The sequence below is a fragment of the Mustela lutreola genome, chromosome 8, assembly GCF_030435805.1.
Source record: "Mustela lutreola isolate mMusLut2 chromosome 8, mMusLut2.pri, whole genome shotgun sequence".
NCBI lineage: Eukaryota > Metazoa > Chordata > Mammalia > Carnivora > Mustelidae > Mustela > Mustela lutreola.
Genome location: NC_081297.1, coordinates 86,884,683 through 87,173,040, shown reverse-complemented (window position 1 = coordinate 87,173,040; position 288,358 = coordinate 86,884,683). Strand labels below are relative to the sequence as shown.

The 288,358-nt window shown below is 39.4% G+C and overlaps 1 protein-coding gene and 2 pseudogenes across 4 annotated transcripts; 2 read left to right on the top strand and 1 right to left on the bottom strand.

The window, feature by feature from the left end:
* The first annotated feature begins 44,673 nt into the window (after positions 1-44,673).
* On the top strand, positions 44,674-44,773 carry LOC131839981 (U6 spliceosomal RNA; annotated as a pseudogene).
* Positions 44,774-73,458: 28,685 nt separating this feature from the next.
* On the top strand, positions 73,459-287,728 carry DENND5B (DENN domain containing 5B). Of its 4 annotated transcripts, XR_009356769.1 has the most exons (23): positions 73,459-73,921; positions 165,242-165,307; positions 168,620-168,729; positions 179,325-179,991; positions 211,347-211,534; positions 217,553-218,089; positions 220,435-220,666; positions 225,189-225,339; positions 233,473-233,566; positions 237,564-237,695; positions 239,643-239,795; positions 240,889-240,967; positions 248,154-248,235; positions 263,271-263,399; positions 265,666-265,787; positions 269,046-269,191; positions 270,753-270,871; positions 272,047-272,234; positions 277,522-277,604; positions 277,816-277,942; positions 279,724-279,898; positions 282,890-283,159; positions 283,498-287,728. XR_009356769.1 is itself a non-coding variant. In XM_059185889.1 (22 exons), the coding sequence occupies exons 1-22, from the start codon at positions 73,795-73,797 to the stop codon at positions 283,071-283,073; spliced, it is 3,891 nt and encodes a 1,296-aa protein (XP_059041872.1). In that variant the 5' UTR covers positions 73,460-73,794; the 3' UTR covers positions 283,074-287,728. The 4 variants fall into 4 exon arrangements, 3 of the variants coding, with proteins under 3 accessions (XP_059041872.1, XP_059041874.1, XP_059041875.1); XM_059185889.1 differs by having other exon boundaries at positions 73,460-73,921; positions 282,890-287,728; XM_059185891.1 differs by lacking the exon at positions 165,242-165,307 and having other exon boundaries at positions 73,460-73,921; positions 282,890-287,728.
* On the bottom strand, positions 121,055-122,198 carry LOC131838964 (heterogeneous nuclear ribonucleoprotein A1-like; annotated as a pseudogene).
* Positions 287,729-288,358: the final 630 nt, after the last annotated feature.

Here is a 288,358-nt window from a genome sequence, read left to right as displayed (position 1 = left end):
CATATGGTGTCACTCTTATGTGGAACACAAGGATAGTGTGGAGAACCACAGGGGAAAGGAGGGAAAACCAAATGGGAAGAAATCAGAGACGGAGACAAATCATGAGAGACTCTTAATCATAGGAAACAAACTGGAAGAGAGGCAGTTTGGGAGGCAGAGTAGTTGGGTGATGGGTATCAAGGAGGGAATATGTGGTAATGAGCCCTGGGTATTATGTGCAACTAATGAATCATTGACCATTATATCAGAAATTATACCTTGGCTAACTGAACTTAAATTAAAAATGTGAAAAACTTTTAAAAAAAGAAAAAAACCTCTTTGGTTAGGTTTATTCCCAGGTATCTTATGGTTCTTGGTGCTATAGTAAATGGAATCGATTCTCTAATTTCCCTTTCTATATTTTCATTGTTAGTGTATAAGAAAGCCACTGATTTCTGTATATTGACTTTGTATCCTGCCACGTTGCTAAATTGCAGTATGAGTTCTAGTAGTTTGGGGGTGGAGTCTTTTGGGTTTTCCATATAAAAAATCATGTCATCTGCGAAGAGAGAGAGTTTGACTTCTTCACTGCCAATTTGGATACCTTTTATTTCTCTTTGTTGTCTGATGGCTGTTGCTAGGACTTCTAATACTATGTTGAACAAGAGTGGGCATCCTTGTCTTATTCTTGATCTCAATGGGAAGGCTGCAAGCTTTTTCCCATTGAGGATGATATTTGCTGTGGGTCTTTCATAGATAGATTTGATGAAGTTCAAGAATGTTCCCTCTATCCCTATACTTTGAAGCATTTTAATCAGGAACGGATGCTGGATTTTGTTAAATGCTTTTTCTGCATCAATTGAGAGGACCATGTCATTCTTCTTTTTTCTCATATTAATTTGTTCTATCACATTGATTGATTTGCAAATGTTGAACCATCCTTGTAGCCCAGGGATGAATCCCACCTGGTCATGGTGGATAATCTTTTTAATGTGCTGTTGGATCCTGTTTGCTAGGATCTTGTTGAGAATCTTAGCATCCATATTCATCAGGGATATTGGTCTGAAATTCTCTTTTTGGGTAGGGTCTTTGCCTGCTTTGGGGATCAGGGTAATGCTGGCTTCAAGATCTAAAGGATCTGTACTTGAGGAACTACAGAACACTCATGAAAAAAATTGAAGAAGACACAAAAAGATGGAAGACCATTCCATGTTCTTGGATAGGAAGAATAAATATTGTTAAAATGTCTATACTGCCTAGAGCAATCTATACTTTTAATGCCATTCTGATCAAAATTCCACTGGTATTCTTCAAAGAGCTGGAGCAAATAATCCAAAAATTTGTATGGAATCAGAAGAGGCACCGAATCACTAAGCAAATATTGAAAAACAAAAATAAAACTGAGGGTATCACGTTACCTGATTTCAAACTTTATTACAAAGCTGTGATCACCAAGACAGCATGGTACTGGCATAAAAACAGACACATAGACCAGTGGAACAGAGTAGAGAGCCCAGAATGGACCCTCAACTCTATGGTCAATTAATCTTCAACAAAACAGGAAAAAATATACAGTGGAAAAAAACAGCTTCTTCAATAAATGGTGCTGAAAAAACAGGACAGCTATATGTAGAAGAATGAAACTCGACCATTCTCTTACACCGTACACAAAGATAAACTCAAAATGGATAAAAGACCTCAATGTGAGACAGGAATCCAACAGAATCCTAGAGGATAACATAGGCAGTAATCTCTTCAATATCAGCCACAGCAACTTTTATCAAGATATGTCTCCAAAGGCAAAGGAAACAATAGTGAGAATAAACTTTTGGGACTTCATCAAAATCAAAAGCTTCTGTACAGCAAAGGAAACAGTTAAAAAAACAAAGAGGCAACCCACGGAATGGGAGAAGATATTTGCTAATGACAGTACAGACAAAAGGTTGATATCCAGGATCTATAAAGAACTCCTCAAACTCAACACACACAAAACAGACAATCATATCAAAAAATGGGCAGAAGATATGAACAGACACTTCTCCAATGAAGACATACAAATGGCTATCAGACACATGAAAAAATGTTCATCATCACTAGCCATCAGGGAGATTCAAATTAAAACCACATTGAGATAGCACCTTACACCAGTTAGAATGGCCAAAATTAACAAGACAGGAAACAACATGTGTTGGAGGGAATGTGGAGAAAGGGGAACCCTCTTACACTGCTGGTGGGAATGTAAGTTGGTGCAGCCTCTTTGGAGAACAGTGTGGAGATTCCTCAAGAAATTAAAAATAGAACTTCCCTATGACCCTGCAATTGTACTCCTGAGTATTTACCCCAAAGATACAGATGTCATGAAAAGAAGGGCCATCTGTACCCCAATGTTTATAGCAGCAATGGCCACAGTCACCAAACTGTGGAAAGAACCAAGATGTCCTTCAACGGATGAATGGATAAGGAAAATGTGGTCCATATACACTATGGAGTACTATGCCTCCATCAGAAAAAATGAATACCCAACTTTTGTAGCAACATGGACAGGACTGGAAGAGATTATGCTGAGTGAAATAAGTCAAGCAGAGAGAGTCAATTATCATATGGTCTCACTTATTTGTGGAGCATAACAAATAGCATGGAGGACATGGGGAGTTAGAGAGGAGAAGGGAGGTGGGGGAAATTGGAAGGGGAGGTGAACCATGAGAAACTATGGACTCTGAAAAACAATCTGAGGGGTTTGAAGTGGTGGGGGGTGGGAGGCTGGGGTACCAGGTGGTGGGTATTATAGAGGACACGTATTGCATGGAGCACTGGGTGTGGTGAAAAAATAATGAATACTGTTATGCTGAAAATTGAAAAAAAAAAAAAAAAGAAAAAAACTTGAGCTATTACAAGGAATATCACAAAATTACAAGGGATCGTTAGAGGGTATTATGAGCAAGTAGAGTCCAACACCTTGGACAACCTAGAAGAAATGGTTAAGTTCCTAACAATCTAGAATGAACCATGAAGGGGAAAAAAATCTGAAAAGACTGATAACTAGTAAAAAGATTGATTCAATAATCCAATACTCCCAGGAAACAAATGCCCAAGACCAGACAGTTTCTGGACAGTAGAAGAAGAAGTAATATCAACCCTTCCCAAACTGTTTTTTAAAAAGGAGAGAAGGGTATATGCCCAAACTCATTTTATGAAGGCAGCATTACCCTGCTACCAAAACAAGACAATGATGATACAAGAAAAGGAAAGGCCAATATCCCTCATGAACAGAGTTGCAAAAAATCCTCCACAAATTAACAGCAAAATCAATTCAACAATCCATCTGGAGAATCACACAACATGATCCAGTGGGATTTATTCCAGGGATGCAAGAATGATTCCACATCTGCACATCCACCAATAGCATATATCACCTTAACAAAATAAAAGATAAAAATCCTAGGATTGTTACAATAGATGCAGAAAGAACACTTGACAAGATTCAATATAATTTATGGTAAAAATTCTAAACCCTCTGGGTACTAAGGGAACACACCTCAACCAAATAGAGGTCCTATATGAAAAGCCCACAGCTGACATTATACTCAAGGGTGAAATGCTGAAAACGTTCCCACTACCAGCAAGAACAAGACAAAGATGCCCACTCTTACCACTTTTATTCATCATATTGAAATCCCTTGCCAAATGATTTAGACAAAACAAAAGAAAAAATATAAAATCTAAAAAGGAAAAGAAAATGGTCACTATTTGCAGATGACATACTATATGTAGAAATCCCTAAGGAGTCCACAAAAAAAATAAAATAAAATAGTTATATTAACAAATAAATAAATCTGAATAAATTAGAATAAACAAATTCAGTAAAGCTGCAGGATACATACTGATTTTGTATCAATATACAGAGACATGTTGCATTTATTTTTTTAAAGAATATATGTGTTTGGCACAGAGAGACAGAGAGAGAGAGAGCATAGCAAGGGGCGCAGCAGAGAGTCAGGGAAAAGCAAATGCCCTGCTGAGCAGGGAGCCCAATACCAGACTCATTCCCAGAACACCAGGATCATGATATGACCTGAAGGCAGACACTTAATTGACTGAGCCACCCAAGTGCCCCAACTTGTATTTCTATCTACTGATGACCAACTTTTACAAAGAGAAATTAAATTAAATTAAATTAAAGCAATTCCATTAACAATTGCATCAAGAAAAAAAAAAAATCTAGGAATAAAGTAACCAAGAATGAGAGAGACCTGGTATACTGAAAACATGGTGGAAAAGGAAGGAAAAATATGTGTGTGTTGGTGGGTGAATGTATGGGCCAAAGATTTGGAAGATGACACAAATAAATGGAAGCATACGCCATGCTCATTAACTGGAAGAGCTAATAATCTTAACATTTCCACTGTACCCAAAGCAAACTAGAGAAAGAAGAAGAGAGAGAGAGAGTCCACAATGGCAGAGGAGTAGGACACTATCATTTCATCTGGCACAAGGAATTTAGCTAGAGAACTATCAAACCATTCTGAACACCTGCAAATTCAAGCATAGGTCCAAGAGAAGAATAGCAGCAACTCTACAAACAGAAAAGAGACCACTTTCCACAAGGTAAGGCATAGAAAAAGGTGAGTCTAAGCTGATAGGCAGGAAGATAAACCCTGCGGGGAGGGAGCCTCAGTCAGCAGGCTACTGCCAAGTGTCAAGGGCAGCAGAGCACAAATTTGGAACTTTTGGAAGTCTGCTCTGGTGAGGGATGTCACTACGGCAGCTGGGCAGGGGGTGGAATCCTCGATGGAACAGTGTGGTCTCAGGATTCTCAGGGTCCCAGGAAAACCAGGGGTTCTTGAGGGCAACAGAGCTCCCAGGCATTAGAGCAGGGAAGCTGGCTCAAAGAGTGAGCCCAGGAGTGGGCTCTAAGCTGGAGGTTGCCATAAACTGTGATCCATAGCATAGTCTGGCCACTGCTCTTTGAGAAGGGACCCAAGAAGCAGCACAACTGAGGAGAGCCCCTTTCCTCCCCCAGGAGGAGTAGTCCCTGAACATGCTACAGGAGTCTTCTGGGTTTGGAGACTGCAAACTGGGTCATGTACCAGAGACAGCAATGCTTGGTCACAGGACAGGTAAGCACAGAGTGCAGACAGAGACCAGGGAAACACGAAGGATTGACCATTTTTCTGTGAGGGTGCACTGAGGAGTGGTACCCCTGAGCTCTCAGCTTCGGGGCCAGGGATAGGGAGGCTTCCATGTTCACTCTCAGCCCAAAAGACTGGGATCAATCCGTACATATTTTTAGACCACAATGCTTTGAAAATGAAACTCAATCACAAGAGGAAAGGTGAAAAGAACTCAAATACATGGAGGCTAGAGAGCATGCTACTAAAGAACGTAGGGGTCAACCAGTCAATTCAAGATAAATTTTAAAAATTCATGGAAACACAGGAGAATGAAAACACAGCCATTCAGTATCTTCAGGATGCAGCAAAGGCAGTCCTAGGAGGGAAGTATATATCACTACAAGCCTTTCTCAAGAACCAAGAAAAGTCTCAAATACACAACCTAACCCTATACCTTAAGGAGCTGGAAAAAAAGGAGCAGAGAAAGCCTAAACCCAGAAGGAGAAGAGAAATAATAAAGATTAGAGCAGAAATCAATGAAGTAGAAAGCAAAAGAATAGTAGAACAGATTGATGAATCTAGGAGCTGCTTCTTTGAGAGAATTAATAAGATTGATACACCCCTGGTCAGATTTCTCAATAGGAACAGAGAAAGAACCCAAATAAATAAAATCATGAATCAAGAAGGAGAGATCACACCCAATACCAAGGAAATACAAACAAGTATAAGACCATAGGATGCCAACTCTATGTCAACTAATCAGGCAGTCTTGAAAAAATGGATGCATTCCCAGAAACATAGAAATGAACAAAACTGAACTGCGAAGAAAAGGAAATCTGAAGAGACTCATCAACAACAAAATTAAAGCAATTATCAAAAATCCTCCAGAAAACAAGAGCCCAGCACCAGATGGTTTCCCAGGGGAATTCTACCAAACATTAAAGAAGATTTAATACCTCTTCTTCTGAAACTTTTCCAAAAAATAGAACTGGAAGGAAAACTTCCAAACCCTTTTGATATGATCAACATTACCTCGATTTCAAAACCAGAAAAAGACACCACCCAAAAGGAGAATTACAGACAACCATCCCTGAAGAATATGGATACAGAAATTCTCACCAACATACTAGCCACTAAGATACAACAGCCCCTTAAAAGGATGATTCACCACAACCAAAACGAATTTATTCCTGGGCTGCAAGGGTGGCTTGACAACCACAAATCAATCAATGGAATCACTACCTTAATAGAAGAAAGAACAAGAATCATAGGATCCTCTCAAAAGATGCAGAAAAAGCATTTGACAAATTAATGCATCCCTTCTTGATCCAAACTCTTCCTCCACATCATAAACACCATCTATGAGAAACCCACAGAAAATATTATTCCCAATGGGGAAAAACAGAAGGCTTTTCTCTTCGGGTCAGGAACACAACAGGGATGCCCATATCACTATTGTTCAACATAATACTGAATAATTTTGCATCTGAATCAGCAAAAAAAGAAGTAAAACTCTCACTCTTTGCAGATAATAGGATATTTTCTGTGGAAAACACAAAAGACTTCATCCCAAAATTGCTAGAACTCAGCCAGGAATTCTCTAAAGTGGCAGGATGTAAAATCAATACACAGAAATCACTTGCATTTGTCTGCAGCAACAATGTAACAGAAGAAAGAGAAATTAAGGAGTCCATCCCATGTATAATCATACCCCAAACAATAAGATACTTAAAACTCCATCTAACGAAAAAGGCAAAGGATTTAAACTCAGAAAACCATACTATAGTCATGAATGAAATGGAGGAAGACACAAAGAAATGGAAAAATGTTCCATGGTCATGGACTGGAAGAATAAATATTATGAAAATGTTTACACTACCCTGAAAAACCCACAGATTCAAAGAAATCCCTATTCAAAATACCATCCACAATTTTCACAGAACTGGAATGAATAATCCCCAGATTTGTATGGAAACAGAAGAGACCCCAAATAGCCAAAGGGAAGTTGAAAAAGAAAACGAACACTGCTGGCAACACAATGCAAAGTTCAAGCTCTATTACAAAGCTGTAACAACAAGACAGTATGATCCTGGCACGAAAACAGACACAGAGATCAATGGAACAGAATAGAGAAACCAGAAATGGACCTTCAGCTCTAGGGTCAACTAATGTTCCTCAAAGCAGGAAAGAATATCCAATGGGGGGGGGGGTGTCTTCAATAAATGGTGCTGAGAACATGAGATAGCCATATGCAGAAGAATGAAACTGGACCATTTCCTTATACCATACACAAAAAATGGACTCCAAGTAGATGAAAGACATCAATGTGAGACAGGAATTTATCCAAGTCCTTGAGGAGAACAGAGGCAGCAACCTCTTTGACCTCAGCCACAGCAACTTCTTGCTACACACGTCTCCAAAGGCAAGGGAAACAAAAGCAAAAAATGAACTTCATCAAGAAAACAAGCTTTTACACAGCAAAGGAAACAGTCAACAAAACCAAAAGAAAACAAAAACAATGAGAGAAGATATTTTCAAATGACATATCGGATAAAGGGCTCATATCCAAAATCTATAAAGAACTTACCAAACTCAACACCCACAGAAAAAATAATCCAATCAAGAGAAAGGGTCAAAGACAAGAACAGACATTTCTCTAAAGAAGACATCCAAATGGCCAACAGACCCTTAAAGTGCTCAATATCCCTCAGTATTCGGAAAATACATAATGAGATATCACCTTTCACAGAATGGTGTACACCTTACAGTCAGAATGGCTGTACATAATGAGATACCACCTTATACAGAATGGTGTACACCTTACAGTGTACATAATGAGATACCACCTTACACAGAATGGTGTACACCTTACAGTCAGAATGGCTAAAAGGAACAAGTCGGAAATGACAGGTGTTGATGAAGATATAGAGAAAGGGGAACCCTTTATACTGCTGGTGAGAATGCAAGCTGGTGCAGCCACCCTGGAAAACAGTGTGGAGTTTCCTCAAGAAGGTGAAAATAGAGCTACCCTACAACCCTGCAATTGCACTGCTGAGTATTTTCCCTGAGGATACAAGTGTAGTGATCTAAAGGGTCACCTGCACCCAGTGCAGGTGATAGCAGCAATGCCCACCAGAGCCAGAGTATGCAAAGAGCCCAGACATCCATCAACAGATGAGCAGATCTATATAGACATATATACCATTGAGTATTATGCAGCCATCAAAAAATGAAATCTTGCCATTTGCAAGGAAATGGATGGAACTAGAGGGTATTATGCTAAGTGAAATAAGTCAATTAGAGAAGAACAATTATCATATGATCTCACAGATATGTGGAATTTAAGCAATATGACAGAGGGGATGAGAAAAAAAAGGGGGGGGGAGATGAAACCAGAGAGGGAGTCAGAACAAAAGAGACTCTTAATCTCAGAAAACAAACTGAGGGTTTCTGAAGGAGAGGGAATGGGGTGCCTGAGTGATGGGCATGGGGAGGGTATGTGCTGTGATGAGCACCATGTGATGTGTAAAACAAGGATCTCACCTGTACCCATGAAACAAATAACACATTATATGATCATAATAAAAAAGAAGTGCAAGAAAAACATTTAGAATACAAATGTAAACTATGTAAAAATAAATAAATAATATCATTGATGAGAAGGAAAGAAAAAGATAGAAACTTCACAAACTAACCCACTAACCCACAAACTAACCATCTTAAAGTTAAGATGTATGTCTTAACTTGTGACATAGCAGAAAATATACAATGGGGAAAGGACTGTCTCTTCAGTGAATGGTACTGGGAAATTTGGACACTAAATGTAGAAGAATGTGACTGGACCACTTTCTTATACCACACATACAAACTATGAATGGATGAATGACTTGAACATAAGAACTGAATCCATAAACTTCCAAAAAGAAAACACAGGTAGTAAGTTTCTCCATACTGCTTTTGGGGAAGAGACTTTTACATCAGACACCAAAAGCAAAAATAAACGTGGAAAGACATCAAACTGAAATTTCTGAATGACAAAAGAAACCATCAAACCCTTAAAGGCAACCTCCCCAAGGAGAAAAAATATCTGCACATCCTATGTGTGAGAAGAGGCAAATATGCAAAATACACAAGATGTTCCTTCAAATCCAAACAAAAACTCAATTAAAACTGAGGAGTTTATGAGAATAGACACTTTCCAAAGATGGCATACATGTAGACAACAGACACAGAGAAAGTTATTCAACATCACTAATTGTCATCAGGGAAACAAAAGTCAGAACCACAATCAGCTATCACAAGTGTGGGAATGGCAATCGTCCCAGAGATAGACACCAGGTGTGGTCAAGGGTGTGTACACAAGGGGACTCTGTGCACTGTTGGTAGGAATGGAAATTGGTGCAGTCACTGTGACAAATGCTGTGGAGGTTCCAGGAAAAATAACAGAACTACCGCATGACCTGGTAATTGCTCTGCTGAGTATTTCTTTGGAGAACACAGAAACACTCCCTCCAAAGGAGACATGCACTCCCATGTTCACTGCAGCATTATTCACAATAACCAGACATGGGAACAGGGACCTTGGGAGCATTATGCTAAGTAACTTAGACACAGAAAGACAAACACCAGAGGCTCTCATGGACATTCCACATGGAAAAAAATACTGTCCACATAGGTAATGAGAACAGATGAGTGGTTGCCAGATTCAGGGATGGTGGAGGGAAATGGTTGAAGGTAGTCAAAGGTGCCATGTTTGAGTGATAAAATTCACAAGTCATGGAATGTTCTGTGCAGCATGGAGACAGAAAGCTAACCCTACAGGATGGGTACAGGCTCCCCTGCTACTTGAAAGTACAGTGTTCCTAGGAAACCTTTCACAGCAGAATGGCATAAACAGAAAAAGGAATGACCATTCATTTCTACAGAGAAATGAGTGAGCATGATCAGACACCAAAAGCTCCTTCTCTTTGGCTGTTCTTTGGCCTCAGAACACAACATCCTAACGGATGCCCAAAATAAATGGAGATAAAGCACAGCAAATGCTCAAGGACACAATTCAAAGTGCTGGTGGCTGGACACAGAGAGCAGCACCCAGGGAGGAGCTGGTTGGGGTGCATGCTGCCTCTGTGGTGGTTCCCCACAAAACAGATGCTGAACACAATGTCCACTTTTTTACTTTTTTTCAGAAGAGAGAAATCCTCCTCAGGCTTTTTCCTGCTACTTGAGCTGGGTAAAAAACATAGATCTTTCGAAAAAGCCAAGTGTCTTACCATGAACTTTGAGATAAGTGGGGAAGACTTGTACTTGAAAGTTGCTGAGGGGGTAGAATTTCAGAGTTCTCCCAGGCACAAACATCAGCAGGTCCACTGTGAAAGGCACCTTTATCAGCAGGTGGAACATGAACTAACTCCTACACCCAGAAACCTCCTCCTTTGTCTCACTTGGTACAATACACAAGAGCTTGGACTTAACTCAATTTTAGTATATGTGCTGCCAAAGTGAGCACTTGGACTTACTTCAATTCCTCCTTTCTCCCATTCCCAATATCAAACCCATCAGCAAACTCTGTGAGCTCCATCTTCAATAGGCACCCAGAATAGCACTAACCCCTCCTTCCAAGGCTGCCTGTCTGGTCCACATTGGAGCCCATCTCTTGCCTGACTTCCTGGAAAAGCTTCATCATTGACCTCCCTTGCCCATCCTCAATGCTGTGTCCTTTGCTCTCAACACTGTAGCCAGGATGGCCCAGCCAAACAGGGTCCCATGGGGTCATAGCCCTGACATGGCTTTCTGTCACCCTACTGTCCCCTCCCTGAGGTCATGTCCTAAGCTGTCTCCTATGGCCACAGGGCTTACTGCTACTGGACATATGTGGTATGCTCCTAACCCAGGGCCTTTGCACATGCTTTCCTTTCCATTTAGAAGGCTCTTGGTGTGATATCATTCACCTTCTTTTGAACTTGCCTAAGCATCACCTTCCTAGTGAAGACTCACCTAGGCCCCCACGTGAATAGCAAGCATCACTGCCACCCCCCTTCAGCACCTCAGCCCTGTATACTGCTTTCCATTTCCAGACCAGTTATCACAGTCATAAGGCCATCTTGGCAAGAGGAAATGTAGCCCTACTCAGATGGTTTTCACTATGGACTCCCACTGATTTCCTAGTCCAGAGCCCCAGGGTAAAAGGTGACCAGAGCTCTTGCACAGCCAGGATGCCCAGGACAATGGGACCCCCTCCGGCACCCTGAAGACCATCAGGAAAATGAGCTATAAGAGGAATCCACTTGCACATGAAACCTGAAACCAGACACCTTCATTGATTCCAGGTGTGCACAAACACATTCTCCCCTTGCCTGATGTGCTTATCTGAGAAAGCTGAGCAGAGAACCATCCCATGGTCCTAATCTCCCTCTGGCCCAGGTGCTGGAAAACAGACATCTCTCCTCCCCGCACCAGTCACCTGTGAATGACGTCTGGCATTTCCCTGAGCTGGGACAGAATGGTGCATCTGTCCCTCTCTCCTGGGACATCATCACAACCAGGCTTTGCTGCACAGTTTTGGGGAAGGAACCTGCGGCAGTGGCAGCAGCAACAGAAACAGGCCTCCCAGGTTTGGTCTCAGTCTCGCATATCAGGCCCAATGTGAACTAGAGCTTCAAGGAGACTGGTGTGCCATGTGGCCTTGGAACCTCATGGCAGGAGCTGAGATCTCAGTTCCAAATGAAAACCTTCCTCCTCCACATAACACAGGAAAGTGGAGGATTTCTCAGGGGTGTGGTACTGGAAGAAGTGCTTCTGCTGGCTGAATTCACAGGCACCAGGCAGAGGATACCAGCGGTGCCTCATCTGAGGAAGCAAGGGGCACACTGGGCAAGAATCCACAACGCTGCCTATGGACTGCTTCCCACCAAGTCGCCTGCTGAGATGAGAGCTAGAGAACCAAATGGGAAGCAAGTTTCCTATCATGTCTGCAGCAGGAGGGCTGGCTGGGGAGCAGAGTCCTATTCCTGGAGCAAGCTGACCTGTGTGTCAAGAGCAAAGGCCCACCACCATGGCCTCACAGTCTCCCAGCTCTCTGATCTGACTCCCATGCCAGGCTCACACCTGCTGACATGGTGACTCCCATGACCCGGAGACTGCTTTCCTCCCCAGCGCAATGCTGCTCACAGAGAAGCAAACTCCAGGCTCAGAAACGTGTGCACCCTTAGCTCCAGAATTCCCTGGGTTTGTCTACACTGGCCCACCCAGGTGTCCCTTCCAGATCATTCCTCCAGTGCCCTAAGGTTTCAAGCCATATTCAAACTGCCCTTCAAAAGGCAAGAACGGGTCCATCTAGGCAGACCAGCCGAGCGACTCTGTGTGCAGGAAACTCGGACCACATCCTCCCTGAACACCAATGCTTCCAGTTCCAAGCTTCAAACCCTCACTCACTGGGCACAGAGCACCATGTCAGCATGAACACTGCTCCTTCAAATCTCTTGTCTCCCATTCCTTCAAATCAGACACCAAGCTCCAGTCACCACTCTATTTTCCCTTCAGAGAAGTAAGAAAAAGGGTAGAATAAAACACTACATAAACACAGCACACTCCTATCCAAATAGAATTGTGTTCTTTCTCATGAGGGCAGCCCGACATTGCCACAGTAATGAGAGGCACCACAAGTTCAGTCCTCATAGACATAGTTTACCTTGTGGTTTTTCTTTTGTTATTTGGATCTCAAAGTCAATGTCTTGATTTGTTTCTTAAAATAAAAATAATAATGTGATCACGTAAAGGTCTGGGTCTCCATAACCAGACAACATGGCTCTGGTTCAGATAAAGATGAAGACGGAACCTCTTCCCAGGAAGCAAAGCCCACACCCTCAGGCATCCTGACATGTCTCACAGGTGATGAGTTCCTTTGCTCCCTGGAGCAGCCCGAGTGCAAAGGATGCAGGCCCCCTCTAGGGCTCATTCTGTTTTCTTCATCACTTCCCCAGTTCAAGTCACAAGGGACTCACTGGGTCAGGTTTCAGAGCCCAGGATGGGCCACTGGGTAAGCATCCCTGCCCCCCAGCCAGGGAGGGGTAAATGTTGTCTGGAAGCACAATAAGTCCCTCACTGAGCTACCCAACAACCTACACTCCTTCTCCATGTGTCCTCCTCACAAAGGCCACTGAGCCCTGTTAGAGCCCTGCCCTGTGCTTTACTACAAAAAATATTTTCTAGTATTGGAATGTGGTTCACAGAAGAGAAAAACATGAATACCCACAAAGAATTCTTTCAATATTTCAGGAGATTTGTTTCCCATTGTTTAATTAAAACAGGAAATAAAAATGCACAGATAGCCCCTTCCACCAGCAGGTATGACTCACTGCGGTGACTTAGAGAAGAGCAGGAAATACCAGAGGAAGATATGTTCTGATGACCCGTCATTTCATCATCTAGGTTTTGAAACTTCACACACAAAGAAAGAAGCCCAAACCAACGTCTTGGCCTGGCAATGTGGAGAAGTCTGAACTGGAGGGACAGGGACGAAGAGCTTGTGTGTGTTGGCGAGGCCAGTGGCATAGAAGGGGCTCTGCCAGCTCTCCAACCGGGCCTCACCTATCCTCAGCCAGGAACCTGCTCACAGCCCTGACTTGTAACAACTGTCACACGGGAGACACACAGCCACCCCTAGAGCCAGGCCTGCCCACACCCTCCTGCAGAATGCACCCCCACTCTCCTCTGGGAACCCTGTCAGCTCTACCCAGGTCTAGAACTCCCCTGTCTGCTGCAAAGCTCCAGAATTGCCCCCTCTTGTCAAAATTACAATGGCCCAAGACTTTCACAAGTGTGTCTCAACTCACCTTCCTACCTAGGCAAACTGTAAGTCATGTATCAATGGAATATGAACATACTCTGAGATCTGAGCCTTTCATTGAAGACTTCTGAGGACTCCTTGTGCAATCAAATACCATAGCCTAATGCAGGGGTTATATTTACAGAATAATACAACCCAAATCACCTCATTGTTAGTTGCTCCTCATTAGCCCGAAAGTTCCTGTGTAAAAAGCCTTTCCATAGATATTACCTTCCAACAATTTCATGAGGAGAAAAAACTCTGTGGGATAACCTGACTCACCCAGCGTCAGGCAAGCAGTTCCAGAATTCACCCCAGATTGAAGTCCGCCAAGCCCCTTGAGGCCACCAGCGGGACCCTATCCAGGAGAATTCCCAAAGACTCTCCTTTTGATTCCACCGCCAAAGAAACTACAGAGAAAGTATGGTACATCAAAATATCTAGATGATACATTTAGTCAAACTAGAAAGTCAAGCTTTAAATGGTAAAAGCCTACTTTGAATAATTTTGAATTTTCCCTCTACCTTAATTGGAACTCTTGTGATGAAAACACTAATCGGTATGAAAATCACCTCTGACAAATGACAAGACATCATCCATTGTCTCTATCTGGCCACAAAAAGCCACTTAACTCTAGGTGTTGGCCTAGGACTATACCCTAGGCCCAAGTGAATAAATGCTGTTAGAGTAAGGATCAAATTATAGTTAAAAGCACACAAAGAGTAAATCTCATTTTCCTTCTCTGATACCAGTGATTTCCTAAGAAACAGATGTTCATTACATTTTGTAAGCAGTAAACGAACAGAGAAAATGGTATGCCCTGCAATATTCTACCCACACGGACACTAAGTAACTCTTGCAGCAAAGCCAGAATGCTGACAGCTACTTCAGTTTTACTTCCTGGCTCAACTAGAGAAAAGAGAAAAGCCCAGGAGGTGTTGGTTAAAAAGAAGTCTTACCTCCAGTCCTGACACCTAAGTGACACTGCGCCCAATGCACCTGCTGCTTTCTCAGAGCACTGATGTCCTGTGAAAAGCTGCAGGACTGATTCAGATGCTGTTGTTCCAAATGTTGGGTCTTGTGGAGCCCGATCAGAGAAGTGTTGTCAGGTGGGGATGAGAAGGCCCCTCTGACCTAAGGCCAGCATACCTGCTTCTGTTCCTGGGAGGAGAGAAAACACATACTTGTTTGTTTTCTTCTTTCTTTTCTTTTCTTTCTTTCCTTTATTTTTTTTTTTCTTTTTTGGAAACACATACTTGTTTCTTAAGTAGTAATTATCAACATTCTAAAGTAGACCAAGACTTGGGGCACCTGGGTGGCTCAGTGGGTTAAGCCTCTGCCTTCGGCTCAGGTCATGATCTCAGGCTCCTGGGATCGAGCCCTGAGTCGGACTTGCTGTGCAGTGGTGAGCCTGCTTCCCCATCTCTCTCTCTCTCTCTGCCTGCCTCTATGCCTGCTTGTGATCCCTCTCTGTCAAATAAATAAATAAAGTCTTTTTTAAAAATCTATAAAGTAGACCAAGACTTTGTCTTTTTTGGAAAAGAGAAATTATCCTTCCAAAGGAACACCTCAACTCACCTGTTCCTCAAGGAACTTGAGTGGGGTCTTGTTTCCTCCAGCTTCCAGGCCCCCACCTGGAGGACGCTCCTGCAGGATCCTGACAGCCTATTACCACCATCCCCTGGGACACGGGGCACAATGTTAAAACTGGGGTATGGCTCTGGGGCTGTTACCACCACACATGTATGGTGGGGGAGGGGGGACAGGAACCTGGAGGATCCTCCAGCAGGATTCTGACAGCCCATTACCACCATCCCCAGGGAACATGGGGGACAATACTAAAGCTGGGGGATACCTCTGGGCTTGTTAGAGCCACACCTGTGCCTGGGGGGACAGGAACCTGAAGGACCCTCTGCACAACCCTGACATCCCATTACCACCAACCCCATGGACAGGGTGCAAAGTGTTGAAGCTGTGGAACTGTTCCGGGGCTTGTTAGGGGCACACCTGTGGGGGGTGGGGAACAGGAAACACCTTGCTGAAATCGGGGTGCTGCTCAAGGTCCATTACCTGTACTGTGCCAGGGGACAGGAGGCACCCCACTGAAGCTGGGGACTGTGAGCTGTCTTTACATGCACTCTTTCTGGGGAACAGAGGAAACCCTGAAATGTCTTCAGCCCACCCTACAAAAGCTTGGGTGAGCGGGCACCCTGGTGTCCAGGGGTCTGGGGGAGAGAGCCAATTGATGGACATCAGGCAGAAGAGACTTTCAAGGGAAAAAGGAAACCCATCTGAGTCCCCACAATGAACTCGCTTCAGGTGCCCATGGAGGCCCCTATCCCTGGGACCCCCACACCAGTGCACAGCCCACACTCACCCTAGCAGAACAGCCGCCCAGGATCTCTCCCAGCTCCCCTGTACCTGCTTAACCTCTGCAAGCAGAGCCAGCTCTGGGTCTGTCCAGGGAGGACATGACCACGTGCTCATCAGTCAAGGAGGGTAGTGCCTTGAGCTCATTGGATGCCGTGCCTGCCTGTACCAGGCAACCCGCCCTTATATCAGCACCTCCTCGCTTTTGCCAGTACAATCCTGGAGGCAACGCCTCTTCGCTGGAACACCTAGCTCCAGGGGGCAGCCATGGGCGGGTCGTGGGCAGGGCTCCCCCTCCCGCAGACAGCTGGTCCCTTTTGGAGACCCTTCTGGCTGCAGACCACCCTCAGAACCCTGCCCCTTCCGTTCCTGCACCAGCCCTGCTTGCGGCTCCTGGCAAGGTCTGCTGCTCTCAGACCTTCCCAGGCTTGGGCTTTAGGAAACGCAATGGTTGGGGCACCTGGGTGGCTCTGTCATTAAGTGTCTGCCTTCAACTCAGGTCATGATCCCAGGGTCCTCTGATCAAGCCCGGCATCTGGCTCCCGGCTCAGCAGGAGGCCTGCTTCTCCCACTCCCACTCCCCCTGCTTGTGTTCCCTCTCTCACTGTGTCTCTGTCAAATAATACATAGAATCTTAGAAAGGGGGGGGAATGCAATGGTTTCCCACATTTCCAAGGCAATTTTAAGACCCAAAAAGCAATGCTCTAAGCAGGAGGAGCTTCACCTTTGGGTCTCACCCATGGAGTGAATAGTGCTTCTCAGACCTTCGGAGCATCCTTCTAGGATGAGCCCGTTTGTGCTGGAATATATATATTCATATGCTTGGTTCTACAGGGAAACTCCAGGATGAAGAACAACTGTCCTTCTGTGCTGTTGGAGTGGTGAACCAGGAACATTGATTTTTCACTTGAAACGAAAATATATTGTCATTGTCAACGCTAAAGGAACAAACCCCTTTAAACATTTTGGAGTGAAATGAAGAGAGCTTTATTCAAACCCAAGTCAAGAGAGCTGCCTGGAAGACACAATCTTCACAAGGGAGGGAGTGCTCATAGGGAGGAATATTTGGGCAGGTTCCTATATTCATTGTTTTGTTTTACATACATAGTGACACATCATCATGACGAAGAACGTTCCAGAAAGTTACAGACTTTTTCTTATGTTTTCAGTACGTGCAAGTCAGTATGACTTAAATCTTATGGGAGCAGGAGAGGTCCTTTTGTTTTTCTTATCTTTATGTTTGCAATAGCATTTCTTTGGTTCTCTTTTTCTTCCCAAAGAAGATGTACAACATGTGCTTGGGATGGAAATAGGTCCCATGCTCTGAGGTTTTGCTCAGTCATTTTGAGCTTGGTAATATGTTAAAGGATAGCTTCCCTGGGAGCCCAGGATCCAGGCCCAGGGATGGTAAAAGACGAAAATTTCCATTACCATTCTAAACACTACCAAAGAGAGGAAATTGAGACAAAAGTACCTTTAACAATCCTACTAAGAGGGACGCCTGGGTGGCTCAGTTGGTTAAGCGGCTGCCTTTGACTCAGGTCATGATCCCAGCGTCCCACATCGGGCTCCTTGCTCGGCAGGGAGCCTGCTTCTCCCTCTGCCTCTAGCCTGCCACTCTGTCTGCCTGTGCTTGCGCTCTCTCTCTAACAAATAAATAAAATCTTTAAAAAAAAAAAAATCCTACTAAGAAATCAAAATGATGGGGACGCCTGGGTGGCTCAGTTGGTTAAGCAGCTGCCTTCGGCTCAGGTCATGATCCCAGCGTCCTGGGATCGAGTCCCACATCGGGCTCCTTGCTCAGCAGGGAGCCTGCTTCTCCCTCTGCCTCTGCCTGCCGTTCTGTCTGCCTGTGCTCGCTCTCTTCTCTCTCTCTCTCTGATAAATAAATAAAATCTTTAAAAAAAAAAAAAAAATAAAAAAAAAAAAAAAAAAAATAAACACTACCAAAGAGAGGAAATTGAGACAAAAGTACCTTTAACAATCCTACTAAGAGGGACGCCTGGGTGGCTCAGTTGGTTAAGCGGCTGCCTTTGACTCAGGTCATGATCCCAGCGTCCCACATCGGGCTCCTTGCTCGGCAGGGAGCCTGCTTCTCCCTCTGCCTCTAGCCTGCCACTCTGTCTGCCTGTGCTTGCGCTCTCTCTCTAACAAATAAATAAAATCTTTAAAAAAAAAAAAATCCTACTAAGAAATCAAAATGATGGGGACGCCTGGGTGGCTCAGTGGGTTAAGCCGCTGCCTTCGGCTCAGGTCATGATTCCAGGGTCCTGGGATCGAGTCCCACATCGGGTTCTCTGCTCAGCAGGGGGCCTGCTTCCCTTCCTCTCTCTCTGCCTGCCTCTCTGCCTACTTGTGATTTCTCTCTGTCAAATAAATAAATAAAATCTTTAAAAAAAAAAAAAAGAAAGAAAAAAAAGAAATCAAAATGATGTCTACAGAAGGCTACCTGTTCCATTCCATGGTCAACACAGGTAATAGAGGTGTTCACAGAAGCTAGGCTCCTCCCTTTCTCCTGCCCAAATCTCTGAGGCACACAAATAATTTAAAGTCAGAATTTTAGAACCTCCCAAACACTTAGAGATGTCTGGCACCATTTGCTTAGACTACAGAATAAAACAGAGTAGCTCATTGTCACACTAATCAAAACATGAAGCCCCTTAAAGCTTGGACACACTGTCTTAGTTCTTTCCTTGAAGATTTCGATTATGTAAGTCATAGTCATACCATATAAACACTACAATGGTTGGGAAGTAAGTAATCATGGGTAAGGGAATAGTTTAGTGAAGTTTATAAGCATTGTCTCGCTTTGTAGAGAAGGCTAAGCTGAGTGTTTTGTTTTGTTTTTTATTTTAAAGATTTTATTTATTTATTTGACAGACAGAGATCACAAGTAGGCAGAGAGGCAGGCAGAGAGAGAGAGGAGGAAGCAGGCTCTCTGCTGAGCAGAGAGCCCGATGCGGGACTCGATCCCAGGACCCTGAGATCATGACCTGAGCCGAAGGCAGCAGCTTAACCCACTGAGCCACCCAGGCACCCCTAAGCTGAGTGTTTTTAAATACTATTTCAGACCTGTCTTGCAGCACCCTCTGAACATACCAGAACATGAATCATTTTTTTTTTAAATAGTTCTTTCGGTAACTTTAATATCAGAAAAATATTATAACATCCCTATTCCTAAGAATCTTTGCGTACCTTACTCAGAGGTCCTCCACGCTTAATGAACATGGTGGGGAGAGGTAAAAAGGCCAGCTAAATTCATTCCAGTTGACCACACAACAAGAAAATCCTGAAACTTAAGATATCTCCAGATCCAGAAGACCAGAGACAAGAGGGAGGAATATATATATTCCATATATGGAATAACAAGGGATTTGGAGTCAGTTTGTGGATCCCACCTAAGTTTCTGACACTGAAATCCTCTGTGACTCAAGTCATCTCTGAGCCCCTGTCTAGCCATCTAGAAAATGTGACTAATAATATCTACACCATAGTTTGGAAGTTTAAGAGGGAGAATTCCAGAAAGAGCCGATGTGATGGCTCTCAAGAGCAGGTGCTCAGGAAGCCATGATTACAATTGGGGTCTATTTCTTTTCCAGAAGAAAGAACTCATGTTGAATCCATGCTTCTAAGAGATGACTCACAAGATGATTTTCAAGCCTTCGGGAAGGTCAAGAACCTGTTACTGTGTCATATTTCACTCAGAGAACATGCTTTTGGACTGGTGAGGACAAGACAATAGCACCGTCATCACTAGGAGTGGGGAGCTTCCCATTTCCATGCAGCCATGTTGTCCCCATTAGCTCAGGGCTACTGAAAAGGGCAGCTGTGGGAGGACCACAGGCCAAGGCTGCCAGGTGTGGCTGGGGCAGGCAGAACTCTGACTTAAGGCTCAACCCCTGTCTAGCTAAATATACTGCTCTTCACAGATAGAATGCCATTGTCTGCAAGCTCTGATGTAGGAAGGATTGAAAATTTCCCTTGTGATTCCCTCTCTGGCCCTTAGGATATGTAGCAAAGTCACATTTAATTTTTAAATATTGAGGGACTTCCAACTTTCTTTTCTTTTTTTTTTTTTTAAAGATTTTTATTTATTTATTTGACAGAGAGAAATCACAAGTAGTCGGAGAGGCAGGCAGAGAGAGAGAGAGAGAGGAGGAAGTGGGCTCCCTGCTGAGCAGAGAGCCCCATGCGGGACTCGATCCCAGGACCCTGAGATCACGACCTGAGCCGAAGGCAGCGGCTTAACCCACTGAGCCACCCAGGCGCCCCTCCAACTTTCTTTTCATTATGACTATGATTCAATTCTCCTGTGGTCTAAAAATATAATCTAGTTAATTTCAGGTTTTAAAATGTGTACACTTGCTTCATGGCCCAACATTTTATCTACTTGGGTAAATATCCTAGGACCACTTGAAAATAATTTATTCTGTACTTAATGTGTAATGTTCCATATATATCAATTAGGTCACATTTGTTACCAATGTTTCACCTGCTTTTTCTATCAGATATTGAGAAAGGTATGTTCAAATCTTCAAACAATGCTACTCTAGTCAACATCGCATTGGAAAATCTACCAAGTGTTATAAAACAAGAGAAACAAAAAGAATAAGAATTCAGGGGATAATTGTGACCATTCACAGGTCATATGAGGGTGTACATAGAATATATAAAGTCATCTATAAATACGCTATTAGAATTAAAAATGTAAAACTTGCAAACCTTAGAACCAAGAAAACAATCCAGAAAGCAGCCCAGGGGAAGAGATTTCTTATGGATGGAGGGAGAAGTATCAGAATAATGTCAGACCTGTCCACAAAGACCTGGAAAGCCAGAAAGGGCTGGCAAGACATATTCAGGACACTAAATGAGAAGAACGTGCAGCCAAGGATACAATATCCAGCAAGGCTGTCATTCAAAGAAATAATACCTATTCTTGTGAAGCTGTTTCAAAAAATAGAAACAGAAGGAAAATTTCCAAACTCGTTCTATGAGGTCAGCATTACTTTGATCCCATAACCAGGAAAAGACCCCATCAAAAAGGAGAATTACAGAGCAGTATCACTGATGAACATGGGTGCCAAAATACTCAACAAGATCCTAGCCAATAGGACCCATCAGTACATGAAAAGGATTATCCATCACGACCAGCTGGAATTTATTCCTGGGATGCAAGTTTGTGGTTCAACATTGGCCAATTACTCAACATGATAGAGCACATTAATAAAATAAAAGACAAGAATCATAGGATCCTCTCAATGGATGCAGAAAAAGCATTTGACAAAATACAGCACCCTTTTCTGATTAAAACTCTTTGGGGAGTAGAGGGGACATTCCCCAATTTCATAAAAACCATTTATGAAAAGCCAACGGCGAATACCATTCTCAATGGGGAAAGCTGAGGACTTTTCTCTTAAGAGCAGAAACACAACAGGGACAAACACTCTCGCCACTAGTTTTCAACATAGTACTAGAAGTCCTAGCCTCAGAAGTCAGACTACAAAAAGAAATAAAAGGCATTCAAATTGGCAAAGAACTCAAACTCTCTTCCCACATGACATGATACTTTATGTGGAAAATCCAAAATACTCCACTCCCAAATTATAAGAACTCAGGCCAATTTGCATTTCTGTAGATCCTCTGGAGCTAGAATACCCCCAGGGCCCCCAGGAGGTCTTGGGTCAGGCTTAGCACACACCCTGATGCTACCCTGTTGGAACCCATGACGAGCCTCCTGGTCCCTTCCTCCACGAGACACCCACTACCCCTCGACCACTCCAGCCTGCTTCTTGGAACTCCCATTCCCCTCTCTGACCCCATCATTCACTTTTCCCATCACTGCCATCACAGAGAGTACGTTGAACTACTTACCATTCTGCCATTTAAATGTTTTTTGTTATGTTTGCTTGGAAATGATACCTTGCATCATCTACCCTGATGTAGAATCCCTTGTTAAACATTGTGTAACTTCACTGTGAACCCCAAGTGCCCTCACAGTGTCATAGGGCTAGTGTCCTGGGCAAGGTCCTTACTGAGCTAGCTCAGCTGTGGCAGTGAAGGCCTGAACCAGGCACTGCTATTTGTGTGCAAGTAAGGCAGCACAGCCAAAACCTTGCTTTGGGTTCAGAATTGCTCATGGCCCCTCAGCCACAACAGATGGCATGGAGGCACACCCTGAAGACACTGGCTAGCCCAGTGTTGTCCTAGGGAAACTCCATGGGACAGACATTGTGTCCAATGGGGGAACTCCATAGAAGCGGGGACGATGGGAGTCAGAAGTCCTGAGATAAATTCCTTCTTGGAGACTGCCCAGAACTTCCTAAGAATTCATTCCATTGTCTTGAATGAATGAATTCTTCTAAAAACATTTCCTCATTTTAGAAAGGATGAGCCTCAAGCTCTGATGAAGGGACTCTCCTACATCCTATTGGCAATCAGTGAAAGAGCCAGACTGTGATGGGAGGTGGCCTCCAGCATGATACCCCAGAATGGCTTTAGCTACAGCTGCAATTACCCATTGACCTTTCCTGGACTCCCAGGCTCTCCTGGGACTCTTCACAGGGCATATTCTGGGAACTGAGGTCATGTCAGGGCCACAGAAACTTCTGACACTGGTTATAACAAGACTCTGGCATGTCAATGGTGTCCCAAGCCATAGGCCCTCTCGGAATTTGTCTGCAAAGACACAGTTGGTAGGAAATGCACATGCTGACAGAGGGTAGAGGAAGACCGAAAAAGCTAGGCTTTTCCATCATGACAGCACATGAGGCCTAGGCCAGGCCCGTGCCAGGGCCACAGAGGGCCCAGGAAGCCAGGTGCTCCATAATATTGCTGAGGGTTCAATCAGACTCGTCCTGAAGCCCACACATGCTAGATCCTGGGCTAACTCAGGAGAACCCTAAATGTGCTCATGGTCTTGGCCTGAACAAGATGACCATCTGCATGGTATAGAACCCACAAGATATACCCACTGGGTAAAGAGGAATGACTCAGACAAACAATACCTACATGGATTTGAACCACAGACAAACGTGTTGTGGGATGCTCGAGGCCTACAGAGAAATACTGGGGTGAGGGGGTAGGGGAGGTAATTCCTGAGGCCTTCATTGTTGGCCAATCTCACTATCATCTTTTTTCCTTTCAAGTGGTGGAGCTGGTGTCAACCGGGATAGATCCCAGTGTCTTCCCACTCTGCCACTAGAAAAGAGGAGCCCTCTCCCCCATCATCCATCATGTTGCTGATCTGGGGTATGGGAAACAACCACCCTTTGGCCAAATGGGACCTCCCCCTGTATTCTCACAGTCAGGTGGGTGTGTCTGGAACAGTAGGTATGGATGGCCACAGTGCAAGAGTGGAGTCATTGTCAGAGATACCATGTGGACTGCCACACCTAAAAGAAAATCTTTATGGAAGACATTACAGAAAAGTCTGCGCCAATCCCTGGTCTCCAAGATCCTAGGATCATGTCCCTTCTTTGAGTAGAACATAGTGCCTCCTGGGTCAAATTTAATTTCCTCACCCCCAGAGGCAAGGAATCCCATCCTTTCTGCCAGAACACCATCTCCATCCTCCTCTATGGACACTTTGAACAGCATGTCTACAGGTCTGCCACCCAATGGGAATTCACTGTCATTTGCATGGTAGTGATGCTCTAAAATGGAGGAGTCAGTGTGAACTTGTGAGGGTGAGCATGTGTTTCCTCTTTGGTAGCCACAGTGTAAAAGGAGGGTACAATACAGCAGCATGATTTCTGACCCACAGGAACGTCACGCAATGTGTTTGCATAGTGATCTCAGAAGAAAATCACCTTCATAGAACAAATGTCATCTGGGAGGACTCCCAAGTCCCTTGTCCTGGACACTATGTTCCTGGACCAAAGCTGGGGGCACACAGAGGGACAGAGACCCCCCCCCTGCCCACCGGGGTTTTGAAGGGTGCTTGGCATTTCAGGACAAAAGATTCCAAAACCATTCAGCCACCTGTCATCCAACCAGGCATCTGTGAGAGACATCTACTCCAAGCAGAAAGATCAGCCTGAGTGACAACAAATGACAGCCTTGTGTGACAAGTGCCATGACAGGGGACACTCAGGAGGACTGGGGATGTGCAGGGTTGGACAGACATGGGGGTACAGGGACAGGGAATGCTCCAGGAGGGTGATCACAGCTGTGTCACTATCTGGGATGCCCAGGAGGACTGGGGGCATGCACAGTTGGCCAGACCGGGGGATTGGGGAACCAGGGATGCTCCAGGAGGATGTCACAGCTGTGCCATTTGGTGGCCACACATGTCAGTGTGACCAGGCATTGGCCAGACCAGAAATGATAGTGCAGGCGAGGGACAGTGTCCCTAAACTGTCTTCTGCAAAGCAAAATTTCGGTAACGAGATTTCTCTCAGTGCGATGTCATGCCATATGCATCCGTGAGTCTCTAAGGCTGATTGTGTAGAACACAAAGCATGTAGTGGGCCATTGCTTTCAAACCTGAGGTGCCTGCCGGGGGTGGAGCACACTTGATCTTTCTTTTGGCTGCTTTCAGAGCAGGATGACTTTTCCCGCCTTCCCTTCCAACCCCAGGACAGGGAACAAAGGAACACAGATCTACACTTGGAAATGTCAACACAAATCTGCAAACCCAAGTTCTCCCAGGAGCTAAAGGTTCAGGACAGAAAGGTTCAGTGAGAGAAAGGGGAGGCTGAGAGCAAGGAACCAAAGGAACATGTCACGTGCATGGGAGCTGGTCTGCCTCTCTACATGTCTGAAGCAAGCCATGCCTGACAGGAGGGAGTCCCACCTGCCCCTGGCCTGTCTGTTTACTGCCCTTGAGCAGAGCAGAGGATGGGCTGAGCTGCATGTGGCTGTCGGGTGGAGATGTCCAGCTGACCACAGATGCCACCTGCCAAGGACCTATAGGACCAGTTCCTGGTCCTCAGCTAAGACGAAACAATAGTTATGTTTAGCGACCTATTTCCAGGGACAGGTCAGGTGCTCAGTGCTTTGGTGACTATATCCTCTCCCGTTGTATTTTTTAAAAACACCTTAAGCAGGTAAGATTGGCATACAAAAAGCTGCCCCGAGGGACAAGTTAATGTATGTAACTTGACCCTGACCCTAACCCTCATATCTAGCTAAGAGATACTCGATGTAGAATACTGCTCGTAAATTAGAGCATGGTTTTTAGGAGCTAAGGACTTCAGGGACAAACCTTCTTCAGTTTTCCTATTCTCCCTTGAATCCTGTAAATCGGAACCCATTCGGCCACGTGCTATCTGGAGAGTGGCCACATGGGGGCAGTGGTGAGTAAACAGTGCCCCAAAACCCACTGCAAAGCCCGTTCTTCCTTCGCCTGGTCAAACCTGTTCATTCAATGTTTGCAGATCATGGCAGAGATGATGAAAAGTGTGACTTTGTTGAATTTTTAAAAACGAAACTAATTCTTTCAATCTGTTAAGAATGGAAGATGTCTTCTAAAATCTCGGCTTGGTCCTGGGAAACAGACATCTCTCCTCCCTGCACCAGCCACCTGTAATTTATATCTGGCATCCTCCTGTGCTGGGGCAGAATGGTGCACCTGTCCCTCTCTCCTGGAATGTTATCACTGACCAGGCTTTGCTGCACACTTTTCAGGAAAAAACCTGTAGCAGCAGCAGCAGCAGCAACAGCAGCAGGCCTCCCAGGTTTGGTCTCAGTCTCACACGTCAGGCCCAATGTGAACTAGAGCTTCAAGGAGACTGGTGTGCCATGTGGCCTTGGAACCTCATGGCAGGAGCTGAGATCTCAGTTCCAAATGAAAACCTTCCTCCTCCACACAGCACAGGAAAGTGGAAGATTTCTCAGGGGTGTGGCGCTGGAAGAAGTGCTTCTGCTGGCTGAATTCACAGGCAGCGGGCAGAGGATACCAGCAGCGCCTTGTCTGAAGAAGCATGGGGCACACTGGGCAAGAATCCATAATGCTGCCTGTGGGCTGCTTCCCATCAAGCCGCCTGCTGAGATGAGAGCTAGAGAACCAAATGGGAAGCAAGTTTCCTATCATATCTGCAGCAGGAGGGCTGGCTGGGGAGCAGAGTCCTATCCCTGGAGCAAGCTGGCCTGTGTGTCAAGAGCAAAGGCCTCACCACGGCCTCACAGTCTCCCAGCTCTCTGATCTGACTGCCATGCCAGGCTCACACCTGCTGACACGGTGACTCCTAAGACCCAGAGACTGCTTTCCTCCCCAGCGCAATGCTGCTCACAGAAAAGCAAAATCCAGACTCAGAAATGTGTGCATCGTTAGCTCCAGAATTCCCTGGGTTTGTCTACACTGGCCCACCCAGGTGTCCCTTCCAGATCATTCCTCCAGTGCCCTAGGGTTTCAAGCCACATTCAAGCTGCCCTTCAAAAGGCAAGAACGGGTCCATCTAGGCAGACCAGCCGAGCGACTCTGTGTGCAGGAAACTCGGACCACATCCTCCCTGAACACCAATGCTTCCAGTTCCAAGCTTCAAACCCTCCCTCCCTGGGCACAGAGCACCACGTCAGCATGAACACTGCTCCTTCAAATCTCTTGTCTCCCGTTCCTTCAAATCAGACACCAAGCTCCAGTCACCAATTTATTTTCCCTTCAGAGAAGTAAGAAAAAGGGTAGAATCAGACACTACATGGGCACAGCACACTTCTGTCCAAACAGTATTCCGTGTTCTTTCTAGTTCAGTCCTCATAGACATAGTTTACCTTGTGTTTTTCCTTTTGATATTTGGATCTCAAAGTCAATGTCTATATTGTTTTCTTAAAATAACATGAATAAGAATGACGTGGTCACATAAAGGTCTGGGTCTCCGTAACCAGACAACATGGCTCTGGTTCAGATAAAGATGAAGACAGAACCTCTTCCCAGGAAGCAAAGCCCACACCCTCAGGCATCCTGACATGCCTCACAGGTGATGAGTTCTTTTGCTCTGTTGAGTTGCCCGAGTGCAGAGGATGCAGGCCCCCTCCAGGGCTCATTCTGTTTTCTTCATCACTTCCCCAGTTCAAGTCAAAAGGACGGTCAGGTTTCAGAGCCTAGGATGGGCCACCAGGTGAGCAGCCACACACACACACACACACACACACACACACACCCCTCCAGGGAAAGCTAACAAGGGCTTGTGTTCCAGTGGGAACACAATAAGCCACTCCCCAGGCTCCTAAGCAATATATATTCCTCCCTCATTTCTCCTCCTCACAGAGGGCACTGCACTGGGTTACAGCTCTGAGGCTGCGCTTTACTTTAAAAAATTATTTCTTTTTTTAAAGATTTTGGTTATTTATTTGGCAAAGAAAGACACATCAAGGAGGGAACACAAGCAGGGGGTGGTGGGAGAGGGAGAAGCAGGCTTCCCGCTGAGCAGAGAGCCCAACCCTTGGTTTCATCCCAGGACCCTGGGATCATGACCTAAGCTGAAGGCAGACACTTAACGATGGAGCCATGCAGGCATCCTTCAAAAATAATTTCAAATATCAGAAAGTGGTTCATGGAAAAGAAAAGCATGAACCTCCACAAAGGATTCTTTGACTATTTCAGAAGACTGTTTTCCCATTGTTTAATGAAAACAGGAAGGAAAAACACACAGAGTGCCCTTTTCACTTCAATGATTGAAAGGAGGGCAGGAAATAAAAGAGGAACAGATGTTCTGATGACAGTCATTCCAACCACCAAACTTTTGAAACTTCACCACCAGGCAAAGAAGCCCAAACCAACATCTTGGCCTGACAACGCAGAGAAGTCTGAACTGGAGGGACAGGGACAAACGAAGAGCTCATGCGTGTTGGCTGAGGCCGGTGGCACAGAAGAAGGGGCTCTGTCAGCTCTCCACCCGGGCCTCACCTGTCCTCAGCCAGAAACCTGCTCATAGCCCTGACCTGTCACAACTGTCACATGGGAGACAAACAGCCACCCCTGGAGCCAGCCCTGCCCACAGCCTCCTGTGGAATGCATTCTGCTCTCCTCTGGGACCCCTGCCATCTCTAGGCAGACCTGGAACCCCCTGTCTGCTGCAAAGCTCCAGCATCCTAGCATCTCCCCCTCCCACTCCTTCCAAAATTACACTGGCCCATGGCTTTCATGAGAAAGGGAGAAGGCTACCTCCTGAATGCTTAACACCTCCTTTCCTCTTCTGTCCTATTTCTCTCCACTTACCTTTCTACCTGGGCAAAGTGTAAGGAACGTATCAGTGGAACATGTACATGCTCTGCGATCTGAGTCTTTCGCGGGAGCTTTCTGAGGACTCCCTGTGCAATAAGAAACTTGCACATCCTACCACAGTGTGTTTAAAAATGATCATCTACAGAATAGGAGAACGAAAAATCACTCCATCTTTACCTCACTCTACATGAAACAGAACATGGTCTTCTTTTCTTCATTGACTTCAATTCCAGCTCATTTCCATACAGTGATAATCCCTTTGCTTCAGGGGTAGGATTTCGTGATTCCTCACCCGCATAGAATACCCAGAGCTCATCCCAACAAGTGCCCTCCTAATAGCCATCACCCATTTAACCCTTCCCCCCACACCCCTGCCCTCTAGCAACCCTCAGTTTGTGCTCTAAGGTGCAGTCTGTTTCCTCATTTGCTTATCTTTCTCCCCTCACTATGCTCATTTGTTTTCTTTCTGAAATTCCATAGGAGTCAAGTCATAGGGTATTGGTCTTTTCTTACTGATTTTTGCTTAGCTTAACCCACTCTAGATCTGTCCACATCCTTGCAGATGGTAAGATTTCATTCTTTTTGAAGCTAGGTTCCATTGTGTATAGATAGATAGATAGAGATGTGGAAGATATATAGATATAGAGATAGAGATAGAGATAGATATAGATATATGAATATGGAGAAAGAAAATGTGGGATATGGAGGAAAAAGATTCATATATATATGAATATATGTATCTCCCATGTCTGCTTTCTCCATTCTTCAGTGAATGGACATTGGGACTCCCTCCGTAGTTTCACTATTGTTGATAATACTGCTATAAACATTATGATGCTTGAACCCCATTGAATGTGCATTTTTGTGTCCTTTGGGTAAATACCTAGGAGTGCAATTGCTGGATCCTAGGGTTTTCAGTTTTTAGCTTTTGGAGGAACCACCATACTCTGTTCCAGAGTGGCTGCAACAGCCCGCATTCCCACTGACAGTGCAGGACGGTTCCACTTTAAGCAGAACATTACCTACCAGCAATTTCCTAAGGAGGAAATGGAAAATGTGTGGGATAACCTGACTCACCCAGTATCAGGCAAGAGCTACAGAAATTTACCCCAGGGTTCCTGAGTTCCTGATGCCAAGCCCCTTGAAGACACCAGGATGCTCCATCCAGAAGAATTCCCAAAGACTCTCCTTCTGCCTTCACCACCAATGAAACTACTGAGAAAATATGGCATGTCCAACTATATACATAATCCATTTAGTGAAACTAGAGAGTCGAGCTTCACTTTTAAATCATCAAATCTCCTTGGAATCATTTTGAATCTTCCCTCTGTCCTCATTGTAACTCTTTGGATGAAAAGACTAATCAATTAGGAAACATCACCTTTGACAAAGGACAAGACATCATCCGAGTCTCTGTCTGACTGCAAACAACCACCTAACTCTAAATGTTGGCCATTCCACTACAGCCTAGGCCCAGTGGAATAAATACTGTTAGATGAAGGAACACATTCTACGTTAAAAACACACACCAAGGGGCACCTGGGTGGCTCAGTGGGTTAAGCCGCTGCCTTCGGCTCAGGTCATGATCTCAGGGTCCTGGGATCGAGTCCCGCATCGGGCTCTCTGCTCAGCAGGGAGCCTGCTTCCTCCTCTCTCTCTCTCTCTGCCTGCTTCTCTGCCTACTTGTAATCTCTCTCTGTCAAATAAATAAATAAATATTTTTAAAAAAACACACACCAAGCAAATCTCATCTTCCCTTTCTAATCAAAGTGATCACCTAGGAAAGAGGTGTTCCAAATACCTTCATAAGCCAGAAATGAACAGAGAAAATGAGTAGGGTTTGGTTTCTCCCAGCTCCAGACCCCCACCGGGAGGTCCCTCCTGCACCATCCTGGCAGCCCATTACCACCAAATCCAGGTATATGGGGCACAATGCTGAGTGGGTGGACGGCTCCAGGGGTTATTACCACCACTCTTGAGTCTGAGGAAACAGAAACTATACAGCTCACCACTCTCCCCAATAGAAACAAGCTATAGTGCCTCACCTTTCAGGGTCTCTCACCCAGCACCTCGCCACTGCCCTCAGCGCCCACCGGCTGCACCGACTCCTCTTCCAACGTCTTTCACACTGCACCTTGCCACTACCTCCAGTGGTGGCAAGCAGCATTGCCATGCCTTCCAGTGACGCTCACACTGCAGTTCACTCCCTCCAGTGGCATGAACCTGCACTGTGCAGCTCACAACTACCTCCACTGGTCTCAAGTCGCACTGGCACACCTTCCATGGTCCCTCAGACTGCAACTCAGCACTGCCTCCAGAGGAGGGAATCTGCACTGCCTTGCCTTCCCATGCCTTGCACTGTGTCTGTCCACTGCATCCATTGTCAGGAAGTTCCAGCGACACATCTTCTAGTTCTAGACCAAACGCCAGCCAAGCCCACCCTCGACTCAGCCCCCTGGGGAGCCTGCCTCAGCGCTGGCAGTTGGGGCCTGCCACACCCCATGCTCTAACCCAAACTCTAGGTTGGGTTCTCAGGCTCCCCTCCCCAGAGACCTGGCCCACCAAGCTTCCGTTGGCAGCAAGTTCAACTGCCTCATCTTTCAGCATCTGTTGCACTGGAGCTCATCACTGCCTCCAGTGGTAGGAAAGATGAATGATGAGAGCTGCTTGATGGCATGGCAGTGCAGAAGTCTGTCACTGGAGCAGTGCTGAGCTGCATTGGGAGAGCTGTTAAGAGGCATGCTAGTGCAGCTTGCAGGCACTGGAGGCAGTGATGAGCCACATTGCGAGACCCTGGAAGAAATGAAAATGTCAGTTCCCACGCCTGGAGGCAGTGGTAAGCTGCAGTGCAATGGATGCCAGAAGTGCTTGTGACAGACACAAGAGGCAGTGTTGAGATGAAGAGCGAGACCATGGACGGCAAGGTTGTGCAGCTTGTCGCCACTGGAGGCAGTACTGAGCTGCCATGGGAGACGCTGGAAGGAGTGACAGTGAAGTATGCCACCACTGGAGGCACTGGTGAGCTGCAGTTTAGGACCCTGCAAGGAGTGGCAGTGCAGTTTCCTGTCACCGGAGGCAAGCTGCAGTGGGAGGGATGCCCAAATGCTTTGCAGTGCTGATCACTGCCACTGGAGGCAGTCCTGTTGATACTGGCTATTATGGTCTGTATGTTTCTATACCCCCCCCCCAAGTTCATATGTTGAAACCTTAATTCCCCATGTTTTATAGTATTTGGAGATGGGCCTGTGGGAGGTAATTATGGCATCATAGTGGAGCCCTCATAAAAGAAGATCTTGATCTCAGGGTTGTGAGTTCAAGCCCTACATTGGGCTCTGTGCTGGACATGGAGCCTACTTAGAAAAGAAAAGAAAAGAAAAGAAAAGAAAAGAAAAGAAAAGAAAAGAAAAGAAAAAGAAAAAGGATTTAAACTAACAGAGAGAGAAAATAAAGCCAAGAAAAGGAGGAGAAAGAGACAAACAAGGCTGTGCCAGTCAATGTCTCCTGGTATGCCTAGGCCTATCTCCATGGTCTTGGGTAGAAGCTGTTCATGTCTAGCCACCTACTGTGTACTCTGAGGCTCTTGGAAAAATGATCTGCTTCATAATGTGTTCTGTTTCTGATAAAGTTCCCCCAGTACTATTCAAGAACAGTCCTACGTTGATATGTTTTTCCATATGCCAAGTCTCTGGGATGAAGGTTATGAAGGGATTCCTATGGTTGATTTTTTTTTAAGATTTTATTTATTGGGGTACCTGGATGGCTCAGTTGGTTAAACATTTGCCTTCAGCTCAGGTCATGATCCCAGGGTCCTAGGATCAAGCCCCCCATCAGGCTTCTTGCTCAACCAGGAGTCTGCTTCTCTCTTTCTCTCTGCCACCTCCCTGAAACACCTGACTCTGGCTCACTCTTGCTCTCTCTCTCTCTCTCTCTCTCTTTCTCAAATAAATGAATACTATCTCAAACATACATATTTAGATCTCCCAAGTGCTAGTGGGCAGAGAGGGAAAGGGAGAGAGAGAATCTCCAGCAGACTCCATTAGAAGTACAGAGCCAGACCTGGGGCTCAATCTCATGATCCTGAAATCACAACCTGAGCTGATATCAAGAGTTGGACGTTCAACTCCTGAACAACCCAGGTGCTCCAGCTCATCTTTTAGATCTAATTAGAGAACATACTTTGTATGATTTTAATGTTTTTAAACCTATTGAGACTTGTTTTTTCACTAAGCATATTGTCTAGCCTGGAATGTTCCATGTGTACTTGAGAAGAACATGTCTTCTGCTGTCATTGGATGTAGTGTTCTATCATTAGCTATTAGATCTAGTTGGCTTATAGTGTCGTTTAAGTTTTCTCTTTCCTTGCTGATCTTCCATCTAGTTGTTCTATTGTTGAAAGTGGGGTAATAAAATCTCCACTTATTAAATTTCCTACACTTCCTTGAAATCTGTCAGTTTTTGCTTTATGTATTTTGTGGCTTCATTGTTAAGTGTGTATATGACTGTGATACATTCTTTTCTTTTTTTTTTTATAAATATATATTTTTATCCCCAGGGGTACAGGTCCATGAATCGCCAGGTCCACACTCGCCACAGCACTCACCAAAGACTGTGATACATTCTTGATGGACTGACCCTTTTGTCATAATATAATGTCCTTGTTTCTCATGACTCTTTTTGTCTTAATTGCCTGTTCTATCTCACACTGTTTTAGCTTCTACAGCTCCCTCCTGTTTACTCTTTTCATGGACTATAATTTTCCATTCTTTATTTTCAACTGATTTATGTCTTTGAATCTAAAGTGGGTCTCTTGTAGACAGGATATACTTAGATCATGGGTTTTTTAAAATCCATTCTGCTCATCTCTGCCTTCTAATTGGAGTTTTAATCCATTCACATTGCCTGTATACTGATAAGGAAGAACTTCTTCCATTTTGCTACTTGTTTTCTGTCTCTTGTCCCTTCTGTTCTTTCATTCTTCCATTACTGCCTTCCTTTGTGTAAAGTAGATATTTTCTGGCATGCCATTTTAACTCCCTTATCATTTGTTGTAGTATGTATTTTTTGAGCAACAGTAGCCCCACCCACCCAGGATGTCATTTTCCATGGTTTCAGTTACCTGTGGTCAATCTTGGCACCTGTTTTAAGAACAAAATCCTTGTCCTATCAGAGTCTTCCTTCTCAAGGAAGAGACAGGTAATAAAGAAATAAAGCTATTGATCATTTCTAAGGAAAAAGGCAGAATAAAAGGATTAGAGAAAAATGAGTTGAGATACAATGATGTTTCATAGGAAGAATCAAGGAAGGCCTCACTGGTAAAATGATGTCACTGAGTAAATATATCGTGAGTGACAGAAAAAGGAAGAGGAAAAGGTAAGAAGAAAATCAGAAAAAACTGTGTCCTAGAAACTAAGGAGAAGGAGAATAACAGCTCCTACTGCTGTAGAGAGGCCAAGGAAGAGAAATGTTTTCAAGTGTCTGATGATGATTTTGACCAGGCAGCGTCGGCAGAGCCACGTGGAAGGCCATCCCGCTGCAGGAAGACCCGGGAAGCATTTTACCATAAGTTTTCAAGGCCCTTGCTTTAGAAATGGAAGGTGCAAACTAGTGTGAATGCTGGATAGGGGATACAAACTAGAGGACAAAATTCTTTTTTTTAATTTTTTTAATTTTTTTATAAACATATAATGTATTTTAGCCCCAGGGGTACAGGTCTGTGAATCACAAGGCTTACACACATCACAGCACTCACCATAGCACATACCCTCCCCAATACCCATAACCCCACCGCCCTCTCCCTACCCACCTCCCCCTGGCCACCCTCAGTTTGTTTTGTGACATTATGGTTTGTCTTCCTCCCGATCCCATCTTGTTTCATTTATTCTTTTATAACATAAACAGGCACCCAACAGATATTTGTAGAATGAGTGAATATGTGGCAGAGAAGTAGCAGAGACAATATGTGAATTTAGGAAAAGGAGTTGTTCTAGTGAAAAGGCTCAGGTCAGAGAAGGCAACTTGAACAATACAAGCTGAATGGACATGCTTTGGTCATACTACCCACCAGATAATGCTCTCAGTACTTTATTTAAATCATATTTGTTAAGCATCAGAATAAGTCCAGAATGTAGGGACTCTTGTGACTTCTGTTTTACAGGTAATGAAATGGAAGCATGGGGAAGTTAAGTAACATGTTCGAGGACTCATCGATAGCTCACAGGGGAGCAGGATGACAAACCCAGGCTGTCTGGTTCTGGAGCTGTGCCCATGGAAGGCTGCACACCAGGCTTCATTTCCTCAGCCTTCCAGGATTTAGACTTGGTAATGAGAAAGGAGAAAGATATTTCAAGCACAGAGTGAAAGGCAAGAAATTACATGTTTTTTTCTGGAGAGAATAAAGTGCGTTCGTAGGCGCCAGAGACTGGGAGATGAAATTAGGATACGGTGGGGGCCTGCTGGTGGAGAGTCTCAATGGCTAGACTTAGAAGCTTGGGTTCCGTTAGGAATTTTAACTGAGAGTCATGGTAGGTACGTGATCAGAGGAGTAACAAAATGAGGACGGCAGTTTAGTACCTGTCGTCATGTTAATGGCCTCTAAAAATAAAGTCCATAAAATAAGGACCACTGGGAAGGTGAAGGAAAAGCTTTACCATCACTGAGCTCAAACCATTCTGTGTTTTAATCACGTGTTATAAAAAAAGATGGATGGGACGCCTGGGTGGCTCAGTTGGTTAAGCAGCTGCCTTCGGCTCAGGTCATGATCCCAGCGTCCGGGGATCGAGTCCCGCATCGGGCTCCTTGCTCAGCGGGGAGCCTGCTTCTCCCTCTGCCTCTGCCTGTCATTCTGTCTGCCTGTGCTCGCTCTCTCTGCCCCCCTCTCTCTCTGATAAATAAATAAAATCTTTAAAAAAAAAAAAAAAAAAAAAAGATGGAAAGTCAGCCAGGCACCCTCACCAGCTTGCCCTGTCTGCAAAAGACAAGACTCAGATGCGCAAGTCAATAACCAGCCATTGTTCTCAGTGAGGACACAGTCATGACCTAGTATCACCTGGGGTACAATACTTTGTGTCCTTTACATAAAGTATCATTTAACCTGTGCAGCAGCCTGTTCAGAAGAGGAACATGACGCTCAGTTCTGGAATCTTGGACTGTTGGAACAGAAAAGAAACTTTTGTGTCACTCACGCTAATGCTCAATTTTCTCTACGACCTCTGAAGATCATTAGAGTCACTGGACTCTAGTGTCCTGCCTATGGAACCACATCTGCCTTGAAGGCAGCTTTGCACAGTCTGTCCCCAACCCTCATCCCGCCTCCAGCCAAGGGCTGGTGACAGTGCCAGTGCTCCTTTGATGACATCAACACGTAGGGCACTGACGTTTTTCACATGTGCTTGAGCATGTCCCTCAGGGCCGTATAGCAAACAGAGAAACCTTGTGTATGATAGCGAATGATAACTGTTAGAGAGATCTCCCCAGCTAACTCCATTGTCAGCAACACTCTCCTGAGAATCTGCTCAGTGTAGAGCTGTAGGAGCAACAAAATGGAGAAGATTTGGTGCCTCTAAGGACTGTTAATAGGAATCTCAGAAGTAAAATGAGATTTCGAAATAATGCCTGTGTTCCAAAACAAATTCTGTAAAAGAGCGGAGCATAGTGGCTCTAAAGTCAAAGTCGTCTGCCACTTAATGCCTCTATGAGCTTGACAAAGTGACTTAGCCTCTCTCTGATGCAACGTTCTTGTCTATAAAGCGAGACAGTGAGAGGGGTACCTGTGCCATAGAGGTGTGGTGAGGATTAAATGAGTCAAGGCAGGGATGCCTGGGTGGCTCAGTTGTTAGGCATCTGCCTTCGGCTCAGGTCATGATCTCAGGGTCCTGAGATCGAGCCTTGCACCCAGATCCCCGATCGGCAGGGAGCCTGCCCGTCTCTCTCCCTTTGCCCCTCCTCCACCGCCCCCAACAGTGCTTATGCTCACTCACTCTCAACTAAATAAAATCTTTTAAAAGGGGGAGGGGTGTTAATGCATACAAACTTCTTAAAGCAGGGCCTAACCATAGGAAACATTCAACAAATGTTTATAATAGTAATTATTATTATTTAAACTACCGGTACATATTATATCCCTGTGTGAATCAATCAGCTAGAATTTTTATGAACTCAGCATAGGAAGTCCTCTCTGTTTGTTATTTCAGGAGTTAAGAGTATATCTTTACACAGAAACATTGTAATAGTTAATGCTTAGTTCCCAGGCCCTCAAACAAAAGGCTCATTATGCCATGCTGTCACTTAAGACTTGCATATTTGTAGTTTGAAAACAAATTCAAGACTACTCTATTGTAGTAGCAAAAAATAAATGGAACGGTGATTAAAAATAAAATCAGTAGTTTTTTATTTATCTTCAAAGTTGACTCTTGAAAAAAAAAACAGGGTAAAGTTTAAAAGGATAGAAATTTGTGAAAGACAAAGAAGAATCTGAGTACTTGAAAGGTTTTAGAAACCTTTTTTTAGAAAGTCTTATTAGTTTTCAGAAAGTCATATTTTATTCACTACTTATATGGCAGGTGGTGCAGTCGGTTAAGAGTCTTACTCTTGGTTTCAGCTCAGGTCATGATCTCAGGGTCCTGAGACTGAGCCTCCCACCTTGGACTCTGCGCTCAGCAGGGAGTCAGCTTGTGATTCTCTCTCTCCCCCATCTGCCCCTCCCCCCATAAATATCTGCCCCTCTCTCTCACATAAATAAATCTTAAAAAAAAAAAAAGAAGTGCTTTTGCACTTGTACATGGAATTAAAGGAGACAGAAGAGGACCAAAAGAGGTTCTATTTTCCTTAAAACTATGTGTAGACAGGTGGAAGGAAAAAACTGTCTAGAACGGAACTGTCTGCATTAAGAAATAAGGGCAGGCCAGAGGCTCCAAAAAGAAAAAATATATATTTTATATTAAAAATATATATTCCAGCAGTTCTTGACTTCCATAATTTCAAACACTACACATTTCAAGCCCATACCATTACACAGTAAAATATTGGAACCCAGCAAATGATGAAGTTGAGCCCCTCTGCAGAGATTTCTGCCGGCCAACAGTACAGTATGCCATCTTTCTTTGGCACTGTTTGCCATGTGATTTAATACCCTGTTTTGCTTTCCCTTATTTTAATTTTAAAAATGTGAAAAAATGTCTTAAAATCATGAGAATGTTTAAAAATAAAGAAAATACTAAATCAAGTATAGAACACAACTGAGACAGAGAGGACTCACAAAGGAACAAATCCTGAGTCTCAGATGAATGTCTACTAATCCACCTGTAATGGAAAAGAAGAAAATTAAAGAATATGTGCCAACTATTAGAAACACATATTTGAAGCTGTGAAATAAAATTAAGAATTCAGCTACCTATCCATTTTGAGTCTCTCTCTCCTCTCAAATAGATTAGATAGATAGATAGATAAGTAGATAAATAGATAAATAAGATCTTTTTTAAAAAAAGGAATGCTGTGCATAGTTACAAGACGAAAAGAGATGGCAACCACAAAGCGACAAGCACACTGTGCCTGTGGTTCCCCAAACTGGCCACCAGGGGGCTCCATCAGCTCATAACTGCCTGCCAATAAGCGCTGGGAGTGGGGAAGGGCGGTTTCCAGGGCGGCTGTAGAAGGAAAACACCAACCTGCTCTTTAATGCATTCGTTCAGCTGAGACTAGCATTTGTATTCTGGAGACCGCCAGAGATTCAGGATGTAATTGGGTTTTTACTATGTCACTAAGATACCTTGTACACCTGTTTTTAAATGTGGTCTTGGCGGTAACTGACTTCTCCATTCTCTCAAGAACCTGTAAAATTAGTCCGGTTCCAACTTGGCCCTGTGGCTTTTATCTGCAGGAGGAGATAATCTTATCTCTTTGAATTCTGAAACTACCAAATCTAAGTAAGAATCTGACCCTAGATTTTTATATGTCTAAATTAGATAAACGGTGAGGGGCAGGGGACGCCTGGGTGGATCAGCTGGTTAACTGTCTGCCTTCTGCTCAGGTCCTGATCCTGGAATCCTGGGATCAAGCCCCATTTGAGGGTCCTTGCAGCCCGGAGGCTGCTTCTCCCTCTCCCTCTGGCCCTCCCCCTTTTCCTGCCCATGCTCTCTTTCAAATAAATAAACAAATACATCTTTTAAAATAAATAATAAATAAATAAGTTAAACAGTTGTACTTACATTAATCCGATTAAGTGCTAGTCATGTCAAGACAGGAGTCAGATTCGAGACCAAACCCAACCCCCACCCCCACCACACCACACCACCCAAAACCCCCACCCCCACCCCCGCCAAGGAAATGGCAGCCATCCAGCCCCACTCAGTTTCCATGGCCCTGCTAGTCACGAAGATAGGTATTATTGCTGCGTGATGGGTATAGGTCTCCCTTTTCTTACATGAATGCTCTTCAGTTAGTTTGCTTTTTCCCTTTCAGTTGTTTCCTGTTGCTGATGATCAGCTTTTTTAAGGCCTAACTTACTTTAAACCACTCAAAGGACAACTGAGCTACATGAGAAATTGTAGCTGGTAAGGGTAGCTGGCTGCTGAGGAGGGTTTCTTCCGAGCCGAAAGCTGACGGGGACACCACATACCAACCAGCGTCTGGTCCTTCTTGCCACACAGTCCAAAAACCAGCTTTGGCGGTACATGATGGTCAAGTCTTACACTACCACATTCCCAAGAGTTTGTTGCACAACAAACTGGAAGTTGCAATTTATTAAATCAAATGAACAACAAAGGCATAGGAGTAATGAGGGAGCCACGTGGTTTAATGGAAAGAACTCTTGGGTCATTCAAGTCGGGTTATTGAAATTATCTATTACATTAAAGAGTTTCGTTGGTTGAAATCGCACCGGGTACATTATTTCCAGGTATGAGGAATACATTTGCCTGTAATATCCCATATATACTACCATATGAATGTGCCTTATTTTATAGTCACTTACGATACTGGGTACCCCTGAACTCTCAGGGTCTTAACACTCTAAAAGTTTGTTTCACATGCAAGGTGGTATTCCTCGTGCATGGGCAGAGGGCTCACCAGGCAGTTGTTCTCTGAGCAGCATATTAGGGATGGGTGCTCCTTCTATCATGTCTCCGCCATCCTGGAACCTTCCCTTCCAAGCCATGCAATGCACGTGAAAGAAAACCAGCCTGAAAGATTGTGAGAGGCATTTTATGCAAGTGGTGCTGGGAAGTGTAGTCTTTCTCAGAGCTCAAAAGGAACATGAAATGGTTCATAACTGGCTTTGCCACAATGATTAATCATGATTTCTCAACAAAGGAACTTTTGGTAAATATCAAAGGGTTGTTCCTTCTCACGATTTTCACACACATTTCCCTGCCCTACATACCCCTAGGGAGTCTGGGTTGTCCCTGCTTAACCATTAGACCTGAGGACTGCCAGATCCCACTGATGTCCAAGGCAACCTGCTGGCGGTGATAACCCGCCTTACTTACCTTTGTGGGTCTTAATGGAAAATACACATACATATATTTTAAATCTATACACTGAGAAAAAATACTTTTTATATAATCTTCGCCTCATGACGTCTCTGAGAGGCTAAAAGGACGGCAGACACAATTTTCTCCCTCTTAAGATGAGAAAAATTGGGGCGCCTGGGTGGCTCAGTGGGTTAAGCCGCTACCTTCGGCTCAGGTCATGATCTGAGGGTTCTGGGATCGAGTCCCGCATGCGGCTCTCTGCTCAGCAGGGAGCCTGCTTCCTCCTCTCTCTCTCTCTCTGCCTGCCTCTCTGCCTATTTGTGATCTCTCTCTGTCAAATAAATAAATAAAATCTTAAAAAAAAAAATGAGAAAAATTGATGCATATAGAAACTTAAAAATTTAAATGTCTCAACATTTACTAGGGCTGGACTGAAATTAGTGTTTCCTTTTTATTCTTTGAATAGATATTTGAATGCCTACTGTGTGCTGGACACCTAATGCAGCAGTTTTCATTGTGTTTTGTTTTGTTTTTTCGGGTTTTGTTTTCGGGGCTCTGTACTCCTTAGGAGGGAATGCACTTACAGTAGCAGAGAAGAACAGCATTCTACCATTATGGTTTTTCAGCCAGATATTCATAACAAGAAGTTACAGTGGTAGGTCTGTGTTGTTTGAACGTTCTGTTGAAAGTACTACTCACGTCTGACTGCTTTAATTCATAATTTCTTAAGAATTGAAGCACGGAGATAATTTCATCCATCTTCACAGCCCCGAGAGGAATTCATGGGGCCCAAGTCAGATGTAGCCCCTTGGAGATCTTTCCAGTTGGTAAAGTGCCTTCAATTAAATGTCCTCTAATATTATCCTCACAATTTTCTGAAGGAACAGAGCCAGGATTTCCTCATTACACAGATGATACTGAGGTGGGGATATAAAATGGGAGTCAAGAATAAATCGATTCTTTCCCTCTTGATAAATTGGAACTCTATCTGAAGAACCCAGCTGGGAGTCAAGAATGTGGCAAGAAAGTGGTTGTAATGAAATATTCCCAATTTAATTTTACCCAACCAACAAACTGTGACAGCTAAAGAAATCTTTCTGTTTCTTTTTTTTTTTTTTTTTAAGATTTTATTTATTTATTTGAGAGAGAGAGTAAGAGAGAGCATGAGAGCGGAGAAGGTCAGAGGGAGAAGCAGACTCCCCATGGAGCGGGAAGTCGGATGTGGGACTCGATCCAGCGAGTCCAGGATCATGACCCGAGCCAAAGGCAGTCACTTAACCAACTGAGCAACCCAGGTACCTGAAATCTTACAGTTTCATTGAGAAGTTCACCCAGTTTTTGACAACACACGGGCTTAGACTGGCTGCATCTGGAGCTTCAGGTTGGCAATACTTTAGTAGTAGGATTAATATTTTAATTCCAGTATAAGTAACATACAGTGCTACATTAATTTCCGGTATACAATATAGCAATTCAACAGCTCCATATATTACACAGAGCTCATCAGGACAAGTATACTCCTGAGGCACCTGGATGGCTCAGTCGGTTAAGTGACTGCCTTTGGCTCAGGTCATGATCCCAGGATTCTGGGATCAAGCCCTGTGTTGGGCTTCCTGCTCACAGGAAGTCTACTTCTCCCTCTGCCCCTCCTTCTGTTCATGTTCTCTCTCTCAAATAAATAAATAAAATCTAAAAAAAAAAAAAAAAAAAAGACAAGCATACTCCCAATCTCCAACACCTATTTCACCCATCCTCCCACCCTCCTCCCCTCCAGTAACCTTGTGTTTGTTCTCTATAGTCAAAGTTTGTTTTTCTCATTTGTCTCTTTTTCCCCACTCCTTTGTTCATTTGTTTTGTTTCATAAATTCCACATATGACTGAAATCATATGGTACTTGTCCTTCTCTGACTGACTTATTTCTCTTAATATAATACTCTAGCTACCTCCACATCATTGTAAATGGCAAGATTTCATTCTTTTTTGTGGCTGAATAATACTATAATACTTATCTTCTTTATCTGTTTATCTATTCATAGGCACTTAGGTTGTTTCCCTAATTTGGCTATTGTAAATAATGCTGCTATAAACATAGGAGTGTATCTATCCCATCAAATCAGCATTTTGTATTCTTTAGGTGAATATCCAATAGTGTGATTACGGGATCATAAGGTAATTCTATTTCTAATTTTTTGAGGAACCTCCCTACTGCCTTCTACAGTGGCTGTACCTGTCTGCATTCCCACCAACAGTGCATGAGGGTTACTTTTTCTCCACATCCTCACCAACATTTATTTCTATTTTATTCTAGCCATTCTGACAAGTGTGAAGTGATATCTCTTTGTGGTTTTGATTTGCATTTCCCTGATGAGGAGTGATGTTGAGCATCTATCTCTTCATGTGTTTGTTGGCCATCTGGATGTCTGTTCATGTCCCCTGCCCATTTTAAATTGGCTTATTTGCTTGTTTGTTTGTTTGTTTGCTTGCTTGCTTGTTTTGGTGTTGAGTTGTATTACTTCTTTATATATTTTGGACACTATCCCTTTATCAGATATGTCATTTGCAAATATCTTCTCCCATTCCATAGGTTGTCTTTTTAGTTTTACTGGTTGTTTCCTTTGCTGTACAGAAGCGTTTTATTTTGAAGTAGCCCCAATAGTTTATTTTTGATTTCTGTTTCTGTTTTGATTTCTGTTTCTAGACAGATCTAGAAAAATATTGCTATGACCAATGTCATAGAAATTACTTGCTTGTGCTCTCTTCTAGGATTTTTATGGTTTCAGATCTCACATTTACATCCTTAATACATGCTGAGTTTATTTTTGTGTATGGTATAAGAAAGTGGTCTGGTTTCATTCTTTTGCATGTAGCTCTCCAGTTTGCCCAACACCATTTGTTAAAGAGAATTCTTTTTCCAATTGCATATTCTTGCCTCCTTTGTCAAAGATTAATTGACCATATAATTGTGGGTTTATTTCTGGACTTTCTATTATAGTCCACTGATCTATGTGTCTATTTTTGTGCCAGTACCACACTGTTTTGGTTGCTATGACTTTGTGATATAACTTCAAGTCTGGGATTGTGATGCCTCCACTTTTGTTTTTCTTTTTCAGGATTGCTTTGGCTACTTGGGGTCTTTTGTGATTCCATATGAATTTTGTGATTGTTCGTTTTAGCTCTGTGAAAATTGTATTTTGATAGGGTTTGCATTAACTGTGTTGAATGCTTTGGAGAGTATAGACATTTTAACAATATTTGTCCTTCCAATCCATGAGCATGGAATGTCTTGCCATTTGCTTTTTGTTTTCTGTTTGGTTTTTTTTTTTTTAAGATTTATTTATTTATTTGACAGAGAGACAGCGAGAGAGGGAACACAAGCAAGAGGAATGGGAGAGGGAGAAGCAGGCTTCCCACTGAGCAGGGAACCTGATGTGGGGCTCCATCCCAGGACCCTGGGATCATGACCTGAGCCAAAGACAGCTGCTCAGCCAACTGAGCCACCTAGGTGCCCTGCAAGAGTCTATTCCTGTCTTTCCATTTGTTTGTGTCTCCTTCAATTTCTTTCATTGAAGTTTTATCATTTCCAGGGTATAGATCTTTCACTTCTTAGATTAAGTTTATTCCTAAGACTGTTAATCTTTTTGATGCAATTGTAGCTAGCAGCACTTTTAACTGTGTTCCTCTTGTATGTATTACCATAGGAAAGCATCCCAATAGCTCTGGGTCAGCTGCACAAAATTGCCCAGTTATCACCTGTGTACTGAATATCTGCACAGAACGTGCATGGGGTCAACTTCACTCCTGTGGCTAGCAAACCAAAAAGCAGCTGGGTGGTACTGAACTTGCCACTGAGTTTGTGACACTGAACAGACAGCTTGAGTTCAAAATCTGCTTTCATTATTTACAGTGGTACGACTTGAACAGTGTAGTTACCTCCTCTGTGATTCCAGCTCCTCATGTGTAAATGGATAAATAATGGCACCAGCTTCAAGGTTGTTGTCAAGATGGAAGACGTAGGAAGATGCAGGGGGGCAAAAAACCACCCCAATGTAGACCACTTTGGCATAAGGGTTATTTTAAGCTAAAGGCACTTAAAAAGAAGGTAGGTGCAAGAAGAATGCTCTCTCTCTCTCTCTCCTTTTTCATCCTAATGGCAGAAGATAAAAGTCCATATAGAAGATGTTCTCTGTATACCTGAATGAAAGCAACTTTCTTATCATCAAGGGCAGGAAGTTGAAGGCAAGAGAATTCAGTACAAACGGACCTCATCCAAATTACTCTTATCTCATTTAGCCTCCCCTTATATTTAGTTGCTTTTCCACAATTGCTTCTTTTTGTTCAACTTGGTATGGGCATTTAGGTTTTACCCCTTCTTTGAGTCTCCATTTCCTTATAAGGGCTCTCATGTCACATAAATCTTATGTTAAATAAATGTGTGCTTTTCTAAACCACAATCTAATGCAAAAGAGAAAGTAAGCAATTCCTAAGAAAGTAAAGAAACCCAAGTCCTTTGAGTAAAGGCTTACCCATACACTGTTTTCCTTAAAGTTAAATTCTAACATCTAAAGAGATACACTACCCATATCTGTAGCAACCAAAGCAACAACTTTCAGTTTACATTGGCCTTTGGAATTCTCACATAAATAATCCTAAAAATTATAATAGCTTAAATGATTCAGATGCTAGCCCAATTATTATATTGACTAAGCCATTTGATTTTGATTGATTCTAAACCACATCTTTTTAGAGAACATGGATTTTGTTTTGAAACTTTGGTATAAGTAAAATTGGAACGATACAGAGAAGATTAGCATGGCCCCTGCGCAAGGATGACACGCAAATTCGTGAAGCGTTCCATATTAAAAAAAAAAAAAAAAAGAAAGAAAAAAAGAAACTTTGGTATAAGAGAACCCTTAAAATTATTTGCTGCCTACAGTCAAAAAGACCTTCAGAGTCTGCTAAACTTACTGTAATATGCTATAGTGGTGATCAGTTAGATAATTTTTTATGTATTTATTTATCTCATCCATCAAATACATATATTATCAGAATTTATTTTTTAGCATTAGAAGCAGTAATGTTGCTCGAAAGCTTTAAAAAGTAGCAGTAGAGTACTGAAGAACAACATAAATGGAGGTACATCTTTCTGAATACCAGGAAAACAATAAATATTAATTGCCTTTTTTAAAAAGTGTGTTTTTCTCCTGTTAATCTGTCTTTGTTAATCCTCAGGCCCAGATGAAATTTTTGCCTCCCCTGCGTGGATCCAATAAGATAACAATGTATCTGAAACATACATGTGCAGAAGAAATGTTTACTATTATCTCCCAAATATGAGCACATTTATGGATATACATACAAAACAAATGATCTGAAAGGTAGCACACAAAACTAGAAATAGTGGTTATTCTAGGGAAGTGAGATTTTGGGGGAGGAGTCCAGAATGGTGGGTGACTTTCACCATTTACTCTGTGTGTTTCTGAATTTTAGGGTTTTTTGTGAGAATGTATTTATCAACTAATTATTTGTGGAGCTTTAAAAGTGATGTGCACGTATGAATGGTCTTTGAAGCACTGCTAGAAAACATCACATCGTATACTAAAAATACCCATCACTTCATTACATAATACAGGCTTTGTATTTTCTAAAATCACCTGAAAATATCTAGAAAAAATAAAAATGTGATTTAAAATCATATTGATTTTACCATCAGGGATTTTTGCTTTAGGACACCTAAAGCAGTGTCATAGAGACCCACGTTAATGTGCTCAAATCACATCACTTCAGAAATCTCATGTAGTGTAATTATAATGGAAGTCAAGTGCATGACGGTGTTATCTGTTTTCATTACCATGCTACAGAATAGCATGGTTACAGCCTTTATTCTGCCACAGTCATACCATGTATATTTGAGTTTCCACATCATAAACTTATATTCATGTTACACAAACTGTTCTAGATATGTCATTATTTCACTGGGGCCACTGCTGTGAATTGTTATGTAGGACATTATCTTTTTATTTTATTTTTTTAAGATTTTATTTATTTATTTGAGAGAGAGTGAGCACAAGCAGGGGGTGCAGCAGGCAGAAGAAGAAGCAGATTCCCTGCTGAGCAGAGAGCCAGATGCAATGCTGGACCCAATCCCAGGATGCTGGGATCACAACCTGAACCCAAGGGAGATGCTTAACCAACTGGCCACCCAGATGCCCCTCTAAGACATTATCTATAAATAATAAAAGAAAGTTTCAACAAAAGTAAAACTTTTTAATTTAGAGCCAATGTTCTGCCCGTTACACAAAAAATTTTTGTGACTCTTGTGATTTTGTGACTCTTGTATATTTGTGAATATTAGTAAGAACAATAATTTAACTCCTTCATCTCAAGGGACCAAATGTAACTTAAGAAGTAAACTGGAAGAGATGCTTCTGGAGTCTCCCATTCAACAGATGGCATCTGAATGTTCCAACAGAGGTCTCTGTTGACATCTCTTCTCCATTTTCTAGTGCGTCAAGAAACTGCTGGGAGATTTTGGGTTCCACAGCTGGCAAAATTGAGTTTAAGATAACCGTCAAGACTTCTTCAGTATGGTAAGCCATTTACAGTATTCCAAAGGAAATAACGCCATTTCCAGAGGAATTTGAAGGGCAAGAAGGTGGGGGTGGGGCTAGAGGAATGGTTAAGAAGAAGAGGTAGAGGAGAGGGGGAGTGCTAAGCCAAAAGAAGTAAGCAACCCAAGGGGAAGCCTTTCCAGAACCAGACTAGGCAGAAGCTCCTGCCATTACAAGATATAACCACCAGGTGGAGCCTAGTGACGCATCAAATCCTGCCCTCAGGGAACTACGGGCTTGGGCTAAAGCCCACCGGCCCACCAGGTTCATACCTGTAATCACATAAGGTAGGCTCTATTACCTGCTGCAGCAAATATAACTATAAACCTTGGGAACCGAGCAGTATCTAGATAAGAGGGAATTAGGAGGGGCTTATATTAGGATTAGGACTTCTGTTAGATAAAATGGGGGATGGTTCGGTAGAGGGAAGATTGCTCTGGATTTGGTGCTGTCAGAAAGTGGGGGTTCTTTGGTGATTGAGTATCTTGCTTTTTTTTTTTTTTTTTTTTTTTAGATTTATTTATTTGACAGACAGAGATCACAAGTAGGCAGAGAGGCAGGCAGAGAGAGAGAAGGAAGCAGGCTCCCCGCTGAGCAGAGAGCCCGACGTGGGGCTCGATTCCAGGACCCCGGGATCACGACCCGAGCCGAAAGCAGAGGCCTTAACCCACTGAGCCACCCAGGCGTCCCAGTATCTTGCTTTTTATCGAGGAGGTGGCAGGGGTCGGATCAGGCTAGCATTGTCTCGTTGATAAAGAAGTAGCAGTTTCACATAATGGCCAGGAGAGGGAGCTGTTTAGTCGTTTCTGAGGTTCACACAAGGATTTTGCTTTTGTGCTAAAGGCACGATTGGGGAGCGTGCTATTTTTTGTCTCAATTCATGGCAGTCACAGAGGGACCTTACTAGACAGGCTGCTGTACGAAATGGTTTGGGTTTGCTACGTGTTAAACCAGTTCCCACCTGTTAATGCCAGTCTAGTTCCCAACTTACTGGGACTCGTTTATCTTTTTACATGCTTCCTATCCACAGATAGGAAGACGCCAAGCGCCAGAAGGAGCAGCCGCAGGAAGCTATTCCTGAGGAAAGCCCAAGGCTTGGGGGCTAAATTCCAAGCAATAGCCTTGGACGGACCTGTGTCCCAGCTCTGCCACTCACTGGCTGTGTAAGCTTGAGTAGGTTATTTAACAGTTCTCTGTCTGCTTCCACTTTTGTAAAGCTGAACTAAAAATAATACCTAGCTCTAATGGAACTGGGGGAAATTGAATGAGATAATACATATAAGCACTATAACAGTGCCCAGCCCATGATAAGCATTTAACTTATTTACCCTTTCCATCATTTGAGAGTCACCTTCTCTTGGTAAGCTGCAATCATGCTGGAAATCCATTCAGGGGGCTAGAGAATCAAAGAATATTCGGTTTCTATAAACTTCTATAGATAGAAGGAGCTCAGAAAAGGAGCTGATGGGTTGTCTCCCATTTCTGATTTGACAAAGAAAGAAAAAAAAAGTCCAGACTTAGTAGATACTTGTATTTAAAACGATTATTCCAAGAGGGGAGGGGGGCAGGGACTATTGCAGTAAGAGAATTCTATGACCATAATGTCTGCAAGGAGCATAGGGTCAGGTAAAAGGAGTTTTTCTGTTACAGAGAAGAGTGAGCAAGGCTGGAAAGATGGGGACAGGGGATGAAACAGTGGCGAGGAAAGGGGATGAAAGAGACTGGATAGGTCAGAGAACTTTGAACCTGAGGCCTGCCCACTCTCAAGGGGGGGGGGGGGCTACATGCCGGCCTCAAGGTGGGCCAAAGGTCAAAGACTCGAAGGTGGAGAAGTTTAAGCAAAATTTGGTTAACAGCATTTTGTTGCAATCAGGTCGATGGGGTCAAGCAGTTCAGCTAATCATTTATGAAGCAAACAAAGGGAATTTTGAGTTTGTGTCCAGCCTAGTCACAGGTAAACAAGGGGACATAAGTTGTAAATCATTTGGGGAAGGGTGGTTCTTTGCTGTAAGCCCTTTTCCAGAACACAAAGCATTGGGGATTTCTTAATCCCTGTTACTCTTTTCCAGGAACTCAGGAACTCAAATTCAACACATTTCCTGTTTCTCTAATTGTTCTATTTCAGATAAAGGACAAAACTGGGGCTTTCAAATGACCTGAGAGAATCTAGATCCTTCCCCAGAGGCACAGGTCTGTAAGGGAGAGGGTTGGGGAGAGGGCTTGATAATTTGTAATGCCCTTGGCAAACCAACTGTTCCGACCATTCGTTTGCAGCACAGTTTGTGTGGCTCTTGAATTTCTTCTGATCCACTAGAGGATGAATGAGAAATAAAAAAATGAGGCAACGTCCTCAAACGCTGAAACTGCTCTTTAGTTCAACCCATACTGAAGCAACAGCTTTTTCTCCGGGCGCTTTGGCCCTGCTCTGCCTTCAGCTCAGCATTGACAAGCCGCTCACGGCCTGGTGGCTCACTTACCCTGCAGAGCTCCCCCTGCCTCATATGACTGAAGGGTCCCTCTGCCGCCTACTTCACTTCCCTTGGAGGAAGGCAAAAGTCTCACTTTGCAACATCTCCCGTCTCCTCCTTTCATGGGCTTTTGTTTGCCATAAGGTGGCTTGAGGGCTGATCTTCCATTCCACAGTAGAGCTGGGCCATCTTGCAATTTCTACGACTTGCTGTGTGTTTGTGGAAGCCTACCTGGATGGGAAGGAGACCCTGAGAGATGGCTGGGGACCCTCAAGCCCGCCCCCAGCCCCAAGGAACATCTTTATTAAGTGTTCCTGCCAGGTTCTGAGCAGTCAAGCCCTGATTTACTTTAAGAGCCAAGGGAATAAAGCTGCCAAGCTCCAGCTGATGATGTGAACTAATTCTGAGGATTTGTGGAAATGCTCCCAGTCCACGCAGGAGCGAGGAGCAGCAGCCTGACACCCACAACTGGAATGGGGGCGGCGGGGGTGTGTGGAGGGCAGTGTGCCTTTCTGCCCCCACTCACCCTTCTCTTCCTGCCCCTCCCATCTCTGCTGAAGACACTCCCTCCACCCCACCAGCCAGCATCGAGAGCCAATGCCCTCTTCTCCTTCTTAAAAAGTGCCTCAACTGCCTGTTCTGGAAGAAAGGCGGTGAATCATAGACTCCTATACTGAGAAGGAACTAACTCTGGGGAGAGGTCTAACCCAACTCCACATTTTTGTATAAACAGTTGTCACTCCACATTCAGAAAGCTAGCTCCACCCTCTTCCCTCACATCTTGGAAAATTCTAATTATGCATTTTCCTAGGAGCAGAAGGAAAGAAGTAGCCTTTCATCTGCTGCCTTCCTTCCTTCCCCGGAGGCTGCTTCTCCTAAGAAAGAAGGGTATTTTGTGGCACCTCAAAGGAGAAATGACTAAACGTTTAGAAATGTCCTTGCATCCAGTGCACTAAAACAAAGCGGAGGTGGAGAGAACCGGGGGTGCAGAGATGACACTCCTAGAAAGGGCCACTGATTAAACAGGGGGAGGGGGAGCCCCAAATTTAGTCAAACACAGTTGTGAACTACTACTCTCTGTGACACCGTGCTGGCTGCAGAAAATTCCTGCATGGGAGTAAAGACAGCCGGATGTTCGGATGTTCGCAGCGGTATCTGGGACAGCATCCGCCTACTGCCCCCTCCCTGGCTCTCGGGGCCTAGGATCTGGAAGAGGCGGACTCAGCGCCAGGATGGAACACAGAGTCCAGCCTCAGCCAACTGGCGTATATCCCTCCCCCACTCCTGCCCCAGGCCATGGTGGCTGCTTCAGGAAGGGGCCCCCGAGGTCTGAGATGTTACAATCCTTGAATGCCAAGGCTTGTGCCCAGCACCACGGAAGAATCTCTCTCTTTCATTGAACTGGAACCCAAGAGGCTGTGAGGCTGGCGCTGCTGCTTCCACCAACTACTCAGAGCCTGAGAAAAGAGCCAGCAAGCCGAGGGGAGCAGAGTCAGCCAAAAATGGTGAAATCTGTTCCTGCTTCATGTTGTTTGAGCCCTCCGGCAGGCTTCACCTGAAACCCATCCCCAATTCCACGTGCCAGTGAATTCCCTTTCCCGCAATCTGATTTTAGTGAGTTTCTACCACTAGATACTCAGAGTCCTACCCAAGAGAATCCATATGCTTAGCACATAGTAGGAGCTCCGGAAGGTTTTGGAATGAATTTGTGAATCAAGCATATGTTTATCTTTACCAGACAGGTAGCCTCACACACTTCAGCCCTTCTCAGTTCCTTTTTTGGAGGAATTTCACATAGCTTCATATGTTTTAGTTCAAAGCAAGTGAATGGCAGGTATTATTTTTGTTTGAGGATGACCAGAACTTAAAATTGCCCCCGGGGGGGGTGGGCGGGGTGCGGGGACCAGAAGGAAGAAAGACATAAACCAGAGATGGTGAGGGTGAGAAAAGTGGAGGACTTCCCAAGTGAGAACAGAATCAAAGCAAAACTGAAATCCCCTCCAAAGAGTTGGATGCTGTTGCTCTCCCTTAAATGAAGCAATTCAGAAACAGTCCAGACAACAAAATCCTTCTAAGGCTTGCACCTCGAAAAGCACAGACTTTTTAAGGCACTGCAAATTGTACAAACTGGTCCGGTCGTGTTAGAAATGCTTTGCCAGCATTTGAGAAAAATTTTTTAATCTTTTGACCCATGTCAGGAAGAATTTCCTCTGCCCTTCAAGGTCCTTCTAGCTGGACTAAGAATTAAATTGATGTGAAACAGGGGAACCTGGGTGGCTCAGTCTTTTGAGTCTGCCTTTGGCTCAGGTCATGATCCCAGGGTTCTGAAATCAAGTCCTACATGGGGCTCCAGGGCTCCCACCACTCATGTGGAACAGCTCTCTCTCTCTCTCTCTCTCTCTCTCAAATAAATAAAATCTTTTTAAAAATTGACATGCGACAGATTAATGGGGAAAAAAATAAAATTTCATTTCCTGTGTAGGAGGAATCCACCCAGAAGACAGGCAAAATTAGGTCTGCAAGTCATTCTGAAATAAGGGCAAGTGGGTAGCGGTCTGGGTCTGCAAAGGGAAGGAATACAATTCAAGGGAAGTAGAAACAGAGTAAATGTTTGGCAAACAAATATTTACTGGCCCCAAAAGAACCAGTGAGATATAAGGGGTTTTGATCAAACTGGCCTTGCTAGGTTCCTCCCAGTCTACCATACCTAGGTCCTCTCAAAATGTAGTTATCTATGGTGATAGCTCTCTTCCTATATTGGGTTGCCTCTCTAAATTATTTTAAGGCAATTGAAGGGGAAGTAAAGAGTTTTCCTGATTCTGCTGGATTTTGATTACTTTTTAACTCAAAATAATCACACCAAAGTGGTCCGTCTTAGGACAGCCTGCCTTTGGTCCCTACACTCATGCCTCAAACACCTATGACTAGGTAGCCATCACCAAACTTAGTGGCTTAATGCAACCATTTATTTTGCATGCAGTTCTGTTGGAAGGGCTCTGCTGGGCAGTTTCTCTGCCTGGCTTCATGTCGGATTGCAAGGTCTAAATGATACGTTTCCAAGGTGATGTATTTGTTCGCATTTCCTATGTCTCGCTGCCGCTGTGCCTTTCTTGTTGTCCACTTGGCATCTCAGACCCCAGGGCTTCTTCATGGGGCTTGGGCCTCTCACATGGTGGTAATCTCAGGATAGCTGCACTTTCTAAAAGCAGGAAACAGATGTTATGAGGCCAATTAAGAGCTACACTTGAAACAAGAGCTCACCCATGTTCAAGGGGGAGTCTCAAGGTCACACTGCAGAAGAGCAATGGGATTGGGAGGTGTTATTGTGGCCATCGTTAGAACATACACTCTGCCACAACTCATACTCTTAGGAATTTATCACATGGAGATTATGCCAAAGAGGTTATAAAAACAGAGATGTTCATTACAACTTCCATAGCCAAAGAAAAGAAAAAATGGAAACAGCCTTCATGTCTACTGAAAGACAAATGACTAGTTATCACACACCAACTGATAGGAATATGAAGCTATAATAATTAAGAGGATTATGAAACACCATGAACGAATGTTGTTTGTGATTTTTTTAAAAGTTTTTATTTATTATTTATTTATTTATTTGATAGCGAGAGAGCACAAGCAGGGGGAGCAGCAAGCAAAGGGAGAAGCAGGCTCCCACTGAGCAGAGAGACCAGGACCCTGGGATCATGACCTGAGCTGAATGGGCTGAAGGCAGACACTTACCAACTGAGCCACCCAAGAGCTCCTAAAGAACATGAATAAAACGTTGCTATAAAAGGTGAAAGGTAAAATTGAAAAGCATGTGCACTGTGATGCTAATTATATAAAAACCTGCATACATCTGGACAAAGTCTGGAAGAAAATATGTAGAAATAAAGATAATTGCATTGAGGTGGTAAAATCACACATGCCTTCCATTTTCTCCTTTATTGTTATTAGTGGCACAAAAAAATGAAATTAGAAGAAAAGAGAAGGAAATCTTTGTTAGTGCTCAGTATTTGGCAGGTACATGTATAGAAGAGGGACAGAGAAGACAACGGAGCCCACTGACTCCCTATAATTTATTCAGATTCAGACAAACAGCCAGTCCAGAGGATCCACACATATTCTTATTTATAATTAACCTTCCACACTGACAGCCCCCCTCATCTTTGGAATGTTGATTGTCATGGAAGCAATAACTATTATATTAGTCTTGTTATGTTTCTGAAGCTGTTCATGATATAAGACTGAAAACACCTAAGGGACACCTGGGTGGCTCAGTCAGTTGAGTGACTGACTCTTGATTTCAGCTCAGGTTGTGATCCTCCAGTGGTGAGATAGAGCCTGGCATGGGGCTCCCTCTTCAGAGCAGAGTCTGCTAAAGGTTCTCCCTCTCTCTCTGCCCCTCCCCTTGCTTTTTCTCTCTTTTCTCAAATAAAGAAATAAATCTTGAAAAAAAAAAAAAAAAGACAAAACCCTTTAAAAAGCCACTATGACACACAAACAGAGGTGATATTTCATTTTTTTCACAAGGAATCCATCTTACCCAGGCTTTCTAATATTGTCAGTGGCAACTTGGCCGGCAAATTTACCCTGGAATGCTCCGGTGAGAACTAGATTAACTCGAGTCCCTCTTTTTACAGCTTTTGTTTCCCCAGGGACTCCAAGTTTTGTAGAGGAAGAGGCTGCGGGAGTCTGGAGTAGTCTATTGCTAATGAAGCTGTGAGCGAACTTCCTGGAGTGGCGGTGACCAGCCCTCTGGGGACTGTGACACTCACAGCTGTGAGTGACCTCCAACCCTGCACCGTCAAACCCAACCTTTGAACAAGAATTGCTTTCTAATATTACTTTAACTTGCCAGTCATTATTGTGTCTTTTTTTTTTTAAGGCTTTTCAAGGGAGCCATTAAGGAGGGTGAAAGAAAATGCAATAAAGGTCAAAGTCTTAAAATCAGATGAAGTAATTGCAAAAACAAATTTAAAAAAAAAACGCTATCTGATTAGCTGGCATGACCACTAGTTGTGTTTGTATAGTTAATGATTGGAGAAAACTTGGAGGATGGGATGCCTGGGTGGCTCAGTTGTTATGCATCTGCCTTTGGCTCAGGTCATGGGATTGAGTCCCCCATTGGTTTCCCAGCTCACTGGGGGGCCTGCTTCTCCCTCTCCCACTCCCTTTGCTGGTGTTGCCTCTCTCACTGTCTCTCTCTTTGTCAAATAAATAAATGTAATCTTAAAAACAACAACAACTTGGAGGAGGGTAGGGTTTAGATTACATCCTGGTAAATTATTTTGATTTAGTTCAATTAACTTTTTGCAAGTTTAAAAAAAAAAGGGTTATCTACTGTTTGAGAAATGTAACTACTGACATTGTTTGACTTAACGTTTCAGTATTTTTTCCTGAAATTTGTGCTTCATTTAACAAATGTTTACATACCAGTCACTATGTGGCATTATCCTGTACTTAATAGATACTAACCAAGTTAATTCTCAATAACCCACAATGTAGTTACCATTATTGTCCTTCTCATTTTACAGATGAGGAGACTGAAGCATGAAGAAGTTAAGCAACTCATACAAGATCACCAGCTAGTAAGCTCTCTAACCAGGACTCAAACCCAGGCCATCAGGCTCCAGAGTCCTGTGCTGTAACTATTATGTTATGCTGCCTGGGTAAGGTTTCCATCAGAATTCCATTTTAACAAATGTTGCTACAGAAATTCTTTAATAAAACATGTCCATCTCCAGGCATATGCTTTCTGATCAAGTTGCACCAAAGACTCCTATACTCAATCAGATTTCTCTTATTCTTGTTCATACAGCTCTGCATTAAGAAAGAGGCTCCAGGGCGCCTGGGTGGCTCAGTGGGTTAAGCCGCTGCCTTCGGCTCAGGTCATGATCTCAGAGTCCTGGGATCGAGTCCCGCATCGGGCTTTCTGCTCAGCAGAGAGCCTGCTTCCCTCTCTCTCTCTGCCTGCCTCTCCATCTACTTGTGATTTCTCTCTGTCAAATAAATAAATAAAATCTTAAAAAAAAAAAAAAAAAAGAGGCTCCAATGTGCAGTACAGCCAGCTCTTTGAGGAATTTCCTTCTCCATCCACCAGATAATTTTAATAACAATGAGTAATATATACCAAGCCTTTGCATGGTGTGCTTGCCAATTTCATTGGTTCACTGCCCCCCCTCCCCCACCACCCGGCACCTAACCATCTCTATGAAACACTCCTGGTACTCATGTCCCTGTGGAGTCCCTTGAATCTTGGCTGGCCTTGTTGACTCTATTAACCAACAGACTATGGTAGAAGGGATGCTGTGATAGTTTCAGGCTTAAGTCTTCAAAGGACCACAGCTTCCACCTTTTCCCTCTTGGGAACCCTGAACTCCTGTGTAAGAAATCCAGCTACCTTGCTGTAGAGATCATATGCAGAGGCCATGTGGTGAGGGAGAGGGAGTTCCCACTGAGGCCAAGCCTCCAGTCATAAGGGACACCTGGCAAGACCAACAGAAAAATCACCCACCTGAGCCTTGCCTAAACCGTTGTTGCAGATCACTGTGTTTGGGGATAGTTTGTAGCGGAGCGATCACCCAGGGCCTTTTATTGCACTCATACCAAAATATTTATTGAATCTCTAGGAACTCAATGTAATGGCGGAAATTAACATAATGGCAGAAATTAACAGTTAAGCAGATAAGTAAAAAAGCAAGTACTCAATAAAATAGAATCAGATAAAGGGTTAAAGGGTGATTGGTGTGGATCATTATTTTAGATGGGGAGGCCAAGGAAGGCTGTTCTGAGGACGTTACTTTCAAGTAGAGATCTGAATGTAAATTAGAAGGGCCAAGGGCACAAAGATTAGTGGGAAGCAAGTTCCAGAAGAAGGGGATAAATTAAAGGGCACTGCGGTGGGAGAGGTTTGGCGTGTTTGAAAAGCAGAAGTCCCGGGGCTGGCCCACAGTGAGTGAGGGTGGAGTGGGGAGGAGAGGTAGTCAAAGAGGTAAGGAGGGACTAGATCATGTTCAAACCCTGGTGGAGTTTGGATTTTATTCTATGTGCGATGAAAGGCCATTGGAGGCTTTTACACAGTAAGGCAATGTGCTCTAATGTGAATTCTTAGCAAAATGGCAGTGGTAGTTGTATAGAATGAAGCTTCAAGGGCACCAGGGTGAAACCAGGGAAGTCAGTTAGGTAAGTCTTGCAATAGTCCGGACAGTGAGAGTGGCTTAGACTAGGGAAGTGGTTCTCAAAATGTGCCTTCTCCATTTTGGTAGTTCCTCAAAGTAAGGTGTCCAGTTCCCATATGACCTAGCAGCTCTGCCCCTCAGTACGTACCCAAGAGAATTGAAAACCTGTCCACGCAAACGGTTGTACACCAATATTCATAGTGACATTACTGAGGATAGCCAAAAAGGAGAAGCTAACCAAGTGTCCATTAACTGATGAATAATTAAAATGTGATCCATCCACAGAATGGAATATTACTCAGCCTCAAAAAGAAATGAAGTATGATACACACTACAACATGAATGAGATTTGAAAATATTATGCTAAGTAAAAGAAGCCAGAAAGAAAAGATCGTATAGTGTATGGATTTACAACTTTCATGAAGTGTCTAGAATTAGCAAATTCATAGAAAAAGAAAGATTAGTGGTTACCAGGTGATGCCAGGGGATGATATGAGGGGATGCTAATGGGAAGATGAAAATGTTTTGGGTTAGCTCATAGTGATTGTTGCACAACTTTGTAAATATGCTGAAAACCACTAAACTGTATAGCTTATGAGGGTGAAGTTTATGGTAGGTAACTCCTTTTTTTTAAGACTTTTAAATTATTTATTTGACAGACAGAGATCACAAGTAGGCAGAGGGACAAAGAGGAGGAAGCAGGATCCCCGCTGAGCAGAGAGCCTGATGCAGGGCTGGATCCCAGGACCCTGGGATCATGACCTGAGCGGAAGACAGAGACTTTAACCCACTGAGCCACCCAGGTGCCCCTATGGTAGGTAACTTCTATCTCAGGTTAAGAAGAACACTAAGAAGTGTGGCCTGCGGACCTCTAGGAATCCCTAGGACATACTAGTAGGTCTGCAAGGTCAAAACTATTTTCTTTTCTTTTTTTTTTTTAATTTTTTAAAGATTTTATTTATTTATCTGCCAGAGAGAAAGATCACAAGTAGGCAGAGAGGCAGGCAGAGAGAGAGGAAGCAGGCTCCCCACTGAGCAGAGAGCCCACTGCAGGGCTCAATCCCAGGACCCTGAGACCATGACCTGAGCAGAAGGCAGAGGCTTAACCCATTGAGCCACCCAGGTGCCCCAAAACTATTTTCATAATAACACTGAGACATTATTTGCCTTTCCTATCCTCATTCCTTCATGAGTAGAGAGTTTTCTAGAGGCTACATGACATATGATACATTGAAGCAGAAGTTATTAACAGAGAAGTAGATATGAAAATCTACACTTTTTTTTAAAGCCAGACATTAAAGAGATTGGCAAAAAACCTAAATCAATGCCATTCTTCTCACTAACTTTTTTGGGAACATATAGGTACTTAAAATATACATATGTATATGTGTATATGTCTGGATATATGTATCTATATTTTTTATACTAATATGGTATGGGCTTAATTATTTTTGGACTTAATATTTTTAATGAATACATATTTTACACTTGTTGCAGGTTTGAGTTCTAATAAAGATGATAAATATTAATATAACCCATATAAATAAAGGCTTTTGGAGTCCATAATAGTTTCCAAGAATGGAAAGGGATTCTGAGACGGAAAAGTTTGAGGATTACTAAAGTTAGGATGATAGCAATGTAGGTCATACAAAATGGTCAGATTTATAGATATATATGAAGGCACACCCCAATACTGTGAGAATGTTAGTGGTGAGGGAAAGAAAAGAATCGAGAACGACTTCAGGTTTGGGGCCTAAGCAAATGTGGACGGTGGTGTCATGGGCTGAAGTAGGACAAACTCTCTGAGGAGCTTTGGTAGAGAGATAAAGTTGTGTATTGGAAATTTACACGTTCGGACCTTGAAGGATGATCTTACTTAATCCTACCACCAATCTGATGAGTTAGATATTATTATTATCTCCATTTTGTATATGCGAAGATTGACACTCAGAGTTTGCCTAGAACACAGGTGATGGATTCTGATCTGAAGCAGGTCTGACTTGGAAATCCACACCAATCTCAGTTGCCCTAATTAAATTCATCTAAACCCCCAAACAAGAAAAAATAATAAAGGGATTTAGATAAAAGTGATACTTCAGATATGTAATAACGAGCTTGTTACCCTGAAGTTTGAAACAGAAGGTATACCTGTGAGATGGAAGGCTGGCAAACCAGGGTGGAGGGGACCAAATGGGCACCAAAGATCGCCTGCTCGAGTCACTCTCCAGAGGCCAGACCTGCTCTAGCTCCAAGCCAGAGAAGCCAGGGGTTGAATAGGAGAGAGAAGAAGGATGAAAGTGGGTAGTAGTACCCACTTTTTCAGAGGAATTTTCGGGTTGTAAAACTGAGTGCAACACAGTAGTGTAAACAAGCTGAAAGTTAGCTATAGCATGAAAGAGGATATCTGAGTGGCTCAGTTAGGCATCTGCCTTAGGCCCTGGTCAAGATCCCAGGGTCCAGGGATCAAGCCCTGTATCTGCCTCTTTGCTTGGCAGGGAGCCTGCTTCTCCCTCTCCTTCTCCCTCTGCTGCTCCCCCTGCTTGGGCTCTCTCTCTCTATCAAATAAATAAGATCTTTCAAAAAAACAATGATCAACTTGTTCCATGTCTAGTCCTTAGATAAAATAAATCAACCAAATGACCTATTGAGTATAGGAATGTGATTTGTAAGATGTATTCATTTTAACATAATTTCAACACAACAAAACAGTGCAAGTATTGCATAAAAATACTTTAACTCAAAAATTCAGATTCCTGTAAAATTCAGTCTGAAAAAAAATGTTAAAAAATACTAAAATTATCTAAAAAATGTTAAAAAAATACTAAATATTATCTAAACTAGATGGCTATAAGTAAGACTTTTAATGTTACTGACTGTATATGATTTATATTAGGTGTTCATTTTTTTAAGTTTGAAAGTGGCCTCATGATTATACTTTAAAAAAAAGTCTTAATATCCTAGATATACAGACCACAGTATTTTCTGGTGAAATAATACAATATCTGACAGTTTGTTTCATTTTATTGTTGAGTATTTTCTTAATTCATTTTTTATTTAAATTCAATTAATTAACATATAGTATGTTAATTAACATATAGTATATAGTATATTATTAGTTTCAGAGGTAGAGTTCAGTGATTCATCAGTCTGATAAAACACCTCATTTCATCGTGTGCCCTCTTTAATGCCTGTCACCCAGTTATCCCATCCTTGGACCCCCAGAGAGTTGTTTTTTTTTTTAATTGAAATATATTTGGCACACATTAACTTCAGGTCTGACAGCTGGTTTTAGATGATCTAGTATGGTTGAGGTCAGGAGACAGAAAGGTTATAAACAAGATTGGTCATATGTTGGTAAATGTTGAACGCAGGTAATAGAGACATGAGGACTCATTATTCTATTCTTTCTACTCTGTGTATGTTTGGAAATTTCCATAACAAAAAGTTTAAGAAAAGAGTTCAATATTTATCCAATGTTTGGAGACTATGGCTGCTGTTCAAAAAAACACACAAGATCCAAGACTGTAAATTGTTCTATATTTTACTCACTTTAGGTTTTTTTTTCTTGAAAGGATTTTGTGCAATTGTACATTTCAAGATGAATATAAAAAGTAGTGTGTATTTATCCATAACCTCCTTTATAGTAGCTTCTGGGTACCTCCTATACACTTCCAGTAATAGCAATGAGAGTAAATAATTCCCCCTAATTTGGTCTTAACGTTCAACTGCTGTCACATTAATTGCTACTTTTGCATAGCTACTGCCTGCCTGTAGCCAGTGATAACATTTTAAAATACATCACTAGACAAGATAGACATTTTTACTGTCTAAATTCAGATGCTATCTTTGCAAGCTTTCCATTTTTCAGTAATTTTTTTTAGGTTGGAATTTTTAATTTGCCTTTGACTTATTTATTATAAACCAACCATAATTTTGCCTTAGAGTAGTCTCCAAACTCACTTTTTACCTAACAATGCTGAAAAGGTCATCCAAAATATTTTAACATTTCTAGCTATAAACTATATGATATTCACAGATATCAGTCACTAAATAAGGTATTCTGAACCCTTTTCACTGCTTCTCCAGCTACTTTTGAGGACATACTACAAAGATGACTGCCTGCACACCAGGAAGAGGGCTCTTTCCAGACATCCAATCTGCTGGCATTAATCTTAGGGCTCCCAGACTTCAGAACTCTGAGAAATAAATTTCTATTATGTAAGCTACCCCGTCTATGGTAATTTGTTGTAGCAGCCTGAGCTAAAACAAAGAGTTTGTGTTCTGATAATCTTGATAGTCAACAGTTTTGTGTAGTGATAAAGGGGTAAGCAAACTGAACCAAATTTAAGGATAGACCAGCTAAATACCAGGAGTTGAAGTTATTTAATCCGACTCAAACCTTGAAGAAATGAGAGTATAAATTTTCAAAGGTTGTTTCAAGCTCTTGACTCTTCACTACTAGATAATGCTCTTTCCTACTCTTAGTTAATAACATGCATGTCTAAAATTAAGCCTCTTGTGTTGCCTTGGATTCTGTTACTTTAAATAGTCACCCACCAGATTATAATTTTTACTTGTTTGAAGATTGTGGGAGTCTAATATTAATTCTTTTCCTGCCAAAAAAAATCACAATGGGCAAGCTGGAAGTCAGAAATAATTATTCAGGCTAGTACAATTAAATTGGCTTTTCTCCCAGCATCTTTCTTGCTACCTTTAATTATTGTTTGAGTCTGCAGTTCAAGGAAATCGTCATAGCAGAAGAATTCTTTTTAAAAAAGAGAGAGAGAGAAAGAAAGAGTCCATAGTCTTCCTAAAACAAGATAGGTAATTTCCACAGTGTGTTCCAAAAACTATTATGTAAGCTAAAATTGCTCCCTAGAAATGATGCCTAACAAGGGGGCTATAAGTTTGAAGGATAATAGTTGCTTAGAAGCAAGCTAAAGTGAATAAACATCCTGAAATTTGTCTCTATGATCTGAAGCCTAATTCAATGATGGGATTAGGTCTAAATTGCTAAGCTTAAAATAATTACCTCATGAATAGTCATATTGATTATGACTGAAAACCACATGTACATTCTTTGCTGAGGAAGCTGAAGAATGCATTTAGTCAATCAAATTTCTGAAAGCATAAACTGTGATGTATGATTGTGATTAAAGAGAAAACAGTTCCTGACCTCCAGAAGCTCTCAGCTGCACAAGCTGAAAAGAAAATATATCTGAATTAATTAATATTGCAATGCTCGGGGCACCTGGGTGGCTCAGTCAGTTAAGTATCTGACTCTTGATCTCAGCTCAGGTCTCAATTTCAGGGTTGTGAGTTCAAGCCCCAAGTTGGGCTCCATGGCATGGAACCTACTTAAAAAAAAGAAAAAGAAAAAGAAATTGTATGTCAAGTCTGGAACTGAGAACTCAAGTTTAAATTCTGGCATGCGGTAAGGGTCTAAAGATGTTGCACCCAAAATATACTTATTGGGCTATCCAGTTCAGTGCTTTCAACTATGAAGTTTATAAATGAAATTGCAAAATGTTACCAATTTATAACACGAAGTCCAGTTCATCACTGATTAACCAAATCAAATGTCTTTGATGATTGAAAATTATACATATATAAACATATATGTTTTTTGCTTCATGACAATATTCACTTCATTCTTAGTGTCTGACTCTTGATTTCTGCTCAGGTCATGATCTTAGGGTTTTGAGATGGAGCCCTGCACTGGGCTCTGCACTAGGCATGGAGCCTGCTAAAGATTCTCTCTCTCCCTCTTCCTCTGCCCAAGCCCCCCAAGGCAAACTACTCCCACATTCTCGCACTCTCTCTCTCAAAAAAAAAAAAAAAAAAAATTTACTTACATTCTTGAGACTATTTTGGATCTATATATGTGCAGTACACTATATCTCTAGGACTTTTACTCATTGACATATCCCTAGAAGACTGCCTGATTAATAGTAAGCACACAATAAGAATTGTTGAATAATGAATAATCATATATATATGCATACATGAATATATGTACAGTCATTTGAATTAGTCTCAATAAGTCATTAAAATAGTTACAAATTTATTTACATAATCTTAACCATGCCGTGAGTCACAATGTTGATAATCTTTTCTCACAGAAAGATACATATCCACACTTAAAAAAGAAAGGTTTATAATTACAAAAGCAATAGAGGCCTATTGTTCTATTTTTAACAATATAGAAACATGAAAAATAAAAGATAGAAGCCTTTCATGTTTTTTTAAGCACAAACATGTAAAGAGTTTATGTTGGATACAATATGATCATACCATATGTTTTTATTTCTTGATTTTTCCATCCAATTATATAGATAATTGTTTCCTACCAGTGCAACCTCATTCTTCACATTGCATTGTATAGATATACCAGAATTTATACAATCATTTCCTCCTGGGGGAAAGAACAGTGCCTCCCCCTTTTTAATATCATGAACAATGTTTCAGGGAACATCATTGCACATATATCCTTTGCTTGTGTGTTTTTTTAAATACAATTTTTTAAAAAGATTTTATTTATTTATTTGACAGAGATCACAAGTAGGCAGAGAAGCAGGGAGAGAGAGAGGAGGAGCAGGCTCCACACTGAGCAGAGAGCCCGATGCAGGGCTCGATCCCAGGACCCTAGGATCATGACATGAACTGAAGGCAAAGGCTTTAACCCACTGAGCCACCAAGGCACCCCTGCTTGTGTGTTTTCATAGAAGAGATTCTGAGAAGCAGAACTGAATCAAAGGGTATGAATGTTCTAAATTTTGTTAGAAAGTACATATTTTAATTAATATTCTTGTATTCTCGACCTTGATTTGGTAAAAAGGAACCCAGCCAACCAAGGAAAATGTTTTCTATAGAGTATCTTACTTATCCTATGGGTCCTTAGCTGCTTGAGGCTTTAGTGGCATAATATTGTCACCTCCTTAAGAAGAAATGGCCCATGGGATGCCTGGGTGGCTCTGTAGGTTAAGCCTCTGCCTTTGGCTCAGATCATGATCTCAGAGGTCCTGGCATCAAGCCCCACGTTGGGCTTTCTGCTTAGCAGGAAGCCTGCTTTCCCCTCTCTCTCTCTGCCTGCCTCTGCTTACTTGTGATCTCTGTCAAATAAATAAATAAAATCTTTAAAAAAAATTTTTTAATTAAAAAAAAAAGAGAGGTCTCTGGGATTTTTTCCCCAGAATATGTAATTATATATTTCTTTCCTATTAAATTTAGGATATAATTTTTTTTAATGAAAGAGAACTTAAAGATCAACCCCCTTATTTTGGGTGGGGAGGGGCATACTTTTACTTCCAAGTAAAAGAAGCAAGTCCTACTGGCTGAAACCATAGAAGGAACGTATTGGCTTACATTAACTGACAAATGATAGATATTGGGCAGGCTTCTTGTGTGATTTGATCCAGAGTTCATGATATACTCTGCTATGTATTGATTTGTTTATTTATGATTTTATTTATTTACTGGAGAGAGAGAGTATGCATGGGGAGGGGGGATGCAGAGGGAGAAGCAGGCTCCCCACTGAGTAGGGAGCTGGATGCAGGGCTGATCCCCAGACCTGGAGATCATGACCTGAGCTGAAGGCAGCCGCTTATCCGACTGAGCCACCCAGGTGCGCCATATGCTCTGCTTTTTAGAGTTTCTCTTGGCTCTGCCCTGTTCTGCATGTTGGCTTCATCCTTGGCCTGGCTTTCCTTATAGGGCTACCGGCAATTCTAGGGACTGAATTCTTCCTTTTTATATCCAAGGCAAAAAGAGGGTATTCCTTCTTCCAGCTATCAAACAAAAGTCTGGAACTTCATACTAATTAGACCAACCTAGGGTAACTGTCCATTCCTGAATCAATTCCTCTTACAAGTGACATAGGTTCACAAAGTGTCAGCCTAGAGCTAAGAATAAGGCCAGTCCCAATCAAACAGTATGAATGCTACACAAGAGGGAGATGGGGAATGGATTCTGATTAAACAGCCACCTTTTAGGGAGGAACTTCCTTTCCTCTGGCCTCCTGTTTCCATAGGGAGGGACTTCTAACAAAGTAACCCCCTACTTCCTCCTCTCCTGACTGGTGGATTCCAAACTCTGACATTCATGCTCATTTCTCCACTGGATGGAGCTAATCTAATTAAAGGTTGCAAGCACTGGAAATTTCGCTATTTTCTTTCTGCCTGGAGATTAAATGGGACAGCAAAACTAGGATAAATATAGATATTCTGTAGGTTCAAATATTCCCTATTGTGTGCCGTGTGAGGGTCTGGCCTAAGGGAAGAGGAGGTTGGAGGGACAAGGAGTAATACGACAAGTATTTCTTTTTTAAAATTTTATTTATTTGAGAGAGAGAAAGCACAAGTAGGGGTAGGGAAGGAGTAGAGAGAGAGAGAGAGAAGCAGGCTCCACACTGAGCAGGGAGCCAATGCAGGGCTCCATCCCAGAACCCTGAGATCATGACCTGAGCTGAAGGCAGACACCAACTGACTGAGCCACCCAGGCTTATTTTCAAATTAAAATTTGTCCCTGCATTTTCTATTTAGAATTTGTTATTGTGCATATGTTATTAGAATTAGAATCCTATCTTACATGCAAAGTCAGTCTCCCTTGATGAGCCCCCAGACAGATGTAGCTTGCATCCAACTTTGGTAACCTAGGTCCCCAGTTCCTTTTTCAGACCCGGCCTTTGCCAGTTTCCTTCTGTGTTGATTTCCTAGGGCTGCTGCAACAAGTTACCACAAACTTGGGGGCCTGGAACAACAGAAATAGATGTCCTCAGTTCTGGAGGCCAGAAGATCAAAATTAAGGTACTGGCAGTGTTGGTTTCTTCTGGAGGCTGTGAGGGAGAATTCGTTTCATGGCTCTCTCTCCTGGCTTCAGGGATCTCCAAGCAAAACTCGGCATTCTTTGGCTGGTGGCAATGTCACTTCAACTTCTGCCTCTATCTTCACATGGCCTCCCTCTTTATGTGTCTCCATGTCCTACATCTTCCTTTCTCTTCTAAGGACATAAGAATTCAGTTAAGGACCCACCTTAGATCCAGAGGCCCTCATCTTGAGATCTTTAACTTAATTATACCGTCAATGACCCTATCTCCAAATAAGGTTGCATTCACAAGTAATAGGGATCAAGACTTGGACATATCTTTGGGGAAGACATGATTCAACCCATAGACACTCTTCACTTCTTGCTTAGTCCAACTCTAGAGACTGTGACTCATATGACTTCTTGAGGCTCACTTCTTGCCCAGACTTTGGAATGCTACCTGTATTGGAGCCTCCCTTCTGCCCCCCTTTTCAACACCTAAATCTTACGACCGCTTTTATTGTCTAGACACCATCTAGAGGTGTGGCCCACCTTGGATCCCAAGTTTGTTGTTATCTGAGCAGGGACTCAGGGTCCTCCAAGTGTCCTTGTTCTCCATTGTTCATTGGACATCACTGAGTGAGGCCAGGTCTAGGGTCTGATGTCCCCACTGGCTGTGTGTGACTACAATTGGTCATGCCCTGCTATATTCTGGGGTGCCACCTAAGAACCACTGGACCACCTAGAATTTTCATTAAGAATTTCAAATATTTAGGGGCACCTGGGTGGCTCAGGGAGTTAAAGTCTCGGCCTTTGGCTCAGGTCATGATCCCAGGGTCCTGGGATCCAGCCCCACATCAGGCTCTCTGCTCAGCAGAGAGCCTGCTTCCTCCTCTCTCTCTGCCTGCCTCTCTGCCTACTTGTGATCTCTCTCAAATAAATAAATAAACAAACAAACAAATAAATAAATAAAATCTAAAAAAATTTTTTTCAAATATTTATGGGTGCCTGGGTGGTTCAGTCAGTTAAGTGTCTGACTCTTGATTTTGGCTCAGGTCATTATCTCAGGGTTATGAGATGGAGCCTGTGTTGGGCTCCAGGCTGGGGGTGTGGAACCTGCTTAAGATTCTCCCTCTAACTCTTAATCTCACAAAACAAACTGAGGGTTGTCAGGGTTGGGGGGCAGACGGGGGTAGAGGGGGTAGGGGGAGGGTTGTGGTGTTATGGACATTGGGGAAGGTATGTGATATGGTGAATGCTGTGAAATGTATAAACAGACCTGTACCCCTGAGGCTAATAATACATTATATGTTAATTAAAAATTTTTTTAAAAATTTGCTGCCAAAAAAAAAAAGGTTCTCCCTCTGCCTCTTTCTCTCCACCCCTTCCCATTTTTAAAAAAGAAAAGGAAAGAAAGAAAGACAAGAATTTCAAATATTTACAATAATATCCAAACACTGGTTTTCTGATGCCATAACTCCTGTTAACAGTCAAATAATGAGATATTGTATGTTAAAATATTTACCTCAATGCCTGGCACATAGAAACAATATGTTCCATGTACTTTAACTTTCTGTGTACCAGGAACTAGACTAAGCACTCTATACCTATTACCTCCTTTGGACTTTATACTAACCCTTATTTTTTTTTTAAGATTTTATTTATTTATTTATTTGACAGAGAGAGAGAGAGAGATCACAAGTAGGCAGGACCCAGGGATCATGACCTGAGCTGAAGGCAGATGCCCAATGACTTAGCCACCCAGGCACCCCCTATACCAACCCTGTTTTGATCCCTATTGTATAAATAAGGAAATTAAAGCTTAGTAACCTTAAATAAATTGTCTTATAGGTAAGGAAGAAGTGAGATCTGAGGACAGACAGTGTGCCTCTGGAGGCCATCCCCGTCACCAGCATACCTAACTACCTCAAAAAATGCCAGCTGGACATGAAAATTGAACAAGACTTTTGTAAGAATTTAAATCAGTTCTCGTTAATCAACTAAAATAATTGAAACTTTGGAACTGCAAAGTTTTCAAATATAGAATGCAATTAAAAATCACCACACGTCTTTTGGCTTTTTTTCTTTTTAAATAGATTTTATTGAAGTATAATTTATATATATTATATATATATATTAAATATATATATAATATATATTTTTATATATTTTTATATATTTTATATATTTTTATATATTTTATATATAAATTTATATATATATATTTATATATAAATATATAAAAATATATATTATATATTATATATAAAAAGTATATATTATATATAAAATATATATTATATATAAAATATATATTAAATATAATATAATATATTATATATAATTATATAATATAATATATTAAAATATATATAAATTATACTTCAATAAAATCTGTTTTTAATAAAATACAGTATGTATTTTAATACATCCATTTTGAGAGGACAATTCAATGGGTTTTGACAAATGTATGTCACTGTGACATGCCACCATAATCAAGATATCAGATTTTTTTCATACTCTAGAAACTTCCCTTGTTGTCAGTTCCATATCCCACCCAACCTCTGGCCCCAGGCTGCCATTGATCTGCTTTCTGCCATTTTCGAACATATATAAATGCGCTAATACACCATGGACTCTTCTGCCTGTGGCGCATTTTGTTCAGCATATTTTTGACAGTCATCACCTGGTTGCATAAGTCAGTAGTTCATTCCTCTTTACTACTAATGAGTAGTAGCTCATGGAATAAGTATACCAATCCACTTACACAGTCATCTGATGATGGCCATCTGGGTTGTACCTCTGTCAAAAGACAGGAACCCGGGGCACCTGGGAGGCTCAGTCGTGAAGCGTCTGCCTTCGGCTCAGGTCATGATCTCAGGGTCCCCTGATCAGAATCCCACATTGGGCTCCCTGCTCAGCGGGAAGCCTGCTTCTCCCTCTGCCTCTGCCTGCCACTCCCCCTGCTTGTGCTCTCTCTCTTTCCCTTTCTGCCAAATAAATAAATAAAATCTTTAAAAGAAAACAAAGGACAGAAACCGCTCATTTGAACAGGAGAATTTAATATAATTGTTAACTAGTAAAAGGTTGTTAATGACTTAAAGGGATACAAGAGGAACTAGAAATAGTAAGCAGGATGAAGGGGAGCAGACTCAGGAGGAAAGAAGGACTTAGAAAAGGATTCCTTGCCCCCCACAAGGCTTTGGTACTGACCTTTTTTTTTTTTTTTCCTTTTTAAGATTTTATTTATTAGAGAGAGAGAACACAAGCAGGGGGAGTGCCAGGCAGAGGGAGAAGCAGGCTCCCCACTGAGCAAGAAGCCTGATGTGGGACTGGATCCCGGGACCCTGGGATCATGACCTAAGCATTGAGTTAGGTCCTCAGGACCTGACTGAGCCACCCAGGTATCCCTGATTCTGATCTCTTTGAAAAGAGTGTGGCCATCATAGGAATGGACAGCCTGCTTGTCAGTTGTGAAGAAACTTTCAAGGGACATGGGCTGGAGCCGCCCCCCTCAGTGGGCTGCAGATACAAGATGGTCCAGGTGGCCAGCAGTGGATCTGTAATAGCAGTGTGAGAAGGCAAAGAACAGGACCTGAGATTGTGGCTAGAACTAGGACTCAGAGGTGAGTGCTACCAAGTGTTAGCACCTATTCTAAATAAAAATATGGAAAAAAAGGAACCACAAACCAGAAGTTAAGTGCCTTCCTGCTGATATATTTCTTGTGGTGTCCCTCCAGTGCCCTCAATTTGACAAAAGCTGCCAGTTGGCTGAAGACAAATGCTTATAAGTTCCTGCTCTAATATCACAAACCAGGGTGAAGAAGGATGGATTCAAACCTGAGAGACAATAAATTGATAGTTAGCATCATTTTTTTTTTTTTAGTTTGGGACTAATATGAATAATGCTGCTATGGACATTTGTAAGAACCAACCTTTGTGATCATATGTTTTCATTTTTGGGGGGGAAGTCCATAGGAATGAGTTTTTCCTGGACATATGCTAACTGTTTGCTTAACTTGATAAGAAGTGTTTGTTTAACTTGATAAGAAGCTACCACATGACAGCATTTTGCACACCCACTAACAATACCCACATCTTTCCCAGCACTTGGTATTGTCAGTCTTTTAAATTTTAGCCATTCTAGTGCATATGAAGGGCTATCTTTTTGTGGTTTTGTCATCCCTGATGTAATTTAGTCGTTCTTTTCATCTCTACATGTTGAAATAGGAATGTTGGGCCTTTTCTCCCTGTGCTTATGGGTCATTTGCATATTTTCTGTTGTGAAATGTTTGTTCAAATATTTTGCCAACTTGAAGAATGGACTTTTCTTACTTTTGAATTGTAAGAATACTTTAAACATTCTGAATTAAAGTTCTTTGTCAGATAAATGCACTGCAAACATTGTAATATTGAGATTTTTGGTCACAAAATATGATCTACCAAAAAGAGGAAAAAATAAGCTTATAGTATTTTTAATATAAGTTTGCTATCACTTCAAAAAATAGATAGGGTGCCATTAGTTTTTATAAGTTTATGTATTTAAATTCATGGAGAGACCTTGAAAATATAGTACAGTAATTACAGCTTCTCTTAAGTTTTTTGAATTTGGGTGGGGTGAATGTTTAGAGTGGTCTTATACATTTTAGCAGGGGGTAGCCTGAAGGTTTTGCCTGATTCTTCCTATTGATAATGTTCAAATCACACTTACATGTGTGATTTGGCTGCAAGTGCCAGAATTCCAATTTAAATTGGCTTAGGCAAAAAAGTTAAACTCGTGATCACAGTACAGGATGCTTGCTCTGTTTGTCTCTCTGTTCTGACCATCAGCCTCATTCTTCCCTCTCACTCTTTCTCTGTATATTAGAAGTGTGACTACTGATACCTAAGCTCTTCAGCTTGTATCGTTGGCTACCTGCAGAGAGACCATCTCAACTCTTGAGCCCTAAGTCCAAGACCAATGGGAAAGGGCTCATTGGCTCAGCCTGGGTCATAAGCCTTCTTCTAGATCAGTCAACTGAATAGAGAGGAGGGAGAAATAGGTGTGAAGTTGTATCATATCACTGTAGCTCCTGAGTGAACAATTTAGATAGAATGAAGGAAAGGGGTTCTCAGAAGGAGGAGGGAGTCCTAAGAAAAGAATGGAATCTACGATAATATTATTGGGGAAAAAAATATGAGACCAAGACTAGATGATCAATGAAGACTAATTTTGACATTTTATGTGAGGTAAAGAGAGAAAAAAAGGTCTAGGGATTTCATTGAGAAAGTAAGGAGACATTTATATGAAACTTCAGATAAACAGGCATAATCAAAATGTCGACAAATATGCCTCACTTTCAAATACTTCAGTAAAAAAACAAATAGATGAAACAAAAATGGTACAATGTAAAATATTAAAACTAGGTAATGGGTATATAGAGGTTCAGTATTCTAGTCTTTAATTTGAAATTTTTTCATCATAAAATGAAAAAATAATAATCAAATTCCAAAGGGATTACTAAAAAGATGTAAGCAGCATATACGAGAAAGATTAGTCAACTCAGATAAAGAGATTTCATAGACTTACAGATATTAAAAATGAGAAGGCCTTTAAGATTGATCTGACAACGCTCCTTCCCCCTTATCTCTGCCTACTTGTGATCTCTCTCTGTCAAATAAATAAATAAAATCTTATTGGCATAAATTCTTATTGGCATAAATTAACCTTTTTTCCTGAAACTATAATGACAGAATATGATAATCAATTCTCCAAATAAACTTTTGTTGTGATAAGATTTTTCCCAGAAAGCTAAAACCCTGGCAGAAGAGAATGTCCCTCAGGATTTCCTTTTGTTGGAATCGTGATTATTTGGCACGTTTTGTGCTGTTTAGAAGTTAAAGTTAGGATTAGTACCTTGTCTGCATGTTCTCAATTCAGGCAGCAAACATACGAGGAACAACAGCAGAATGGAAGGCAATGCTCTAAGTATCTGAGCAATGATTTGCTACCTCTGAAGGACTCTGGTCAGTCCTCAAATGGAGGGCATGATTTAAGCTTGGAGTAGCTGAGCCTCTCTAGGGTCTGCTGTCTAAGGGAAGCTGAAGAATGAGTCCTTGACTGAGCAGTGCTCACCTAATGGCATACAGTGATCTGACTGTTAGTGAAGTGTGGTCCAATGAATGTCTGGGGATCCGAAGTTACTTTAGCAATTCCTTCGCTCTGGGTTTTGTGTATGTGTGGGTGTCCTGGTGGAGGTGAAGAATGGTATTGACAAGGGCTGTCTTAGCATGGGAAGAGGCATATGATCTCTCTCCTCCTTGACACAATTTAAATATTTTGGACAATTTATTTCAAGTCATTTTTTGTTTGCTTAGCTAAATTATTTCTACGTCATTATTTTAGAGGGAAAGATGTTTGCGATGATATATAGTTAATTCTTGATTATCCTTTTATTTCACTGCAATTTAATGCAGAATATACCTATACAGCATCCTTCTGAAGTGATCATTAGGAATGTACCCAGGCATTTTCAAGTTAAGTTTAATTTTATAATGTGTAACTATTCTCTTGAAAGCTTTAGGAAAGATTTTGGAGATTTTCTCTATTTTGATGAGATTTACACTCATAATTGAATGTATTCCGGGTTTCTTTCAATTTTTTCAGCTTAACATTAATGTAGGGCTTACAAACTCATAAATCAGCTGTTTTCTTTCTTTCTTTTTTTTTTTTTAAGATTTTATTTATTTATTTAAGTGGAACAGGGGCCAAGAGTACAAGCAGGGGCAGGGGTAGAGGTAGAGGGAAAAGCAAACTCCCCACTGAACAGAGAAGCCTGACTTGGGGCTTGATCCCAGAACCCTGAGTTCATGATCTGAGCTAAAGGCAGACTGAGCCACCTAGGCACCCCTCAGTTGCTTTTCAAGTGAACAAGTGAACAAAAAATGACATGTCTCATGGTTAGTTCAGAGGTAAATTTTTTCCTTTGTTTGTTAGTCTAGAATCTAACAAACATTTTGTAAGAAGCAATCACCAAAAATAGTTAGGAGAAACACATACTCATCGCAGTCACTCCCTCTCCTCCTTATCAGTGAAATTGTGGTATGTATTTCAGTACCCTCTACAGGAGGAAAAACAATACTTGTACAACACCAAGTTAGCATATTTTCATGTTCATTAATACAGATATTAAAGTTTGTATATTTCTTAGAAGCATCAACAACTTTCTACTACTTGGATAACCTTTCTTTCATTTAATAAAAATAAATTGAAGGGCTCAGTGGGACCAGGGTTCTGCTAGATACTAGAAATGAGACACAGAGCATGACTTCTGCTCTGTGGAGCTTACAATCCAGCTAAGACAAACAGAAAAAGTCATTACAAGTGCTTTGAAGAAAGAGGGCAGGGTGCAGTAGGAGCAAAAGGTCAATTACCCAGGTTGTCCTTCACCCTGATTTCTTGATTCTTCTTACATTTCAAAATTGAGGAAAGAGAGAAAGGATAGAAGGTATAGTAAATGATGGTATGCACACATACCTATCTTCCAGGAGGAACATTATTCAGTCAGAATAATAGCTTCTCAGTCCACGTGCCTGGAGGTTTGTGTGACTACCGGTGGTATTCCTGACGCCCCCCACCTACCCACCCACCCACATTATACCCAAATCCAAAATGAGTAGGGAATGGTGCTGAAGGCATGACAATGTGGAAATTGATCTATTCGATTTTTTAATCTTTCAAAGACATAAAACCTGGTTGGTGAACTCCTGTAGAATGGAATCTCAGAGGGAAGAGCAGAGTCAGAAAGCCATGGCTTTGTGAGGAGCAGAGTTCAGGGTCTAATTCCTGTTGCCTTATCAGCCTCCAATTGTACCTGTAGGGAGAGCTGATAATATCAACTGAGTACAGAGCTGGGGAACTGGAGTGCCTTGGCTACTTTACACTGACCTGAAAAGTGTCAGGATAAATTACAGAAAGGGAGGGGGTGCGGGGGGATAAGCAATTGTCCTTTTAGAAGTCTCAACCCTTTGTGGTCATTGAGTTGACACGAATTCACTGAGTAAGGATGGCTCGTAGATGGGGGTGAGGGCTGAGGGAAAGATTCAAGGACTAAGAGCTTAAAACGAGACAGGCATTTGCACATGTCACGGTTCAAAAGATGTTGATGGTCCAGGCCGTGATGGTAAACGATCTCAGACTTCCCCAAAGCTGCATTTTTTTTTTTTTTTTTTTTTAATTAGGATAGGTAGCATCTTCTTGGGAAGCCAGAATCCTGCGCCGCGGCTAACCCTCTCGGCTGGCAGAGGCCAGGAGGCGTGTGTGCGACCGCCCCCGGCGCCGCGGCCCCGGCTGCCGAGCACTAATCCTGCCCGCGCTAGGCGCTCTCTCGCAGCCCGCGGGCCGCGCGCGCGCGCGCACACGGCCGGAGAGCGCGCTCCCGCCCCTCGCGAGCGCGCCCTCCTTTCAGCCCCCTCCCACCCCACGCGCTGGTCCTCAGCGCCCCCGCCCTCCCAGCGCTCCCACAGCCCGAGCGCCGCTCAGCTGACCGGCGGGCGCCAGACGCCGCGGCTTCCAGTTCGCGAGCGCAGCTGCGGCGGCGCGAGTCTCTCACGCCGACACTCCCCCTGCGCGCCCCTCCCCCACCCGGGACCGGGATTGGGACTGACTGGGCGCGAGCTCGCGGCCGCTTCTCCGGCGCCGAGCGGGGAGCGAGGCTGCGGTGACGAGCGGCGGCTGCGCGGCCATGGGCGCGCCGGTGTCGCCCTAGGACAGGCGCGCGGGGACCGCAGGCATAGCGGCGAGCCTTCCCGAGAGGCGGCGGCGGCAGAAGCAGCGCGGCGGGGATGAGCGGGAGCGGCGCGGCGCCCGGCCCGGGCTCGGGCTCCTCCCCGGCCGCCTGCCGCTTCGCGCACTACTTCGTGCTGTGCGGGATCGACGCAGACAGCGGGCTGGAGCCCGACGAGCTGGCGGGTAAGGCCAGGCCCCGGCGGCGCCGGGGGTCTCCTCAGGGACGCGAGGGACGCTGCGGGGACGCGCGGGAGGCGGGTTCTAGATAAAGTCGGCTCCCGGCGGCGCCCGCTCTCCATCCGGACCGGCGCCCCGGCGGCGATTTAATGACATTGTTATTTATTCCGCGTGCAGGGTGCGCTGCTGAGCCCGCGGGCGTCGCGCCGATGAGGGCGCCAGCCTCAGGCTTTTGCCTCCCAGGCGCGGGGTTATTAATAACGGGGACGGGGGCGGCCTCCAGGGCACGGCCCCCACCCGGCACGCTGTCCCTCTCGCCCGCAGCTGCACGCGGAGGCGTCCGGTGAGTCACCGGGCGCGCTAACTCCCCGGCCTTGCCGCGGTCCCGTGCATCCCACCCCCCTCCACCCCCCGCCTGACTGCGAAGTTTCAGCCCTAGCACGTGACGCGGCGCTCTGGCCCCCTCGGGGGAGGCGGTGACAGACCCCGCTGGGCCGCGGGGGTGGCGTCCACCGCGGCGGTGACGGCCTGCAGGGCGAGTGCAGGCTGGAGGCTGGTCGGACTTCATCCTTGACTGTTCCGGGTCCGCGCTGCTTCCCGCCTCGCGTTCGGCGATGACGGTCGTCACCTTTTGGAATCCTGTCTATTTGGCGGTGTCACGGGACTAGGGAGGACCTTTGATCGCTTGGGACTTGGCACGACGCTTTGTTGGCACTGCCTACACTGTTTCTGAGTTTAATTGTTGGACGTTCTCCCCGCACTTGGGAGCACCGTGTGTTGCTGTTGGGCTTTTCCTGGAGGGGCACCGGTCCCTCCTCTTCACCCATTTGCTGGCGCACTGCAGGGCCGAGCTGGGAACCGATGCTGGCAAAACGGGCGGTTGAAGGATGATGGGGGGGAGGGCGGTACGGAGTGCGCAGCGCCGGGAGGAGGCCGGGGAGAAACGACCGATTTCATTTATTCACGCCTCTTTCTGCTTACCTTCTTGGGATCTGAATCTTTATTTTTGGTGTTGTTAATGGGTGAGACAAGTGACATCTATCGCCTGAACTTTATCTGTGTCAGTGTTGAACACTTAGGTCATAGCTTTCCAGAACAGCTTGCTTTGGACATAGCATGCCTGATTGCTTGCACCAATGTGTATTTTTGTTTTCTCTTTTACTCTTTTTTGGGGGAAATAGAGGGGACTGGGAACAATGTGTTAAATAATAAACAATAGGAAAAGAATGTGTTCAACTGTAAGATACAGTACTGATCCACCTGTGTCTTAGCTAAGCAAGTATCTTTTTAAGCCAGGTTCACAGCAGAACATTTTCAACAAAAATTCTAAGTCTAGTTTTAGTTAAAGGTTTTTAGAAAAGAAGCATGAGTACCAGATTTTTCTGTATGTGTAATTATATAGTCATGTTATTTATTCAGTTAAGATTTCCTGTACATATTAAGAATCGCTTTGTTTGGTGGGGCGCCTGGGTGGCTCGGTTGGTTGAGGCCTCTGTCTTCAGCTCGGGTCATGATCTCAGGGTCCTGGGATCAAGCCCCACATCGGGCTCTCTGCTCAGCAGGGAGCCTGCTTCCTCCTCTCTCTCTGCCTGCTTCTCTGCCTACTGTGATCTCTGTCTGTCAAATAAATAAATAAAATCTTTTAAAAAAAAAGAATCGCTTTGTTTGGGCGCTTGGGTGGCTCAGTTGGGTTAAGCCTTCGGCTCAGGTCATGATTTCCGGGTCCTGGGATTGAGCCCAACGTCGGGCTCTGTGCTCGGCAGGGAGCCTGCTTCCCCCTCTCTCTCTGCCTGCCTCTCTGCCTACTTGTGGTCTCTCTCTCTCAAATAAATAAATAAAATCTTAAAAAAAAAAAAGAATCACTTTGTTAAGGGATATGAAGTTAGAAAACATGCCTTCAGAGAGATCTGGAGAGATTCCTCTTTGGGGATTGAAGGGATTATTTTTATTTTTCTAGAGTCCTTTCTCCCCTGAACATCCTAATCATTTGTAGTAAGGGGTCACTTTGAGGCCTTTTGTCAGTAGTGACTGAAGTCTGTATGCTTAGTAAAACTAAAACAACACCGGTAGGTGTGGCCTGGGACTCTTAAGGCAAGTGCAGATGGCTTTAACAAAAAGTAAGCAGTAAAAAATTAATTTCTAATTCATTTTAAATTTCTAACTGGCTTCTCTTTTTGGAACACTATGCATGAATGTGGATGCTTGAGAGTTCTGCTTATAATTGGTGTTTTGAAGTGATATTTTTGTCTGATGATATTTAAGTATCAGTGATTCATTCAACAAATAGTTTTGAAAACCTTAAGGTGTAGATTATGTTCCAGGCACTGGGGACAGCTGTGAACAAAGCAGTCATAAATCCCTGCTATCATAGTGCTTACATTTTAGAGTGAACAAAATGAAGACACATAGTTTGTTACATGTCAGTAAGTGCTGTGAAGGAAAATAAAGCAGGGAAATGAGACTGGGGTAGTGCTGAAAGAATGGTGGGATGGTGGGGTTGCAGATTTTAAATGAGATGGCTAGGGAAGGCTTCACAGAAATGGAGACCTTAGACTAGAACCTTGATGGAGGTGAGGAAGCAAGCCACATAGATTGTCTTGGGGAACAAGATTGCAGGCAGGGGAGACAGTTCACAGGGAGACTGAGTTTGAAGAGTGCCTCGTTTGTGCAGGGAACAGTAAGGAGGCCAAGGTAGTTGGAGCTGAGGGAGGAGGAAGGTAGTAGATATGAGCATAGAGAAAGGGGAGGGAAGATTGTATAGGGCCTGATACATAATTGTTGAGCTTTTACTCTAAAGTGGTAAGCTACTGTAAGGTTTCGAGCAGTGCAATGAGACTTGATGTACTTTCTAAAAGGATTGCTGGGCTGCCTTGTTGATTAGACTGTTAGGGGCAAGGTTAGAAGCGACCAGTTAGGAGGAGGTTCTTTTTTGGTATGTGAGGTGGGAGGTGTTCCTGGCTTAGACCAAAGCAGTAGCAGTGAAGTGGTGAGAAGCTGGATTATTTTGGCGGTAGAACCAGCAGGACTTGCTCATAAGTTGGATATTGTATTCATATTCAAAGAAAGTGATCAAAGATAACTGTAAGATTTTTGGCCTAAACAATTATAAGTGCCTCTATTTACTGAAATAAGACTGAATGAAGCAGGTGGGAAAGATGAGTTCAGTTTTGGACATGTTAAGTTTGAGGTATCCGTTAGACATTCAGATGGAGATGTCATGTAGGCAAGGCATCTCTCAGGGATCAAAATTTTTATATAGATGTAAGTTGAAAGCCATGAAATTGGATGACAATACCTAGGGAGTGAATATGGATAGAAAAGAGAAGAGGCTCAAGGGTTGAGTCCTAGAGACACTCCAACATTCAAGGTGAGGAGGATGAAGAGGAAACAACTGAAGAGATTAAGAAGTATGGCCAGTAAGATCAGAGGAAAACAAGAGAATGTAGCATCACATTACCAACTAACCATCTTCTTGACTGTTTCCACAGGGCTTCATTGGAGAGGAGGAAACAAGGCCAGTGAGTTAGGCAAATTAATCAGGAGGTTGTTTCTGTTTTGCTGCATTAATTTCAAAGTTAAATATAGTTAAGTTTCTATTTTACTTTTATGGAACTGATCTATTTTTATCGCACTGTTTCTTAGCAAGTTGTCACCCTGCCTGTAGAAGGTCTAAGTTCACTTCTGTTAAATGTAAGTTCTACTGATTGCTTTATAGACCTTTTCTTAGCATAGGCATGCTCCTGGAATTCACACTTCACAGGTGGTGAGGCATTGAAATAAAATTAAGGACACAAGACTTATGATGAAGTAACAGTTAATAGACTAAAACCTTATAATAAAGTTATTAGGACTGTAGATTTTTTTTAGACATTCCTCCTAGTGAAGCTGAGTTTTACCAACAGTGGAAAAAACTTCTTTGGTATATATATATTTATATATATATACATATATATGTATACATACAAACACACACACACACATACACCCCTTGATATATTGATATTTCCTATTATCCTTTCTTTAGTTCATCTTAACTGTTGTGCTTTTCCTACTCACTGTATATTTTTAAAATGCACTTTATCCATAAATAATGTTTCTTTAGATATTAAAGTAGAAACATTTACATTTTCTTTGTTAAATATATGGAAAAGGTTTTAAATTGATTATTGCATAAAGAAGAAAGGAGGTATAAATGGAAGTTGTTGGAATTAGTTGACATGTTGGAAGGTAGTCATCATTTGAAATTTTCTTTCATGCTTCTCATTTCCTCGAAGACCTAGCTGTAGGAATTTACATGTTTTTTTTTTTTTTTTTTTTTTTTTTTTTTTTTTTTACAGCACAAATCTTCTAGGCAGTGGAGAAATTAAGGACCTTTATTTAAGTAATATAAATGTGCAAGTCCCCATAGTACCTTATACTTATTGTTTAATCAGTGAATGAGTATAGAGTTTACATAGGAGTTCACAAATTATGTGGTGGCCAGAATATTCTTAAAGCATTGCAGTGGTAGTTTGGATTTAGTTCTGCTGAAGAGTACTGAAGTATGATGGGTGCAATCCCCGTCACAGGCCCTTTTTGAAATCTCTTCCTTGGTGCCTCTATTTATTTTTAGCTTTGGTTTTCTTGGGTGTGGTTTCCAGAAGAGCTTTGGGGCAGTGAAGACCATGGTCTAAATTCAAATACATTTAACCCTTGAACAGAGTTGGGGATTAGGAGTGCTGACCTGTCCAGTACAGTTGAAAATCTGCATATAACTTTGGCTCCTCCAAAACTTTAACTACTAGCGTACTGTTGACTAGAAGCCTTACCGATAACATAAACAGTCAAATAATACACATGGTATATGTTACATATATGCTGTATTCTTTTTTTGTTTGTTTTAAGATTTTTATTTATTTATTTATTTGATAGAGAAAGATCACAAGTAGGCAGAAGGCAGGCAGAGAGGGGGGAAGCAGGCTCCCCGCTGAGCAGAGAGCCCAATGTGGGGCTTGATCCCAGGACCCTGAGACCATGACTGGAGCTGAAGCAGAGGCTTAACCCACTGAGCCACCAGGCGCCCCTATATGCTATATTCTTAAAGTAAGCTAAAAGAAACTTTTTTTTGAAGATTTATTTATTAGAGAGGGAGTGCGGGCAAGTGTGGGGGGAAGGGCAGAAAGGAGGCAAGCTGACTCCCCACTAAGCAGGGAGCCTGACATGGGGCTCGATTCCAGGACCCCGAGATCATGACCTGAGCCAAAATGAGGAGTCTGATGCTTAATTGACTGAGCCACCCAGGTGCCCCAGAAAAAAATATTTTCTTTAAAGATTTATTTATTTATTTTAGAGAGAGAAGCATGCACACGTGTCTTTGGGGCAGAGGAAGAGAATCTTTTTTTCTTTTTTTTTTTTTTTTTTTTTTTTTTTTTAAAGATTTTATTTATTTATTTGACAGAGATCACAAGTAGGCATAGAGTCATAGAAGCAGGCAGAGAGAGAGGAGGAAGCAGGCTCCCCGCCAAGCAGAGAGCCCGATGCGGGACTCGATCCCAGGATCCCGAGATCATGACCTGAGCCGAAGGCAGCGGCTTAACCCACCGAGCCAATCTTAAGCAGACTCCCCACTGAGCAGGAAGCCTGACGTCTCACCACTGTGAAATCATGACCTGAGTGGAAAGGAAGAGTCAGAGGCTTAACTGACTGAGCCACCCAGGCACCCTGAAAAGAAAACGTCATTAAGAAAACCATAAGGAGGGGCGCCTGGGTGGCTCAGTGGGTTAAGCCGCTGCCTTCGGCTCAGGTCATGATCTCGGGGTCCTGGGATCGAGTCCCGCATCGGGCTGTCTGCTCGGCAGGAGCCTGCTTCCTCCTCTCTCTCTCTCTGCCTGCCTCTCTGCCTACTCGTGATCTCTGTCAAATAAATAAATAAAATCTTTAAAAAAAAAAAAAAAAAAAAAAGAAAGAAAACCATAAGGAAGGGGGCGCCTGGGTGGCTCAGAGGGTTAAGCCTCTGCCTTCTGTTCAGGTCATGATCTCAGGGTCTTGGGATCGAGCCCCACATCGGGCTCTCTGTTCAGCGGGGAGCCTGCTTCCTCCTCTCCCTCTGCCTGCCTCTCTGCCTACTTGTGATCTCTGTCTGTCAAATAAATAAAATATTAAAAAAAAAAAAAAAAGAAAACCATAAGGTAGAGAAAGTATATTTACAGAACTGTACTGTATTTAGTTTTTAAAATCTGCATGTAAGGGGACCTGTGTAGGTTTGAACTATGTTGTTCAAAGGTCACCTGTACAAAATTTGGTTGATACTGACAATATCATGCCATAATAGTTCTGAAAGGGACCTTAGACATCATTTACAATGAAGAGACCAGGCTGAAAGATGAAGGATCCTCTCAGAGAACACATATGACAAGCAGCAGACAGCAGACTAGTTGTTCCAGTATACTGTAATTATTTTATTTAAGCTTAGAATTGAGATGAGTTTGACTTGAGTTTAACAAGCATTTTGGGCTTGTCTTTATTCCAGACTGCATGTCCTAGTTAAGACTGCTAAAGTATGCCTTTAAAAAACTGGCCTGCTGAGGCACCTGAGTGGCTCAGTGGGTTAAAGCCTCTGCCTTCCGCTCAGGTCGTGATCCCAGGATTTGGGGATCGAGCCCCAAATTGGGCTCTCTGCTCAGCAGGGAGCCTGCTTCCCTTCCTCATTCTCTGCCTGCCTCTCTGCCTACTTGTGATCTCTGTCAAATAAATAAAATCTTTAAAGAAAAAATAAAGTATTAAAAAAAACAAACTGGCCGGCTGTACAGGCTTCATGGGTTAGAGTTGCCCTGATCCGACCACCATTGATAGTATCTTAGTTGTTAGTTATCTTATCATCATTAATCTTAAAAAATAAAACTGCCAAGTTATTTTACCAGGAAAAGTGGATTTATTCAAGAATAGCAAAGAATTGTGATTCAGGACATGCAAACTACAGCAAAATCTTAGGCAAGTCTGGAGAAGAAAGAGTACCCCTCTTTTTGTAGAGGAAAGAGGAGAGTCAGGAGGGGCTCTTATAAACAAAAAGTCCATTGGGGTAAACTGGGAGTTCAAAATGTAGTGGCTTTTCAGTGTCATTGAGTTGTGACAGTCTCTTATTGTCTGGGCTGTTGCCAGGTAAGGAGAAAATCTTTATTTCTCCTGCTGAGGTGGTAGTTGGATTTGCAAGGTCTCTCTGTTGGTTCTGCAAATGAAGACATTGGTGGGGTATGAGAGCTCCCTCTCCTGGCCTTTGGCCTCCAATTTAGTGAGGTTTCCCTTTATGCAATTCATACCACCCTTGGCCAACAGTGGATTATGTTTGGGAGTTTAAAATGTTTGGCCTGGGGGCGCCTGGGTGGCTCAGTGGGTTGAGCCGCTGCCTTCCGCTCAGGTCATGATCTCAGGGTCCTGGGATCCAGTCCCACATCGGGCTCTCTGCTCAGCAGGGAGCCTGCTTCCTCCTCTCTCTCTGCCTGCCTCTCTGCCTACTTGTGATCTCTGTCTGTCAAATAAATAAATAAATAGTCTTAAAATGTTTGGCCTGGTACCTAGAAGGCTGGGGAAGGAGAGGTACAAGGATCAGCCTCCATTCTAATGAGACCAAAGAAGATTCAAGGTCTAGTTATTATGCTATGATACGGTGCTAACTTGGTTTTAAAAATCCACTAGAAGGGCACCTGGGTGGCTCAGTGGGTTAAAGCCTCTGCCTTCAGCTCAGGTCATGATTCCAGGGTCCTGGGATCGAGCCCCGCATAGGGCTCTCTGCTCAGCAGGGAGCCTGCTTCCTCCTCTCTCTCTGCCTGCCTCTCTGCCTACTTGTGATCTCTCTCTGTCAAATAAATAAATAAAATCTTTAAAAAAAATAAAATAAAATAAATACACTGGAAATAAAACTCTTTATAGTGAAATTGGGCCAGTAGTGAATGCAGCTAAACTTTCAGAAATAACCCCAGGGCTCAGGCTTCTGTTCCATTGGTTAATGCAGGACCAGCCATCATAGGGAGCTTAGAATATGAGATGATGAGACGGGAAGGGAAAGGGGATGAGAGGAGGATGTAAGTATCTTTGGAGAAGAATAAAATAGTAAGAGAAAGGGAAAGAAAAAGAGATTAGGAGAGACTGAAGAGGCTGGAGGAGTACTAGTAATATCTGCTGAGGTGTTAAGACAGAGTTTTCTAAAAGTTCCTAAGTATATCCTTTTGCTTGTACTAATTCCACTGCTGGTCACAGATACGTTTGGAGTAATAAAAGTGTCTAGAATACAGTGCATTATTAGTCATAATTTTCGTGAGATTTCATAGAGAAGAAAACATTTTCTTCTGAAATTCATTGGAGGGTAGAGACAGTATTCCTGTGTAAGATATTTTAGGAAACAAGTGCTGTTATATCCAAATCCATTTCTGATCCATCCATTTCTGATGGATAACAACCTAAATTTTGTTTTTAGGAATGCCATAACTAGCCAGTACACTTTTTGGATTAATCATTCAGTGTTAGTTGTTTACAGTGCCAGGTTGTATATAGGTGACAATCACCATTTTGTAAGACTCTATAATGAAATAGCAATGATACCTAATATTTACTGCCTGCTTTCCACGTGGTAAGTACTGGTAAATGCTTCATAGTTGTTGCTTCATTTAATCCTGACAGCCACCTTAGGAGGTGGCATTATTTTCTGTTTTGCAGGTGAGGAAATGGAAAATAGGTAGTTGAAGTGCTTCACCCAGGTTCATATATTAAGTGATTATATGGGAGGAGGGATGGATATAATTGTCTTCTTCTCATATTCTGAGCTTCTATGCTGATGTGTCCTGTATTAACAAATGAACAGAAGCCTGAGCCCTGGATTGAAAAGTCTGGTGTGATTAATTCATGTCCATAACCACTTCATTTGCCACCTCCTTAATAACATGCACTGTGTCATACAGGTTATAAAATCTACCAGTGTGGGGACCACATGGATAAGCTTATAATCAAATGAGATTATCTTTTTTACAGGGAAGTTATTAAGAAGGAGACTAGTGGTCTTTTTGACTTTATGAACTGATTTACATTGTCTCTTGTTGTGGTGAGCACTGATAATGTCTCTTGCATGAATGAATTCCTTTATTCATTCATCAAAAGATTAGAAGAGTATATATATGATGTTACTTTTGTTTTTATTAATGAATATATATATAAATAAAGATAAGATTTTACCATATAAATACAAGGCATTTACTACATAAATAATCTTTCATCTTTTTAAAAATCTCTGCTCTTTTTTCTGGGATTTATCATCTGTCTTGTCTTAGCATAAATTGTTATTTGTCCTTAGATGAATTTATAGTTTTTAAAAGGAGTGAGTGATTGCTTGTGAAACCATAATTAGAGCTGGATGCGCACAGTTAGAAGCCAGGAGTCCAGTCCTGGCCTGTGACTTAGGTCTGTGGGCTCAGTGTTCGTGAAGTGACTGATTTCTGAAAATACTACTCCTCTCTTCCATGAGTCTGAACTTGTTTTTGAGTGAAAAAATGAAATACATGTTTTAAAAAAAATTAATCCTAAATGACATAGTGTACAAGGACTAATACATATCACATATGCCACATGAGGACTAGTTGAGTAATTATAATTTCAGCCACAAGGAAAGGAAAAAAAAATCAATTAGTCTTTGCAGTTCCCTTTGCAGAAAAGGTGCAGTTTTTAATAAGCTTTTTGAAATATTAATATCAATTCACGGACTCTCGATTATTATCTACATTGGCCCTTAGGGAACCAGGGACCCCTCTTTGGAATCACTGTATTAGCTAATCTTTTGAAGTCTATACTAGCAGAATGAACCAACTATCTACAAATGGGATAGGCGGTGGGAACTTAGAATAATTTTTTCCACATAAAATTTTTTAGTAGCTTCCCTTGTATTTGGATTAAGATTCAACCTCTTTACCCTGTATCTTAGTTTGTTCAGGATATTAGAATACCATAGACTGGGTGGCTTATAAATAACAGAAATTTATTTCTCACAGTTCTAGAGGCTGGAAGTCAAGTTCAAGGTGCGAGCAGATACCATGTCTAGGGAGGGCCCTCTTTCTGGTTTATAGATGGCCCTCTTGTGTGGAAGGGGTGAGGGAGCGCTCTAGGATCTTTTTTAACCCTATTGAGCCACCCAGGCACCCCATCTAGGATCTCTTTTATAAGGGCATGAATCCCATTCATGAGGGCTATACACTTCCCAAGGGCGCCACTTCCAAATACCATCACATGGGAGATTAAACTTCAATTTAATGAATTTTGGGAGGGACACGTATTTAGTTTATAGCTCCCTGGTTTGCAGAGTTGTTCATGATCTGGTCTTTGCCACTTTTCCAGCCTTTTGTGATTGGATTACTCTTTCCTGCTATGTTGGTTTTCTTAAAGGTCCTTAAAAACAGGAAGCTGTTTCTTGTCTCTGGTGTATTCATCTTCTCTTCTCTCCCTGGAATCCTCTTTCTAGACCAGCATTGTCCGTTATAAATATAATATGAGACATATACTTGGTTTTTAATTTTCTAGTAGCCACATTCAAAAAAATAAAAAGAAATAGGTGATACTAATTTTAATGATACATTTTATTTATTTATCTAGGATATTATTTCAGCATATAATCAACATGAAAATTATTTTTTTTTAAAGATTTTATTTGTTTGAGAGAGAGACAGGGAGAGAGAGCATGAGTGAGGAGAAGGGCAGAGAGAGAAGCAGACTCCCTGTGGAGCTGGGAGCCTGATGTGGGACTCGATCCCAGGACTCCGAGATCATGACCTGAGCCGAAGGCAGTTGTCCAACCAACTGAGCCACCCAGGCGTCCCCAACATGAAAATTATTAATGAGATACTTAACCCTCTTTTTTTCTTACTAAATCTTCAAAGTCCAGTGTGTCTTTTACACTTACCTCACATCTCATTTTGAACTAGCCACGTTTCAAGTGTTTAATAGCCACATGTGACTAGTGGCTGGGCCTCTTGGGTAGTGCAGCCCCACATCTTTGCAAGATTGGCCTCTTCTCATCATTTAGATCTCTGCACAAGTGTTACCTCCTCAGATTGGCCTGTTTAAAATGGTATTCTTCCTCCCCTTGCCTGCCCCACTCTTTCCAGTAATCCTACTTTATTTTCCTTATAGCACTTCAGGGCATCTGACGGTATACTATATAAATGCACTTGTTGGGTGCCTGGGTGGCTCAGTTGGTTGAGCAGCTGCCTTCGGCTCAGGTCACGGTCCTGGAGTCCTGGGATCGAGTCCCGCATCAGGTTCCCAGCTCCATGGGGAGTCTGCTTCTCCCTCTGACCTTCTCGCCTCTCATGCTCTCTCTTACTCTCTCTCTCTCAAATAAATAAATAAAATCTTTAAAAAAAAATGCACTTGTTTACTTTTACTTTTTAATGTCAGTCTTCCCTATTAGATTGTTGGTTCCTAAAGGGCAAGACCTTTGTCCTTCTTGTTTATCATTGTATATACAGTTACCAAAATAGTGGACTCAAATAGATTGTTTGAATAAATGAATGAGATAATTTTGAGATAATTTGAGATGGACAAAAAAAACCTTTCCTTTTATTACTGACAATAAAAGTCAGTATATTTGATTTATGTGTGTTTTTTTTTTTTTTAAGATTTTTGTTTATTTATTTGACAGAGATCACAAGTACACAGAGAGGCAGTCGGAGAGAAAGAGGGGAAGCAGGCTTCCTGCTGAGCAGAGAGCCCGATGTGGGACTGGATCCCAGGACCCTGAGATCATGACCTGAGCCGAAGGCAGAGGCTTAACTTAATCACTGAGCCACCCAGGTGCCCCAGATTTGTGTGTGTGTTTTTTAACCTCTAAAATGGAAACTAGAGGTTTTTTGTTTTTGTTTTTTTTTTAATGAGAAACTAGAGATTGATGAAAAAGCAAGAGAGTAGATGAATAATCAATTTTTTTGAAAGGTGGGGCGCCTGGGTGGCTCAGTGGGTTAAAGCCTCTGCCTTCGGCTCAGGTCATGATCCCAGGGTCCTGGGATCGAGTCCCTCATTGGGCTCTCTGCTCGGCAGGGAGCCTGCTTCCCTTCCTCTCCCTCTGCCTGTCTCTCTGCCTACTTGTGATCTCTGTCTTTCAAATAAATAAAATCTAAAAAAAAAAATTTGCTTTTTGAAGGTATAGATCAGTTTTCTAATGAGCTACTATAATTTGTTATTAGCCTATTCTCTCTTGAAAGAAACTATGACAAATTAATCTTTTTAAAAAAAAAAACAACTTCATGCAAGCATGTATGCAGGTAACAGCAAGGTTTTATTTGTTTTTCTGTTTTTTGTTTTTTTTAAAGATTTTATTTACTTATTTGACAGAGATTACAAGTAGGCAGAGGCAGGCAGAGAGAGAGGGGAAAGCAGGCTCCCCACTGAACAGAGAGCCCAGTGCGGGTCTTGATCCCAGGACCCCGGGATCATGACCTGAGCGAAGGCTTTAAACGAGGTTAAAGCCGAGGCTTTAACCCACTGAGCCACCCGGGAGCCCCTGTTTTTGTTTTTTAAGCATGTAACATACTTATTTATAAAGTAATGCCAGGTGATAGCACATAAATGATGGCTAGTGTTTATAAAATTTCAGAAAATGTTGTACTAAAGATTACCTATAGCTTCCGTTGTGATTTTTTTTTTTTTTTAAAGATTTTATTTATTTATTTGACAGATGGAGATCACAAGCAGGCAGAGAGGCAGGCAGAGAGAGAGGAAGCAGGAGCGGAGAGCCCCATGCGGGGCTCGATCCCAGGACTCTGAGATCGTGACCCGAGCCGAAGGCAGTGGCTTAACCCACTGAGCCACCCAGGCGCCCCCCCCGATGTGATTTTAGAGGAATATCTTAGGAAACTGTATTCATAGTTTCCTTCTTCACGGGCATCCCTCATCAGCTTTGGACTTGGTCAGCTGGAACATGCATATTTTTTTCCCATGCATATTTTGTCTTTATGGTACCTTGTATAATATTCTTTTCTGCCTAAGGTTTGTCTTATTAAAATGGTACCATGTAGGGTTTACTGGGTGGCTCATTTGGGCAAGTGTTGTTAGACTCTTGATTTCTGCTCAGGTCGTGATCTCAGGGCTGTGAGATTGAGCTCCACATCAGGCTCTGTGCTGGGGATGGAGTCTGATTGATTCTGTTTCTGTTTCCCTCTATCCCCTTCCCCTTGCCCCCTGCTCCTGCCCTTTCTCTCAAAAAATAGTAAAATAAAATGGCACTACCTAATGACCTTTTAGCTGGAGATACCAAAAATTTTTAATATGAAATTATCTTTTTCACATTACTTTTCAAACAACAAGTTTAAGAAGTTAAGAAGTGAGAATTCTAGAAAAAAAAGTGGAGGTATTTTGTATGCTGCTGAGATAGTACATCATGATAAGTTGCTTTCTCAGATCCCTGCACCTTTTCTAAGAATCTGTGATTTGTACTAATTTTATTCTAAATTAAATATTATAACTGTTTTAACTAACATGAACTTTTTGAATTAATACCTTTCATTTTTTTTTTAAAGATTTTATTTATTTATTTGACAGACAGAGATCACAAGTAGGCAGAGAGGCAGGCAGAGAGAGAGAGGAGGAAGCAGGCTCCCTGCTGAGCAGAGAGCCCAATGCGGGGCTTGATCCCAGGACCCTGGGATCATGACCTGAGCTGAAGGCAGAGGCTTAACCCACTGAGCCACCCAGACGCCCCACCTTTCATTTTTCTTTTATAAACTTGTGTACATCACTGGTACAAAGTTATTTTTGATTTAATGCTTTCTTTAAGTGACTTTCAAGGATAAGTACTAGCACTATTAAGTCCGAAGTAGCTCTAGAAGTCACCTTTATACAATGAAGCTATGAAAATAGCTAACATTTATGGAGTCATGAATTGCAGTTGGTGATTTATAAACATTATTTTTAGTCTTCACAATAACTTAGAGGTGTTATTTTCCTCATTTTATGTGAGGTGTTCCCCCAAACTCACAATTATTAAAAGCTGGGATTACCACCCAGGCTCTCTGGCTCCAGCATCGTCCTCTTCACTGCGCCTCGCTGCCCCTCCAGATCCTCTAGACCAGCTGTCCTTAACTCGTGGGTGGTGACACATTAGTGGGCCTGCCGCTTCTGAGCTGACTCACAGTAATTATTAACAATAGTTGAAATACTAGGTTGTAAATTATACAAGTTTTAAAATAAGTGGAATGGAATCAAGATCTTTCCTCTGCAATGCTGTCCTCACTCAGTTCCATTCTCATGTGCGTTTATTGGATGGAAGAGAAAGAGGCGACATTATATGTACCACTGTAGTAATTGTGGACAGCTGATACATAATGGGAAATTTATCTAGTTAATGCTACTGCTAAGCGACTGTTGCAGATGAGCTGTGAATGGTTTTCACATATCCATACTGTCTTAGGAATACCACTGCAAAAGTAGTCCATTTGCTTCTCTTCCCTGTAGTTTTTCTTTTTTTTTTAATTTGTCCATAATCTGAGGACACACAGGGAGTATGTTTTTCAGTGCTTATGCTGATCTAGGCAACTAGATACTTTTCTAGATACTTTTCTCAATTATAAAATATGGCAGTGTCTTGGAAAGAACTTTAAAGTATGGAGTGCAATAAAAATAGGTGAAAGTACAATTTTAGAGTTGTAGAATCTTTCAACTTCAACCCTGCTGTGAGGACAGGCATGTTGAATGCTTAGATATAGGTTCTAAACTTTGAGACCCGGTTTAAAGATTTTTTTTTTTTTTTAAATCACAGGTAGGCAGAGAGGCATGCAGAGAGATAGAGAGGAGGGAACAGCCCGATGCAGGACTGGGACTCGATCCCAGGACCCAGAGATCATGACCTGAGCTAAAGGCAGAGGCTTAACCCACTGAGCCATCCAGGCGCCCCTAAAGATATTTTTAAGTAGTCTGTTTTCTAGATCCCAAAGGCCTTTCGATGTAAATCCACCTGTTTTATGTAATTTTCTCCTGCCCAAGCCTGGAGAATCTAGGTTTCTGCTTTGAAGACCATGTTTCCTTGCCTTTTCTTCTTGTCCTCTTGTCCAGCATAGCACGTTCTTACAGTCATTTATTTAACACAGGGACTTACTCTCTAGTTTGAGGAAACAGTATAGAAGTGATACATAAATTAAGATTTTAATGGTCTTTTTAAAAAAGATTTTATTTGAAAGACTGTGTATATGCACATGCGTGCAGTGGGGAGGAGCAGAGGGAAAGGGAGAAGCCGGCTCCCTGCTGAGCAGGGAGCTGGATGACAGGCTTAACTGACTGAGCCACCCAGGCACCCACTTTTTGATAGTCTTAATTCTTCTGTGCCGTTTGGCACAAATTCGCTCAGACCAGGCTTTTTGTACATTTTTTTACCCCAATCCTTTCTTCAAAGATCATCTTTACTTTTACCTTAGTCCTCATGAAGCCACTTCCTATTGCCCTGTCAGTTGTCTCTTTTCTATAAAGAAGAAGAAATACTCTTTTTATAAAAATTTCCAGTGTCATAGGTAGTGAAGAGTTTTTAATGTCTGACTCCTCCAGTTACCTTCCTCCCCAGCAGAAACTGGGCAGAGTTTCTTATTTTCATGACTTTTCAGGTTTAATACTTTGTGTTTCTAGTACACTTTCAGATTTTCTTCTTTTCTCATAGTTCTTTGAGAAAACAGGGACAATTTGCTAGATCAACAATATTCTTTCTATGTAATAAATTTATATTCTTTTTTTTTTTTTTTTTTCTTTTTGCTCTAGATTGGGACTAAAATAGCAAGGAAGAATTATTTCCTTCTAGGTAGATGAGACAGGGATTTTTTTGAAGGGGAGTGACCATCTCGGACTCTTTTATGATTCCCTGATTATAAGAATCGGCATCAGCATATCAGATGGAATTCCATGAGTATCAGCTACAGACTTGGATAGTAATAGTTTGAGCAGCAGAAATTTAGGGCTAATAATAGGTTTAAAGATTACGGATGATTCACTTCCAGGACCACAGTGTTTTGTTTTATTTTCTAGGTTAATTTCTCTTCATTTCAACTTCAACCCTAACCTCTAAGGAAATTTAAATGGTTAGGGTAACAAGATAACAGATTGTTCAAGAATGTTTTCTATCTCTTGTCTCAAGTGAATTCTTTTTTCTTAATAAATAAACTTTTGTCTGGATTTCAGAATATTCTGGCTCAGCTCCAGGGAAATGAGCTTTCCAGTTTGACTTCATTTGCTTTGTGCCATTGTTCCTGAGAACAATGACTGTGATTTCAGTTTATTAAAACACAAGCATTGGTACCACTGAGGTGATTATGCCAAAATAGGTTATTTTGTTTAGTTGTTCTCACTCCTGTCTGGTGGTGCTTATTTTTCCATTGGCAGCCCTAGCTACCATTTTAAATAAATATGTGAAAGCTGTGTGTGCTTAAATGTAAAATTTTGTGTGTTCCTCACAGTGAAGAATGGACAGGCCTCATTACTATGAACCACTTGTAACCTGTCTTATCCCTGATGGAAGGGGCCAGTGGGGAGAGTGTAAAATATGGGTGTATGGAGGGTGTAAGGCAGTAGAAAGTGACACCTCTTGTTCCAAAAATCCTCTTTTCCTGATCTTACTAATCTTTCTCTCACCCTCTCTTCTACTTGGAATACAGATTTTACGGTTAGAGTGTGAGAAATTGTACAGAAATATACAGACGAGTGTCCAGGACCCTGGAGCTGGAGGAGTCATTATAAAGTCTCCTGCACAAATGTTGCACCTACTAAGGTTTAACAAAATCACATTCATTCTTCCCTGGAATGAAATTTCCTCTAAGCAGGAGTAAAAATTTAGCTTTTTCTCAATGTGGCCAAGAAGTAAACCTACTTTGTTGAATCATTAGGGGGCAAAGGCCTTGATGTGAAATGTCTGTTGACATGTATGCACATTAAGTATTTATTTCTCTGCCCCATTGAACTCTGTTGAATAGATCAGGTGACAGCTTTTAACTATCAGTCTTGGAGGGACAGCTGAAATATTGGTGTATGTGTGAGAGAGATTGGTGTGGTGGTTTTTTTTTTTTTAATGTAAGAGAAATAACTTCTTAAATTCCTTGCTTTTAAAAATAAGAAACTCTTTTATAAAATACAGATTTTTCTTTGGGACTTAAAGGAGAGTGTAAATGGTTTTATTACTTCAGTAAATACAACCGGATAGTTTTTGAGCGTCCTCTGAAATGAGATCTAGTTTCCTCTCAAGTGTGGGAACTGTTTTATTCCCTGTTCCCCTGTTTCCTGACCTCTGCCTTTTGACCCTGCTGCTTTGTGATGAGATTATGGGCCTTTGAGCTTTTCCCCAATGTACCCAAGGTTTCCTTACACAGCAGCATAAAACTTTGTGCTTCCTTAAATGATATTCTTAGAATTAATGAAAACATTCTGATTTAAATGTGGACATACATTTTATAAATTTTTTTTTAAGAAGTCTATTTTTTCTTAACACTTTCCAAGTATCTGTGTATTTTCTAATAGGAACTTGAAAGTTCTGTGGGTATTTGTATGACTAAATATGTTTTTTCTTTGGAGTACAACTTTGTAATGTTTCTTATTTAGGGAGAGACTAAAAATTAGAGCTTTCTGGGATAACGGAACCCAAGAGAGACCCAACTGTTTACTCCCCATTGTTGTCTATTAGGTATGAAAATTTAAAATTTGAATTTAAAGGGTGACATGTAAGAGCAATAAATAGAATATTTTCAGAGGAAATCAGTGCATTAAGTGCTTGTTTTGTAATAAATGCTTTTTTACACCTTATTAGATTCTTAAAATGGAATAGGAAGAGAATCAGGGACAAACAAAAGGCGATGAGCCCATTTGGTTTTGCTGCTTGTTGGTAGTGCATGCTTATAAGAGGTTTTTTTGTGGGTTTTTTCCCCCCCAGACATTTTAGTAGGACTTTCTGAGGAATGTCTGTTTTACACACTGAAATATTCCACCAGGAATGAGGTAAATAAAATAATTGATTTGAAATAATAAAAGACAGTAAGTGTTTTTTAAAAAATTGTGGCTTTTAAATTATAAAAGTAATGTATGCTCATTTTGAAAACTGGAGAATATAGGATTGCATTAAAGAAAACAATGATCACCTGTTATCCCAGAGGGGTAGAATTTAAAATAAAAATAGAAGTTCTGATTACTAGTCACTAATTAGAAGCCAGAGTGACCATTTTACTGAAGTTGTGTGACTAAATGAGCTGAGCAGTAATCTGAGAAACACAGCATTTTTTTATGTCGAAGTCATTGCCGCTGATTTAGTATATGACATCTTTAAAGATTTCTGTAAACAATTATTGATTGAAAGACTGAATAAATAAATGAAATGGAGTTGTCCATCTCAAGTGTTTAATTTGAGGAATAAAAATTTAATTTTTAGTACTTGTAACAACTTTTTTTTTTAAACCCCAAATCCTTTCTTTATACTACCAGTAATTAAGGTGAAATGGGAAAAGAAAGAACAGCTTTGAAACTGAGGGGTTTAATGCTAAAATAATCTATCGCAATTTTTTTCCCCCCATTATGGAAAAGAAGGGAAAGCACTGGTGACAAATGAGATGGGCAGACAAGAGGAAAGAAGCTAGTAAGCAAAAGAGGCATTTCAGTGACAAGATAAACTCTTGATCTCTGTCTTAGTGAGAATCTGATTTATTTGTAGTCACGGCAGAGTGGAAATTTATTTATATGTTGGTATAAGATACCTCTGATGGAAAATCCTGTCTCTCTTCAGGTTGCTGGCAGTGGATAATATTTTAGGAAGGCTGAATCTAAAAGCAGCAGTAGATTTGACACCTCCTTTCCTGTCTCTCATTGTAGGGGCTATGTAAACATTTCATGGTCAGTGCTGGCAGTAGTAGCAGAGGAGGTCTGCAGTTTTTCTTTTCATGTAATGGAATAATAAGAACAAGTACAGTTTTTTATTGTCTTGCAATCTTTTGGCTGTTTGTTGGTGCTTTTAGATCCCTTCTGTAAATGACTTTACTCCTAAAACATACTTATCATGACTTTCATATGTTTAAACCAAATGAAGACTTTAAGAAAGCAAAGAAGGGATATTTGTCATAGTAATTGGAAAAACTTATACAAGGGAAGATGTGCTTATCTCATTTTCTTTAAATCTGTCAATTTACTGACATGAATAGGACTTTTGTTAGTAATGACAGTGCTTTCTAAAAATTGTTTGAGTAAATGAAACAAACCTTCCAAAAAAGAAAAAATACTTAAAGCATAAAAAGAAGGGGTGAGAAAAAAGAATCCTAGGTAGTTTTAATCTGGAGAGATATTATTTGCATTTTTGTTTCTTTTATTTTTTAGGCTGGGCTGACTTTTTTTTTTTTTAAGATTTATTTATTTATTTGACAGAGAGAGATTACAAGTAGGCAGAGAGGCAGGCAGAGAGAGAGAGGAGGAAGCAGGCTTCCTGCTGAGCAGAGAGCCCGATGCGGGACTCGATCCCAGGACCCTGAGATCATGACCTGAGCCGAAGGCAGCGGCTTAACCCACTGAGCCACCCAGGCACCCATAGGCTGGGCTGAATTAAGGTGAACTTTAGTTGCTCTAAGTACTGTGACTGGCATTAGTTCTTAAAACATTTTTTGGAGCATATAATGCAATAAAGAAGATAGAGGAGCAAACTGTGGAGAAGTGGGGGCTTGTTTTTTCCCACATCTATGCTCACATTTTTTTTCTAGAACCAAGTATATATATTACACACTTAAAAGATACGTAGACTAGCTTGCTTTAAGTATTGCATGGAGTGGGAGATGATTTGGGAAGAGAGATTATCAGCTTTTGGAATATTTTTCTGTCACAATGCTTAAAGTGATTATAGGTTAGAAAGGACCTAAGAAATAAAAGAATTTGGCTGCTTCACATTAAGTTTTTTTAGGGGTAGGATGTTCAGGTATAATTGGAGCAGAGCTCTAACTCTGTTTTGTTGCAGTTCTTTTTTTTTTTTTTTTTTTTTAAAGATTTATTTATTTATTTATTTGACGGACAGAGATCACAAGTAGGCAGAGAGACAGGCAGAGAGAGAGGAAGGGAAGCAGGCTCTCTGCTGAGCAGAAAGCCCAATGCGGGGCTCCATCCCACGACGCTGGGATCATGACCCGAGCCAAAGGCAGAGACTTTAAACCACTGAGCCACTCAGGCGCCCCTCATTGCAGTTCTTTATGCTCTGTTTGTCCTTGGTGTTGACTTCGTTTTCAGTGTGGCTTCCTTCCTTCAAGGTAATAAAATGATGATCTTATTTAGGCTTCACATTTGCATATCACACCTTCCCTAGAAAAGATTTAACTTTCCTCCTCCATTCCCCATTCATATCATGAAACACAAATCTGGGTCTTTGCTGTGATCAGACCACTTAAGGTCACACTTCCCAAAGGACCATCTTTAATACATCAGTCTGTCAAGGAAGATGGGATTAAACTAGAGACCAGACCCCTGGGTGGCTCCTTTGGTTGAAGGTCTGACTCTTGATTTTCAGCTCTGGTTCTGATCTTGGAGTTGTGTGATTGAATCCTGCATGAGGCTCCGTGTCCAGTGCAGAGTCTTCTTGTCTGTGTCCCTCTGCCCCTTCTCCTGCTTGTGCTCTCTCTCTCTAAAATAAATGAATAAAATATATTTTTAAAAGATTTTATTTATTTATTTACAGACAGAGATCACAAGTAGGCAGAGAGGCAGGCAGCGGCAGGGGGGAAGCAGGCTCCCCACTGAGCAGAGAGCCCGATGTGGGGTTCAATCCCAGGACCCCGAGATCATGACCTGAGCCGAAAGCAGAGGCTTTCCACTGAGCCACCCAGGCGCCCCTAAAATTTTTTTTTTTTAAGATTTACATATTTATTTGACAGGACACAAGCAGGGGGAGTGGGAGAGGGAGAAGGAGGCTCCCCACAGAGCAGGGAGCCCGATGCGGGGCTGCATCACAGGACTCTGGGATCATGATCCAAGCCAAAGGCAGATGTTTAAGCAACTGAGCCATCCAGGTGTCCTGAAAAAAAAAATCTTAAAAAAAAAAAAAAACTGATTAGAGACAGTTTGGGATGAAACTAGGGCAGCTGCACAATGGAAGGGGAAAGGAAATGACTGTTGGGAAGCAACCTAACTGAATGCCAAACTATGATGAAGGCCCTTTGAGAGGCAGAAAAGAGCCTCTCAAAAGTTTTGAACAAGAGAATGTCATGTTCAAAGCTATGCTTTAGGAGTATTACTCTGGATGAGGGGTGTAGAACAGAATTATACTGGGGAGGAACTAAAAGTGGCGAAACCAATTAGGAAACCATTATTCTGCAACTTTACTGAATTCATTTAGCCTAATAGTTTTTTGTGGGACTGTAGGATTTTCTATGTATAATATCATGCCTTCTGCAAATATTGACAGTTTAACTTCTTCCTTACTGATTTGGATGCTTTTTATTTCTTTTTCTTGTCTAATTGCTGTGGCTAGGACTTTCAGTATTGTGCCAAATAAAAGTGGTGAGAGTCGGCATCCTTGTTTTGTTCCCGATCCTAGAGGAAAAGCTCTTTTGTTTTTCACTGTTAAGTGTGATACTGGCTGTGAGTTCTCCATTTATGGTAGGCTTTATTATGTTGAGGAATGTTCCCTCTAAATGTACTTTGTTTAATTTCTATCATGAACAGATGCAGAATTTTGTCAAATATAGAAAACTCTTCTATAAAACAAACTAGAGGGGAAGGGCCTGAATTAGGGTGGTGGCAGTGGGAGTAAAGAAGAGAGGATGGATATGAGAGATAGGACAGATATTAGATGAATTGATTTGACAACTTTATTGTACGTGACACATTGGACTGAGAATTTGGGTACAGACAACAGGGATATGGTAATGTCATTCATAGAAGAAAGAAACACAGGAGGAAATAAATTTTAGAGGATGTTTAGGTTAATTTTCAATTTGCGGTAGTGATAGTGCTGGTGTAACTTTATTTTCCTTTACAGCAGGGAGGATTAAAACTACTTTCATCAGATCTTACTATTATGGAACTGTTTATGTTAAAGGTTGTGTATACAAATAAGTGGTGGAGCTAGAACTTGAATTCAGGTCTTCAGACCCAGAGTTCCCTGTTCTTTCCATAATGTCACACTTACCTCTGTTTGGCTCATGAATTCTTTCTCTCCTTCCTTCTTTCCTTCCCTCCTTTCCTTCCTTCCTTCGGTTGAGGAACCAAGAATAGGTGCATGTTAATTTGAATCTGTGTTTTTAAACACAAAGTATAAAAATTCTATAATTAAGGAAAGACAGAACCAGCCAGATACAAGCTGAGACTTATTTTTGAATTAGGATAGTTAGCTGGGCATAAATCAGTAAAAAGTTTACCTATTTTCTGCAATGCTTCAGTTTGTAGCTAAAATGTAGCTGTTTTTGTGACAGGCTTTAGTAGTGCATTTAGAATTCATCTGTATTCCTCAGCTACGAGGCAGACAGTGAACCATATGCCTGCCCTTTGATGTTTTGGACTTTGTATAGCAAAAAACTGTCTAACCAGTTTGAATGTCTGCAGGTGCTTACAGTAGGTTCTAGGCATTCCCATCTAAAATGTTCAGGCCATCTGGTACTACTCTAGAACTGTGTGAACCAGTTGCTGATAATGCATATATGGTGCTTGCTTTAGAGCCTGGCAGGATGTAATTGCTTGGTAGACTTTAGCTATTATTGTCATTAACATAATTGTTTGGAGTAGCTTCAGACACTTTGATGAGATTTAAGGTGTTGATGGAACTCTCCTTCAATTCCAAGACAATCCTTGGGGTTGTGTCCTTCCCCCCCCCCAGGGGATAATTTTATCTGTTTAAAAAAAATAGATAATATGTTCATATTGTATCATTTTTCAGAAGATAGAAAAAATTATGTCAAAGAAATGTAACTCATCCTTTTCTCTAGCTTTCCAGTTCCTTTCCCCAGACATGATCATGTTACCACTTTCTTGCTTATGCTTCTAGAGGTATTCTCTGCATTACTTGAGATGTGTTTTAATTACTCTTAGGTTATACTCTTATCTTTGGACTTTTATATATTTCTTTAGCCTATGTTATTGCATTTTTACCTCACTTTATTTGATAACAATGATAAAGGTATTGCTCAAATTCTGTTTTTTATTGTTTCAATCAGGTGAGATACAGTCCCTAGTTTGCAGTTTGCATTAGTGTTAGAGATGTTAAATGAATTGCCTAAGTTTACATTGCTAGTGGCAGAATTAGAACCAGAGGGAAGGTTCTTCTGAGTCCAAATCCAGGCTTCTTTCATTACACAGGAACTTAGCTGTTCTCTTGTGTCAAAGAGCCCACCTCCCTAATTTTATGGAGAGCAATGCACTTATACCTAAAAAGATAGTGCCTGTCAACTAATTATCACCTGATCACCAGTATTGTTTCATCTTTACCCTCCTACCCTCCTCTACCCTCCTGAGTGGTTACAGCATTATTTTGTAACAAATTCCAGATTTTATGTCATTTCATCCATAATATTTTAGAATGTGTCTCTAAAGATAAGGACTCTTTTATATCCACTTTAATAAAACAAATTTTGATTTTCTATTTAATCTTTAGATCTCAGTTACAATTCGTGTATTGAATAAGTACTATGAAATGTCTTAGTCTTATTAACCAAATGCGATAATTAAATCAAGAAGTAAATTTATGTGTGTTTTTAACATTTTTAAAGTAATACTGGCAGAGGTGTTGAGGAAGTAACTGCTAAAAGTTATTCTAGCTCAGAAATGTTAGGAATCTTTAAAAGGCTCTTTTAACACCATTGTTATAAATAAGCTTGTCAATATGGCTGTTTTGTTATATTAGTTAACTATTGTTGAGAGACAAGATTATCCTAAAATACAGTGCTCAATACATGTTTATTATCTTGCATACTTTCTGAGGATCAGGAATCCAGGAACAGCTTTGCTGGGTGCTGCTGGCTCAGATTCTCTTAAAAGGTTGCAGTCAGGCTGTTGGCAGGAGCTGTAGTCATCTCAGCGCCTGGTCCAACTGTGCCTGAAGAAGCCACTTCTAAACTCCCTGTGTGATTGTTAGAGGCCTCTCCGTTCCTCTCCACTTGGGCCTCCCTAGGCTGCCTGTGTGTCCTAATGATGTGGCTGCTGGTTTCCTTCAGAACAAGTGATGACAGAGGGAGAGAGACTGTGATAGAAGTTGAAAATTTTTACAGCCTGCTTTCAGAGGTGATACACCATCATTTTTGCCCTATGCTTTTGGTCACACAGACTAACCCTGTGTGATACACTGTGAGAGGGTGTTCCGTAAGGCTGTGAGTGCTGGAGGCAGGGTCCATCTCGGAGGCTAGCTACCACAGTGACTTGAGCAGTGTTAAAACTTTTAAACCTCTGATTTAGGACTTAGAGACTTCTAGAATAGTTTTACATAGAGTATACCAAAGGGGTAGTAGTGTGCAGGATTTTAAAGTAGTCTGTATTTGAAAGAAATAATACAGATCTGCTATTTTAGAGAAGCAGTGTTGTAGAGTGTGAGCATGGGCCGGGAAGCTGGACTGCTTTGGGCAAGTTACTTAAATTTTCTTTACCTAATAGTAATAGTACTCTTAAGTCCTCTTGGGATGTGCTGGTCAAATGCATAGTTGGTACTCAAATGTTATTATTTTTATTGTTAAAAGAACTTGAGAATACAAGTGAACTCAGCTGCTTCTGTATCTGGAATATCCAGTAGAATGTTGAAAGTTGAGTTTGGAGAGATGGGTGGGACAATGTGCTCTGGGAAAGATGAGCCTTCACCTCTGATGGCTATGCAGAGTTGATTAGTATTTGTGCTGTTGCTAACCCTTAGCAATTAGTGTTTATTTTAAACTACTTTCTTTAAAAAAGAGTGGTTAGCTTTTGTAGCACTTTGTCCGTTTTTGCTTTTTGCTTCTGTGATAACACCTGCGTTTATGCTTCAGACTCAGCAGTACATGGCACACAGGTGTTCTTTTCTTTTCTCTTCTTAAACTTTTATGTAATAGTCCTAATTTGAAAGGGAAGTAATGGTGGTATTGCTTTTTAAAAACAGAAAAGAAAAAAAAAGAATGAATAGGGTTGTAGTGGAGGGGAACTAAAAAGTGCTTGATAAATTATGTAAGGAAACATTTGGCTTTGGTCAGAATTTAGTTGTTAGCCAGCTGCAAGCAGACCCATCTGGCACACTTTTTCATTATTCTTCTGAAATATTCATGGACTCCAACAGCCCCTGCCTTGTTTCCATTAGATCCTCACATATTCTCATCTTCCGGTTGCCAATCTGGAGTTGCAGTGAGTTACCCTTGTTTTGTTTCCTTATTGCTGTGGATGTAATCGATAAAGAGTAGACACTCAAAGAAAAGTTTGCATATACTCAAATCTCTTAAAAAATAAACTGTGGGACAAATGAAATAAGGTAGGATTGAGAACAGACTGACTAAAGTAATCACTACTGTTTATTGTGCTTAAACATCTCTGAATTATGAATCTCTTCTGATTATTAAGCAGTGGCTTTCATTTTTATTAAAGAAATTTTATTTTGATTTAGAGAGCATGTGATTAGTAAACTTAAATTTTTTATTTATAAAAGACATTTGTATGTTTCTTATTAATATTCTGGAGATCTCTTGGAATCATATAGGATGCAGATCATGGGAGATCATAAATAATCCTTTTATATTTTAAAATTTAACTTGTTTTACTTCAGATCATTTATAATAAGAATTATTATTGAGCATTCAAAAGTTCTGAAAATTGGTCTTATAAATCCCTCTCAAAGCTCATGAGACTGCTTTTTTACTCAATAGTAACTTGAGAGTTACCTGGTTATTTCTGCTTCTTTTTTTAAGAAAAAACTTTGCCACTATTTAAGAATGTCTTCAGTGTACAAATGTGATTTTTTTGCCGTTAGCTCCCTGTTTTACATGGGAAGAAAGCCCTCTTCTTTTTTTTTTTCTTTAAAGGAGATTTGGCAGTTTGTGTTCATACCATCTGCTGAGATTTTACCTAGTTTATTTTACCTAGTTTATTAAGATTTTAAAAACAGAGTGGGGTCAGTCTTTTCATTTTTGTAGGTTAACATTGTGACAGCAGTGTTGAAAAATAGGGGCTGTTTGTGTCAAATTTGTACAGCATGGATTTTAATGTTTAAATCTACTCTTACTTCGGTTTCTCTTCTTTTAGTTTTGGCACTTTTGTCTGCTCTTGCTTTGCAAGATGAAGAAACATAATGTCTTTATTGGGGTCAGTGCTTCCCAGAAACCTGGCTGACTTTAATGGTCAATAGGACCCATTTGCCACCTTTTAAACAAAAGGATGTGAAGGCCTTGCCGGCTGCCCATCTGTCTTGGGAAGCTTTGTGCAGCCAGTGTGCAAAAAGTAGTTTTACTTGGCAGAAGGAAGCCTTTTCTACATAAGTACATAGAATTCATAAGAAACCGTTTTTGGTATATACTTAAAAGTGTATTTAGTTTTGTGCTATATTACAAATCATCTGATTTTTGTCCCCATGTTTAGAAAGAGACAAGTTGGACAGAATTAGAATTCTTACCATTGAAGTAATTGAAGCTATTATGCAGCAGTTTTTGAGTAGAAAGAAGCTGAAAATTAGTTGCTTGTATCACCTATTATTTAATTTATCTTATTTTTCTTGTAAAACTATCATTTCCCAGATCATATACAACTACAAGCCATTTATTTACGAAAAGTTAAATTTGTTTTGGGGTGCCTGGGTGGCTCAGTCAGTTAAGCATCTGCCTTCAGCTCAGGTCATGATCTCAGGGTCCTGGGATCAAGCCTCGAATCTGGCTCCCTTGCTCGGTGGAGAAGCTGCTTCCCTTCTCCGGCTCTCCCTGCTTGTACTCTCTCTTTCAAGTAAATAAATAAAATCTTAAAAAAAATAATAATATTAAATGTGTTCTTTGAGGAGTAATTCTGTAGTATAAAATGTGTTTACTCTTTACCCGTGAGTACTTAATTTGCTTTTTTTGTCAGGTAAACTTTGGGCACTAATGAGGTAGAGCTGGTTAGGTTTATTAATATTATTTCTAAGCATATCTTTCTGCCCTCTAGACTTGAAGCTACTTGAGAGAAACAGGTTAGCATGGTAGTTAAGAGTATGGGTTCTAGAGTTTAAAGGACCTGAGATTGAATCCCTGTTCAGCTACTTGCTTGTTTTGCCTCTTAAACTTTCTAGACTTGGGGCACCTGGGTGGCTCAGTGGGTTAAGCCTCTGCTCTTGGCTCAGGTCATGATCTCAGGGTCCTGAGATCCAGCCCTGCATGGGCTCTCTACTCAGCAGGGAGTCTGTTCCCCTCTCCCCCTCTGCCTGCCTCTCTGCCTGCTTGTGATCTCTCTCTCTGTAAAATAAATAAATAAAATCTTAAAAAAAAATTTTTTTTTCTAGACCTTGTAGTTTATTATTTCTAAAACAGGAATGTATTTAACTCAAAAAGTTGGTGGGTTGATTAGTAAGGTAGTGCACTGTGTGTGGGATACACAGGAAATAATATAACCTATTATTCATCTTTATAACCTCTTAACATCTAGTACAATGCCATGCACATAGTAGGGGTGTTCACTACACGTTTGTTGAAATGGAAAACTTCCAGAATATGTAGCCAACATAAAAATATTTGATAAATTTATTGAAAAGGGAAAAAATGCTGTTTGGTATTTATTTATACCTCATTTCCACTGTACTCACTGGACTTGATGCCGCATCACCTCCTATCAGGCCTAACATTTAGGTGCTCAGTATGTGTTTGAATAAATTATTGACTTTGCATTTCCCCATTGAAATGCATTTTTTTCTGTCACTTGATTTTAAGCTAAGCTGGAGTTTCAGGTATGTTTTTTGAAAACCAAAACTATGAATTCAGGAAGTTAGATGCTGGCTAATCAGATTTAAATGATGAAATTCTTTTTTTTTTTTTCATTTTCCTTTCCTTTTTTTTTTTTTTTTTAAAGAAGTAAGTCTCTTAGGGACAAGTTGTTATGGTTATATGAAGCAGAAAATATTATTTATTTGCATATGCCTGGAATTGGAGTATATTTTCTTGTTGTATCTATATCCCATGTGTGGGTAAGGAAATGCTTTGCTGTGCTTAATTGTGTTTTGTTTATTCCCCATGACGCGATTAACATTAGTGTGTAGCAGCTGTATATTTATGACTCAGATAGGGCCTCTGAATATATACGGATTCTTTTTTGGTAACTGACCTTTTTTCTTCATCCTTTGTATGTGGAGTTATCTTTTCAAATCCCTAAACATGAGTGCAAACTTGACAAAAGGCTCTGGCTAATCCCTTACTCCATTTTCTCATGCAAATACTTTTGTAATTCTAGTATTTTTTTCTGTAGTCTTTGCTAGGTGAGAGGAGTTCACTAAGGCTAAGTCATCCCCAACATATGCACTTTTTTTGTTGATGGGAGGGAACTGGTTGCAACTGCATGGACAGGGTAAGCCTCTCTGAGAAGTGATCTTTGAACAAATACTTGAGGGAAGTAAGGAAGTTAGCCCAGTAGATATTTGAGATAAATCCCTTTCAGGCTGAGGTAACAGGAAGAGCAGAGACCTTCAAAGGGGCCATGATGATTGTCTGGTGACTTCAGGAATCTTTAGGAGGCTGGGAGAATGAATAAGAGAGAGAATAATAGGGCAGAAGGGTTGCAGGAGTCCAGAAAGGCCTTGTATTACTGAAAGGGCATTGGTTTTTAACTCTAAGGAAGATCTGGAGCCATTACAGGATTTGAATACAGTAGAGACCCCTGACTTAGTTTTTAAAAGATAAATCTGACAGTTGTATAAAGACTAAATTTAGGGGTATAGGGAGATGTGTTAGGAAGCTTGCAGTAATGTAGATAAGATATTATGGCAGCTCAGAACAGATGGTGGGATATGATCAGTTTCTGGATATATTTGGAAGATTAAAGCAATAGGATTTCATTACCAAGTGGTGGGGTATGAGAGAAAGGGAGCAATCAAGGGCAGCTCCAAAGATTTTGACTTGACCAACTTGAGAAACGGAGCTGCCATCAGCTTAAATGGGGAAGACTGTGCGTTGCTCGGGTTAGAAAAGGAAGGGGTAGTACAAATTAGGGATTCCGTTTTAAACATGCTGAATTTGAGATGCCTGTTAGATATCTTGGTCAAGTATGCAGTAAGATATGTAAGTTTGGAGTTAGAAAAGACCGAGCTAAAATTCTAAATTACCCATGTATATAAATCCTTGAGATTAGATAAGATCACAAAGGGAGACACTTTAGATGCCAAAGACAGTTCTTGGGCAATCTAATATTAAGACTGTATTAGTAAGCACACTTAAAGCATTTAGGCACAAAATTAAGAGTATTTTTTAATGGATAGTAAAGAAGATGGCAACAGCCCTCGGAGTATCTTTTTTTCTTCCCCCTTCTCCCTCTCTTACAAGTTTCTTTTTTCTTTTTTCTTTTTTTTTTTTTTTAAAGATTTTGGTTATTTATTTGACAGACAGAGAATCACACGCAGGCAGAGAGGCAGGCAAAGAGAGAGAGCAGGGGAAGCAGGTTCCCTGCTGAGCAGAGAGCCCGATGCAGGACTCGATCCCAGGACCCTGAGATCATGACTTGAGCCACCCAGGGGCCCCTCTTACAAATTTCTTAAATTTTTATTTAATAGTAAGCTCAAAGTCACAGTAAACACACAGCCGACTCTTTCTGATAGATTAACATTGTTTGATTTTGTTCCTTTCACTCTTGATATTCTTAAATTTTTAAAATTAAGCCTCAAGTATTTAATTGCTAACCAGATATAAATAAATGCTGTCAGATTCTTATATTTCCATTACACTTTCATTAAGCTGGACAATGAAACAAAATACAGGCAGAGTATCCTTACTGCTAATAATATATTCATCTATAAATTCTGAAAATGTCCAGCTATTGGACATAGTAGGTTTAAATTTTTTTCCTTGTTTTTACTTCTTGTCAGATAATTCCAAAATATTTGTGTTTTGGCAACTTTATGTGCTAAGCAGTACATCATAATGAATGATAGAAGGTAGCTGATCTAGCTGATGGAAAGTTCTTGCTGATACTTTCAATTAGATTAATGGAGCAGATTCTGAACTATAATATTGCTTAGGAGAACGTGTCCTCCTTCTCTCTTCTTGCATTATGTGTTCCCTGTTCTTAAGCTTGTCTTTGAATTTGAGTTAAGGAAAAGTACCTTAATGGAGAGTAGCTTGATTTGCCATTTCCTCTACTAATGGAAAGGTTCAAGTAAAATAGGCTGGAGACTGATTATTTTCAATTTCCTTGGTAATAAGGATTATCTGTCAATACTAGGAAGGCAGAAAGTTTGCTTTTTGTTTTTCACCTGTGATTAAAATGTTTGTTCCAAATGATGTATGTACCATTGAATTAAAGTGTGTTTGGTGATTGATATTGGAAGGGACAAGTTTATACGTTTTTTCCCCCCTCCATATAAATAATGCTTAAACAATGCTGAATAAGTGGCAGTCAAAAAACTTTTTTTTTTTTGAAAGGTGGGATTTCTTACCCCTCTCTTTATTTTATTATTATTTTTTTTAACCAAAGAGTTTCCTGTTTATTTTTTTTTTCATTTTTTAAAAATTTTTTAATTTTTTATAAACATATATTTTTATTCCCAGGGGTACAGGTCTGTGAATCGTGGCAGTCAAAAAACTTTTAAATCAGGCCTAGTGAGGGATGAAATAGTGTTAGTTGCATTTGTTAATAAAAATCAGTATCAGACTATATTCATGAGGTTTCTAGTTTGAAGAACCATGGAGTTTCAAATACTAAAGTAAACTTTCAGTTGCTAAATGAACACATAATCAATTCTTATTCAGTAGATTGATTTGTGTCTAGGTTTTGCTCTGTAATTAAGCCAGTCCTTTTTAAGAGGGAAGTAAATGGGAGTTGATTTAGAGCATTGTGCAAAATTTGTTTTTATCCTCAGTTGGGTATTTTTCTTGTTTTGTTCATGGAGTATGGGTTCAGAGAACTGTTAATACAATACCCAGTTTTATTTACAGGGTCAAAATAAACCTTGCAAATAAAAATTTGTGACCCCTGGGTACTAAAAGACTAGGAGTCAAGTTATTTGGATCTTACATCTAAATTTTAGGAGTTAAAAGAAAAAACTTTTAGACCCAGGAGGTCTACAAGTTTTCATAGATCAAAGAACTGTGGTTCACTTTTTTGCCATTCTTTTGGTTTCACTGGAATAATCTTTGATGGGAGAACTGAGAACTCACGTCAGTGTGAAGTGTCACCAGTGCAATTGCCGTTTCCTCCCAGACCCAGAAAAAGAAAAAAGAGGAGCAGTAAAGCTCTGATCTGTATTGGTACATCACAAAGAAGGAAATGTAGAATTTCTCTATGAGGAATTACTGAGAACAGTAAAACTCTGTGGTGTGTGATGTACTTCCATGTTACTTAACACAGGGCTCACTGAGAACAGTTAGAGCTAAGTGATCATGATAGTGAGCTCCTAAGACTAGAGTCTGTGGTTGGTTTTGGGGTTGGTAGACTTAAGAGCAGCTTTTCCTTGCACTGTTCTTGATGTGGCAAAAGTTGTGAGCATCTCTGGTTTTAACAGGTTGCAGGTTGTTCCCACCCTTTCATCTTTTTCTTATTTCTGCCTTTTCCCTACTCCAAAAAACCTGAAGTGGTAGTAGTCAGGTGGGTAATGTTTTTGCTTTTGTTTATTTCCATTGCTAAACTTCCTTAGGACCCCAAGCCTTGAATGTGTACATCTACTTTCAGTTTTTTTTTTCTTTAAAGAATATAATTTTAATTTGAAGACTGATTGTAAATATACACCATTTTGTAGAAAATTCAAGCTATCTATGACATTATATGGAAAGTAAGAATGAGTGGCAACCCAGCTATCTCTATGGAGAGTTAACTGCTGGTATGTTTCAGTGAACATCGTAGTTCTACCTACTCTATACATGAAAATACATTTATTTAATATGTAATAGTAATATATAATACATGATTTAAGTATTTTTATTTAATATATTTTAATAATATTTAATAATGATATAATTTCACAGTACACAAACACTGTCTTAACTCCTTACCTTTTAAAATTCAGTGATATGTTTTGGAGGTGATGCCATTTTATTTTATTTTTATTTTTAAAAACTTATTTATTATTTTAGAGAGAGTATGCAGTGTGTGTGGGGGTGTTGGCAGAGGGGAAAGAAGGGAAGGGAGAGTCTCCAGCAGACTCCCTGCCAAGCATGGGGCTGGATTTCATCCCCACGTCATAAACTGAGCCAAAGTCAAGTTTTGGACACTTACCCGACTAAGCCACCCAGAGGCAAGAAGATGATTCCATTTCAGATCTACTTTATCCTTTTTTTTTTTTTTTTTAAGGATTTTATTTATTTATTTGACAGAGAAAGGGATCATAAGTAGGCAGAGCAGCAGACAGAGAGAGAGAGGGAGGGAGAAGCAGGCTCCCTGCTGAGCAGAGAGCCGGATGCGGGGCTCAATCTTAGTCCCTGAGATCATGACCCAAGCTGAAGGCAGAGGCTTAATGCACTGAGCCACCCAGGCACCCCTACATTATCCTTTTAATGGTAAAACACCATATACTTTATAATGCACTTTTATTTACATATTACATTCCTGTAGGTTCTTAGCTTGTTTCACAATTCTTAAAAAAGATTTATTTATTTGTGAGAGAGCGAGTGAGAGAGAGTGCGAGCACGAGCAGGGGGAGGGGCAGAGAGAGCAGAAGGCTCCCCACTGAACAGGGAGCCTGATGGGGGGCTCAGGGATTGATCACCCAGTACCTCCAGGATCATGACCTGAGCTAAAGGCAGACGCTTAATTGGATGAATCACGCAGGCACCCCTCACTTTTTTTTTTAAATATACTCAGTATTGCACACACCCTCCAGTAGGAAGATCTTTGCACACAGTTTTAATTATTTCTTTAGGTCACATTTCTGAGGGAAACTACTGAGTCAAGTGGCATGCATAATTTATTTTTTTAATGCATATTACCAAACTGTGCTCTGTAAAGGCTGTATCAATTGACTCTTCTTCCAGTATTTTTGAAGGAATAGTACTGGTTTTGACCATTTTTTAACCCTGCAGTGTGTATTGTTAAGAAAACACACCCCACCGAAAGATTCAGGAGCTCCTTATTTTATAAACAATAGGCATTTTAATATTGTTCTACAGAAACCTCTGGAATTCCTAAATGTCATAAAATTCTCTTCTGAAAATTAGTAATGCCTCTTATGAAAGCCTGTATGGCTTTTAAATAATACATAGGTACCATAATTAATATCTGCTTTTAAAATAATTTTAATCTGAGAATTTATTCACAATCTTCCTTGATAAAATCATAACTTCTTAGCATCAAAAAAAAAAAAAGGCAGTGCCTTTTCAGTGTAACAAGATGACTTGGTTATCATTGCTGTGGGGGTAGGTGGTAACATGTTAATGCATTTCTGAATTTTCCTACTGAAGCCACATTTAGAAAATGAGCCTGGGTTTCAGTATTGTGTTTATTGATCATATGCTAAAAGACCCAAGGCTTCAGCTACACTTGATAATATATTCTCTGCATAAGGAAACTATAGTGTACTGACCTTTGAAAAAATACATAGCCATTAATTAATTAAATTTGTCTTTTTGAAGGTACTCTTACTGAAAAGATCTGTCCTTTTATCCAAAGAAGGAAGAAGTTTGATTAATTTACAGATTCTGCTCCTGTATATAATACAGTATTTGGGAAAATGTCAGGTTCTCATGAATTTTAAAAAATATATGGGAAATTCACTTGTTAATTGAATTCATTTCCAGAAAGATGTGGTGGGAATCAGGTTTGTTTAATGGCAATGTGTTACATAAGGAAAAAAACCAAACACACACCTGGTGTCAGAATCAGATATTCAGCTCTTGTTGGGAGAGTCACTTATCCTCTCTAGGCCTCTGTTTTCTCAAATGAGTCCAGTAGATTCAGCTGCCCTTCAAAAAGTTTAATGAGCATGCCACTCTCCCTAAAAATCTTGTTAAAATGCAGAGTCTGGTTAAGTTGGTCTGGGCCCGAGGTCCTGCATACCTAAGAATCTCATGGGTATGCCAGTCCTATTGGCTCGAGTATCACAATTTGAAGAGCAAGAAATTATATGATTTCTAGGTTTCCTTCTAGTTCTAAAGTCTGTTTCTAAGTTAAGCTATTGTAGACATTAAGTTTAGTATCTTAACATTTTAGATATTTTTAATATGGTCAGGTTTAAGTGAAGACAAATTTTACAACTTTTAAGTTTGCTAGGAAGAATTTTTTTCTGGTCACCTCCAAGACTTGTTTTAAAATGCTTCAGCACTCACTTCTCCCCTTAAGTTGGGAGAGGAATAGATAAAACAAAAATAACAAAATAATAATATTGTTGAAGCTGGGTGACAAGTACATGGGGTTTCATTATACTTTTCCTTATTCTCTGTCCCTCGGTATGTTTGACAATGTATTTAATGAAAAAGAAAAAGTAAAATACAAAAAAAAATGTGAATCTACCAGGATTATAGAGTGAGGTATGTATATACATATACACGTATATACATACACACCCATGTGTATGTGTAGCTTCAGGCACCCAGTACTGTCTTGTGTAACAGGAAGCAACATGGCAATGACCCAAGAGAAACTCTTTGAAGCAAAAAAATATAATGGCTAATGAAGCACATTTGCTGCAAACAGAGAAAGTCAGAGCTACTCTTCTCCATGTGCGTGTCTTAGGCTGTTTTGTTTCTGTTAAACATTGCAAATGTGTCTATGCCAACTAAATTTGAATCTGTTACGGTGATATTTTTGGAAATTCACTTTGAAAACTGTAAACTCAACATAGATTTTGGTTGCCGTTGTTGAATATCAATCAGATATTTCTGTATTTTTATAGGACGGAGATCCTTAAAATAGGATTCAGGAAGTGCACATTAAGCAAATGTTTTCAGCTATTCAGAGGGTCTCTCAGACGTAGGGTTATAATGTTGCTTTTAAATCCAGAATAAGTTTACACTCTGCCATAAAATGTTGATTACTACTAAATAGGTATTTTTCAGGGAGGAGTTGAAAACAAGTAAAACGGAGACAGAATGTAAGTTGAGCTAATTTTTAAAGATTTAGGGAAATGATGAGAAAATGGTTATATAGAATGACACCTCTTTAGAAATAACATTTTGATATGAGATAAACAGGTATTTAATATAAAGCTAACTTGGTTAATTATTATAGGTCACATATACATTTTATGATTTGAAATTAATATTTAAAAAACATGAATTATGCAGGCTATTAAAGAGAACTAGAAAATAAAGTAAATATTTTAGAAATGTAAACCCCAGCTATAACCATTGTTAATGTTCTACTGTATTTCCTTTCATTTTCTAATGTGATCTTTTGTAATTTTTCTTCTACCTTATATATCCTTTTACCATATTTTTTCATTGAACATTATAAAATATGCACTTTTCATTATTCATTCTTCTGTAAACATTACATGAGTGAATAATTTATCTGTCGAGTCTGGGTGAAGACCTTCATGGTCCCCAAGTGGGAAGTCTAGAAATATCTTTCTACTTTGATTTATTTTAGGCTAGTACAGGTTGTCTATTATGGTGAGTAGAATGAACATAGAAAGTCATTTTCTGCTGAAGAGATCAAGGCAGTTGCATGGTCCACCTGATAGGTGAGTGACTTTTGAACTGAATAAGATGCTTCTGTGCGTCCTGAAAAAGAGTATAGTCCCTGGTTGAACAGAGCCACAATAGGACCTTTAGTACAGACCTGTGATAGCTCTGATGCTGGGATTCAGGACTTCAAAGACTCTTAAGAAAATCATACTTCTGAATCAAACCCCAAAGTGAACCTTCTGGAATAATTGGGAATTTATACTGGTAATTCTTATCAGTTCAGGGAATTTCTCAGCAAAAATCAGGTTGCCATTGGCCTTCAGGACAAAACAAAGCAAATATATTCATACATACACATGTGGATTAAGTGAGCTAATACAAATAAGGTGCTAAGAACAGTTCTTACCACTTTATAAGAATATAAATGTTTGGTATTGTATATAGAACTGAAGAGACTTTAAGCCAGCTTTTATGTATAATGTTAAATGTATCAGGAGCTTTTTGATTCAGGAAAGTGTGAATTTCTTTCAATACTGAATAAACTGAACCAGTTTGAAAGTAATGATTAAACTTGTTTCTGCCTCTCCTTCCCTTTCACGTTTTACGCATTTAACCAAGGACCTTTCTCAGTTTTATCCACATCTCTAATTTAAAGGCCTTTTTTCAGATACCTGGAGTAAAATAGCAGATGAATGGTGACTAATTATAAGAAGCAGGAAAAACTAGTTAATAACCTCATTGGTAACAGACAGTAACAATTTGAATTTAAGGCCATAGGTTTGTGTTCCTCTAAAGTTTAAAGCTTTCAGAAATATAAATGTGCTGCTTCTTTTAAGGAAATTCTTTGGAGCATGTTCTCAGAGAATTTTCATCATGTTTGAATGTAGGTTGAATTTGACAAATTTCTATTCTTATATCATCAGTGTAATTGCTTCTGTTTTTGATTGATTGATTGATTTTAAATATTTATTTGTGTGTGAGAGAGAGGTAGAGACAGGGAGCATAAGCAGAGGGAGTGGCAGGCACAGGGAGAAGCAGGCTCCCTATTGAGCTAGCCTGAAGTAGGACTTGATTCCAGGACCCTGGGATCATGACCTGAGCCGAAGGCAGAGGCTTTAACTGGTTGAGCCACCCAGGCATCCCTCTAAGTTTATTTTTTGGTGGATCAAGTCGCACTGTCCTCTGCTTATCTTAAATTGGCACTGCTCAAATTTCAAGGATATTCTTTATTTTGTAAATGTCAGAAAGTGTTTTAGTAGTTCATTGGATTGATTCATTCAACCCTAAATAAAGAATTATTGAGAGTCTGCTTCATTGCAAGTGTTCTAAGCCCCCAAAGGGAGGAGGGGTAAATCAGTGAAAATAGACAAGGTCCTTCGTTTCCATGGAGCTTCTTTTTGAGTGGGAATGATTTTGTACCAATGAAAAACTCTTCTTAGAGTCTGTCTTTATCCCAGCATTTCAGGGTTTGGTAGACAAATCCAGGTCTGCTTTGTTCATGCTGTGGCTAATTTTGTTTAACCTGGGTCCCAGCTCCTTTCAGCTTCCACCTTTTCAGACTCAAGTTTTAATCTTTAACCACCCTTTACACAGCAGCATCCTGAAATCCCTTTTAGCATCCTTGTTTCTTTTTTGGGGACTGTTGCAGCCCAGGTCCTTTTTTTCTACTGTAATTGGTACCAATTAATCAAAAAGTCTGATAAACTATAAAGAAAAGTTGCATGCGTATTTTAAACCTTTTCTCTTAAAACCTGCGTATGTATGTTTCATCAATCTGTTTTAGGACCAAGGCTTTTCCTTTGAAAAAGGATCTTCTGACTATATTTTTTTGGTGATGTTTCTTTTTTTTTTTTTTTTTAAAGATTTTATTTATTTATTTGTTAGAGAGAGAGAGAGCAGGAGCGTAGGCAGACAGAGTGGTAGGCAGAGGCAGAGGGAGAAGCAGGCTCCCCGCCGAGCAAGGAGCCTGATGTGGGACTCGATCCCAGGACGCTGGGATCATGACCTGAGCCGAAGGCAGCTGCCCAACCAACTGAGCCACCCAGGCGTCCCGGTGATGTTTCTTATATAAACCCCACATATAATGAATCATGGATGATTCTTTGTTTCTTTAAAGTGGAATGAGGATTTAAAGCCATTTCAAAGAAATCTGAGTGCAAAATCCTTCTAAAGTTTTATGATTTTCTGCCCTAATCTTTGGTCTTCCTAACCTAATTAGACAGCAGTTTTGTGTTTAGCAACTTGGCTAAATGTCTATTCAGCATCAGAATCTTACTTCATAGGTTTGCAAATAATCAAATTTTGAATTCACTATCATGTTATATCTATATAAAGAGTTTGGAAATGGGTGTGGTGAGCAAATTCAAGGAGAGGAAGCACAATTGCTACTGGCCATGAGCATTTTTGGTCTACTGGGGAAACAACCAGTACAGTCCAGGTTATTAGTTAGGAAAGCTTCTACAGTATATTACATACTCTTCCACTTTGTTCTCCTAGCCCTCTGTAGATACCCCTTATAATGCTTATCTCACTGCTCTATAACTTTCTACTTGTCTTCCTTATGGGATATCATATTCTTTGAAGGCAGGAGTATACTCTTGTTATTCATAGTTCCTAGTTCCTACTTGGCATATAATTATATACTTGTTTTTTAAAAAAGATTTTATCTATTTAGGAGAGAGTTGTGTGTATGGAGAGTTGTGTGTATGAGCAGGGGGATGGCAGGGGGAGAAGCAGACTCCCTGCTGACCAGAGAGCCTGATGCAGAACTCAATCCCAAGATCCCAGGATTATGTGAGCTGAAGGCAGATGCTTTAAACTGCCTGAGTCACCCAGGCACTCCTGTGTATTCATTTAAAAAAAAAATGAATTGACTATACACTCAGTATAACTCAACAAAATGACTATAAAAATAAGTTTAATGTGACTTCTCAGTTGCTTATTATATTATTAATGTTTAGAATAATTCCTCATACTGTGTTAATAGTAGATTTCAAGATACACATTGATTAACTGGAGCATATACCCTAAAATGTTAATTTTATGACATTAGGACTATGTGTTAGTCATTGCCATATCTCTAGTACCTACAATATGGAATATTAATGCCTATCAGACAATATGTGCTCAGTGCATTTAAAAAAAATTATGGAATCCACAGGTAGTAGAGAATAGGATGGAGAAGGTTCTTTACTGTTTGTTCAGAAATGGTAAAATGAGTACAGAGTGTGCTTCGTTAGAAGAGGAAATAAATGAATCAGTCAGTTTTGAAAATTGAGTCCTGGTCATATAGAAGAAAATGTAGACCTCAGTAGGTCTGGAGAGCCAAACTGGGACTAGAGAATTATAGGAAAGTTATAGAACAGTAGATTGCATCTTAAATTTTTTTTTCTGATTTATTAAGACTTTTAAAAAAAAATAGGATATATTACTTCATGAGTTCATTTGAACAGAAGTTTAATGACTTACATCAGGGATATAAAAAAAAAGTTTTGTATGAGATGTCAGATTGGTCTAGATAACTCTAAGTTCATCTTTTAGGCTCTGTGAACAGTAATCTCTTGCTTCAGTCTTCTGTTAATGTTAATATTCTTTATGAGAATATTATATTTGTCACATAAGTTATATAGGTCTTATAGCATTAAGAAGAAATAATGATTCCTTATCTACATTTAATTTTTCTTTTTTTTAATTTAAAAAACTTTTTAAAGATTTTATTTATTCATTCGTTAGAGGGAGAGAGAGCAGAAGCAGGGTCAACAGCAGGCAGAGAGAGAATCAGGCTCCCAGCTGAGCAAGGAGCCCAATGTGGAACTTGATCCCAGGACCCTGAGATTATAATTTAAGCCAAAGGGAGATGTTTAACCAACTGAGCCACTCAGGCATCCCATCTGTTTAGTTTTTTTTGGTGGAAAGCAGATACAGCAGATATTATATAATATTACAGAACAAAATAATTTTTAATGGCATTCTTATGGTTCAGAAGTCTTGATGTACTGGCATTTGATGGATTAGATAGATTTTGAAAAATCTCAATAGTCTGCTTCATTTGTTAGTTGTACAGACGACTGTGTATATTAATCTGGCATCAGATTGCTGATAGTACAGTAACATTTGTTGAATTTGCTGAGTGTAGTAGTCATTATATTCCTGCAAATTATATATAATGAATCTGAATGTTATAATGAATAAGTTCTATAATAAGTCTCCTCTATTACTAGGATATAGTACTGTAGAATTCTGGATCTTTATATCTTTGCTGCCTCCTATCTCTCATAGCACATTGCATGTCTTATTCATATAAGCATCCTATTCATATAAGCTATTCAGTAGCTTCAAAGGTGGAAAAATCTCTTGAGTCTTTAAAAAAAAACAGTCACCTTTATGAGGAATTATTTTTTGTTACACAAAAAGTTGATAAAGCAAAAGTGTTTGGTTCAAATATCGAGGTTATTAAATTACCTTGTTAATTTACTGTTGTTATATGAACAAAGCTTAGTTAATGATTTTTTTTTTTTTTTTTTTTTTTTTTTGAGAGAGAGAGAGAGAGAGTGTGTGCATGCATGCAGGGTGGGGAGGGAAGAGCACCGGGAGATGGGGAGAGAGAATCTTAAGCAAGTTCCATGCCCGTTGTAGAGCCCTCATGAGGCTGGAACTCAGGTCCCTGAGATCATGGCCTTAGCTGAAATGAAGAGTTGGTTGCTTAATAGACTGAACCCTCCAGGTGCCCCCACCCTAAACTTTAATGATACATAACTAGAAAAATAATTTTCCTTTTTGCATAACTGCCAAAAAACTTACTTGGTTATGTGCTTCCTTTGCTTTCTTCAGATCAGCTTTTTCCAGTTTTGCCATGTTAACATTTGCGGGACATTTCTTTTTGAATAGTGCCCATTCCCTTCATATCTACAATATTATCATTCTTGTAGACTCGTGTGTATGTCACCAAAAGAACAATTCTGTGTTTTCTAAAAGGACTAGAGGACATACAGCTGGTACCTTTCCTGTTTCCCTTTGTGTTGATTATTTTGACTTGGATGGGGCTTCTAGCCGATAGGATCATGCATTAGTTCTTAAATGTCATAGGGAATCTTTTTTCTGGTTTCTTCCACTCAACAAAATGTCACTAAGATTCATCCATATTATTGCATGCACTAGTAGCTTATCCTTTTCATTACTGACTTGTGTTACACTGAATGAATATATTACAATTGGTATATCTGTTTGCTTGTTGGTGGGCATTTGAGTTCGCTTTCTAGTTCTTTTGCATTATGAGTGAAGTTGCCGTTTTGTACACAGCGTCTTGTGGGTATATGTTTTCCTAGTAGAACTGTAGGCAAATAGATAGGGCATATGTTTAATTTTATAAGATAAATTGCCCAGCAGTTTCTTTTTTAAAGATTTTATTTATTTATTTGAGAGAGAGAGTGTGAAAGAGAGAATGAGCATGAGAAGTGGGAGGGTCAGAGGGAGAAGCAGACTCCCTGCCGAGCAGGGAGCCCAAGATGGGTGGGACTCAATCCCGGAACTCCAGGATCATGACCTGAGCCGAAGGCAGTCACTTAACCAACTGAGCCACGCAGCTTGCCCAGCAGTTTTCTAACATTGTTTTACCTTTTCTTTTTCTTTTTTTTTTTTTTTTTTAGATTTTATCTATTTATTTGACAGACAGAGATCACAAGTAGGCAGAGAGGCAGGCAGAGAGAGATAGGGGGAAGCAGGTTCCCCACTGAGCAGAGAGCCTGATGCGGGGCTCAATCCCAGGACCCTGGGATCATGACCTGAGCCAAAGGCAGAGGCTTTAACCCACTGAGCCACCCAGGCGCCCCTGGTTTTACCATTTTTATTTTATTTAAAAAAAAATTTTTTTTTTAAATTTATAAGATTTTATTTATTTATTTGACAGAGAGCGAGATCACAAGTAGCCAGAGAGGCAGGCAGAGAGTGAGAGAGGAGGAAGCAGGATCCCAGAACCCTGGGATCATGACCTGAGCCGAAGGCAGAGGCTTTAACCCACTGAGCCACCCAGGCGCCCCTTATTTAAAAATTTTTAAAAAGTTTTTTTTCTGGGGCGCCTGGGTAGCTCAGTGGGTTAAGCCTCTGCCTTCAGCTCAGGTCATGATCCCAGGGTCCTGGGATTGAGCCCCGCATCAGGCTCTCTGCTCAGTGGGGAGCCTGCTTCCCCACCTCTCTCTCTCTGCCTGCCTCTTTGCCTACTTGTGATCTCTGTCTAATCAATAAAATCTTTAAAAAAATAATAAAATTTTAAAAATTAAAAATTTTTTCTAATTATTGTGGGAAATTTCTCAAGGGCTGGAATTTTTCTTGGCCATTTTTTGGTGACATTTTACCACAGGGGAATAGATGCTTAGAATTTACTAATAAATAATAATTTCATTTAAAATATGATAATTTATGTTATTCCTATGCTTACTGCTAAGTGTTCTTCCAGTTCTTTTTTTATTCCATGCATTTGTTTATCAGAGCTCACTGAGCTATTACAGATGTTAATTAGGATTCATTTCCTTTAATATGCTAGAAAGAATGTTATGATTCCACTTTACTGATGAACAAAATGAGCTTAATCACATCCTAAGAGCTAAGTATTCTGACATTATAATCTCTTCTCTCAGAGCAGCACATCACAGAATCACACAGATTCAAGATCTATTTCCGGACAACACTATAGAACCCAGTGTGTTGTGTATACACATTGAAGGAATTTGTGAAAGCTCTGGTAATCCTGTACTATTCTTTTCATCATACACTTTTTCATTTTTTTAAAAGTTGATATAAAAATTTGTATAGCATAAAGTTAGCCATTGATCATTTTAAAGTACATAATTTAGTGGCATGTAGTACATTTACAGTGTTGTACAATTCTTCATATACTTTTTAAAGGAAGAGTTTTGGGGCAGCTGACTGGCTCAGTTCGTAGAGCATGTGACTCTTGATCTCAGGGTCATGAGTTTCAGCCCCATGTTGGGTGTGCAATATACTTTAAAAAATAATAAAATAAAAGGCACCCAGGGGTGCCTGGGTGGCTCAGTGGGTTAAGCCTCTGCCTTCAGCTCAGGTCATGATCTCAGGGGCCTGGGACTGAGCCCTACATCAGGCTCGCTGACTGCCTCTCTGTCTACCTGTGATCTCTTTCTCTCTCTGTGTGTGTCAAATAAATAAATAAAAATCTTTAAAAAAAAAAAAAAAGCACCTGCCTGGCTCAGTCATTTGGGCATCTGATGGGATGATTTTAAGGTAGGTCATCATCTAGTGAGTCATGATCTCATGGGTCAATCTCCTGGGTGGTGGAATTGAGCCTCACATTGAGCTCTGCACTCAGCTAGGAGTCTACTTCTTCTCCCTCTCCTCCTCTTCCCCTTTCTCATCTGCACTTTCTCTTTCTCTCTCTCTCTCTCATAAATAAATAAATAAATAGATGTTATAATAATAAAATAAAGGAAGTTTATTTTCAGGGAAATAAAATTATGGCAAAACAATTTGCAACAACATGGATGGAACTAGAGTGTATTATGCTAAGTGAAGAATGTCAATCAGAGAAAGACAATTACCATATGACCTCTCTGATATGAGGAGTTTGAGAGGCAGGGTGGGGGATGTGGGGGGGTTGGGAGGAATAAAAAGAAACAAGATGTCTTTTTTTTTTTTTTAAGATTTTATTTATTAATTTGACTGACAGAGATCACAAGTAGGCAGAGAGGCAGGCAGAGAGAGAGGGGGAAGCAGGCTCCCTGCTGAGCAGAGAGCCCAATGGGGGGCCTGATCCCAGGACTCTGTGATCATTATCTGTGCTAAAGGCAGAGGCTTTAACCCACTGAACTACCCAGGCTCTTAATCTCAGGAAACTGAGGGTTGCTGGGGGGTGGGGCGGAGGAGGGGACTGGGTGGCTGAGTGATGGACATTGGGGAGGGTATGTGCTATGGTGAATGATGTGAATTGTATAAGACTAATGAATCACAGACCTGTACTTCTGAAACAAATAATACATTATGGCAAAACAGACTAATAAGGTGTCCAAACATCAACTCAAAAATAATGTTTCTTTGGTGGAATGAATGCTGTAAGAGATATGCCAACTTACACTGGGGCCACCACATTCCCACTTAAGTGCCAGTGTCTGGACAGGAACCAGGATGGCCTAAGCAATCAGCCCTCTTTCCTGGTGCCAGCCTTCTGAATTCTCCCAAATTGCAAGAATAGATCAGTTTTATCTTAACTTCCCTCTTCTTTTAGGGATGATAAGCATGCTCAGGGAATCCACCAAACTGGCCAGCTGTACCCTAATGCTTTGGGAGTTTCACAGAGACAGTCCAGACCTGGGAAAAGCCTTTTTTCTGGGAGTAGGGAATTCGTGCGTTCCTTAACTTCTCCTGTAGAATGACACGCAACTTGTCCTGAGGGCTAAAGCCATGTCTAGTCAACTGGAAGTTGTAGGGTGCCTATCCGCCCTGCTCCCTCCCTCCTAAAAATGGAGAAGTATTTAGTTATTTTTGTCATTGATGCTTTACTGGGATCAGGTAAGAAGTTATGAGAGATTTAAAGATTTTTTTTTTTTCAAACTTTGCTGTAGTCTTCCCACACCATCTTTCTTGACCTAAAAAGGAATGGAGGAATAGGAGGAGGGAAAAAAAATACTCTGCCCAGAAAAAATGATCATTTCAACATCCGTCTTGATGATGAGAATGAGAAAGAATAAAAGCAAGAAGTTGAAACCGAAAAATAACCTCCTTAGATAGTAGTATCCCAGTAATTTTTTTTTTAAAGCAAGTTTTGGAAGAGCAGTGCTGATGATTATGGGTACACTAAAGATAATGTTATCAGCCTTACTATTTGAACCATCATACCAGCAATAAGCTCTTTGATACTTCCTCATCCGTGGAGTAGAGATCTGCCCTATTACCAGAGGAGGGTGCATTTAGGGCTGCAAAATATAGAAAATTTCAGTTCCCACTATGGCCATGCTTTCCTAAGAAATTTCTGAAGGTAATTTGACTTTGATTTTAGCTTTCTAGGATCCTGTTAGAGTGAGAACCTTATAAAATCTGACTCCAGTGCACATTGTGACAGATGCTGTAAAAGGGAGTTTAGAGCGATACATCTTTAACTTTCCCTAGTGGCTAAAGGGGGGAGATTTTCACTGAGAATGTAACACTGAACTAGGAGCAGATGTTTGTTAAATGTGAGGGATTGAGGTGAGGATGTCTTAAATTTAGGGAAAACATTTAAAGGCAGGAAGGTGGGGCGCCTGGGTGGCTCAGTGGGTTAGGCCTCTGCATTCGGCTCAGGTCATGGTCTCAGGGTCCTGGGATCGAGCCCCACATCGGTCTCTCTGCTCAGCAGGGAGCCTGCTTCTCCCTCTCTCTCTCTGCCTGCCTCTCTGCCTACTTGTGATCTCTCTCCATCAAATAAATAAATAAATAAAATATTTTTAAAAAATAAATAAAAAATAAAGGCAGGAAGGAGAATATGACAGCAAGAAATTTACTATAGCCAACACGGGAGAGAAGAAGAGTAGTAGTTAGTAGAACTGGAACGGTAGTCAGGGCCAAAATAAGTTCTATATTACAGCTAAGGAATTTAGATTTTTATCCAGCCATAAAGAACTGAAGGATTTTATGCAGGGCATTGTAATGATAGACTATCATATACACATATTATAAGATCATTTTTTGGCAGCAGTATAGAGGCTAGATTGACAAGGAGAGCTATTAGGAGTCTACTGGAATAATTTGGGCAAGAGATGATAAATACTTAAGCTAAGGCAATCCCTTTCAATTAATTCAAACAATAATTTCAATAATCTAAGGCTATGCTGTTCAGTATGGAGCCACTTAGCCATGTGTGGTTTTTGAACTCTTATATGTTGATTACTCCAAAATGAGATGTGCTGTAAGAACAAAATACTCACCAAATTTTGAAGACTTAGTATCCCAGTGAAATTTTTTGTATATTGATTACAAGTTGAAGCAATATTTTGGATACATTGGGTTCATATCATTACTGTTACTTTCTCCTATTTCTTTTTACTATTCTAAATATGTGGCTAGTAGAAAATTTTAAATTATATATGGCTCACGTTATATTTCTACTTTTTAAATTGCTGGCCAAAAACATTTCAATTCAGTTACCTGCTTAACTTTTATATTGTTTAAGTAGAAATTGTTTCATTTTAATTCATAAAGGTGTCTGGAAACAGTGATAATGCAAAATTGTTTTCATGTATTTGGGAAACAAGGTTGAAAGTTCTGTAGGACCTTATAGCTAATTTTATTATTAAGAGCCTCAACACAGAGTATCTTTGGGAAACTGGCTTTTGCAGGTGAGACAACAATGAATTTTGAAATCTTTAAGTTTGATCATGTTTATTCACTCTTCCTACAAATAAATTTTTTTTTTAAGACAGTTCTTAAGTTGATGCTTGGATAAACTGGACTAAAAAAGCTTATTTGAAAAACATTTTTGAGACTTTTAATGTGTTATCTGAATACTCTTAAAGGGTTTTTGTTTGTTTGTTTGTTTGTTTGCCGTGTTCCAGCTGACAAAGGTCAAGAAATGCTTGTGCAGGTAATACTACTAGCAATTAGGGATGGCTGCCTTATCCAAAACTATCTACTAATGGGCATAGGATTTCTTTTTGGGGTGGTGAAATGTCGTGGTAGTGATGATACACAACTCTGTGCCTACTATAAACCACTGAGTTGTGTGTCTTTTTTTAAGAGGTTAGTAAATCATTTATTTTACACATGATAACAGATGATACACAAGCTTTAATCCCATCTTTAATTTTATCTGATACCATAATTCAATTTAGATATATTGCATAAGATGTGGCAACAGTCCTATTAATAACCAAATAAACTACATGATTTTGCTTGTGTGACCCTTTTAATGGTGAACTCTAGGTCAAAACATGGTAACTGTCAGTTCATCCACATCAAGACAGTGATTTCTTTGCCCTGCGGGTTGCAGATAAATTTCAAATGGAACCTGACATCCCCCTGAAGAAATTCTAACTTCACACTGTTGGGGTAGTTAACTGAGATGGCTTCAGAGTAGACTAACTTTCAACAGCACATTTTAAAAAAGACACATTTTTTTCACTGCCATGATCATGCTATTACACTTAGCAGTTAAGAGCATGAGTGCAAAAAATCTATATTTTTTAATATATTTTAAATATATTTTATATTTAATATATTCATTTTTAAATTTTAATCTACATTAAAACCCTTTGTTGGAATGCTTTACACTTTCCATAGAACGGAAACTAAAATAACTTGTTACACAGTTAGTCGCAAATACAGTCCTTGAGTTTCTTGCCCATGCACCTGAGTATTGTCTAAAACATGTCTTCTTTGTAGCAGCTAGTCCCTGCCTCCAGTATTTTTGGCTGAGTTCACAAATCTGTTGTAGCCTATAGCTTCCCTGTCACTTTTCTGGCTCTCCTATCTTTCCTGGCAATAATTAAAACCTTCTGCCACTGCCGTAGCTACTGCTGCTGCTGGAACCACCACAGGGACCTTGGTTTCATGGTTTGGCAAAGTATTAGCCTCTACCACCATAGGGGTCAGAGCTCTGCCTTCAAAATTTCCTCCTTTCATGGATCCAAAATTTAAAGATTGATTGTTGGGCCACCTGGGTGGCTCAGTGGGTTAAGCCTCTCCCTTTGGCTCAGGTCATGATCTCAGGGTCCTGGGATTGAGCCTGGCATCACCCTCTCTGCTCAGCAGGGAACCTGCTTCCCCCTCTCTCTTTGCCTGTCTCTCCACCTAGTTGTGATCTCTCTCTCTGTCAAATAAATAAATAAAATCTTTAAAAAAGATTTAAAAAAATAAAGATTGTTATAATTGCCAAAATCATCATAACTTCTACTTCCTCCAAAATGGCTTCCCTCATTACCAAATCCATTATAACCATTCTCACTGCCATGATATCCACCATCACCTCAACTGCCACCAAAGCCACCTCACCCACTGAAGTTCCAAACCTCCATGACCAAAGTTGTCATTCCCACCAAAACCATCTCCACGACCACCACCAGTTTCCAGAACCACTTGGACCTTGTTGGCTGGATGAAGCCCTAGCCATCTCTTGCTTCAGTGGGGCTTTCCTTATTTCACAGAATGGTATTTTTGAATGACAATCTTGTCATGGTCCTGAGATGTTAACAAAAAGCAAGGCCTCTCTTCCTGTCACTGCCTCGATAAGTCAGTTATGGTTTCAGTCACTTTAATGTTCCCTTAATGTTCAAAATGATCTCTTAGATAATATTCTTCAGTATTTTATTTAATGCCAACAACAAAAAACTTTTTCAGTTACGTGAGCATCAGGTCTTTGAAAATCTTCTCCTGAGAGTTGGTTCCATAACTCTTCCATCCACCCTGTGTGGCCTTGCATTCATGGCTGCTTCCCCTCCTCCACAGTGGGATATGTGACAAACCTAAAGCCTCTGGAACACTTGGTGTTTGGATTTCTCATTACCACACAGTCCGTTAGCATTTTCCATTGCTCAGAATGGATCCTCAGACTCTTAGCAGGTTTCAAAGCTCAAACCTCTAATGACGAGCTTCTGTTGCTGTTGACTCTTTGGGAAACTCTTCTTAGACATGATGGTAGTGGCAGGAGGGGAGTCTTTAACAATAATTACTCAGTGACATCCATGGGCAGAAAAGCTGAATTGTGTACTTTAAGAGGGTGAATGTTAGGGTATATGAAATCTATCTCAGTAAAGCTATTTTTAAAAAACTCTTGCACTTACTGACTTTCCAGCCGTTTAATGAGAATTATATGAGGAGACAAGCAAAAAGCAACCTAAAAATGGTCTACCCTTTTTTGGCTCCTTACCAGCCCCACAGAGTTGGTGGTAAATATTTAGGAAAGACCAGTGGCCTATTAAATATGTGTGTAGACAACAGGATTGAAAGTCTGACTGAGTACACTTCATTCTCATTTAAGTTCTAGTACAGAACGAATCTGGTTCTCTGAAAGGTGAAGACTGAATCCCACAAATGAGTTGAAAAAATACTCCCAATATTTGATCATTTGATGTTTATGTATTTATTCCTTAACAAATTTTTTTAGTCAGATTTAGATTTGTTTGTGTCTACTCTGAATCTTATTAGGTATATCTCCTAACACAAACCTATTTTTCTTGCACGTCAGGTTCATCCTGTAGAAAACCACACCGCTTAACTCACTAGATAACCAAAAAAAAGCAATGCAGTATTTTCAACTAAGAGTGACAAAAGATGCATTTCTTTCTTTCCCATTTGCTACCACCTGAAGTAAGGAACATTTCCTGGCTAGCCACCAAACACCCATCATCCCAGAAAGCTAGCAAGCAAGCAAGCAAATTTGGTGGATCTCTCTTCTCCTCGTATTCTCTTTCCACGTCATTTCCACGTCATTTCCACATCATTTCCACAGAAGCATGGAAAGGACAGTTTTACTGTCATGACCAGAACTTTCCACATAGATTTTTCCACAGTTGCTGCATTTGTCCTCATCCCTTTCCTACAGTCTTGTTACTGCCGCCTTGCTCTAGGGCTTCTTTCAGTAACCTTTCTGACACAGGTTTAATGTTGATTACTCCCCAAACAATTCTAGGGCAAGGCTCCCTGCCAGGATAAGGACTGAACAAAATTGGTTTGCTCACAGGCCAGCAGTTGCTGCAGCTAGAGCCTGTCAAATGTGGACCATTTTTTTGTTTACCGAAAAGAGGTTAAATTAGCACAGCATGAAGCAAAGGGATTTAAAAACAACAACAACAACAACGAGCTATGCTAGTTAAATATGATACAGTGAGTATGGAATTGAGGTGATTTTAAAAATGTGTTTGAGAAGAGAAGGTAATATACAGCACTAAGAGTTTTATTAAAAGCTGCTTGGAAGATTTGCTTGCTCTAAATGGGGGAGAGGGTAGATGGACTGTATAATCTCTTAAAGATTATTCAAGTCTGGCATGTTATGAATTATTCATTTATGCACTATTATTTTCTAAAATATTTAAATTAGCATGTATATGTTTATAGAGCCATCTTTGGTAGAGAGACTTCCAGTCTGGACAGGGAGGTAAGATGAACCATGGAAGGAGAGAGACCAAACCCAAGAGGTTTCTGACTTTCAAGCTTCAGTTTACCAGGCTCTCTTTCCCTTCCAGTCTGGACAGGGAGGTAAGATGAACCATGGAAGGAGAGAGACCAGACCCAAGAGGTTTCTGACTTTCAAGCTTTAGTTTACCAGGCTCTGTTTCCCTACCGTCCATCTCTCTGCACGGCTCTTATTGCAGAGCCTGCCAACTGGGAACCTAGGTTTCTTGCAAGGCTGAGTTGTGGAAAGAAGTGCCCCCTTGGAGCCTGCCAAGGCAGAGCAAATAGCAGAGATTAAAGAAGACGAGGTATAGGAAGGGGGAAAGGCAAAGAAAAGGCAAAAACAGAGGAGAAAAGAGTGAAACCGGTGCTGTGAAGGATGAAGTCCATGTGATGATGCTCTGCAGTCTGCTCAGATTCCCGGAGCCTCTGTGCTTCTCTTCCTAGCTCTTCCACAGCTGTGCATTCAAGACTTCCCAACTCTTACCTGTGCCTCGCTCTCCTTCTGACCCTCCCAGATCCCTGTCCTGGGTTCTTAGAAGTACCCCTGTTTTAGGGCTAGGGAGATAGACTTAATCACTTTGACCTCTTACAACACTTACAACAATGTTCCTGTGGGGAATGAATTCTCTTCTAGACCAACCTCTAAAACAACTATCAGTGAAACTAAGGCTATTAACTTAAACTGCAGTTTGGATAGTTAGAGAGAGATCCTTCTTTTTTTCCACTGTGCACTTTTCATTCAGCGTGGTACTGTACTTTTTTCACTACCCTTCACCTCTGCTGATTTGGTTTTTACCTTATGTCTCAAGACCAAGGCAGTAAAAACTGTACCGAATCAGGACATAGAGAGAGTAGTTAGGGTGTTAACTAACTCACAGGCTTATTACAGAAAAAATAAAGACCTGCCTATATTAGATGTAAAGTGGTTGGGGTTTAGAGAAAAGAGGAGTCACTGTGACAATGGTGGGATAGTTTATGCAAGTAGGATTTAAGCTGAGCTCTGAAAGATAGGATGGACAGAGATGAGGACGGGCTGGTGTTCTGAGTGTCAAGCCTAAAGGGTTCATTGAAGGGTACAGAGAGAATTTTTGTTATATCTCTTAAAGTTTTATTTCTGTTTTAAAAAATTATAAAGCAAATATAGCACGTTAACATAAATTGAATTTGGGTGGAAGATACTTATATGCAGGTATTCATTATTTCTGTTGTACTTTTCTGTAGGACTGAAATATTTTTTTTAAGATTTTATTTAATTTGAGACAGAGAGCACTCAGGAGCAGGGGGAGGGGCAGAAGGAGGAGCAGGCTCCATGGTGAGCAGGGAAGTAGATGCGGGACTCTATCCCAGGACTCTGGAGTCATGACCTGAGACAAAGGCAGACTCTTAACTGACTGAGCCACCCAGACAGCCCTAAGATATATTTTTAATTACAAACAGGGAAAATGGCCTTAAAGCTGAGCAGCACAAGAAAAAAAGGAGATAATTTAAGTAATATACAAATTGATAGCCAGCCCTTAAGCAGACAAATGATAATGGTAGTCACTTATTTTAATCAGAGTCTTGAAGGAACACAAAAATAGTATATTTTTATGCAACGAAAGAACTGAAAAGTGACTAAGATCATACATATGAACGAATAAATTAATGGGAGAAGTGTAAAAAATAAGTAACAGGACAAAACTTCCTCTTGGGTTGGGGTTAACCTCTTTTAAGTGTGAGATATACTAATACAGAAAACAGGTTGTACATCACTAGAAAAATTTTAATGTAAATAAATGACTTATTTTAGTCATTAACACCAAAAGGAGCAAGTTCAGGAGTATTACACAAGAAATAAGGTTTATCTGTACACCTAGTTTTTATATCCTGTATCTACATGAAAAAATATAAACACTTTTTTGAAAGAGTGGCTTTAATGCATGTATTTAAGTTCTTATAAAATATACTATTACAGTCTCTCTTTTGATGTAATTGTGTTCACCAGCTTGAATTATTGCCTTCCCAAGAATTTCTTCTTATGAGCATTGAGGGAAGAACCATTATTAATAATTTTTTATATTCCTAGAATGCTTGGTTAACCTTATAGCAAGAACTGAATATATTTGTTGATTGGCAGTATAGAATTTTGAACAGTCTGTTCACCTCCAGTAAAATTGTGTTCCTAGTGAATAAATTTAATCTCAGCGCAAAAAGTATTTCTATATAACATGGTTTTTCTAAACCACAGCCATTAATTATTTATATGTAATTGAAGTTCAGGTTTGTTGAGTTCTTGTTCATTCATTCATATAAAATAGAAAAGCCTTTAAAACTCATCCTACAGGGCACCTGAGTGGCTCAGTGGGTTAAAACCTCTGCCTTCCGCTCAAGTCATGGTCCCGGGGTCCTGGGATGGAGCTCCACATCAGGCTCTCTGCTCAGCAGGGAGCCTGCTTCCTCCTCTCTGCCTGCTTCTCTGCTTACTTGTGATCTCTGTCTGTCAAATAAATAAATAAAATCTTAAAAAAAAAAAAAAAAAAACTTACCCTAAAGAGTTTAACTTACTATATTCACTCACAGAAGTATAATTTAACAAACTTAGCAGCAGTAACATTTATCTATCATTTAAGTGTGTTTGCAGAATTGTAAGTATCTGGAATGGTCTTACAGGGGCACAAAGTCCGTAATGCAACTTTCCTGTTATTTCTCAGCTCTTTTTACATCATTTGTTAAAAAAACCAAACAAACAGGGGTGCCTGGGTGGCTCAGTGGATTAAGCCGCTGCCTTCGGCTTGGGCCATGATCTCAGGGTCCTGGGATCGAGCCCCGCATCGGGCTCTCTGCTCAGCAGGGAGCCTGCTTCCCCCTCTGTCTCTGCCTGCCTCTCTACCTACTTGTGATCTCTCTCTCTGTCAAATAAAATAAATAAAATCTTTAAAACAAACAAACATATTTTTACAATAATAGTAATGATAACTTTAAAAAAATTTATTTATAGTGTTATATTAGTTTTAGGTGTACAGTATAGTGATTCAGCAGTTCTATATTACTCAGTTATTACTCAGTGCTCATCATGGTAAGTGTACTCTTAACCCCCTTCACTTCTTTCACCCATTCCCCCTTCTCTCCTCTGATAACCATCACTTTGTTCTTTACTGTGTTATTGTTGTTCTCCATATTTAAGAGTGGTTTTTTTTTTTTTTTTTGGTTTGTCTTTTTTCCCTCCCCATTGTTTTTTTGTTTTCTTTATTAAATTCCGTATTATCAGTGAAGTCATATGGTATATTTCTTCTTTGATGCATTTTACTTAGCATTATACTGTCTGGCTCCATCCATGTTGTTGCAAATGGCAAGATTTCATTCTTTTTTATTGTTGAATAATATTCCATTGTGTGTGTGTTTTTGTGTATGTGTGTGTATTTCATTTTCTTTACCCATTCATCTGTTGGTAGACACTTGAGCTGCTTCCATAATTTAGCTGTTGTAAATACTGCTGCAGTAGACATAGGGGTGTGTATATCCTTTTGAATTCGTGTTTTTATATTCTTTGAGTAAATATCCAGTAGTGCAAACAGTGCATCATAAGTTAGTTCTCTTTTTAGTATTTTGAGGAACCTCCTGTTTTCCACAGTGGCTGCACTGCATTTTGCATTCCTACCAATATTGTATGAGGGTTCCTTTTTCTCCACATCCTTGTCAACACTTCTTGTTGCTTTTGTGTTTGATCTTAGCCATTCTGACAGGTGTATCTCATTGTAGTTTTGATTGGCATTTCCCTGATGATGAGTGATACTGAGTATCTGTCCATTTGTCTGTTGGACATCTATCTATTGTCTTCAGAGAAATGTCTGTTCATGTCTTGTACCCTTTTTTTTTTTTTTTAAAGATTTTATTTATTTATTTGACAGTGGAGAGATCACAAGTAGGCAGAGAGGCAGGCAGAGAGAGAGGAAGGGAAGGAAGCAGGCTCCCTGCCGAGCAGAGAGCCCGATGTGGGACTCGATCCCAGGATCCTGAGATCATGACCTGAGCCGAAGGCAGCGGCTTAACCCACTGAGCCACCCAGGCGCCCCTAGTCTTGTACCCTTTTTAAATAGGATTTTTTTTTTTTTTTTTTTGGTGGTGAGTTGTATAAGTTCTTTATATATTTTGGAAACTAGCCCCTTAGCACATACGTCATTTGCAAGTATCTTCTCCCATTCAGTAGGTTGTCTTCTAGTTTTGGTGATTATGTCTTTTGCTGTGCAGAAACTTTTTATTTTGATGCAATTCCAAGAGTTTATTTTTGCTTTTGTTTCTCTTGCCTTAAGAGACATTTCTAGAAAAATACTGTTATGGGTCATATCAGAGAAATTACTGCCTGTGCTCTGTTCTAGGATTTTTATGGTTTCAGGCCTCACATTTAGGTCCTAATCCATTCTGAGTTAATTTTTTTTTTTAAAGATTTTATTTATTTACTTGACAGAGAGAGATCACAAGTAGGCAGAGAGGCAGGCAGAGAGAGAGGAGGAAGCAGGACCCCTGCCGAGCAGAGAGCCCAATGCGGGACTCGATCCCAGGACCCTGAGATCATGACCTGAGCCGAAGGCAGTGGCTTAACCCACCGAGCCACCCAGGGACCCAATTCTGAGTTAATTTTTATGTTTGGTGTAAGGAAGTGGTCCAGTTCCATTCTCTTGTGTGTGGCTGTCCAGTTTTCCCTACATCATTTGTTGAAAAGACAGTCTTCTCCCATTGCATATTTTTTGCCTCCTTTGTCAAAGACTAATTGACCAGTATAATCTTGGCTTTGTTTTTGGGCTTTCTGTCCTGTTCTGTTATCTGTGTGTCTGTTTTATGCTGATACCATATCATTGTAATTACTACAGTTTTGTAGTATAACTTGAAATAGGAATTGTGATTTCTTCACCTTTATTTTTCAAGATGGATTTGGCTGCGTGGGGCCTTTCGTGGTTCCCTAAAAATCTCAGGATTATTTGTTCTAATTCTCTGAGAAATGCTGTTGGTATTTTGATAGGGATTACATTAAATGACTATATTGCTTTGATTAATATGGACATTTTAACAATATTTGTTCTTCCAATCCATGAGGATATCTTTCTATTTGTTTTTGTCATCTTTTTCATCAAAGTTTTATACATTTCAGAGTACAGGTCTTTCCCCTCCTCCGTTACGTTTACTTCTAGGTTTTTTATTATTTTTGGTACAGTTATAAATGGGATTGTTTTCTTAGCTTCTCTTTCTGCTGTTTCATTGTTAGTGTATGGAAATGCAGTGGATTTCTGTACATTGGTTTTGTATCCTGCAAACTTACTAAAATCATTTATCAATTTTAGTAGTTTTTTGGTGATGTCTTTTGACTTTTCTGTATATAGTATCATGTCATCTGCAAACAGTGAAAGTTTTACTTCTTAACTTAACTTAATTTGGATGCCTTTTATTCCTTTTTCTTGTCTAATTGCTATAGCTAAGACTTCCAGTACTGTGTTGAATAAAAGTGGTGAAAGTGGACACCCTTGTCTTGTTCCTGACCTTAGGGGGAAAGCTCTCAGTTTTTCACCATTGAATATCGTGTTAGCTGTGGGTTTTTCATATATGGCCTTTATTGTGTGGAGGTATATCCTTCTAAACCTACTTTGTTGAGGGTTTTTATCATGAGTAGATGTTATACTTTGTCACATGCTTTTTCTGCATTTATTGAAATGACCATTTGGTTTTTAATCCTCTTATTGATGCCATGTATCACATTGATTGATTTGTGTATATTGAACCACTCTTGTATCTTGAGAATAAATTCCACTTGATCATGATTAATCATTTTCTTAAATGTATTTTGGATTCATTTTGCTAATACTGTATTGAGAATTGTTGCATTTGTGTTCCTCAGAGATATTAGCCTTACATAATCCTGGCCATATAGGCTGAATTTGGAAGTTTTCCTTCCTCTTTTGTTTTTTTGGAATAGTTTGAGAAGAACATTCTTTAAATGTTTGGTAGAATTTGCCTGTGAAGCCATTTGGTACTGGACATTTTTGTTGAGACTTTGATTGCTGATTCAATTTCATTGCTGGTAATGTGTCTGTTCAAATTTCCAATTTCTTCCTGCTTCAGTTTTGGTTGGTTATATGTTTCTAAGAATTCATCCCTTCCTTCTAAGTTGTCCAGTTTGTTGGCATGTAGTTTTTCATAATATACTTCTATATTTATATTCCTTTGGTATTTGTTGTTATTACCCCCTTTCATTTTTTATTTTTAGTCCTCTCTCTCTCTCTTTTTTTTTTTTTTTTTTTTTGGTGGGGGGATCTGGCTAAAGCTGAATCAATTTATCAGTTTTATTGACATTTTCAAACAACCAGCTCCTGTTCTGTTGTTAAGTTTCTATTTCATTTTTTTTCCTGCTTTAATCTTTCTTTATTTCCTTCCCTCTACTGGTTTTGCATTTTGTTTGTTCTTTTTACTAGCTCCTTTAGGTATAAGGTTGCATTGTTTAAGATTTTTCTTTCTTCTTGAAGTAAGCCTATATTGCTATGAACTTTTGTCTTAGAACAGCCTTTGCTATGTCTCAAAGATTTTGGACTGTTGTGTTTTCATTTTAATTTATCCCCATACAAATTTTGACTTCCCCTTTGATTTCCTAGTTGACCCATTTATTGTTTAGTAGCATGTCATTTAACTTCCATGTAGTTGTGCTCTGTCCAGAGTTCTTGTGGTTGATTTCTGGTTTCATGATGTGGTAGTCAGAAAAGATGCATGGTATGACTTCAGTCATTTTGAATTTTTGAGACTTGTTTTGTGTCTTAATATTTGATCTCTTGTGGAGAATGCTCCATGTGCACTTGAAAAGAATGTGTATTCTGCTGTTTTAGGGTGGAATGTTCTGATAATATATGTTAAATCCATCTGGTCCAGTGTGTCATTCAAAGCCTTTGTTGCCTTGTTGATTTTCTGTTTGGATGATCTGTCCACTGATGTAAGTAGGGTGTTAAAGTCCCCTACTATTATTATATTACTTTTTATTACTTCCCTTACGTTTGTTATTAACTGTTTTATGTATTTGGGTGCTCCCATATTGGGGCATAAATATTTACGATAATTATATCTTCTTGCTGGATTGTTCCATTTATGATTGTATAGTGTCCTCCTTTGTCTCTTGCTACAGTTTTGTTTTAAAGTCTGTTTTGTCCAAAGTAAGTATTGCTACCCAGCTTTCTTTTCACTTCCATTTTCATGATAAGTGCTTCTCCATCCATTCACTTTTAGTCTCCGTGTGTCTTTAGGTCTGAAATGAGTTTCTTGTAGGCAGCATATAAATGGCTCTCGTTTTTTGTTTGTTTGTTTGTTTGTTTGTTTTTTAAAGATTTCATTTATTTATTTGACAGAGAGAGGTCACAAGTAGGCAGAGAGGCAGGCAGAGAGAGAGGAGGAAGCAGGCTCCCTGCCGTTCAGAGAGCCCAATGTGCGCCTTGATCCCAGGACCCTGGGATCATGACCTGAGCCGAAGGCAGAGGCTTTAACCCCCTGAACCACCCAGGTGCCCCTGCTTGGTTGTTTTTTTTAATCCACTCTGTCACTCTGTGTCTTTGGTTGGACCATTTAGACCATTATGTTCAAAGTAGTTACTGGTAGGTATATATTTATTGACATTCTGTTACTTGTTTTATGGTTGTTTTTGTAGTTCTTCCCTGTACCTGTCTTCCCTTATTCTCCTTTCATGATTAGTTGGCTCTCTATAGTGATATACTTGGATTCCTTTCTCTTTATTTTTTGCTTTATTTTTCTCTTCATTTTTTTGTATATTTATTAATGGTCTTTGATTTATGTTTAGCATTAGGTTTGTGTATAACATCTTTTTTTTTTCCTTTTTATTAACATGTCGTATATTATTTGTTTCAGGGATACAGGTCTGTGAATCATCAGTCTTAACACAATTCACAGCATTTACCATAGCACATGCATATGACATCTTCTGCATGTAGCAGTCCATACTAAGTTAATGGCCTCTTCAGTTTAAACCTATTTACTCTTCTCCCACATTTTAGGTACATAGGTATATTTTACATCCTTTATTTTGTGAGTCCCTTGACTGATTTTTAGATTTTTACTGCTTTTTGCTTCCTCCTTGTTTTACTTTTGTTCTTCCCTTTCCACTCAGAGTCCCCTTTAACATTTCTCACCATGTCCTCCACTCTTTCCTCAAGTCCAGTGAGTATCTTTAGGATCATTACTTTAAATTCTCTATCAGTCATACTATATCTTTCTGTTTGCTTAGGTCTCTTGCTGTGATTTTGTTGTGTTCTTTCATTTGGGAAATGTTCTTCTGTGTCTTCATTTTTTTCTACCTCTTTGTGTCTGTTTCTGTGCATTAGGAAAGTCAACTGTGCCCCCTGCTCTTGAAAGTGTGGCCTTATGAAGCAGAGGTCCTGTAGCCCTGTAGTGCAGTATTCCCTGTTTACCAGAACCTGGTACTTAAGGAGTGTCTCCTGTGCGTATTGTGAGTGCTGGTATTGAAGCTAAGCCACTTTTTCCTTCAGTCCACTTGTCTGCAGTGGTTCTCTTTGCCTGTTATAGGCAGTGTTTGGTCTCTGTGCTGCTAGTGGGCAAGTCTGGGACTGCCATGGTTTGAATTGAATTTGCCAGAGATGATAGTAGCATCAGCTGTAGGACACTTTCCCTGTCTTGTCCCCTGAAAAACTTGTGTTGGTGGGTGGAACCTACAGTCAGACTAGATGTCTGCCTCCCATCCACTGCTAGAGCTGTAGTCTGACTGTTTATGGTTACCTTTTTCTCTCAACTGGGGCAGGAGTCACTTTGGAGTGTGGCTGGCCCCTGTCTGGCCTGCTGCACACTGCCAGGCCTGTGGTATGGCCCTGTATGGGCTCTGTCCAAGAACGTATTAGGGGAGAGGGGAAGGATCCACAAGGTGTAGTGGGGGAGGGTAGTGGTGATTGGTATAAGCAAGTTAGGTAATAAGTGGCACTGAGCTGGTTCCTGTGGCCATATGTTTATATTGGGGAGTGTGGGCAAGAAATGGCACCTGCCAGCTCCTCTTTTCCTGGAGGAGTCTCTCAAGGATCTCTGCCCCTCCAGGACACCTCTGAGATGAGTAAACTACTCTTCCTTCCGTATGCCTCAGGGATTTTTCAAACTGCTGCTTCTGTGCTATATCCTCAGGGGCTGTTGTGCTATGTCCTTAAGGCTGGGACTCAATATCCTTTCACCCTCCAGGCTCTCCCAGAGCTGAACCTGCCAATTTTTTTTTTTTTTTTTAATTCCAGGTTTTAAGTCCCACTGGTTATAAGAACCCAACATTCAGCCCCTCTGATTTTCAAATCCTTATGGGGTTTATTTTCCCCCATACAGGATTTCCTATATGAGGGTCTGTTTTTGTCCCCTCTCCATGCCCTAAGCTCCCTCCCTACCATGACTAACCCTGCAGGTCCCTTTAGCTCCCAACTGATTGTTTCCACCCTACCTACCCTTTTAAGTGTGGCCTCTTCTCTGCATTTAGTTATGGAGTCTGTTAGGCAGTGTTCAGGTCATTTTCTGGATTATATATGCTGATATGATTGTTATCTAGTTGTATCGGTGGGATGAGGTGAATTTAGGGTCATCTTGCTCCACTATCTCCTGGTAATAATAATTTGAATTCATAATTTCAGTACAATTCTAATGACAAATCTTAAATTCTTACTAAATGACCTTTATTCTACGATAAAACTATTCTTCTAGAATTTGTGCAAACAAGATAAAAATCTTCACACAAAGTCAGTAGTATCCTCCCACGTTCATTCAGCTAGCCCATACTCTTAATTATTCATTTACTTAGCAAATGGTCCATGGATTTGTATCACATTAGACACTGTGTAGGCCCTAAGTAGTGAACAGGATACAGCTCTTATACTCAAAGATAGAGGTAAAGGCTTTTCCAGAAACAGTGCCTATAAGCTTAGAACTAAAGGGAGACCAAGAATTGGTGGGATGCAGGGGTGGGTTGGTGGGGGAAATACTGGAGGAAATATTTGTGGCAGAACAATGTAAGTAAAAGTTAGCTAATTTGAGAGAATACTGTGCATATGGTGAGCAGCTAGTAATTTCTGCATGGTTGGAATGCAGAATACAAAGGATATAGAAAATCCTGTGGAAAGGGTTAAGACATAAGCAGTCAGGTTGCGAAAAAGTTTGAAGCTATGTTAAGGAATTTGAGATTTTGAAAAATTTTGAAGGAGAACAACATCACATCTGTATTTAGAAAGATTTCTTGGCAACATTATGGAGTAAGAGTTGGTGGGAAGTAAGCTTGGGGGCAGTTAGAACAGTGATGACGTGTAATAATTCAGATGAGAGATGAAATTAGATCAGACTACAGCAGTGGCAGTGGGGGTAGAAAGAGATAGATTTAAGAAAAATAGGAGGTTAAATTGGTAGGATGAAGTATTGGATTAGATGTGAAGAATAAGAGGGAAAGCGGAGTCAAGGATAATCAGCTGTCTGGCTTAAGCCACTGGGTCAGTGGTTATTACTCATTGACCTAGAGAAGTTACCAGGTAGGGTTTTGGAAGTGATTCCTTCTCTGGTCTATAAAAACTCTTATTAGACCATTTTTACTGCCATTACTTAAAAGCAGAAAGAAAGTAAACATGTCATCCCCAAGATGTCCATATTCCTGGCTACTCAGAGACATCAAAATAATAGTTAAGATTCATTGTTAGAGTTCACTGGTTTATACGTTAGAGAGAATCTTGTTTTCTCTAGGCAGTGTATACTTTTGTCTAGTTACATATGTAATTTCATTATATATAATCCTTTATAGTCAATATAGTCTTGTGTTAAATGACTCACAAAGTAGCTATAATGATGACAGAGCTGTCGTTGTCCAGGCTGACAACATAAATATAATATCTAACCAAATTAATACATGTTAAAAGAAAACATTTAATTTGTTGCCAGTGGGAATACAACCACTTTGGAAAACAGTTTGACAGCTTCTTATAGAAGTAAACACACTTAACCATAGGATGCAGAAATCATACTTCTTGATATTTACCCAAAGGAGTTGAAACCCTGTACTACATAAAAACCTCACATTTATAGCAGCTCTGTTCATAATGGCCCAAACTTGAAAGCCTACAAGGGTTGCTTCCAAGATACCCTTTAGTGCTTGCTTTGGCAGCACATATACCAAGATACCCTTTAGTAAGTGAATGGATAAGTAGACTTTAGTAGGTGAATGGATAAATAGATATGGTATAGCCATACAGTGGACTACTAGTCAGTGCAAAGAGAAATGAGCTACCAAGACATGAAAAGACATGGAGTAACCTTAAATGCGTATTACTAAGTGAAAGAAGCCAATCTGGAAAGGTTATATATATATTATATGATTCCAACTATATGACTTTATGGAAAAGGCAGAAGGATGGAGACAGCAGAAGGTAGGTGGTTGTCTCAGGCTGCGGGGAGAAAGGGATGAATAGGCAGAGCGCAGAGGATTTTTAGGACAGAGAAACTCTTCTGTACAATACTATAAAGATAGATACCTGTCATTGCAAATTTGTTAAAACCCTGAGAATGTATATCACCAAGAGTGAACCCTAGTATAAATTGTGGACTTTAGATAATGATGTGTGGATCTTCTTTTATTCAGGGTTACCTTTTATTCAGAAACACACAGACACACATACAAAAATTTTTTCTTGGCTTTTACAGTATTTGTTGGAAATGCTGCTTACATCATTTTACATTAGTAAATGTAAGGTATTTCTCCCAACTTGAAATCAGTACTTAATAATAGATTCATTTTATTGAAGGGTTTGGGTGGGTTTTTTTTTTTTTTTTAATGAAAAATTGATGCAAGCAAATGGAGAACTAACTCTGCAAGTCTAGAATGCTGTTAGGCATGCTGCTGTCATGCTTACTTTTCCTAATATTTGCAGGAGGATTTTGAAAATAGCCTTGATGATTGGTACAGCCACTGAAAAAAAAAAAAAAAAAAACCAGTATGGAGTTTCCTCAAAAATAGAAATATCATTTGTTTTTTGTTTTTTGTTTTTTTTTTGGTGAGAGAGCATGAGCATGACTTGGGGTGGGGGGGCAGAGGGAGAAGCAGGCTCCCCCTGAGCAGAGAACTGATACAGGACTCAATCCCAGGACCCTGGATCATGACCTGAGCCGAAGGTAGACACTTAACCAACTGAGCCACCCAAGCGCCCTAGGTATTTACCTAAGGAAAACAAAAACACTAATTCAAAAAAATATATATTATGCAGCATTACTTAAAGAAGCCAAGGTAATGGAAGCAACCTAGGTATCTGTCAATAAACAAATGGATAAGGAAGATGTGGGGTGAAAAATGATGGAATATTGCACAGCCATAAAGAAGAATGAGAATATGCCATTTGCAACAATATGGATAGACCTATGGGTATTATGTTAAATGAAATAAGTCAGAGAAAGACAGATGCCTTATGATTTTACTCATGTGGAATCTAAAAACAAATGAATAAGTGAACAAAAGGCAAAATCAGACCTATAAATATAAAGAACAGAGTTATGGTTTCCACAGTGAGAGGCTGTGGGGATGAAGGGTATTGGGAGACGCAACCTTCCAATTATGGAATGAATAAATCACAGGAATAAAAGGAACATAGGGAATACAGTCAATGATACTGTAATAGTGTTACATGGTGATGATGGTGGCTACACTTGTGCTGAGCATAGGATAGCATATGAAGTCCAATCAATATGTTGTATACCCGAAACCAATATAACACTGTAAACTATGCTCAAAATTATTTTCTTTTTTTTCAAAATTATTTTCTTACTTAAAAAAGAATCTTTATGATAGTTACTGTTTTCATAACATAACTTCACTTATCATTGCCATTCTCCTTCCCAGAAAACAGACTAAGCAGTTTACTGAAGGTCACATGTAGCTTGGTTTATATTTTATAAACTAAATATTTATATCCTATATTTATGTTCAGAAACAGAACAGCTGAAGATTCTCCATGTTATGAGGATATTAAAGCCTCTTTATTACAGAAGACACTTTGTACACTAAAAGGAATTTCTTTCATTCCATTTTATTTTCCACAGCCTTTTTTAGAGAGAAGGAGTCAGTCCCAGGTTTTGACTTTGGTGAGTCTTGGTATCAATTTTTTAAAAAGATTTTATTTATTTGATGGGCGCCTGGGTGGCTCAGTGGGTTAAGCCGCTGCCTTCAGCTCAGGTCATGATCTCAGGGTCCTGGGATCGAGTCCCGCATCAGGCTCTCTGCTCAGCAGGGAGCCTGCTTCCTCCTCTCTCTCTCTGCCTGCCTCTCTGCCTACTTGTAATCTCTCTCTGTCAAATAAATAAATAAAATCTTTAAAAAAAATAAAAAGATTTTATTTATTTGAGAAAGAGCATGCATAAGTTGGGGAGTGTAGAAGGAGAGGGAGAAGCAGACTCCCCATTGAGCAGGGAGCCTGATGCAGGGCTTGATCCGAGGACCCCGAGATCACGACCCAAGCCAAAGTCAGACACACAAATGACTGAGCCACCCAGGTACTCTGAATCATCATTAATTGACAGAAGGAATGGAGGAAGAAGAGATAGTCTGGGAGACATATAAGGAGTGCAAGTTAGAATACATTGAATTTTAACAGCTTGTGGTAAAGATTTCCTATAGGCACTTGAAAATGTTGACCTGGATGATTAGACTAGAGATACATATTTGGAAGTCATTTAATATAGGTGGTAGTATGAGCTGTGGAGAATAGTATGTAGAGGAAGAAAAAATGAGCAAAGATAAAACCTGGTGGAAAACATGGTATGGGGAACAGCAGAAGAGAAACCCATGGAGGTAACTGATAGTAAGTTCCCTTAGTAACTGCCCAGTCCATAAGAATTGGTAGAGAAGAGAGAATACGACCTTGGATATGAGCAGCTAAACTTTCCAACCCCAAATCTTTTGGGGAATCTCACCAGTCATTGCTGCTATTACTATACTGGTCTTGTGGAGTATAGTTTTCTCTTTACTGCACTGGTCTCTCCCAAAATACTCAAGAGATGATAGAAGAAAATCATAAATGGAAAGTAACATAGCCAGTTTAGGAAAATATCTGTGTGGCTGCTCTCACTTATTATAGAATCAGTTGACCCTTTGGGGCCCTTTACAGAATTACGTTCTTTTCTAGGGCTGCCTCCTTGCTGAAGTAAAGATTTGCTTCCACATGGCAGAAATTTCCTTTTTCCCCAAAAGTGGGGAGAGTCGTTAGGCACATCTGAACTGCTTTATACTCTAGGCTCAAGGGAATGAGAGAGAAGAGTTTCTTCTTCATACCTAAGTTTGATCTTCCATGGTTTCTTTTCATGTCATGAGGTATTTTTTCCCAAGCTGTTTAATAATGGCAGTGCCCACCTCCTTCAAGTGAGAAAATACCCTTTACTTACAAGGGTATGATCTTAGTTTGTGGACCTACACAAGTAACCATCTTGGAATATATTTGTTCAACAAAGGAATAAGATAAATACATACTAGAGCAAAAGACTCTTGCAATAATGATTGAATATAAAAGAACTTAGATTGTTATCACAGAATATAGGGAGCAAGGAGATTCAAGTGTCACATGCTCTAGAAAGCCCAAGTAGGGTGAGAGCTGAAACAGTGTTTAACTTTTTAAATTATATTTGAAAGTTGGGGCACCGGTGTGGCTCTGTTGGTTAAGCATGTCTGTCTGCCTTTGGCTCTAGTCATGATACTTGGGTCCTGGTATTAAGCCCCAGGTCGGGCTCCCTGCTCAGCAGGGAGTCTGCTTCTCCCTCTCCCTTTGCCCCTCCCCACCACATGTGGTCTCTTTGTCTTTCTCTCTCTCTTTCAAATATATAAAATCATTTTATAAAATGATTTATTATAAAATTTTAATAAAATTTAAAAATTTAAAATAAAATAATAAAATTTTATAAAATATATAAAATCTCTTTCAAATTATATGAAATCTTTTTTTAAAAGATTTAAACATGAAAGTCATTGACATGTAGGAAAAGAATTAAACATTTATCTGGTCTTCCTATACAAATGAACTCCTGGGTAATGAAATAGAATGCTAGACATTATATGCTTTCTGATGGAAGTATATAGCCACACCCTTTGCCAAGTAGTCTTGGCAAAAAAAGTTAAACCTGAATTTGGTCAAGCTTCTAGATCAGTACTATCCAATAGAAGTTTCTGTGGTCATGGAAATGTCTGTACTCCCCTGTCTAATATGATAGCCTCTAGAAGTGTGTGGTATGCAGCTGAGAGCTGAATTTTAAATTTTATTTCTTTTTAAGTAATTAAAATTAAAATTTAAATAAACACTTTAGTGGCCACTTTTTTGTACAGTGCAAGTCTTTATTACCAGTTAGAAGACAGAGCATGTTAAACCATAGTATGGGGATGCAATCAGCAAAATCCAAACTGTGGGAAACTCTGTCAAGTACTTCAGCAAAGAAACCCCAACGTGGAGAAAAAGAGACATGGAGGGGATGTCCTAAGATTGAAAGAGATATAAAAGACATATCAACAAATTACAGTTTATGGATTTCAGTTGGGTCCTCATACAAACTGTTAAAGAAAATAATGACAGTTATGAGATAATTGGAAATTTGAATAATGGTTGAATGATATTAGGAAATTATTTTTTAGGTATCGTAATGGTATTATGGTTGTCTTTTTTTTTTTTTTTTTTAAGATTTTATTTATTTGTCAGAGACAGAGGGAGAGAGAGCGAGCGAGCACAGGCAGACAGAGAGGCAGGCAGAGGCAGAGGGAGAAGCAGGCTCCCTGCTGAGCAAGGAGCCCGATGTGGGACTCGATCCCAGGACCCTGGGATCATGACCTGAGCCAAAGGCAGCTGCTTAACCAACTGAGCCACCCAGGCGTCCCTATGGTTGTCTTATAAAAGGAGGGGAGCAAGCCATTGTCTTTGAGAGAGACACATTGAAACATTTACTTTCTGTCCTCTGAAGCTATGCTTACACTTACTAAACTTAACATTAATAACCTCTTTTCTTTTGGCAATAGTGACTTTAAAAAAAACTTCTTACATGGAGAATTTTGAACACATACAGAGGTAGCTAGAGTAGTAGTATCCTGCTTCAAAAATTATCAATGCATTGTTTCTTCTACCCCCTACCTCAGTATTATTTTTAAGCAAATCCCAGCTATCATACGATTTTATTTAAAATATTTTATTATTCCCAAAAATATAGATGTAGTAGTGATCCCAGAGGGTACTTGCACCCCAATGTTAATAGCGGTAATGTCCACAATAGCCAAACTGTGGAAAGAGCCTAGATGTCCATCAGCAGATGAATGGATAAAGAAGATGTGGGGTGTGTGTGTACACACACACACACACACACACACACACTGCAATATTATTTAGCCATCAGAAAAACCAAAATCTTGCCATATGCTACATACGACATGGTTGGAACTAGAGGGTATTATGCTAAGCGAAATAAGTCAATCAGAGAAAGGCAATTATCATATGATCTCACTGATATGAGGAATTTGAGAAACAAAATGGAGGATCATAGGGGAAGGGAGGGAAAAATGAAACGACAAAATCAGAGAAGGAGACAAATCATAAGAGACTCAATCTCAGGAAACAAACTGAGGGTTGCTGGAGGTTGGGGGGGTAGGGATAGGGTGGCGGGGTGATGGACATTGGGGAGGGTATGTGCTATGGGGAGCTCTGTGAATTCTGTAAGACTGATGAAACACAGACCTGTACCCCTGAAACAAACAATATATTATATGTTAATTTTTAAAAATGAAAAAATAATTTCAGTATATATGTTTAAAAAGTAAAGCCTCGGGGTGCCTGGGTGGCTCAGTGGGTTAAAGCCTCTGCTGTCGGCTCAGGTCATGATCTCGGGGTCCTAGGATCGAGCCCCGCATCTTGTCTGCTCAGCGGAAACAAGAGCCTGCTTCTCCCTCTCTCTCTGCCTGCCTCTCTGCCTACTTGTGATCTCTGTCTGTCAAATAAATAAATAAAATCTTTTAAAAATAAAAAATAAAAAAATAGTAAAGCCTCATTGTTTTTATATTACCCTGAAACAATTCTCAAACCCCCTAAATTTTAAATAATTCTTTAATTTTATTAGCTTTTTACTTAATTTTGAATTCCCACTTAGGTTCATAGTTTATATCTAAATAAACAAACACAATTCTGTTTATAAACAGAGTTCCACAGTACATTTTATATTCACAAAGTGACAATGTAAAATGCATAGAGGTATGAATTGTGAAGAGGGATGGCATAAGAGTGCAATCTGTACACATTGTGAATTTAGCCAAAAGTAAAGTAAGGTAACATGAAATTTGTCAAGTTGATAAATGTCTGCAAAAATATTTGTGATGTAATGGGAAAACTTCTTTAAAAAAAAAAAAGGATATGGGAGGAGTGCCTGGATGGCACAGTGGTTTAAGCATCTGCCTTCAGCTCAGGTCATGATCTTGGTCCTGGGATCAAGCCTCACATCAGGTTCTCTGCTCGGTGGGGAGCCTGCTTCTCCCTCTCCCTCTGCCTGCCGCTCTGCCTGCTTGTGCTCTTTCTCTGTGTCAAATAAATAAATAAAGTCTTAAAAAAAAAAAAGAGAGAGAGAGATGGGAGTGGAAACTACTCTAAGATCTTCTATAAAGCTTTTTTTTTTTTTTTAAAGATTTTATTTATTTATTTGACAGGCAGAGATTACAAGTAGGCTGAGAGGCAGGCAGAGAGAGAGAAGGAGGAAGCAGGCTCCCTGCCGAGCAGAGAGCCCGATGCGGGGCTCGATCCCAGGACCCTGGGATCATGACCTGAGCCAAAGGCAGAGGCTTTAACCCACTGAGCCACCCAGGCGCCCCTTCTATAAAGCTTTTTAATTGAGACAACTTGAATTGTAGAGTTTGTGAGAAATTGGATATGAGCAGCCGAGCTTTCCAACCCCACATCTTTTGGGGGATCTCACCAGTATTGCTGCTATTACTATACTGGTCTTGTGGAGTATAGTTTTCTCTTTACTGCACTGGTCTCTCATTTCTTACAGCTGAAAACTACTTGTCTGCTATAAATATTTTAATGGCAGGTGCCTTCTTTTGTTCCTGAAGGCAAAGGGTAGCTCTCTTATTGTCATTTTAGCAGAGACTAAGTTTTTAGCAGTAGGGAAGATTTGTTTTATACTGTATAACATGCAGCATCAAATAATAACATTAATATGCTTTCCCAGAAATACATTGCATAAATGATCCTCATGTAAGACAGGCGAGAGAATGAGGTAAAGTGAATAACTGCCCAAGTAATATTTACTTTGAGTGTTCTGAAAGAACATAGTGAAAAAAGACTTCCTAGGGATAGGAAAATTTTTTTTCTTTAAAATAACCTCTTATTAATAAAACATAAATTTTTAGTATTTGAAAGATTTCAAACCATCCAAAATTTTTAAAATTCTGAAAAATACAAGAATTCCACAGAAATACATACTTAGTTCTTGTCTCCTTTATCTGGGATAAATGAGATACATGGAGTATTAACTTACCACATGTGTGCAGTATAGGGTAAAGTTTTTTGTGTTTGAGAGTTGTACCTATTTTGCAACTACATTTGTACATAGAACTTAAAAAATCAGCAGATAGGGGCGCCTGGGTGGCTCAGTGGGTTGAGCCGCTGCCTTCGGCTCAGGTCATGATCTCAGAGTCCTGGGATCGAGTCCCGCATCGGGCTCTCTGCTCGGCAGAGAGCCTGCTTCCCTCTCTCTCTCTCTGGCTGCCTCTCTGTCTACTTGTGATTTCTCTCTGTCAAATTAATAAATAAAATCTTTAAAAAAAAAAAAAAAAATCAGCAGATAATAAATCTCTAAAAATATACTTGGCATATGTTTTCCAAAGATCTAAACAAAAATGCTGAAAACTGTATCTCCCATTGCCCTTCTAGGTTGAGAGTTGAGGTATAGAGGTAGGCTGGTAGAGTGGAGGGGAAAGGCAAAGTCATAATATGAGGCAACTACTAAAAATATTTTTTTAGAAGCCGAAAATACCTAACAAAATATTGTTATAAAGAGGTTTAAAAATTTGTTTATAAGCTAGTATTAGCAACTTTCCTTTTTTTCTGAATCTTTAAGTAGAAAGTAAAAATAAATTAACCTCTAAGGCCTAGAAGCAGTGATACCTCAGTAGAAATGAGCACACCTGGAACCCAGACCTTGGTTTCTAAATCCATTCTCCATTTAAAGGATTGAGGAATCCTTAGAGAATGGTTGATTCTAGAAGGGGGCAGGAAATATATAAGATGAACCTAGAGCATATTATAGTGCTGGAAAGTAAGGAAGTGCTAAATACAAAAACAATGCGTAGATAGGGGTATGTCATAGAGACAGAGGAGCCAAATGAAAGAGTTCCCAGATGTTAAAAATGGAATGATTTGAGCAAAAAGATAGAAGTATATTGGATTATGACCCAAAATACAAAATAAATATCCATAAGCCCATAATGATTTAAATAAATTGTTAAGTAACATAGTAATTGGGGAAGAGAATCGAATCTTCCTGACAGAAGAATTCCAAGTAATTTATGTAAATTCTCCACCCCAGCTTTTCCTTTTTAAGTGTGAGCTAGGTATAGTGATTTTCTTTTAAAAATTGTAGTATGGAAAAGGAAAGAAGAAGAGGAACTATACAGTAGAGAAACGCAACAAGCACTATCTCAGCCAGGTGATCTAGGTGAACATCAATAATGAAAAGTCATGTTGATAGTATGTAACTTGATATGATGTGATAAAAATGGCACCTTACCTCTATGATCTTCCTCCCCTGAGCCTAATCCTTAGAAAAACATCAGACAAATTGCATTTGAGGGACATCCTATAAAATAGCTGACCAGTACTCTTTAAACTGCCAATGTCCTCTTTTTCATGGCACCTTAGAGGTGGTAGGCTGCTTTAAAATGAAGCTACTTCATTCTTTAGAATGAAGCTTTCTTCATTCTTTAGAATTCTTTAGAATGAAGAAACTTACTGAAGTGGACATTGAATACAAATTTCATACCTCTTACGAGAAGCATATGGCCACAGAAGTTGCCGCTGTTGCTCTGAGTGAAGAATTGGAAGGGTTATGTGTTCCACATAACTGGTGGCAATGACAAACAAGGCTTCCACATGAAGCAAGATGTCTTGACCCATGAGCGTGTCCACCGCTGCTGAGTGAGGGGCATTTCTGCTACAGATCAAGGAGGATAGAGAAAGAAAGCCACAAATCTATTCGGGGTTGCACTGTGGATGCGAGTCTCAGTGTTCTCAGCTTGGTCATTTTTAAAAGGGAGAAGGATATTTCTGGACTCACTGATACTACTGTACCTTGTCACCTCAGGCCCAATAGAGCTAGCAGAGTCTGCAAACTTTTCTAAAGAAGATTATCTACCAGTATGTTGTGAGAAAGTCCCTAACAAAGAAGGAAAGAACCCCAGAACCGAAGCACCCAAGATTCAGTGTCTTGTTACTCCACATATCCTGCAACACAAATGTCAGCATATTGTTCTGAAGAAACAGTATACTAAAAAAATAATAAGGAAGAGCTGCAGAATAGGCTAAACTTTCACCAGGAGAATGAAGGAGGCCTAAGAACAAATGGCCAAGAGATGGAGGCTGTCCTCTCTGAAGGCTTCTACCTCTAAGTAAGTCCAGTCAAAAACGAGATTTTCTAAGAAGAAATAAATAAGGTCAGACATTAGAAAACAAAAGCAAAAACTGTCAAGTGTCATCTAAAACAAGGAAAGTCAGAGAAACTGTCACAGCCAGGAAGAGCTTAAGGAGACATCATGGCCGAATAGAGCATGGTGTTTTGGATGGGATTCAGGAATGAAAAAAGGACCTGAGGTAAAAACTCAGGAAATCTGACTAAAGTATATACTTTAGTTAATAATAATGTATAAATACTGTTTCATTAATTGTAACAGATATACTGTTCTTTTTTTGTTTTAAGTAGGCTCTACACCCAGCATGGAGCCCAACTCGGGGCTTGATCTCATGACTTTGAGATCAAGACCTGAGATCAAGAGTCAGACACTTAACCTGACTGAGCCACCCAGGCACCCCACAAATGTACTATTCTAATGTGGTATGTTACTAATAGGGAGTACTGCTTGGTGGGGATATAGAAACACTCTGAACTATCTTACCAGTTTTTCTGTAGGTCCTAAAACCATTCTTTTTTTTTTCTTTTTAACATATAATGTATTGTGGTCTTAAAACCATTCTAAAAACTAAAGTTTACTTTTTAAAAAGTTAGCCACGAAATCTAAGATTCAAAGAGAATAATAAAATTCTGATCAAGTGATACCACAGGAGACAATCATATAATAATCATGTTTTTATGTTCTTTTCTTTGAAATAAGGTAGGTATCAGGTTCTAATTTACAAGTAATATGAATTGAAAAAGAAATAAAACATTCTAAATAAAATGGGCTAATTTTGTTTCTTAAATTGCATTTCAGTTTTCATAAAGTACAATATAAAATGTTAAAATCAATCATTTTTAAGTATTGGTACTTAAGTAAGTCTTACAAACTCTGGAATATATGATTCAGACCAGAGAGTACAGTTTACATTCATTTGTCCACTTACTTAACAAACTTTATTGAACATGTGTAAGAATGTAAGGATGAAGAATATGTTGAAGAGCTTAAAATCTAAAGGAGGAGATAAAATTTAACAGTTTTAATATGATATGGTAAGTAGATAGCAATATGTATAGGAATTATGAGAACACAGTTCCAAAAACTTAACACTACTATTTCCTTTTTCAAAAATGTGGAGGGGAGAACATTATATTCATTCATGTATGCTAACCACGAAAAGGAGAAGTGCTTTGTCCTGAACTTTACCATCAAAGAATATTTTTATTTTAACACATGAGCTAATAAATATTTAGTACAGTGTTTATACAGCAGTGGTTCATTTAAAAATTAAGCTCATGGAATTTTAAAATGTCAGGCCATAAAAATTATCATTCTAATTTGTGGATTTTAAGCTGTATTATAGAAGAAACTCCTTACTTTTCCTTGTACATGTCAAGAAAGTTTTCCCAAAGTTTCTTCTAAGGAGAATCTTAAAGACTTGTAGGAGCCTAGCAGACAGACAAGGAGGGAGCTGTGTAATAGGCAGAATTCTAAAAATGTTCCCCCAAGATTCCTGTCTCCTCTTTATTTAGTCAGACCAATATAGGTAGTGCTGTTAGCCGACCATGAAATAGAGTAGATTGGATTATCCAGGTTTCCCCAGTGTGATCCCATGAATCCTTACAAGAGAAACTCAGATTTGGCAGAAGAGATTTGGTAGAAAGGCACTCAGAGGATTCCAAGGATGAGAAGAGTTCATCGTGTCCTTGCCAGTTCAGAGATGTCAGGGCTACATGTCCGCCTGAGATGTCAGGCTACTCCCTGAGAGTAGGTGCAAGGGGCAGCCTTGCTTATAGCTAACAAGGGAATAAGGACCTTAGCCCTATAACTTCAGGGAACTGAATTCTGCCAACAACATGGGTGAACTTGGAAAGGATTCTTCCCCAGAGCCTCCAGAAAGGAAGGAAGTCCTTAACAACAGGATGGTTTCAGTACTGTGAGACCTGGAACAAAGGAACCAGCAGAGCCACTCTATGCCCAGACTTCCGACCCACAGAAACTATGAGATAATAAATGTAGGAGTTATTTTAAAGTCACCAAGTTTGTCAGAATTTATTAAGGGAATAGTAGAAAACTATCATGTCTTTAAAAGAGGGGAAGCTGTGTGGAGCAGTTGGTTGAGCATCCGACTCTTGGTTTTGGGTCAGGTTGTGATCTCTGGGTCATGAGATCAAGCCTCATGTTGGGCTCCACACTCAGATTGGGATTCTCTCTCCCTTTCCCTCTCCCCCTCCCACTCGTGTGTTCACACAACACACACTCTCCCTCTCTCTCTCAAATAAATAAATCTTTAAAAAAGAAAAAAACTATTATTTTTATCTAGGAAGGAATACATCCTGGGTATAGGAGGCCTTGCAAAGACCCAGAGAGCATGGTACTTAAAAGGGAACTGCAGGTTATCTGGCATGGCTCAAGTACAGGGTGTGTAGAGAGCAGGGGAGTCTCAGAGATTGGAGCTGGAAATGGAGGGCTGGATCATGGTGTGGTCCTCAAGTGCTGTTTCAGGAAATTGGACTCTAGGTGACAGGGGACTAAATTTTAAGATTGGTACCTTAGTTCACTTTGATTTTCTGAGGAGATAAGATAAATTCCTTTATCTCTTTCAAATTTTGCTCAGACATCACTTTCTCAGTGAGAGACCCACTCTGACCTCCATGTGTAATATTGCAACCTATGCCCCGTACTGCTGACTTTCCTTACTCTGTTATTTTTTAACTTTCCATTGTACTTTTTATCTTCCAACATACTATATAATTTTTTAAAGATTTATTTATTTATTTATTTTACAGAGAGAGAGATCACAAGTAGGCAGAGAGGCAGGCAGAGAGAGAGGAGGAATCAGGCTCCCCGCTGAGCAGAGAGCCCGATGTGGGACTCGATCCCAGGACCCTGAGATCATGACCTGAGCCAAAGGCAGCGGCTTAACCCACTGAGCCACCCAGGCGCCCCCAACATACTATATAATTTATATTTATTATTTGTCTCCTCTGAGGTAAACTCCATGAAGGCAAGGATTTTTTGCCTTTCTGTTCCACTGTTTGTTCCAGTTATTTATTGTTGCTTCCAAACTACCTCAGAATTACCAGGTTAAAGCACAGTCATTTATTTAGCTCACAGTTCTGCAATTTGGGCAGAGTGTGATGAGACCAATTTGTCTCTGCGTTGTTGACATAAGATGAGTAGTTTGACAGGGGTCCAGAGGACCAACTTCAATGTGGCTTACTCCCTGGCTGGCAGGCAGGCTGTATTGCTTACTATTGGCTGGGACCTCAGTCTGCCTTGTGGGCTAAGACCCTCAGTTTCTGTCCTTATGGGCTTCTCCAGAGGATGGATGGGCTTTCTGTAGCTATACTCTAAGGGCCTTTGGTCCAAGAGAGCAAGGTGGAAATGTGTGGCACTATTTATGACTGAGCCATGGAAGCCATTTGCTCAAGGCCTTTCCAGGGTTAAGGACCTGGGACAGGGACTGTACTTTCTTTCTTTCTTTTTTTAAGATTTTTATTTATTTATTTGACAGAGATCACAAGTAGAGAGGCAGGCAGTTGGGGGTGGGGGAAGCAGGCTCCCCACTGAGCGGAGAGCCTGATGTAGGGCTCCATCCCAAGACCCTGGGATCATGACCTGAGGTGAAGGCAGAGGCCTTAACCCACTGAGCCACCCAGGCGCCCCGGGACTATACTTTCTGATGAAATTTTAAAAGCTCATGTAGGACAGGAGATATTGTTGTGGCTATTTTTGAAGAATGCAGTCTGCTATTCTATCTCAAGAGCCTAGAATAGTGCCTTGGCTCATAGAGCTTCAAAAATACTTGAGTGAAAGAAAAAGAAAGGGGCAGAGAGAAAAGAGACAATGAGATATGAATTAGGGGAGTTTAATGTATAGTGTATGGCAGGGAAACAAGTTAGAAAGCTGGAGCAATATTCTGAGTCTGGCTTGAGGTTCAGTTAACAGTGTAGCTATTAAAATAGAAAGGAAAGGCTGATTTGGAGGGATATTAAGGAAGTATAAATTGCAAAATATAGTGACTCTCTGAATATGGAAGGAAAGGAGATGGATTCAGGTCGGGGGAGAGGAGAAGTCCAGAATCTAAAATCTAGAAATCTAGCATGACTTCTAATTAAAGATCCTGGCTAAATACCAGATAATACTCTGAGCACTAGGGTGAAAACAGTAAATTTGAATCCCTTTTGATGGGATTACTTTTAGTGTTAACCCTTCTTTTAAAAAAATAAAATTTAAAAAATAACTCAGGGCTTTGAGATCATCTTGAGGGTTTTCTTCTGTGTTTGTCCTATGGTGGGAGGAAGGAAGACTTTGTTTTTCCTATAAGGAAGAGAGAAATTCTACTCTCCCCTCCCATTTTTAATCCTCGGTTTTAGTTTTCTGTTAATTTTGAAAACTTCAGAAAGTGGTTAAAATGTTTTTCCCCCCACTATAAGTGACATGACTTTTTTCTTAACTTTTTAAAATACGCTAGACAGTAACTCTGGGAATCACAGCCTTGTGTGGAACTGGGAAGTTCCTCATCATCTGACAGGTCCCACTGTCTTCCTCTGAGGATACATGGACTATGATTTTATAGGTCTGTGCTATCCCCCAATTCCATTTAAGAACTGGAATCCAAGCAGTTCATTTTAAAGCCTGAATGTTCTAGCTAACAGTCAGCATATTAGGGGAGGGCCTTCGGATAAAAGTGTGTACTGATGAAGCGACTCAGAGGCCACTTTTGCTTAGCAATAGTTACATCAGCCGCAGAAAACTTCAGGTGATTGTTGGAATAATAATGCTTCTGTTTGATTCTTAAAGGAAGAGTTTCTTTCTTGATGAATCTTATTAACATTTTTTGCCCTATTTTGCTTATATTATGATAATTCCATAGACCAGAGGTAGGGGAGCATTAGTAAAACACATGTATCCCTTGTGTATTCCTACGTTGTGATTTATATATTTTATTTAGAGAACTTTGTTGATTTCTTATGCAGGTTTTTTGTTTTATTTTGTTGAAGAGGGTAAGAGGGAAAAAGTGGCATTCTTGTATATGTCCCTTGGTATCCCTGTATAAACTAAACTGTGTTACTTGTTTCTGACTCCTTGTAAATTTGTTTTGTTTTGTTTTTTGTTTTCTGTTTTTTTGGTGAGAGTATTGGCAGCAAAAAGTAATGAATGGGAACGAAGGGAAAAGTCTGTGTTAGCGCTGAGCAAATAACTGCTTCTTTGAGTCATACAGCAGAACTGTTTCAGTTTGAATCATCTTAGAAATCTAGCACTATAGTGTTACTTGTCAGCTATGGATATTTTAATGGCAGGTGCCTTTCTTTTGTTCCTGAACGCAAAGGGTAGCTCTCTTGTTGTCATTTTAGCAGAGACTAAGTTTTTAGCAATAGGGAAGATTTTTCTTATACTGTATAACATGCAGCATCAAATAATAACATTAATATGCTTTCCCAGAAATACATTGCATAAATGATCCTCATATAAGATAGATCTCTAATAAACTAACATGTTATTATGTAATCTGTATTTTATGTATGAGGAAACCTTTGCTCAAAGAAGGTATGATTTGTCCTAAGCTACTAGAGAACCCAGGGTATTTCAACTAGAACTAGAACCTTGTTTTCTTGGCTATGCTTATTATTTGAAAATCGCTGTTACATTTTTCAGAAAACTAAAATCATTTACTAAGCACTGATAAACACATGGTACTTACTATTTACCGAAAAATTATAGACCCTTTCCTCTTAGAGGGTCTTATAAAATCAGTTACAATACTTCGATGACTTTTTAAAAGTTTTTCTTGTTTCACATTTTACTAGAAAAGGGATAGGATGTAAAGCATGGCTTAGAAGCCAAGCTATGTTTATTTCTCATTATCAGAGGACTGTTCATCTTGAATTCATTGCTAAGGTTATTTTTGCAAATAAATAAACCTGGTACTACGTTCTATGCTTGGTGGTGGAATGCATAGTGCCTGATAGGAATTTGTGTGGTCTCTGTCCAGTCCTGGCACAGAACTTCTAGAACCGTGGTGATTTCTTAAGTAATAGGAGTGTTACCCTATTGTAGTAAAGATGAGCCCCTAGATAGCTTCAGGATAGGGGCTGGTTACCAGAGGGTCAGCCAGGCCTCTAGGGAAGGGAAGAGGTTATAGAGATTTGAGTTCAGTCACATGGCCAGTGATCAATCAGTCCTGTGTATGTAGTGAACCCCATTAAAAACTCTACATATCAGAGGTTCCTGGGTAGTGCAGTCAGTTAAGCCTCTGACTTTTTGTTTCGGCTCAGGTCATGATCTCAGGGTCATGAGATGGAGCCCTAAGTCGGACTCTGCACTGACTGCTTGGAACTCTTTCTCTCTCTCACCCCTCCCCCACCTAAAGTAAATAAATAGATCTTTAAAACAAAAACCAGCTCTAGTTACCAAAGATTAGTGGAGCTTCTTGGTTGATAAACACATTGTATATGTGTATGGTGGTGGCAAGTGACACAACCTGATTCCACAGGAGAGAGCAGGAAAGCACTACATTCCCTTCCAGACCTCACCCTGTGTGTGTCTTTTGTCTGGTGCTCCTGATCTGTAGCTCTTGTATTGAAACCGCAGTCAAAAGTAATAGTGCTTTCCTGAATTCCATGAGCTGTTCTAGTGAATTATCAAACCTGATAGTCATGGAAGCTCCCAGATGTATAGCCAGCATGTCAGAAGAGCTGGTGGGCTAAGGACCTCTGAAGTCAGAGCAGTCCTTTTGGGGTCTATGCCCTTTAACGAGTGATATCTGTCCCACCTCCAGGTGATGAATGACAGAGTTAAATGCAGGTGTCTCCACTTGGGGTTGAAACAGTAACTGTGTTGTATACGCTTGGTTTCCAGTGAATAAACTTCAGTAATTAAAGTATATTTTAGTGTTAGCTAAATACAGTATGGCTCTTTAATTTTAGTATGATCAAGAATGAAATATATTGTGAATTTCTTAGAAATTCAAAACTTACTAGACTGATGTTGATGTACTTTTATTAATATCTTAAAACATATTTTTAAGATTACCAGGGTTCACAGTTTCTTATTGATGATTCCTTCTCAGTAGGGTCTATGAATTTTCAGAGATCCCAGCTTCTTTTACTTGATTCCTTTTATGACCAGCCACTTAGACCTGCAAGATTGCTAACTAGATTTAGAAGTTATGTTTTTGAAAAAAAAAAAAAAAGAAAGAAAAAATATGTTTTTGGAATGCCTAACAGGCCCTTCATGGGTTAAAACCTATAGCCTTAATTAACAGCCTAGTTGTGGGTATACAGCTGCTTTTATGAAGGGTAGAGAGCATCCATTTAAAAAATGGTCAAATTCTGTCCTGTATTTAAAGAACTGATTTATTTATTTATTTTTTTTTTTTTAATCTTTTTTTTTTTTTAATTTTTTATTTTTTATAAACATATATTTTTTATAAACATATATTTTTATCCCCAGGTCTGTGAATCACCAGGTTTACACACTTCACAGCACTCACCAAATCACATACCCTCCCCAATGTCCATAATCCCACCCCCTTCTCCCCAACCCCCTCCCCCCGGCAACCCTCAGTTTGTTTTGTGAGATTAAGAGTCACTTATGGTTTGTCTCCCTCCCAATCCCATCTTGTTTCATTTATTCTTCTACCCATTTAAGCCTCCATGTTGCATCACCACTTCCTCATATCAGGGAGATCATATGATAGTTGTCTTTCTCTGCTTGACTTATTTCGCTAAGCATGATACGCTCTAGTTCCATCCACGTTGTTGCAAATGGCAAGATTTCATTTCTTTTGATGGCTGCATAGTATTCCATTGTGTATATATACCACATCTTCTTGATCCATTCATCTGTTGATGGACATCTAGGTTCTTTCCATAGTTTGGCTATTGTGGACATTGCTGCTATAAACATTCGGGTGCATGTGTCCCTTTGGATCACTACATTTGTATCTTTAGGGTAAATACCCAATAGTGCAATTGCTGGGTCATAGGGCAGTTCTATTTTCAACATTTTGAGGAACCTCCATGCTGTTTTCCAGAGTGGCTGCACCAGCTTGCATTCCCACCAACAGTGTAGGAGGGTTCCCCTTTCTCCGCATCCTCGCCAGCATCTGTCATTTCCTGACTTGTTGATTTTAGCCATTCTGACTGGTGTGAGGTGATATCTCATTGTGGTTTTGATTTGTATATCCCTGATGCCGAGTGATATGGAGCACTTTTTCATGTGTCTGTTCGCCATCTGGATGTCTTCTTTGCAGAAATGTCTGTTCATGTCTTCTGCCCATTTCTTGATTGGATTATTTGTTCTTTGGGTGTTGAGTTTGCTAAGTTCTTTATAGATTCTGGACACTAGTCCTTTATCTGATATGTCGTTTGCAAATATCTTCTCCCATTCTGTCAGTTGTCTTTTGATTTTGTTAACTGTTTCCTTTGCTGTGCAAAAGCTTTTGATCTTGATGAAATCCCAGTAGTTCATTTTTTCCCTTGCTTCCCTTGCCTTTTGCGTTGTTCCTAGGAAGATGTTGCTGCGGCAGAGGTCGAAGAGGTTGCTGCCCGTGTTCTCCTCAAGGATTTTGATGGATTCCTTTCGTACATTGAGGTCCTTCATCCATTTTGAGTCTATTTTTGTGTGTGGTGTAAGGAAATGGTCCAATTTCATTTTTCTGCATGTGGCTATCCAATTTTCCCAGCACCATTTATTGAAAAGGCTGTCTTTTTTCCATTGGACATTCTTTCCTGCTTTGTCGAAGATTAGTTGACCATAGAGTTGAGGGTCTATTTCTGGGCTCTCTATTCTGTTCCATTGATCTATGTGTCTGTTTTTGTGCCAGTACCATGCTGTCTTGATGATGACAGCTTTGTAATAGAGCTTGAAGTCCGGAATTGTGATGCCACCAACGTTGGCTTTCTTTTTCAATATCCCTTTGGCTATTCGAGGTCTTTTCTGGTTCCATATAAATTTTAGAATTATTTGTTCCATTTCTTTGAAAAAGATGGATGGTACTTTGATAGGAATTGCATTAAATGTGTAGATTGCTTTAGGTAGCATAGACATTTTCACAATATTTATTCTTCCAATCCAGGAGCATGGAACATTTTTCCATTTCTTTGTGTCTTCCTCAATTTCTTTCATGAGTACTTTATAGTTTTCTGAGTATAGATTCTGTGTCTCTTTGGTTAGGTTTATTCCTAGGTATCTTATGGTTTTGGATGCAATTGTAAATGGGATTGACTCCTTAATATCTCTTTCTTCTGTCTTGCTGTTGGTGTAGAGAAATGCAACTGATTTCTGTGCATTGATTTTATATCCTGACACTTTACTGAATTCCTGTATAAGTTCTAGCAGTTTTGGAGTGGAGTCTTTTGGGTTTTCCACATATAGTATCATATCATCTGCGAAGAGTGATAATTTGACTTCTTCTTTGCCGATTTGGATGCCTTTAATTTCCTTTTGTTGTCTGATTGCTGAGGCTAGGACCTCTAGTACGATGTTGAATAGCAGTGGTGATAATGGACATCCCTGCCGTGTTCCTGACCTTAGCGGAAAAGCTTTCAGTTTTTCTCCATTGAGAATGATATTTGCGGTGGGTTTTTCATAGATGGCTTTGATGATATTGAGGTATGTGCCCTCTATCCCTACACTTTGAAGAGTTTTGATCAGGAAGGGATGTTGTACTTTGTCAAATGCTTTTTCAGCATCTATTGAGAGTATCATATGGTTCTTGTTCTTACTTTTATTGATGTGTTGTATCACATTGACTGATTTGCGGATGTTGAACCAACCTTGCAGCCCTGGAATAAATCCCACTTGGTCGTGGTGAATAATCTTTTTAATGTACTGTTGAATCCGATTGGCTAGTATTTTGTTGAGTATTTTCGCATCTGTGTTCATCAAGGATATCGGTCTATAGCTCTCTTTTTTGGTGGGATCCTTGTCTGGTTTTGGGATCAAGGTGATGCTGGCCTCATAAAATGAGTTTGGAAGTTTTCCTTCCATTTCTATTTTTTGGAACAGTTTCAGGAGAATAGGAATTAGTTCTTCTTTAAATGTTTGGTAGAATTCCCCCGGGAAGCCGTCTGGCCCTGGGCTTTTGTTTGTTTGGAGATTTTTAATGACTGTTTCAATCTCCTTACTGGTTATGGGTCTGTTCAGGCTTTCTATTTCTTCCTGGTTCAGTTGTGGTAGTTTATATGTTTCTAGGAATGCATCCATTTCTTCCAGATTGTCAAATTTATTGCCGTAGAGTTGCTCATAGTATGTTCCTATAATAGTTTGTATTTCTTTGGTGTTAGTTGTGATCTCTCCTCTTTCATTCATGATTTTATTTATTTGGGTCCTTTCTCTTTTCTTTTTGATAAGTCGGGCCAGGGGTTTATCAATTTTATTAATTCTTTCAAAGAACCAGCTCCTAGTTTCGTTGATTTGTTCTATTGTTTTTTTGGTTTCTATTTCATTGATTTCTGCTCTGATCTTTATGATTTCTCTTCTCCTGCTGGGCTTAGGGTTTCTTTCTTGTTCTTTCTCCAGCTCCTTTAGGTGTAGGGTTAGGTTGTGTACCTGAGACCTTTCTTGTTTCTTGAGAAAGGCTTGTACCGCTATATATTTTCCTCTCAGGACTGCCTTTGTTGTGTCCCACAGATTTTGAACCGTTGTATTTTCATTATCATTTGTTTCCATGATTTTTTTCAATTCTTCTTTAATTTCCCGGTTGACCCATTCATTCTTTAGAAGGATACTGTTTAGTCTCCATGTATTTGGGTTCTTTCCAAACTTCCTTTTGTGGTTGAGTTCTAGCTTTAGAGCATTGTGGTCTGAAAATATGCAGGGAATGATCCCAATCTTTTGATACCGGTTGAGTCCTGATTTAGGACCGAGGATGTGATCTATTCTGGAGAATGTTCCATGTGCACTAGAGAAGAATGTGTATTCTGTTGCTTTGGGATGAAATATTCTGAATATATCTGTGATGTCCATCTGGTCCAGTGTGTCGTTTAAGGCCTTTATTTCCTTGCTGATCTTTTGCTTGGATGACCTGTCCATTTCAGTGAGGGGAGTGTTAAAGTCCCCTACTATTATTGTATTATTGTTGATGTGTTTCTTTGATTTTGTTATTAATTGGTTTATATAGTTGGCTGCTCCCACGTTGGGGGCATAGATATTTAAGATTGTTAGATCTTCTTGTTGGACAGACCCTTTGAGTATGATATAGTGTCCTTCCTCATCTCTTATTATAGTCTTTGGCTTAAAATCTAATTGATCTGATATAAGGATTGCCACTCCTGCTTTCTTCTGATGTCCATTAGCATGGTAAATTCTTTTCCACCCCCTCACTTTAAATCTGGAGGTGTCTTCGGGCTTAAAATGTGTTTCTTGGAGGCAACATATAGATGGGTTTTGTTTTTTTATCCATTCTGATACCCTGTGTCTTTTGACAGGGGCATTTAGCCCATTCACATTCAGGGTAAGTATTGAGAGATATGAATTTAGTGCCATTGTATTGCCTGTAAGGTGACTGTTACTGTATATGGTCTCTGTTCCTTTCTGATCTACCACTTGTAGGCTCTCTCTTTGCTTAGAGGACCCCTTTCAATATTTCCTGTAGAGCTGGTTTGGTATTTGCAAATTCTTTCAGTTGTTGTTTGTCCTGGAAGCTTTTAATCTCTCCTTCTATTTTCAATGATAGCCTAGCTGGATATAGTATTCTTGGCTGCATGTTTTTCTCGTTTAGTGCTCTGAAAATATCATGCCAGCTCTTTCTGGCCTGCCAGGTCTCTGTGGATAAGTCAGCTGCCAATCTAATATTTTTACCATTGTATGTTACAGACTTCTTTTCCCGGGCTGCTTTCAGGATTTTCTCTTTGTCATTGAGACTTGTAAATTTTACTATTAGGTGACGGGGTGTGGGCCTATTCTTATTGATTTTGAGGGGCATTCTCTGAACCTCCTGAATTTTGATGCTCGTTCCCTTTGCCATATTGGGGAAATTCTCCCCAATAATTCTCTCCAGTATACCTTCTGCTCCCCTCTCACTTTCTTCTTCTTCTGGAATCCCAATTATTCTAATGTTGTTTCGTCTTATGGTGTCACTTATTTCTCGAATTCTCCCCTCGTGGTCCAGTAGCTGTTTGTCCCTCTTTTGATCAGCTTCTTTATTCTCTGTCATTTGGTCTTCTATATCACTAATTCTTTCTTCTGCCTCATTTATCCTAGCAGTGAGAGCCTCCATTTTTGATTGCACCTCATTAATAGCTTTTTTGATTTCAACTTGGTTAGATTTTAGTTCTTTTATTTCTCCAGAAAGGGCTTTTATATCTCTCGAGAGGGTTTCTCTAATATCTTCCATGCCTTTTTCGAGCCCGGCTAGAACCTTGAGAATTGTCATTCTGAACTCTAGATCTGACATATTACCGATGTCTGTATTGATTAGGTCCCTAGCCTTCGGTACTGCCTCTTGTTCTTTTTTTTGTGGTGAATTTTTACGTCTTGTCATTTTGTCCAGATAAGAGTAAATGAAGGGGCAAGTAAAATACTAAAAGGGTGGCAACAACCCCAGGAAAATATGCTTTAGCCAAATTAGAAGAGATCCAAAATCGTGAGTGGGGAGAAAGGGGATAAAAAGAGGTTCAAAAAGGAAGAAAGAAAAAAGAAAAAAAAAAAAAAAAAAAAAGAAAAGAATTTTTTTAAAAAAAGAAAACACCTAAGAAAAATGTAAAAAAAAATATATATATATTAGATAAACTAGTAAAAAATCGTTAAAAAAGAAAAAGGTAACAGTTAAAAAAAAAAAATTTTACCCGAAGGCGAGAAAAAAAAAAAAAATGAAAAAGGAAAAAGAAAAAATTAAATTAACTGCAAGACTAAAAAAAATCACAGGAAAAAAGCCATGAGTTCCGTGCTTGGCTTTCTCCTCCTCTGGAATTCTGCTGCTCTCCTTGGTATTGAAACCGCACTCCTTGGTAGGTGAACTTGGTCTCGGCTGGATTTCTTGTTGATCTTCTGGGGGAGGGGCCTGTTGTAGTGATTCTCAAGTGTCTTTGCCCCAGGCGGAATTACACCGCCCTCACCCGGGGCCGGGGTGAGTAATCCGCTCGGGTTTGCTTTCAGGAGCTTTTGTTCCCTGAGCGCTTTCCGTAGAGTTCCAGAGGACGGGAATACAAATGGCGGCCTCCTGGTCTCCGGCCCGGAGGAGCCGAGAGCCCAGGGCCCCACTCCTCAGTGCGCCCTCAGAGAACAGCGCCCAGTTACTCCCGTCTGCCTGACCTCCGGCCGCGCTCCGAGCTCACCGAGCCTGCGACCGGTTCAAGGTAACACGGAGCTGCGAGCTTACTGTCGGCTCTGTCTCTGTAGCCGGCTTTCCCGTTCCAATACCCGCAAGCTCTGCGACACTCAGACACCCCCGATCCTTCTGTGACCCTGCGGGACCTGAGGCCACGCTGACCCCGCGTGGGCTTTGCCCCGGTTTAGCCTCTGGAGCGATGTCCCTCAGCGGAACAGACTTTTAAAAGTCCTGATTTTGTGCGCGGTTGCTCCGCCGCTTGCCGGGAGCCGGCCCCTCCCCCCGGGGTCTATCTTCCCGTCGCTTTGGATTCACTTCTCCGCCGGTCCTACCTTTCAGAAAGTGGTTGTTTTTCTGTTTCCAGAATTGCTGTTCTTCTTCTCTTCAATCTGCCGATGGATTTTCAGGTGTTTGCAATCTTTAGATAAGCTATCTAGCTGATCTCCGGCTAGCTGAAGCAGTCTCAGCTTGCTACTTCTCCGCCATCTTGACTCCTCCCCCCCCTGATTTATTTATTTATAGGAGCACAGTAAAAAGCAATCTAGAAAGTTACCAAGAAATAGAAGGCAAAATACAGTCGGGGACTAGTATCATGGTGAGAAGGTCAAGAAAAGAGAACTCAAATAAAAAGTAGGGTAATCAGGGGCGCCTGGGTGGCTCAGTGGGTTAAGCCTCTGCCTTTGGCTCAGGTCATGATCTCAGGGTCCTGGGATCAAGACCCACATCTGGCTCTCTGCTCAGCCAGGAGCCTGCTTCCTCCTCTCTCTCTGCCTGCCTCTCTGCCTGCTTGTGATCTCTCTCTGTCAAATAAATAAATAAAATCTTTAAAAAAAAAAAAGAAAGAAAGAAAAGAGTTAGAACACAAATAAAAAGTAGGGTAATCAGGGGCGCCTGGGTGGCTCAGTGGGTTAAGCCTCTGCCTTTGGCTCAGGTCATGATCTCAGGGTCCTGGGATCGAGCCCCACATTGGGCTCTCTGCTCAGTGGAGAGCTTGCTTCCCCTCCTCTCTATCTGCCTGCCTCTCTGTCTACTTATGATCTAGGTCTGTCAAATAGATAAATAAAATCTTTTTTTTTTAAAGTAGTGTAATCAGAAACACATAAATAGTTAACTGCTCTAAACAATAACCCAAACTCTCAGTGGCTTGAGATGGTAGAATTTTATTTCCCATCTGTTGTATAATCTAATATAGGCCAAGGTGGGAGGGGCTCTATTTTGAGGCATTAGGTGACACACGTTTTCTTCCATTATCGGACCTTCCTGTCTTTTTAAGGTCCCATTTCATTTGCATTTAGTTGATGGGTGGCAGAGGACAGACAGGTATGTGCCTCAGCCTGGAAGTGATACACGTCACTTCGGGTCATATTTCATTGGCAACAACTAGAGCTTTGGCCCTCACCCAGATGCAAGGATATTGGAAAGGAGAGAACATGGATGTTGGTAAGCACCTGCAATCTGTCACAGATCCAGAATCAGTTATAGCTGAACAGTGGTGCTGAGATGATTGGCGTGGCTTATCCAAATGAGAATGGTTTGGGACCATTTCTAGGAGTACCAGAGGAGGGGAGAATGTAATGGAGAGAATGTAGTTTCTAGTGGGTTCAGTGTCATGCATACAGCCTTACAAGGATAAAGTAGGTAAACTGTGTGCGAGGGATAGAAAGAGTGCTTACCTGGGGAGTACAGTCTGTATCAGCCATACATAGCATATGGAATGGGCAAAGTCAGCTCTCTGTGGAAGCACTGGGAAGGCAGAAGAGGAGAATGTGAAATCCTCAGAGGCACTGGACTGCATTAATCCTAGCCACAGCATTAGTCACTGTGCCTGGTACAGTGTAGGCATTCTGGATATATTATTTGAATGAGTTAATACCTCTTTTCTTTAAAAAAAACAAAACAAAAACCTTTCCCTTCCATATTCTCCACCAATATAATCCATTTCTCGTCTTTCCAGCAAAACTGTGCTAAAGGGTTATTTATACTCTCTGCCTTACTTCCTCTTTTTGAATTCTTTCTTGGAACAACTCCAGACAGCTTTTCACTCCTACCACTCCATAGACATCTCTTTAAGGCCACCAGCGACTTCCATTGTCAACTCTCCTTGTTAAAAACATTTTCTTTACTTGGCTTCCATGCTGCCCATGCTTCTGGTCTTTCTCTTTTCTCACTGATTGTACTTTTCATTTACTTTTTTGCCTGTTTTTCTTTCTCTTCCTATCCTCTTAATGTTTATACTTGAGCCTCCCAGGAACCTGACCCAGGCCTTTCTCTCTCTCTCTCTTTTTTTTTTTTTTAAAGATTTTATTTATTTATTTGACAGAGAGAGATCACAAGTAGGCAGAGAGAGAGGAGGAAGCAGGCTCCCTGCTGAGCAGAGAGCCCGATGCGGGACTCGATCCCAGGACCCTGAGATCATGACCTGAGCCAAAGGCAGCGGCTTAACCCACTGAGCCACCCAGGCGCCCTTCATCTACATTCATTTCCTCGCTGATCTTACCCAGCCCTGTGATGTTAAATACCATCTATTTGATGCTGAATTTTCTAATGTCCCCTGAATTTTATTTTTTTTAATGATGTATTCCTTTTTTCTTTTTATTATTATTATTTTTTAAGATTTTATTTATCTATTAGAGAGAGAGCACACACAAGCAGAGGGAGCAGTAGGCAGAAGGAGATGCAGGCTCCATCCCAGGACCCTGGATTATGACCTGAGCTGAAGGCAGACCCTTAACCAACTGAGCCACCCAGGTACCCCAGCCCCCAATTTTTAAATTCATATTTCTAAATGCTTGCTGAAAAATTTCACATGGATATCCAATATGCATGACAGACTTAATGTATCCCAAAGTGAATTTTTTTATTCCAGCTTCCCAGCCCTCCAGCAAAAACCCTCTCCTTGTGCCTTGTTCCTCATTTCAGTAAGTAACTACACTACTCATCCAGGTGCTCAGACTAGAAACTAGTACCATGATTTCCTTCTTGACTGACTACTCCTTTCTCTCACATCTAATTTGTTAGCAAATATCTCTTACGTCTTCAAAATATATTTAGAATCTTACCACTTCTCACTACCCTGACACTGTTTCCCTGATCCATACCATGATCATCTCTTGCCTAGATTATTACAGAAGTCTCCTAATTGGTCTCTCCATTTCCTTTCTTACCCTCTATAGTCTGTTCTCGTAGCTGCCAGAGTAAGCTTGTTCAAGCTTGTTAAGTGTTTAAAACACTTCAGTTACTTCCCTTGAAGAAAGAGCTTACCATGGTCTACAAGGCTCTGTCTTATGTGGCCATGGTAACCTCTCTGACTTAATTTTCTACCACCTCACTTAAATACACTGTACTGGCCTCCTTGCTGCTTCTCTGTGGTGACAAGTTCATGGATGCCTCAGGGATTCTGTACTTGCTGTTTCCCCATCCCCAAATACCCTTTTCTGAGATGACCTCTTATGTAGAATTGAGAGCATACCCTGAAGCCAAACTGTGTAAGTTTAAATTTTAGAGTTGTCTGACCTTGGGCAAGCTATTTAACCTTTTTATGCCTCAGTTTCTACATCTGGAAAATGATAAAATAGTAACTACTTTATAGAGTAATTGTGATGATGAAATGATTTAATATATGTAGAACACTTAGAATAACACCTGCTGTATAGTAAGCACCATGTGTTATCTGTGAGGATTATTGTTACTTCATCAGGTCACCTTAAATATAACCTGCTCAGAGATTATTTAAATCATGGTAGAATCATTAGAATGAATCATGAATATGCAGCCTCCTGGGGGATCTGTTTTGAAGAGGACAGCTCACTGTGATGTAGAGACAACTCATGTGTAGGAAATGTATTTCTGTGAATGTCACAGGAAGTACACCTTCATTTTTTTTTTTTTTTAACTAACATGTGGGATCCCCCTGCCCCAGGTTCCCTTTCCCTAGTCAGTCTCTCTTACAGGATCCACTGTTGTCCAGTATTCCTTCTACGACTCTAGCTCATGTCAATTTAGACAGGGGTCTATGGAGACAGACAGTTGGGGACCTATAGTGATAGACATAGGAGGGAGAAAAACTACCTCACCACCACATCCTCCCTTCTTCGCCTCAGCATGGATTTCATAGGGAGCATTTATAGTTCTTCATTTCCTCCTCTCACCTTTATCAAAATACTGAGAAAAAATTATTGATTCTAAGTTTTCTGTCCACTATTATCTCTGTGCACCCACGTGTGTGTGTGTGTGTGTGTGTGTGTGTGTGTGTGTGTGTGAACTTTCCCTTTAGAGAGAAAAGGAACAAAATTTTAAAAGGACAGGACAAAAGAGATTACCTTTTAACTTCCCATCTGTTTTCATTATTCCTATCAGCAAGCTTTCTTTAAAACATCTAGACTTCTGTGGTATCACAACACAGGAAGTGTTGTGAGGCCTGCCCTTGTTTTGTGGAGAAAATACCTAGGTCAGACACAGGCCACAGTGGAAATGGATTACGAGGGAGGGAACTCATTGAATCCCTAGGAGCAAGTAGGTTTAGAGAAAGGGGATAATGGGACCACTCCGGCTGAGAAATAGCTGCAAGGTTCACACATCTCACAAATCTTTCTCCACTTGGAACCCCACTCACAGGCTATTGAAATTCTCGCCAGTGGCTTGGAGCTTGAGGGTACCAACTCCCAGTGCCAACTGAGAGGAAGCATGGAGTCACCAAAAAAACAGATCTTATGCTCCCAGCCACGGTGAGAACTGGTGTCTTCTTGGTATTCTAACATCCTCTACAAACATAGTAGCAGACTCTGTATTATAACATATTTTAGATGCTTTATGGGAGTTAAATTTTTGGAGCTCAGTCCTTCTAGAACTACCTAGTATATTAGGTAAAAATATCTGTTACATTTCTTTTTTAGTTATACATTATGTTTTTAAATATATGTGCTATACAGTGGGCTTTGAAATCCAAATTTGACCTAATGGTGATTCACGTTATAACTTTACATGAAGCAGATGCTCTTATTTCACTGGAAATTCTCTGAAATATTTAGATATCATTTATTGGACTTTGGTAATCTGGAGGCAAGGATAAAATAATTGAATATCTAAATCTACTAAAAAGATCTTTGCTTATATATAATTCTATATAAGTTGACCTGAACTAACTTTCATATTTTTTCCTTTTTTTTTTTCTTTTTCTTTGGTAAAACAAGAAACGGGAGCTATGTGAAGTAATTGAACTATTGGTAAATATTCCTAGTGATACCCTAAATGCATCCAAGAGTTTCTACCTTAATCAGGGCAAAATGCCTTTAGATGAGAGCTAGATAGGATTGTTAGACCAGATAATGGATTAGTTTCCCTACTTTGTATCTCATTTTTGTGAGAGTGATAATCATTGTCAGTTGTAAAGTTGATACTTGCTTTTTTCCAGATGGGGAGATTTTTGTGTCATGGCCTAATACTTCTCCACTCTGCTACTTCTGTACTCTAATGAGTAGTTATTCCTATAAACTAGAAAGGTAAAAAATATGTATAGTATATATTGAATGAGTGAGGTCTGCTTCTCGAATTCTTCCTTACTAGTCCCAGTCATAACAATTCTTTGCATCCCAAAAGTGTTCAGTATCCTAGAGGGAAGTATATTGACTTGAGTGCCCACTGGGGCACTCTCAGGCAGTGACCTTGCACACTGCTTGGGTGTATGTGTGGGGGCTTTTCCAAGGTCTGTTTTGGTCCATCTATACCTGATGGTAAATGTCAGTATACTATCTGGCTGTCTGGAAAGATCCAAATAACCTCCTTGGTGATTTCAGGATGTCTTTGGCCTTTTATAGTGGATCATTTAGTTCCTTTTTCCCTTTCAATCCAGGAGTTCCATAGGCTAACTTCCCCAGTTCTTTGTCTTTGTTGTTGTTTTGTGAAGGGAGAGTGTACATAGGTTCTGCAAACCCTGATTGGAATATAGAACTCTTAGAATATCTGTGGGCACATATCCCCCCAGAGTAGAAGTTTAGCCTTTGTCCTGAGATCATTCAGATCTTTGAGGTATAGATAGGAAGATTCCCTGACTATTAGGATCCTACATCATCATTATTTCGCTCTTTAAAGAGAATATTGGATGTCTAAAAGTTGTAGACAATTGGGTAACCTATTCGGAAGTTTTTATACTCTTCAAAATTGCAGAGTTGTAGAGAACTAGTGTGAATTTCTTTATGTCCTTACTGTGGTAAACTGCCCTCCAAGAGTTGATACTTCCTAGTCAATAACACATGAAGGTATTAAGTTGATTAAATGGAATCTCAGTACAGAGCCTGTTTCAGTTTGTGTTTGCATACAATGATTTCTAAAAAGTAGATTACTTACAAATTTGGATATAATATGATTTTGTCTTTATCTTACATATTGGAACGCTTTTTTAAAATTTATTTATTTATTTTTAAAGATTTTATTTATTTGACAGCGAGAGAGAGATCACAAGTAGGGAGAGAGGCAGGCGGGGTGCAGGGGGCAGGGGGAGCAGGCTCCCTGCTGAGCAGAGAGCCTGATACGGGCCTCGATCCCAGGACCCTGAGACCATGACCCAAGATGAAGGCAGAGGCTTAACCCACTGAGCCACTCAGGCACCCTGGAATGCTTTTTAAAACAGAGTTGACTTTTAGAGGAGTTTCAGGTTTTAGAAAAATTGAGAAGATAATAGTGTTCCCGTATACCTCATACCCTCCCCATCCACACAAACACAGTTTTCCCTGTCATTAACATCTTACCATAGTATATTTGTTAGAGTTAACAAATCAGTTGATACATAATTGTTAACTAAAGTCTATATATATCCTATTCAGATTTCCTAAGTGTTTACTTGAAGTCCTTTTTTCTGTTGGTGGCTCTCGTCCAGTATACCACATTATATTCCAGTATCATATCTCTTTAGGCCCCTCTTGGCTGTGACTGCTTCTCAGACTTCCCTTCTTTTTGAGGTCCATGATAGTTTGGCAAGTATTCACCAGGTATATTGTAGGTTGCTTCTCTTGGGATTTGTCTGATGTTTTCCCCCAGATTAAAGTAGAGCTATGGGATCCTGTGGTAAGACTGTGCTTAGCTTTATAAGAAACTGCCATGCTGTCTTTCAAAGTGGCTGTACCAATTTGGATTCCTTGTGTTGAATGAATGAATGAGAGTTACTGTCACTTCATGTACTTGTCAGCATTTGGTGTAGTCCATTTTTTTGGACTAAAGCCATTCTGATAGGTATGTAGAAGTTGGGATGTAATTTTTAAAATTGGTCATTTTGTCTTACTATCTTATTTGACTATGGAAACATTAGCTTTCTCCTGATACTTCTCTTCAAATCATCATTGAGAAGAGTATATGTGCTTTTTTCCCATATGAATAACTGGTACAGATGTTTAAGTAGTATTTCACTTCTTACATTAAAATACAATTACCCATTCTCTATGCCATCTTATTACTAATAGCTTATAAGCTGCATACTGTTGGTGTTAAGCTACATTCCATTGATGTTAATGCCTGCCTTAGGTTTATTGCTTTTGTTTAATTTGTTATTCTCATTTTCCATTTTTCAAAGTCATTTTGCTTTTGTGTTTGGTTTCATTGTTTATAAAGTTTTTTGTTTCTGTTACATTATGTAGTTTTGTACCAATGGCTAGAAGCAGATCGTCATGGCAAGAGCCAAGATGCTGCAAATACGACTTCAGGTAAAAATAAAAATTAAATTAAAAATGAGGTTTAGAAATCACTATTTTAAATCACCCCAAGCCCATCATAATTGGTTTTTTCCCCCAGTTTCGTTTGGGCAAAAATAGGTATTATTTTATATTTCTTTTCTCTCATCTGCATCTTAATTTTTTTAAAGACCTTATTTGCTTCAAGCCTTGAAAAAATTATTCACTAGTCTTAAGCTCTCTTGGCAGATATATCCTATTTTCTTCAAAGGAAAGGCTGAATTGCAGCTTAAATTTAGTAGCAGATTACTTGGCAGTATTACCTCGAATTAAGTTTATATATATTTGTAGTGAGGGATATTAATATTTTCCCAAGTTTATAATCTTTGTTCATTTCAGGATAGTGTTTAAGAGGTGGATTTTAAGTTGAGTAAAAAATGCTTATGTATCATATCAGTTTCCTGGGAACCCAAATTCTTAGACTGATTTCATTTCTCCTGCTACATCCTAGAGTAAATTCTAAATTAGAAGTCATTTATAATATGGGTTTAAAAAGGAGAAGACTAGGTTTTTCCCCTCACCTCTCATCTCCAAAAGGCATCATCAGGATTCTCTTCTTTGGTAATAGTAGTGATAACTATATCCACTCATGTCTAAATCCTTAACAGTGTTATCAGAATTTCTACATAATTGGTTCTTCCATGAATTTACATCAAAACAGTATTTGCCAAGACAGCTATATATACAGCAATGACCTTTCCTCTTGCCCCCCTTTCTTGGCAGTCTAGTAGGTGGTGTGTTGGCAGCAGTGGTGGTGGTTCTGTTTTTCTTAGATTCGTGTTTCTGTTTCATGAGTCTTTCCATTTTCTTGTTTTTATAAAAAAAATTTTTGTCTTTGAAAAGGGTGGTTTTCCTTCTCTATCTTCTGGGTGATTCCATTGTGCTTCAGGAGGGTGTGATGTTCTTTAGTTAACAGAATGTTATATTGAAAATGGTACTGTCATGGCTTTTCTGATTTATCCTCTGTCCCGTAAATAACTTGATATATGAATGAAGATAATGTTACTATTTTAACCAGACTTAGGCAGGACGTCATTAAAAAAAGGTAAGTGTTGCAAGGAGTTATATCTTGCATTATGTGCTGTTTCTTCTGCTATGATAGTATTTAACATTTTATTTATACTTAGATAAAAATAAACATTTCTGGTATATGTTGATGGGTGGAGAGGCATTATTGTTTGCTGTATATTGTCTGAGGGTGTCCTGTTCCTGTGTCAGTAGCAGCATCAGCAGTATAGACCTTTAGAACCAAGTTTTGTGTTTTCTGTGACTTAAAGTGAAGTGAAAAGTGGTCTTTTTTTTTTTTTTTAAAGATTTTATTTATCCATTTGAGAGAGAGCGAGAGCAGGAGAGATCACTGAGGGAGAAGAAGAGGGAGTAGCAAACTCACTGCTGAGCAGGGAGCCTGACATAGGTAGGGCTCGATCCCAGGACCCTGAGATCATGACCTAAGCTGAAGGCAGACGCTTAACCAGCTGAGCCACCCAGGTGCCCCTGGTCTTTTTCTTTTCTTTTCTTTTAATGAAGAAATGAATAACCTAAAAATTCTTAGTGTTTCCCTGAAAATCTAGTGTCAGCTTAAAGAATGTAATTTGCCCTTCCTGAAGTCAGGTGTTCTGAACGCTGACTCTTTCTTGAGGCACACTGACTCATGGACAGGTCCACATTTTTCCATTGACTTTGTAAGCTTACTCAAGAGGCATATTGCCAAAACTCATAAACTATCCTCAGGGATACTTCTGACAGTTTTTCTTCTAGAAGTGAAAGCTTTCTATCTATCTCTTAGAAAATAGAAATATGGAGTAGAAAGATACAGATGAAACATTTGCCTAGGGGGCGCCTGGGTGGCTCAGTGGGTTAGGCCGCTGCCTTCGGCTCAGGTCATGATCTCAGGGTCCTGGGATCGAGTCCCGCATCAGGCTCTCTGCTCAGCGGGGAGCCTGCTTCCTCCTCTCTCTCTCTGCCTGCCTCTCTGCCTACTTGTGATTTCTCTCTGTCAAATAAATAAATAAAATCTTTAAAAAAAAAAAAAAAAAAAAAAAAAAAGAAACATTTGCCTAGGTAAGTAAGAAATATCCAAAGGAAAATGGTCATTAGCCAGGGCTTAAATTAGAAACAGTACATTAGTTGCTGCAGCAAATCTATTTAAACTATGTGCCTTTATTCAGAAAAGCTTCTGTGTATTTTATATTGCAGTTTCCAACAAGATTTTAGAGCGTAACTTTTCCCTCCTCTTGTGGTCTGTTAAGTTTCGCACTAAAAGGTGTTTTATATCCATCTTTTCATATCTTTACCAAAAATGGAAACTGAGTCTGACTAGATGCCCAATTGTGATTTATAAATTACTTGGTATTTTTACTTCTACAAATAGTGGTAAGTAGCGTTTATCTCTTGATATTAATAGTTTGTGTTTTACACTTAATTAGAACTTAAATAGAAAAAAAACACAAGGCAGAATGATATTCCAACATCTTCTAATTCTTCATTCTCAACTTTTTGGCATTGAGAATTTTAAGAGCCATTCATTTTAACATATTTTATGGAACTAAGGCATTTGGGGAAAACAGGTTTCATGGGAATTAATTTGGTCAAGGAGATAAAGAACTGAGCTGACAGCTATAATTGAGGTTTTTTATATGTAATAATCAAATATAGCCTGCCTTTGTCTTTCCCAAATTTTGACAGGTGAGGAATTTGGCTTAGAATAGCTTGTTTCTTTTCATAGGTTTGATGTTGTCTACTAAACTAGACAACACAGAATTAATGATGTTTCTGATTCTGTTAATTCTGTTACTTGTAAAAGCCTGGATATAATTATATTTGTTAGATTTCTATGGGAGCTCAAGCAGAATTGCCTTATGTGAACACAGCAGCATTGTGTCTGTCCAGGTACAGAATCTCAGGGTCAGAAGTATGATTCAGGATGCTCAATTCAGGATGTTCTGTTAAAAAATTAGATGTTTCGAAGTAGGTTTTTTTAATCACCACCTACTGAAATGAGGACAGTAATTAGGTTACAACAAAGATTATTTGAATAGATCTTTATTTTTAGTACAGGTGTCTGGCCAAGATGTTGAAATTCAGATTCTGAAGTTTTAAATGCAGATCTTTTATTAACAGTTCCTTTTCAGTTGTCCACTGAGAATTTTTACAACTCAGACTGTTAGAGGTAGAAATTGAATCCAATTTCAGCATTATCAGTCAGTATATCTACAAAATAAAAATAAAACTGCTACATGCTTTTGAAAAAATTATACGTATCAACTAATTAATTATTTGTTTTAGGTGAAAATTTTGACCAGAGTCCTTTGAGAAGAACATTCAAATCCAAAGTGCTGGCCCACTATCCTGAGAATATAGAATGGAACCCTTTTGATCAAGATGCAGTGAACATGGTATGTATTTTTTTTTTTTTTTAATTTTAACCTTCTTTTTATTTTGTTAAGAATGACAGTGTTGGGCGCCTGGGTGGCTCAGTGGGTTAAGCCTCTGCCTTTGGCTCAGGTCATGATCTCAGGGTCCTGGGATCAAGACCCACATCGGGCTCTCTGCTCGGCAGAGAGCCTGCTTCCTCCCCCTCTCTCTGCCTGTCTCTCTGCCTACTTGTGATTGCTCTCTGTCAAATAAATAAATAAAATCTTTAAAAAAAAAAAAAAAAGAATGACAGTGTTTACTTTAGTTCATTTAATGTTTTAAATAAACAATTCTTTAAGATCAGTAATATTTTTTTTAAGATTTTATTTATTTGACATACAGAGAGAGATCACAAATAGGCAGAGAGGCAGGCAGAGAGAGGAGGAAGCAGGCTCCCCACCAAGCAGGGAGCCCAATGCGGGACTCGATCCCAGGACCCTGAGATCATGACCTGAGCCGAAGGCAGAGGCTTTCACCCACTGAGCCACCCAGGCGCCCTAAGATCAGTAATATTGTCCTTGTTTTATAGATGTGGAAAATGAAGCTCATAGAACTTAAGTTACTTTTCCCACAGTCCCCAGGGCAGATAAGTGTGTATAACGGAATCTCAAAGCCCATTTTCTTTTTTTAAAGTTTTTATTTAAATTCCAGTTAGTTAGCATACAGTGTAATATTGGTTTCAAGTGTACAATATAGTGATTCAGTACTTAAATACATCACCCAGTGCTCATGACAAGTGCATTGCACTCCTTAATCCCTCTCACCTGTTTCACCCACCTCCCCTCTGGTAACCATCAGTTGGCTCTCTATAGTTAAGAGTCTGTTTCTTGGTTTATCTCTTTTTTTCCCCTAGGCATGTTTATTTTGTTTCTTAATTCCACAGATGGGTAAAATTATATGGTTTTTGTCTTTCTGTGACTGACTTATTTCACTTAGCATAATGCTCTCTAGCTCCACCCATGTTGTTGCAAATGGCAAGATCTCAATTCTTCCTGATGGCTGAGTAGTATTCCATTGTGTGTATATATAAAACTTCCTTATCCATTCGTCAGTTGATGAACACATGGACTGTTTCCATCATCTGGCTTTTGTAGATAGTGCTGCTATGAACATCTGGGTGCATGTATTCCTCAAAGCCCATTTTCTTTTCCTACTGTTAAGCTGTGTTTGTGTTCGTATTAATTCATACATAGATCATTTGATGAATGGTAATATTTGTTTGCCTGGAGAGTTGCCAGATAGAAGGAATACAGTTACAGTTTTCTTACTTCAAGGAATGTTGTATGATGGACCTTTAATGTGTCATATTCACAAAGTAAGGACGAAAAGGAACCTGAATTCATCATTTAGACATTCGTAGGAATTTTTTAGACATTAGTAGGGATTTATTTATAAGGAATTTGAATTAATGCAGTGAGTTACCATTGGTGGTTATAAGTCCCTTTAGAGAGTCTTAGAAATAATCATAGTTTTCAGATTATTTAAGAAGGGTCCCGCTAGATGCCTGGGTAATATTTTGGGATTCCATGAATGGAATTCTGTAATTATAAAAATCAGGGTGCTCCAAAGTGAGCAAATCAGAAATCAGGCATACTAGGCACAGAAATAATTAAAAGTGGACTGAGACACTGGTAAGTATAGTTCTTTTTTAATATTTTAAAGGTAGAGCTAAAAGATGCCATTATGATATGATACTGTAAGGGAAGGAAATTAATAGATAGTAGATACCTGCTAGGTATCTCATGTCCGTTACTTCATATACATGCTGACATGTCCCCTGTAAGAGTTCTTTCTCATATTTTACAGAGATTACTAACCCAGAATTATACAGGGAGTTTCAGGTTAAATCCAGATAATTTTTACTCTGTAGCTCACTTTTCCCCATCTACATGCTGCGTCCCTCAAAGAAAAATGATGTAACTTAGTTTTGACCTATACCAAAATGATGTGGGTCACATTGGACCTTTTGTAGTATTTCTGTATCACAGTAAATTCATTCCAGTCTGAGTTTGACAAAGAGGGAGTAGCGTGGTACTTTTTCTAATAAGTACAAATGCACTCTGACTATGATTCTTCACAGAACATAGTGTAGTTATTTCTTTAATCAGAGATGCCATTTTGCTGGAAGTTAATACTGTGGGGCCTAGCCTCATCTTTGGTGAAGACCGTACCATAAATATTAAGTGGAACACAACTGTTTGTCATATTTATGACACTTGGAGGAGCACAGGGAAGCTTCTGACTAAAATAGTCAACAAACAGCAATGATGAAAAATAATTTATTAGCTGCTACGCCAGCAGATTAATAGAAAAATATTTTTAAAAAGAGTGAATGAAGCAAAGGAAAGCTAGATAAGAATGTAAATAGATTACAACACTTGACTTCTTAAATTTGAAGATATTCAAAATACAGATTCATCTGTGACAAATTAGAATGGTTTTTACTACAGTACAAATCCATAGTCGTTTGGAACAAAATGCTACACTTGGGGTGTTTCCTTTCTGTTAATTATTTGAATGCATTAGTAGTGAGACATCCATGATAGTTTTAGCCTTGGTCTGTAAAGCATTCATCTTTAAAGCAGTTACCAGCTTCCTTAATCTGTTTTTGTTATTTTCTTTCTTCTTGCCTCTGGGATTATTTTATGTAGGCAGCCAGAGTCTCCTATGAAGAATAAACACATAGGCTTGTGTTTTGACAGTTAAGCATCACATAGCATTTTGGTTATTGCTGCAGATTTTAAAGGATTTGCTGACATTCCATGAAAATCTCTGAAAAACATCCCATTAAACTAGTCTGCATTTGGGTCATAGATTTACTGCCCTTACTTTCCTCTGATTTTTTAGCAAATACGCTTGTATGAAGCTATAATTTATTCCCATCTAAAGGTGTAAAGCTTTCTTCTTGCCTTTAGCAAAATCCTACTCCATCAAGTCACCACCTTCTATAATATCAGTCATTTCTTTTCTTTTCTTTTCTTTTTTTAAATTTATTTAACAGACAGAGATCACAAGTAGGCAGAAACAAGGCAGGCAGAGAGAGGGAAGAGAAGCAGGCTTCCCACTGAGCAGAGAGCCCCATGTGGGGCTCAATCCCAGGACCCTGGGATCATGTCCTGAAGCCGAAGGCAGAGGCTTTAACCCACTGAGCCACCCAGGCGCCCCTCAGTCATTTCTTTAACAAGCAACAGTGGTACTTTGAAAAAGGGTCATTAATTTCATACAGAAATTAAATCCTCCAAAGCAGTGAACTTTGTTAAATTAAAAAAAAAAAGAAAGAAAGAAAAAAAGAAAGAAATTCATGAGTGCCGTGCAAATATAATAGAAAATAAATGTAAATGACGGGTGAAATTGTTTTGAATTAATTGTTTCTTTATATCTCTTTTGTTTACTGATTGAGAGATTTTCATGAAAAAAAAAAAAGGGAAGGGGGAAGTATCATAAAGCAAAACAGTACAACAATCCTATACCTAGAACTAACACATTTCAACATTAACAAATTTGCTTCAGATCAGTTCTTTTTCTCTGAAGCAGAGAATTGCAAGTGGAACTGAAGTTCCCCTGCCTCCCCCTACCCCATTTCAGATCTCTTTGAGATAATCTGCATATTGGCATTCATGACTATTTAATGTTCTGGTCAGTAGATTTTATCCTTAAGAATGTAGTGAACCTAGGGATTGTTAGAAAGAAAATATGATCAATACCTTTTTAAGCAACCTATATGAAATATAAAGATTCTGTTTCGTTAGTCAATTCTAAATGAAACATCTGATATATGACATTTTAAGTAACTAAAAGACTCGTAACTGTTAAAAAGCTTTTTATAATCTATAAAGCTTTAAGTTTATAATTTACTGTTTACTTTGATTACAAGGGTAGGGTGGAGTATCGAGTAAAGGGTAAAGGGTTGACCGAAAAAAAGCCATTCAGATGCCCATCTTGTAAGATTCAAAGGAAAATGAGCTATATATACTTTTTTTTTTGAAGATTTTATTGATTTGAAAGAGTGAGAAAGAAGGGCATGAGCAGGGTGGAGGGGCAGGAGAAGAGGGAGAAGCTGGTTCTTCATTGAGCAGGAACAGACTCAGCAAGTACTTGAATTTTAGATGGATAACCCTTAATTAGATTAATAGTTTTGACATTAGAATGAAATAAGACCTCATTTTCATCCAAGTTTAATTTCTTGTCCCACAATGAAACCATAGGAATGAGGCTTTAATCCAGCCATTACCAGGGGAGCCCAGTTTTCTTATCTTTGCAGCTAGAATAGTCACAGACATCTCAAACTTAGCATGTCCAAAATTGAACTCACAGTCTTCCCACCAGCCTTGGTCAGTGAATGGTACAGCCACCTACCTAGTTGCCTAAGCTGAAAATCTGGCATTATCGTTGAAAGTTCTCATTTTCTTAACTTCTCCTTTGTGCAATCAGTTATCTATCTACTTCTCTCGATTTTTATACACCCACCTTAGTCCAAACCCTCGAAGTCTCTTACTGGACTTCTGCTCCTATCCTTTCCATTCTTCACACTAACGCTGCTTCTTCTGTGGACACTTCTCTTAGGAAGCCTCTTCTACTTCTCTTTCCCCTGCTGAATTCTTACTGACCCTTCAGGTTTCATTTTAAGAGTCTCATGCTCTACCGACTGAGCTAGCCGGGCGCCTTCAGGTTTCATTTTAAACACAGTTTTTTCAGAGAGGCATCCCTGACCACCTTTCTACCATTGTCAGTTCCCTTCAGGTTCTCTTAGGACCTGTTAGCTCCTTGTACCTTTTTGTACCTCCTTGTACCTTGCAACCATGATAGGTTGCAAGTAAGTAATTGATTATATAGGTAGTTATCAGCTCTGTGTCTCCTGCTGTAATGTAAGCATGGTGAAGACAGGCACACTCTCTTATTCGTTGCTGTATCCCTACTTTCAGACATGGTAGAGGCTGAAGTCACTGAATAAATGAAAGAATGTTTGCTTACTTACAATACTTCCCCTTCCTGTCTTTGTCTTTTCAGGTGTTACTTCCTCTGCAAAACCATCTTAAGCAGGAATAGTTAGGTGCTCTCTCTTCTCAATTTCTATAATGTCTTGAACATATCCTGCAGTAGCATTGATCACGTTATTTTATAACATTATTTTATAATTTATAATATAAATACTTTATAATATTTTATAATGTATATTTTATTTTTAGAATTTATCTTTATTTAGCATTTTACTGTCTCAAGTGGCTTCACAGCTATTACAACTATGAAACAGACTAAGAAGTTCTCACTTTTCTAGATTAAAACTAGATGTTATATGTTGGAGCTGGAGTTATTCTTCAAGGTGTAGAACTCTGTAACTTTTACTTAAAAATCTTGTCAGTCCTTATGCCTATCAATATTTTGGAACTGAGGTTTTTTTTCTCTACCACCATATGTTTGATTTTTCAGAGCAAGAGATTGTGATTTTGGCCTCATCACAGTCTTCACACATAGAATATGTTGTTGGGAGTTTTTTAGTCACTAGAGTCTTCCCTGTTTTAAATTCAGCACCATTTTATATTATATATCACATTATTTTATTGGTTTGTGTGTTTGTCTTTTTTACCAGACTGTGAACTTTTTGAAGAGATTATTTCCATATTTGTCTTTTGAATTACCAAGATCTAATGTAATATATGACATGAATATTTATTAAAGGAAAAAGGAGGGAGAGAGGGAATGAAGGGAGGAGTAAGGAGGAGCAAACAGACCTATAATTTATCTTTCATTTGTATAATAAGAGAAGGCATAGAAGTTCCATAGGAGATGGAAAAAGGAATTGTAAAAACTCTAGCCAAACCACCTGAAATAGTCCAGAGAGATGATAAGGACATGTAGTCACTCAAGGATGGGGATACACAGCACTGTGAGCTTACTTTCACTAAAATAATCAGATTACAAGTGGCAGTCAGGTAAACAATGACAACCCTAAATGTTCAGTTGTTTTATTGTAGAGAGCGGGTTGGAGAGGGGAGTAAAAGTAAAAGACAGTATTAGGGATAAAAAGAGATTGTTGAATACCCTAGTGAACAAATCTTGATTTATGTCTCAGGTTTTCTGAAAAATAAACCTGACAATTCATACAAGAATTCCTACTTTTAAAAATGAAAAGGCAGTAGCATTTTCCAAGTCATGGTTCTCAGATTAGAAATTTAATTCTTTCTTTTTTGGATTTGTAGGAAGAGAATTTAAGAATTCTTACATCTGTTATCTGTAGCATAGAAAGTCATTCTTTACTTTGAGCACAACTTTTGGCAAGCTTTTCCTGTAAATGTTTGAATGCATGCTCAAGAAAGCTACAAAACCTTAAGGGAATATTTGGCAGCTGGGCAAAAGCAGTTGAAGCTGTAATTTTGTGGTTTATGATGTCAGGAAAACCTATCAATTAAATCAAATCTTTATTTTTACTTTGGAGGTCACCACATTTCTGTATTGCCTACTACGTGTAAGAAGAAAACTATAGGCTTAACCAAGAGAGGAGCTAAATCTGATCCTACCTACCCCTAGCTGTTGTTTTTGTTTGTTTTCTTGTTCATTTGTTTATTATTCATTCAACAAATATATATATGGCATGCACTATCCCAAATAAATATTTGAGCATAGCCTGGAGCAAGAGGGATTCAGAGCTTCTTCCTATAATCTTTATTGGCTATAGTAGATGTGTCAGATGAGGTTTTAGTCCTATAAATCACCAGAGGATCTCCTCCTGTTATAATGAAAGCAGTTTTAATGTGAAGATATGACTATGAAAAGGTCCTGCCATGGCCTTTCCTTACACAGCTATTCCCAAGATTAGGAAAAACAATTTTCCTCTAACAAATTCAAGTATTTGTGTGTTTTACCTAACTGTGTGTCTTATTCTATCCAGATATACATAGTAGTTTAATTCTTTTCAGCATATATAAAAATAATTATGTAAAGCTACCTTAGTTATTTCTAGGTCTCATATTCAGTGATATGAAATACAAAGACATTTTCTCTAACCTAATAATAGTAACCTTCATGGTTTTTGCTTTTTATATCTATTATCAGTCACCATTTATGGCCCCAAATAGTGTATTGTTCTGTGTTTGGTACTCTTACATGTTTACAGTCATAGCACTATAGCACTAGTCCTTGAGTCATCTACAATCTAGAGATCCAAACTAAATAGAGGAACTAGTAATGTGTACCATTTTATAATGTAGCATTTGTATATAGCAGTCCAAGACTTTCATTTCTTGCCCCTTCACTAAAGACTTTCTAGAGGAAAAGTGACATTTTAATGGCATTTATAGGATGAAAACAGTATTTTTTATGGAATGATAAATGAAGGTTCTTTAAGATAGTATTTATGTGCAAACTTAAAGTAAGGGAGTGTCTCCATTACCTATTGCTATATAGCAGACCACCCTAGTATGTACTATTTAAGAGGCTTAAAACATGGGCTGTGGGTTAGCAATTTTTTTTTTTTTTTTTTTAAATAAAAGGCCAGGTAATAAGATGCCTGGGTGGCTCAGTGGTGTAAGCCTCTGCCTTCGGCTCAGGTTATGGAATGGAGCCCTGCATTGGGCTCTCTGCTCACAGGGAGTCTGCTTCTCTCCCCCCCACCTCGCGCCCCCCACCCCGCCTGCCTCTCTGCCTACTTGTGATCTCTCTGTCAAATAAATAAAAATAAAATCTTTATAAAAAAAGGCCAGGTAATAAATAGTTGAGGCATTTTTTAGGCCATACCATTTCTGTCAGTTACTCATTCATCTCTGGGGCTGTAGTGCAAAAATAGACACGGACAGTCCTTAAATGGATGAGCACTATTGTGTTCCAATAAAATTTTATTTACAAAAACAGGTGGCAGGTTGGATTTGACCTAAGCCCTAAAGTTTTTTGACTCTTTCTTTTTTAAAAAAATATTTTATTTATTTATTTGAGAGAGAGAGAGAGAGAGAGAGAGACTGCACAGGCAGGTAGAGGGAGAACCAAGCTCCCTGCTGAGCAAGGAGCCCGATCTGAGGACTTGATCCCAGCATCCTGGGACCTTGATCAAGGACCTTGATCCCAGGACGCTGGGGTCATGACCTGAGCCGAAGGCAGCCACTTAACTGAGTCACCCAGGTGTTCCAAGTTTGTTGACTCTTGATTTAAAACAACAAAACTATTAACTTAGCTTACAAATCTGCAATTTGGGTAGGGTTTAGCAACGTAACCCCTCTGCTCTACTGAGTATCAGTTAAGAGTGGCTCAAAGGGTAAAGACTGGAGTCATCTGAAGGTTCATTCACTCATAATATATCTCCAGGGCTGGGAACATCATTAGGGAATCCTGTCTCTGTGTGATCTAGAGACCATGTAGTCTCTAGCTTGGTAGCTTCAGGTTAGTTACATTTCTTACATGTTGGCTCAGAGCTCCTAGTGTCTGTGACCAGAGAGAGAGAGAGATGGAAGTTGTATTGCCTTTATAGCCTGAAAAGTCATTCATTTGTTACTTGTTACCTTCATTACATTTTACTTGACTAGACCAGGAGTGGGCAAACTAGCCCTTAGGCCAAATCCAACTGGCTACCTATTTATAAATAAAGTTTTGTTGGAACAAAGTCATGCCCATTCTTTTATGTATTGTCAGTGGCTGCTTTTACACTACAGTGGTAGTGCTGTGTAGCTGTGACTAACATTTTAAGGCCTGCAGAGACTAAAATATTTATTAGCTGGCTTTTTACAAAACCAAGTTTTCCAGTCCTGGGTGTAGGCACTTTCAGTGAGCCATCCATGGTCTTTAAACATTGGGGTGCGTGTGCCCCTTTGGATCACTATGTTTGTATCTTTGGCATAAATTCCCAGTAGTGCAATTGTTGGGTCATAGGGTAGCTCTATTTTCAACTTTCTGAAGAACGTCCATACTGTTTTCCAGAGTGGCTGCACCAGCTTGCATCCCTACCAACAGTGTAGGATAACCTCCCCTCATCTTGCATTCTGTTCCCACCCTCAGAAAACATGTGTCACTTCCTCAGACCTTCATGTTCTGTCTTGTGGGCTTCTGCACATGTGTCAGACTCTCTGCCTTCTCTTCATCTCACTAACACCTATACTCATCTTCAGGTTTCCACTTAGACTTTTATTTTTTTCTGGTAGCTCCTTCTTTTTTAAGTGATGTCATCCTGTGATGTTTTTCCCATGGCATTCTGCATTTACGCTATCATAGCACTTCCCATCCTTTATTTACAGTTCATTATTTTTTTAGTCATCTGCTGTCCTTACTGGACTGGAAGCTCCATAGGAGCAGGAACATGTATGTCTGTCTTTCTAACCTGTACCACCATCATAAGGTCTGGCTCATAAAGACACTTAATAAGTGTTTGTTGACAGTTTGAATGATGGACATGTGACTTTAAGATGAATTTCATTTTCTTAGTAACATGGGGAGAACAACTAAATTTCACATCAGATTCATTGTTAAGTCTGAACAAGAAAAATGTAATAACTGTGGTAAATTTATTTCTATGCACAAAGCATATCACAGTACAAAAATAGAACTATAAAAATTAATAATGATCATTATGTTAGTATAGTTAAATTACAAGTTTTTTTCCTTTAGGATATTTCAGATTTTCTATAATTTTTAAAATTTCTTTTATTTTAAATGTTTTAAAAAATGAATTCAAATTGCATCTTAAGAATCTTAAAGACGGCATCTTCAGCTCCTCAGGTTTTTGTTCCCAAGTTTGACTGAATCCTAGGTCATTACCAAGACCTAAAGCATAATACCTACTGGAACCAACCTAAAATGTCTTTGTTTATACTCTTCTTCTTCAGTAAATCCAAAAACCATTCCATTTTTAAAGTTTCTCTTTCTAAGATCAAGTTTCATATTGTTCAAAATAGTGAAAATGAGGGGCACTTGGGTGGCTCAGTTGTTAAGCATCTGCCTTCAGCTCCGTCCTGGGATCAAGCCCTGCATCAGGCTCTCTGCTTGGTGGGAAGCCTATTTCTTCCTCTTCCCACTCCCCCCGCTTGTTTCTCTCTCGCTTTCTCTCCCTCTCCGACAAATAAATAAAATCTTCAAAAAAAAAAAAAGTGAAAATGATACTCTTGTTTTTATTCCTCTTTTTTTCAATTTATCAAATGAGCCTTCGTGTACTTCCACATTTCTCTGAAATATTAACATCGTTGCTCAAAAAATGGTACTTATATTTAAGTATTTGTAAAGTGTCTTGGAATATTTTGCCTTCAAGTCATTGATAAAGTCAGGCTCAGGGAAGTCACATGCGGTGCTGAAGGTCAGAGGCTTGAGTAAGAGGTTTACTGGGAACAAGTTAAAGATCTTTCCATTCTTAGACCTCCTGAATGTAATACACAGTAAAGATGGTTCTCCTTGTATATATTTCTTTTAAAAAATAGTTTTATCATTGTGTCAATGAGGAACTTAAATTGTATTTCTAACTTAAGGCTGCTGCTAATAATATTAAATATGGATAAAACCTCTGTGTCCTTTGGAGACCTGTTGTGTTAAAAACAACAAACATTTTTTTCTAGTTTGAAGTTACTTGTGTACTGCATTCTGATCCTTTTCCCCCTTTCCTCCACAGTTGTGCATGCCTAAAGGGCTATCTTTCAGAACTCAGACTGACAATAAAGACCCTCAGTTCCACTCATTTATAATTACCCGGGAAGATGGCTCTCGTACCTATGGTTTTGTTCTGACTTTTTACGAAGAAGTTACCAGTAAGCAGATCTGCACAGCCATGCAGACGCTCTACCAGATGCACAATGCCGAGCATTACAGCAGTGTGTACGCTTCGTCCTCCTGCAGCATGGATTCGCTGGCCAGCAGTATTGATGAGGGAGACACCACCTCCCTTTTGAAACTCCAGCGGTACAACTCCTATGACATCAGCAGAGACACGCTGTATGTTTCAAAAAGTATATGCTTGATCACACCACTGCCTTTCATGCAGGCCTGCAAGAAGTTCCTCATCCAGCTTTATAAAGCAGTAACCTCCCAGCAGCCGCCACCCTTGCCACTTGAGAGCTACATCCATAACATTCTCTATGAGGTACCCCTTCCACCTCCAGGGAGATCACTGAAATTTTATGGTGTTTATGAACCCGTCATCTGCCAGAGACCTGGGCCCAGTGAACTCCCCCTTTCTGATTACCCTCTTCGAGAGGCCTTCGAGCTTCTGGGATTGGAGAACCTGGTGCAGGTGTTTACCTGTGTTCTTTTAGAGATGCAGATCCTTCTCTACTCACAAGGTAGGTCCTCCCTGGATGTTAAGTCTCCCCCAGAAAAGTGCACATGAATCCCAACTATTGCATTTCCATGGGATATATTACTAGAACCAAATAATTAATGGTCAGAGGTCTTCTGTTTTGTATAAAAGGAACACCTGTTTTAGGTGGGACCAGAGGCTAAGATATTACTTCTCTTTGAGGTGTCCATGGCTATGAAGAAAAACAGGAAAAGTATACAAAAGCCTGAATCTGGCTGACTTGAGTGTATTTATTTTTTAATGAAAATAGACCCTTTTTTCCAGGTAGTACATAATCATAATAAAAGAAACATACTTGTTTTCATAATGGAAGTGAGAGAATGATGTTAGTACCAAGAACATGTAGCTGTCTTATTTTTTGCAGATGAGTAAAGGTTCCCATCAAAACTCAGTTGACATTGGAAAGGCATAAATGAAATTGTTGACTCTGAAGCTTCCTAAGGCAATCAATTTTGGACCTTTGCCTGTGGGAGATACCACTAGTTGTGGCTCTCTTGAGTCTAACAGTTCTAGTAGAGTTATGTGGGGTGTTTTTGTTTTATTTTGCTTTTATTCCCAAAAGGAAGTTATCTTTGTGATGTTTCTCATTCAACGTTCTCCCAGCACATACTTAAGAAACTTAACAGAATTTGGGTTTTATTTGATGAAAGCATTTATGATGGCTAATGTTGAGCTTAAACTTAGAGCACTGGCTCCAACCTGAACATGATTTTGCAGAGAAAATAGAGATGCTCTGTCTTGACGGATAGCGAGTTGAAGGAAAATATAGAATGGTTGCTGCACATCGATAGGTTCTTTGAAAAATGTGGCACAAATATTTGGGTTAGCTTTTTGCTAACTTGTATTTAGGCTAGCAGAATTGTAGTGCAGTCTCCTGATGGCTGCCATCAAGCTTATTTTACCACTTCCCTTTTTTTCTTTTCTGTTTTAAATTAGAAGTGAGTCTGAGCCAAGTAGGCTATATTTGTACTTCCCCATCTTGTGTGTATGTTGACACTATTTGTGTGTTGACAGCCCTTCATGAGGTTGTATTTTCTTCAGTTTATCCTACGAAATGTTCTTTGATAATGTGTTGTGATGTCTCTATTTTTGTTGTCAGGAAGTTCTCTAATGACCAGTCGAAATTCTCTTTTCCTCTTGCTCTTACTCTCTTAGGGTTTATCATTACCTGCAGGTCACTCGTTTGTATCTAAAACGTGTGACTTAGTAATTCTCTCTTCCTGTTTCTTTCTTTCTTGCTTTTTTCCCTGAAAACAGCGTATGGGGTAGGGGGTTAGAGAGTTGCTGGAAGGGGACAGGGTGTGGAACTAGATACCCTCAGGTGTATTAACCTGTGAGAAAAAATAATTTCAGTCCTAGATTAACAAAGGATCTTCAAGGTCATTTGGTTCAGTTTTAGCTCTGCCTAGAGAAGCAGTTTGGACCAGAAGGAATATCGGTTTTTAAGTCATAACAATCCTAGATTCAGATCTCTGTCGCATTACTAACTGTAACCATAGCCAAGTTATATGATCTTCCTCAGTGTCAGTTAATTCATCTTTATGGGGATAACAGGATTTTTTCCTTCTCTCTCACTGATTTATTGTGAAGGTTAACTAAGAAAACTACAGCCTACTTTGGGTATAATTGGCACTAAATGATAGCTGATTTATTGTAATTATTATTCATTTTATTAGTCCTACACAATCCTCTATAAATTATGTATATTTTAGGGGGCGCCTGGGTGGCTCACTTGGTTGAGCAGCTGCCTTTGGCTCAGGTCATGATCCCAGGGTCCTGGGATCGAGTCCCACATCGGGCTTCCTGCTCAGTGGACAGCCTGCTTCTCCCTCTACCTCTGCCTGCTGCTCTGCCTACTTGTGCTCTCTATCTCTCTGTCAAATAAATAAATAAAATATTATGTATATTTTAAGTTGCATGGGTCCACCATATTACTGCATTTAAAGTATAGCTTTGTTAGATTAAATAAGGCATCTGTTACAGGGTTGAGAGCCTAATAAATGTTCTTTTATATGCATGTTAGGTCTTTTTTTTTTCTTAGCAAAAAACCCTTTCATTGTCACACTTTCTCTTTTGAAAAGCACTATATGTCTCACTGCATATGGTCTGTCCTGAGCTCTCATCTTTCTGCTTTTGATTAGCTTATCCCAGGCAGTTCATGGAAGCTGTTGAAAAGTTATAGTTGATTAATATCTGCCAGTTTAATTCACTTTCAAATGAAGAAGCATGAACATGTTTTTGTACTAAATAAGGTGTTTTTTTGTGTTTTTTTTGTGGGATTTTTTGGTAATTTGGTTTTATCCCGAGAACAATGGTGAATCCTGAAGTTATAGGACTCTCTCTCTCTTTCTGTGCGCGCGCGTGCGCGCGCACACACACACACACATTTTAAGTGTCCTACAAAAGAAAGCTTCATATGGTAATTTTATAACCATTCACTGAAATCACTGTTACAAATTGGCTATGCTTCTCTCTTCAACAATGAGTTATTGCTCTTATCTGTATTTTATTTAAGGGAAGTTGAGGCTCAGGGAAGCCAAATAACCTTCCTGAGATCACATTAGGTAGTGTTGTAGAGTTAAGAATGGGGCTTGGATCTGTCTTTCTACAGAGCATTTAATCGCCATGTTAACTGTATTGGGCTCTGCACTTCACCTTTCCTTATCTGTCTCAATATTTCTTTTTAAATTATTAACTCACTCTACCAATCTGTTACAAAGGGATCATGTTAAATATCTATAGAGTATAAAATGAAAGCTCTGTATAAATGCAGATTTTAATACTGGCAATGTCTTTCCCATTAGAGAAAAAAGTTTCATTTAAATGAATAAAATAAGAGTCATTATGTTGATTTGTATCTGGTGCCCTCCTTCATTCTTACCGTGTTAAGGGGGTTTTAATAACACCCAGTACTCCTGTTCTTATTCACTAATGCAGCTATGCCATAAAATTTAAAAACATTGTAAGTGCTAAACAATTACCGTGAAAACCTAAAGTGAATCAGAATAGAAGGGTTTTAGTGATTAAAACTGTCCTTCTAGACTGATTTGAAATTCTGGTCCATAGCCCATTTAAACAGATTCAATCTGCTATTTAGAGAGTGTGTATATCACACTCACTTTGTGGTGGTAACTAGTTAGAAATTTTAAGTAGAGAATGCACCCAGGAGGTAAAGGCTCTTTTCCAGGACCCCAAATCAGAAAAGATCACTTTCATGAATTTGAATTTATTGGTCTTTTAACTTACAACTTAACTTTCTGTTTCAGAAATTCTCTATTCAGAGATCATAAAAATAGACATTTTTTTCTTAATGTTTTAAAGTTATATTTAGCATTTATGGCGTTAGTCATAAGAAATTGATTTTTTAATCGATTTTTCCTTGTTGTAGGGAAGAGATCAAATTTAATATTTTAGAAATATCTCCAACTAGTTATCCTAGTCATTGGATAGACCTCTTTTTTCTTCTTCTGAGCAGGAATACCATTAATGTCATGTAGAAGTTCCTGTATGTGAGGGTATATTTCTGGTGTACTTCAGTTTATTCTGCCAGTATTTTTGTCCCTCTACTAAATTACTGTAGCTTTAAAAGTAAGTCTTGGCATCTGGTAGGATGGTTCCCTCATTACCTTATTTTTTTACCCAAGAAGTAGACTATTTTATTAAATATACATTTTTCACGTGTCTATATGTATATTACAATACAAAATAATGACATCATTTTAGCACTTAGCTGAAAGAGAGCCTTCAGAATCATTAATCCTTCAAAGCCATACCATCATTAGAACTTTATAACCTAGATAATGCTGTGCTACAGATAATAACCACTACCTTCTTTTTATTAGAGTTGAGTCAAATCTAATATGAGGACAATGACATATTTAAAATATTGACTTTTCCCTTCCATGAAAATGCTGTATCTCTCTGTTCTAAGGGTCTTGTTTAATGTCTCTCAGTAAAGTTTTACAGTAGTAATTACAAATAATGACAGTTTTGTTTCTTCTATTCCAATATTTCTCACCTTTTATTTCTTTTTCTTGCCTTACTATACTAGGCTCTCCAGTACAATATAGAATAGAATTTATAGTAGCAGGCATCCTTGTCTTTTTCCTGATTTTAAAAAGAACACATTTTTTTGTTTGTTTGTTTGTTTATATTTTGTTTATTAAGAGAGAGTGCATGGCGGGAGGGGCAGAGGAAGAGGGGAAGAAGAACCCCAAGCAGGCTCCACGTCCAGCACAAGCACGAGGTTAGGGGTTGGCCTCAGTCTCACAACCCAGAGACTATGACCTGAGCAGAAACCAAGAGGTGGATGTGTAACCAACCTAGGTGCCACTGAAGAGAACACTTAATGTTTTACTGTTGTATAACATTTTCTGTAGTGTTTTTGGTAAGTACCTTATACTAGGTTTAAGAAGTTCCATTTTTTGTTTTTAAAGACTTTTTTTTAGGGTGCCTGGGTGGCTCAGTAGGTTAAGCCATTGCTTTCGGCTCAGGTCATGATCTCAGGGTCCTGGGATCAAGTCCCACATCAGGCTCTCTGCTCAGTGGGGAGCCTGCTTCCCCCTCTCTCTCTGTCTGCCTCTCTGCCTACTTGTGGTCTCCATCTATCAAATAAATAAATAAAATCTAAAAAAAAAAAAAAGATTTAAAAAAAAAATTTATTTATTTGACAGAGAGAGATCACAAGTAGGCAGTGTAGGGCTCAATCCCAGGACCCTGAGATCATGACCTGAGCCGAAGACAGAGGCTTATCCCACTGTACCACTACCCAGGTGGCCCAAAGAAGTAACTTTTATTCCTAGTTTGTTCAAGTTTTTAAAAATCATGAATTCCTATTGTATTTTATTGGATGCTCTTTCTACATCAAATAAGATGATCGTGTTTTTCTTCTTTTGATCACCTAAGGTGAAAATCCATCCCTGTATTCCTGAGATAAACCTTACTTGGTTATGATGCATTATTATTTTTTAAATATGACTTGATTTGGTTGGCTAGTACTTCTATTGGAATTTTTTTTCATCTATGTGTATGTGGTTTTTAAAAAGATTTTATTTATTTATTTGACAGACAGAGATCACAAGTAGGCAGAGAGGCAGGCAGAGGAGGGGGGAAGCAGGCTCCCCACTGAGCAGAGAGCCCAATGTGGGGCTCGGTCCCAGGACCCTGGGATTATGACCTGAGCCGAAGGCAGAGGCTTAACCCACTGAGCCACCCAGGTGCCCCTGCATCTATGTGTTTTATTTATTAGCTTATAATGTTCATTTCTTGTACTATCTTTTCTGGTTTTAGTATTAAGGCTATTCTAGCTTTATACATTGAGTTGGAAAATGTTCTGTTTTTTTTCTGGGAGATAGAGATAACTTCTTTTAAGGTTGTAAATATATGTTCCATGACTGTTTAAGAGAACTTATCTGTAAACTGTTAGGTCTTGTTGGGAAGATGTAAGGTACCAGATCAGTCTCTTTAATAGTTTATGTAGGTTTTTTATCTCTCCCTCCATTCCTGCCCCCCACCTTCTACCTTTTCTCCTCTTCCTCCTCCTCCTTCATCATCACCATCATCATTGTTGTCACCTATGGTGTTTTACTATACCACAGGCTACCCCCTGGTATTTGACCGTGGATCCCATATAGCAAAAGAACCCTGGTAGTTAAAAGATGCTGTTACATTACTAGTCCCATTCAGTCATTAACAATTCAGTCCATCATTCTTATTGAATGAAAATGTTTCCTAGGCTAAGGTCACTCAGGTTTGCAGACTTCCATTTGGTCTTGTCAGGTTCCAAAAGCAGTAGTGGTCTAAGCAATACATGGTTTCACCTTTGAAGGCATCTGGTATAATTGAGGTAAGAGACAATATTATCTCTTACCTTAAGCCTCTTGTGAGGTGTCAATGTATATTGTATTTCCCTTACGGCATAACTCATTTATTCTTTCCTTTATCCTCAGCCACTAGTCCTCCTTTTTATTTCAACTCAGATGCTTCTACCTTTGGAAGGACACACCTTAGGTTCCTGCTTAGATTCAGCTACAGTACAGGTAGATTTCAGGATTCTACAAGTGACAGTAGAATCTAGCAGCCTCTTACACATTTCAGAGTCAGTCCTGTGGGAAAAGAGGCAACAGTCTCCATTTGATTTTGGAATTCATCTAAACAGTTCCTTCTCCGTTAGAGTGTTTCTCCAACATTACCTAGGACATCAAGTTTATTTTATGTCTTTCATTAATCAGAACAGTTTAATGTCCAGTAAGCAAGCTAGTAATTGCCTCTAGAAGTTCTCTACTCCAGCATCCTAATACTCGTCACTGGGAGGTGCTCACAATTTTTGCCATAGCCTCAGTCTGCACTGTGCATATAGGGCTATGGTGCGGAATTTGTCCATACCAGGACTCCTGCTACTTTTGTACACTGTGTAGGCTCAGGCAGTCTTATTCCCATGTGGCATGTCCAGTTAATATTGTTTGAAGGGCAATTTATGTGCTTTCTGTTTTACTTCTAGGGGAAGTGTTATACAGTCATACAAAATATCCATTGCCATAAAACATTCAGGTAAAGCTTATTTATTTACTTATTTTTTATTTATAGTTTAGGTAATTTACATATTCTAGAGTAGAATTCAGTGATTCATCACTTATGTACAACACTCAGTGCTCACACAAGTGCCCTCTTTAATACCCGTGACCCATCTAGCCCATGCCCCACCTGCCTCCCTTTATCAACCCTCAGTATGTTCTGTATTGTTAAGAGTCTCTTATGGTTTGTTTCCTTCTCCACTTCTGGTAAACTCACCTGTTTTCTTTATTAAATTCCACATATGAGTGAAATCATATGGTATTTGTTCTGACTGACTTATTTCACTTTAGCATAATATACTTTAGCTCCATCCACATTGTTGCAAATGGCAAATTTCACTTTCTTGATGGCTGAGTAATACTCCGTGGTGTGTGTGTGTGTGTGTGTGTGTGTGTGTGTGTGTGTACACACCACATCCTCTTTGTCCATTTGTTAGTCTATGGGCATTAGAGCACTCCATAGTTTGGCTGTTGTTGATGACGCTTCTGTAAACATCATGATATATGTATTCATTCGGATTTGTATTTTTTTATCCTTTGGGTAAATACCTAGTAGAGCAATTGCTGGGTTGTAGGATAGTTTTATTTTTAACTTTTTTTGAGGAACCTCCATACTGTTTTCCACAGTTGTTGCATCAGTTTGCATTCCCACCAACAGTGCAAGAGGGTTCCCCCTACTCTGCATCCTCGCCAACCCCTATTGTGTCTTGTGTTGTTAATTTTAGCCATTCTGACTGGTGTGAGGTGACATGGTGGTTTCAATTTGTATTTCTCTGAAGATGAGTGATGTTGAGCATCTTGTCATGTGTCTGTTAGCCATCTGGATGTCTTCTTTGGAAGGGTGTCTAGTTGTGTCTTCTGCCCATTTTTAAACTGATTGTTTTTTGGTTGTTGAGTTTGATAAGTTCTTTATAGATTTTGGATACTAACCCTTTATCAGATATGTCATTAGCAAATATCTTCTCCCAGTCCATAGGCATCCTTTGCTCTGCAGAAGCTATTTATCTTGAGGAAGTCCCAATAGTTCATCTTTGCTTATTTCCCTTGCCTCCAGTAAAAAGTTGATGTGGCCAAGGTCACAGAGGTTGCTGCCTGTGTTCTCCTCTAGAATTTTGATGATTTCCTATCTCACATTTAGGTCTTTAATCCATTTTGAAATTATTTTTGTGTATGGTATAAGAAAGTGGTTAGTTTCATTCTTCTGCATGTTACTAAAATGTTACTAATTGTGCATTCTTCTGCATGTTACTTCTGTGTGTTACTGCATGTTACTATAAGAAAGTATCTAGTGGAAAAAAGACAGTCTCTCCAACAAATGGTGTTGGGAAAACTAGACTGCTGTCTAGTTTTCTTGCTTTATCGAAGATTAGTGCTTGGTTTTCTATTCTGTTCCATTGATCTGTTTGTCTTTTTTTCTGCCAGCACCACGCTGTCTTGATGACTATAGCTTTGTAATACAGCTTAAAATCTGGAATCATGATGCCTCCAGTTTTGTTTTTCTGAACTGCTTTGGCTATTTGTAGTCTTTTGTGGCTCCATAAAAGTTGTAGGATTGTTCATTCTATCTCTCTGAAAAAATGCTAGTGGTGTTTTGATAGGGATTGCATTAAATATGTAGTTTGAGGTAAAGCCTATTATAATTTTTACCCAAACTTAAACTTTAATGCTTTCAACCTTTAAACTCTTATGTTCTTTCAATCTAATTGTAGCCCGCATTATGACTTCACTAAAGGGTCTGGGTACCACAGTACATGAGGCTCCTTTATAAAGGATTTCAGAAACTTCTCTTTTCTCACTGACCATTTTCTCCACTCTTGTGCGTTAGGTTTTGGGTTTCCACAAGGGGGTGAGCCAAGAGAACTTGGCCCTTTTGTCAATCTTTAGATTTTTTTTTAAAGATCTGTTTATTTATTTTAGTGATAGTGAGCACTTGTGTGCAAGTGGGGGAGGGGCAGAGGAAGAGAGAGAGAACAGCTACAAGCAGACTCCCTGGCTGAGCACGGAGCCCCCCACAGGCCTTAATCCCAGGACGCCTGAGATCATGACCCTAGCCACAGCCAAGAGTCGGACTCTGAACTGACTGAGCCACCCAGGTGCCCCTGTCGATCTTTGTCTTGATTACTCTGCCTGACTGTTGCAGGTCTGGTTTCTCATTATGATCTTTGCCTTTCCCAAATTTGGGGAAATTTCTCCAAACAGGAGTAAATAGACCCAACTTGTTTGGCATCTTTTAATGTAAGGGTACCAACAAGGGGTTCCTTTGGTCTATCTAGCCTTAGAGAGTATTATTATTACAACTTTGTTTCAGCCCCATCAATGTTTGTATTACTCATCCCATTTTTCAATAACCATCTAAAGATTTACACCCTGCTAGAATGAGTCACTTGACACTCATTTTCCTTTTCCTCTTTGTTTCACTCCTATCAATATTTGCTTTATTCACCCTATTTCTTAATAACTTACAAGATGTCCACCCTGCTGGGAAAAGTCCCTTGACTCCCCCCGCCACTCCATGTATTCTTGTTAATTTAATACTTTTATTGGCACCTTTAAGATTCATGAGGAGCAAATTCATTCAGGATTGCAAATTTGAGAAGGCTTCTCTGACTGATTTTGTGGCAGTAAGGTTACATGAGGTATTTATGCAGAAGGGGCCCCTAGAATTTACCATGACCTGGGTAATGGGTATATTCAGTGGGTGAGGATCCCAGTTACTGTAAAGCCAATCCTACAGAGCTTGCATATGAAGCCTATTAACTGCTTTATCTAGGATGTTCCACTTGGTATTTAAGAGGGAGTCAGGCAATCCCCTTTCCTCAGGATAAACAGACTTTACAAAAACTTTTATCTAGTCCACCAGACTATCTGTTCCTTCAGGAGTAACCTGCTATGTGTGTGGATCATGGATAGCTACCTGTGATCCTCTCATAGTTAGCTGTGGGTCTTAAATCAACCCAAACATGCTCTTCCACCCTGCAGCGTTTCAAAACAAAGATACCATTCCTGAATTACTCTCTCAATCCATTTTAAAAAGGGTTCTTTAAGAAGTTGATACTGATCTATAAAATGAGATAGCACCTTCACATTATACCCCCTGGTTTCAGTAGCTTCTTGGTTTTGCCCCACTCTGCAGTATAAACTTGAGTGACCAAAAGTCTCTTAGAAATGCTATTTGTTGGCCTCACATAATTTTTCCCTTTTGGGACAGCCTTAAGGATACTTAGCTGAAGTTCAGCTTGGTATAATGTCAAGTGTGACCCAGCACTCTCTTAATTTTATTTTTGTTATAGATAACAGTAATGAAGGGATTGTATATTGCATTTTTTTTCTTACTGGTTTGCATTTCCTCAGGCATCTCATGAACCAGTTTCCCAGGAGTCGGATTCATCTATAAATTCCATTGGTAACTCTTGACTTCCATAACTTACCTCTCAGCTGCTGTTCCATTACTTTGGTGACCATCAGGCCACCTAGGAATCAAAGTTTTCTAATCCCCCACACTTCCATCATTTCTCTTCCCAAATCACATATTTCTGTGAATCTGGGCCTTTCTAGTGAATCCTACATTTTCTGAAACTGAATGATAGGTGTTTCCTGACACTAAACAAGAGCTGCTTTCTTTTCTACCACCAGTCAGTTTGACAGCAACTGAGTACGCAACAATTCAGTTCAATTGTGATACTGATTACCTGGAGTTAACACCAGACTCCACAGGTTTAGGGGTTTGGTCTTCACTTCAGGCACTAGCTACAAATGGGGTGTCCAGGCAACCCTCATTGCTGCCTAGAAAACTCCACATTCAGAAGTTTACACAACCCACCACTCAGACTCAGTAACTTGCTTAGAAGAACTCACAGAACTCTGGAAAGCATTTTCTTTACTATCACTGGTTTATTATAAAAACCTAAAACTCAGGAACAGGCAAATGGAAGAGATTTGTAGGAAATGCCCTGGGGGTGGGGGAGGGTGCTACAGAGTTTTCATGCTGCTCTTGGGACACAACACCTCAGTGTATCTCTCCAACCTAGAAGAAGCTCCTCTGTCTCTTCTTGGATCAAATTATTTAATTTTTTTTCTTGAATCAATTTTTGTTCATTTATATTTTCTCTAGGAACAAGTTTCTAAAACTTTCGGCCTATTTGCCTTAAACTCTAAACTTATTGCCTAAGGTCTTAATATTTCCTTTTCTTCATAGTCTCTGCTTTATCTGTAGTTTTGTCTCCCTTTTTATTCTGAATGCTGTTTATTTGTGCCCTTTCTCCTTGCTTATTTTTACCTGAAGTGTGTTGATTATGTTACTCTTTTTAAAGAACTTTTACCCTTGTTAATATTCATGAAGAATATTTAGATAAAGATTTAATAAATACATCATTTTTTGTTTAGTTTCTAGTTCCATTATTGTTCTTCTCTTTCTACTGTTTCCTTTGGACTTAAATTTTTTTTTTTTAAGATTTTTTTTTTTTTTTTTTTTAATCTGACAGTGATCACAAGTAGGCAGAGACAGGCAGGGGGGTGGAAACAGGCTCTCTGGTGTGCAGAGAGCTTGATGTGGGGCTCCATCCTGGGACCTCAAGATCATGACCTGGGTCAAAGGCAGAGGCTTAACCCACTGAGCTACCCAGGCACCCCCTGGACTTAATTATTTTAAATCTTCCTTTTACCCCTCTCCCTAGATATTAACATTTGAGTCTTTGAGCATTTGGATCTTGTGTTGGCTACATCCCACAAGTCTTAGTCTTAGTGTTTTGATTATTTAATTCTAAGAATTTTTAAATTTTTTTATTTTGACCATTTGTCTGGCCTTTCTTCCTTTTTTGCCTTTTTTTTGAAATAACTGAAATGGCTTTTTTTCTCATTGCAGTTTTTTTTCTGTGTTATCAGCTCTGTTTTCCTTTCTTAATGGTAAATTTTGGGATTTTAACATAAAGAGTCTTATGTCAGTGAGAATCTTTAAAATATTAATACTGTGGGGCGCATGGGTGGCTCAGTCATTAGGCATTGCCCTTCAGCTCAGGTCATGATCCCAGGGCCCTGGGATTGATCCCTGCATCGGGTTCCCTGCTCAGTGGGAAGCCTACTTTTCCCTCTCCCACTTCCCCTGCTTATATTCCCTCTCTTGCTGTGTCTCTCTGTCAAATAAATAAAATCTTTAAAAATACATATTAATATCGTAAAATGCTTTAATAGCAGTCACCCCCCATCACAGCTTATTTGATAGTTATTCGGAATTTTGTTAATCCTTGATATAGGACATTTTTACTTTATACACCTGATTTTGTTTAACTTTACAACTATTGATAACAAATTCAACCAAGTAAATTATAAAGATGTAATTGTCTTTATTAATTCATGTATTGGGCAGTATCCCATCTAGCAAATACAGGAGTGCTCCAAAGGTCTATAGAAAGGGAAAGTCTTTTCTTTTGTTTTGTTTTTTGAAGATTTTATTTATTTATTTGAGAGAGAGAGTGACAGTAGTGAGAGAGAGCACAACTGGGGAGGAGAGGGAGAAGCAGTCTTCCTCTGAAACGGGAACCCGACTTGGGGCTTGATCCCAGAACTCCGGAATCATGATCTGAACTGAAGTCAAACCCCTAATTCAGTAAGCCACCCAGGTGCCCCTAGAAAGGGAAAGGTTTTTAAATGCAGGACAAGGAAGTTATAAACTGAAGAAAGGATTATTTTGGGTGAGGTCACCTTCCTGTGGGGACAAAGGGTCTTACTAGGAGGATTACCTCAGCAGTGCTGACCAGGAAATTCCAGACTGACCAGTTAAGACTGCTTTTCTGGGGGAGGTTGAAACTGTAATTAGAGTAGGTACTAAGTCCTGGGGTTGGTAACATAGCCTACTATAAGTAACTCCATTTTAGATCTGTGGTTTTTTTCTTTTCTTTTTAAAATTTTTTTTATTTTTTTAAAGGTTGTATTTATTTATTTTTCCTAGAGAGCGCAAGAGAGCACAAGTGGGGTAGGGGTTGGGAGGTAGGGAAGGGACAGAGGGAGCGAGAGAAGCAAACTCCCCACTGAGCAGAGAGCCCAATGCAGGACTCGATCCTAGGACTTTGGGCAGATGCTTAAGCAACTGAGCCACCAGGTTCCCGTGTGGTTTTCTTTTTAATACCACAATTGCCGTTTCTTGAAAATTCACATTCTATTTTATATCTTAAATAGTTCTTGGTTCAGTCTTCTTCCTAAAGTATGTCCTTAGACATTCCCCAAATGAGGTGATATTTTCAATGAAATTTTGTTCATCTGAAACTGTTTTCCCTTTGCCTGTGTTTTTCAATGATTTTATTAAATATTAAATACTAGGTTAAAACTGGCTTTTTATTTTCCTTCTCTTAGCACTTTGAGAGTAAGATGCTACCATCTTCTGGTTTCCAGTGTAGCTGTTGAGAGGTAATTTATTACAGTCACCCTAATTGTCATTCCATGGCCAGAAATCTGTCTTTTCACTCTGGCTGTATATAAGATTTTCTTTTTGCCTTTGATGACCTGTATTTTGACTGTAATTTATCTAGATGAGCATTTTTTTATTTGTTCTTCTTATGATTCATTGTGAAATCTAAGGTTAATATATTTCAGTAGTTTTTGGAAAAATTTCAACCATCTTTCTAAATATTGCTTCCATCTACCTTTTTTCTATTTTTCCTCCTGATACTTTAATTAAACCTGTTAATCTGTTTCACTCAATTTTCCATATCTCTCAACCTCTCTTTTTGTCTTTTTGATGCATTCTGGGTGATTTCTCCATATCTATTTCCCAGCTTACTAATTCTCTTTTTACCTGTGTTTAGTCTGCAGTTAATCCTTCCTTTGACATTTTACTTTCAGTGGCCCTAAAACAGTTTTACTCCTTAATTCTTTCTTTAATTTCCATAAACATATTAAATATATGTATTTCATATTATTTATCAGATAAATTCAGTATCTGATGGGTTAAAGATTGAGGGTTTCTTCCTCTAGGAATAATTTATATTTTCTTTCACCAAGCATCTGAGTTCACTGGCAACACAGGTCTACTTTATTAGTATTTTTTTAAGTAGGCTTCACACCCAGCATAGAGCCTAACTTCATTTTTAAAAAATATAAATTTAATTAATTAACATGTAGTGTATTGTCAATTTCAGAGGTAGAATTCAGTGACTCATCAGTCTTATATAATACCCAGTGCTCATTACATCACCCAGTTACCCCATCCCCCGACCCCCGACCCTCACCTTTGTGTTTCTTTGGGCCATACAGATAGCATGAGTTTGGGCGCTAGACTTACCCAAAACCTGGATAGTAGATAGGAATTCTCAAGAGGCTTTCCCCCGCCCCCTTCCAGAGTTAGGTAGGGGCAGGCCAGACAACTTTCCTGGCAGTGCATTGTTTCTTTTATTATTCCTGTTTTGTTTTTCTTTTCTTGATCCCTTCTCCTTGAGGTTTCTCCCATGTAGGTCCTAGCTTTATGCAAGAGGATCTACTGTCTGAATCCCAGTCCTTCTTGGACTTTATTCTTTAACATGCATAGAAATAAAACAGAAGGTGTAGGCGTACCTTGGATCAACACATGCCTCAAAGACCCCTAAATACTTCAGCTTTACCATACTGGACTCTTGTTCCCATTTTTTTTTTTTTCCTGGCCTCTAATGACTTCCTCCCTTACTTTTTGCAAATCCACTCATTCATGAGTTTGGTGTTTTGAAATTATTTTATTTAGCATTTTTTAGTTTAGACTAGGCTCTAGTTTTTAGTTCTATTCCATCATACTGCCATTAATACTGCATAATAGAAATACTGTCACTGAACTAAATACTAAATACTATCACTGAACTAAAATTAAAATGAACAGATTGTTTGTGTCAACTATTACAGAATGTAACAACTGCTAGGCATAATTTAATTATTAATAATATAAAATGGGAAAATAATCCATGTCTGTTTTCTCTTTTGCCAAGTTACCCATTATATTTAATCTACTTTAAACAATTTAAGTACATAGTTATATACATAGATACTTTGTTTTTTCTCTTAACTTCTGTTGAAATATTAAGAGATATCACTTTAGTAATGGATGTTAGAAAATTATATTCTTATGAATGAATAGAGAGGCATATTTTAGTGTTAAGTAATTTGCTTTAAAAATGCCTGATGTCAGTCCATTCCCAATGATTTTTGGAGGTTCTACAGAGTGTGATGGCTAACTTGTGATTAATGTACTTTTTGCTCTTAAAATTGTGAATTAAATAAGAATTTTTAGGGGCACCTGAGTGGATCAATCTGCCTTCAGGGTCATGATCTCAGGGTCCTGGGATCAAGCCCCACTTCGGGCTCTCCACTCAGTGGGGAGTTTGCTTGAGATTTTTTCCTTCTCCCTCTGCCCCTCCCCTACCATCCTCCCTCCCTCCCTCTCTCTCCCAAGTAAATAAATAAATAAAATCTTTTTTAAAAAAGAATTTTAATAAAAAGCAATTCTCAATGAATACTTCGATCATTACCTATTTTTGAGAATCCTATTTGAATTTGAAACACATGTATATTTTTTTAAAGTCATCTAACATCAAATAAAACATCCTTTTTAAGTTAAATTCAAATTATTTATTCTCATAAATTATCCATTTTTGTGGATTCTTTTGCCCACAAATTATTTTCATACAGCTTAGGGTTTAACAAGTTGTTAAAGATTTATGTATTTATTTGAGAGAGAAAGGGAAAGTGGAGTGGGAGGGAGGGGCAGAGTTAGAGAGAGACTCTCAAGCCACCTCCGCACTGAGCATGGAGCCCCACATGGGACTTAATCACAGGACCCTGTGATCATGACCTAAGCCAAAATCAAGAGTCAGGATGCTTACCTGACTGAATCACTGAGGGGCTGACCCCTAGTTAAGAAAGTTTTTAAAAAATTATGTTTAAAGAAGTGCATACCGGGGTACCTGGGTGGCTTAGTTGGTTGAGCATCTGACTTTTAATTTCAGCTCATGTTGTGATCTCAAGTAATGACATAGAGCCCCAAGTTGGACTCTGTGCCCAGCGGGGAGTCTGTTTGAGATTTTCTCTCTCCCTTTCCCTCTGCCCAACCCCCAATGCACGCTCACTGGCTCTCTCTAAAATAAATAAATAAATCTTTTAAAAAAGAAATACATACCATTCACCATCTTAATTACTCCTTAGTGAACAGTTCAGTAGGATTAAGTATATTCACATTGTTATGCAGTCAGTCTCTAGAATTTTTCATCGTGTAACACTGGAAGTCTGTACCTGTTGGACACTACCCCAGATCCCCCTCCTTCTAGGCCCTAGCAACTACCATTCTACTCTATTTCTATGATTGACTGCTTTTAGATACCTCATATAAGTAGATCACACAGATTTGTCTTTTTGTGACTGGCTTATCATTTCACACAACGTAGGTGAACCAACATTGTTCATCCATGTTGTACCATGTGTCAGAATTTCCTTCCTTTTTAGGGTTAATATTCCAGTGTGTATATACCGCATTATGTTTATCCATTCACCCATTGATGGACACTTGAGTTGCTTTAACCTCTTAGCTACTGTGAGTAACGCTACTAAAAATGTGGATATGCAAATACCTTTTCAAATCTCTTCTTTCAGTTCTTTTGGGCATATACCCAGAAATGGAATTTTAGCAAATTCTTAATACCTAATTGCTGCCAAAGACAGTTGGTTTTCTCTGTTAATAATATAGATATGCTTTTAATCACTCCAGTATATCCCATTATATAACTAGCCATAACTGTAGTAATCAGATTCCTCTTATTAGGTGTTTGGGATATTACAAACAGTTTACTGTTATAAATGACACTTTGTACGTAACATATCATGTACTTATGTTTTTGTATACTTAGATGATGAATTCCTAAAATTGTAATTGCTGGGTCAAAAATTCTGTATATTTTTAAGCTTTTGATAGATACTGCCAAATAGAAACACCTAGCAACTTATGAAAATACTTTTTCTCCACACCTTTGCTGTGATTTTCTTTTTAAATCTTTGTGAACCTGATAAGCAAAATGTGGCTCATTATACTTGGGATTTTTGAGGTTGAATTTTTTTTATGTTGATTTGGATTTGTATTCTGTCTTTTGTGATGTCTTTGTGAGCTTTATGTAATTTTTGTTGCTGTTACAATAGTTTATTAAGAAAACAGGTCAGTGTGGGGACGAGAGGACAAACAAGTACATTTAAGTTGGCTCAAGTGAAGTGTACTACAGCTTCTTCACATCATTGCCATACTTGCTGAGATCAGAGGTCAAGTTCTCTGCCATTAGAAAACTGGTTAAAAAAGAAAGAAAGAAAACTAGTAATCCTAGCTCTTGCTTTGGGAGCTTCCACAGGCTGTGCCCCATTTTGAAATGCTATAGGACGTTGTTGGCAATATCTGAGATGAATTTCCGGAGCCAGAGAGATGAACTGAATGATGCATGCACTGAAGGATTCAAAGCCAGCATCAGGGGGTGACCGGTCACAGTACCCAGGATTGTAGGTGTGTAATCTAGCCATATCATGATGTTCATCAGAGGTATGCTGGCCACCACCAGCTTCACACCTCCATCTGCAGCACCTTGCAGTATGCAAATCCCACTCGACATGGCCTCCTCCTCCTTGGAAACTAAGCTGCTGGCCAGCACTGGAGCTGCCTTATGCCACTGCTGGTCCTGTGCCCCTTACCTCAGGTGTAGCTGCGGGGCCATCAGCTGTCCTGATGGGGCTGACCTTGTTCTCCACAATGATGCTGGTGAGACAAGACCTGAGATGGTGGAGTCAGGGCCCTCCCAGGGTCTGCATACAAGCCATTGCTAGGCAAATTTTTGACAGCATATTCTATATAATGTGGTAAAGCATAATTTTTTTTTTTTAAATTTTTTAATTTTTTTTTTTTAAATTTTTTATAAACATATATTTTTATCCCCAGGGGTACAGGTCTGTGAATCACCAGGTTTACACACTTCACAGCACTCACCAAATCACATGCCCTCCCCAATGTCCATAATCCCAACCCCTTCTCCCAAACCCCCTCCCCCCAGCAACCCTCAGTTTGTTTTGTGAGATTAAGAGTCACTTATGGTTTGTCTCCCTCCCAATCCCATCTTGTTTCATTTATTCTTCTTCTACCCACTTAAGCCTCCATGTTGTATCACCACTTCCTCATATCAGGGAGATCATATGATAGTTGTCTTTCTCTGCTTGACTTATTTCGCTAAGCATGATACGCTCTAGTTCCATCCATGTTGTTGCAAATGGCAAGATTTCATTTCTTTTGATGGCTGCATAGTATTCCATTGTGTATATATACCACATCTTCTTGATCCATTCATCTGTTGATGGACATCTAGGTTCTTTCCATAGTTTGGCTATTGTGGACATTGCTGCTATAAACATTCGGGTGCACGTGCCCCTTTGGATCACTACATTTGTATCTTTAGGGTAAATACCCAATAGTGCAATTGCTGGGTCATAGGGCAGTTCTATTTTCAACATTTTGAGGAACCTCCATGCTGTTTTCCAGAGTGGCTGCACGAGCTTGCATTCCCACCAACAGTGTAGGAGGGTTCCCCTTTCTCCGCATCCTCGCCAGCATCTGTCATTTCCTGACTTGTTGATTTTAGCCATTCTGACTGGTGTGAGGTGATATCTCATTGTGGTTTTGATTTGTATTTCCCTGATGCCGAGTGATATGGAGCACTTTTTCATGTGTCTGTTGGCCATCTGGATGTCTTCTTTGCAGAAATGTCTGTTCATGTCCTCTGCCCATTTCTTGATTGGATTATTTGTTCTTTGGGTGTTGAGTTTGCTAAGTTCTTTATAGATTCTGGACACTAGTCCTTTATCTGATATGTCGTTTGCAAATATCTTCTCCCATTCTGTCAGTTGTCTTTTGATTTTGTTAACTGTTTCCTTTGCTGTGCAAAAGCTTTTGATCTTGATGAAATCCCAGTAGTTCATTTTTTCCCTTGCTTCCCTTGCCTTTTGCGTTGTTCCTAGGAAGATGTTGCTGCGGCAGAGGTCGAAGAGGTTGCTGCCCGTGTTCTCCTCAAGGATTTTGATGGATTCCTTTCGTACATTGAGGTCCTTCATCCATTTTGAGTCTATTTTTGTGTGTGGTGTAAGGAAATGGTCCAATTTCATTTTTCTGCATGTGGCTGTCCAATTTTCCCAGCACCATTTAGTGAAAAGGCTGTCTTTTTTCCATTGGACATTCTTTCCTGCTTTGTCGAAGATTAGTTGACCATAGATTTGAGGGTCTATTTCTGGGCTCTCTATTCTGTTCCATTGATCTATGTGTCTGTTTTTGTGCCAGTACCATGCTGTCTTGATGATGACAGCTTTGTAATAGAGCTTGAAGTCCGGAATTGTGATGCCACCAACGTTGGCTTTCTTTTTCAATATCCCTTTGGCTATTCGAGGTCTTTTCTGGTTCCATATAAATTTTAGCATTATTTGTTCCATTTCTTTGAAAAAGATGGATGGTACTTTGATAGGAATTGCATTAAATGTGTAGATTGCTTTAGGTAGCATAGACATTTTCACAATATTTATTCTTCCAATCCAGGAGCATGGAACATTTTTCCATTTCTTTGTGTCTTCCTCAATTTCTTTCATGAGTACTTTATAGTTTTCTGAGTATAGATTCTGTGTCTCTTTGGTTAGGTTTATTCCTAGGTATCTTATGGTTTTGGATGCAATTGTAAATGGGATTGACTCCTTAATATCTCTTTCTTCTGTCTTGCTGTTGGTGTAGAGAAATGCAACTGATTTCTGTGCATTGATTTTATATCCTGACACTTTACTGAATTCCTGTATAAGTTCTAGCAGTTTTGGAGTGGAGTCTTTTGGGTTTTCCACATATAGTATCATATCATCTGCGAAAAGTGATAATTTGACTTCTTCTTTGCCGATTTGGATGCCTTTAATTTCCTTTTGTTGTCTGATTGCTGAGGCTAGGACCTCTAGTACGATGTTGAATAGCAGTGGTGATAATGGACATCCCTGCCGTGTTCCTGACCTTAGCGGAAAAGCTTTCAGTTTTTCTCCATTGAGAATGATATTTGCGGTGGGTTTTTCATAGATGGCTTTGATGATATTGAGGTATGTGCCCTCTATCCCTACACTTTGAAGAGTTTTGATCAGGAAGGGATGTTGTACTTTGTCAAATGCTTTTTCAGCATCTATTGAGAGTATCATATGGTTCTTGTTCTTTCTTTTATTGATGTGTTGTATCACATTGACTGATTTGCAGATGTTGAACCAACCTTGCAGCCCTGGAATAAATCCCACTTGGTCGTGGTGAATAATCTTTTTAATGTACTGTTGAATCCTATTGGCTAGTATTTTGTTGAGTATTTTCGCATCTGTGTTCATCAAGGATATCGGTCTATAGCTCTCTTTTTTGGTGGGATCCTTGTCTGGTTTTGGGATCAAGGTGATGCTGGCTTCATAAAATGAGTTTGGAAGTTTTCCTTCCATTTCTATTTTTTGGAACAGTTTCAGGAGAATAGGAATTAGTTCTTCTTTAAATGTTTGGTAGAATTCCCCCGGGAAGCCGTCTGGCCCTGGGCTTTTGTTTGTTTGGAGATTTTTAATGACTGTTTCAATCTCCTTACTGGTTATGGGTCTGTTCAGGCTTTCTATTTCTTCCTGGTTCAGTTGTGGTAGTTTATATGTTTCTAGGAATGCATCCATTTCTTCCAGATTGTCAAATTTATTGCCATAGAGTTGCTCATAGTATGTTCTTATAATAGTTTGTATTTCTTTGGTGTTAGTTGTGATCTCTCCTCTTTCATTCATGATTTTATTTATTTGGGTCCTTTCTCTTTTCTTTTTGATAAGTCGGGCCAGGGGTTTATCAATTTTATTAATTCTTTCAAAGAACCAGCTCCTAGTTTCGTTGATTTGTTCTATTATTTTTTTGGTTTCTATTTCATTGATTTCTGCTCTGATCTTTATGATTTCTCTTCTCCTGCTGGGCTTAGGGTTTCTTTCTTGTTCTTTCTCCAGCTCCTTTAGGTGTAGGGATAGGTTGTGTACCTGAGACCTTTCTTGTTTCTTGAGAAAGGCTTGTACCGCTATATATTTTCCTCTCAGGACTGCCTTTGTTGTGTCCCACAGATTTTGAACCGTTGTATTTTCATTATCATTTGTTTCCATGATTTTTTTCAATTCTTCTTTAATTTCCCGGTTGACCCATTCATTCTTTAGAAGGATGCTGTTTAGTCTCCATGTATTTGGGTTCTTTCCAAACTTCCTTTTGTGGTTGAGTTCTAGCTTTAGAGCATTGTGGTCTGAAAATATGCAGGGAATGATCCCAATCTTTTGATACCGGTTGAGTCCTGATTTAGGACCGAGGATGTGATCTATTCTGGAGAATGTTCCATGTGCACGAGAGAAGAATGTGTATTCTGTTGCTTTGGGATGAAATGCTCTAAATATATCTGTGATGTCCATCTGGTCCAGTGTGTCGTTTAAGGCCTTTATTTCCTTGCTGATCTTTTGCTTGGATGACCTGTCTATTTCAGTGAGGGGAGTGTTAAAGTCCCCTACTATTATTGTATTATTGTTGATGTGTTTCTTTGATTTTGTTATTAATTGGTTTATATAGTTGGCTGCTCCCACATTAGGGGCATAGATATTTAAAATTGTTAAATCTTCTTGTTGGACAGACCCTTTGAGTATGATATAGTGTCCTTCCTCATCTCTTATTATAGTCTTTGGCTTAAAATCTAATTGATCTGATATAAGGATTGCCACTCCTGCTTTCTTCTGATGTCCATTAGCATGGTAAATTCTTTTCCACCCCCTCACTTTAAATCTGGAGGTGTCTTCGGGCTTAAAATGTGTTTCTTGGAGGCAACATATAGATGGGTTTTGTTTTTTTATCCATTCTGATACCCTGTGTCTTTTGACAGGGGCATTTAGCCCATTCACATTCAGGGTAAGTATTGAGAGATATGAATTTAGTGCCATTGTATTGCCTGTAAGGTGACTGTTACTGTATATGGTCTCTGTTCCTTTCTGATCTACCACTTGTAGGCTCTCTCTTTGCTTAGAGGACCCCTTTCAATATTTCCTGTAGAGCTGGTTTGGTATTTGCAAATTCTTTCAGTTGTTGTTTGTCCTGGAAGCTTTTAATCTCTCCTTCTATTTTCAATGATAGCCTAGCTGGATATAGTATTCTTGGCTGCATGTTTTTCTCGTTTAGTGCTCTGAAAATATCATGCCAGCTCTTTCTGGCCTGCCAGGTCTCTGTGGATAAGTCAGCTGCCAATCTAATATTTTTACCATTGTATGTTACAGACTTCTTTTCCCGGGCTGCTTTCAGGATTTTCTCTTTGTCATTGAGACTTGTAAATTTTACTATTAGGTGACGGGGTGTGTGCCTATTCTTATTGATTTTGAGGGGCGTTCTCTGAACCTCCTGAATTTTGATGCTCGTTCCCTTTGCCATATTGGGGAAATTCTCCCCAATAATTCTCTCCAGTATACCTTCTGCTCCCCTCTCATTTTCTTCTTCTTCTGGAATCCCAATTATTCTAATGTTGTTTCGTCTTATGGTGTCACTTATCTCTCGAATTCTCCCCTCGTGGTCCAGTAGCTGTTTGTCCCTCTTTTGCTCAGCTTCTTTATTCTCTGTCATTTGGTCTTCTATATCACTAATTCTTTCTTCTGCCTCATTTATCCTAGCAGTTAGAGCCTCCATTTTTGATTGCACCTCATTAATAGCTTTTTGATTTCACCTTGGTTAGATTTTAGTTCTTTTATTTCTCCAGAAAGGGCTTTTATATCTCTCGAGAGGGTTTCTCTAATATCTTCCATGCCTTTTTCGAGCCCGGCTAGAACCTTGAGAATTGTCATTCTGAACTCTAGATCTGACATATTACCGATGTCTGTATTGATTAGGTCCCTAGCCTTCGGTACTGCCTCTTGTTCTTTTTTTTGTGTTGAATTTTTATGTCTTGTCATTTTGTCCAGATAAGTGTAAATGAAGGGGCAAGTAAAATACTAAAAGGGTGGCAACAACCCCAGGAAAATATGCTTTAACCAAATTAGAAGAGATCCAAAATCGTGAGTGGGGAGAAAGGGGATAAAAAGAGGTTCAAAAAGGAAGAAAGAAAAAAAAAAAAAAAAAAAAGAAAAGAAAAAAAAAAGAAAAGAAAAGAATTTTTAAAAAAAGAAAACACCTAAGAAAAATGTAAAAAAGAAAAAATATATATATTAGATAAACTAGTAAAAAATCGTTAAAAAAGAAAAAGGTAACAGTTAAAAAAAAAAAATTTACCCGAAGGCGAGAAAAAAAAAAAAAAATGAAAAAGAAAAAATTAAATTAACTGCAAGACTAAAAAAAATCACAGGAAAAAAGCCATGAGTTCCGTGTTTGGCTTTCTCCTCCTCTGGAATTCTGCTGCTCTCCTTGGTATTGAAACCGCACTCCTTGGTAGGTGAACTTGGTCTCGGCTGGATTTCTTGTTGATCTTCTGGGGGAGGGGCCTGGTGTAGTGATTCTCAAGTGTCTTTGCCCCAGGCGGAATTACACCGCCCTTACCCGGGCCGGGGTGAGTAATCCGCTCGGGTTTGCTTTCAGGAGCTTTTGTTACCTGAGCGCTTTCCGTAGAGTTCCGGAGGACGGGAATACAAATGGCGGCCTCCTGGTCTCTGGCCCGGAGGAGCCGAGAGCCCAGGGCCCCACTCCTCAGTGCGCCCTCAGAGAACAGCGCCCAGTTACTCCCGTCTGCCTGACCTCCGGCCGCGCTCCGAGCTCACCGAGCCTGCGACCGGTTCAAGGTAACACGGAGCTGCGAGCTTACTGTCGGCTCTGTCTCTGTAGCCGGCTTTCCCGTTCCAATACCCGCAAGCTCTGCGACACTCAGACACCCCCGATCCTTCTATGACCCTGCGGGACCTGAGGCCACGCTGACCCCGCGTGGGCTTCGCCCCGGTTTAGCCTCTGGAGCGATGTCCCTCAGCGGAACAGACTTTTAAAAGTCCTGATTTTGTGCACGGTTGCTCCGCTGCTTGCCGGGAGCCGGCCCCTCCCCCCGGGGTCTATCTTCCCGTCGCTTTGGATTCACTTCTCCGCCGGTCCTACCTTTCAGAAAGTGGTTGTTTTTCTGTTTCCAGAATTGCTGTTCTTCTTCTCTTCGATCTGCCGATGGATTTTCAGGTGTTTGCAATCTTTAGATAAGCTATCTAGCTGATCTACGGCTAGCTGAAGCAGTCTCAGCTTGCTACTTCTCCGCCATCTTGACTCCTCCCCCAAGCATAATTTTTTTTATTGTCTAAATAGTTTTATTTTAATGCCTTAGATATTAACATAGTAATTTCTTTTTTTTTTAAGATTTTGTTTATTTCTTTGAGAGACAGAGATTACATGTAGGCAGAGAGGCAGGCAGAGAGAGAGGAGGAAGCAGGCTCCCTACTGAGCAGAGAGCCTGATGCAGGGCTCGATCCCAGGACCCTGAGATCATGAGCTGAGCCGAAGGCAGAGGCTTAACCCACTGAGCCACCCAGGCGCCCCTTAACATAGTAATTTCTTAACACACACTTAGTGACCACTTACTATGTATAAGCTGATATTTAAAATACTTAAAAATAGTTATTATATTTATTAATAATAATAGTATTGTGATATTATAATATTAATAATATAGTAATGTTGATATTATTGAAAATATATTAAGATATAAAATATTTAAAATATTAAGTATTTTAAATATATTATATATTATATAGATCTATTTGTATATATTAGATGTTAAATATTTATATTAAATAAAATATTAACTATTTAAAATTTTTAAGATATAAAAATATAAAATATTAATATTATTTTTTAATATTAATATTATTAATATTAAAAATACAGTCATTGCTCTCTGGCAGATGATGGTACAGTAAGGAAAAAGTGGAACTCAGCCAAGCCCTGAAAGGGGAAGTATGTCTTTGTATATACTAGACAGAGAAAAAGTATATACAAAGGCATAGAAACCTGTGAAAACATGTTAGGTTCAGTGAATTAATTACAGGCAAATGATTTGACTGTGTATAGGGTGGTGATAAGAAATGAGGCAGGAAAGGACCAAGTCAGGAATAGCCTCATATGCCATGCTGAGGCATGTCTTAAATATGAAAATAATGTCTTTCACACATTCTTCACTTTGCATATGAAACAAAAATAATTTTCCTTAAATTTTTCAAAACATACTTAAAGAAGAAAGCTCTTTTATTTCTTGATTCAGTTAAAAAGAATTATCTTGTTTCTGCTAAAAAATTGCATTATAAAAAAGGATGTGGCATTTCAACGAGTCTTGAAGAGAACACAGAACTGGCAAGAGTAGACGTAGAATACCCAAGCAAATGCCTGGTCCAGAGCTGATCCTTAGTCGCTGGGCAAGGGGAAACAAACCTTTGAGGTACAACTGAGCTGTGGCTGGTTAGTGGGCACACAGGATCTGTCAGAACACCACTGTCAGTGTGAGATCTGAGTATACAATATTCATGTTAGGGGGGCCATGAGACGGTGACCACTGGCCCAGTCACTGAGGCTGCTCCCACTGGGCATATGGCTGAGGAAGTGTACCTACCAGATGTCTTCATACAACCACACCACTGATCAACCATGCAACAGGAGTATGAACAAACAAAACACTGCCGTTGTGCACTGGAACTGAGAAGATAAACTCCTTCTTCCCCAAATTTCTCTGCATTGCCTTCTCCTGGCAGAGCTTAGCATTGTGCTCACTGTAAAAAGAAAATGCTTAGTTTAGTCCATTATCATAGACCAGTGCTGAGTGAATTTGGAGCTGAGGGGTGATAAATATGTAATTGGTACAGGACCAGACTGCTTATAGTCTTGAGCCTTTTACCTCTGTCTGACTTACAATTGAGAAAGAAATATTAAAGTAGCCCCTGATAGCCAGGAACTGATCTCGTTCTCAAGCTAGGGCTCACTGTTACTGCATACTGATCTGATGCTCACAACTGAGCCATGTTGTTCTATAGAATTTAAATAGTCCAACAGGAATATCCAGTTCAAGCAACATCACTGTGGAATACCAGACATCTTCTTTCACTGAATACAAACTGCTGCTTCACTTCCTTACCAAATACAGTTCTAAACCCATATTAATCTGCCTTCCTTGTAGATCAGATTTATTGATATCCCCTGTCATAGAATTGCCTTGATTTGTGACAGTATATAATGCAAAGCAAGTCTCTACTTCCTTATACCCTCCCTAAAATTACCCAAACCCAGCCCAGATGCTGTAATAGGTTATCTCTAAACCCTCTAATGAAGACACTCCACAGATCCCCAAGGTGTGTGTGCTCCCTGTCCATAAGGAGTAGTAAACCCACCTTGTTCAAACACAGGTGTGTTCCTGGGGCTTTTGACTGAAGAGCATTGTTAGAATAAATGATTACTATTTCTTAACCAGATGGATCTTCTCATTCCTCCTTTTCCTTAAAAACATTATTTTTTTTTAAATGTGTTTATTTTTAGGGAGAGAGAGTATGTGTGCTTGTACATACAAGTGTGAGCAGGGAAAGGGTTTGGGACTGGTGGGCAAAGGGAGAAAATCTTTCAAGTGGACTCCCTGCGGAGCGATGAGTCCATGACCCATGAGATCACCAAGAATCGGACCTTAACCAATGGAGCCACCCAGGCACCCGTTAAAAACATTATTCTTGGGGCACCTGAGTGGCTTGCAGTCAGTTAAACATCTGCCTTCAGCTCAGGTCATGATCTCAATGTCCTGGGATTAAATCCCACATGAGTCTTCCTACTCTGCTAAGCGAGGAGTCAAGCTTCTCTGCCCCTGATCCATTCTCTCTCACTCAAATAAATAAATATATATTTTTAAAAATTATTCCAGGGGCATCTCCATGGCTCAGTGGATTAAAGCCTCTGCTTTCAGCTTACGTCATGATCTCAGCGTCCTGGTATAGAGCCCCGCATCAGGCTCTCTGCTCCGTGGGGAGCCTGCTTCCCTCTCTGCCTACTTGTGATCTCTGTCTGTCAAATAAATGAATAAAATCTTTTTAAAAAAAATTATTCCGTTGGTTAAGCTGCTGCCATTGGCTCAGGTCATGATCTCAGCCCCCCTCAGGCTCCCTGCTCAGTGGGGAGCCTGCTTCTCCCTCTCACCACTCCACCACCCCCTTGTGTGTTCGAGGTGCACTCTCTCTCAAATAAATAGGTAAAAATCTTCAAACAAAGAAACAAACATTATTCTTAAGTAAGTTATTCATAAGCTAGAAATGTGTAAGGGATTGGAGGAAGAATATCCTTCAACATTAAATTACTTAAAAGACATTTAAGCAGTTTTTTCTCCCATTTAATGTTATGTAAAAACTGTAGTTCTTTTTTAAAACTTTGATTTTAGTGTTACACTTTTTTTTCCCCTAAAGAAACTAGTTAAATTAGAAACATTGACTTTTTTAAGGAAGTGATTGTCTTGGAAAACTGATCTTTAACAATACCAAAAAAAACCCTGATAATAGTTTATTTTTATAACCTTTTACAACAGTAAAACTCTGTAGAACCCACAATGAAACTAAAGCAACTTTTTTTTTTAATTACATAATCTCTATACCCAATATGAGTCTCAAACTCACCATCCCAAGATGAAGATTTGTTATACCCTTCTGACTAAGCCAGACAATCACCCTAATAACAGTTTTTAAAAGTTAGCAAATAAATACCGGAACAATCAAGTTATTTTTCTATTAGCCCATCTACATAGTACATACTGTACATTTTGAATATAGTCAAATTGTAAAATATGTAAATGAGGTGACGGAAGTTAATTTTTTCTTACCCTTAATTTTTCTTTTCCTTCTTCCTTTTTCCCCCTTTTCTCTTAATTTTTCAATGAGCTCTGGTTTCCTCAGACTTCAAGAGTGACATTGGGAATACATCTTCTGGTAGAGCAACAATGTGCTTTTTTTTTTTTTTTTTCTTCCAGATTTTATTTATTTATTTGACAGAGATTACAAGTAGGCAGAGAGGCAGGCAGAGAGAGAAGAGGAAGCAGGCTCCCCACCGAGCAGAGAGCCCAACGTGGAGTTCGATCCCAGCACACTGGGAGTTCGTGGAGTTCGATCCCAGCTCATGACCTGAGCTAAAGACAGAGGCGTCAACCCACTGAGCCACTCAGGTGCCCCAACAATGTGCTTTAATTCTCTGGCCACTTCCAAAAGGCTGTGGAGGTTTCGTGAGAGTCCTTTTTTCTACTCTGAACAGCCTTGGGAAACCCACATTATGTTTCACTATTAAAATCTTCACATTTTTAATATAAAGGAGAAAAAAATGTTTAAATCTGATAATTTTTTCTAACATAGTTAGAATGAGTCACTTGGTAAAAATTCTCTGTGTAATGAACAGTATCCATGGCTTAGTAAATGGATATTTGAATTTTTTTTTTTTTAGATTTTATTTATTTATTTGACAGACAGAAATCACAAATAGGCAGAGAGGCAGGCAGAGAGAGAGGGGAGGAAGCAGGCTCCCTGCTGAGCATAGAGCCTGATGTGGGGCTCGATCCCAGGACCCTGAGATCATGACCTGAGCCGACAACAGAGGATTTAACCCACTGAGCCACCCAGATGCCCCTTGAATTTTCTTTATAAGTGGGCATGCAGATAATTAACTGAATTATATGAACATCCAAGAAATACCATTTTTGAGTACACAGTTTCTTGTCTGAGTAATTACCATTTTCTCCTACTGAAAAACTAGTTCTTTAGTTTCTTGTGGGTAACATCTAATCTGTTGTCTATTTGAGTTATGGCTATCCAGCAAAATTATGTAGTCTGATCCCACTAATTCATTTATTTGTTTAAAAAGTATTTTTACAGGGTCGCCTAAGTGGCTCGTTTGGTTAAATGTCTACCTTCAGCTCAGGTCATGATCTCAGGGTCATGGAATCCAGCCCCATGTCAGGCTCCAGCTCTGCACTCAGCAAGGAGCCTGCTTCCCCTCTCCCTTTGACCGTCCCCCATGTAGGCCCCCCAAATAAGTAAGATCTTTAAAAAATAGATTTTTTGAACATATGTTATATGTCAGATACTGGGATAAGGTGCCAAAGTTACAAAAATAAAAAAAACTCCAATCCTTGGTTGAAATGGGTGACCAACAAAAGAGAATCTTAAAGACGGTTCTGTGAATTTGGCCTTTTCATAGTTTATTTGCATGCCTTCTTACCCCTTATTTTTTTGTGTTTTGTTAGGACTTTTACAAGAAGAGGAGAAAATTATAACATTTGATAGCACATTAAATTTGGGCAGTAGGTGCTCTTGGCTGGCTCATCCAATTCTTGATTTCAGCTTAGGTCATGATCTCAGGGTTCTGAGATCGAGCCCCCACCCCCACGTCAGGCTGCATGCTCAGTGTGGAGTCTACTTGAGATTCTCTGTCTCCCTCTGCCCCTTCCTCTGTGCATGTGCTTGCGCACTCACACTTGCTCTAAAAAAAAGAAATTTGGGGTCAGGGGGATGGTCAGTAAGTTTTGATCAGCTGATCAGCACTGCAATAAACTGGGCCCTGTGCTTTATGGGCAGAACAGGATAAAATGGGTACCATTCTGTCCTTACTTAGCCCACAGTGGAGAAAAAAGCCCACAGGGCAAGTGCCATTATAGAGTCCTGTCCTAGTTCAGAGCTACAGTTAGTAGGGACATTCAACAGATTCAGGGGTTTCAGGTCAGCTGTGCACCCATAACCCATGTGATGAAGACCCCCATCTATGGCTCAGACATCTGCCTGTTGACTAGCAAAGTGTTAGGTAGCTGATTATCTGATCTTCTTTGACTACCCCCATCTCCACTGAGTACTATCAGTCTCAGCCCAGCTTCTCTGGACCTCAACTGGGGTGGGTGGGTGGGTGGGTGGGTGTGGGTGTGTTCATAGCAGTCCTTTGGTGTGTGTGTGTGTGTGTGCATGTGCACTCGCGTGTGAATCCATGTCCCCTCCCCACATGAGGTAATTTGGTCAGCTCTTCATGTTCCTATGTCAGGTCACCTGGTATTTGTGTTTTGAAAGTATTCCTATAAACAGGTTTCACTTATAAGAATTTTTTAAGTAATCTCTACACCCAACATGGGACTCAAATCTAGAACTCCAGGATCAAGAGTCACATGCTCTACCCGCTGAGCCAGCCAGGTACCCCATAAAATTTAAGTCTTAATAGTGAATCACATAAAGAGACTTCTAAAGTTGGTATGGATAGCTGATGATTCATTACCAAAATCCTACTTTAGACTACTAAAGGTAGTTGTCTACAAAGTTTTTTAAGCAGAAAACATCCTGTTTAAAAGACTTCCCCAAAATCTTACTGCCCCATATTTTACTGTTTTTGTGCATAGTGAATTCTGTGAGAGCAAAATTACAAGTCCATAATATCCTTTCTCTTCAATTTTTAAATCCAAAAAATTGCAGAAAACCAAAGATTCTTTTCGTAACTCATTTATTGAAAAAGCAGACCTGAACCAGTGACCCTATTTAAATTTTTTATCTGTCCTATTGGGACACTTAAAGTTTGCTGCAGAAATATTAATGTGTTTTATTACAGCGTGCTAACCTAGATATTTCATGTATATGGTATATGCACAGTATTACCTTTTTTTTTTTTTTTTAAGATCTTATTTATTTGTTTATTTATTTGAGGGAGAGAGTGAGAAAGAGAGCACGAGCGGGGGAAGAAGCAGGAGAGGGAGAAGCAGACTGTCTGTGAGGAGGGAGCCCTACTCAGGCTCAGGGCTTGATCCTGTAACTTGAGGATCGTGACCTGAGTTGAAGCAGATGCATGCTTAACTGAGAGAGTCACCAGGCACCCCACAATACTACCTTTATAAAAAAAAAATAATAATGAATTCTAAACACATCTGTCTTTAAAGGCTTAAATAAGGATTATAGTCAATGGACGTGTAAAGCACCCCCATGGCAGAGTAGTTTAAGAGGGTCACCTCTTGTTTGTAACTGTGTGAGGTAATGGATGTTAACCAAACTTACTGTGGTAATCATTTCACAGTTTATACATATATCATTGTGTCATACACCTAAAACTAATACAGTGTTATATGTCAATTATATCTCAATAAAATCAGGAGGGCACTTTAATATTATAAGCAGTTTGTAGTTTTGATTGATTCATGTGAAGAAAACACAAGCAAAAATCAACCTCTAATTTTCAGGTGACTTTCACTTTGTTTCTAGATTTTATAGTTATGTAGTTGGGGTTAAATATAGGTAGGATGATTATGAATGTATGTATCTTTGATTTCTTATACCTACAAAATGAAGGCTAAGATAAATACAATCAGGATAACCACAGGCCATAACCTTGATCATATATACAAGAAAAAAAGAGCCTCTGAATTGGGGATTATATTGATATGCATGTATACAAAAAGTGATCAATAGCAGTATCCTGGTACATCTTCAGTGGGAGACATACCAAAAGCAATTTTATTAGTTCTTCTTTTCCTCCACATTTTAAGGGAATGTAAACTTACATACCGGTGATTTCAGAAGCAAGAATAAGATAATGTTTCCCACCTACTCAAACCCCCTTAGTACCATTCAAGTGAAACCATTGAACTCTTTAATTGTGCTGGGAAAGAATTGACCTATATTCTGCATGATCACAAAGAAATATTTTATTTATTATAATAAGATTTTTTTTCTGAAAATTAGTATTTTCAAGCTTAATGCTGTGATTATGTTTTTATTTGCAATCTTCCCCTCCTTTTTTCCTTGTTCTGTACAGATTATCAACGCTTGATGACTGTGGCGGAAGGCATCACCACACTTTTGTTCCCATTTCAGTGGCAGCATGTTTATGTGCCCATCCTCCCTGCTTCTCTGCTACATTTTCTTGATGCTCCTGTCCCTTATCTGATGGGCCTTCAGTCAAAAGAAGGAACTGACCGTTCTAAACTAGAACTTCCTCAAGAGGTAAAACTTACAATGAGTGATAAAGCATTTGCTATTTGTTGATTCAGGTCAAGGCCACTTTATTGTTAGTCAGCATTGTCTTTGTCAAAACTGTGTCTCTGACCATCCTGAATCTTGGAAGTAGAGCCTGAGCCATAGAGCACAAATCCTGACTTCTGAGGGTTACCATGACTAGTTATTAATTCAGCATGGTTCAAATAGGATAGTAGCAAATGTTCATAGCTATAAATTTGTGAAGATGGAACAAAAGTAGCATGATCTAGTTGCTTCATTATTCTAATAACATTTAATTTCTTTTCCCCATTCATGTTATAAATTCTTCTTTTAAACAATATAGCCCAGGTTTTCACATGATTAAAATCTTTAAAGTCATTGTAATAATTGAGATGAATTTGATTCTTGACTTCCATCAAAGGAAAGTAACATCTCTCAGCAAGCTGTGGATAATGAAGATATCAAATACTTCTGCATTCTTTGCTTTCAGAGCTAAAGCTAGTTACCAACTTTTTCTAAATGTCAGTTTGACTAGGTGATTGAGATAAAAATTTTAACCTCTAGCTTTAAGACCTCCTTAAGGTTACCATGCTTTCTGTGGGTTGTATTTTCAGATGTTGTTTAAGAAGAATATAGGAATTCTTGGAAGCATTTTGAATCTTGTTTTTGGCTGTCCTTAAGGTACTCAGAATTGGAATGTAAAACCTTTGAAATGAAGTATTGGGGCGCCTAGGTGGCTTAGTCAGTTAAGCATCTGCCTTCCACTCAGGTCATAATCCCAGGTTCTGGAATCAAGCCACGTATCAGTCTCCTTGCTCAGCAGGGCGCCTGCTTCTCTCTCTCCCTCTGCCTGCTACTCTCCCTGTTTGTGCTCTCTGTCAAATAAATAAATAAAATTTTTTTAAAAATAATAAATACTGATGAGAGTGGCATGTCCTATTACAAAACATTAAGTAGTTAACTACTTTATATTATTAGCTCTTTAATTAGCACCTTTCTTAATAAAATCTTTCATGCTTTGCTTTGCTTTTATTTGTTCTTATTTCCCATAGAGGTTTTCATTTTAATAAGTGAATTTAAAATAACACACTAAGCCACAGCCATTATACCCGACAATGATTCCTGTAATCATTCATTGCTTATTTTATTCCAGTGAATGTTTCCCTCCCAAAATTAACATTTTTGTTCAGGGGAAAATAGCTTGATTCAGATAATATAAAATACATATGTAGTCTGTCTTGTTCTTTTTGAGCTTATGCATGTTCTCTGCTTTTGCCTCCCCATTATATCTCTTTTCTCTATTACCTGAACTCTCTCGCTTTCTCTTTAATCTAAGTATCTTGTTGGTTCAAAGAAGTAATCCTTTAAATTTTCAAGGAAAAAGAAATAAAATAGCTATATCTATCTTTTATTTATTATTTTTTTTAGCTGTATATATTTTAAATGCAATTTAAGTTTAAGGACTTAAATAGTGAGGTGTTTTAGATTCCTGTTGAGTATCTGGTCTATTTATGTATCAACCAAATGATATTTTTATAAGATAATATGTTTAGGTGTACAAATATTCTTTCCATTTTTACAAACTGAGAGTTCTTAAATGCCCGCTTGATATTTTTGTAATTGGGAAATCTTTTTCTCTCCATATCTGCATGTATTCTCTGACTCTAAAGATAAACTTAAAAATTCTGAATGCTCTTATAGCAATGTCTGATTTTCTAATTTTTTACTCATTAAATCACACTCTTTAATAAATGTACATGCCCATCTATTTGGAGAGTAGAATAACAGGAAATAACCTGGGTCAGCTGTGAAAAAGCATTGCTTCTGTATGTATGTTAGTACATCATTATTTTAGAAGGAAATGCTAACAGTTGACTCTCTGAATAGATGAGCATGTACATTTATTGAAGTGTTGGTTTAATGAGTAAAAAATTAGAAAATCACAGACATTGCTGCAAGAGCATTCAGAATTTTTAAGTTTATCTTTAGAATGCACACATACCACTTTGTGCTTGTAACATTTTACAATGAGATGAAGTAATCTACTTCACGTAATTTTGGAGAAGAAGTAAGTATAAAAATAGCCATTTTAAAAAGTGATTTAATTATACTCACTCATAATATTCACCTCCTCTCTCCTTTCCCTGAAAACTGTAAAATAAAATAATAAGTAAAAATAGTGACAGGGTTTCTTAGAATAGTTATGAAAATGATAAGTTTACAAAATGATTATTTTAAGAAGGCATGATTTTAGTTGCTAGATAACTAAGTGCATAGACTTATAATTAACCACCCACTTACTTTCCCCATAGTTCTAAAATGATAGGCACAGGTAGCCATTTTTTTATATTGTTTTTTGGGGGGCTGGGGTGGGGAAAGTGATGGTAAAAGATATAGTACTGTGGATGAATTGAGAAGAACTGTACCTCACTTTCTCCCATTCTTATCTTTATAGTATATCATGGGCAAAAAATAAAAAGCTAGGGGCGCCTGAGTGGCTCAGTGGGTTAAAGCCTCTGCCATCAGCTCAGGTCATGATCCCAGGGTCCTGGGGTCAAGCCCTGCATCAGGTTGTCCGCTTAGCAGGGAGTCTGCTTCCTCCTTTCTCTCTCTCTCTCTCTCTCTCTGCTTGCCTCTCTGCTTACTTGTGATCTGTGTCTGTCAAATAAATAAATAAAACCTTTAAAAAAAATCAAAAAACTAAATTAGAATGCTTTTACACTTTTCTTTTTGTTGTATCTTACCCTGAGATTCTAGAGGACTATTTTATTTTATTTAATTTATTTTATTTTATTGGAGAAGCATTCTTTCTTTATTTTTTAAATTATTTTTTATTAACATATAATGTATTAGTTGCCCCAGGGGTACAGGTCTGTGAATCATCAGGTTTACATATTCAACATCATTCACTCTATCCCCAATGTCCATAACCCAACCACCCTGACCCTACCATCCCAACCCCCCAACAACCCTCAGTTGGTTTTGTGAGAATAAGAGTATTTTATGTCTGTGGGAATATTTTACATATTCTCTTCCGCCTTACCCTTTGCCAGTTTAACTTCAGCCTTTGAAAAACTATATCCCTTACTAAGCATGGAAAGAGCTGCCCTGGCCTCACATACCTGGATACCTCCTCCTCCTGTGTACATTTTTGGGGTACCACAAAATGACCATCTCCTTGAGCCTTACTTACTCATTCACCATACAGTTGTCTCATATACTACCAGTGTAGGAGACATTAAATAAGATAAAATTTCTGCTTTCCAAAAAAGAGAAAATAAGAGGAATGAGTGAACTAAATATATATGCAGAGGAAATCAGAATGCCTTTAGGGTAGGGACATAGGAAAGCTTCATGGCAGAAGAAATGATTGAACTTCAAGTCTTTGTTGCCTTTCCATTAAGGGAATGTTTTTCTTTTCTTTTTTTTTTTAAGATTTTTTTTTTTTTAATTTATTTGACAGAGGGAGAGCACAAATGGGGGGAACAGAGGCAGAGGGAGAAGCAGGCTTCCTCACTGAGCAAGAAGCCTGATGTGGTGTTCGATCTTAGGACCCTGAGCCAAAGGCAGCCACTTAACCATCTGAGCCACCCATGCGCCCATGTTTTCCATTTTTAACTAGAAGTGATAACTTACCATGAATGTGTGAGCAGCATTGATCAGTTAAGATACAGAAATAGTCCTAAAACAATGTAAAACTGAGAGTCAAGGTTTTTTTTATTGTGTATATAAAATTTCTTGAGCTCTTCTGATTATTTTTTAGTTTAATGGTATTAAAATTTAAAAAGTGACGTATCCAAATGCCCGATTGTATGGACTTCTTTGTTTTAGGAAAAAAGGCTTTTTGGGTTTTCTTCATTAAGTCTTCATAACACAAGTTAACCCTGTTTTCATTTTGTGATAATAAAGGCCCCAATGGGCCCATCTACGCAGTCACGGGGAGGTATCAGAGACTCATGGGAACATTGAAGCCAGGTCAGTAGTGTGGTGCTGGAACATCCACCTTGCTCTACCCTTTCAGCTCAGCAGTAATTGTATGAGCATAACACGCTTTAAAATTTCCCAGATGTAGTGTTTTTTCATAGAAGAAGGATAGAAAAGGATAGCAGGAAGGCATTAATGAAGGAGACACAGTACAAAATGTAAGTGGTGGGAGTTTGGTTGGCTAACATTTAGATTAGCAAGTTGGTTAATTTTTTTCTTCCATTTTTAAAGATACTGAATCATCCATTTGAATTATAGTGACCTACTTTCTCCCCTAAGCCTTTCAACACATCCTGCTTTCTAGAGACTAGAGATACATATATAAAGATACGTAAAAGAAGGCTGTAGGCAGCAGTACTGTCTTCAGAAAGATTTGACTTCATCTCTTATTTTATTTAGAGGAAACTGCTGATCTTAGAGATGAAGAAAATAGAAAAAAATCTTTTAAGCCACCAGGCTGTTTGAGGGTGCTTACCTGGAACAGGTGTTAGGAAATCACCTAACTTCTTGGGCCTCAGTTTCTGCATCTGCAGAATTAAAGAGTTGGATTCAGAAATCACTTCAGGCTTGAGAAGAAGCATTGTTGATTCTCTGTTTTTAGATGGGGGGGAAATACGGAGTTTTGATTAAGCTAAATACAGAAATTTGTACTTTCTGTGCATTAGCATCTGACATAAAAAGGAAGGATCAAAAGAGAAAAATAAAAACCCAACAGTTTGCTCTCCTCTTTTCACCTTATGTTGCCACACAGGATCAAAGGGCAGTGTGAATTGTCTCCTGGCTGACCTGGGTGGCAGGGTTGTGGGAGAGAAGGGGAAACTCGAAGTGAAACTTCCTATTCTATTGGTTAACTTTTACCCTTTGCCCTGTGTCCAGCCACTAATGTAGTCAGGATCAACTTTATGTGATGGGCTATACCTTTGGCTTCCCATCCTCCCACAGTCCATGAGCACAGTCTTCCTTTACACTGACAGCCTTTTTCTGGTTAAGAGAGTATGAACAGAAAAAGTACAGTGTTATTTTGGAGTCTACTATAATCACACACCTGAGGGATAATGAGAATTTCATACATGTACTTGGCTCCTTGAATTGTCCATTAACTACTTAGAAAATATTTAAAAGTCCTTTTATTCTATATAAATTCACAATCTCTAGTGTAAGCAAGCTCAAAAAAATTTTCCTCTGATTTCTATTTTGTCTTTTTTTCAACTCAAAAATATCTCCAGAATCAACTCTTAATTATTCAAGGAGTAATCATTTGTAATTGTCTAAGCACTTATCTCTATCATTCTCTGCCTCCTGCTGTTTGTCTAATAACTTCTGAAATGGTTTTGCTAAGAGGTTGAAGCTAATTTTGGATAGGGTGGAAATTTGTGGATATTCTGTGAATTGGATTGTTCTTTGCCAGTTTCATCCCATTTGAGGGGACTACAACTGCTAAAATTTAGCAATTATTGTTAATTCTAAATTACAAATGTTGTCAGAGCAGTGGAATGGCATAGAAAGTTCTGACTGGATTCAGCCAGTGCTCATTTTACCTAGTGCCTTCTATTTCTAAGTTATTACAACTCTGTGCGCCTTTACTCATTTAGGAATGCCAGAGAGATGTCATATATTACAGAATCATGTCCAGATGATAACACATTGCTAAGACCCAGAGAAAATTACCCATTTTTATTAATTATGGTATGGAATAATTACTCACATAGGGAAAAAATGGTGGAAAAAGAAATTTATTTTTAAAGAATAAAAATTCTTAGCCTTCAGAAAGCTAACATAAAAGGCATTGTAAGATCTTAAAAGTTTTTGTCATAAAAAAATAATTGTAATTATGTGTGGTGGTGGATGTTAACTAGACTTACTGTGGTGATCATTTTATAATATATATTGAATCACATACCTGAAGCAAAATGTTATATATCAGTTATATCTCCATTTAAAAAAAGGTAACATGTAATCTATGATTTTGTTTCTAATAGCAAGAATATTTTAGGATATAAAAATGTAATTTTAAAACCTTTGTATTACTTTTTCTTTCAGGCTAATTTGTGTTTTGTGGATATTGACAACCATTTTATTGAACTGCCTGAAGAATTTCCACAGTTCCCCAATAAGATGGATTTTATCCAGGAACTCTCTGAAGTGCTTCTTCAATTTGGGATCCCTCCTGAGGGTAGCCTCCATTGCAGTGAGAGTGCCACAAAACTGAAGAATCTGGTTCTGAAGGACTTGGTTAATGACAAGAAGAATGGTAATGTCTCCACTAACAACATCAGCATGTATGAGTTACTGAAAGGCAATGAAACCATAGCCCGCCTCCAAGCTCTGGCCAAGCGGACCGGTGTGACTGTGGAAAAAATGGACCTCTCTGCCACACTGAGTGAAAAAGAAAAGGATTTAAAACTGCAGTGTGAAGAGGCAGAACTAAGGGACTACCAGCTCAACGTGCAGCTCCGTGAGGTCTTTGCTAACCGCTTTACACAGATGTTTGCAGATTATGAAGCGTTTGTGATTCAGACTGCCCAGGACATGGAATCCTGGCTGACCAACCGAGAACAAATGCAGAACTTTGACAAAGTAAAAAAAAAAAACCACTTCCTTTCCCTTTTTATGGCTCTTAGTGGGCTGTCTTACTGGTTTTGTTAAATTTTTTAACCACATATTTTTTCCTCTCTCCCTTCCCATTAAAAACTTATTCTTATATTTTGTCTTCATCCTATGATGACATCTCAACTTGTCCATGTAAAGATAACAGTTTAGTTTCAGAAGACAGTTTTACCTCATCTTAGGATCAAAAGAGAGAAAAAGTGAATGAATTAGGTTTTATGACTTTAAGATTCTGTTCCAAAGTTTGTGGGAAAGGGAGACAGAAAATGACACTGGCTTCCCATTGTCCTGCTGAAGTTGAAGCTTCTTTCTAAGGTTTACTATAGAGTCTTCTGGCAGATTCTCTGATCATATCCACCAGTTTTTTGGCTTGTTTTTGTTTTTGTTTTCCAGACAAAAGACTTAGAGGAGTGCATTAACTCTTCAGGTCAGGGTGTATTGCAGTCCTTTCCTGTGAGTGACAGGGCATCATCATACTGCTATTAAAATGCCTTATGGGTTTTTGCTGGATGGTAGCTTTGTGTCATGAAAGACCTCAGAGGGGCTAATGTATTCTAAGAGGCTGATCTACAATTATGGAGTCTCTGACAAGTAAATATTCATAAACTTTTTTGTAAAGGTGGGTAGTATCAAAGATTATTTTCTGATTGCATCAGACATTTTTTGAGTTGAAGTTTCTATATTCAGAGGAAGTTCTGATGCATTTTATATTTGAGAAAACTTCTTTAATTAAGAAGCCTTCACTTCTCCAAATGTATTCCTGCTTCTAGGTTTTCCTTTCTTATTAAGCTTAACCATTTTTTCCCACCTTACTCAAAACTAATCTGTGTATACTCATGATTTATCCTTGGGGCAATTCAAATTCTTATCTAAATTGAGCGCTGGTACTCTCTTCCTTCTTAATCTTTATGTAGCTTCAGACTATAAATGGAATTCTTTTTATATAACCACTAGAGAAATGAAAATTTCATGTGGATTCCAGAAGGCTTGTAATCATTTCATTTTTCACTAGGAAAATCTACAGGACTATCACATACTAGTCCTCCAAGTCTTTGCTGACTGAAGTGTTGTAGTCCATGAGGGTCTGAATATCAAAAGTCAGATATTTGGCCCATTTAAGGGGAGGGTGGGAGGTGTTTGCTCTAGAAAAAGTAAAATTGATATTTATCTATAAAATAAAATACCTTTTGAAGAGGCGAATTGATTTTTAGAGACTACTGTGAACCTTTAGCTGGCTATTTGGATTTATGTAAATACATCTGAATTGTGGAGACACTTAGATTAAATAAGTGGGTTTCTATAAGGAACTTTTTTAAAGGCTTCCTATGTTTTAGAATGAAAAATACATATGCTAGCCCAATGAGTATTAAGGAGACTAATCTTGTGTCAGAACTTACCCTTACGTCTTTCGCCTTCTAGTTTCTGCCACACTGCACCTACTCAAAAGAGTGAAGAGCAGAATCAACCCACCAGCTAAAATAGTAATTTACTTCCAAATTTCAGCTAATATCAGACTGTGACTAGAATTCCTATAACATGTGGACCTGAAGAACCACAGAAAAACAAACACTTTGAATTAGGAACTGATCACTATTTACTGAACCATTCCATGCACCTGACAGCTGGTAACAGGAAAATGCAGCTGGTTGTACATGTTTTCCAAAGGCTCAGCTTGCTTTGGTTGGTTTTTCAGGCAACCTTTTTTTTAGTTGTTAAGGCCCAGACTCTTTAATCAGCACAGGTCTGGCAGGAGTTTGATCTTGAATTAGCACTTATCCATCAGTCTCAAACTGTGTTGTCGACCTAGAAAAACATCTAATTGACAAAGATTTCACTCATAAGCATAAATTCCATGATTTTTGTAAGGTTATTGCTTATTTAGCTCAGTTGTATCCATTGATCACATCAGTGCCTTATGACTCAAAGGTATATTGCATAGGCTAGGAATAGTGAGCAGAAAAAAAATCACAGCTCACTGGGAAAGGGGTCAAAAATTCCTGGTAAGTGAAGAGGATGATTGACGATATTGCAGTAACTGATCCACCATCTTTCATTAGTGATACCCTCTTTTCTACCTAATGATCACGAGTACCAGAATGTAAATCAATTTTGAAAGGTTCAAGCTAAAGGCCTAAGCAACCTAAATTCCATGAATTTAGAAGAAGGGATTTTTTTTGAGATTTTTAAATATCTAGCATCAGTTTTGCATGTTACATAATTTTTTTTAAAAAGACATCACCAGCAAATTTTCAGATTTATCACAAAGTACTAAGATAGTCACTTTGCACTAATAATTTCTAATTATCTCATTACAGGCTTCCTTTCTCTCTGACCAGCCTGAGCCTTACCTGCCATTTCTTTCACGCTTCATTGAAACACAGATGTTTGCCACCTTTATTGATAATAAAATTATGTCTCAGTGGGAAGAGAAGGATTCTTTGCTTCGGGTCTTTGACTCTCGGATTGAGAAGATGAGACTGTATAATGTAAGGGCGCCCACCTTGAGGACATCTATTTATCAGAAATGCAGCACTTTAAAAGAAGCAGGTACATTTGTCATGCCTTTTAAAATTAAAATCCATGATTGTTTCTTTTTACACATTATTAGCCTTATAAACCAAAAGTTAGTTTTCAGTTTTAGACTTCATGGCTAATCCTTTATACTGTATCAGGTGCTTTCTGTAGTTTTGTTTCCATGAGTTAATATCCATTCCATTCTTATGTGACATTCCTCTGATCTTAGAAAAAACAAGGATACCTAGATGGCTTAGATAGGCATCTTGATTTCAGCTAGGTCATGATCTTAGGTTCTTGAGATTGAGCCTCGTGTCTGGCTCCATGCTGGGCGTGGAGATTCTTTCTCTCAAGATTCTTTCTCTCTCCCTCTGCTCTTTACACTCCAAAAAAGAAAAAAGAAGGAAAGAAGGGGGAAGAAGCAGTAACAAATTGAATGAAATATAATCATAAGGTTGCTGTGAATTTTGTCTTATTCTCTTTTATTGCCTTAATTGAAAAAATAAAAATTTTTCTTGCTGCTTATGTTGCCTTTTTACTTCTCACTTCTTTTCTCTTCATTAAAGGAAAGATAAGTATTAATTTAAAGTAATAAATCTGAGACGTTGCCTAATTTACTTGACAGTATATTTGCTTTTTAGTGGTGCCATTAATTTTTAATAGTTTTACTTACTGAAATTAAATCTCTAGATTCCTGTACTCAAATTAAAGTTTTTCCCTTAGAGGATCATGAGTCTTGACCAGTCTTGTCGGGCAGTAATATATATAGTTCATTAAATAAATAATCATATTAATAGCCAATATTTACCAAATACTTACTATGTGCCAAATATCGTATCACATGTTTTACATGCATTTTGCATTTTATCTTAACAATGGGGGAGAATAGGCACATTTACTTTCTGTCTTATTTGTGTCCTCATTTTACAGTTGAGAAAGCTGAGAGGTTAGGTAACATGCTATGATTGCATAGCTAGTGATTGATGGAGCATGATTTGAACTTAGATTTGACCAATTCTAGCACCTGGAGCCTTAATACCACATTAAACATTAAATTAAATGTATTTAGTAAAGAAACATTTGAAGTAGGATGCCTGGGTGGCTCAGTCGGTTAAGTGTCTGCCTTCAGCTCAGATCATAATGCCAGGGTCCTGGAATCGAGGCCCACATTGGGCTGCTTGCTCAGCAGGGAGCCTGCTTCTCCCTCTGCCTGCCGCTCCCCCTGCTTGTGCTCTAACAAGTAATTTAATAAATAAGATCTTTTTTTTTTTTTTTTTTTAAGATTTTTTATTTATTATTTATTTGACAGAGAGAGAAATCATAAGTAGGCGGAGAGTCAGGCAGAGAGAGAGAGAAGCAGGCTTCCGCTGAGCAAAGAGCCCGATGCGGGGCTCGATCCCAGGAAACTGAGATCATGACCTGAGCCGAAGGCAGTGGCTTAATCCACTGAGCCACCCAGGCGCCCCATAAATAAGATCTTTTTAAAAAAATGTGAAGTGTACCAATCCACCCAATTTTATATGTTTATACCTTGTTACTAACACTTTCTTTGCCAGAAAAACTGATACCCATCACCTGAGTGCCACCCCCCCCTTTTTTTTTTTTTTTTTTTTCAATTTTTTTCACCTTTCTAATACAGAAGCTATTTGAGCAAGTTTTCCTCTGGAGGGAAAAAGAGGCAGGAAAGAATTTCTTGCTCTGTTTCCATGCTTGCATTTCTCACTTTATTTAAATAGATCAGTCACAGGAGTGGTGATGCTGTAGTTATAACATATTCAAGGAAAGAAATATGTAAATGATGTCTTTATATAGTCTTAAAAGATCTCTTTGATAACTCACTGAAACATCATACTGTTGTATTCCCACATACGAGGGTAGATCTTGGAGCCCCTTCGGAAGTGGCAGTTACCTCTGTGTTTCTGGAAAGTGAGGAAGTGGAATGAATGAAATTGTCTATGCCTATCCAGAGAATAGTATGACTTTCAGTGCTTTAATAGCCATGTGAATAAGATAATGCTTTGTTAAGAAAATTTCAGTCCTCCCTTCCTAACAACTTTTTTAATAGAGCTAAGCACTGATTCCTTTATTTGTGTGCTTCCTGAAAATCTTTTCAGTTAAAATAGATTTTGTCAGCCTCTCAAAAAGTTTGACATTCCCACTCTCATCACAGAAATTATATAATACTCTTGAAAATATACCATTATAGATTTAACATATGAAAATGAGATTAAGCTAAAGCTTAGTCTCCCAGGAACCTAATTTATCAAAGACTTTTTTTTTTTTTTTTTTTTAAGTAAAAGGCAGCTGGCTGTAACTGTGTCTATCCCCCATAAATGGTGCAGTTATTTCTTTCATTAGGTAAAATTATCCTCTTCCCACCCACCCCCCACAACAAAAACTATAGAGATTGGCATTTTGTTGTTTTGTATAGATTTTTATTGTTTTTTGTCCTTTGTTATTTTGCTTTTATTTTTGTTTTGCCTCTAACTAAAAAGAATTTTGATTTGCAGGTGAACTCTTTAGGCAGAGGCTATCTGCTGTTGATACTGTGGCACCAGAACCTCATGATTTCTGTGCAGAAAGACAAGTTGATAGTAATGCAGAGTTTTTCTTTTTTTCTTACCAATCACATAAAATGAGTATTGGCACAAACCCTTGAAAATCTAACAGGCCCATGACCTCTCAAAGCAGGCATTTAATAATTTCTAAATGTTCAGTGTTCACTGGTGGTATAATTACTGAAAAGTAACATTGCATTATGCTCCCTATGGCAATCTTCAGTATAAACCCCAGAGTAACTTATTTTGAATCATGCTTTTTGTTTTTAAAAAGCTTCCTGACTAAAGAAGGATAATTCAATATCAGATGGATTTCTCTGTCATTTTAAATCCAGCAGAAAAAACTGAAGCTACTTTTTTCCCCCTTTCATAAAAACAGAAGCATTCATTGGCAGAGATGGAATTTTGTAGTATTTCATGGAACATAAAATTGGCAGGGGCTTCAGACCATTCCGTGCCATGAATCTAAGCTTTATTTTGCCTGAACCATCTGTTAATTAAGTGTTTTATAAATATTAGGAAGCACGGAGACTATGGATAGGGTTGTGGAAAGCCAGAGGGCATCATTGAAAATTAAATACCATTTTACATTAAAACATGGCATTCTTTCACCCAATATAGACCATATGGACTATGTTTTAAGAGAAGTTGCAAGTTACACATTAAAAATAAAATGAAATTGAAGAAGTTTTTGAATAAATTCATGTGAATTATAAAGGAAAAAGTAGGGAAGTTTGAAGTAGGTAGCTAATATTGTGAAGTTTAAGCCATAGAGGGTAATAGTGGCACCTGCAAAAACATCCCTTAATGCTGTCATCAAGCACAAGGAACTGGCTTAGGTGAAGCATGAATCTCACAGAAGATGGTATTAAGCATGTTCATTTGACAGGTGTGGAATATGTCATGGACGGACCCCTCTCCACTCAAAAAGAAAGTTTTTAAGACTATGTATAGGGAATAACCAGCAGCACTCAATCTGCTGATATTGAAGTGGGCAAAATAAACTGGTTCCATGAAATACTTATAAAAATACCTCTTTACTTCTTTTAAATCCCAAGATTAGCAGTTCCCAGAGTGTGTTCTGTTTATGACACCACAACAATTACTGCTTGTTCTCTCCTTTTAGTAATCTGTAGGCAAAGGATTAAAAACCTAGTCTTGCTTCATGAATATATTTTCTCTTAAAAACTCAATTCATAAAAACATTTAAGATCAGATTTTTCTACTACAGAAATAGTTTGCTCTTTCTTGGGTCTTTGAGATATCCTCTTAACTTTAAATGGTTTAAAATAGAAATGTAAGTAGTTCTTATCTTTTAACTTCAGCCTAATTTATTCTTCAAAAGTCAGTTTCTTATCCTCTGGACATTTTCTAAATGCCTGCTTATTTTACAGTTCTCTGCATTACCCCTCTTGATCTAATAAACACTCCTAAATGACTCCTACTAATGAGAATGTGACTGTTGCTAAAAATGAAGTAATAAACTTTAACCATTTCTTGTGTTTACAAATGGAAAACTATGGATATTTAATGGGTCTTTGTACAAAGAAGTAAAGTAATATAAGGCTACTCTTCTTGCTTTTCCTTCCCTGTCTTCCAGTTCAAGGCCAACATTTTGTTTGCCATCATTTTCTTAAATGTACTTAGAACCATATTTTCATTAAGAAAATATTTTTCTTAAATATTTACCATTGAAATATTGATGTATTAAAATACTGAATATCCCACTGAAAGGAAACTTGTTTCAATCTATAGATTTTTAACCCTGCTGCCCAGCTTTTGACAGAGGCAGCATATAACATGAAAATTAGTCATCTAATAGTCACTTAAAATTAGTCTTTTTATACTTAACATTACAGTGATTTCTCAAGAGCTTTTATAAAAATCTATTTTAGAATGTCAGAAAGAATGAATTCCTTGGTGCATGACTGGAGGAAGCATTGTTTTAAGGTTTAGCCAATGAAATGCCTCTAATTTGTTATAAATTTAATTTATAGCCCAATCAATTGAGCAGCGACTAATGAAAATGGATCACACTGCAATCCACCCACATCTGCTTGATATGAAAATTGGTCAAGGCAAATATGAGCAAGGGTTCTTTCCAAAGTTACAGTCTGATGTCTTGGCAACAGGACCAACTAATAACAAGTAAGCAAGCACTTTCTTCACTTGAGCAATGGGTTGAAGGGATAAGTGAAGGGTGCAGTGCTGTGCAGCTCTAATGGGGCATTTTAATCATTAAATACCTTATCAGTCTGATCACTTTCTTCAAAGGCCAAATCAGTTCATTTGGAATATGAGTATTTGACTTTTAATTCCATCATGTAAAAAATCCAAAGACTAGAGGTTTTTTTCCTTTTTAATGTAATGTACACTTGGGGGTAGTTTCACTTTAAATGACTATTTAAGTATAATGCTAATATTGTCTAATAGAATTTTAAAAATTATATTTTCACTGCCTGTATTAGTTTCCTAGGACTGCTATACAAAGTACTACAAATTTGGTGGCTTTTAAAACAACAGAAATTTGGGGCACCTGGGTGGCTCAGTGGGTTAAAAGCCTCTGCCTTCGACTCAGGTCATGATCCCAGGATCCTGGGGTCAAACCCTGCATCAGGCTCTCTGCTCAGCAGGGAGCCTGCTTCCTCCTCTCTCTCTGCCTCCCTCTCTGTCTACTTGCGATCTCTGTCAAATAAATAAATAAAATCTTTAAAAAAAAAAAAAATTATTCTTTCACAATTCTGGAAGCTGGAAGTCCAAAATTGAGATGTTGGCCGGGCCATTCTCCCTCCAAGACCTCTAAAGGAGGAGCCTTACTTGCTTCTTCAACTTGTGCTGTCCTTGGGATTCCTTGACTTCTAGTAGTGCTAATTCCAGTCTCTGTCTCTGTTTTCATATCCCTCCATATCTGAGACCAAATTTCCTTTTTCTTACGATGACACCAGTCCTACTGGCTTAGGGCCCACCCTAGTGACCTCATCTTAACTTGATTACATGTGCAAAGACCCTGTTACCAAATAAGGTAACATTCATAGGTATTGAGTTTAAGACTTCATATCATGGAGGGGAGAGTGTGTGAGGAAAGGACACATTTCAACCCATAACACCACTTTTGTACTTTTTAAGTATCAAGTTCAAAAATTACAAAACAATCAAAAATAAAGATAAATCCTATCATTCTTTATGGTAGATGATTCCATTCAGAAAATATCTGAATATGATTAGAATTGAAAAGAGTCCTAAAAAAAAAAAAAAAAGAGTTCTTTGGGTTTAAGGGAATTCTTGATTTTGAGTGAATACAGTGTTTTATTAATGAGGAATAAAAGAGGATTTTACAAGAAAAGATACGAAGGTATTAAAGGGAAACACAGTTAAGCTGCAAAGAAAGAGCTTAAAATCGGAAAGCAATAATTGTGGAATTTAGTTCATGCTTAACCGCTAACCAGGAACCTTGGACAGGTTGGAATCATTTTCCCCCTTTCTCACCTGAAAATATTCTTTTAATATTCTACAATACCTATCACCTTACAAAAGTGGCTCAGAGGTGGAAAGGAAAAAGCCAGGCTATGGCAAAGAAGCCTGAAGTAAAAGACTGGGTACACAAGATGAAAGTGGCATTGAGGTACCTGAATTTTCAGAAAGTAATAGAGAATCAGTGAGGGGAATAAAAAGGAGGTAGAATGATGTCTTGATCTAAAAGGCCCATATTAAAGGGCGCCTGGGTGGCTCAGTGGGTTAAGCCGCTGCCTTCGGCTCAGGTCATGATCTCAAGGTCCTGGGATCGAGTCCTGCATCGGGCTCTCTGCTCAGCAGGGAGCCTGCTTCCCTCTCTCTCTCTGCCTGCCTCTCCATCTACTTGTAATTTCTCTCTGTCAAATAAATAAATAAAATCTTTAAAAAAAAAAAAAGGCCCATATTAAATAAGTAATGGAAAGGTTCTCAAAAGATGGTTTAAAAGTATGATGTTTCTATTTTCTAGATGAACTGCTAAACCTGCAAATTTTTGGTACTTGCCTCCTTATTTCCTAAGGTGTTTGTCAGGTGTTTTCCTGTTAGTCAGGGAAAAGGAAAACATAGTAAGTTATCTATATAATAAGTGATGGTAAGAGTTGGTTTAATTTGATAAACACTGTTCTGAAGTAGGTAGTGTGGTATTTGGAGTTTCTTGGGGGTACATGTATGTGTGGCAGTATTTGTGTATTCTTGTGTTTGTACTGCTAATACCCTATTTTTAATAACCTGAAAGGAATGAACCCCTTACCATTTTCCAGCTGAAGGTGATCCTTTAAATGTTTCTTAAATGTGTTAGAATAATTGATTTGTTTAGTTCCAAATGTGAGAAAGCTTTTGTGATACCAAACACATCAAAAGGGAGTAAGTGGTGTGTATGGATTAAGGAAAACAGTTACAGTACCATTTACATTGCTGCTGCTTTTCCTTTCAGAGTCTAATATTTATCATCATAAATATATACCCCTTAACAGATGTCAGTCAGAAAACTTAGAAATTGGGGCACCTGGGTGGCTCAGTCATTAAGCATCTGCCTTACGCTTACTTAGGTCATGATCTCAGCATTGTGGGATCAGAGCCCTGCATCCGGCTCCCTACTCAGCGGGAGGCCTGCTTCTCCCTCTCCCAACCCCCCTGCTTCTGTTCCCTCTCTCGCTGTCTCTCTCTCTGTGTCAAATACATATTATTTAAGAAAAAAAAAAAAAAACACTTAGAAATTTTCATCAGTGCATCAAAGTAATTATTCTTCTTTCCTTTTTTCTGCTTCCAAATATACATTTCCTGCCAATGGGGGCTTTTCCACGCCAACAGGAGGATGGTTATAGAGTTGATCTGCTGATAATAATAACTAATATTAAGCTGGTTCTATACTGGTTTCTCTGCTGACTTCTCTGAGTACATTAGCTCCTTTTACAAACCTGTCCCTATATATAAAACCTATATTGTTTTACCCATTTTATAAATGATGTTCAGAGAGATTCAGCAACTTGCTCCAAGATCACTAAAATAGCTAGGAAGTGTTGAAACTAAGATTTGAACCTAATTCTGCTGATTCGGAGGCTCAAGCTCTTTTAAGTGTTAAACCATGTATACATACCGTCTGGCCCAGTTGCTTCAAAACGGGTGACAGATGCCTTTTGTTACTTTTGGAGTTGGAAACTGTGTTTGGTAGCCCCCAAGAAATTTTGAATGACCTAAAATATTGAACATAAATGTGTACTATGGGAAAGAGAGGTAAGTACCAAAAATTTTGTAATACATAGTTCCACAAGTGATCTGAAAGAAATACACATTTAAGCCACCTTTCAAGAACCATAATATGACTTACTCAGTTTGGGCCATTTAGGTCAAAAGGCATAATTCTAATTCTTTTTTATTGCCTTCATTGATCTCTTAAGTGCTTTCTGAAAATTCAGGGCTCAATGCCACTTCCGTTCTGGTATTCAATGTAACAAGATCTTCCCCAATGAGAGAGCCCTCACATACCTCACTTTCTGCCTTAAACTGGACTCTCTTAAAAGGGTGGCCCCCAAGAAGATAGAACAATTCTCTTGAGAAGCAAGAGATTTGTAGGCAACATCTTCCCAGCGAAGAACTACATGAAGCCGTAGTTGAGGTCAAATAGCCTAACCCTGAAGACAGTGGCATTATTATGTGTTGGTACGAGTCTGAGCCTGGGTTACTGGCAAAGGTAGCAGTGGAACTCAGGTCTCCATACTCCAGGTACCATGTTCATGATTTCTCATTCATAAAGCCCAGAGGTCTGGAAAATTTTCAGTCAGTATCCGTTTACATATTTGGAAAAGGAGTGCTATAAATTACATCAGTGGAGCTTACGACTCTCGAAGAGATGTTGAACATTATGGGGTTCAAACTTTCCAGGTGATGGTACTGGATATAATGTTCCGTTTTTCAAAAATGAGAATTTTCCATCAGAATAGACTAATCATCAGTTCACTTATTTTTCCTGCGTTTGTAAAATACCCTAATTGTTTGAATTATTTCATATTAGTATTTAAATAGTTTTTATTTCCTTTTAATAGCATTAGATTACTCATTCGTTCATTTGGCAAAAATTTATGGAACCCTGACTGTATGTGAGGCAGTGTCCTATTCAGTGGGAGTTTAGCAGTGAACAAAACAACAAAAATCCCTGCTTTTAAGGAGGAGGAAACAAACTTAGTATGTAAAATAAATAACTTAATAGTGATAAGATTTGTGAAGAAAAATGAAGCAGAAAGGGGAAGTAGGAGCATTAAGGAGGGAAGATTTCAACTTTAAATTTTACTGCCTTGTTTTCTTGCTTTTAATCTTGTATATAACCCCAAGGTCTCTCATTTTTAGACTGAGACCCAAGTATTACATTTTCAGGTAGATTTTAGTCTGAAAGAAAAAAGAACTAAGAACTCATTCCTTCATAAGGAAATGTATAACCATGCTTCTGCAAATGGCTGATCAACTGTTAGAATTTCATATGCTGCTTACAAAGCCAAAGCAAATAAGCAGTCATTTGTATTTTAACAAATGTGATCATCTTTGATAAAAATAGAAATTTTGATAAAAATGAGATTTAATAATGAAAAGAAAAATTAATTCCTTAACAACACCAGGAATGTGTAGACTTCATAGTAACTTTCTTTTTTTTTTTAATTCTTTTTTATTCATAGTAATTATCTTAAGCAGATGATCATATCCCTGTTTTGAAAATAAAATAAGGCATTTTGTCCCACAGCATGTATAGTGAGATGCTAAGTGTATCATGTAAGTTAGTATTTATCCTTTCCTTTACCTAAAGCCTTTTCCACTTTTGCCTGCCAAGGGAATTGTTCTGCCGTTTGTATTCTACTCCTTTTCTTTACTCATTATAATAAGTTCATTAGCTGGTATTTCCTATTTTTACTATTTATTTGAACTCCCCTGTCCAGTAACCCTAATTTACTGTCTCTCACTGACCTTTTTTGCTACATAGCTATTTCTAAGGCCTCCAGGTCTTTGTACATTTTATTTGTTACTTTATATTTCCCCTTTGTTTATTATATGAATTTATCAGCTGGTATTTATAATCTGCTTCAAAGTTGTTTAAAAAAGAATTCATTAAAAATTAAAAAAAAAAAAAAAAAGAATTCATGACACTGTTGAAGATGGTAAGATAGACTTCATTCAAGGGGGGCCATGTAGGGACCATTGCAGTGAGCAAGATTGAAGTCTATTCCATACACAATGTAGGTAAGTAGCAATTTATAATCAAGTAGCAGAGTGGAGAGAAAATTACTAAGAGGAAACATCAGAGTTAAGGGGGAGGATTTTGACTAAACCAACCTAATAAGATTCTTACTGAAGATAGGCCTGGGTGATAAAGGGTAATAGATGATGTAGAAGCTAATTAGATATGAAGAACGATCATATGTGGAGGTTGGTGGGGCGGGGTGAGGGGGTGGTTCCCCCTGAACTGACTTAGCAAGGTTCTTGTTAAAAGTGGATTTTATAAGGAAGTGCACAGATGGACCTGGAGAAGGTTCAGGAGCCTAACTAGAGTTCGATCAAGCAAAGAATCTCTGCCTGTGTCCTAATAGGCTTTTTTCTGGATCTTCTTTCTCAGTCACCCTAGTTTTCTTTGTATCTATTTTACAGTCTTACTTTGATCCTTTACTGTTGGGAAAGTTCCAGGGATTCTGTTTCAAAGATCTATCACTAGGACTTTGTACTTTTTGTCCCAATATAAGCCTATTTTTCTTAACTATTTTAAGAGGGACCACCTTTCTTGCTATTATTTTTATCATAATTATTCAGTGTTCCTTTAAGTACCAGACTGAAATGAGATGATTCAGAAACTTGAAACCAAAGGCATGCATAAATTATTTTAAGCAACAAAAGAACCCACATTCTCATTTCAAGCTTTTTGTGAATTACTTACTTTATTAAATAAAAAATTAAAAATAATGAACTGGCAGTAATACAGTATGACTTTTTCTGAGTGGCAAAAGCATAAATTCATTTTTTAAGTTGTATATAGCTCTGTGCTGGCAAGGATGTATTCAAGAATGGATATTCTTAGAAAAGTGTGATGAATACATAGTCATGGGGATAATAAGTCAAGATTTGAAAATTTTTTTGAAATAATTTGATATAAAATAATATATGCTCATTAGAAAATTTAGAATATTTGAAAGTGTTAGGGTAGATTTTGAAACATTCATAATACCATCACCATGAGATGCTAACATTTGCTGTTAGACCTTCCATTGCATGGATCCTAGTGTTCATGTCCACACTTTTTTAAAACAAAATTAATATGTTATTTATACAGTGTTTATCTTGTTTTGTCATTCATTAGTGTACCATGAATGTTCTCCCAAATTAATATTCCTAGCAACTTAATTTTTTTTAATGACTGTGTGATATTTCATAATATAGAGGGCACTCTCTACTCTTGAACATTTAGGTTGTTTTGAGCACATTTACTTGATTCTGAGTAACTATTGGTTGTGAGATCTTCTGCTAACTCAAAAGCGTTTTGGAAATATTATACTTTAAACATGCATATGGAATAGAGACACATCCTAATATCAGGAACATTTCGAAGTCAAAATGTGAGTCTTGGAATAAAGGAAACAATTTGTTATTACATACATGCTGTGAGGAATATTCATAAACTTTAATCTTGGGCCGCATCTCTGATTATTTATTTGGAGTATATTTATAGAAGGGCCAGGTCATGTAAAGACAGCCAGTAAAACAGCTTACAGGGACTCCTGGGTGGCTCAGTCAGTTAAGCATGCACCTGTTGGTTTTGGCTCAGGTCTTGATCTCAGGGTCCTGAGATCGAGCCCCACAATGGGCTCCTTACTCAGCACAGAGTCTGCTTGAAATTCTCTCTTTCCCTCTGCCCATCCCACTTGTACTCTCTCCCTCTCCTGCTCTAAAGTAAATAAATAAATAAATCTTAAAAAAACAAAAGCAAAAACAAAAACACAGCTGACAGACAAGATACCAGCCCTTCAAGAGTTTATAGTAGAATTTTGTAGAAAATAGAGGTAAGTGCTTAGAATACACTGTGACGGGTAATAAAATTGAGGAGTTTAAGACGGATAGACAGTTTAGGGCGCCTGGGTGGCTCAGTGGATTAAGCTGCTGCCTTTGGCTCAGGTCATGATCTCAGGGTCCTGGGATCGAGTCCCGCATCGGGCTCTCTGCTCGGCGGGGAGCCTGCTTCCCTCTCTCTCTGCCTGCCTCTCTGCCTACTTGTGATCTCTGTCTGTTAAATAAATAAATAAAATCTTAAAAAAAAAAGAGAGAGAGATAGACAGTTTAGATTTGGAGGAATCAATGAACACTTTCGGTGTGGCATTGAAGTTATTTGATGAATAGAAGTCAGGGGGAAACTTCATGAAGTTTCAGAAAAACTAAAGATCCAAAGGTAAATAAGTGGAGGCCTTACATGTCATGTTTTCTTTTTAAGAATTTTTTCATAAGAAGAGTGAAGAAAGAAACTTAGTGATAACTGTAGAGTCGAGAGAGACCAGTGTGCTTGTAAGCTGAAGGGAAATACTCAGTTGAGAGGAAAAATTGGAGATATAGAAAAAGAGATTACTTAGTGCAGCAGGTTGAAGAAGTCAAGAGAGAATTGGTCAGGGAGTTTCTTCTAGGTGACAGAATTAGTTTTGAGCCATAGCCGATATATTTTATACTTTGGGATTAAAAGAAAGATGAGGAGTCTGTGTGTACATCATGTCAGTAGAGAGCAGGAAGAAGGAGTCAAGGGTGGGTTATCAGTTGAGGGGAGGCACTTGAGGATAAAGCAAAAGGTTTGAAATTGTTTTTGAGGGGAGTGGGAGAGAGTTGAAGGGCAGGTAAAGTGATTCATGAGGAGTCATGACAGAAATCAAGAACTAATCCACATAAATAGAGAAGTAAGAGGATGGTATTCACCCAGGATTTGGGGCTCTGTTGGACAGTAAAGTGGGAAGGAGAGGAGGAGATAGTGTGTATTTTTTTAACCTCAGTTTTTAAAAAGTATTGATTTTAGTGATGGTTGCATGTCTTAGAATATAATAAAAACCACTAAATTATATGCTTTAAATGGGTGAACTATATGGTATTCAATGTATCACAGTAAACCTTTCTGTATTTAAAGAATTGATTGAAAAATAAGTAGTCTTTTGTTTTAAAGAGTACATTTTTTCTATTTTAAAAATAAGTTACCACATTTTTGTATGTTTGTTTCAGTTTTTGTTTTAACCTGTACCTTCTTGGGTGTGGCTCTTTTTCCAGTCGCTGGGTAAGTAGGAGTGCCACTGCACAGCGCAGGAAAGACCGCCTTCGACAACACTCGGAGCACATTGGATTGGACAACGACCTGAGGGAGGTATGTGAGCGGCCTTCCCAGGATGCCTTATTCGGTCCACAGTTCTCACTGTTCAGGTTCTTCCGCATTCTTTTGCAAAATGTCTCAGTTTTATTTTAATATAGTAATCCTTTTGTACTGACATACAGCAGAAGACACCTCTTTTTTCCCCATTTTTTAAGACACCTAAAACCAGGTTTTAAAACAAATCTCCCTGTATACCACAAGTAAAAGCTAAGTTTAAGAGAAATTTTTGGTCAGTATGTCTCCTCTAGAGAAAAAAAATATACAAGAAACATTTTTTTAAGTTTCCAGCGTAATTGAAACTTAGTATAATTAAAGATGTATTTGTGCTTTATCCTTGGCTTGCTGACACCATTTTTTAAAGTGTTTAGATGGGCTCCTGGGTGGCTCAGTGGGTTAAAGTGTTTAGAAATTATTTTTGAACTAAGATCCTTATGCTTTATTTATACTACTTGAAAATAAAACCATAATTATACATTTGAATAATTTTAAGTACGTTTTGACTATTGTGATCAAAGAAAAATGCAATCAGAAGATCTGTTAACTATTTTCTAAACTCAGGTGTGTAGAAATAAAGCAGAAAACATCATCCCAAATATATATTACTTTTTTGCTGAAATGTTCATACATTTATGATTTTAAACATTTTCTTTAAAACCGAAGCATAATTTGTCTAGTGCTTTTCTTTGTGCTACCATATTTTTTTCTCTCCCCTTTTGCTGTGACTTTTTCATATGCATGCATGTTTTGCTTGTCTCTTTCTCTCTATCCTTTTCTTTTTTGCTTTTCTGTCATTGGCACTTCTCCATCCTCTTAGCCTTCCGGGGAACTTTTGGTCTGTCAGAACTCCATGGCATTCTGGGAGTGGGATCAGGGTCCACCTCCTCCTGCACGACTTCCTAAAAAATCCTTCTCTGAGTGCTGCCTGGTATGTTCTTTGCCTGAAAGTGCTTTGCAGATGTTCCTGAATCTTGTTTTGGTGTTCCTTGAGTTAACCACATGCGTGTGTGCACATAGCTTTAGAATGCCTCACTTCACCTTGTGGCGTGAACTGTCAGCCTCTACACTTTGCTCTCTACTTCCTCTTGTGTTTCTTACCTGTTCCTGGTGGTGTGTGCTAACAGAAGCACTTCTATACTGTTGGCAGGTAAAACTGATCACCTGAATTCCTAACTAGTGGTATTTTGAAAGGTGGGGGGGTGTAGAGGGGCCAGAGATGCAGCACATTGTTGTTCTTCCAAAGGAGAAATATATTAAATGATCAGACTCCCTTTTATTTAACCATTTTGCAGAAATAAATAATTCATTTGAACAGCTTTTCTTTTCTTTTCTTTTCTTGCTGGGTTTTATCTCCATGTTGTTGTTTTGTTTGGGGGGTTTTTTATTGTTTTTGGTTTGAAATTTATTTCCTTTGTTCATGGTCTGTATTTTATGTGGTCAGAAAATCAGGTCACCAGTATAGGATCTTAGTTCTAAGAGAAACCTTTGCGGCCATCTTGTCTAACATGACATGAAGTCCGAGAGACTTGCCCAAAGTCAAATGGACACTCAAAGGCAGAGCTGGGCCTGTAGCCCAGGACTGCTGATAGCCAGAATGGTAGGTACTCTTCCCAGTACCCTTGTATATGAGATTACACACAACAGCTACTCACCTGAGGGCAAGAGTAACTTAAGACTCCTGGTTTGTTGTTTTTGGCTATAACAGAAATGAAAAAGAGCATGGTAGAAATCTCAGAAATCTGGGGTCACTTCCTTCTAGTAGTGAAATGGACTTTCTTACAAAAACATTCCCTGTGAAAGGTTTCTCTTTCTTCTCTTTCTTCTCCATTTTTTACCTTAAAATATACCTTTTCCTCCAGCTGCCCCAAAGAAAATTACATTTTTATCATCACTTGTTTACTATAAAGGCAAGTGTTCTATTTTGCAATATACAGAGGCAACATCACTTTTTAATGTGAGGAAGGGGCTCATATCCTTTGTGTGTATGTGCAAAGAATGTTGCTCATCCCATGGCTTCAGCAGAGCTGCTCTCAGGAGTTCACTGTTGGCTAATAATTATATGTAATCTGCTATGTGCTTAGTAAATATGGCCAGTCAGAGCACATTGGATTGTTTTCATTTATAAAATAGAACCATAAACTTTAATAGTGCTTAAATTACTTATCCAGTTATGGACTTAAACGTCTAATTATTCATAGATTTCAGAAAAAAGAGAAATACCAACACCTTTTCCTAGCCTCTTGCCTGTGTTTCTTAGTCTTCTTCTAGCCAGTTTGTTTCTTCCTCAGCTAAATTGGATCCTTACCTCTTCTTGAAATCTGAGTCTTAGTAGTTCTCTCTGCCTTTGCACAAGTCCAAATGTTGAGGAACTAAGGCAGGGGAGAAATAACCCCTTCAACATTTGAAAGTTAACATTTGTTTTTAATATTTGTACCACCTTAAATGTTAGGAAATGTAGGTGTTACAGTTCTCAAATAGGATCTCTGCCTCATATCTCAAGTTGGTTTTTCTGAAATGTTTCATTCCTTGCTTTTTATTTTTTTGAAAATGAACTTTCAGGATGTTTTGATAGACCTTATGTAATAAGGTAATAAACTTGATTTCCCCAGGTGATAGTTGGCTTTCATTCTCAGTTTTCCTTGTTTATTGGACCCTCTAAAAGAGATTTAAGCAGAAAGAGGTATACATAAATATTATAGAAACTAAATTCTTAAAGCTTTCCTTTTTTAAAAATCTGCCCTTAAAATGATTGCATTGGAAAGGAAACAGATTATTTTGTTTATGTAGCAGCAGGTAAACTGATCAGTTGAATCCCTAATCAGTGGGATTTTTTAGAAATTTGTACAAGATTTAATAGATTATTTTTCTTCCAAAGAGGAAATATTGTAAATGCACAAACTCCCTTTTATATAAAGAATGTAAAGGATTTTATACATTTTTCCTTGTAATATCAAATTCTCTTCCCTTAAGGTAGTAAAGATAGATTTCACGTATGTGCCTGTGGGAGGATGTGCTGGCTCACAATCTCTCTCTCCCCTCAACAAACTGCTAGTTTTACTATATAACTTAGGGTAGTTATTCTCTAACTATGGCCCTGAGACACTTGGGCTCCTTGGAGATTCTGCCCTGTGGTCCTGATGCAAACATAAAGCATCTGGATGAGCATTGCAGGTAGCACAGAAAGAAGAGATATAACAGGTATCCTGTGGTCATCACCTGTGTGATTTATTTTTCCTGGACATTCACTAACTAAAGCTCAAGAGTGGTGGACTGGGTTTCTGAGTTTCTAGGTTTCTCTCTGAGCCATCACTATCTCTGAAAGTAATATAATATTCCCACTTTCTCTCGATTGTGGAACAAGGCAAGGGAGGGAATGTTGCAAACATGTGTTCAGAGAGAGTTCACAGTCTTTCTTGTGAGGTAGGGGGGCGTGTTTTATGCCCATTTTACAAATAAACAAATATGCCTACGTTTATAAAATTAGTTGCAGACAGATTCTAGAGCTCCTGATTTTACTGTTGTGACTTGACTAGAGCAGAGGGTTGGTTCAGAGAGTGTTGTCTAAGAGGCTAGAAGTTTGCTAAGTGTCTTTATCTGTGGGGAGAGGAAGAAATCACTGATCTGAGAATCACTGGGTTCTTGAAGAAACTTTGGTAAACCAGAAACCTAAATTTTTTTCATCCCTATTATGATCCTGACTAATCACAGCCTTGGGTACTCCCAATAAAATTATTAAACTAGGTGAGCTCTATCTTGTTATGAATGTTTTAACCTGACACGATTTCTGTTGCCCTCATTTTCACAGGAATTAACAACGGCGGGGGAGGGCGCGTACAAATGTCCTCTGCCTATTGGTGGCGCTAAAACTTGAATTGCTATTGCATGAGTACATTTACAGCCTTTTCCGCATCTTGTTTTTCCTCACTTTTTTGTGTAATGTTAAGAAAGAAGACTATCTGATGTTTATATATTAAAAATGCTCTTTAATTTTTAGAAATATATGCAAGAGGCACGAAGTTTAGGAAAAAACCTGAGGCAACCCAAATTGTCAGACCTCTCTCCTGCAGTGATTGCACAAACCAACTGCAAATTTGTAGAAGGCTTATTAAAAGAATGTAGAATGAAGGTACGTATTATTCACTGATGTGAGACACTATGCACTCAGCTTCCACTTGGACTGGTAGATATCCTAGAAGAAGACTTTTACTGGGGCATAAAGCTAATGTTCTCTTTACTGAGCTCATGAACTTTCAGTTCTCCAGTACCCACAGAATCAGTGACATGGGAGCCCTGCACAGTTTTTCCTCAACCTTTTCAGCCATTGCTGTCTTCCTCTAAAACATGAACAGATATTAAGCCAGTCAAAAGTTGTAGGGCACTGGCTGGCTGAGTTGGTAGAGCATGCAACTCTTTGGGGATTTTTTGTTTGTTTTGTTTTGTTATTTAGAGAGAGAGAGAGTGTGTGGGGAGGGGCAGAGGGAAAGAATCTTGCAGCAGCCTTCTCACTGAACACAGAGCCCGGTGTGGGACTCAATTTCATGACCCTGAGATCATAACTTAAGCTGAAATCAAGAGTTGGACACTTAACTGACTGAGCCACTCAGGCACCTGGCACATATGACTCTTAATCTCAGGGTCATGTGCTTGAGCCCTATGTTGGATGTGGAGCCTACTTTAAAAAGTGTGCAAGAATGTGGTTGTTTTATATGAAAAGTAACACATTTTTTTGTATAGAACCTTGTCCACCCCCATACATGTATGTATACCCATACAGAAGAAGACCTTGGCTGTGTTGTAGGTTTGTATATATTACACACTAGTCTCTTCTTAGATACCATGTTTATCAAAGTAGTAATACAGATTGACAAAATTCAGGACATCATTTTAGCCAGTAATTTCATTCTTTTATTTTATATTTCTTGAGTACCTTCTGTGCATTCAATAAATGCACTATTTTCAGCATCAGCATACAGTGTGGAGTCAGAGAGACAAGGTCCCCCACCTAAAGGAACTAGATTCTCTCTCACTTTACATTTTATAAGTACAGCTGAAACTGCTGTAATTACTTACTTGAAACTGATTTCCATTTCCCTTCCATTTTCTGGTGCATACTCAGGAGCAGAGACAAGATAAAAGAGGAAAACAGGAAGTAAATAGAGGCCCGTTTCACTCACAATTTAGGGAGTTCTGAAAAAATTTAGAGCTGCCTGTTTGTGTTGTGGTTTTTGCCTAAGTGCAATCAAAACTAACTGCAGATATCTTTTGTATGCCTAGATACAGGGGCAGTGGAGGGTTAGTTGTGGCAGGGTGAGATTCCGATTCTCAGTACATTTTCTGGGTCTGCTGTAATTCCCCAGTGTTACTCAAGTTAGTAAACTGAAAATTGTCAATCATAAGTGTTTACATGGGGATACTTTAAAATGGTGTTGTGGGGAGGCAAAATATAAATAGGTAGATAGATAAAACAGTTTCATAATCTCCCCCTAGTGACCCCTATTTATCTGACAAAATACAAAAGTACATGTGATATTACTGCAGTTAGTTGACCACAGAGATTAAAATGCTTTTCCAAAAGTGATTAAAAGTCTACAATTAGAAGTATATGGGACACCTGGGTGGCTCAGTGGGTTAAGCCGCTGCCTTCGGCTCGGGTCATGATCGCAGGGTCCTGGGATCGAGCCCCACATCGGGCTCTCTGCTCAGCAGGGAGCCTGCTTCCTTCTCTCTCTCTCTCTCTCTGCCTGCCTCTCTGCCTGCTTGTGATCTCTCTCTGTCAAATCAATAAATAAAATCTTTTTTTTTTTTTTGTAATAAATAAAATCTTTAAAAAAAAAAAAAAAAGAAGTATATGAAGGGAGGTGCCTGGCTGGCTTAGTTGGTAGAGTGTGTGATATTTGATCTTGGGGTTGTGGGTTCAAGCCCCACGTTAGGTATAGAGATTACTTAAAAATAACATCTTCAAAAAAAAAAAAAAAAAGGTATAATGGAGGGAAGCCTCTTATCTAGTGGTTGAATTGTTGGTCTTTGGCTTCATTGCGGGGATAACACTTGTGACCACACATGATGCTTTCAGACAAAGCGCATGTTGGTGGAGAAGATGGGACATGAAGCAGTGGAACTGGGCCATGGAGAAGCAAACATAACCGGCTTGGAAGAGAACACCTTGATCGCCAGCCTCTGTGACCTACTAGAAAGGATATGGAGCCATGGCTTGCAGATTAAGCAGGTAATAGTCTCTGAAGGCCCTGGTGATGTGGTTGGTTAGGGACCCTGTCAAGAAATATAAGGAGGGGCACCTGGCTGGTTCAGTTGGTTGTGCTTCTGACTTTTCAGCTCAGGTCATGATGTCAGGGTCATGAATTCAAGCCCTGTGTTGGACTCCATGCTCAGTATGGGGTCTTCTTGAGTTTCTCTCTCCCTCTCCTGCCCCTCTAGCCCATCTATCTGTCTGTCTGTCTCTCTCAAATAAATAAATAAATCTTTAAAAGAAAGAAGGAAATGAACAAGGAGAAAAAGATAAAAATTAAAGGATATGTTCCTTTGTCACAGGATGACTAGAAATGCACCACAGGCTTTTTAATTCCAGAAAAAGAAAATAAAACCCATGATTAAGAGGTGGTTTGGTGCTCTTTCCTGGTAAACAGGAAAGGATAAAACAGCACATTTACTGCAGAGGGTATATCCCGTTGAGTCCATTAAGTGTCTGCTTTTGTTGCTGTCCACAAAAAAAATCTGTTAGCCAAAATTAACAGTTCTTTGCCATTTTAATTTATGTAGTTATTCAGTGTGGAAAAAAATCAAATGGTTTCTTTGCTTTTTTCCCTCTTACGTCCTATTCTGATTTTTTTTTTTCCTCTTGTGTGCATGTTCTTTCTTCCTCCCCTTTCCTCTTTCTTCTTTGGCTCCAGTGTTCTTCTCCCCTCACTGCCATTCCATACATCCAAGCATATTTTGCCTATAGATGTACCCAAATACATCATGTGCTGCTAGAGTCTTTTAATTCTGTGGTTATTAGTGTGGCCAGTGTAGACAGTCCTAATTATATACAACTAAGTAACAGCCCAACTGAAGTCAGAAATCTCCATGCCTGTACTTCTGGCCTTTTGTTCTGCTGCCCTTCCCCAGGCTATAGCTTATCTTTTCAGTGAGGCAAAGGATGACTCATTTCACACGGAGTGAGTTGCTCCGAATATTACACAACTAAGAATGGATGATCTCCAAACTTCAGAATGACCATTTTGATGTGAATGGTTTTGATGAGAAATTTTTTTCATTATTGCTTATAAAATGAAAAACTTTTTTATACCTTGTTATTTCAGGGGAAGTCAGCTTTGTGGTCACATTTAATTCAGTTTCAGGACAGAGAAGAGAAGCAAGAGCACCTTGCAGAATCTCCAGGTGAGAGTTTGTTAGATTATTTCTACAGAACTGGCAGCATTAGACCACGTGAAGAAACAGTACCATGTTTTGTCTTTAAATCTCTCTCAGGCTGAAATTTACCCACCTTGCCAGTAATGGGATAAAGTAGAAGAAGCAAAATAAATTACTAGCTGTGAGATGTGAGAAAAGTCACTCGACCTTTCTGACTCTCAGCTTCCTCATCCATAAGACAGGGAAAATAACGTTAAGCTATGTAAAACTATAATGTTGACTAAGTAAGATAACATGTGGAAACACCTAATGAATTGTAAAGGATCATACAAGTATACCTTAACTCTTGCCAGTGTTAGAGTGTAGTGTATACTGGGGTTTTTTCCTTAAAGAAGTTTTACAACCATCATTAATAATATGTATATATGTCTCAAAAGTCTTCAGGAGTCAGATTTCTTCAGTTTCTAGCAAAACATCGCATAATAGAAGTGTTATTATACTTCAGCTCATTAGAGTTATGTGGGGTTCCTAGATGTTCTGCCTTCCATATATTTTTCTTTATATAAAATAACCATCTATTTCACAAAAAGTAGTAGTAATGGTGGAAAGCTAATAGATAAAAAATGTTTTATACTGAATCAGCAATTTGGGAACCTTTTCTAAAATTATGGATAATTTTAGACATTCAGAAATGGAAAAAAAATATAATACTTAAAAGCCAACCACCAGCTTAAGAAAGCATTGCAAATATGATTGAAGCATAGCCTATTTCCATTCCCCTCATTGCACTACTACCCTAAATGTGGTGTTGATTGTTGGAAACCTAGTTTTTAAAGGTATTTACTGAGACAGCTAGGAATATGAACTTGATACTGCATTAACGTGAAATTCCACTAAACAGAATGTCAAAGTTCTGATGTCCCAAGATATAACTACATTTGTAAAAATTGAAATCAAGTTTAAAAGCATTTTGTAGTAACCAACTCCTTTGCCCCTTTTTCTGTTGAGAAAAGTAAAAATGCATTGGTGTATGCCCTGAAACCATCTCTAACACTTAGCTGTGTTCATAGAAAATTTAGCTCTTCAGATCATAAGACCATAACCCAGATAGCTTACCCTAATTAGAAAAAATAAATTTCTAGGAAGAAGTAGCTATTTGCAGGGATGAAACATTGGAAAACCAAGCCTACTTAAGTAAGGCAGGGAGATGGAAGTATTTGGCTCTTTCACCAAAGATGGCATGCAGAATGTCCAGCTGTTAAGGCGAGCAGCTGCCAGGCAACACCAGCAGCTTCATGGCTCTGGCTGGTCAAATGTTGGGTGGTTGAGGTGGCTACCAGAAACTCAGCTATTAGCAGTTCCCTTTTATTAGTCAGTAGAGGGATCAGCAAAACTCTGAAGTCAAGGCTAAGAAGTATCAAATATGTCAAAGCTTCATGCAGTCACTTATTTGTGCTGCACTATCAAGTGTTGATGAAGGGCTAGTGAGAATACAGTAAACACATGAAGTATGAACAACAGGCTGAATATTTTACTGATCCTAAGTAGGATTAATGTAAGCCATGTAGCTTTTATAATCAAATTTACTGACTGTTAGGAAGAGTGGGTTTTATTATAAATATTGCCCTAACACTTCTGATTATTCAGCCCACAAAGTTAGGATTTTTTAAATATGACAGTATGAAATATAAAAACATTAGCTTAAAAATAAAATACTTCATTATTGAGAAGCAGTGTGTCTAATTATATAGAAATTAGCAGTTTATTGATTTTTCTGCTTTTAAATCTGGGTGGGGTTTTTTTTTCCCCAAAAAATACTTCTGTTTACCAACTGTTAAGCATCCTAATTAATGGTAATAAACAGTCTGTATTTTCATATCAAGGAGAGATGCTCTGTGTGCTTAGGTTTGGACACTGCTGTTACTAACATTGAGCCAGGATGAGATTTGGGGATAGATCATTATTCTTCCTTCTGAAGCAACACAAAACAGGAGTCAGAGATATTCTAAGGGTTGTAGAAGAAAGGAAAAAGTCTGTCTTAACAAGAAGACCATAGCGGGTAGATTACCTTAATTTCTTTTAATGGACTTTATTTTTTAGAACAGTTTTAGGTTCGTGGCAAGATTGAGCAGACAGTACAGAGATTTCCCATATACTTCCCCATATATGCGTAGCCTCCCTCATATCAAAGTGGTGTACCAAAGTGGTACGTTTCTTATAGTTGATAACATTGACACATCATCACCCAGAGCCCATAGTTTACATTAGGGTTCACTCTTGGTATTGTACCTTCTGTGGATTTAAACAAATGTATAGTAGTGTGGATTCACCATTATAGTATCAGTGTAGTTTTGCCACCATAATAATACTCTCTGTGCTCTACTTATTTATCCATGTCTTTCCCCTAATCATTGGCAACCACTGGCCTTTTTATTCTCTCTGTAGTTTTGCTATTTCCAGAATGCCGTATAGTTAAGAATCATGCAGTATGTAGCCTTTTCAGATTGGCTTCACTTAGTAACAGATTATTTCACTTAGTAACACAGATTTAAGTTTCCTCCATATCTTTCAGACTGTCTTAATTTTGACCAAGTCACTGCATCTAGAAGTTCACAGTCCTATGGCAGGGACAAGATCTCAGAATGCAGTTGATCCTAGAAAGAAGACTGTTCTTGACATATTACCCAGAAGTTTCTGCCTTAAAAGTGTTGGCCACTTAGACATAGGTGGTGTTCTTAAACCTTGCATCTTTGGACAAGGTTCCACTAAACTTTAAATGGATTTTTAAGTCAGTTGGCAGGGAGTGGAGTAGGATGCCAGAGAGGGTGGAAAACTGCTTTAAAATGTTATTCTGGGTCTAGCCCAAGAATTTGAGATATTCTTCAATTATCTTCATCAAAATTTTTCTATTTTAGAGGGGTGCCTGGCTGGCTCAGTCAATTAAGCATCTCCCTTCGACTCAGGTCATGATCTCAGGGTCGTGGAATTGAGATCCTAGTCTAGCAGACTCCCTGTTCAGTGGGGAGTGTGCATCTCCCTCTGGAACACCCCCCCCCACATTGGCTCACTTGCATACTCTTTCTCTCAAATAAATTTTTTTTTCTGTTGGGGTGCCTAGCATTTAGAGTGTGCAGCTCTTGATCTCAGGATCCTGAGTTCAAACCCCACATTGGACGTAGAACTCACTTTACAAAAAGTTTTTCTTTACTTACCAACCTATAGACTATAGATGATTCTATAAAAACAATACATACAGTGTCTGTGCTCTGCAAACTTGCTGCCTCTGTAGCAGCTTTGATTCACGCAGACACACAAAAAGAATTCCTGTGGCTAAATATTAAATCCACAAGTGTTTATACTGAAGGAGAAAGTGGCCTATTACATTTAAGTTTGTTGAAATGAGAAGTAGGAATATATGTATACATTTAACTAGTGTATAGATTTCTCTTCTGGAGTAGGCTTCATATAAATTTCTCCTCTGGAGTAGACTTCATGGAAACCTTAGAATTTAGATCTCTAAGTGAAATGTATGGCTTCCCTCATTTCAACTTCTATGGGCTCACAGACTTCTGAATTGTTCCCTCCAGAGTCACTAATAAATTACTGTATTGGTTTCCAGGGGCTGCCATAATAAAGTACCATAAACTGGGTGGCTTACACAACAGAAATTTATTGTCTCACAGTTCCAGAGGCTAGAAGTCTAAAATCAAGGTATTAGCAAGGATGGTCTCTTCTGAGGCTTGTGAATCTGTCCCATGCTCCCCTTCTAGCTTCTGGTCATCTCAGAAATTCCTTGGCCCTTAAATGTCATATTCCAAGTATCCTTACATCATCTTTTCTCTACTTGTGTCTTTGTGTCTACATTTCCCTTTTATAAGGTCATCTACCACTCACACTGGATTAAGGCACACCCTAATGACCTCATCTTAACTTGATCATCTGCAGAGACCCTATTTCCGAATAAGATGGAACTTCTCTGTCTTCTCGAGGGACATAATTCAAACCATAATATAACTACTATTGACTACCTCCCATGTCATCCTCCAACTTTCTGGTTAGCAGATTATTCACTAATCTCTTTCTCTGGCCCTAGTTCCTACACATCATTTGTGATATCCAGTGCGATGTCAAACTCACCAAATTTGAAAACAAACTAACTATCTCAGTACCTCTCCCTCTGTCCCTCTTAGGCTTTCTGCTTCTCTCCACATTATTTAATGGCATCAGTACTCTTCTCTCAATCAAGCTTCAAAGCCAGAAAGTCATTTGTAATATAACAGAAAGCCCAGTGGACATGACATCAGAACATTCTGTCCCTTTTGATGAACTTGTACAACTGGGCGGGTTTCTTGACCTCTTTGAGGTTTGGCATCTTCATTTGCAACATTGAGATGAACAGATCCAAAGGAAAGTAATAATTCAATGAGATAATTTTTATTAAATCATTTCACATTCATACTTAATTGTTTTTGACTCTTGAGTCTTGCTCACTTTCTATATCAAGTCATTAAGTTCTGGGGTTTTTTTCCACTGCATATTTCTCCTCTTTGTTCTCCCTGGCTGCCATGGTCTTAGTTCATCCATAAGCTGGCCTGAAATAACTTCTAGCTCATCTCCCCTTATTTCTCTAGTTAACTAATTTCTTTAGTTAACTAACTAAAAAAGCACTCAGGAGCATAGCATTCTTTTCAGAATCCTTCCTGCCATCCTAGGAGTACTGAAGATTTCTAATTTGTCATTTAAGGCTCCGCCATCTGGCCCTGAATAATCTTATCTTCCTCCATGAGTGTTTGTTGGGCACATATGTAGTGTGTGGTCTCCACCAGGCCCTGTAGGTATTCCTTTTTTTTCCCCCCCTGTAGGTATTCTAAGAAAAGGATATGACTGAGCTTCAAGAGACATGCAGTTTAATAGTAACAGAAATGTTAAATTATGCTAAGGTTATATTATGTGTTCAGTTTCACAGGTCCTATTAGAGGGAACAACATCTAACAGTGTACCTTGGGAAGGGAGAATATTTAGGAAAGATTGCACAAAGAGGCAAAACTAAAGCTAAGTTTCATTTTATTTTATTTATTGACAACTTACTTGGAGCCAGGCAATATTCTTAAGTGCTTTGCATCTGTTTGAATAAGGTAGGTATTGCTATTGACCCCAGTTTGCAGATGAGAAAACAGACTCTGGAGAGGTTAAATTACTCACCCAAAGTTGTTGAGCTGTTAAGTTCTCTTTAGGGTTTGAGAAAGCCATGTTCTTAACTATTAAGCTAAAGTGCTCTCTATCTAAAATGGCTAAATAGGCTGTAAACAAGGAGAAAGATACAGAAGTGTTAAAAGGATGAGCTAAAGACTTCAACCAATCACATGGAGACGTAAAAAGTATATCATATGGGGGAGCCTAAGTGGCTCAGGTGGTTAAGGGGCTGCTTTCAGCTCAGACCTGGGATCAAGTTACCCATCATAGGACTCCTTGCTCAGCAGGGAGCCTGCTTCTCCCTCTGTCTGCCTGCCTCTTTGGCAAGTAAATAAATAAAATATTTTTAAAAAGGTTTTTAAAGAAGTACATCATATATTTAAGAAACATTGATCAGCAAAGAGTGGAGAAAATAGGGTTCCAAAATAGAATGCCCGGAAGATGCTTGGGCCTGTGAGTGCTCTTACTGTGGGTGCTGCTGCTCTTTAAATGACAGGCCCCTCTTTTATTAAGCCTCTTGCCTGCTCTCAGCTTCTAGAGGCAAGATTGCTTCTTCTAGTCATGTCTCCCTCTAGCCACATTGCTGATTATGGTTTCAGTTCCTTTCACCTGCCTAATGATTTTTTTTTTCTCTTTTCCACCTATTTCTTACCACTCATGTGGCCCTCTTTTATGCTATCTAGTCATCTGGTAGAAGTGTTCTCTACTATTTCACTTTCTCCTCAGAAAGAGAGGTGTGCTTTCATTAACAAGATACTTCAATGGTGAGAGTCTCAGACAGGAAGACTAACATAGCACATTTTCCACAAGCCACTGAACAGTTTCCTTGGTGTCTGTTACCTCCTGGATACCAAGATAATCAAGATAAAGCCGTGTTTTTGGTGACCCATTGAAAACTCCATGGCCTATTTATCACCCACCTGGTGTGGAAGGCCCTCAAAAGAACTGCCTCTTGGTTGGCTTGGCCACAGTCTCTTTGTCCTGGCAGCCCTATCAGTGCTCATTCATACCTGCTAAGTATCAGCCCAGCCACTTTCACCGGTACCGAAACACAGGAAACATGTAGATCCTAAGACCCCAGAATGTTCAGTGCCAGCTTCATATACCTGTGTTTTTCGGCACTGGACCATAGCTTCTCCAAAGCTGAATGGATCTAAAAACTGAGAAAATGTATGTTTACTATAGAGTAAAGCCCACAACTTAAATTCTAATGTTATCAGTGTATTTGCAAAGTGTGATGTTGCAATTTCCTTTTCGTTCACAGATAGGAAAATGGAGATAAAGGGGGCACAGGATTCCACAGCGTCCCATTTAAAGTGAGATGGAGCTCTCCCAACTGCAATACATTAGCTAACAAATGATTGCTTAGCTATGGCTGTATAAGGGAACAATCTTTCCTTCTTTTATAAATGTTAACCATTCAAGCTCCAAAGAGAATGACTCACAGACATTATACTTCTTAATGTCCATTTAGATTACTCTGCATGATACACTGTACTTTGGATTCTGAACTTTGAAGTAGAAACTTACCAGACCAAAGAGTACCAGACTCTTAGATTTTCCATTTTAAGCACTCTTTCACAGTGAAGGAAATTACGTGATTGCAGTTCATGAGCCCAGAAATAATTGACATACTTAGTAACTTATAGACATTGCTTTCTTATAGTTAGCCAGAGCTATTAGAATGAGTAAGTTTAGAAAATAACTGGCCTTCATGGCCAGACTTTGCACACATTGCATTATTTGCTAAATGGGCTTTTATGACTCATTTTAAATTTGCAAATGCAGCCTCAGATTAATTAGAAAGAATATAGCTTTTACTGTATTAATAAAGGAGCACCATTCAGATGGGGAAAATTGAACTTAGTTCTTATCAAAGTAAATTGAAAATATAAAATAAATTTATTTATAGAATGTGAACCATGTAGTTGTTTTGTTTTGGTTTTTTTTTTTTTTTTGTCTTTGCTATTATTTTTCTAATACTTTGCTGATTTTTTTTTTTTTTTTTTTTTTTACATAGTTGCCCTTGGACCAGAAAGAAGAAAATCTGACTCAGGAGTTATGTTGCCAACACTCAGGGTCTCTCTTATCCAAGACATGAGGTATATATGCTAGCATTTGATGATAACTGTCAAATATTTATGGCTTTCATTACATTACTCAAATGATTATGGCTATGTGTTTTTTTTTTGCTTATGTATTCTGAGGAAAACATTTTTTATAAACTTGCTTATTTTACTTTTATACTATTATTTTTCTCCTGACATTAAATTCAAAGGGAAAAATGAACTGAGAAGAGTTTTAAAGTAGCTCAATTATTTTCTGAGTTCTTTGTTCATTTTTTAAAACCTCCTTAAATACCTGTTGCGACAGACACAGACCAAAAAAATAATGACAAGTTACTTGGCAGAGAAACTGCTCTTAAGTAGGTTTAATTTGAAGCAAATGCAAATCTGAGAATTATCAGTTGCAATTACTGGTCATAGAAATCACTAGAAAGCATTGAGCTATCTAAAATAGATTTATTGGGGCATCTGGGTGGCTGGCTCAGTGGGTTAAAGCCTCTGCCTTCGGCTCAGGTCATGATTCCAGGGTCCTGGGATCGAGACCCAGATCGGGCTCTCTGCTCAGTGGGGAGTCGGCTTCCTCCTCTCTCTGCCTGCCTCTCCACCTACTTGTGATCTCTGTCTGTCAAATAAATAAATAAAATCTTTAAAAAAAATAAAATAAAATAGATTTATTGAATGAGGAAGACAGAGGCTTTTTTCTTTTAAACATTTTAGGTACAACACTTAGCTCTTAAAATATGTAGTCAATGTTATAACATTAGAACAGTTAACTTTCCTTTTATGGTTTATTGCTTTCTAAATATTAATTATTGATGTTTATTTGATTTGTCGGATACTTTCAGCACAGCTCTTAAGAGTGGTAGCTTAGTGCAGTGGTTATATATCCTGGCTTTACTGCTTGAACTGTGTGACTTTGGGCAACTTTTATAACTTCTCTGTGCCTCAATTTTCCCATCTCTGAAATAGAGATAAAAACCGTTCTCTATTTTATAGGATTGTTACGAGAATTAAATGAGTTAGTCCACTACTATAAAAAGTTTTAAGAAATACTTGGCTCATAGTAAGGTTCAGTGAATGTTAGGGGCACCTGGGTGGCTCAGCCATTAAGTGTCTGCCTTTAGCTTGGGTGGTGATCCTAGAGTCCTGGGATAGAGCCCCACATCAGGCTCCCTGCTCGGTGACAAGCCTGCTTCTCGCTTTCCCTCTCTCTGCTTGTCTTTCTTCTCTCACTGCCTCTCTCTGTCAAATAAATAAATAAAATCTTTAAAACAAACAAAAAATAAATAAATGTTAGTTTTTGTTGTCTTAATTAATTTATATTTTTATATCTTCAGTGTCCTTTTTCCTTGCTAGACAAACTATAGTTGCTCTCAAGGAATCCTGTGATTCCTTTTGATGGCCAGCATGAGAAGAATAGTTGTAACTATGAGAGGAAAATGATTTCTAGATATCTTAATGGGAAAATGAAACAATATGTATTCTACAGTGATTTCATAGTAGATCCAGACATTTAAAACTTTAATTAGGAGATGATCACATCACACAAGGCTGTCCTACTCCTTCTGGTTTCCTGCTTATTTACCTTTATCTCCTTCATGATGTTGTTTTCAGGGAGGGGGTGTCCTACTTAGATATACTCCTTTACATCATAAGAGAGACAATATAGCTTCCTGGTTAAGACCTCAGGCTCTGGAACCAGCCTGCAGAGGTTGCTGTTTGAGCTCTATCAAACAGTCCTCCATATCCCCAATTACTTATACTCCCAGTTTTCTCACCTGTAAAATGGGATAGTAACAGTCTTTCTCTCAAAAGGTTGGTGTAAAGATTCAATGAGGAACATTGGGTGGCTCACTTAAGTTAACACAGTTAAGTGTCTGACACTTGGTTTCACCTCAGCCCGTGATCTCAGGGTTGTGAGATTGAGCCTCCTTTTGGGGCCCAGTGTGCAATCTGCTTGTCCCTCTTCCTCCCCCTTTGCTGCTCTCCTGACCTGTGCAAGCACGTCTCTCTCTCTCTTTCAGTCTCTCTTTCTAAAATAAATTTTAAAATCTTAAAAAAAAAAAAAGATAAAATAAAATAAAAATATTCAGTGAGGTAGTAAATGTAAAGAACCCAAAATAGGCCTAGAAACAAATGTGTGTATACTTACACATGTATATGTGTGTGTCTGTGTGTTTATATTTATTGTTTCTAACTTTGTTATATGTTTTCTATATACCACACAGACTATTCTTTTTATTTTATTATTTTTTTAAGATTTTATTTTTTGTTTGTGAGAGAGCAAGTGAGAAAGAGCATGAACAGAGGGGAGAGGGAGAAGCAGGATCCCCACAGAGCAAGGAGCCCAACACAGGCTCAACCACAGGACCCTGAAATCATGACCTGAGCCTAAGGCAGACACTTAACCAATTGAGCCACACAGGCACCCCAGACAATTCTTTTTAAACCATGAATTCATAGTGATATCTAGGATTCCAATTCAATACCACAGGGACCATTCAAGCCTTCTTACTTGTTTTTTGGCGTTTTTTTGGTTTTTTATTTATTTGACAGAGACACCGTGAGAGGGAACATAAGCTGGGGGAGTGGGAGAGGGAGAAGCAGGTTTCCAAGCCTGGGAGCCCCAATGGGGAGCTTCATCCCAGAACCCTAGGATCATTACCTGAGCCAAAGAAAAATGCTTAAGGACTGAGCCACCCACGTGCCCCTAGCCTTCTTATTTGTAATTTCTTTCTCCCATCATGAGAAACTTGGCTTTCATTATCTACGCTATATTTACTTATTTGTGCAATCCTAGAATATCCATAAGAGTTTCAGAATTACTAACCTATAACCCTGTAAGAAGAAGAAACAAGTTTACTAAATAAGTATAGTGCGTGTATACTGTTCTAGTTTTCTGTGTTTAGCTTTTCAGCATACAGTCAAAATACTGATTTCCAAAATTCAGATTTTTTTTTCTCCTCTATCTTCAGCGTAGTTATATTACTCATTTGTAATACAGTTAGATTCATTTGTTAATCTGTATTCCATTTTTGTTCTCCTTATATTCTGGTTGTTTTTGTTTTTAATGTAGGTGCAGTAAAATTCATACTTTCTTAGTGTATAGTTCTGTGCATTTTCACAAATGCACAGTCATGATACAGAATAGTTCCATTACCCCAGAATTCTCTGGTGCTACTTCTTGAGTCATTCCTTCCCCCCAGTTTCCTACCCCTGTCAATCACTGATATATTTCCAAGCTCTTTCCACCTAGAAGGCCTAAAAGTAGTAATGCCCTAAAATAGCAATGAGTACATCTAGCACCCTTATACTGATTTCTAAATACCATCCTCCAATGAAAGGAATCAGGGATCCCCAGAGCAGTGACTGATTCCAGGACTGGGGAATGGAAAATACTGGATGAGCCTAGTGAATATTCAGTGTCAAAAAGTAAGAAAGTGCTCAGAAAGAAGGGCATCATATATTAAAGACACAGGAGCCAGCCTAAAAGAGCTCCCAGTGGCTAAAGCTGAAGCAGTTCGAGCAACATAATAACTAACAGTACTGGCACATATTCTGTAGAGTAAAATAAATATCCATGATTATAAAGAACTAAGTGAATAAAAATAAGAGCAGCAGGATAGCTTTTTTTTTTTTTTTAAGATTTTATTTATTTATTTGACAGAGAGAGAGTGAGAGAGGGAATACAAGCAGGGGGAGTGGGAGAGGGAGAAGTAGGCTTCCCAAGGAGCCTGATTCCCAGGATACTGGGATTATGACCTGAGCCGAAGGCAGACATTTAATGACTGAGCCACCCAGGTGCCCCAGGATAGCTCTTTCATACAGAAACCTCCAATTAATAAATGTAGGAGAATGAAGTAGAAAAATTTTTGGTTGAAAGCTTAAGGTGAAACCAGGATGTTTGCATAATCTCAAAGTATCTCTGCCAAGAATTTAATAATTAAAAGGAAAAAATAATCTTACAGTAGAGAAACCCAGCAGGCACCACCTTAACCAAGTGCTCAAGATTAACATCACTAGTAATAAGACATAACATCATGTACCCTCTGCTGTGATACACTGAAAACAGTATATCACTTCTGTAGTATTCTTGTCATAAATGTATAACTACAATCTAACCATAGGAATACATCAGAAATATCCAAACTGAGAAATAATCCACCTAATAGTTGACTAATACTCTTCAAAAATGCCAATGTCATGAAAAATGGGGAAAGGCTAGGGAACTGTCATAGACTGGAGAAGACTAAAATGACAGCCAAATGCAGTTTGGGATCCTGGATTAGATCCTGGAAGAGAAAAAGGACATAAGGGGGGAAACTGGTGAAATCAGTCTATAGTTCAGTTAATAGTATTGTACCGATATTCATGTCTTAGTTTGGTTACATATAATGTTAGCATTAGGGGAAGCTGTGAATATGGGAACTCTCTGTACTGTTTTTACAACATTTTTGTGATACTAATTATTTAAAAATGAAGCATAAACTCTATCTAGTGTGTGTGTTTCAACCAGGTCCTACAAAGGAGATGTATAGGGACCGTTTTTGATAGGCATAGATAGCATATCATGCTTGCTTTATTGTAATTCATCCTCCCTATAGGTAGTATGGTAATCTTAGAATAAAATCCAAATCCCTTGGGCTGCCTGTGTGGCTCAGCTATTGAAGCGTCTGCCTTCAGCTCAGAGCATGATCTCAGGGTTCTGGGATGGAGCCCTGCATCAGGCTCTCTGCTCAGACGGGGGCCTGCTTCTCTCTCTCCCTTTGCCTCTTCCCCTCCTTGTGCTCGCTCGCTCGCTCTCTCTCACAGTCTCTCAAATAAATAAAATCTTAAAAAAAAAAAAAAAAAAGCACCCAACTCCAAATCCCTTGCCCTGGTTGGCAGAGCCTACTTGATTTGATAGTGATATCTTCTACCATCCTCCTTGCTTCCTGCTGTGGAGCTTTTTCTACCTATTCCCTTCACCTGATAGCTTTCCTCTGACACCTGCCCCAGAAAAATTTCCACAGGCCAACCTCCATCTTATCATTTGCATCTTAGTTCAAATGTTGCTTCCTCCAAGAAGCCTCCCAGGTCACTTGTATAAAGCAGCCACCTAGGCACTCTCATTCACACCCCTATTTTAATCCTCTCCATAGCAGTTAGTTATTTGTTCTTCTCACACTGTTTGTAAACTTCATGAGAGAGGCAATCTATCTGTGAAAACTGCTGAATTGCTAGTAAGTGCTAATGGAGTCCAACACATAATTGGTGCTCAATTAATTGTTAAATGAAGGATTTGCCTATTTTAAACTCTGTGAGTATGCATGAGGGTGTGTTTGGCTGGGGTGGGGGGTGCTTATCTAACATTTTTGCATATATTTTTATACCTTTACCTGATTCAACTGGCCAGACAGCTATTCAGTTATTTTGGTTACAGTTTCAAAGCCTTAAAAAGGTAGTGATTGCTAAGATACTTTTTCCTAATTGATTAAAATTTTAGAATATAGAAGGAACTTAAGAAGTCCTATTGCATAGCTGCTTTTTACAGATAGGGAAGCTCAGGCCCAGGCTGGTTAAGTCTAAGACCATATCACTAATCCTTTTTTCAAGATTTTATTTATTTATTTATTTGACAGAGATAGCACAAGCAGGGGGAGCTGCAGGCAGAGGGAAAAGCTGATTCCCACGCAAGGAGCCCCATGTGAGGCTCAATCCCAGGACCTTGGGATCATGACCTGAGCCAAAGACAGACGCTTAACCAACCGAACCACCCTGGCATCCCGACCATATTGCCAATCAATAGCAAAAATGGAACTAGAACTAAGGTTTCTTGACCATAGGTCAGGTCTCTTTCTAACTAGATACAAGCTGTCAGCCTTTGTCAACATTGCAGGGAAAATACCAGCTGTGACTAGACACAGATGTGCAGGTAAGTCTGCACATCAGTTTAAATATAATTTAGTATAACCTGGACTAAATCTGTATTTGTTCAGGATACTCAATTGCAAAATTGATGTCATGTGACTTAACACATAAGGGTTACTTTGGCTTTCAATTTTCGTCTTCTAAAAAATCTGAAGAAGACTCCCGAGTATCCTAAAGTGATGTTTTGACCAAATGATAGATGCTTTTAATAAAACTTGATTGGTTGGCAAGATGCCTGGCTGGTTCAGTAGAGCATTCAACTCTTGATCTCGGGTCATGAGTTCAAGCCCCACATTGGGCATCGAGTTTACTTCAAAAAGAGAAAATTTGAGGGGCACCTGAGTGGGTGGATTAAGCCTCTGCCTTCAGCTCAGGTCATGATCCCAGGGTCATAGGATCAAGCCCCTCATCGGGCTCTCTGCTCAGCAGAGCCTGCTTCCTCCTCTCTCTCTGCCTGCCTCTCTGCCTATTTGTGATCTCTGTCTGTCAAATATATAAATAAAATCTTTAAAAAAAAAAAAAAGAAAGAAAGAAAGAAAGAACGAAAAAATTTGAAGCATGTGGGTGGCTCAGTCATTAAGCATCAGCCTTTAGCTTAGGCCCTGGTGGGATCGAGCCCCGCATGGGGCTCCCTGCTCAGTGGCAAGCCTGCTTCTCCCTCTCCTACTCCCCTTGCTTGTGCTCTCTCTCTCTTGCTGTCTCTATCAAATAAATAAAAAAAATCTTAAAATTTTGACTGATTGATTGCTTTTTAAAAAGTGTTTCATAAGGTAGAAAGGAGTTGTGAAGAAAAGACTTCTCAGGGTTTTCCCTAACATTTTATCATAAAAAATTTTAACCATACAACAAACTCAAAAGATGAACACATTCTTATACCCATCACATAGATTCTGCCATCTGTCTCTGGATTTTTTTTTTTTTTTTTAAGATTTATTTATGTGGGGCGCCTGGGTGGCTCAGTGGGTTAGGCCGCTGCCTTCAGCTCGGGTCGTGATCTCAGGGTCCTGGGATCGAGTCCCGCGTTGGGCTCTCTGCTCAGCAGGGAGCCTGCTTCCTCCTCTCTCTCTGCCTTCCTCTCTGCCTACTTGTGATCTCTCTCTGTCGAATAAATAAATAAAATCTTTAAAAAAAAATTTATTTATGTGACAGAGAGAGCAAGCACACGTGTGAGCAGAGGAGCAGCAGAGGGAGACGAAGGCAAGCAGACTCCCCACTGAGCAGGGAGTCCCATGTAGGTCTTGATACCAGAACCCTGAGATCATGATCAGAGCTGAAATCAAGAGGCAGATGCTAAACTGACTGAGCCACCCACACTCACCTTTTTTAAAAAACTAATATAAAAACAAAGTAAACCTTGCCATTTGCAACAATAAGGATGGAGCTAGAGAGTCTAATGCTAAGCAAAACAGGGGAAGATAGATACCATAGGATTTCACTTCCATGTTGAATTTAAGAAACTAAACAAATGAACAAAGGGGGGAAAAAGAGACAAGCCAAAAAAACTAGACTCAACTGTGGAGAACAAACAAATGGTTACCAGAGGGGAGGTGGGTGAGAGGATGGGTGAAATAGGTAAAGGAGGTTAAGAGGACACTGATCGTGATGAGCACTGAGAAATAGAATTGCTGAATCTCACTATATTGTACACCTGAAGTTAATACAATACTGTATGTGAATACTGGCATTAAAATTTTCTAAATTATTTAAGAAAAAATACCTATGTAATAATTTTATATATGTTTTATATATATATAAAACATAAAACTTACCATTAAGTGTATTCACATTGTTGTGGAACCCATCACCACTGTCAATCTCCAGAACTCTTTTGTCATCCCAAACTGAAACTCTTTACCCATTGAACAGTAAATAATTCCCCATTCTCCCTCCTCCCCCAGCCCCTGGTACCCACTATTTAATTTTCTGCCTCTCTGAATTTGACTGTTCTAGGTACCTCATTTAAGAAGAACCATGCTTTTTGCATCTGGTTTGTTTCACGTAGTCTTTTTTTTTTTTTTTTAAGATTTTATTTATTTATTTGACAGAGAGAGATCACAAGTAGGCAGAGAGGCAGGCAGAGAGAGAGAGAAGGATACAGGCTCCCTGCTGAGCAGAGATCCCGATGCGGGACTCGATTCCAGGACCCTGAGATCATGACCTGAGCCGAAGGCAGCGGCTTAACCCACTGAGCCACCAGGCGCCCTGTTTCATGTAGTCTTAACAGCTTTTGAAATGTTCATTATCAGATGTTTATAATGTTTACCCGTGTGTAGCATGTGTCAGAATTTCCTTCCTTTTCTAGGTAAGAATTCCATCTTACATATACACATTTTGTTTATTCATTTATCTATCGGTAGACATTTGGGTTGTTTCCATCCTTTGGCTCTTGTGAATACTATCAATGTGGGTATACATGTATATGTTCACGCCCTGCTTTGAGTTCTTTTGGGCAAGTACCCAGAAATGGAATTACTTGATCATATGGTAATTCCATGTTTAATTTCTTGAAAAACCACCATATTTTTTCCACAGTGGCTGTACCATTTTATATTCCTACCAGCAACGCACGAGGATTCCAGTTTCTCTACCTCCTCACCCGCACTTATTATTTTCTGGTTTTTTGACAGTAGCCATTCTGATGGGTATGACTTCCCAGTTTATTTTGACATAAGACCAGCACTCTTTTCGAGGTCTTCACAGTCCACATGAGGTTTATGAGCTCAGAAAGCAAATAATTAGTAAACCAAAATGTAGTCACACTCTAAGATACTGAATCCTACTAACCAAGACATTTACTTCAAAGACCTAAGTGAGCTGTACAAATAATGGGCTGGAGTTCAGTCGTTGTCAGCTCTGGTCACATCAAGGACCAGGTGAGGAGAGGATCACAGGAAGCCAGTCAAACCAAAACATTATTTCCCTAACCAGATAAATTGATACTCTTTCACCAATATGGATATTCTCCCGCCTGGAAGCTAGGTAAAGATCAGAAGACTGCTTGCTGTCTTCCGAAGCAGAGAGTTATCCTCATGTTCCTGGCACTGCCATCATCTCAGGAAGCCCTGAAGAAAACACTGCCCGTGGTTGTCTCTCCCTTTTCTCTGCTTCCATTCTGCCCCTTTATGCTGACATTTTTTTTTTAAGATTTTATTTATTTATTTGACAGAGACACAGGGAGAGAGGGAACACAAGCAGGGGGAGAGGCAGAGGGAGAAGCAGGCTTCCTGCCAAGCAGGGAGCCCAATCCGGGGCTCGATCCCAGGACCCTGGGATCATGACCCAAGCTGAAGGCAGACACTCAATGACTGAGCCACCCAGGGCCCCTTCAGTTGACATTTTATACATTATTGTTCTTAATCAAGATATATTTACTTCAAAGTTTTACTCCAGTGGACAGGATTATTTTTACTCTCAGTGGACAGGTTCCCTGTTTTCAGGTTCTTTAAAAGTGCTTCATTTTAGTCCTTGATCATTATCTACATAGTTGATATAGATGCTTTTGCTTAAAGAAAAACACCCAAGTAATATTCTAAACCTTGATTTCTAGGGGTACCTGGGTGGTTCATTCAGTTAATAAGGCCCTTCCTTTGGCTCAGGTCATGATCCCAGAGTTCTGGGACTGAGCCCCACGTCAGGGTCCCTGCTCAGCAGCGAGCCTGCTTTTTCCTATTCTCTCACTATCCCTGTCGCTGTCTCTGTCACTATTTCTGTCTCTATCAAATAAATAAAATCTTTTTTAAAAAATTAAAATAAATAAAAATAAACCTTGACTTTTTTCAGTCTAGACAGAGAAAAAGAAAGATCATGTAAGAAAAAACTTATTTTCTAAGATCAGTATACCTTTCTGAGCCCCCTGTCTCTGTAGGGCACATGACTCTGTTAGTACCTCCTATCTTTCCAGGTTTATCTCTTGAGGCAAAAAGACATGGGCACTTTGAGTCCTCATAATTGTCAAGAGTCTTGACACCAGATTGCTTAGCTTTGAGTCCAGGACAGATATATCTAAAAGCTTTCCTCTTTGTCTTAGTATTGTAGACAACTCCCAAGACCTTGTAGAAGCCAAGTGTCACCAGACTGTCAGTTGTAGAATGATTTTTTTGTTCCATAGAGAAGGGCTGGGGGCAGTAAATAATGTACAAATTATCTACATTTAAAAGAGCTTATCATGGTGTTACCAGTATTACCAGTTTCTTTCCAGAGTAGCCATGTACATGTCATCTGACTATTCAAACAGACTTTTTACCAGTAATGTCTACTTACGTGCTTATGAGCATCTGGCTTTATTCTACATTAAAATTAAGTAGTTATGATTGATTTTATTACCCTAGGAAGAAATATTTTGAGGAATTTTTATGGCTGTACAGAATATGAACTTAAATCAGCTACCCCTTAATTTCTCTAATAAATAATACCAGGTTTGAATGAATGAATAAAACTGGGTTTTGTTAATGATACATATTGTGAGGTAAGCACTGGTTTTGGATTCAGGAAATGTGGATTCAAATTTAGAGGTACTGCCATTCCTAAAAATCATTTGATTTTAGGGAACACAAGCCCATTCAAACCAACTTCAGTAAAAAGGGATGGATTTGTTAGAGATAAAGGTGAGGGTATCTTTCAGAATCCAAGAACAGAAACAACTGCTAACAGTCTTGTCACAGATTACTCTCACTCTCTCACTGGAAGCATATCATTGCTGTTTCTCCTTTCACATCTGCTCTTCTTCCCCTACCCTTCCCTTGCCTCCCTTCCCCTTTCTTTCTGTTTCATTGTGTACATGCTTGCCTGCCCAAGCTCTGGCTTTAACATTGTTTCTTAATTTTAGCATTCAAAAAAAACTAACACGATTTTCTTCTAGTATACTAATTCCTAATTTCTGAGAGAAAATCTAGTGAGCTCAGTTTAGATCAGACACATTCCTATTTGGTCCATTGTAGCTGAAGGATTGGGATTATGGGGCCATAGGTCATGGTGGTAAGTAGAGTTGTGTGTTCTGGGTTTGTGGAAGGGGAGATTCTCTAAAAGTGTGAGTGTGCGGAAAAAGTAATTGGTAGAATATGGATGATATCTCTAGAATAATATTATCTCTGTGACCTTAAATGGATCACTTAGTCTCAGTTACTCTGTTTTCTCATTCTTACAGTGAAATAATGATGATATGGGGCGCCTGGGTGGCTCAGTTGGTTAGGCGACTGCCTTTGGCTCAGGTCATTATCTCAGGGTCCTGGGATCAACCCCTGCATCGGGCTCCCTGCCCGGTGGGTAGCCTGCTTCTCCCTCTCCTCCTGCTTATGTTCCCTCTCCTGCTGTCTCTGTCTCTGTCAAATAAATAAAATATTTAAAGAAAAAAAAACTTAATTAGAAAGTTTTGTAGAAGCATTAGAAATAAATCAGGTAAATAAGTTATTTAAGCCATGCCATATATGCTTTTCTGTGAATTAACAGGTTCTGTTTTGGAAGTAATACTTATGTAATATTATGCTGAATTCCATTCTAGTTATCTATAATAAATTATTCCAGTTAAAAGCAGATTTAAATGGTACAGCTACACAGAAGATTTTAGATAGATTTGGATTACAGTTAAATAACATATAAAAATTGTTTTAAAGCATAAAGTTAGATAGAGATTTACAAAGCAACAGAGTTTTTGTTGTGGTTGTTGTTGTTAAGATTTTATTTATTTGACAGAGAGAGACCACAAGTAGTTAGAGACGCAGGCAGAGAGAGAGAGGAGGCAGCAGGCTCCCTGCCAAGCAGAGAGCCCAATGCGGGGATCAATCCCAGGACCCTGAGATCATGACCTGAGCCGAAGGCAGTGGCTTAACCCACTGAGCCACCCAGGCGCCCAGCAACAGAGATTTTGAGCTCCTGTTATGTGCTAGCCCCTATAGGGTACCAAGAAGGCTGCCAGGCTGATGAGGAATAGTGGGCTCCTTTTCCCAGATAGCTTTTACAGCTGAGAAAAATGTATACCAAGAGAGAATGACAAAAGTAATAAGCAGTACAAGGCAAATTCAGATTAGACTATAGGATTTTGTAAATTGAAGAGGTCATGGGAGGCTGTCGTGGTCATGGAAAGGTATCTAGAAGAAGCTGAGATCTCAGACACAAATAGAATTAAATAGGGAAACGAGAAGAAAGTACTTCAAGTAATGGAATGCAAAGTCTTATGAGTCAGCTGTCTAGAATGGAATTTTTTTCAATAGGAAGATAGGATGAGACTGAGGGGTAGTAAGTCTTAAATGTGAGCCTGCACAGTTCGGACTGTATCCTGTGAGTTTTTGCAAGTTCTAGAACAAAGGAATTATATTAAGGAGCCAGTATTTTTTTGTTAAGATTTTATTTATTTATTTGACAGAGATCACAAGGAGGCAGAGAGGCAGGCAGAAAGAGAGGAGGAAGCAGGCTCCCCGCAGAGCAGAGAGCCCGATGCGGGACTTGATCCCAGGACCCCAAGATCTTAACCTGAGCCGAAGGTGGACTTGAGGAAAAGAGTCAGGAGTCCTCATTTCCCAACTCCTCTCCCTCTTTCCAAAAAAAGCCTAGTGTAAATAATTCTATGGTGGGAATGCTGATTGCTACCTAAAATAGACTGCACATTATATATTCCAGTTCTTCTCATTTTCCTTAAACATAGATTGTTTTATCAAATTATAATTATTTTTCACTTTGTCATTCTTACCTACTGTGTCTCCAGATAACTTGCTTAAGGCCAACATAAAATTTATTTCAGTATGTCTTACTGTTTCGTGTTTTTTGTTTGTTTGGTTGGTTGGTTTTTTGTGTGGACTTTTTTTGTTTTTGTTCTTGGTTTTTTTTTTTTTTTTTTTTTTTTTGAGATAGAGACAGTAAGGGGAGGGGTGAGGGAGGAGGGACAGATGGGGAGAGAGAATCCTAAGCAGGCTCCACACCCAGCGTGGAGCCAACACAGGGCTCCATCTCAGGACCCTGAGATCATGACCTGAGCCGAAATCAAGAGTCAGATGCTCAATCAATTGAGCAGCCTGTGTACCTGATTTTACTTTATAGAGTAGAAAGAATACTGAGGAAAAGATTATACAACATAAGTGCTTATCAGACTTAGTGTAGATTCATTTTCAGTAAATACACTTTGAATCAACTTGGTATTCCTCAGTTATGTGAGCTCTGACTTGGCACTGCACTCACAGGGTACCTTATAAATACTGCTGAACTCTAAGTGGTAAATGCCTGAGCATTTTCCCTCTGTTACTTTTACTCAGCTGTGTCATCATTGGAGAAATGACAGCAGGGTAGAGGAAGAGCCAGTGCCGCTTCATAGGCTCATGCTAGGGGCGCCAGATTGGGTTGTCAAGTGTCCCCCCACTACCAGCACCATCCGTAAGAACCGCTTGCCTGGCAACAGCTTTTGCCATTCGTGACCTTGTATACTGGTATGAGCCCTTAAAGATAAATCAGTGTATCATAAATCTGAGAAATTAGTTGAGGTAGGATAAGCCCTACAAAAATAGCCACAGAATTTTCTTTTAATACCTCATTCTGACTTGTTTTTAGGCTACCTCATCAATGTGTCTGTGTAATGTGATATAATGCTTTGCATCTTGTTATTAAGAGTCTTTGATCACATATAAGCACTGAGGCTTGAAGGTCTAAACCTTCAGATCCAGGGATTAAGAGAGGAGGGGAAGGAGAAAGGGAGAAAAGGAAAGGATAAAAGAGGGGCATCTAACTGACTTGGTTGGTGAGGCGTGTGACTCTTCATCTCAGGGTTATGAGTTTGAGTCCCATGTTGGGTGTAGAGACTACTTAAAAATTAAATATTTTTAAAAAGAGAATATGTGTATATTTTATGGGGAGGATATTCCTTATTCTTAATTCTTAGAATCAATAGAGAAAAGGGTTTGTTGTAATACTTAATTACAACTAGGATGAGTCATTCTGGATGTTAAAAAAAAAAAATCAGAGGAAGGGATGGTGGGTCACAATCACAAAAAGACTTTCTTGACCCATTATAGTTGCTTTAAAATTACCCTGCCCCTTAGGCTAGCCTTTCCTGCCCAATTCTTCTTACCTTTTAGGAGGAAAATCATTGAGGAAGATAAACTCAGGGGAGCCTATGTGGATCAATTGGTTAAGTGTCTGCCTTTGGCTTAGGTCATGATCCCCAGGTCCTGTGGTTGAACCGCTTGTCAGGCTCTCTGCTCCATGGAGAGTGTGCTTCTCCCTCCCTCTGCCTGCCTCTCCCCCTGCTTATGCTTGATTGCTCACTCTCTTTCAGGTAAATAAATAAAACTCCTTTATTTTAAGATTTTACTTATTTGAGAGAGAGTGGCAGAGAGAGCACAAGAAGGGTGGGCAGAGGGAGAGGGAGAAGCAGGCTCCCCACTGAGCAGAGAGCCTGACATGGGGTTCAATCCTAGGACCCTGGGATCATGACCCAAACCAGAGGCAGCCACTTAACCAACTGAGCTGCCCAGGTACCCCAATAAGTAAAATCTTTAGGAAAAAAAAAAAATAAGATAAACTGAGTCTTTCTGGGTATAGCATTGATTTTTACACAGAATATTAATCTATACATACATGTAACATTCAGTTGGGGTTTGACCAATTTATTTTGTGGCCGCACAATTTTCAAAGTCTTTTAAAAGCTTAAGAATTTTGAATTTATAAGTTAAAAAAAAAAAAAGGTGTCTTAAAGTGCCATGGAAAGTAGATTTCATATTTTCCATATGTTGTCCAGAAACTACTTGAAAAACAATTCAGTGGATTAAAGTTGTGACAGATAGTCAAACTAGACCAATTAATTTGAATAAAAACTTCAATATTCAACATGGATTATTACTTTTATTTTCTTGATGGTCAAGAATAACCAGGTTACAGGTAACCATGAGGGTGAAACAAGAACATAATAAAATCTGAAAGAAGAAAGGAGTGTTAAATGCTTTATCTGAGGGCATTGCCCATATGCATGTGTTGTAGTGGTGATTCTGATGTGGGGCTGAATTCAATATTCAGATGGAATCTTTGAGCAGTTTAATCAACTTAAAGTGTGTATCACCCGTTCACACTTTTGCTAAGTATGAAAGAAATATTCTGTGCAAAGGTGCTGTAATGCGTTAGTTCTTTTCCAGCTCAAGGTTATTCTTAGGATCTATATCTTTACTGTTGCTCCTGTTCTGTAGGCATATTCAGAACATGAGTGAGATCAAGACAGACGTCGGACGAGCTCGGGCATGGATAAGACTATCTCTAGAAAAGAAGCTCTTGTCCCAGCATCTGAAGCAGTTGCTCTCCAACCAGCCACTCACCAAGTAAGAGACAGCCTCTTAGAGATTTCTGCTTCTGGGACCTGTGTCTGCAAAACAGAGTGCATAAGCTGGCAGACTGACTTCTTCAGCACAAATTGCTGATTCCTGTGCATGCGTGTTCTTCCTTTCTAACAGGCATGTGCTTTGGAAACTCCATGGTTTGACATAGTATTTGATTTTACCTGGGAGGACACACACCAGGCTTGACAGCCAAAGGCCAGATTGCTCTGTTCTCAACCAGAAAAAAACCTAACTAGTTCTCACAGGCTGACAGTAACATCCAAAAGATAGGTTGAATTTATGTAAACCTTATATTGTAAAGATCACAACAAAACCTGAAGTAGCAAAAAAAAAAAGTCCACATTAAGAGGTTTCTTCTGAGAGTCTTGGCGAATGCTTACATTCAATCGTTTAGAGCCAGGAAAGCAATCAGTTGCATGTTACTTAATTGTTAACTGTTTACATAGGTCTCCCTTTACTCCCTCAGGAAACCCTCTTAGTTAAAATGCATCATCTGCATAATATATATGTTAGAGCTAATTTGAAGCCTGAGGACTTAGGTCTCTAGAGCAAAGCTACACAAAAAACTCAACAAAGTTCTCAGACTTGACCTTGCATTGAAATCTCATCATGGTAACAATTCTTTTTATAGTTTTGTATTTGTACACATCATCACTGGGCTGCTTACTCCCCCCGCCCCCCGGAGCATTTTAAGATGAGTAGGTTTGATAAAGAATACAAAGTTAGATACAGGCTGTGAACCTAGTCTTGTTCTCTGAAACTAGTTACTCCCCTTACCCATCCCTGCCCATTATAAATCATTCATGTCTACTATGTCCAAAGTACATAAAGTGCTATGTAAAGGTTGTGTGCCTTGGGGTGACTGGCTGGCTTAGTAAGTAGAGCCATGCAACTCTTGATATCAGGGTCATGGGTTCAAGCCCCACATGTGGTGCAGAGTTTTATAAATACATACTTATATATAGTTGCACACCTGGGTGTTAGTAGAGCATGAAACTCTTGATCTTGGGTCTTAAGTTCAATCCCCATGTTGAGTGTACAGCTACTTGAAAAAGAAGAAAATCCCACTACATAACGGTAAATACCAAGTATTTTGCATGTTTTCTTCTGTACTTTCTTCTATGCATGCTCTCTTAGTTAAGATTATACTGTATTCACAATTCAGTGTCTTTTATTTTTAAGATTTTATTTATTTATTTGACAGAAGGAGAAAGATCACAAGTAGGCAGAGGGTGGGGGGAAGCAGGCTCCCCACTAAGCAGAGAGGCTCGATACGGTGCTTGATCCCAGGACCCTGAGATCATGACCTGGGCCGGAGGCAGAGGCTTAACCCACTGAGCCACCCAGGCGCCCCTTCAGTATCATTTTTTTAAGATTTTATTTTTAAGTAATCTCTGCACCCAACCTAGGGCTCAGACTCACAACCCCAATAGTCAAGAGTTACATGGTCTTCTGACTGAGCCAGCCAGGAGCCCCGGTATCATCCTTTTTTTAGCTTGGTGTGTTATAAACATTTCACTGTAAGAGTTTAAGCTCAGAAGACTGAATGCCTTTGTTCATATACTGCCTTTACTATTTACTATTTGAATGACTTTGGACATGATATTTTTTTGTATGTCTGTTTTCCTAATTTATAAAATGAGAATGCCAGTAGACTTACTTCAAAGGGTAATCATGAGGATTCATATATTAATATAATACACTTGGAAAAGTGCTTTAATGTATGTGCTTAAAATTACTTATTTTTAGTAGTAGTTTTGTTTTTGTTGTTAAAACACTTTAGGGGCACCTGGGTGGTTCATGGGTTTAAGCAGCTGCCTTCAGCTAAGGTCATGATCCCACGGTCCTGGATTGAGTCCCATATGGAGCTCCCTGCTCAGCAGAGAACTTTATTCTCCCTCTCGCTCTGCCTGCCACTCTGCCTACTTGTGCACTCTCACTCTCTCTCTGTCAAATAAATAAGTAAAATCTTTAAAAAAAAAATTTATAAACTTTATCTTCAATGCTCAGACAATATTCCAGTGTATGCATATACCATGATACATTTTTCCTTTTACAAATAACATTTTAGTGGACATCTGTGAGTAAGCCTTGCCTGTAATTCATATTATACTCTTAGGACTGAGTCCCAAAAGTAAAACAAATGCATTTGACTTTGACTAAATGAATGTGTTTATTTTTAGTACAAGACATAATGAAAAGCATGAAAAATAAACTGTTATTTTGTGCTTGTCTTACCCATTCCTAGGAAGCTTTATAAGCGTTATGCTTTTCTACGCTGTGAAGAAGAAAGAGAGCAGTTTCTTTACCATCTTCTTTCCCTCAATGCAGTTGACTACTTCTGCTTCACCAGTGTGTTCACCACTATCAGTAAGTCTGGAGAATTGGCTAATAAGTGAAGAGTTGCTCAGGCGACTAATGGAATAAGAGTTTATATTTTTACAAGTGACATATATGACAGTACAGTGAAATGGACTGTTTGTGAGGCAGGCCCCAGACCTCTATTTAGGAATGAAGCTTGTGCCCCAGCAGCTGGGACTGCTTTGGGAAGGCAGTCCTCAGCTGCCAGCCTCTGTGGGGAGTGCCTCACCAGAACAAACTACCTTCCCCTTCCCAACCCTCCCAAGATGATCCCTCCTTAGCAGGGCCAGCCAGCATCCTAGGACTATCATAGGGCTGTTCTAGAACTTAACTGTGGCATCAGCTGAGGACTTCATTGCACTGTATCACAGTTCAGCTTCTCTCAGCCACATGGTGATCCCAGGAGCAACATGTTGCATGCTGACTTCTGACTTCATCTGCTTTCCAGGAACCCCAGTCTACAGTAGGAAATGGGCTGGAGGTTAAAAAGGAATGTTTGATTAGGGGCCCCTGACTGGCTCAGTCTGTGGAGCATGCAATTCTTGATCTCAGGGTCATGAGTTCAAGCCCCATGTTGAGCCTAAAGCTTACTTCAAAAAAAAAAGTTTTATTAAACAAATCATCCAGTATCTTACATAAAACACATAAAATTTTAAAAATCAGCATACCATAATAAATGTATGGAACTGTGAACATCATTAAACTTTGATGATTCAAAAAGACTTTAAGACCTTACGGAATAATGTAGGATTGTAGAAGGAGGAAATGCTGATTGGAGTTGTGTTTTTGATGGAAAGTCAAATTATCGCATTTATTCACTAGTACTAATTCTTAGGTGCAGTGGCTCCCCTTACCCACTTTGGAGAATTTTTACTTGTATCAGAAATTGTGTTTAGCTGCAAGAATCAGAAACTTGGAAAACAGTGCTTTAAACAAATAGGTGGTTTCATATTTCTTATATAATAAGAAGTTTAAAAATAGCCTATGGTATGTTCAGGGACCCAGAGTCTTTGTCCTTCTCTTCTAGACAGTCCTCAGTGTGTGCTAATCATCTCATGGTCATAAGATGGCTGTTCTCATTCCACCTTCTAGCAGGGAAGAAGGAAGGAGTGCCAAGGAGTAAGGGGCAGAACCTGTGCTAGAAAAACGGGATTTTCTAAGAAATCCCAATAAATACAACATGTCACTGGCTAAAAATTAGTAGGTTTTGGCTTTCTAGTCTCTGATGGAAGCAGACAAGGAAACATTGAGCTGAACTGGGTATTAGGCCAACCAGTAGTATCTGCCAACTATCCATTAGTATCTAAACTATCAGTTTAAAGATTTTATTCATTTATTTAACAGAGAGAGAGAGATTATAAGAAGCCGGAGAGGCAGGCAAAGAGAGAGGGGAAAGCAGGCTTCTTGCTGAGCAGAAAGCCTGATGCGGGGCTTGATCCCAGGACCCTGAGATCATGAAAAGAGCCAAAGGCAGAGGCCCAACCCACTGAGCCACCCAAGCACCCCAAAACTATCAGTCAGTTTAGTACATTACTGCCGGTGTAAGAAGCTAAGATGTTAGGGGTGCCCAGGTGGCTTAATGGGTTAAGCGCCCAACTCGATTTCAGCTCAGGTTATGACCTCAGGGTTGTGACCTCAAGCCCTGTGTTGGGCTCCCCACCCAGTGGGGAGTCTGCTTGAGATATTCTCTCCCTCTCCCTCTGCCCTTCCCTTACCATCCCCCCGCTTTCTCTCAAATAATAAATAAATAAATCTTTTTTTTAAAAAAGAGTCTAAGATGTTATGTACAGTCTTAAAAGAAGTAGCCCAGGTAGTTAGGACTCCTCTAAGATCCTACTTGTGTCTATAGATTCCATGTAAGAACTCTGAAGAATTGAGATCTTCATGAAAGAAATAATTTTAGGTTTAATAATATTACTCCTTTTTATACTTGATGTAATCACAGTTGTGCATATGGCCCTAAACCCTTTTTTTTTTTTGTAGCTTTTCTAATCCTCTCAGTGAAAGGACTGAGAGAAGCCTCTGACACCTAAAATAAAGTCTTGTACTAACCTCTTCTGCTTTCCGTTTCAAAACCCATTTGATTCTTATGATTACTAAACCATGAAAGTATGGCTTTTTCTCTGACATTTTCCTTTCCTTCAGCCAAAATGAAAAGACCAAAAGGGAGGTTATTCACCTAACATAAAGAAAGTCATTTATGTAAAATTAGGGAAATGAACCGTTAATCCCATTCAGTTTCCTTATCTAAGAGTGCATTGAACCATGATCTCATTTTCTGAGGCTGTATCTGGGCACCTTGTCCAATAAATGTGTATCATCGTATGTGTAGATCTTTCAAGGAGGACTTCTGAGACCCTTTCTTTTGACTAAAGGAGCAGAAATTCCAAGGATACAAAAAAAAATTGATTCTACCCTGCTTTAAAAAAAAAAACAAACAAGTATGACTCTGAGGGATAAAATTACGCCAGTGTTTGAACCATCCCCATTTTTAAAAGAGAATGGAGGGAGTGCAATGTCTTTATTGTGCTACCCTGTTTGAGCAAAAGACAGTGATAGGACAGTGACATCTAGTGGTGTGCCTTCTAAAGAGCCTTTAGGGCTCTTTAGAGGAAAAGGAAAAAGTTGCACACAGATTGCTTTGTACATCTTAATTCTTCCCCAGGGCTCCTCTTGTACCTGAGTGGCCTCAATAGCTTTCCAAACTGTGGTTTATACACTTTGTTATATCCAGAATGGTACTGTTTATTACTCTTGGCTTTGCATAACGAGCTGTACAGTTGGGATGGGAATATTCTGAAACATTGCCTTGAGGAAATTAGCAATAAGGCAGTAGTGTCCAAGAAGCCATTCACCCCCTTTTACATATGAACCCACATCAGGAACCATGCTCCCTAGTATACTTGATTTTAGAACAAAATTTAAAACATGAAAGCAATGAAAATTTGTATAGGAGTCAGTTCTGGTATTAATGCCTGGGATTGCTTTTTGTGAATGTAGAGGTTACATATGTCACCATGGTGATACTCTGCATGTCATGCATACCTGGTGATAAATATGCCATGGAAACCGTCACAAGCTTGGACTTGTGATTTATAAACTGGACCTCATTTATAGACTGGAAGAGGTAATCTCATCTTCCGTGTAAGCACATCTTGAAAGATCATAACAAGCAAACTGTGCAAGCCAACAGAGTCATTAATATATATTTTCCTTATTATCAGAAGGATTTTATTGTGATTTTTAATTTCAACATTGTTCTTCCAGTGATTCCATATAGGTCTGTGATCATCCCCATCAAAAAGCTGAGCAATGCGATCATCACATCGAACCCTTGGATCTGTGTGTCAGGAGAGCTAGGAGACACGGGAGTAATGCAGATTCCCAAAAACCTCCTTGAAATGACTTTTGAGGTAGGTTCAGGTAACACCTTTCTTAGCAGAAAATGTCATACATAGTTCTACACAAGGATTCCGGTTTTACTTCTTCATGTGTCCTCAAATCAAATAATACAAAGGAGTACTCAAGCATGCAGGATCATTTTTGTGAGTATACACCTAAAGTTGTCTTAAACACAGTTATTTGTTTTATATTTTTATTGCTATAATTTTAGTTATTAAGCTCTATTTTTCTACTTGTAATGGAATACTTTGGGGCTTTGCTAGGTTCTATTCCATGATTGCTGGTGCTTTGCACAGAAGTGGGCAAGTAGGGAACATTCAAGTAAATGCTTTTCCCACAGTGTTTCTCTTTCTTACTGTAAAATGCTCTCTGCCACCTGAACAGAGGGACAGGAGAGCTGACACCCAGGCTTATGGCTTGTAAACCACATGGTGACATTTGTAGCGTGATCTATAAAAATATTTTTTGATATTGTAGTCAGTTTTCAGGTCTCACCCTTGTCTTTGAGCCCCCCTGCAGGCTGATCCTGGAATGCAGGAGGAAGACAAACTCCTGCTCTTGTTTCAGGAGAGAAGTAGTACTGACTGAGTATCCTGTTTCCATGTTCCTTGGGGTCTAGGAATAGCAGTTTCCACTTAGTCATAACACACCCAAGAGCCCCTTTTAGCCCTCTTTATCTAAAATAGACTCACTATACACAAAATATTAAAATGCTTGGGTTTTCTTTGACTAGCAAGTATGAAACATAAACTCTATTATAAGTTCCATCATTACTGTTTCCAGACTCTCTCATTTCTGCTTACTTCTTTCCATCTTTCCTGCCACAGCTAATTGAAGACACCGTGCTCCCTCATGTGAATGACTGTGATGTCTTCTCACCTTGATGCAAAGTCAAGGGCTTTAAGAATTCATAGCTGTGATGTTCCTAACCATATATAGTCATTTGGGGGTTCTGTGATATTTTGCCAGAATTTAAAAGTCAGAATTTAATTGACATTTATTTTTACTATTCCTTTTATTGCTTTCTTTTGTATTTGTCCACTGATGGCCAGGAAGGATATTGATAACTGTATTTTTTTTTTTATGATAGCTTCAAAGGCTTCTAGTAGGTGAGATTTCAGGTCAGTTCTGCCTTGGCATTTTATTAGAAACAGAAAAACAGCTATGTCAGTGATTATTTATTTATTTATTTATTTTCCTGACTTCACTGTAACTGAATCTAAATAGCATTCTTTTGCCACTTCTTGAAATTATTCTCTCCATAAAGGCGCAAATTCTGGGTTCCCCAGTTAGAAATAACTTTTCCTTTTCCAGTGTTTTTCTAATACTTGTTTATATCTCTAGCACCTTATATAGTCCCCTCATTTGATGGTTACTGTTCATATGTGTCCTAGCTCATTAGATGGGATATATTGGATGTGAATATATTTCTCTACTACAAAGCAGAGCACATTATGCAGGATGAGTCTTCTGCAGTTGTTAAATTAGATGAAACCAAAGTGCCACCACTAAAACTAAGCAGTAGTGGGAGTGGGATCAAGCTCTGAATAACCTGTGGTCCTGTCCCTCCAGTGCCAGAACTTGGGGAAGCTGACCACAGTTCAGATTGGTCACGATAACTCAGGACTGTTAGCCAAATGGCTAGTGGATTGTGTCATGGTCAGAAATGAGATCACAGGACATACATACAGGTAAGTAAATGTCCTTGGGAGTTCAGAATTCTTTCTTTGAGATTTTTTAGACAAGAAAAGGTTTAAGAATTGCTTCCTTCTGGGGTGCCTATCTGGCTCAGTCGGAAGAGTGTGTGACTCCTGATCTCAGGGTACTGATTTTGGGCCCCATGTTGGATGTAGAGATTACTAAAACAAACTTTAAAAAAAGAATTATTTTCTTTCTAAAGCTTTCTCACTGCCTTCTGAATCTTAGTTTAGGTTGTTGTGTTGTTTAGTCTTACTTTTTTTTTTTTTTTTTTTTTTTTTTTAAGATTTTCTACATATTTGAGAGAGTGAGAGCAGAGTCAAGAGACAACAAGAGTGGAGGGAGTAGCTGCAGGGGAAGAAGGAGAAGCAGGCCCCCTGCTGAGCAGGGAGTTTGGGGGTGGGTACCTGACCCCAGGACTCTGGAATCATGACCTGAGCTGAAAGCAGACACTTAACTGACTGAGCCACCTAGGTGCCCCTTAGTTTTACCTTTTATGTAATACAAAATTGCCCCCAGAAAACCTCTAAAAAATTATTTGTGTGTGCTATCAATGCCTAGTCCGCAAGTGTTGGAAAAGATATAACTCTGTTTAAAAAAAAAAAATTTAAAAGGGCAGCTTGAAGTAATTAATTTAGTAGGAGGAAAGGATCTTTTGGACTCTACTGGTTAGAGCTGGTACTCCTCTTTGGAAACACTGTTTTTCTTTTCTCCTATAACTCAACTTCCATATTAGCTTGTAGTTTGAAAATATTCTTGTCAGAACTAACCACAGTATTTTAATATAGGTGAGGTATAAGAAAAGAGTGAACCAATTTAATTTGTTTGAATGTGGTAACAATTTCTGGCTATATAAGAGAGAATGTCTTTATTCTTCAGAGATTCATACTGAAGTGTTTTTAGGGGTAAAATGTCCTGATGTGTGCAATGTACTGTAAAATACTTCCAACATAAAATAAAAACAAAGCATATGGCAAAACATAAAGAATATGGGTGTCTGTTATACAATTCTCTCTACTTTTCTGTATGTTTGAAATTTTAAAATTAAATTTAAAATACAACCCATAGGCACTAAAATGATGGGCTTCACCCATGGTGCCATTTTAAAAATTCTGATTAAAACTAGTGAAGTACTGGTGATGGAGAAGTTGTTTTTCTGACCTATAAGGTTCCCATGCGGGCGGTGGTTGGGGAAAGGCATTGATGATGGAAGCCTGGAGAGAATCCTTATTGGGGAATTGATGACCTCGGTGGCAGATGAGGATCTGGTAAAGCAGTGTCGGACTCCACCCCAGCAGAAATCCCCCACCTCGGCTCGGAGACTGAGCATCACTTCACTGACAGGAAAAACCACCAGTAAGTACCATCACTGATTGTTAAATTTGCAGTATGCCTCAGATGTTGCAGACATCATGGGGCCATTTCACAGGGAACATACGTTAATGAAATGTGGCAAGATTAAAAAGAAGAAAGTGGAGGAAAATTAATTTGGGCAAACAGAATTTGAAAGAGCAAGGAGAGAGGAAAGGGAAAAATAAGGTAAGAATTAACAAATAATTAAAAACCTGAAGAATTTAGATATTAAAGTCAAATAAAAACTGCGTGTTCTGTTTTAATTAATCTATGGAAATGTGACTAAGTAATATTTTGACTGAAACTTAAAGGAGGAAAGGTACCTGGCTGGCTCAGTTAGTAGAGCATGAGACTCTTGATATTGGGGTTATGCGTTCAAGCCCCATGTTGTGGGGTAGATTATACTTCTAAAAAAAAGGGGGGGCGGTGTTTGGGTGGCTCAGTGGGTTAAGCCTCTGCCTTCGGCTCAGGTCATGATCTCAGAGTCCTAGGATCCCTAGGATCGAGCTCCTCATCAGCAGGGAGCCTGCTTCCCCCTCTCTCTCTGCCTGCCTCTCTGCCTACTTATGATCTCTCTCTGTCAAATAAATAAATAAATTTTTTTTTAATAAAATAAATAAAAATTCCTCTCCAAGGACACCTGGGTGGCTCAGTTAGTTAAGCAGCTGCCTTAGGCTCAGGTCATGATCCTGGAGTCCCAGGACTGAGTCCCACATTAGGCTCCCTGCACAGCGGGGAGTCTCCTTCTCCCTCTGACCTCTATCCTCTCGTGCTCTCTCTCTCTCTCTCTCAAATAAATAGAAAATCTAAAAATTCCTGTCCCTACGCCTGTGTTCCTACAGAAGTAATAAAATACTATAGAGGAGTGACTTCTATAGATAGGATGCTGTATTTACATGCCATTTTTAATACTACCATAAACTTCCAATTTATGTTAATATAGTCTTTAGTAGGCTGAATAATGTCTCCCGAGAGTATTAGATCCTAATCCCAGAATCAGTAAATGTTACTTTATTTGGAAAAAAGATCTTTGTAAATGTGATTGACTTAAGGATTTGGGGATGGGCAGATTACCCTGGATTATCTAGGTGGGCCCTAAATGCAGTCACACATATTCTTAAAAGAGGGAGGCAGAAATTGGAGTGATGCAGCCACAAGCCGGAGAATGCCAGCAGCTGACAGAAGCTTGAAGAGGTGAGGAGTGTGTTCTTCCTTTGAGCCTCAGAGCTGCCCTGATTTCTGCCCGGGGATAATTTCTGATTCCTGGCACTCCGGAGCAATGAGTGAATAGATGTATGTTGTTTTAAGTCATCAACTTTGTGATAATCTATTACAGGAGCCACAGAAAACTAAAACAGAGGCAGTATGATTTAGTGAAAAATTACAGAAGTTTATCATGGAAGTGGTTTTATTTCAGCCATAGACAATAAAGCCATAAGTAGAATATAACAGAACCTGAGAGGTCTTCAGTTTACCAACAAAGAGGTTTCCTTAAATATCTTTAGTCCCTGTCCATTTATTAGCACATGGCAGTATATTAACTATTAGATATAGCCTAAAAATTCTCCTTACTCTTTTTTTTTTTTTAAGATTTTATTTATTTATTTGACAGAGCACAAGTAGGCAGAGTGATAGGCAGAGAGATGGGGAGAAGCAGGCTCCCAGCTGAGCAGGGAGTCCTGGGATCATGACCTGAGCTGAAAACAGAGGCTTAACCAACTGAACCACCCAGCCCCCCCCATTCTTTCTCAAAATATTTCCCTGATTCATAATTCCTTGTTGCCTTCAGAATTAGACTTCACATACTTACTAGATAAGCTAAAATTATAAAGACTGATAATACCAAATGTTGGTGAGGATGGAGAGCAGTGGAATGCTCAGAGGAATGTTAGTAGGAATGACAAAGGAAAAACAGTTTGGTACTTTATTCTAAAGACATGCACACCTTTAGCATACACTTGACACAGAATCCCACTCTTCAGTATTTACTCAAGAGAAATGAACATGTGGAGCTACACTAATACTTGCAGTCCTATGTTCATAGGAGCTTCATTCATAATAGTCAAAATAGAAATAATCCAGTATCCACCAGCTGGTGATTGGATAAGGAGAATGTGCTGTATCTATTCAGTGGCATAGTACTCAGCGGTATCTAAAAATGAACAAACTACTGATGTATCTAACAATATGGGTGACTCTCAGAAGCATTATGCTAAAGTAAAAGAGAACAGACACAAAAGACTAAATGTTCTGATTCCATCTAGACCAAATTCTAGAAAAGGCAGTATAATAATGATAGAAAGCAGAGCTTCAGTTGCCAGGAGTTGAGAGTTAGGGAAGGGGATTGACTGAAAAGGGACACAGGGGAACTTTTTGGGTTGATAGGAATTTTCTGCATTATGATTGCGGTAGTTTTGTGACTATACATCTGTCTGAGCTCATCAAATTGTACACTTAAAATTGGTGAACTTATTGTATGTTATCCTTAATTGACTTAGAAGACTGACTTAAGGGGGCACCTGGGTGGCTTAGTTGGTTAAGCATCTGCGTTCCAGTCAGGTCATGATCCCAGAGCCCTGGGATCAAGCCCTGCATCTGGCTCCTGCTCAGCTAGGAGCTGGTGTCTCTCTCTCCCTCTGCCACTCCTTCTACTTGTGCTCTCTCACTCTCTGTGTTATCAAATAAACAAATTTTTTAAAAAAAAAGACATAAAAGGGGGCGCCTGGGTGGCTCAGTGGGTTAAAGCCTCTGCCTTCGGCTCAAGTCATGATCCCAGAATCCTGGGATCGAGCCCCGCATCGGGCTCTCTGCTCAGCAGGGAGCCTGCTTCCTCCTCTGTCTCTCCCTGCCTCTCTGCCTACTTGGGATCTCTGCCTGTCAAATAAATAAATAAAATCTTTAAAAAAATAATAATAATAAATAAAAATAAAAAAGACATAAAAGATTTTAGCCCAGTCCATCCAAATTATTAGAACTTCTAAAACAGTCCCAGTTTATTTGGATATTACTGTTTTAGGAGGCCTAACTCCCTACTTTGGTCATATTTTCTTTCCTTACTCAATAGGTAGAAATTTTTAAATAACCTGAAATTCAGAGATGGGTGATTGGCATTTTCTCACAGTGTGTGCAGGTGATATTTAGAGAACTAAAAGCTTTAAATCAGTTTTAAAATACTTCTGATTAGAGGCTCCTGGCTAGCTCAGTTGGTAAAGCATGAGACTCTTGATCTTGGGGTTGTAAGTTTGAGCCCAATGTTGGGTGTAGAGATTACTTAATTTTTTTTTCTAAGAGTGTATTTATTTGACAGACAGAGATCACAAGTATAGAGATTACCTTAAAAAAATAAAATCTTTAAAAATAAATAAAATAGGGGTGCCTGGGTGGCTCAGTGAGTTAAGCCTCTACCTTCAGCTCGGGTCATGATCTCAGGGTCCTGGGATCGAGTTCCGCATCAGGCTCTCTGCTCAGCGGGGAGACTGGGCTTCCTCCTCTCTCTCTCTCTCTCTCTCTCTCTCTCTCTCTCTCTCTGCCTGCCTCTCTGCCTACCTGTGATCTCTCGCTGTCAAATACATAAAATCTTTTAAAAAATTAAAAAATAAAATATGACTGATTAGTACAGTGCTATTTTAGAATGAATAAAAGTTTTCAAAATAAGTCTTCATATTTACTTTTTTTTAAATATTGTATTTTTTTCATTTGAGACAGAGAAATACAGAGAGAGAGCGTGCGCGCATAAGTGGGGCAGACGGAGAAACAGACTGTCCACTGAGCAGGGAGCCTGATGTGGGACTTGATCCCAGAACTGTGGGATCATGACCTGAGCTGAAGGCAGGCACTTAACCAACTGAGCGACCCAGGTGTCCCAAGATCATCATGTTTAAAAAAATACAATATTCAGTGTTGCCTGACTGGCTTAGTTGGTAGAGCATATGACTCTTGATCTGAGGGTCATGATTTTGAACCCCACATTAGACATAGGGATTACTGGGGAAAAAAATGAATATTTAAAAAATATATTCAGAGAAAGGAAAAAAATAACTAGCAGCTGAAGAAGTCCTTCAATCATTAGAGGTTCCCATTTTAACAATTTTTATGCATTGGTGTGGAAAAAACTTACTTGAGTTTTACCTGGAGAATGTTTTATGCAAGAAATCCTCCAGAAGTACAAATTCAAAGATTCTAAAACACTAGAATGTATAGCTTGTCCTTTACAGTATGACATATAAATTAAATTTAATAGTTCATCACCATAAGACATTATCAAAAATTAAATTTTTTCTCTTATTACCTACCTACTTCTATCCCTAGAATCTGTTTATCATCTTTTTTTTTTTTTAAACATTTTTGGGTTTTGGGAGGCAAAGGCAGTTTAGATGCCAATCAAGCAATCCACTACAGTCTCACCCAAGAACAAGGCCCTAAGCATGTGCGGGGGGGGGGGGGGGGGGTGTCATGCAAATGAAGCAATGCTCAGATGGACTGAGTATCAGAAAAGGAAGCAGTTCTGGGCTTTGACTGCTGCAGCATACCAGGCATCATCCCTTTCTTTTCTTTTCTTTTTTTTTAAAGATTTTATTTATTTATTTGACAGAGATCACAAGTAGGCAGAAAGGCAGGCAGAGAAAGAGGAAGGGAAGCAGGCTCCCCGCAGAGCCCAATGTGGGGCTCAGTCCCAGCACCCTGGGATCATGACCTGAGCTGAAGGCAGAGGCTTTAACCCACTGAGCCACCCAGATGCCCCCATCCCTTTATTTTCAACACAATAGCAAAAACACAGATTTCAGGTTAGCCCTTCAGAGCTTCACAAACCTGGGTGTGTGCCCACTAAGGGACTCAGAGGTAGATAGGATAAGGGGGTGATGCTGTGAATCTTTCCCACCTCACTCCTCAGATCCAGGGGTTTGCTAGCTCTTTGTGACAGGTACCATGCCAGATGATTTATACCTGTAATATCTCATTCACCTTTCCCAGTGACCCATAAGGTGTATATTTTCCCTGTTTTAAGGCTGAGGAAATTCAGACTCAGAGGAAGTTAGACATCTAACTAAGGTTATAGATTGCAAGTGGTAAGGTTGGAATTTGAATCTAAGGATCTCTTGGATTCTTTTCCTTTGTGCCAAGATGCCTCCCACTTAGCTGAACTGGCCTGAGGCAAATTTCACAGGGGTCCTGACAAGCCAGCCTACTGTGGTGAAGTGTTTTCCTGTCTGGTGCATACAAGCGATACCCCATAGTACTTTAGTTTATTTCCCTTGCATGAGAATTCAGCCACTGTTCATTATTTTTTCAGAACCCAATGCTGGACAGATCCAAGAAGGAATTGGAGAAGCTGTGAATAATATTGTGAAACATTTTCATAAACCTGAAAAAGAGGTATGATCTGTAAAACTTAATATGTAGGATTTTAAAGCCATTTTTATACATGATACATAAGGCAGTAGAGGGTACGTTAGTTTTTATTTGTAAGCTTTCTGAGAGCTACAAAAATGTGCTTCATAGCTGTTCTCAGCACCTATTTCTCTAGCATTTTCTTAAACATAGAAGCAGCAGATTATTCTTTGGCACTGTGTGTTTTGCTCCACAGAGAGGAAGCCTCACGGTGTTGCTGTGTGGAGAAAATGGACTGGTTGTGGCACTTGAACAAGTCTTTCATCATGGATTCAAATCTGCCCGCATCTTCCACAAGAATGTCTTCATCTGGGACTTCATAGGTAAGTTAAAGCAGGTATATGTTATTATAAGGTCATTGAAATGTTTCTTACAAAACTCAAAGACCCCAGAGTTTAAGCAAATAAGGGGTAGCAACAAGGGAGTACATTTTTTAAAATAAATATCAAATTAGCACTATCTTTTCATTCATCCAACAAGTATTTATGGTGTCCATAATATTCCAGACACTATTCTAGATGCTCAAGATCTACATCAAGGGCACCTGGCTGTCTCAGTCAGTAGAGCATGGGACGCTTGATCTCAGGGTCATGAGTTCAAGCCCCACATTGGGCATAGAGCTTACGTTTAAAAAAAAAAAAAAAAAAGATATACATCAAGAGATAAGTAAAACACAAAAATTCCTATGGTTGACGTACTTAGATTCTGGTGGGGGCAGGAACCCAGACAATACACAAAAACATAACAAGTATGCAGCTTATCTAGTATGTTATAAAGCTATATTTGATGTGGAAAAAAATAGAGCAGAGTGACAGGACATGGAGTGGAGGGTACTCTTCTAAGTGGGGATGCTTTGTGGACAAGGTGATATTTGATCAAAGACTAAGGAAGTGAGGAATCGAGCCATGTGACTGTCTGGGAGAAGAATACTGCTAGCTGAGAGCATTGCCACAGAGAGGCCCCAAGCTTGGAGTACCCTTGGCCTTTTCATAGAATGGCAAGACTAATGTGACTGGGCCAGAGTGAGGGAGACAGAAAGTAAGAGGATACTGGGGAGAGAGGGCTGTTTATTGCCAGAGTCAGGTGTTTCAGGGCCATCTAGGCCATTGGAACAACTTTGATCTTTATCATGATTGAAATAGGAAGTCATTGGAAGGCTTTGAGCCAAGGAATGGGTGACATAATATACCTTCTGCTTTAGAAGGATTACTCTAACTTTATGCTGTCCAGTATGGTAACCACTAGCTACTTGTGGCTATTTAAATTTAAACCGATTTAATGTAAATTAAATTTAAAATTTACTTCCTTAGTCATACGTACCTTACCTAGGAGCTACTAAGTTGAACCTACAGATACAGAACATTTCATTCATCACAGAAAATTCTGTTGGGAGTGTGCTGCTTTAGCTTGCTAAATAAGCTTTGTAATCTGTATTTTGGTATGTAGTTCTTCTAGAATTCCCAGCTTTTTTTAAAGGGATGATTAATCATTTTGTGTCTTGTAAATATAGTCTAGATGAAGTAGTTGATTTTATCCAACTTAGAATTTTTAGACAAAGAAGAGGTTAACAGAGCTAGGCCTCTAGGAATGATTTTTTTTTCTTTTCTTTTGGAATGCCTAGAATCTTAAGCTCCTATTTCTAGTACGTGTATACATATCCTTTCCTTAGAGTTCCTGAATCAGTTCTGTATTAAGGATTTTGTTGTGAAGTGTTAGCCATTTTGTAACAGAACAGAGGGTACCATTTCAGTGGCTCCTGAATATTTACTGGTTACTCATAGAAGGTTCTAGCCTTGACAGAGGAGTCTGGCTTTCTGTTTGTTTCCAAATTCCATTGCTTGAAGGTATTCTAAAGAGAGTAAACTTTCTACCCTTCTGGAGTGCAGTCTAGATTAGGAAATAAACTGCTGGGAGTATATTGTTCCACTGTGAAACATGGACCTCTGAAATTCATCTTGAAACCAGTGATAAAATAATGACTTTGGTTTCTGGACTGGCTATAATACAAAGCATCATTAGTGTTTCCAGAATAAACTAAGTGATACTCTTTCTGTACATGAAGTATTAATGTGTATTGTGATTTGATTCTGACTTCTTTCCCCAGAGAAAGCAGTTGCTTATTTTGAAACCACTGACCAGATTCTAGACAATGAAGATGATGTCCTTATTCAGAAATCATCCTGCAGAACCTTTTGCCACTATGTAAATGCTATTAATACTGCACCCAGGAACATTGGGAAGGACGGCAAATTCCAGATTTTAGTTTGCCTTGGAACACGGTAAAAAGCCAATTCTTAACTTTCACTATCTTTGTTCACATGTTGAACAAGAGTCCAGAAGCAATTATACCAGATCATGCCCCTTCCAGCGCTCTCCTATGGGCCTCTTTCATTCCTGATTTTATGATGAGACTATCTTTATTGGGTATTTGATATATGTTGGCACGATGCTAAGTACATTACATTCATTATCTCATTTAATCCTCCTGTCACTTCACTACTACACTACATGAAGTAGCAACTGGTACCCTCATTGTGTAGATGAGAAAACAGAAAATAGATGAGGCATAACTAAGTTAACCAACTTTCCCAAGGTCACACAGAAAAAATCAGAGCCAAGATTCATACCCAGTCTCATTCAAGAGCCCATACTTTCAACCATTACATTACATGGGCTCCAAAGTTGGGCAGGTGGGTAAAAGGTAGTTTGATAGGGAATATATGTGCACATACATGCACATATATTTACAGTATACCACCATATTGCTTTAAATTTGATAACATTGTAGAATTCATACTATATAAATAATCCTTTTTTCTATATAAATAATTCTTAACTATATAAAGTCTTCTCTTTTTTTTTTTTTTTAAGATTTTGACCCAGAACCCTGAGATCATGACCTGAACTGAAGGCAGAGGCCTTAACCCACTGAGCCACCCAGGTGCCCCATAAAGTCTTCTCTTTAAGACAGTTTCCTACCCTGGTATTTTTTGAAAATGACACATAAGAGCTGTACAATCTATTAATTTTAAAACAGCTATCAGAATTATTCGAAATAAAACACATAGACCTTTAGAATAAGCTTTTTTTTTTTTTTTTAACGATTTTTTTATTTAAGAGTACAGGGGAGGGGCAGAGGGTGAGGGAGAGAGAATCTCAGACTACCCCCTGAGGGCAGAGCCTAACACAGGGCTAAGTCTCACAACCCTGAGATCATGACCTGAGCCAAGATCAAGTGTCAGATGCTCAATGGACTGAGCCACCCAGGCGCCCCAAGAATAAGATTTTTTTTTAAGTTACTTGTGCAGTGTTTGTTATTTTCTACCACCCCAACAAGAGATTCAGCATGCCTAGTTATGGCTGCTCTTGTCAGGAAAGGCATATTGTGGGGTGCCTGGCTGGCTCAGAAGAGCATGCAACTCTTGATCTCAGGGTTTATAAATTCAAGCCCCACGTTGGGTGTAGAGATTACTACAAAAATTAACTTTAAAAGAAAAAGAAGGGGGACGCCTGGGTGGCTCAGTTGGTTAAGCCGCTGCCTTTGGCTCAGGTCACGATCCCAGTATCCTGGGATCAAGTCCCACATTGGGCTCCTTGCTCAGCGGGAGCCTGCTTCTCTGTCTGCCTCTGCCTGCCACTCTGTCTGCCTGTGCTCACTCTGACAAATAAATAAATAAATAAAATCTTTAAAAAAAAAAAAAAAGAAGGGCACCTGGGTGGTCAGTGGGTTAAAGCCTCTGCCTTCAGCTCAGGTCATGATCTCAGGGTTCTGGGATCAAGCCCCACATCAGGCTCTCTGCTCAGCGGGGAGCCTGCTTCCCCCTTTCCTCTCTCTGCCTGCCTCTCTGCCTACTTGCGACCTCTGTCAAATAAATAAATATCTTTAAAAAAAAAAAAAAAAAAAAAAGAGGAGGGGCTCCTGAGTGGCTCAGTCAATTAAGCATCTGCCTTTGGCTAGGGTCATGATCCAAGGGTCCAGGGATGGAGCCCCAAGTTGGGCTCCCTGCACAGCGGGAAGTCTACTTCTGTCTCTCTCTCTCTCTCCTTCTCCTCCTGCTCATGGTCTTTCTCTTTATCTCTCTCTCTCAAAGAAATAAATAAAATCTTATAAATTAATTAATTAAGAGGAAAGAAAGGCATATTGAGAGATGCTTAGTAAGAACATTTTAGATACTTAGTGACAGATAACTAATGTCTGAGTTTAATCAGTACACACTGAAGGTTAGGCCCCTGGGTGGCTCAGTTGGTTAAGCAAATACCTTTGGCTCATTCATGATCCTGGATCCCAGTCCTGTATCTGGCTCCCTGCTCAGTGGGGAGTCTGCTGCTCTCTCTGACCCTCCCTCCTCTCTTCTGCTTTCTCTCATTCTCTCTCTCTCAAAGAAAAAAAAAAAAAAAACACCTGCAGGTTGAGATGTCCTCCTGAAACAACTGGTTCACAGAACTAAGTTCTGTATTCTTAATAAGAGGGGCCAGTTTCACCTATACTTTTAAAATTCCTTTTGAGTGGGGCGCCTGCGTGGCTCAGTGGGTTAAGCCTCTGCCTTCGGCTAGGGTCATAGTCTCAGGGTCCTGGGATGGAGCCCCGCATGAGGCTCTCTGCTCAGCGGGGAGCCTGCTTTCCCCTCTCTCTGCCTGCCTCACTGCCTATTTGTGATTTCTGTCTGTCAAATAAATAAATAAAATCGTAAAAAAAAAATTCCTTTTGAGCATGATCCTTATCTTCTTTTATATCTATGCTGTTTTGATTAATTAGACCAGTGCCTCCCTGCTTTTGGTTTATAAAATCTACTTAACCTTTTTCTGCTTTGATTTTATTTCTTATCTTGTTATGTTGTATTAGTTTTTTTTAAATGTTAGTCCCAACTATTTAATGTAGTGTTTGTTCCCAAAGAGTCAGTATACTTTGGCATGCCTTGCCACAGATGTCTGAGTAACAACCCTGTAAAAAAAAAGATACAAAATGACATTCTGCCTCTTTTTAAAAGTGTTCAGAGTACAGAATCCCTTTAATATGGGTAAGTCCTTGAGGCCAATTTGTCCAGACTTACTTTTACAATCTCTTACATTTTCCCTTTAGCTGACACTGTCTCATTACTGTATCTTTTTAACCAGCAAATTCCTGACTTTGGTTTCCTCTCTGCTGACCTCAGAACATGGATCGTTTTGCTCTGTCCAGCCCCACACCTTCCCGCTGAAAGCTCTAACATTTGTATTGTTCTGTAGCAAGGTCAGCAGGGCTCAGGACTTCTTTCTCTTTGAATCTGTAGGGATCGCCTGCTCCCACAGTGGATCCCACTCTTAGCCGAGTGTCCTGCTATTACCCGAATGTATGAGGAGAGCGCCCTCCTGCGTGACCGCATGACTGTCAACTCTCTCATCCGCATTCTGCAGACCATTCAGGACTTCACCATAGTCTTGGAAGGATCACTCATCAAAGGAGTGGATGTGTAACCAACGTGACTAGAAACTCTCAGTCCAGACCCCTTGTTCCCGAACCTTCCCCAGCTATGGGGACTGATTTGGACTTGTCTGACAAGGTAGTGAGTCACTGCAGGGGCAACACACTGTATTCCCCAATTTGAACAATCCTCACACTACAGACAAGGGAAAATGCTGTATTGTAGTTCATTTGAACCTGGAATTTAGTATAAAATAGAGTATTTTCATGTGTTAGATGTGTGTAAATATGCTATCTTCTTTAAGAAATTATATTACTCTAATAAGATACTTTTCTTAGATTAAATATTCCTGTGATTTAAAATAAGTTGCTTAACCGCATTGGGAGTTGGGGAGGGGAAGAGTGGTGCTAGCCAGGAAGAAGCCAGTAAACATGTAATTACAGTGCAACCGAGTCGGGCTTTTTTTTTCCCTCCAGGTATCACAAAGGATCCCAGAATGCATTGTTATGTCGTAGCCATCTGTCCTGATGTGTCCGAGTCTTTGTATTGTGAAAGTGAACAGCTTTACCTACTGTACGTGACAGTCCACACTTAAATGTTTTTTTTAAGTTACAAATGGTTTCATACATTTGAATTGAGTCACTTTTCCAGTCTTTTGGAAAAATTTTTCCATCCGCACAAGCTAAAGATATGATTCAAATATTTTAAATACTGGACCCCAGGAGCTTGGCTGAACTGGAAAGAGAACACACAAAGCCCTGAGAAGTATGTTAAATTGTAGGATTATAACTTCTTTACACTTTGGAAAGATTAGCCTAGACTAACTTCATTCTTCACATTTTTATTCTTGTTATGTGAGGTACTTTGCAGAGATGTGAATTTCAAAGTGTTGGTCTCAGAGAAGAACTGCAAATGGCAGTTTGATTCTGTACTTAAAATTTGGCGATCTAATCCCTGCAGCAGTTCCTTACCTCAAGGATAATCTCAAACCCTCTCTTTGTTAGGTTCCAGTCCCCACTCCCCTCCCCTCTTCCTGAGCCCATCCCCCCTCTCAGGAAATGGAAGGAATGTCTAAGAAGGAGGAGGGCTCTGTGTAACTTGGAATGTTTTTGTGAAAGTATTTGTTGACGAAGATAATGCAAATAACAGAGGGAAAGAGCAAGAATGAACCCTTTCTGGGTGTTTCAGGGCAAGTTTTTATGTTCCTTTTTTAAGAAAGGGTAATAATACAAAACAACTGGCCTGGAGAAGGTAAAAGCTAGGGCCGCACAGACTGACAAAAATGGAAGCAGAATGAGAGGCAACAGTTTTGAAAGACCAAACATTGTGAGTAGCTTTCCAGCTTCGTATTTTATAAGGAAGTTAAATAAATGTGGTGTTAGCTAGTTACCTTGAGTCTTCACTTACGGTAGGTCCTGTAACTAATTAGGCATTTGCATACTGTTAGCAGTGAAATTGCCTCACAGAGCTCTGAGTTTTATTCCCAGTTGTGGCTGAGAAGCAAAGCCATGGCCTCTCAGGACCCTTGTACAATCTTGAGGGTCCTGGGCTTTAGCCAACAGTATTGTTTCCCTTATTTCCTGGAGGAAGAAATTAAACAAGTGCTTCACTCCCTTTATCAAACCCTGTATTCAACTGGGGTGACTAAGGCACAAACCCTTTTAATCTGTGACTTAGTACTTGAGGAGCACCAGGGGAGCTGAAGGCAGCATTTAGAAACCCAGGGAAGGGCTTCAGAAAGATGATTCTGGGTGACCTGGGCACACAGGAGATGTGTTCCCTGAGGCCAAGGGCTGTCTGCCTTGGTGTAGCTCTTCCAAGGACATAGAAGGTCTTTCATGGGAGGTATCCAGAACCTACTTCACACGGGGTTCTTGTGTTGCAGTGATTAAAGACCACAGAATGATGAGTGCAGGGTTTTATTCCTGTACCTTTCTTAGAAGGCCATCATTCTGGCACACTCTGGGCAGCTGAGAGATGACTTATGTGAGCATGCTAGCATTGAGCCATCATTTTGTAGATGGGAACACTTTGAGGATCAGAGGGTTTAAATACTTAACCCCACAGCTGGTCAGTGACAAAACAGAGTCTAGAGCTCATGTCTTTTATTACACCAAGGCTGTGTGAGACTGAGCTCCAAGGAGGCATTCATATTAATAGTCTTTCTACCCCTGGATCTTTATCCATCCACCTAAACAGATAGGAAATAACTGTTAACATTCATTTATAATAGTCATTTATAAGGATTAATTTAACATTCATTTTAACACATGGTTCTCAAGTGGTAGAGAATTACATCCATTACTTAAACCGGGAGCAAAATTGGATTTGGGGCCTGTGAATAAAGCTATTACTTTAAAAAGTAGTACCCCCCAAAAGAGTTATACCTAAAGTCTTATCCCACTTTGTGTAGTATGACCACAACAGTGGAAGTGACCACTTTCAAAAGAGATAATCACACCAGAACTGACCCCTCCTCTAGAATGCTGGAGCCTTTAAATTGATCACCTGGGGAGCCCATATAGTTATTCCAGTGACAACAGCTATGTCTCCATACATGTGGGGACCTCCTTGCAAGCTGCTTGAATGGCCTACAGCCCATTCTTCTGACTATTGCCAGTTATGGTAAATCGTGACTTTTTTTTTTTTTTTTAATCTTGGCATTTTAAAAGAAATTTAGCATTTGCAAACAAAAAGTCCTTAGGATCCGAGTTGATGAATAAAAATGATGTTTAAGCAGAGTTTGAGGTCACAAAAGAAACAGTTTTAAAGAAATAAGACTTACAGTTCTTACGTGGCTTATAGCTGCTAATACCAGAATATTTTGAGCAGGACGGTAGCAGAACCCTTAGGATAAGTGTCCAAAGCTGGCTTTTGGAAGGACCATACCCAGTGAGAGGTATCCTTTTTGCTGTATTAATTTTTTTAATTAGTATATTGCTTCATAATCACACCTTAGAGTTTAAGTAAAAATCAATTTTGTAATTGACTTTTTTCTTCAAAATAAACTAAAAATAATGCCTGGAATTACAATTAGTATTTTCAAATAACAATAGCTTGAGAAGAAATTGTTTTAAAATGAAATTGCCAAAAGTATTACCTCTTGAAACATCTAATTTCCAAGTGTTTTTCAAATGCCCGGAAACTCTGAATCTCAGCCTTTCTGACACAGTGGCAGCACATTGTTGTTGCTACTGTGTGTGAGCCCAGTTAGCAGTGCCCTGGGTCGGGCTCATTAGCTCCTTAAAACTGCCTGAGGCTTGGTGTGGGGTGTGGAGTAGCTTAAAGTGGGATTCTAGTTGTTGTGAAATAGGGCTACAGAGAACAAACGTTCCTCCTCTTCCCCTCTCCCACTGGGAGCAAGAGTTTGATACAGGAAACCTGAAACATGCAAAAGTTTGCAGTTTCCCTCTAAAATTTATTTTCAGTGTTTCACACATTTTTGAACCTTTGTAACCCTGTGGTATTTACTTTAACATGCCTTTTTAAAAAGTCGTTTTCATGAACTTCTGTCACACTACATGAATGATATAGGGGAAATAACTGAATTGCTTATATTTCCTTTTTTGGGAATAAAGCACTGTTATATGTAAATGTAATGAAAGAGAGGTAGAGACAATACTTAACGGTTTGTGTGTAGTATATGTTGACACCTCTAAGATATTTTGAAACATGAGGCAACAAATGAGGATCTCAGATCCCCAGGGAAATATTTGACATCATTGAGAATGTAGCTCTTAATTGAAATACCTTCTTTCTGCTAAGACTTAAGTTTTTCAGTGGGTTTTCATTTTGAGAATTTTATTTTTCTCTCTGAGGTTTACCATAACTGAACCTTTGCAATTTATATTTCAGTATTAACACACCTTCGTTGATTGTGAATGGAGTCTCGAGCTCCTCTCTACTTTAGTGAATCCTGTTTCCAAGTCATCAGTTTCTTTTGAAGCCCCTGTTCCTTACATAAGTATTTGTTACTTATTTAGCTTAAAGGGAGACGGAAATGAATAATAAACATCTAGGTCCCTTATTTCTATTTAAATACATTTATAAATCTGTTGAATTTCCAAGCTTTTTTGAAGACTGCTGATGATGTGATCAGAGGAATGCAAGAAACTCATCCTCCCAGATCTTCCCTGAGATGATCATACTCTCAAGGACAGAAACAAGATTAGCTCCAGAAATGTATCACATTGAGCAGCTGACAGCAGAGTCAAAAAAATACATATTGAAAAGTTTCTCTTCATTTGAAGGAACCCAGGGCATCCTTGGGTTATGTAGGAGAGAATCACACTTCATCCGGTTTCCCAAATGGATTTGTGTGTAGCTCTGGGTCTATTCCAAACCAAATCTTGTTGACAGTAGAGAGGAGTTCCTGTTGTCAATCAAATGAGGGTGTTAAACATAGACAAAATCTTCTGTGTTACACTTGAACCTTGAACCTGTATAAATGTACCCAGTGTATCTTTTTAAACAGTGAACATTTCTGCATTTAAATTATATTGTGTTTCTTTATATTGTTGACAGTGCATCAGAACTGGATTTTTTTTTCCCTCATCTGAACATAATATAAAATTTAAAGAGTATTGTGATATCAAGCACTTTAACATACATATCAGAGAAACTGACGTGGGTTTTTCAGGTTTTGGAGTACATTTAAATATGACTTTTCATGCTTTGTTCTTTACAAATAAAACTGTGGGATTGATACTTTGTTTTGCTTGGTTATTACAGAATCTTAATACTGAGCAGCAAGGGACTTCAGAAAGTAGAGAGATAAACCAAAACCATTATGTAGTAAAAATACAGCCTGCTCAGCACCTGGCTATCCAGAAGAGGTTTAAAAAATATTTTTTTGAACCTATCTCATATCATACAGAAAAATCAATTCTTGATCTAATAGTCTGATTAAAAAAGGAAAAACAAGTTTTAGAAGGAAATACAGAATGTATTTATGAACTTGGGAAAGTATTTCTTACAACAATCAAAAATAACTAGCATTATAGTCTACAGTAAAAATAGAAAACTAAGATTCATTGACTACCCACTATAGGCGTTACCTAAATCGTTGCATTGTTATGGGCACCATAGCATTTTATTTTATTTTATTTTATTTTATTTTATTTTATTTTTATTTTTGCAAATAGCATTTTAAACACACATCAAATTCCTGCTGTAACAGAATTTATATATTTTTTTAAAATTTATATTCTAATGGAGGAGTTACACAGTAAACAGAAGTAATACACATTGTAGTTAGATAATAAGATACAAGCAGAGAAGAGATGGAAAGTGTGATTGAGGCCGCTTGGAGGGGGACTGCAGTTGTTGAATGGCTTA

Excerpts from the sequence above, each read along its gene's own strand:
- DENND5B (XM_059185889.1), top strand. The coding sequence starts at position 73,795 with ATGAGCGGGAGCGGCGCGGCGCCCGGCCCGGGCTCGGGCTCCTCCCCG. Across the intron at positions 179,992-211,346 it reads GATCCTTCTCTACTCACAAG|ATTATCAACGCTTGATGACT; the intron begins GTAGGTCCTCCC and ends TGTTCTGTACAG. Across the intron at positions 218,090-220,434 it reads AAATGCAGAACTTTGACAAA|GCTTCCTTTCTCTCTGACCA; the intron begins GTAAAAAAAAAA and ends ATCTCATTACAG.